This window comes from Phalacrocorax carbo, chromosome 9 (assembly GCF_963921805.1).
Source record: "Phalacrocorax carbo chromosome 9, bPhaCar2.1, whole genome shotgun sequence".
NCBI classification, from domain to species: Eukaryota; Metazoa; Chordata; class Aves; order Suliformes; family Phalacrocoracidae; genus Phalacrocorax; species Phalacrocorax carbo.
The window spans coordinates 26,035,624-26,264,020 of record NC_087521.1 but is presented as its reverse complement, the minus strand read 5'-3'; the positions used below and the strand labels follow the sequence as shown (position 1 = coordinate 26,264,020).

The 228,397-nt window shown below is 39.5% G+C and overlaps 3 protein-coding genes across 5 annotated transcripts; 1 reads left to right on the top strand and 2 right to left on the bottom strand.

Moving 5' to 3' along the window:
- The first annotated feature begins 20,805 nt into the window (after positions 1-20,805).
- Positions 20,806-29,199, top strand: HSP90AA1 (heat shock protein 90 alpha family class A member 1). Its single transcript, XM_064460786.1, has 11 exons — positions 20,806-20,964; positions 22,466-22,624; positions 22,722-23,088; positions 23,622-23,755; positions 24,233-24,541; positions 25,239-25,404; positions 25,682-25,872; positions 25,999-26,146; positions 27,290-27,558; positions 27,918-28,251; positions 28,449-29,199. The coding sequence occupies exons 2-11, from the start codon at positions 22,466-22,468 to the stop codon at positions 28,556-28,558; spliced, it is 2,187 nt and encodes a 728-aa protein (XP_064316856.1). The 5' UTR covers positions 20,806-20,964; the 3' UTR covers positions 28,559-29,199.
- A 20,827-nt stretch (positions 29,200-50,026) lies between these two features.
- Positions 50,027-95,528, bottom strand: DYNC1H1 (dynein cytoplasmic 1 heavy chain 1). 2 transcript variants are annotated; one of them, XM_064460785.1, is made up of 78 exons: positions 95,176-95,528; positions 92,500-92,587; positions 91,721-91,894; positions 91,247-91,502; positions 90,162-90,348; positions 89,712-89,983; positions 89,378-89,605; positions 87,802-88,878; positions 87,341-87,520; positions 86,579-86,728; positions 86,179-86,325; positions 85,891-86,031; positions 85,574-85,750; positions 85,330-85,440; positions 85,128-85,247; positions 84,667-84,906; positions 83,974-84,129; positions 83,503-83,616; positions 82,775-82,885; positions 82,485-82,694; positions 81,944-82,090; positions 81,568-81,734; positions 80,700-80,873; positions 79,814-79,979; positions 79,548-79,736; positions 79,270-79,464; positions 78,297-78,579; positions 77,924-78,024; positions 76,246-76,405; positions 75,166-75,409; positions 74,801-74,984; positions 74,102-74,314; positions 73,692-73,930; positions 73,425-73,581; positions 72,799-73,026; positions 72,327-72,557; positions 72,056-72,196; positions 71,557-71,790; positions 70,753-70,959; positions 70,535-70,656; positions 69,978-70,143; positions 69,586-69,749; positions 69,180-69,309; positions 68,270-68,403; positions 67,890-68,004; positions 67,602-67,763; positions 67,311-67,525; positions 67,020-67,224; positions 66,705-66,878; positions 66,489-66,608; positions 66,238-66,358; positions 65,416-65,611; positions 64,645-64,762; positions 63,479-63,694; positions 62,709-62,921; positions 62,394-62,521; positions 61,825-61,978; positions 60,877-61,023; positions 60,645-60,795; positions 60,185-60,438; positions 59,879-60,013; positions 59,685-59,779; positions 59,420-59,594; positions 58,523-58,595; positions 57,261-57,421; positions 56,875-56,986; positions 56,735-56,795; positions 56,223-56,346; positions 55,767-55,880; positions 55,321-55,491; positions 54,903-55,120; positions 54,595-54,698; positions 53,993-54,204; positions 52,979-53,132; positions 52,050-52,192; positions 51,488-51,656; positions 51,005-51,132; positions 50,027-50,406 (listed from the first exon to the last, which is right to left on the bottom strand). In XM_064460785.1, the coding sequence occupies exons 1-78, from the start codon at positions 95,444-95,446 to the stop codon at positions 50,278-50,280; spliced, it is 13,953 nt and encodes a 4,650-aa protein (XP_064316855.1). In that variant the 5' UTR covers positions 95,447-95,528; the 3' UTR covers positions 50,027-50,277. The 2 variants fall into 2 exon arrangements, with proteins under 2 accessions (XP_064316855.1, XP_064316854.1); XM_064460784.1 differs by having other exon boundaries at positions 58,523-58,598; positions 95,176-95,527.
- A 3,984-nt stretch (positions 95,529-99,512) lies between these two features.
- On the bottom strand, positions 99,513-189,286 carry PPP2R5C (protein phosphatase 2 regulatory subunit B'gamma). Of its 2 annotated transcripts, XM_064460782.1 has the most exons (16): positions 189,087-189,286; positions 187,377-187,442; positions 172,330-172,489; positions 131,383-131,582; positions 123,421-123,531; positions 122,723-122,815; positions 122,499-122,629; positions 119,941-120,000; positions 116,978-117,086; positions 115,420-115,473; positions 112,531-112,701; positions 111,839-111,966; positions 110,177-110,278; positions 108,012-108,084; positions 105,533-105,649; positions 99,513-102,440 (listed from the first exon to the last, which is right to left on the bottom strand). In XM_064460782.1, the coding sequence occupies exons 1-16, from the start codon at positions 189,111-189,113 to the stop codon at positions 102,309-102,311; spliced, it is 1,734 nt and encodes a 577-aa protein (XP_064316852.1). In that variant the 5' UTR covers positions 189,114-189,286; the 3' UTR covers positions 99,513-102,308. The 2 variants fall into 2 exon arrangements, with proteins under 2 accessions (XP_064316852.1, XP_064316853.1); XM_064460783.1 differs by lacking the exons at positions 187,377-187,442; positions 189,087-189,286 and adding an exon at positions 158,253-158,376 and having other exon boundaries at positions 172,330-172,469.
- Positions 189,287-228,397: the final 39,111 nt, after the last annotated feature.

The window sequence follows — 228,397 nt, the reverse complement described above, 5'->3', positions numbered from 1 at the left end:
GCCAGCGCACCAGCTCCTGGAGGCCTGGTCAGATGGGGCTGCTAAACCCTGCTGGGAGGGTCCCATGGGCAAGTCAGTTAAGAGACAGCAAATACAAGTGTGCGGCTGTACTTCGGTGCTTCCTGACAAGGCCACGCTGCCCCTGAAGGAGGCTGTACCGCCATCCTTCCAGCTCTGCACCAGCCTCTAAACTGCCATCTGCACACAGAGCCAGGCTGGGGAGTTGACCTGAAATGTTAACCTGAAAATCTGGTTGTCAGATAACTCACTTCATTGTTCTGATCAGCGTGCAACTACAACCAGCTGTGTTGCACAGTGAACCAGATCAATGACAGAAGGAAGTGGCATAAGGTTGGAAAGGATTGCTTTCGCTGGGCAGGGAGGCAGGGTTTAAAGAGTTTGTCTTAACTACAGCCTCATGATTGACTGAAACTAATCTAAGACTGATCTCCAACTGTAAAAAAGGGCTTTGACCTCTCCTCTGTCTTCAGGTAAGTATTTCCATTATCTCCCTTGGATCAGTTCAAGTAATCATACAACCGAAGGGTGAGTCAGATCCACTTGAAAGCTAACACACACAAAGAAATGATGGGTTCTCAGGTAAGCCAACTGTTGATCAGCAGCCAGGCTGATCCAACTCATCACAGAATTGCTAGAGCCAAAATAAGGAAGGAGTTAGGAATGTGCAATGAGGGTAAGATTAGCAGCACAGAGTTAGATCATCTTATGTTAACAATAAAAAAGACACTTTCAAGGTATAGTTTCATGCTGTAGCTGTGTTACTGTAATGTGGCTGCTACCAAAGGGCTTTTTCTACTCTCTTCTTTCTTGACTCTGACTATCTGGTTCTGCCACTTCCTTCTCCAGCAGCAGTGCTCATCTGACCCCATGATGAGCAATTTCTGAAAGATAAATGGATAGGGTGAAATGAATAGGGTTAAATTAAAAACACTATGTAAGGGAGATGACAGGAATGTGCTGCAGAGGTGGAAAGAAGAAGGACCTCACTTTCTTTCCACTAGATAGCTCAACCACAGAAGTCCACCCAGACTCCAGGGGGTTAAAGGGATTTAGTTTCAAATCAATTTAATCTGAAGAGATTTAATTTGCAGCTGAATACTGTCTTGCTGCTCACCATCAAAGTATTAGTATAAGGTAGCTGAGAGGCATGAAACAGCCGAAGATCTCCAGGTTAACTCTACATACACTGTTAAAAGCGGAATGATGTTTAGCAGCAGATTTCATCCGTATGCTGTACTGAGAGAGTTTTGGTACCATTGAGGTATGGTCTGCAGAAACAGGGTCTGACCCCAGCTTGCTGGCTACCCAGAGAAATCACTTCTCCACTCAGCAACTTGATTTTCTCATCACAAAAATAAGCTAACGATCCCTTTTATACAGGGCTTTAGAAATTTCCTATTGAAAGAGGTAAATAGCAACTATAGCATTGTTACTACTTCAGTACTTCAAGGTATTGAAGTTTTGCTTGAAATTCTTAAGATAAAGCCAATCGATAATGACCAATAGATCTTGTCAGTTTATCAGCCAGCCCTGCCGGATGATATTGATGACCTCCCAAAAGCGCATAAAGTAGGTGAGCAGACCTGCAGTTATTTTAAGAGTTGTCTCCAGAGTGGTTCTTTCATGCAAGAATTTCATGAATGGACTTCCAGTGAGAAGGTCAGAATGTTTTCAGTGCCCAGAAGAGCAGAAAATGCAAGGATCTCTAGATGATAATCATATTCAAAACAGACAAGCATTTAAAAAAAAAACAACTAAAGACTGTTGCTGCAAGCCAGCATACTCAGTACGTCTTATTTGTTACACGCTGACAACATTGGATAGATCACTTTGAAGAACAAAGCAGGCAACTTTGGTAGAGGGACCGTGCAGAATGCAAATTGTACAGAAACCATGGCAGGCCATCTGTCACTGATGGAATGAGTATGATCCAATGAATAAACAAAGTTAACAAATACCTGGTTATCAGCAGTACATGATGGTGCAGAAAGTCAAAGAATTGATGTAGTGTTTAACGTTTACCAAGAAACATCAATAAAAGCTGCTGAGAGATTCCACGGAGAATCCAAGACAAATATTCATTTGAAAAACACAGCTGCAAGTCACAAGAACGCTATTGTATAGCTTCATCAACAACACTCATGGAATACTTGGTTAAAGAATGGGGGGAAAGAGATTAGAGAGATAAGCCTTATGAAAAAATTCTCTGTACTACTTGTAAATTCTTCTGTTTCAAGCTAACCAAAGATTATAGTTCTGAAATGATCCCATGAGGACATCCCTGTATGTGTTGTTTTGTATGCACAGCCCAACCAGTAAATAGAAGTCAGTCAGAATAACTGCTGTATCGTGCCTTTACTTATCATGAATGTTTTGGCAAATTGGAAAACAGACAGGAGCAAAAATCACTAACATTAATAAAATAGGGTGGTCCTTTGAGATTGATTTATGCAGAGCATAAATCGGTCCTGCAACTTTTCAGGATGTAGTATTAAGAGCGCTTTTGCTGGCCATGAGGAAACTGCAGCCTCAAAACTTACACAAGTCCAGTTACCAAAAAACCTTACCTATGCTTGAGTTGGAATGCCTTCTGTTACTTCCCTAAAAGTACAACTGATATTAGTGATGCTTTTACCAGCTCTTCTGAGCTGAAAAAGAAAAGAGGATGGTGACTACACTCATATTCCATCATGCAAATAGTATCTATTCTAGCATGCGGTGCCTGCAGATTATTATGCAGGAAGCAGGAGACCTGTGTCTGTCAACTATAGTAGGTCTGTCAAGTCTTGCTTAGACTTCTGATGCCAAAACCACTTTAGGCATTTAGTGTGTGACTGGCTTAAGAGTCAAAAGAGGCAAAAGCTCTGCAATGTGCCAAATTTTAACAAATTATGAAGTTTGTGTGCAAACTGCGAACAGACAGAGGCATACAGAGATATGTAAGTGAACTAACCAAAAGATTGATGCTGGTGAGGAGAATGGCATGCAAGTTCCATTTAATATGGGGAGAAGAAAAAGAATTAGTGTTGGTAACTATAGGCCGGGTAACTACAGGCCCATCAGCCTTACTTTAATCCCTGGGAAAGTTATGGAACGAATCCTCCTGAGGGCCATCACTAGTCAAATGAAGCACATGATTGGGAAAAGCCATAATGGCTTCACTAAAGGCAGATTGTGCTTGACAAACCTGGTGGCCTTCTATGACAAAGTGACTTGCCTGGTTGACATGGGGCGGGCAGTGGACATTGTCTACCTGGACTTCTCCAAGGCCTTTGATACGGTCCCCCATATCTCCTGGAGAAATTAATGTGTTATGGCCTAGACGAGTGGTCTGTGCAGTGGGTGGGGAACTGGCTGACAGGCCGCACCCAAAGGGTGGTGATAAATAGCTCCTTTTCCAAGTGACAACCTGTCACAAGTGGAGTCCCCCAGGGATCAATACTGGGCCCAATGTTATTCAATATCTTTGTAAGTGATCTGGATAATGTCATCAAGTGTAGCCTGATGAAGTTTGCTGATGACACCAAGTTGAGTGGGGAAGTAGACACTCCAGAAGGGAGAGCTGCTCTGCAGGGAGATCTGGATAGGCTGGAAGAGTGGGCCAGCAAGAAACTTATGAAGTTCAGCAAGGAGAAGTGTAAGGTCATGCACCTGGGAAAACATAATCCAGGAGTACAGTACAGACTGGGATCCACCTGGCTGGAGAACAGCTCTTTGGAAAGGCACCTGGGGTTCCTGGTGGAAAGAAAGTTCAACAAGAGCGAACGGTGTGCTGCTGCTACCTAAGAAGGCCAACAGGATGCTGGGTTGCATCAAAAAGGCCATCGCCAGCAGAGAGAAAGAAGTCATCATCCCGCTCTACCCAGCGCTTGTCAGGCCACACCTGGAGTACTGGGTACAGTTCTGGTCCCCTCTATACAAAAAGGACGTGGACAGGCTGGAAGGGGCCCAGAGAAGGGCCACAAAGATGATCAAAGGACTGGGAAGCTGCCATATGAGGATAGGCTGAGAGAGCTGGGTTTGTTCAGCCTTGAGAAAAGGAGGCTCAGAGGGGATCTCATCACCATGTACCAGTACTTAAGGGGTAGCTACAAAGAAGATGGAGACTCCCTTTTTACAAGGAATGACATGGAGAGGACAAGGGGGAATGGACACAAGTTGCTCTTGGGGAGATTCTGATTGGACACCAGAGGAAAATTTTTCACAGTGAGGACAGTCACCATTGGAATAATCTCCCCAGGGAAATGGTTGACTCGGCCACATTGGACACCTTTAAGAGTCGTCTGGACAGGGTGCTGGGCCATCTTGTCTAGAACGGGCTCTTCCTGGAAAGGGTGGACTAGATGATCCCTGTGGTCCCTTCCAACCTGTGTGATTCTGTGATTCCATGAAATATGTTTCCAATTATTTACATGGGCTTTAAAGTATGTCTAACTTGCTTTCATCATGAGAAAATATTGTTTATGTCATAGTTTCATAGCTCCTTGTTTGATTTAAGAATCTCTTAACTACTACATACATTTAACACTAAATACATGAGATTATGATAAGTATTAAAAAGTGAAAGGCTGTTATTGAGTAAGTTTATGCTGTGCTAGAATACATTGCATGTTGTTTGTACTCTCATTCATCATCAAGAGCAAAAGCATGTGAAACATTTTGTTTTCATAGTTGGGAGGTTTTATTACTTAAAAATAAATGGATATTTTTAAAAACAAACATTTGGATTGAAGAAGGATAGGTAAAAGAAATCTGCTTTGCAGTTGGGATTGGATGACAGTGAACTCTGTTGTGTCTTTGAAAGATTTCATTCCACTGTTTGCAATCAGCTCTCTGTAAGTTGTTTTTCTGAACAGACTACCTCACCTCCATAGTGATGAGTGCTGTTTTTGTCAACAACATTTTTTATCTTGAAGCTGTAGCTGTCCTGGAAATTATGTTCTCTGAAGATGAGACTGAGGTAATGAATTTAATTTAAATTCTATGGAAAGCCAGAGAGAATGGTTTGATATACCTACAAATAGCTTGTGTTTCTAAGATGTGCTACAGCATTATGTACTTCTCAAATCTCCCCAAATACAGAAGATATCCATACATACAGTATTGCTGTAATCATGCTGAGGAATGACAACCCTCTGAATAAGCAAGGTCTGATTGTTGGCCAGCAGCAACAACTGAGTTTCTTACAAAACTGGAATTTCTAGACAGTGATGCTTATCAGTGCTGCAGTGTGAGAATGTAGTGCCATCAAGAAGGCTAAGAACACTCATAAACTGCAGTCTGCAATAGACTTGTGTGTTTGTAACTTAAGCAACAAAAGGTTCAGTATGTAAAGGCTTCAAAATTATTTTCTCTTACACCAGAATCAGCTATTTAATTCAGCTGGTTTTCATTGGGGAGCTCATGTTATTGTGTTAGGAGAATACATGATTATTGATAGGTGTCACAGATCAGCCAAGCAATCTGTAGTTGGTGTGAGCAACACTTAGGTAACACTCATCCATGCAAGAAAAGTGGCTGCCATTGTGTGATTTAAGACTCCCTAAGCAGAACAGGAAATAAGGAAAGCTGAGAAAGATGTCCTTGGAAAGAATGGACTTTAACAGCCACGGAAAAGGAAGCATTACCAACCTAAGACAAAGAAGTGAGTAAGTTCTAAAAAGTGACCAGAATCAGGAGCCTCTGAACATTTTTCACTTAAGAGAGGTATGTGCATGGATGTCTTAAATTTATGTTAGGTTCCTCATTCTCCCCCAGGTCATCTACCTGATGGCAAGATCTTTCTCTGTTGCTTTGGTGTATTTCTCAAAGAGGGATTGAAAACTTGTTAGCACATTCTACATTCCCTTACCACCTTTCTCACATGAGGCAATACTATCTCAAACATGTTGAGAGCACTTCGGAAGAAGAATGGCTATCTGCTTTCTGCCCGGTCATAGGAGGAGATTCTCCGTAAGTGTCATGAGTGTAATTTCAGTTCCATGGCCTGAATGACTGTCTCCAAATTTCTTTAGATGAAGCATTGAAGTGTTAGATAGATGATCATCTAATGGAACTTTGTGACATTTTCTATGAGTTCACTGAAGTGCAGGAGCTTGAGATACTGCATAGCACAGGGTGTTCATTCAGCGCTAGTTGAATCATTGCACGTTTAAAGAAAGGAGAGCTTATTTCTCTGAATTATGTGCTAGCTGGTCAAATATGGTCATTATTATGGCCATGCTCATGACTTTCGTTTGCAAGTCAAGAAGGGCATATGTTAAATTCACAAGTGTTTGCCATCCATCTGGTGTCCAGAACTTACTCATATCTAGGAACTGGAAGACTGGGGAGGGGAACTGTGTAACTGGTTAGACAAAACTTCCCAATACAATTTTTCCATCCAAGTGGAATAGTTTTGTGGGTTTTTTTTATGTTAAGGATTTTGTCATCTACAAGACGAAGAGAGGTTGGCTGAGGAGAATGGGGATTTATTGCTACGATGCATATATTCTTATGTCACTATCATATGTACCTTAAAATTTCATTACACAAAAAAAAAAATAATAAAAAATTATCAGCACTCAGTCTTTCAGCAGTCTAAGCGCCTGTCTAACTGAAGTCTGACTTCCTCCATGCGTAATGAGACTTGTCCAGTTTCTCTCTCTTTCTCTTGCTGCATATATAAAGCAAGTGATGGGATTACTAAAGAAAAGTGTGGCTTGAAGATTGATTACCAAGAGTAGGCTCTTGGGTCCCTGCTTTTCTGGTTTACTTGAAACTATCATCCTTATCCAGCTCATAGAATATTATATTCGTATGTAACATATACTTCTCAGTAATCATTTAATCAAGTGCGCACAGTAGTGTGACATTCACTGCCTTTGCCTCCCATCTTTCTATGACCAAGTCCTAGGTGTAACATAATTTATGTCATTTCCCAATAGCTGTTCAGTCAGTTGAGTTAAATGCTATCTGATGTCTATTGGTTCACTGTTATTTTTATTTTCATAAGTAGGTATAATGTGCTAAAATCAAATGTAGGGTAGATACATACTAAATCTTACTGTATTTTCATCTCCTTTGATAGTAATAATGATAGAATTGCTTCCTAAAGACATGGTAGAATACAGAGAATGTCAGTCTGACATCTTTCACAGGCAATTACTTTCAATTTTCAAATACTAACCTGATTCAGTGATTTGACACAGATGAGGACATGTGATAGATGAACTGGCATGCAGGGATTTCTGTTTTTTAAAATCAGCTAACTAAAACTTTACAGCAATGTCTAAATATGCTCAGAGTCTACACAAAACTAAATGTGGGAGGTGGACTTAGGAGACAGGAGCAGTGTCTGTATCAGTGTGTCATATGAAAAGGAAAGATGTACACATTTATAAGCTTAAACTAATTTTTACGAATTCGTTTAGATTTTTATTTAAACATAGAAAAAAATCATTATATCTAGGAATTTAACACAACATATACCCTTCCGTTTTTATGTATGTGGTTTTACAGTTGTTTAGAGATTTTTTAAAAAATGTAAAATAAGTAAGCCTGCTCTAACCTACAGATTTCCTGAGACAGCTCTTGGTTTGTGGGGTGGTGGTGAATAGTTGAATAGTTAAACAGATCATTCATAGAAAATTATTGAAACAAATTATCTATTGTAAATATTGGACTCATTGAGGGGGTTGACTTCAAACAAAAAGACTTTCAGAAGGTTAAAACTCCTATGCCATTTATACAAATATTGCTCCCTCTACCTATCTCTATATACTTTTTCAGTACGACTTCTATAGAGAATATTCATATTTGCTCTATTAGCCCCATCTGGTGAATTCTAACAGCACTGCAAACTCGACAGACTTCATGCTGAACTCTCATGTCCCAGGTCTTAGATGGGTAGTAGGGCATATACAGAGACCCATATTCCTCATATTCCTCCCTTTGCCCATTGTAGCAATAGTGCAAGCACCAAGGAGGAATCCTCATTAGTATATTATTAACATAGTTTCTAAGCTTCTCTTTTGCTTTAATGGATTAATCTTACAAGGTAGGGTGCTACTATCTTCATTTGCATTCAGAACCATGAACAGTCCATTAATGCACTTTAGCCACCCCTCCGTTCACAAATAAAGGTATCTTCCATTTCTGTTCTTCAGTGCTGTTTGAGCCGAGGCCATGTGTGACGGGGCGGAATCAGCGGCTCCTGTACAAAGTTTAGCTGTAAGATTCTTTCTGGGAGCGGGCTGTGGTCCACCCTGTGTAACTGCAAAGGGATGTCACCCATCAGTGGGCTCATTTCAGAGCAGCTGTTAATGGACAGTCATGGGCAACCTGCTCTAGGTGGCCCTGCTTGAGCAGAGGGGTTGGATGAGATGACCTCCAGAGGTTCCTTCCAACCTCAAACACTCTGTGATTCTGTAAGTTTAGCCTTAACATGCATGTTTGTGCAATATCAATATAAGTCAATGCTGGTTTCAGTAGGTAGCATTTTACTTACCTTCTGTAAGAATAAATGATTGTAAAAGCTCTTTCAAAGCACAGGATCAGGATCACAGTTTCTAAACAGGTGAGTAAAGGGGGTTGTTTAAGCATGCCTTAAATAGGAACATTAAATAGTAGCGTATCTTAAATAGGAACTCTACATCTTCAGGTGGTTTCAGACTTGGTTACCATTAAAGGATCAACAGGAGGAACTTTACACTATAACATGTCCCTTCAGTGTTTCCTTGTGGAAATATTCTGACTTGAAGGGATTATGAGCAAGTCCGTATTAGTCTCATCATTATACCAACTCAGCCAATATCTCCCACTCTCCCAGAAAAATTTCAAGCTTATTTGTAAAACTAAATAATTACCTCAGGGTCCTCCTATTCAGGTAGCATTTCAGTTAAAGATTCTCTCACTCTAAGAATCTCGACTCTTTGTCACTGTAAAATTTAAACTCTGGGACGTCCCAGAATGTAAATGTGAAATTAATTGATGATAATAATTCAAATCTTGTGATGGCTTTTCTTGCTTTGTAATACAATCTAACATGACTACATTAAAAAGCCTACTAAATTCCTCTTGATTAAACAATTATTTGTCCTACACTATCTTCATCTTAACCAAGAAATTAGAAATCAGAGAGAAGTAAAAATCCCAAATATACGCTGAAGTATTAATGATAAATCTGAAACAATGATTCTGTTTCTCTGTCCTTCCCTCTCAAGACATATATCCAAAATTAATTGTATTTTTTCACTCAGTTTGAAAAGCCATATGCCACAGCCAAGTGTGTGTGTGTCTAAATATATATGCAGTAAAATCTCAGCTCTGTTTGTCCTTATTAACACTGAATCTGTGCAAACTGAAGATCAGTTCATCCATCAGATGGATGAAGAGGAGAAGATGAAGACGACTTCCAGACAGAAACAGTTGCTTATCAACACTTTCTATTCCAGCAAGAAAACTTTTCTGAGGAAGCCAGTTAGCAATTCATTGGTTGCAAGTAATCTAGCTATTAGTGTGACTCAGCCAGTAAAACACTGCCTAAATTCTTAAGTATATCATGAGAACACCCAAACCTTCTGTTGTGGTCTCTGGGCAAAATCAGACTCGAGATTGTGACTGGTCCAAACAAGCTGGATCCTGGTAATGACTGACACAAAGAGCACAATTGCACTCTGACCAGCATGGCGCAGGGTGACCAAGCTGACCACATTACTATGGTGAGGTCTTGAACAGCAGAGGAGCATGAACAGAAGTGTTGCTCCTGCTGCTGTCTCCAGGATAGGTCAGCTTGGGGTCAGCTTCTTCTCTGCCTCGCTCCCTGATTGCAAATATGACTGTGCTCACAAAGCAAAAAGACAGGCTGTGTAATATGTCACCTTCAATTCAAATCTCTCTTGCTGTCATTGATAATGATAAATGTTCGTGAACAGAATTCGCTGTTCTCTCTCTGCAGCTGGCTAATGTCAAGTGAACATATTGCAGAACAGCGGTGGGAGCACTGGTGCACAATCTGATATAATAGAATCTCTAACTCTAGCAGCAAATTTTCCCTGGTTGTGTAATAACCATTGGCTGAATTTTGTATAGCCAGAGAATGAAGATGGTATCACACAATACAGCATCACTGCTGCATTTCATTTTTAGTATGTGCAACATTTAAAGAAAAAGGTCAGACTTAATGAACTTCTGCATTATGAAGTCCCTCTTGCAGTACATATGTTGCCGTGTATTGCTGTGCTTCATCAGGGTTTTGAAAGTTGGGGGAAATATCCCTTGAAATGGTGTAATTGCTGTAGTTGTTGCATTCGTTGGAGCACAAGATAGGTATAAAGCACCTATTCTTATTTCTTATTACAATTAACTCTTAATTTCAGAAAAAGCTTGCTATTTTGGCCATTTGTGCTGCCACTAAAACTCCCAGATTTCTTTCAAGGGGAACACCATGGCTATAGAACAAAGATTATCCTAAATCAAAAGACCAAAGGGAATATTTGGAAGAAAGGCATATCAAAGAAATTGTGAAGAAGCTTTCTCAAATCATCAGCTATCCAGTTACACTCTTTGGAAGTGCCTTGTTTGAGATGCTAATAGCCCACGCTTTGAAACACTAGTCACATACCTAATATTCTTGCGTCATTCCCAGATGCTACAAGCACAACATTAACTAAGCTGTCTCTGTACTGTTAGCATTAACATTTACAAGAAAGGTTCGACAATATGTTGTGTGATAATTTCTCATTTTATTTTCCTAATGATCCCTTTAAGAGTATTATCTACGTAGGATAGTTATACCACGTTATCAGTCAAATCCAGATGTTGCGGTTCTCATTCACCAACCCAGAGGATGTCTTATAAAGCTAACTTTTATGTTAGTGAATATGGTAAGACACAGTTCCTGCTTTTGTTAAAATCGGGACTACTTGACAATGAAAATACCTGTTTGTAGCTGAAGATACTAACTAAGCAGGTGAAGCAATAAACTCTGAATGTGTATTTTATGCTGATATATCCTAAAGTTGCACAGCTGGGGCCAAAGAAACCTCCTGACATATTTAGATATGCTTCTGAAAGAGGTCTGGTTGGCACTGACTAATCAGTAATTCTGGCTTTTAAGTACTAGGTATCATGGCTCTAGTTCCAAAACTGAGAAGAGATGAGCATAAGGCAATTTAGAAAGGTACTTCGAATGCCAGGTGTATCGGTATTATTTCATTATTTTTTTACAGTTGGACTTGATGATCTTAAAGGTCTCTTCCAAAGTAAATGATTCTATGATTCTATTAATGAATTCTACAAAACTACCAAGCAGAGATGGAAATACTTCTCATATGACCTATAATGACCTTTACTCTTAAAAAAGCAGTGACATGCAGGGAAGTCAATCAAGATGGAAATAACATGCAAATTAAAGAATATAATAGGAATGTGAATGGAGAGGTTTCTAGAGAAAAGAGTGGCCCGCTGTAATTTTCTGTCTCAGACAACTAAGAAGAAGGAAGCCAAGTCATCATGGTTTTATTTGGTATAAATTCTGTATTTCTGTCAGATGAAACAAACTTGGAACAGTTTTACAGAACTACAGGTAAGAGAGATACTGCATTTTGAACAAATGGTCTGAGGAAACCCAGTTTTAGATAGGTCATTAGAAAGAGCAGCTACGCACTGAGGAAGAAAAGCTGAAAAATCCTTTCTTTTAGTACCCCAATCTTTTACTGCCCCTTCCTGCAACTTTGCAGGATCTACTGTAAAGGACAGCAAGAACAAGGCACAGAAAATGCATCAGTTCTTTATAGTTTTATTTTATAATGAAGAACTTTTCTGTTTAGAGTGAACTTGCTGCTTTTATTTTAAACACTAGACATCTAAAGAGTAACTCGAGTTTGACAAAATAAAGGTACTTTTGCTATTCCAGACATATCTATTCCAAATAAAGTGGAGATGCAGATATCCTGGGCTGCCAGCATCTGAAATAGTTTTGTCAGTCACAGGAGTCAATGCGACTCCCACCCAGCTGAAACAGCCTTTCTGGAGGGCTTTTCCTCTCTCCTTTGTTTTGTCAATGATGAGAAAAAAGGCAGAAAGCTCTCCTGGCAGGTATTAACCAGCACCACTCTGATTAAGAAATAACCTGGTGACTTCTAGTAACTCTAGTCTGTCCTACTTTTACAATGTAAAGTGCTGTAGAACAGCTGCATTATACTGATGTGCATATTAACTGACTGAGAATGCCCTCAGCTCAGCTGACTGCAGAGCAGGATTTCAGTATAAACAACCACGTTACTTCAGGAGATTTGCCTCAGCATGACAGGAAGCATCTCTTTGAAAGTGATGAAAACAGACTTTCCCTCTAATTCACTATGCCTGGCTACTGTAGCCTACAGATAGATTTGTATATCATTAGTCAAGTACTTATACAGCTTTTGACAAAATTTCTCAAAGTACCTACTCATAGTCAGCTTTAATCAGAATTATCTTACTGCTAGTATTATTTTTTCAGCATTCTTTGTGGAGAGAAAGCTCAGATTCAGAGCTCTCCCTGTTTTTCACATGAAATGAATTTTATGATCTGTCTGACACAGAAGGAAAATAACATTAAAATGTGCCTAAGCAGAGTGTTCATCATGGATAGCTGCGAAGCCCTAATCTGTGGTTACCTGAAAGTACCCCATAATTTTAGTACCTTGTTTTTCCTTTAACAGTATCTCTCTAATTAATAGAAGTACTATCTGAAATATATATAAAAAAAGTAACCATGTACTAAAGAGTCTACCCAGAACATATGGACAGATTTAAACTAATATCTTGCTTTTTCTTACAAGTATAGAATGCCAAAGTAAAGACTATATCCTATGTTTGAAATACTAGAAAGAATCAACATCATGGACATCTATTTTAAATGCTAATAATCTCCCTCCCTAAAAAATGTGGAACCTAAACTTGCAGATTTGTTTAATTCCTATGACTTCTAAAACCTTTGTTGAAACATGCTTCATGATGAAATTTGAAACTTCTAGGCATGTAGCAGACCCAGAGTATAGTCCAGCGTGTATTGAATTCTGAACAGCTGACTTTCAATATTTCTTCACAGATATTGCAGCAGAGCAGAATTATGAAGGTGACAAGAAAAAGTGTAATAAGAAAAATTTTCAAACTTTTCCTGGCTCATCAGAAGGAAAGAAGACTTATAACAAGTTTTGTAAGCAATTTTCCAGAACATGAGGTGCTCTGGCTGGACATCTCTTTCAAGGAGTGACCAGACTGTCAGGGTGTAAAGGAGCAGGTTTCTCCACAAGGGAGAGTGAGCCAGCAGCCAAGGGTAAAAACAAGGCAGGCAGGGGAAGCGAGCATGCTGGTGAGGGGCATAGTTCCATGGTACCTGAACAAGAAGAGAATTGGTCTGGTGACGTTTCAGCCAATAGCTCAACGATCGCCACACAAATCTGTACTAATTAAGTAGGTCCAAGGACAAGCCAAGAAGTCAGTGAGGGAAGGCTGGGACTGGCAAAGCACAAGGCCAAACCCAGGCACAGCTACCGCATAGCTCAGGCAAGGATTGAAGCCAAGGGCCTAGGCTTAAATGCAGCTCCTAAGCTATGATGGAAAACCCCTGGCCAAGGCTTCTTACAGCTTTTTTTCTTATATTGCTCCTTTCAAAGTGGTCAGATCCAAGGTCACTTGGCTGCGAGACATCAGAGCTAGTTTTGAGCCATAATTCAATCTTAATAATTAACTAAAAGTCCTCACTGCAAATTCTGTCTAGAACTAGATTTATCAGATTCTTTTCTGCACCAGTTTAAGCAGAAGCTCTGCAAGATTCTTTAGTTCTTCCCATTTCTGTGCCCTCTTAAAGGCAGGATGGTTGAAATTATTGCATGCTCAGTATCCTCAGTAAAAGTGTATAATTATTTTTAACCTAGTTTACCCTGATTACAGCCATCGCTGCTTAGAAAACCTATTTTCTCAACTTGTTAAACAACTAGAATTCCATTCACAGCTAAATCTGAAAGTGTAAGCGATGTCCACATCAGATGGCTCTCACTTTTTCCCTGACTCCTCTGATTTCTACGGTAAACTTTTCTTTGCAGGTTTTTTCTTTTGTCTCTAGAAACTGTGCTTCTTAAGAAGTAGATGCTTTGGAAGTGTTCCTGAAGTATGAAGGCCTTTCCAGCAATTTTTATTCTTGCTTTTGCTGAAAGCACTAGAACAATTTGATCCCAAAGATCAAAATTTATTTCCTACTAATCCAAAATTTATTTCCTACTGTCAACTTTTCTGTCATGTCCTAATTATCTAACTGAAGTCTGAAATGGCAGCTGTGTTCCGTAATTTGAAAAAAAAAAAACTATTGCATCAAGAATAAGTTAGTGATCAGAAAACATGCTATGTGACATTATTTCCAATAGTATATAGCTTCCTAGTTTTAATTAATATAGATTTAATTTAAGATTTTAGAGTCTAAAATCTTAGTTCTAATGTTTTGAAGGTGGCTTGAAAGATAGTTTTGTCACCAAATCTACCACGCACACAAGATAAGGTATGTAAGGGCTCTACACCTGCTAGTAAATATGCAACAGCATTTAGTGATTACATGTACTAAACCCACAACAACCTTTACTGTTATACTGAATCTAATTCTTAGAACTTGAATATATACAGGTAAAAAAGTATCACGTTTGTTGATGCTGAGGCTCTATTAAGTTATTTTTCTAGTGGGGTAACTTTACCATCACTATAATTTTTTAACATCTTTATGGGAAGTCTAGGATTTTGTTTGCCCGGGGGCTTTTTAGTTGAACCTCCTGCTCTCTGGAAGAGATTTTTCTGCAAGTTTCTTGTCCTTCTGAATTAGGATCTATTGACACTTATGCCTATGAATGGAAAAGAGCTCTTAGCTATAGATAAAAGTTACAGCTGCCACCGTACCTATTGTTCTTCCTCCAAAGCTAATGTCTTTATGTAACTATTCCTGATTTAAGGGGGTTCTGACAGGTATGATGTTCTACTGTCTTTCTCCAAACCAAATTACTGTGTGTACTGTTTTATTGGTCCTACGCTAGACACAGACAGCACACACTTCAGCGAACAGGTACTGCAGTCATCTTGCAATGCTCTTAAAGCAAAGAGCAGAAGCAGGTACTGGAAAGAAACACTTGTACCTCTTTGGAAGACAAAGTGTCCTGCGTTGCTAAGTTTGTGTGGATATAATTCTTGCTTTGTACATATAATTTCAGCTAAGTGGTGCATAATTATGCATTTATTCTGGGAAAGTGTAAATCATGATATAAGGTATAAAACTATGAAGACACTATCACCTGTTCCAGTCACAAGGGAACATTAAGATGAAGAGCAATTTAGAGTATCAAATTGTAGTGGTTACAAACTTAACCCACTCTATTAATTTTGTAACAAAACAGCATATACAGTAATTTATGATAGGACTAAAAATTATTCTGAGGCCTTGTCAATATTGCATGACTCTAGGCCTTTCCATGCTCATTCTCTCAGCCTTTCTATGCAGCTGAGCTTTTATTATAAATTATACTTGGCATTTGTTAGTTGTGGAATTGTTGACTTTTGCTGTAACAAATATATTCTTGTTCAACAGTTTAAGTCCCTTCAGAATTCCTCCTGGGCGCAATGACTCTGTCAGTTATCACACTCCCTGACACACAGTTTAAGAACCACCAACTCTGGGGAAAAAAAGATGTGTACATATTGCCCCTGGTCCATACAATTATTGCTGCCACCTACAGTTCAGAAGTACCACTACATTTTATGAGGTCGATTTTGTTCTCTGCCTCTGAAGTACCTTTTCACCGCAAAAATATTCCAAGTAACTATCGATCCCATTTCTAGTATGGATCACTTTTTTTGTGACCTAAAGATCTTATGAGCACTTAATCTTCCAGTAAGACTTGAGAAAGTAGGAAACAAAGACAGGCTAAGGAACAGTTTTAAGAAAGTATGAAGCTTTGCTCAAAGATCCCTAGCCAGCTTTACATTTCACTATGATAACACAGAATTTACATGCATAATTCCATGTGTTAAAGAAAACTACACATGTATTACCACATCTTTCTACTTATGCCAGTCTCTTGAAATCTACTGTTTAGGTCATTTCAGTCACTGCTGTTTTGTTTTCCTTAAGTAAACCCTGAAGCACTGAGAAAACAACATGACCTATCTGTGATAGAACTCAAACAGAATTGATCTTAAAGCAATGTTATAAAAGTGTTAAGACTACAACAACAAGCACTCAAAAGTTAGTTAAATGCTGGAATTATAATTTTCTATGCAAATGCCATTTAATTTCTTTGTGGCTTATAAAAATAAAAAAGTCTTATTCAGCAACAGTGAGGAAGCCTTTGATGGAATCGAGAATAAAACCCAGTTTTCCTGGGTGTTATTTCAATGCTTTGAAGATTAAGTAACTTTCTTCCAGCCATCTCTCACTTTGTTCTTTTTTAATTTTGTAACTTTCATATAGCAAGGAGTTCTATGAAACTGTGTAAATAAGGACTCTATTACGATGCAAACATATATGGGGAATGAAGTATGGGACTTTTCCCTAGGAAATCAGCAAATACAAGATCAGGGCCCATGCAGTTAGTGCAGCAATGTACCTAACTTCCTAGCATGTGTTGTTGATACAGAACAGTTTCTGGTTAAAGGAGACCTGGTTCTTCAACATTTGATACAAATCTGAATTTTCTGAAAGCAAAAGTTGCTCAGAATCTGACAAGAAAATGGCAAATCCACTACCTGCCCAGGCTTCAAATTTTGAATTAGAATTGAATATTGTGGTTGTTGGGGTTTTTTACCTTTGCATTTACAGTGATGTGTGAAGTGGTAAATCTTACTGAATAAATGGCAGTTGCCCCATGTTATTTATTTTAATACTGTACAATCGGAAAAAATAAAATCCCATGTAACCATCCCTCAGACACTGGCTATAGCAGTTACAAAAAAAGGGAAGAATGTTTTCAGTCTAGTTTCCTAAGGAAATGAAGCACACAGAATAACGTCGTGCATCAGGCCCCCCCCCAATAATTTTGACCTATTTAACCAATTCAATCAAAGTTAACAAAGGAATAGAGACCACAGGGATATTGAGGTCTGCAGAAATCAATAGGTGGGCAACACAGACGTGTGCTCTTGTTGCCTCTTTCACAGGAAGGGGCAAGGAGAATTCAGCTTTATCCTCCCTGTTTGGCTGGCGTAACATCTCTGAGCACACCTGTGTGCACTGGCTGCAGCACAGGCTGCTTCTTGCACTGGCAGAAGATTGAAGGCAGATTAAGGGTAGGTGGGTTGGGACCATGAGGAGAGGGGTCAGGGGCGCCTCGAGGATATGGGAGGGAACAAGTGTGTGTGAATGTATGGCTTGGAAATATCAGGCTTCAGCATTTCCCCCGATAGTAAAACTATTTGTTAAAATATGAAAGCATGTTAATCTTTTGGTTGAAAAAATGAAACTATTTTCCTCAGATTTCCCCCCAGCATTAAACCAACAGAAACCAAGTCTGGAACCAGCCTTTTTGTCCTAAAACTGAAGCAATACAAAACTGGGATCAGTTAAAACAGAGTAGGCACAAGAAAAAAGCACCTACCTTCACTAGCCCTTTACTGCATATCAGAACAGAAAGAACACAGATTATTCACTAGTTATGAAGAAGATATGTTTTACAGAGGCACATGGGAAATTGGGTTGAGCAGAGCTGGGAAACTTAGACGGTTTGGTATGAGATTACTTTCTCCTAGTGCACTTGTCAAACGATTTTCACAAAAGAAATTGGCCCGCTTTGAAGTCTGCTTTTGAAAGCTGAATAACATGATCACAAAAGAGAAACAGAATGATATGACTGCTACATTAGACAGTACATAGGCGCGTGATCCTGCAGACATGCAAAACCTGCCATGGGTCTTCACATGCTTAAAATTATATATATCTCTAAGTCTGGATGACTGAATCCACATTATTTAAAACATTAGAAAGGAAAAAGTTTTCTTAAGAAAAATACCTTGAATATTTTGATAAAAGTAAAAGTATTAAAATTTTGGAAATCTTGAAAGGAGAGCACACAAATAATTTTAGTGGGATATTACTGGGAAAAAATACTTGGGCAGATTTCCATAAATTGTAAAAGATTAGTGATTCTCTAAAATACAGAAGTTATTTTGACCCAAATAAATGTTAGAAAACATTTCAGTTAATGAAATCTAAATGTAAGGGGCTTCAGCCTAAAAAGCATGTCCTATAGAATTTATACTATACCAAGACTATTTTTAATCTAAGAAAAACATGAAAGTTAACACCGTTATGCTTGGGTATAACTGCCACATTTTATTAGAGTAGTGGTAAAAAGCCATTAAGCTGCTTTACGGAAGCAGACAACTAAAGCTGTAGGACCATTGAAATCACAGCCACTACGTGAAGAAAAGAACATGTCATAGTCAAGAAAGGATTTTGGTGCATATTATTTTGTAGAAGTGTACGTGTTTGAGAGAAAGGAGAAGACATGCATTGAGAAGCACCACAAAATCAGATTTGAACAAGATACAGAAAAACAGAGTAAGCACCAGAAGGGTGACCCAGACAGAACAGCAGAACTTTCGAGGCTGAGCGTTGGCTGAAATCCAGCTTTTTCAGTGCCTTAGAACTGTGAGCAAATAACTCCACTCTTAGTTTGATTTCTCCCATGTGCTGAGCAGCAGCTCATCTATAGCCCCTCTTATGTTACTGTTGACACCACAATTAATGTTTCCTGCTAATTAAAATAACCTGCAGGACCCTGTATTTCGGCCAACTGCTTGGGTCAGAGCTGTGACATCGCTATTTAGGAGGGCAGTGTCCTTTAAGTCCTGCACCAGTGCAGATATGGATCCAGATACTACAGAAACTGCAATGAAACAAGCCGTAATTTGAATTCCTTGACAGGTCCTGTGTGATGTCTTACACACATACTTAATGTACCTTCTTGTCAGATACTGAGAAGTACTGAAAACTCCCTGAGAGACATAATGCTGCAACAAAATCAAGTCTGTAGGCCCCAAGTCAATCAGATTTGCTTGTCCAGATCAAACTGCAGGTTAACAGATGATAAGAATGTTAAATTCAGCATAATGACCTTTGGTTAAATGCATTAATGGACCAAAGCATTGTACTAATTCAAGGGGCACCCTAAACCATGTAATTTAAGATGCTTAACTGGCAGAAGAGCAGGTTAGGCACATAAAAATTCGATTCCCAAGTCAGTCAGGTGTTGAACTAGACAGAAGTCTGGGGTACATCTAAGAGCCAACAGAAAAAGCCAAGAAATTACACCTGGGATGAATTTTTGCTACAGAAACCACATAATTTTTATTCCTCAAACAAATAAATAGCTATACCTTAGAGCATGGAGATTACCTAGGTTCATGCTAACATCAGTGTACAGTTGTAACATGTAGCTTCACTTGGTTTTTATAACCCCAAAAGTGAATCAGCTCCAAGTTTTAGAAGCCTGCTCTGGAACACACGTGATGCAGATCATTCTCCTGAGACATGGAAGACCTGCATTTAACTTTCTGCTCCCAATCAGGTCATTCAGGATATAAAAATAACCCCCCTGCTAAATGCCATAATCACAGAGCTACTGGGTATAATGAGACGCGTAGTTATCAAAGCCTTCATGCAAGATGCATAAAATATAGACGTCTGTAGCTGTGCTCTTTGAACATCAACTAAGATTTCCTGCAGATTAGATGGGAAAAGCCACATCCAGGCTGAGGATCCCAGGTTTCAGGCTTTGGGCTGTTAGCAAGCTGAAGGGCACTGGCATCTGTCTCATGACTACTATTAGCACTTAAATCCTTAAGTAACTGCATAGCTATGTAGGTCTGAGCTTCTCTGATTTGATCCCTTGACTCTTTTTATCCTGAACAACTACATGGAGTAAAAGGCATGGTTTTGTTCAACTCGCAGACTGATACTTGCAGCGTAGGAAGCGATTTTGTTTCCCCCGATTAGGCGAAACGCTTTACCACTGCATCCCTGAGCCATGATTCACCCAGCTACGCTTGGCAGCACAGACGGCCCTACCCGCCGAACGGGGCAGGGACGCGCAGCCCGGGCCTGAGGGGGAAGCAGGGGCGCAGCCACCTGCACAACCAGCCGGCGGGGAGCCGCCCGCCGCGCCCAACCCGCCTGAGGCCGGGGGCCCCGGCCCGGGGACCCCGGAGTGGGGCCGAGAGGCAGCCGCCCCCCTCCGGGGCGGCCCCCCCGCTTCCCAGGCCCTTCTCCACAGGGCAGCACGACGCGCCGGCGGGGGATTGGCGGGGGGGGGGGGGGGGGCGTGAGGGGAGCGGAGGCAACCTGACCCCGCCCGCTTCTAGGACGTTCTGAGAGGCGCAGGGCAGCGAATGACGTCACCCGTTGCGCAATTTCCCCCAACCCCTCGTCGTCATCCTCATCCTCATCTTCCTCCTCCTCCTCCTCTTCCTCAGCGCCGCGCGCGCCCAACCGCCACTCCGTGCGAGCCACCGCGCATGCACCTGCCGCCCGCCACCCCGCCCCACCCGAGCCGGCGGTTGGGCGAATAAGGAGAGCGCGCGCGCCCGCGCGCTCATTCAGCCGCCAGCTCATGCGCGGAATCCACCCTTCTACCCCCCCCGCCATGATAGGCAAGGCGTCTGCGCGATCCCCGCGCTTTGACGGGCACCTTCCGCGGACGGCTACTATTGGCTGCGAGAGGCTTGGCCCCGCCCCTCGGCGGGGCGGGCGGAGCCCCCGCCCCCGCCCCCCGCCGCCTCCCCCGCGCCTGCCGGTGAAGGTTCCCGATGGTTCTGGAAGGAGGCGGCGCCGGCTGTATATAAGCCCGGCGGGCGGCGGGGAGCGCGCACTAGTGGAGGCACGCCGGTACGGGTAGAGCGCGTTTGCGGTTTCGGTGAGGAGACTAGCAGCCTTTTCCCCCTGCAAAGGTGAGCAGTGGAGGTGGCTGTGGCGGCAATGGGTTGTGCGGCGGCGGTAACTCTTAGGGGAGCGCTTTCTTCTCACGTCCTGGAGGCGGATGCGTGGCCCTGCCGGCCGCGGGGAGCGGGATGTGCCTTCCCTACTTTCGTCCCTAGTGAAGGGAGCTGGGGGGGGCGCTGGGTCTCGAAGCCGGGGTACGGGTGGAGGGAGCGAGGTGCTGATGCCTGACAAGTCTGCGAGCTGATTTATATTTTTTTATCCCCGGAGTAAGGCCGTTGGGTGGCGGGGGGGAAGAAGCGGGGAGCTCCCGGTAGTGGGGCTGCGGGGGAGTCGCGGGCAGAGCGTGCTGTGGCTGCCGAGGGGTGCGGGGCAGTTCCCCTTTCCCCGGGGGCGCCCCAGCCCCGTTTCGCTGAGAGGGGTGGCCGGGGAGCTTTGCTTTTCGTAGGTGGGTGCTCGGCCGGGAGAGCGTAGGGTGGTGGGGCTCGCCGAGGGGGCAGTGGCTGGGGGGAGCGGAGGAGGACTGGGGGCCGCCCGGCGGTGCGCCCTGCGGGCGGGGAGGTGGGGGGCGGGGGGGAAGGCTCTGGCAGTTTCTAGAACCTTTCCCGCTGCCGGGGACGGCCGGCAGGGGGCGCTGCGCGGCGCGCGCGGGAGGGCGCTCCCGCCCCGAGGCTCCGCACCCGGCGGCATCGGGGGCGCCGGAGCCGCCGCTGGCAGCCCAGGCGTTTCCTTCAGCATCAGACTAAGTAGTGAGTGTTTAGGCTTGGTTGCGGGATTGAGGTATTGCGCTTGGTCTCCGTTTGTTGTGCGGTGACTGAAGCGGGGTCGGAGGTGGAGAGATGTTACTTTCCGACGTGAAAGAGGTGTTACTTTCCGTCGATCCTGAGTTTCGACTCGAGTGCAGGATAGCCTAGGCAGCAGGTGGCCGGCCAAGTTTGGGTACTCTATCTGTGTAGGTCAGAGTAACGGGCTCGGCTGAGCCGTATTGGTAGATAAATTACACGTCCGGGTAGTGTCTGCATCTGAGAATAGTAGTTACATGAGCAAAATAATGGCGGTGCATGGGAGAAAAGTACTGCCAGTAGAGACTTTACCGTGAAAATCGACTACAGAGTAATACAGGTAGCTTCTCAAATGCTGGGCTAAGTTACCAGTTTCTTTTTCTTCTTCGTAACGTGTACTGGTTCTGTGACAAGGGGAGGAGTTGTCTATTAATTTGTAAACTAATGAAGGGGAGAGGAAAAGTTCTGTCTTACCCTGAGTGGTGCAAGCCAAGAATGTAAAGCAAGTATGTAGTTAAAATCTTGTACCTATTTTAAGCACTCCTTAAAACTCCTGAGTTGTTACTGGTAGGAAATAAGACTGGGGGGGCAGGCTGTTGTGTTCATGTGGTGATGTATTTGAAACCATGTAGTCAGATAGCTTTATCTCAGAATGCCGTTGTCTCTTTCCATAAAAAGGTATGTGCAACAAGCTGTTCAGGTGGGATTTCAACTCTTGCTTTCTTTACAGATGCCAGAAGCTGTGCAAACTCAAGACCAACCAATGGAGGAGGAGGTGGAGACCTTTGCCTTCCAGGCTGAGATCGCTCAGTTGATGTCTCTGATTATCAACACTTTCTACTCCAACAAGGAAATCTTTCTGAGGGAGCTGATCTCCAATTCATCAGATGTAAGTACTTTCACTCCTAGGCTGGTTCGTGCCAATGGGACTGTTAAAATTTTTAGGAATAGATAGGGAATGCTAAAGCCTGCCTCTTCCGTTACAGGCTCTGGACAAGATTAGATATGAGAGCTTGACTGATCCAAGCAAGCTGGATTCTGGAAAAGACCTGAAAATTAACCTGATCCCAAACAAGCATGATCGCACTCTGACGATTGTGGATACAGGCATTGGGATGACGAAAGCTGACCTGGTCAACAACCTTGGTACTATTGCCAAGTCTGGTACCAAAGCGTTCATGGAAGCCCTGCAGGCAGGGGCTGATATATCCATGATTGGGCAGTTCGGTGTTGGCTTCTACTCAGCCTACCTGGTTGCAGAAAAAGTGACAGTGATCACCAAGCACAATGATGATGAACAGTATGCTTGGGAGTCATCAGCTGGAGGATCTTTCACTGTCAGGCTTGATAATGGTGAGTATTAAAACGTTTCTGCTCAAGTATGCCTTGTAAAGGTTTCTGGCATTGGAATACCTACTCTGCATTGAAAAAGACAAAAACAGAGGAAATGGGTAGTACTAGCCACGTGTTGGATCAAGCACTGACACAGCTGTTCCCTTGCCATTCCAGTTTGAGTAACTATTGGTACATGGTAAGGGAATACCTGAAGTAAATGGTGCAGTAGAATGAAGAATAAGCTTTCAAAGCTTATACAGCGAAATATATTTGTAGACTCCTGCAACAACTCTATATACAGAAACTTGAAAGATGACACGTGAACAGACTTACCTACTGAAAGTCACCTTAAGCTTATGCAAAATATTTGCTGGGCACGGGCAGGTTGAGGAAGTGTCTGTAAGGCTGTTTCTGTACACAGAAGCTTACACTTACCAGTGGTAAAGGAATTACTGATAACAGGAGTGCTTTTTTTAAAGGAGGTATCTATTAAAATTAGCCAAAGCTTAGTCTGCTCCTGCACAAGTAAAACCTGTAAACTTCCATTCTAGGTGAACCTCTGGGTCGTGGAACCAAAGTCATCCTGCATCTTAAAGAAGATCAAACTGAATACCTTGAGGAACGGCGAATCAAGGAAATTGTGAAGAAGCATTCTCAGTTCATCGGCTATCCAATTACTCTCTTTGTATGTACTTTGCTTGAAATACTACGTAATATAGGCATTGTCAGCTTGAAACAAGTGAATTTTCGCAACTGAAGAGCGAGCAGTCCATGAGTATTTTGTTCGTTAAAATTGTTAGAGATGTTACATGGCTGTAGCTCTCTTGAAATGCAGTTCTGTTAAGTACAACTTCATTTTACAAAACCAAGCAAAAAAATGTTTTGCCAAGTTAGTAGTATTACGGTCTCCCAACCATTGAGTAAATGAACTACATTTTGGTGTATTGTTAGTAGAAATAAAGTGTGATTAAATAACATGAACTACCACATAAGCATATGGAAACAAAATAACACTTGGGTCTCAGCACCCAGAATGAAGTTGTTAATTGAGTCCTGGAGGAAAAGGTGACATCATGTGCATGTAGTTCTGAGCTTTGTGATATTGCAAGGGACACATTGAACTGAGAAACATGGAAGTTTTACCTAATGATGTCTTTTGTAGGTGGAGAAGGAGCGTGATAAGGAGGTGAGTGATGATGAGGCTGAGGAAAAGGAAGAGGAAAAGGAAGAGAAGGAGGAAAAGACAGAAGATAAGCCAGAGATAGAGGATGTTGGTTCTGATGAAGAAGAAGAAAAGAAGGATGGAGATAAGAAGAAGAAGAAGAAGATTAAGGAGAAGTACATTGATCAGGAGGAGCTCAACAAGACTAAGCCCATTTGGACCAGGAATCCCGATGACATTACCAATGAAGAATATGGGGAATTCTACAAGAGTCTAACTAATGACTGGGAAGACCATTTAGCTGTCAAAGTAAGTTCTTGTCCTTCTTCAGGTCCAGTTGTTTTTGCCAGGAAGGCCAGAAGCTTGCTAAACAGGCTACTGAACTCTTATCTATTGCATCAGATCTTACCATGATAAGTTGTGTAGTATTTGGAGTGATGCTGCTGGTTAGAACACCTCCACTATGCGAGGGTAACACTGTACTGCAATTATTCTGGCTGTTGTTAAGGCTGTTCCTGTTTTTATAACTCTAATCAAATCCATGCTTCAATTTAACTGTAAATAAAAGTAAGTGCAGATGCATTCCCAGTTTGTAGCTTAGTTGTTACAAATCTAATCGAAAACTTTAGATTTCAAATGAACGTAAATTTAGTTCCTTGGGTTTGTAGCTTAGTTTTGAAAAGGCCTAAAGCTAAAGGGGATGGGTAAGTGAGACTGTCCTTTTTGTGTGTATGTAGTGGGAAGTGCTGTAAGAATACACATGCTTCCTGAAGCCCAGTATATAATATAGGAAACTGCAAACGTCTTCTGTATCGGTCTGCTTGCCTGGTAACACTGAACAGACCTTAGATATGTTTTGTCTGGAGAACGTACTTGTTCCTGACCCATGTCTTGTCTATTGTGTTGAATTTTTCATGACATCTCAAGTGGGTTTTGTTTGCCTTCTGTTAAACGGTTACTGAGAGCCTTACAAATTGATTAAAATGATCGCCTTGCTTTCTCACAGCACTTCTCTGTGGAAGGGCAGTTGGAATTCAGAGCTCTCCTGTTTGTCCCGCGGCGTGCGCCCTTCGATCTGTTTGAAAACAGGAAGAAGAAGAACAATATTAAGCTGTACGTACGCCGAGTTTTCATCATGGACAACTGTGAGGAACTGATCCCTGAATATCTGAGTGAGTATTTGAGGAAAGTGTTTCCCAAAACAGTAAAGCAGCTACTTAGCAACTTCGTAGTTTCCCTTTGTATTTAAAGAAATTGGGAGAGGGAAGACAGAGTCGATCAGGAAGTACCTGAGCAGTTGGAGAAAGTACTGCTTTCTGTTGTCTAGAATTCCGTAGAAACCAATTAATAATTATAAAAGGGCAAAGCCACCTAAGTGGTGAATGGTCATCCTGATTTTTAAGACCTGGAAAGCAAATTCTCACCATCATTTGCACCATTGCCTTCCAGATTTCATGAGAGGTGTGGTAGACTCTGAGGATTTACCTCTGAATATTTCTCGTGAAATGCTGCAGCAAAGCAAGATCCTGAAAGTGATCCGGAAGAACCTGGTGAAGAAGTGCTTGGAACTTTTCACTGAGTTGGCTGAAGACAAGGAGAACTACAAGAAGTTCTATGAGCAGTTCTCAAAGAACATAAAGGTTTGTAGTTTTTCTCCTTACTAGTATTGACTTGTAGGAGCTACAGATTTTTGTTAACGCCTGAAATACTAAAATGCCACGCTTCAGTTTAAAGGAATCACTAATAGGTTTTTGTCTGCTTTGTAGCTTGGCATACATGAAGACTCCCAGAACCGCAAGAAGCTGTCAGAGTTACTGAGGTATTACACGTCTGCATCTGGTGATGAAATGGTTTCTCTGAAGGACTACTGCACTCGCATGAAGGAAAACCAGAAACATGTCTACTACATCACTGGTGAGTTGGTGTCAGAAACTGTAAATACACTTACAGATGCAGGGTTATCTTTTGGGGGGTCAGAAAATGACAAATAACAATGGCCAGTTCTATTGGTGAATTCAAGAAGAAACTGGGATTCTAAGTGAAAAAATCTTACTGTGGCAATGTAATTATAATTAGTTCTGTAAAAACAGTTACATTTTCAGTCTCTGGCTAAGCTGCACTGCCTGCCAGGATATTTGTTGAGGTGTCACTTCAGTGAGTACGTGATGAAGGAACCTTACTTAGCAAGACAGAACTTGTGGTGCAATTTCACCAAATCTCTTCAGTACTATAGTATTTATGAAATAAGTGGATGCTGCAGTGCTAAAACTACGTGAAATAAGATCATAGTTAGACTTCCCTAGTGTCATACTATGTCCATGTGGACAGCAGAACGAGCTACCTTCTCTGTACTGCGAACTCTGCTCTCGCAAACCTGCTGAGACCAGTAATAAGCTGTTAAAAAAAAACAAACAAAAAAAAAAACCCACAAACTCTTCAGGTATTGCCTTGCTCTTGAAATACAATGTTTGGTGTCACTACTGCCACCTTGAAGGTGCGGGAGGATGCCAGTTTTGTGAAGTGCCCCTTCCACAGCTATCTTACCCGTCTAGGACTTTTCTCCTGTAAGCCCTGAAAGTATGCTCTGGAGTATTTGAGGTGCCTTTATCTTCCAGATAGTTTCGTGTTCTGGCTTTAGCTAATAAATTGGGCCAGCAGTATCTGAAATTTTAAGACCTAATGCTCAAACCAGTTTAATTCTTTGGTCATCAAATATTAAGACATATTTCAAAAGGTGAATGCTGTACGGGGCTTTTCAGTTTTCCTCCTTGGCAGGATTGTGAAACATTGCTTACCTGGCATTCTAAGAAATTGACATTTACTTTCAAATGAGTGAAGTATTGTAAGCTGTGGTGTCACTTGGAAAGGCTTGAGTCTCTTTAGGCCAACCTAATCTTTGCAGTACCCCATTGTACCTGGTCTGTGTCCCTTTTTTCTACTGATACGGACATAAAGCATCACTGGAAGTGTTGCATAGGCTCTTACAGAAAACAGGCAGTCTGCTGTGTTACAGTGCTGAGGTTCAAACCACAAGTGTGGCATTTTTGCTTCTTGCAGGCGAAACAAAAGATCAGGTGGCCAACTCTGCTTTTGTGGAGCGTCTTCGCAAACATGGCCTGGAAGTGATCTACATGATTGAGCCTATCGATGAGTACTGTGTGCAGCAGCTGAAGGAATTTGAAGGCAAGACCCTGGTTTCTGTAACAAAAGAGGGTTTGGAGCTTCCAGAAGATGAGGAAGAGAAAAAGAAACAAGAGGAGAAGAAAGCCAAGTTTGAAAACCTTTGCAAAATAATGAAAGATATCCTTGAGAAGAAAGTAGAAAAGGTACTGACTAGTACTCATTTTGTCTGTAACAAGTCGTTCAATGATCTGAAATGAAGTTGTGGCAGAGAAGGCTCAGGTACCAATGTCTGTTAAAATTTCCTTTTCTGAATGTGAGCAAGCCTTCTGCAAGAGGGAATTGTATAGATGCAAGGTGTCTCTGTTTTGATTTTTTTTTAAGTGAAATGAGTCTTCCGTGATATGCAGCGGCATTTGAGAGTTGAACCTTGGTTTTATGGCTGGACTCAATGCCCTTAAAGGTCTCTTCTGAACTAGATGATGCTCTGAAATCAGTGGGGATAGATGGAGTGTGTGTGTTGAAATGTTAACTACAAACTTCTGCTTTATGTTCGCTTTTCTAGGTGGTTGTATCCAACCGTTTAGTCACTTCTCCATGCTGCATCGTAACAAGCACATATGGCTGGACTGCCAACATGGAGAGGATCATGAAGGCGCAGGCCTTAAGAGACAACTCCACAATGGGATACATGGCAGCAAAGAAACATCTGGAGATTAACCCTGATCATTCCATCATTGAAACACTGAGGCAGAAGGCTGAGGCTGATAAGAATGACAAGTCCGTGAAGGATCTTGTCATCTTGCTGTATGAAACAGCACTCCTGTCCTCTGGCTTCAGTTTAGAAGATCCCCAGACACATGCCAACCGCATTTACAGGATGATCAAACTTGGCCTGGGTAAGAAACCTGTCCTGTCTAGAGTGAACTCTGGGCATCATCACGTGCCCTCACAGGGTACATGGGTGTCTGGAGAGTGCCTTGGTGCTGCTTTGTACTTGCGGGAAAGGGGGAACCCCCAGAGGAACTGAAATGCTGAGGAGAGCAAAGCTTTGGGTTCTGGTGTGGCATTAATGGTGCTTGTGTTTCCTGGGCAGGCATTGATGAAGATGATGCTGCTGCAGAAGAAGCTGGTCCAGCGGTTACTGAGGAGATGCCACCTCTTGAAGGAGATGATGACACGTCACGCATGGAGGAGGTGGATTAAAACAGTTTACAGGAACTCATGAATGTTTCCTTGGCTAATATGAATAAGTTATATTTTGTATATTATGAATGTTACCTGCCAAAAAAAAAATCTTTGACACTTTGTCTGCATTCCCTCTTTATATTTATTTTCAAAGATGTTATACCTTTATTTTTGTTACATTGCTTTTTCAGCTGATGTGAGATACAAATGCTGTTGAGGGAATATTTTCTTTAACACTGTACAACCCTAAACAGGCAAGTAAAGAGTAGTCATTTTTGTCTGTATTAGCTGGTTGCAGGTGGCAGGGTTTTTGACTTATTCTTAATTGCCGGAAATGGGGGAAAGAACTAACAAAAAGACGGTATGACATCAGGATGTTCAAGTTTGTCTAGCATTCTACAGCTCTTCAACTCTAAATATATCTTGACATACAGTACCTAGTAACTAGGTATTAGGAGAGCTTGAAATACCTGGGGAAGCTTTAGCCCTTTTGCTCCTAACAAGGTCTTGATGTTTAAAGTTGTTTTTTATACTGTTTAAGGATTCTGGATTGCACTCTACCATAGAATAGAATCCACTCTAAATCTCTATTGTGACTTATGCAACTCTGCATGTACAGTTCAAACCTAGAACTGTAAGAATAAAAGTGTTAAGAATGAGCCGTGTCACTGACTTGTCTGTTCACACTGGGAACGAAGCCAGCTGTTCTGCCATCAGTTGCTGCTTTGAATCTGGAGTGCGAGCTGCTCTCATTAAATCTGCAGTTGCCGAGTGTGTGCTCTGTGGGGCCACTGCAAACCACTACCACACTGAAGTAGGGAAGCTGAGTGGTTCTTAAGACCTCAAGACAATTTTGATCTGAATAACAGATCATTTGCCTCAAGTCATGTTTAACTTGTGTTGATGATCCAGCCATTTTTTGAAGACTTGACAAATGGAGTGAGACTCCTAATGCTGCCAGCCTGATCCCTCGTGCTGTGTGGAGTTGTTCAGCGTGTGAGGTGTGGCTGGCTGTCAGCGCTACCATGTACAGGCTCTCAAGAAGTGACGAGGCTGTGCTGCATGCTGTACCCCTTGGCCTGCCTCTCGGAAGGAGAGCAGTAAAAAAGCAGAGAGAGCGGTTGGTTGCCAGCCACCTCCAGCAGGCTGCCCCTGCGGCTGAGTGCTCGCTGCAGGGTAGGTGCCATCCCCTGAGGGGGGGGCAGCTCCTGCCCTGTATCCGCAATGAACTCATTGTGGGGGGAAGAGTCCCGAGCATCTTGGCCCTGGTCTCTGAGGGGTCTTGGTTTAGTTTCCCACTTCACCTGTTCTTGTTTCACAACTGATCTTTGAGCTCTTGTTTCCCGGTGTAAAATAATCTACATGGGCCAAAGCTGGGTTGGATTTTTTGTCATAAGGTGAAAGGCCAATTATTATTTGTTACAGCCGTGTCTTTATGGTGTCTAAACCAATTTACTTCTGGCGAGCTCACGCAAAGGAGTTGGTTGCCTGAGTTTGCCTTCCAAAAGATACTGCGTGGTAACGTCAGAGCAGCCCTTTCTGGGGGTGGAGAGTCTGACCTGTGCGTTGGTGGTAGGGTAGAGCGGTGGGCGCACTAAGGCAGGTTGGCTGGCGAGGTAGGCGGCCTTTCGGCAGTCTTCAAATGGATGTTTATACGTGTCAGTTTACTAGGCTGATGTGCTCAGGCTCTTGCAAATCATTCTGAATTATTTCTCCAAAACTACCTAAGGGATTGGATATGAAAACAAAAGGCTGCTTCAGTGCTGTTTATGCAGTTGCTGAAGGCCTAATGAGCCCGAAGGCTTCTGGTTTTTCTACACGCTAACTGCCTCACTGAAACTTTTTTTTTTTTTTGCCAATGCTTGCGTTGGATCACGTTACTCTATTTCAGTAGGGAGATCCTCACAGGACCTGCAAGAGGAAATGGATGGCACTTCCCTTCCGTGGCTCAGAACCTTCAGTGTATGAAAGGAAATGTGCCTGTCAAAAATCATGCCCTCACAGTTTGCAGTGTGTGATGTGAAATGTCACATGTCCGAAGGTTGTTCCCAGCTCTTGGTGCCTCGGGGCACCTACAAAACAGCTTGAAGACATGACATAAAATGTCCACAATCACTTTAAATTACTGGCGTTTCAAAAGGCCTGTGGAAGAGATCGGTGCTCACTGTATCAGAAGTGAGGCGGTGGTAGCACCTTCAAATGTCAAAATGGAAAGAATTTTCCTGGGCCGTGAGGGAGGAGATTCAGTTTCCCCATCCCAGCCTGCCTGGGGGCTGGGCGAGACCTACTTAAACCTAAACGTGTGTCACCATTCCTAGGCGCAACGGGTAGTCATTCTGTTCCCACCGGTGTGGCTAGGATGAGCTGTCCTCCCAGCGTTCCGTTACTTTGTGCCATAGTAATGAAGGTGCTGTTGCTATAGTGATGAGGATGACAAACATGCAGTTGTGTGGCTTGTGAGGAGTTGCACAGGTAGAACGTTGGTGCGTCAGTACTGCCCTGCGGTTTGGTGCTTGGGTGACAGGCACAGCGACCAGGAGGTCGCCCTGCCACCTCGGCGCTCAGCTGCTGAAAGCTCTCTGGTTGGCAGACGTCAGCCTGCTTCAGGTCATTGCTCCAAGGCCTCACTGGCAAAAATGCGGTGGTGTTGTACCAAAACTAAGGACTTGAAAGCAGGTGGGTTTTGTTATATATGTCTTGTGACTAAAAGCTATTTTACAAGACCTTTATAATATGTAAAACGTTGTGAAAATCTTCCGATCAGTACATTGAGATCTAAAATTTATGGTGTCAAAAGACACTAAAGACAGACTTTTCCAGTGGGTCAGTGAAGAGATGGCTCAAGTCTTTGACCCAAGTCTTCACTTCCCTTGAAAACTAATTTATCTGCTGGAGAAGAACTTGGTGAAACCTGCAGGCTACCTCCAGTGAGGACGGGCTAGTGTTCTGAGTCCTTTTATGCATGACACCAAGCAGTCAGAGCTCAGCTCCTGCGCACAGGCCATGACCACAGCAGGATTTGCTTTGGCACAGAGCATGGAGCTCCCCTTTCATTTGCCAGCTTTTCGCTGGAACATGTTTTGGGAAGTAAGGACACCATTACCAGAAGTCCCCTTGCTCAGCTCCCTGTTGTAGCTGTTCGCAGTCTCACATTTCATTGCTGTTAACGGTAGATAAAGGCATTGCCGAGCACCCCAGTGGAGTTGAGGGAAGGCTGGGTGTCCCAGTAAGAACTTTGTTGGTTTTCGGGGCTCTTTGACCCTGCGGTGAGGCTCACGGTACAGTGCTGCTGGGGCTTACAAGTTCATCTCTTCTCAGCAGAAATGTACAACAAAGTTCAGCAAACAATTGGGTACCAATATTAAAATATGTTTCCCCCCCATTTGAGCTGCAGGACAGCAGAGCCAGCCGCTCTCCGTGACTACGGTAGAATTTGGCACAGCTTGGCGTTACACTCTCCTTGCCTCCTGGTTTAGGGCTTCTATTGCTGACACTTGGAGGAATCATTAAAGTGCATCAGAACATTTTCCTGCTGATAATAGTCCTTTTGAAATTGCTCCTGGGTTAAGCCATTGGGGTACTGCACTCAGAAATACTCGATTCTGCTGCTCTCTGGCAGGAAACTACTGCGTATGCATTTTGGATTTTTGGCCCTTAGGAGCCAGAGCGCTGGTGCCTGTTGCTCTAGCGAAAGGCTCCTGTGGTTGCGTGCTGGACAGACTAAGTTTTGGATGGCAGCAGCAAAGTAAGGTAGCTTTCGTTGTCCTAGGAATTGCAGCGATCGATTGAACTCGAAGGATTTCCAAATGTAACAAGGAAAGGAGCAGAAAAATACACGGGTAAATTTTGTCGTGGTTTAGCCCCAGTCAGCAACCAGCACCACGCAGCCGGCAGGGCGCGGGGAGCTGAAAAAGTCCTTGACCAGTGTAAGCGCTACTTAGCAACAGCCAAAACATCTCCATATTATCACTGCTGTTTCCAGCAAAAATCCAAAACATAGCCTGTGCTAGCTACTACAAAGAAATTTAACTCTATCCCAGCTGAAACCAGGACAGTGATGAACAAGGAGGGAAACTGTATTAGTTTTTGAAAAAAAAAAAGTCACTTGGAACATGCTGTTGACAGCTAGCCCACGTACATAAATGCTGTTAGACCGGCATTCCTGGGCAATGGTATGTCTTGCCAGTGAGTTTTTTCAGGTATTTTGCATTCATTCACCGCTAACTATGAAATGTTCATTTATTCATGTTCTTCATTTGTATTTGGAGGTCTTAATTTGACAGTAGAAGCCTTGGCCAGTAGCTAATTTCAGATGGTCGTCTGCCTGTGCGTAAATTAAACTTTTCTCGTAGCAGGATTTGCTTAATAGAGTGGGCACCCGAAAGACAGAGTGACCTGAATTTCAGATCTGTTTGTTGAATGCTTCTGGTACTTCATTACGTAATGATCTCGCTTAAATGTTCTTCATTTTCAACGCAGCAAACCTTTCCTAGGAAGTATCTGAATAAGTCATACTGGACAATGAAAAGTGATTTCAGCCAAAGATTTTGTTTTGTTCTAGCAAATTGTATAAAACGTTTTGGGTTGTGTTTTTTTTTAATTAAGGCTAAAAAAAAAGAATTGGTGAATAAAACTCCATCCCAAGTATGGCTGGTCCAAGGAGGAGCAGGAGTAATTGCATCAGAGGAGCGTTCGGTATCCTTGGCAGCAGCAGCGTGAAGAGGAGACGGAGATGTGCGTTCTTTCGTACCAAGGTGCTGTTTTGATGGGATGATGGGATGATGAGGAAGAGGAGGGTGTGAGGCAGAAGGTGTTTGGTTTTGCACTGCATGGGGTTCTCCTGGTTTGAACCATTAGCCAAGCGTTTCATCATTAGTGCTTTAAAACACACAAGTATGGTTTCCAAGTATATTCCCATCATGTCATTTTTTTCTTACCTATTTATGACTGGTTGTAAATAATATGGTTGAGTCGCCTTTCTGTATTAGAAAACAACACAGTCTATAACAGTTTTTAAAGCAAAAACCCCTCCTTATTTATTCCTGAGGAGAGGCCTTTCTGAGTACTGTTCCACTACTTTTTCCTGAAGCAGTTTTGAGAAGCTGTTGACAGGCTTCTGTTGCAAAGTAGAGGTTACAAAAAACAGTGTGTAGAATGATTTCTGAAACTATAGCAGGGAGAGCCTGTCCCGCTAAGTGCCACGGGGGGGTTGTGCTCTGCTCACTAAAATGCTCTCCAGCCTTTGTGCCTTGCTTTTGCTGGCCCCTGTGGCAGACACTTCTGTGCGCTGGAAGTCTGTGGGGAAACCTCCCGGCTGTCTCGGGGATTTCTTTGGTGGGAAACGGACTTGGTAGCACAGAACTCACCTCACTCATCTGGAGTAATTTTATTTTAGTTTTTAGATGCTTACTGTAGTTGCTCAGAAGACAGATCACTTTACACAGACTGTGGTATGGATTTCACTGGCAGTAAATATCAGAAAGGAATTGAACCTCTACTGATGCCCAGCGTGCCAGAGGCAGTAGGTTTGGGAGATGTTTCCCATTTAGAAGATCAGCTTGTTCTTACACCTGGAAACTCAGTCCTGCCAGTTAGAGAGTCCCACAGTGATATTTATATGGAACCAGAAAATTATTTTCAGACACCAATGGAAATAATTGATAAGGAGGCAGCTGCTTTCCCATCAAAATCAGTGGAATTGTGTGAACTGTCTCAGAAATCTAGAACTACTGCAGAGCCCGAATGGCCCCGGGTGCCTGAATGCCCTTCACCCATGGAGATCGAGCCTTCAAGATCTGTGGGATTTCTGGAGAAATCTGTTACAGCTGCTCTGCTACCAGAGTGGGACAGTGACATCTGTGAACAAAGAGCAAATGCTTCTGATTCTAGAATGCATTGGTGAAAAATTAAGTTAAAAAACCTTCATGTGCCCTAAAGTAGGTACGCTATCATAATGATAATAATAAATAGTAATAGCCACAATACTTGGTCCCGTCATTAATGTACTGTGACATTTCCAACATTAGGCTGAGGTTCCTTTGTGCAGTGGTTGTAGTTGTGTAGTAGAAGGAAAGCTTCAAAGTCATTGTTACAGATAGGGCTGGGTCCTGCTCACTCGGTAAAGTCCCGTGGTAGAGCCGTGCTGAACCTAGGCAACTACAGCTAAAGGCTCTGTCAGTTTTAGATGATTAAGAAGGACAAAGTCCGTCTCACTGTCCCAATTATTGCTGTCCCTCTTAGGACCTTAAAAGAAGCAGTGGTTGCTGGGGTTGGGAAGGTAAGGCTTCTGGGAAGAACCACCCTCTCCTTCAGACATCCTGGGTTTTTTCCAGGGAAACAGGAGCACGGGTTCGACTAGATATGGGAATACGGCTTTTATTTCTTTTTTGCCTTTTTTTTTTTTTTAATAGTAATGCAGTCGATGATGTGTTGATGTATGACTGGGATATTTTTGTTGCCTTCTTTCCCAGGTTGTTACTGAGGCATTTGAGGGTGAGGCTGTGCTGTTACAGTGTGCTGACTATTGCTCATTTTCTTCAGGTTCTTCAGTGAATGAGCTAGAGAGTTGGCCATGCTAATCTCTTCGGGAGTTAATAACTTACATGCATTTGCTATGTTTTATCAGTTTGGAAAAATATACTTGATTTTAGTCATTTTCCAAAAGTGGAGATATTAGTTTTGGGCAGAGCTTATGTGTGTTGAGGCAGATCTGAAAATGAAGCATTAAGGAATTAGGAAACAAATTTCTTGGTTCCCTGGTATTCTGTCCGTGTGGTCCTAACAGGTATCTGGCATTTGACGGTGCCCTGAGAGAAGGAGAGGTATTTTTTATTTTTCTACTGTAAGATGTGCAAATGTGTATGTATACAGCATCTTCATTCCCAAGAGCTCCCAGCTGACATATGAACTAGTATTTCCTGCACTCTCTGCTGTAAGAGGTGGCCATCATCCATGTTACTCCTTATCTTTTTAAGGAACAAAACTCCAGCTAAAGATGCCAGGCTCCATTCCTGAAGCAACACTGTGTGAAGTGAAAAGGGACCAGGTTCAATTGCAGAAGGGCCAGTCCTTGTAACCACCTGCCATGGAGCCCCATCAGTCCCTTCTGTTCTGCTTGAGAGGAGAGCACGAGGCACACTTCCTGACAGTACAACCAAGAAGGATTTCAGCAGCTCCTGGGCCAGGACATTATGCAAACACTCCAGGAAGCTAAGCCAGATGTTAGGGCTATTTCACAAGGCGAATCCCTGAGGGAGGGTCACGCGAGCTCAGTGAAGGCATTCCTTGCAGGTGCTGACTTAGGCTCTTAATGCTGTCAGCATGTACTGTGTATGGTAACACTAGTGACCCAGTGCACCATCTCAGCCTGAAATTAGACGCAGAGCAGCAGATGATACAGACTGTAACAGTCATTGAATGCAGTAATGAGAATTAAGAGTTTTCTTCCTGCTCAGATCTCTGTTAGTCTCCTGTGCTTTTCCTCCAGTCTGCTTTCCAGTGAGTAATTAGAAAGCAAGATAAACCCTGTAAACACCCATGATTCCCATGCATGGTTTGGCCAAAATGATTTCTAGGCTTTCTTTTTCTGAAAACTGAGATAATAGATGTGTTCTGTACCCTCATACCACTTTTGCCTGGCTGAAGGGGTACATTTTGGGATCCATGAAGTATTGATACCCATAGGTAGAAACAGGGCACATCCATACCATCATGTTCCCTGAGCACTGCTGTCACCCTAAAGTCCTGTCATACCTATGGGGTACCAGAAACCCCATCCAAAGTGAGGGAGCTGTGTAATTTTAAAATGAAAAGCTTTCAAATTCGGGCTGCTGGTAACAAGGCAGTTCCACCATGAGTCTAGGCAGAGAGCAAACACTTCACCTGAAGCTTTTTGGTCCCTACTGGGCGTACGTATCGCACGTACTGCATGGTCGCTGCTGAAGGGGCTGTCTACGCTCCTGACGTAAAGGGACTTCGAAAGGTCTGCTAAAACGTGCCAACCAATCAGAGAAGCAGCTTACTGGGAGAACTCAGCTTAGTCTTGCCTAGTTTACAAAGCCCCCGTTCAGTTTTCATGCTGTCTGCTCTGCCTGTCTAAACAGCGGTATAACCATAATATTTAACAGAAAAGGCTGAAACTGCAAACGAGTGGCTGATGGATGTACTGTATTCCTCAAGTGATGCTAATGCATCCCTGGATGTTCAGTTGGCATGAAATCCACAGGAAGTAGCAGCTAAAATAAGCAATACTCATCCCAGAAGCCATGCACGTATTCAGGCAAGTAAGAACTCCACACATCAGAAAGCAGGCAGCTTTTGTTAAATAGGCCCTGAAGTTCAGCAAAATATTAAAGTAAAATTAAAGTGAGGCAGAACATACATAAGAGAAGTCTCTGGAGTAACCTTTGGTCTTCACCTGATAGGATTAGACGACATTGCACATCAGAAATGGTGGTGCCTTTGGTGTGGATGTCTGTGTGGGGATGCCAGGGCTGCTTTATTCAAATACTTCACTGTGTTAACAGCCTGCAGAGCACACTGAGAAATCGTGTGGCTCATCGGGTGGGTGGGGTGATGTCTGTCAGCCTTCAGTTCAACTCCACATCCCGCTTTCTTCAGATGATGCAATTACTGATGAATGTAAAGGGGCTATTTAAAAAAAAAAAAAGGCGTATTAGTCACATATAACTGGGGTTTTAGGAACGGGAGCCTGCATATTTATACTCTGATCACCTTCCTTGCCTCCTCAGTATCCTGGTTAAAAGACCCCAGCCTTGTCCCTTAGGAAGTGGCTGAGGGAATGGAGGCAGCCAAAATGCCTCACTCTTTCGGCCGCAAAGGAAAGAAGGGGATGTGGAAGCTCTGGGGACATCGCTATAAAATACATAATCTCCAGAACAGCATCAGCCTCTCAGAGATATCTGTGGGTGACTAAAGAGCTGTATGTCAAGTAAGGCAAAATATTTCCTCTCCAGTATTCATGAACAAACTTGGAAGTAAAATAGCAATAGTCCAGCCAGTCTTTAAAAATGAAATTCCCTCTCCAAATGCCAGCATGCCTTCCTGGGTTAATAATACTCTGCTACAGCAAGATGTTTGTTTTTGGTTTTGTTTTGAAAAATTTGGTACCTTTCATCTTCCTCGTCAGCTGTGATGTTCCAAAGGCAGATTAAAGAAAACCAGCATTACACCCACATCTTGCAAATGGTGAAACAAGGTTTAAAAAGGGCTGAAGTGATTTATTTTTCCCAAGGTCAATGATTCCATGCAGACACAAAAAAGTTAAGATCCAAAGCTGTGTTTTCTAACCTCCAGTTCAGGTCTGCAGATGCTGCTGCTCCTTAAGTGCAAGAGAAAACGTAAGAATCTTAATGACTCCTTATGGTTTCTGTAACCACATAATGTCCAGTATTTTGGATATGGTTCCTCGGGAGCGTTCAGAACGGCTGCCTCTGAATACAGCACTTCTGTACTCACAGGCTGGAGACACCAAGGACATTCCTTTGTCTCCCACACCCTTCTGTTGTGCATCACAGGGAGAAGACTTCATGAAGATAAGAACAGGGTGTCGGTGTGTGGAAACAGCTGCGAGTACAAGAATTTAAAGGCTGCCTTCGTTCTCTTTTGTGCCGTAGCACTTTCTGAGGTAGCCTGTGGGAATGAGGAGGCTGCAGCAGCAGTTGTAGTTTGGCCTACTTCCAGTCATAGACTGCACTGTACGTACAGGTACATATGAAGTAAAGGATAAAGCCAATTACTGTTCTGCAAAACAGCCATAAACTGCACTCTTAATGTCTTTGTTCACAGGTTGATTTTAACAGGAAGTGGAGTCTAAAAGATTTTCTACACTGTTCATAGGCAGAATCACGCAGTGTGAGACGAGACCTTGCGGTTTCTGCAGCATCTTGTTTCTAGCTTCCCACAGCACACTCAGGCTTGACTGAAATGTCCTTGATTGGCCTTTGGCAGGGCATTGACCAAAAGTCAAGTTTTATGGCTGCAGACCTTCATTCTCTGATCTGCACTTGCTTAATCTGATAAACTTGATTTGAATTAAGTATCTTGTTTCAATTTTCTGTATTGCAACTGAAGTAAAACTCCTTTCACTACAATACAGTCCCATCTGGCATCTTCTAAAATGTTTATTGTGTGAAAGACATGATTCCTAAGGTCTAAATAACACAAGCAATACTGGTGTTGGGCTTCATTGTCATATTGATACCTGACACCGGCTTCAAAAGAACATACGGCCTCCTCTAATTGGAGCAACATAGCTAAGTTTGAAATACTTGGAATACTTTACGAATAAGTCTTAGAACTTGCTATATGTGATTAGCTAGAAGGGAGTCTGGAGACACTGTAGTGTTGAGCAGAATAAATAAGGGAAATGTACTAGAATAAGCTAGTTATGTATCAGTAAGAATTGTGTAACCAAGCCAAAAATGAACTGAGCATGCCCAGAGGCTGAGTTCAACCAGTGGACATGGTGAGGAAGACTATTGTAGAAAACCAGAGGACCCTGGAAGACCACCAAGGAACATGAATGCATGTGTTAAGACATTTGCCTATGTTAATGAATTCCAGGAATAGTATGAATATGGTAATTATTTCACAGAATCACAGAATGGCAGGCGTTGGAAGGGACCTCTGGAGATCACCTTGTCCAACCCCCCTGCTTGAGCAGGTAATTTCCTAGCAATCTAATGAATATGTTTATTTTGACTGCATATAACTGTAGTAAAGCAACTCGGTGCACACACTAGGTGGAGTGATCCCCTGTGCGTCCGGTGCCACAATAAATAATGCCTGCTTTCTAAAACTACAGATTGAGTTTTAGATGGGTCTTATATTTGCATTTATGGTATCAATACAGCAATTCCAGCAGTACTTGAGGGTCAAAATTTGGAGACAGGCATTGCCCTCCAAAGACAACTCATAGTAAGACAGGCATGTGCTTCTGTCAAGCCCTCTGCCAAAATCAGTAGAAAAATCTCTGCTCATTCCAATCCTCCTGGAGGTACCCTGTGAATAGTCTGTCTTGTCTTTGACTGGCAGCTGGGGGGGGCACTGGCAGTGGGAGCGGGTGAGCACCTACAGCCATAGAGCCACCGGGGAGAGGTGGTGGCTGATGGGAGGCAGAGTGACATTGCGCTGAGAGTAAAGGGAGGAAAAAAAACCGCTAGAAAATATCACCTGGGCTTTTCGGGCAGGGTTGAAACCTGCTCTTATGGAAGGCCTGTGGCTTTAAGGAAAAAGGCTGATTTTGCTTTATCTTGGTCTTCAAAGATTAGGACATCATTCAGGTTATTTTCCTTCTCCTGACCCTGGGAAGCAAAAATATTATTAGCTTGATTGCTTTGGTTTCAGCCTGCTTATCAGATCCCAAGCCATAGCTGGAGCACCCAGATGGCTGCAGAGCTGCACGTGGAGAGCCAAAAGCCCCAATTTGTCCCGTAGCCTTTGCATTTCTTATGGGGGGGGGTTCGGCTGGAACGCGATATCCGTGAGTCAGATATGGTTCGCTGTGAATCAGTTCCCTGTTCACAGCCCACACATACAATCTGCAGCTAAACAAAAATCACTTCCATTGACTAATAGGAGGTATTCAAGATTATTAATTAATAAATCAAGATTAGCATAAACTGCCTCCTAAATCTGTTCCCAAAGACAGCAGTCCTGGCTGCTCTGCAGACAAGTAGCGAGGCACAGCCCCTTCCCTGTCCGACATGCAACCTCAGGCAGCCTCTGCTCCAGCTTTAGTGCCTGCTTTGCAAGAGCTGCACTCTCCTGACCCCACCACAGAGCATTAACGGTTTTTTTTTCCTTGGACAAATGAGTTTTCTACAGTTTTTCCTCCAGCACATTTCACGGCAGACAATCTAGTATGTTTTGTCTCTGTATGTAGAAGTTAGCTGCACTTCAAATGGAGGGGGGGATTATTTTTTAAAATAATGGCAGAGATGCACATGTGATTTATTAGATGAGAAGTTACAACATAGAGGCTGAACTGATCTGCTGGGAGAGGCTTTCACAACGCTGGCCTCCTGGGGGCACCCTGTGAAGTGGTGAGACAGCAGGCACCCATGGGTGAGAGGAGTGGTGATGCCTTTCAAAATGAGAGAATTGCATTACCTGTGTTCTTGTCTGGCCACAAAGCCTGGACTCAGGGGAACTTAGAGCTACCTGGGGCTGGCACAAGGTCCGGGCAGAGTCAAGGATTTTTTCCAAAAGTGACAAGGAGAGCCAAGACGCTGAGCAGCAGTACAGTAAATGATTGCAATAAACAGCTCAAGCGAGCATTTCTGTGCCCCTGTAACCCTCTGGCTGCCCTCCTTGGTCACGCTGCACCTATCAGATATGGCTGAAAGCTGCCCTGCCTTGGCAAAGGCATTACATATGTGCTTTGGAAAGCAGAAACCCCAAAATCTTTCTTGGAAATCTGACGTCTGACTGTACCTCTGCAGCCCGACCCCTGCCCACATGGGTCCTGGCAGCAGGTGCATCATGCAAGCCTCAGCCTGGTCTCAACCTTACAGACACCATTTAATCTGTAATCCCTTGCCAACCAACAGTTCTCCCGAGCCCCAGATGCCAGGGCCTTGTTGCTAACAACTGTTGCCTATAAAGCATCAGTGGCTAATTTTGAGCAGGCTTTTGTGGGAGAAATGACTCCAAGCCATGTGTGTGAATCCTTGATGATTGTATGTGCTCATTCAGCTCAGCTGGTGCTGCAGGCACTAACACAGCACTTGTTACCTCCCACCTCAGTGGTGGGGGCTACTGGGGGATGTTGGATGAGACTTTTGGTTGCTCTGCTCTGTTTTGTTTTGAAAGTGGTTGGAGAATCCAAAGAGGGGTAATAACCATCAGATGGTCCTGGCCTAGGAAGAGAAGGTAAGAGGATGGAAAAGGAGGTGTCTAGGGAAAAAAGACGTGTATGCGAGAGGCTGTAGCTCAGCTGGCAGCAGAAGCGGGGTGGAAAGCTTGTGAAGTTTGTGAGCTGCTCCAGTGCAGATGCTCTTGCTGTCACCTCCCCTGGGGCTTGCTCCTGTGCCTTTCAGGGCATCAGCCCACTGCTGGCTCCAGAGTGAGATGCTTCTGTTACTGAAGCTTTTATGCTAATTTTAAAATTAATCTCAAGCAGTAGTACCTTCTGCATGGTGCAGGAAGATGCAAGAAAGCCAGATAGGAAGGAAATAACGGGAATAAGAGGAATTTCATTTGAAAAACTAAAAAGAATTAGTTCCTCATTTCTCTATAAAAAAGGAAAAGAAGGGGAATTGAGATATCGTCTTTAAAGGGTCAAACCAGCTCTTCTTCTTTGTGAAAAATGGGCCCGAGTCATAGTTCTCTGGTAAATCTGAAAAAATGTTATTCCTTGTATTTAAAAATAGCAAAATTCTTGTTCCTTAGCTTAGCGAGTGATGGCAAGTAAGAGTGATGGTATCCGAGTTCTCCAAATCACACATGGTGGATTGTGATTAAGAGACATGCTAAGAAAGCATTGTGTGTCCAACCGCAACTGTCCATCCAACAGATGGGAGATCATCTGCTGCAGCAAATGGCAGGAGGAAACGTGTCTGAATATCCTGGCTACCCTGTAGGTGGTAGGTGTTTTTCCCTTTGACTATTGATGACCTTCTGCCAGGCTGAAGGTTGTGTGAACAAAATGGGGCTACAGACAATAAACTGGTGAGAGCAGAGGGACAACATTGCATCTCTGGGCACCAGGCCTTGTGAGCCCAACTGTAGATCAGAGAATCCCAGGTTGGAAGGGACCTCAGGGATCATCTAGTCCAACCTTTCTGGAAAGAGTGCATTCTAGACAAGATGGCCCAGCACCCTGTCCAGACGATGTGCAGATGTGTGTGTATGACTGTGTACACATGTGCTTCATATATATACACTTAGAGAAATGTAACAACCAGAGGACTCAAACTGTCACGCTATTGTGAGCATGTTTCTGCTGTAGACCTCCACACAGTTAGCTCTGGTGAAGCCATCACAAAGAGCAGTCTGGGGCCTCCAGCAGTGGTACAAAGTGCTTTCACAGGAGCACTTTACTCTTTTTTTTTTTTTTCTTTTTTTTTTTTTTTCTTTTTTTTTTTTTTTTTTTCTTGCTTCACTCTCATGTTTTTTGAAAGAGTGAAGTCTCCAGGCTGAGGGAGCTGAGTGGTGCATGTGCGAGAGGTGGGGGCGGAGGGGGGGCAGCCAGGGGCCTGAGCCTATAAAGCTGGAGGAGGGTGAAAGTGCTGGCAGCAGGATGGCCTCAGCTGAGAAGAGACAGTGGTGGAGGAAGAGGCGTGGGGCTGGGCAGCCCATGGAGGGTATGGGGAGAAGGGACTGCCCTGCAACGAGAGCCCTCTTGGGGGGGTGTGTGGTGTGTGGGGGGGTGCTGTGCGGGGAATGTATGCTGAATGCCAGGGCAGGAGGGCTGACTCTCCACATGGCTTTGCATTTGTCCTCCTCTAGTCTGTCTTGATGTCTTGAGTACAAATACCTCTTTGACGGTTCAGAATACTTGTAGTGCCTTTAAAAAGAAAAAAAGAGGGAAAAAAATCCACTTTACAGAGCATAAGCTTCTTTTTGAAACAAAAATTTGTATTTTTCTCATGCTGCATGAAAGACCAGTGAATCAAGTCGTTGTTTTGGTAGAAGACAGTAGCTTCCTCATGTTTGTTTTTAAACAAAAGGTGCCTTTGATTGCAAACTTAACACAGGCTTTGTGAAGGACTGACCAACCTTTCTAGCACAAAGGGAGTTACCATGTCTGGGAAATTTATCTATGAGAAGATATTTTTCTAATGTGCTTTCCTACCCTCTGCCTGTTTTAGTAGATGCTCAGGAAATGAAGGATTCTGTTAAAAGCCCAGACTACATAGAAAGACTGGCACGTAAATACATGGTAACTTTTTTCTAATTGCTGCTCCTCTGTCTTCCTATTAAAATATAATTTAGAACGTGTAAGTTGCTTTGTCATTAGCCTGATAGTGCTGCGAGCTGTGCTGCAAAAAAATGCATGAAGAACAGGTGTGAATGGATTAATTCAAATGTTGTCACCTGCAAAGAAACAAAAAGGGAGGGAGGAAGCTATTCCACTCCTGTGCTACCCCCTGGGGAATAAAGGAGCTAGTTGTTTGTAAGGTCTCTGTAGCAAGAGCTTCAGAAAAAATGAGGATATATTTTCAGACATTTATCTGTAGTTATATTTCTGAGATGTAGGTCCACCAAAAGCAAAGAAACAAAGAAAACTTCAGTGCAAATCAAAAAACATTTTGGAAAGTTATGTACAGACCTGGAATTACTGTTCCCAGCAAATGCAAGGCATGTTCTGGATAGCTTCCCATTGTAATTTTTTGGTGGATGGGGTGGGAAGACTTCTGTTTTCCCCTATGTCTCACTTGCACACTGAACCAGCACCACAAACGTAGGATATTTGGAAGGACAAGCTGGCTTCAGATGGGAAAGCTTTGGAGAAATACAGCATCTGCAGTTTGTACTAGAACTTCAGCTTCAACCTGAAGCTGCAGTAACTTCTGCTTTGAGTAGCATTTCTTTCCTTTCCTCCTCTGCAGCAGAAGTGCGTAGTAGAGTCAAGTACGGAGTCTGAGTCTGAATCCAGCACAGAGGTGAGAACTGACTCTGAAGCATTTTGATGAGATTCCCTCTTCCTTCAGTCTCGATAGGGAGAGTCTAAGGCATGGTTGCTGGTTTTGTGACTGTAAAAGGAAGGGGGGGGAAAGCCCCATCACCCCCAAACCCAGCACTGTTCCTTCCACCAGGCTTTTCCTTACAACTGTTATGAATTTTAGCAAAATTGATTCTGAGGGGATGAGGCAGGAAAGTGAGTGTTTTAAGTAGATAAATGTAGCATAAGCACTTCTCTGCTTACAGCTGAACTGGGTTGTTTCTGGCAGTTAACTTTCAGTAGCCCTGGCCCAGTGGGATTTCTACAGCTCTGGGTGGAGAACCTCTACTTTCTGACTGTTTATCTGGGAGAAGATTAAGAGAGCAGCTCTGTTGCTGTGGCAGTTACTTATGAATATTTGGTAACTTCCTGAGCATTGTTCTGTCAAACCAGTGAGTTTAATGTTGATGAAAAAGGACCTGATTCTGGAGTGGAGAACTAAATACTTAATTTCTGTGTAAAAAGGCTGGCTGGAAGAGGGGCTTGAAAGGTGCCAGCCTGGACAAGGAGCCGGTTGCTCTCACTGAGGGTGCTGAAGCAAGTGCCAGGCTGGGGGATTTCTGGGCTCTTTGGAGAAGCAGAAGCTGCTTTTCTTCATTGCCCAGCGCTACCCACCAGCTTTGTGGGGATGTGTCTGTGTCCTTGAACTAGCATGAGAACACAGTCGCCAGTGGGCTTGGACTTCAGCTCCTCCTTCAGTTCCTCTTGTGACAAGTCTGGGTTTGCCAAGCCCTGCTTAGCATCAGCTGTGCTCAGACCCACCTCCTTCCCCACTGAACGCAGGCACAGCAATGACTGGCAGCTTGTTCTCTGAGCAGCTGTGATGAATCATTCTAAAGGAGCAGTTTCTTGGCAGTCAACTTTTTTCCCCTTTTTGTGACCACTTTGTACTGATGGCTTGCTTTTAAAAGGGAGTCTTCCTACATGGCTGCTTTTTAAATTATTATTATTATTTAAAATAGACCCAGACTATAAGCACTATTTCAGAATGATGTGCTTCTCAAGCATAAATTAATGAAGAAAGTTCTTGGTCCAGGTCTGGAAAAGTCCATGTTTAACCACATGGTGAAAAGACGCTTGAAAAGTCAGTGTTACAGCAGCAATATTGAGACTGACTGAAAGGACTTGGTTTGACTGTGTTAGCTACAGAACTCTCCAAGGGACAGCAAATTTGTAATCCAACTAACGAGGAAGGATTTCAGATCATCCCTATGTAAAAGAACAACAAGAGATCTGAGTGGGAGGGAAGCTCTCAACTCTGTATCTCATCTACTATTAGTTAAATGTGGATTTGGTTTACTTTTCTAGTGGTAAGGTATACGATCACTCATTGTTCTCTTTATAGCAATGTTTTAAGTGCCATAAGACTTACCATAGCTCCCCTCAGTCCCTCTGTTTTAGGCTGACTTTACTGGGCCCTTGAAAGTTGGACTGAGATACACTTTTTACTGCCTTTTAGCAAGGGGAAAATCTGGCTTCCTCTTCTGTTGCATTTTCACTTACTTTGATCAGTAATTATAGGAAGGTGCTTTATAAACTTATGTCAACTTCTCTTACATAGGTCATGCCTAGCCCACGTGCTGGAGGACTCGGGAAAGCAGGGGACTTCAGGGGACTGCAAGTAGGTTTGATTATTAGTCAGTAGCCTTGTGCTCAGTGTAGCATCCAAACATTAAAATACAGGTGGGAGCGTGGGGATAAACAGAAAAACTTCCATAGTAAACCTGTGACTTTCGTTGTAAGTGGTTTTAAAGCTTACTGTATGTTGTCTTTTGTATATTTTTAAGGAGAAATAAGCATCCACCATATTTAGAGAGACCTTTATTTTAGTTTTTAGATCCTTATGATGGTGATTCAGAAGATGCATCTGCTCATTCTGACTGTAGCTTGAATTCTTTAAATAGTATGAAAGCTGCACCATGGGTGAACAGTGCCTCAAAAGCAATGGCTTTGGAGGATGCTGATACTTCAGAAGATGAAGTGTCCTTCCCTAAACCTGCGGACTGGCTCTGCCCAGAAAACAAAGTCAGTGAAATTCAGACAGTAAGTGACTCTAAAGCACTCTGGGAACTTCCTAGCCAAGAGAAAGATTTCCTGAGTTCAGATGACTGCAACAGGCTTCTGACTAGAGCCACAGAAGCATTTGTCTCCATGTGGCTGACACCTGACCATTCCTTACTGATGAGTGGTAACCCTTCAGCTTCTGCAGATCTCCTTGCAAGCCCAGGTAACAGTGCTCCACAACCCATACTAGCAGCTGACTGTGGTGGCACAATGGCCAAACAGCCCCTAATTAAAAGAAAACAAGTGATCTCCATTCCAGAGGGTGTTAGTGAAAAACTAAGAAGAAAGAAATTCCGTGCAACTTAATCTGAGGTATAAACAGTTTCTCCAATTATTTATTTTTCTGAAGAATGAAACTGGTAGAGATTTCTTTCATGGATGGTACCTGCACTCAACGAGCTTTATGTAAGCTAGCTCAAGCCTGTTACAAATGCAGCTGCACTGTATACTGCAGGCTTTGAGATCCACCTGAAAAGATAGCATCAACTAAACAAGCTTATGTGGCAATTCAAATGAAAACTAGCTAAGCCATGTCCACAGAATCACAGCTGAGCTTTATGCCTGGGGCCTCCTGAAGCCCTGGCCTCACTCCTATGTCTAGTACTGGGAAGCACCTGCTCAGTTTCAGTGTCATTTCAAAAAAGTGTTACATGGGTTTAAGGAGGGAGGGAAGAATGGTTGCAATTAGTTTTCAATAGCTGTAGCTTACCTCACACCTGCCTCCCGTCGGTGTTTGGCACTTCACCTGCCTGACCTACTGCATGAGGAGGGAAAGAGGTGTACAGTGAATGACCTTACAGGTCTGGCTATGAACAACTGAACTGCATTAAGTTGAACTGAATGCAACTAAAGGCCATCTAGCTTTTTTTATCCTCAAAGAGGAGGAAGTTGATTGTGCTGTACTTTACGTGTTCCCACCTGTTTTGAACAATGTTTTAGGTACACAGTGTCAGCCTACCTGCCAGTTGAGAATTTACAATATGAAGCTGAACACACAAGCTGAAAGAATTCTTCTTCCTTAGTGAGAACCACCCCTTATGAGCTGCAGAAGTGGTGCACGCAGATGGGAGGCCAGTTAATCAGCAAACACTGTATCTCTCTGATCTCCCTCTCCTGTGTGGTAGTTTCTTTTATCGCCTTTAGAGTCTGGGTAGTCCATTTACGTGGAAGGGGAACTACTATCTATAAAAGAATAATGATGGCTTGAAATATGTTGGTACCAACTACTTGTGAAAGCATTAACTTGGTATGACTGGCAGACATTTTTCATTTGCAGTTTCTTTCATAAGGTGGAAAGCCACTCAAAATACTATTTCACTTCTACCCTTACACGCGTCTGCTAATGTCTGCATATTTTTTTAAAAAAGCAAGTTTGCCTTCTCCCTTATCCTCCATCTGGAGATACAGAGATATTTTTAATCATCATGGAAACAAAGCTGTAAGAACTATAAGATTTGGAGGCCTTTGCCCAAAGCCACAGGCTACAGTGCCTGCCCCAACAGCAAAGAATGCTGCAGCTGGGGCCATTTACAGTGAATACAGAGTCCTCAACTCCATAAAGACAGCTGTAAAACTAACTGCAAAAACAACCTCCTGCACATCTCTAGATTTGTGTGTACTGCAACTAGGCCACACATCTCTCTAGAACTAAGATGCATAAAAAGGCTTCAAAAATATGAAATTGTGATGCAGCCAAGCCCTCCAGCCCCATGTCAGGGAAGTCATTACCTTCTACATCCTAGCTGTCTGCTGAGTGGTCTTCAACCACCTCCTCTGAGGTGAAGTAAAACTGAACTACTGACTTTAAAACTGCAGCCAAGAACCATAAGCTTGTCCAGTGAGGATTTCACTTAACCAGTTGTTTAACACAGCATAGTGAAATAAATAATCCACTAGGAAAAATAGTACAGGAACATCAAGAGATAAATAAGTTGAAGGGTAAGAGACATAGGATGGTGTTTACTCAGACATTCAAGGTCTGCTTATTCAGTTATGAGACTTCAACTGTGGGTTAACTTCTGAACTGAAAATGTACCTTTTGTTAACTTCTGTATTGGGCCTGAATTAACATATAAAGAATTGAATAGTTTGGGGAGCTCTAGCTACTTCAAGAATATTTAAGACCATCTTGATCTCATCATTAATACTTGCTAACAGGTGGAACTAGTTTAACTGAAGATTTTTATAGTAAGCTGGTACCACAGCCCAGGTGCTGAGCGACACACAAAAGGCAGTAGGTGAAAGGTGGATGTTCAGCTGAGCTGCTAATAGCTAGAACTTGTATTTTAGCTAATACTTCACACTACAACTGGTACCCAGAGCACACTGCTATAGGCAGGAGGTCTGTTTCATTACTGTATGATGTTTTAGATGATGCTGGAGAAAGTGACAGTATAAATTCCAAATACTAATATCTAGTGCTGGAAAGGAAAGTAACTCAGAGAAGCTGAAGCAGAACAAGGATATTATGGTTTGTCATGGTTTTAGCTGGGAAAGAGTTAATTTTTCTTCACTGCAGCTGGCATAGTGCTGTGTTTCGGACTTAGTATGAAAATAATGTTGATAACACACCAATGTTTTAGTTTTTGCTGGGTAGTGCTTGTACTAGTCAAGGACTTTTCTAGCTTCCCATGCTCTGCCAAGCTTGGATGATACATGTAGTTCCCAGCTCTGTTCATCAAAATTGGATGAGAACTACAAGAAGCAGAGAGAGATGAGATGATGCGCTGGTCTGAGATTCATTCTTTATAAGGGAATAAAACCAGCCAGGACAGTTCAACCTACGGCAATTAACTATAGGAGCTACAAAACAGTATGGAGAGGGCAGACAGCAGAAATTCTCTATTTTAGTAACTAGTAGGCATTAACTGAAACAAGCATGTGAGGCAGGCTGAGGTAACAAATCTTCCTCTTGGCACAGGTCTGTACTGTAGAATCACTTATTACAGAAAAAATATTAGAGCTGATGCAGGTTTAGAAAGTCACTGCTTTCATAGGAGAAAATCACTGGAAGGAAGGAGCTCCTGAGATTTCCGTTTTGAGATTGAAACCTATGCACCTGTATTCTTCGTATGCATCTTTGAACACCTAACATTAGCCACTGTTAAAGAAAGGACAGTTATTCTGATAGGTTGGGCAGAAGGGCAGAAATTCTCGCCCAATGAACTTAGGATCAGAGAAAGCAGGCAAAGACCCAAACCATTACAGCAACCCAAGCAATTAGCAGGAACTCTCAGCTCCCCTAATTTGGCGACATGTGAGGCTTTGGAGTAAGATTGTAATGCCTTGTTTAAGCATTTAAATGTATCCTTCTGGCCTTAATGAGACATGAAACTAGAGCTAACACCAGCTCAAGAAAAAGAAGCCCTGTGGGTCAACAGGACAAGAAAGTCCTGTTTAGGACACTCTAGCTTCTGAATGCATCTCAGCAGCTGTGTAAAAACAGGTTACTTCAAGGAAGAGCCAGTTCATTGCAAATAATTCATGCAATGTTATCAGATGTCATTGCAGATAAATGTCAGGCTTTGTGTCTTACTGCACTGAAGACTTAGATTCCAAGGTTTTTGTGACTGGAGGTTAGCCGAACCAGCTGCTGAGTGAGCTGTATGAAGGTCAACAACATGCTTGAATACTGACTCATTACTTGTTATTCTCTGAAAAGATCATAGATAGTTTTTCCATACCCCCGCCCCCAATCAACATAAGAATTAATTTTCCAGAAATAGAGTCAAAAGTGTTGCTATAGATTTTATTTAATATAACATGAACCATCAAATACCACATCTACCACTAACCATCTAAAAATCTCATCCAATTTTCCTTCAAAGACATCTATCCTACCAGCTTTCCAGTGCACCGCCCCCTTCTTTCTAGTCAACTTAGCACAAATCCACCTGACAACCTAACCTAACTAGGTTACAAAAGTACGGGTGAATACTACGTAGAAGACTGACAATTATAAGATTACCAGTTGAAACAAATATTTTCACTCAGTGCAGAGAACTGCAACACCACGTTCATAGAAGCTGCGAGGGTCTTCCTTGGTAGCTATTTCGAAATCAACCGTGAAAATCAGATCAGCACGAGTGAAGTTTAGATAAACTGGTAAAGTAACCTGGGGAAAAACATGAATATAGAAGTGGAGTTAGGTAAGGTAGCTGAAGAGAATAATAAGTTTCTATAATACTACATGGTATATATGAGATGGGAATTTAGTCTCAGATAACTCAATACCCCAAATATGAGGAAAAAAACCAGGCCTAATAAATTCACCTGAAGCACAGCCTTCTTTACTAATGCTGTTCAGGCCAAAACTTTAATGTATACCTATAGTTTTGGACGCTTCTCCTTCTTATTTAACTACATCCTCTACAAGGAGTCACATGGGGAGGACAAGGGGAACGGATACAAGTTGGACAGAGTGCTGGGCCGTCTTGTGTAGACTGTGCTCCTCCTAGAAAGGTTGGACTAGATGATCCCTGAGGTCCCTTCCAACCTGTGTGATTCTGTAACTACAAAGGAAAGACCTAGTTAACACTAGGCCTGTTTGCCGTTAGCCCAGAATTTAGGTACCAACTGACACTGAGAATATTAGAAAAGAACATTTTGATTTGTGGTTCCTGATAAAAGTATCCATAAAGCTTCAGGAAAAAAATGACTAGGTAGATCTAATTATCAGAGTTCTTCTTAAAATTATTTCTATCAGTACTTACAACATTTGCTTTTTTATCAGCATTTGTCTGCTTGATCCAGCGAAGCTGTGTAATGGGCAGTACAGTTGAAATAGCATTCGAAAGCGACAGCTTGTTGTTACTGCATGTAGCTCCCTGAAGCTTCAGGCCTGTAAAGTGAAATACAATTTAGAGTTTAAGAGCTTTCATACATCCAAAGATTGTCTCCCTGTGTACCATTTAAGGGCTGTTTAAGTCCACTAATTTAGAAGTATTTCATACTGCAAAATAAAGAGGTTGTAGCAGATACACTATCCGATACCACTTAAATATATCTGACCTGACTCTTGAGATTAGCATTATAAATACTTCCCTACTAATATCAAACCAATCTTTAAACAACTTCAGAAAGTGTGTATTGACTTTTGCAATGATACGCTGTCTTCATCTGATTCAGCAACTTCTGGTAATAAATGGGCTATAAGTATTTTAGAGAAAGGACCTCCTTCCTTCTAGGAAGTTTACCTGTCACTCCAAAACTGCACGCATCCAGTACTGCATTCTGTGTAGTTGTAACATTGACCTCAAGACAGAGTTCTTCAAGGGACCAGCTGTTTGCCTGGGCAACGTATTGTCTTGTAGCAGTAATATACGCCTCAGGTACAAACAGGCCACCAAGACACACGTGGATGTTCTATTTGGGGGATGGACAGAGATTAAAAAAAATCAGCTGCAGTATTCATGATTATCATAGATATTACTTCAGCAATCTAGTTACAATAAAATTTTCCTGCTGCTACTGGAACACTGTGTAACTGCTAAACTGCTTTTTGCTCTAGGGCTACATCTTCTGTCATTCTAAAATAGTAAGTTTCCCTCTAACCTGTGTGAGCAGTTATCCTGCTAAGCCCCATCATTTTGAGATCAGGAGACACTACTATTTAAAAGCACATTTCAAGAGAACATTGACTGAAGTTGTTTTGCCTGAGGAACTATTTAGAAGTCTTGATGTGAAGACTCCATGAAGTAGTTACACAGCTCCACCTGAATTAGATATAACCTCTAGAAAAAAGTCAGCATAAAATACCTTTAGTTCTTTTGCTCCACCAGAAGCAGCTGCCTGGGAAATATTCTGCAGCTGTTTAATGCGCTCACTGAAGTCAGACACCCACTGAATAACAGTCATACCAGCTGGCACTGTGTAATGAGACCAGCTACGAGGCAAAATACCTATGAAAAAAGTGATCAAAATTAAGTTTTGTTTGCATACAAGTTGGAATTACACACTATTTTGACACTTCACTTTTTCTCCCAATCAGCCATTTAAGACTCGGACCAGGATATCAGCCTCTATCTTAAAAGGCTACTCAGTAAGTGAAAGCATTTTCAAAGATTACAAAGCAAATGGCCTCCAGGCCTAGCATTCTTTGAAAAGGCCATCCAGTTACAGAAACCCTTCAACAGCAACTTGAGTTACACGCAGCTATATACTGCCATAACTGATCTTCCAGTTTTCATGAAGATTTGAGTTCTTTAGGAAAAAACTGAGAGGTCAAGTATCTGTGTTTTAGGAAATACTTTTGTTCAAAGCAGACAGCAGACCTTCAGGTATTACTAGGTAGGATGTCCGTGAAAATTCCACAGCTTGAAACAGAAGTTTAGAAAACTTAAATATTTTCTAGATTTTACAGGAGCAATTATTACTCACTTTGTGGTATAAATAACTTTGTTCCATAACAATTCAGAGACTGAAAGAACTGAGAAAGATTTCAGCTTAGAAATTAAGCTGCTGATATCAACTGTATAAAAAAGCCTAATATTTGCTACCTCAACTTGAAATCCCAAAGCAAACCAACTGGAATTTTATGCTTGACTTGGAAGTATTGCTTGTGTCAAATGGTAAAGTCAATCCCAATTTTTCTGCAATTTTTTTTAAGCTGCTGAGCATAATAGCGTCCAACTTAGAGTGTAAGAGGCAAAGAGAGCACTGGGAGATGCTAATCTGAATTACCATACCTTTCACCAGTTCATTTATAAGCGTACGCAAATAGTTGGTTTGTTTCTTTTTTCCTTCACACACTTGAACCACATCTGCAAGGTCCTGACGAACATCTTGAAGCAGCTTAGCTCCCATTTTCACCTCTCTCTCAAAGAATCGGAACAAAGGATCCTAATTGTCAAAACATTGAAAAGTAGGTTGCAGATCAAATTTAAAGATTCTTGCTGGTAAAGTGCTACAAAAAGCAACCCCCAAATTGTGGATGGATGGACCAGTGACACCGTGACTACAAGCATTAAACATGAAAATGCAGTCTATTGAGCAGAAGGTGATTGCAGAGACTGTTCTACAACCAACAATCTCCTCTCCCTTCGAGAAGCAAGAGAGTAGAAGTCTTAGCTGAACAATTAACGCAGACTGCCCACTGCAGCTCCTTCCAATCAACTCTGGCTTTCTTTTAATCAGCAACAAAAAGTTCTCACCTGCTATCCCAGACTAAGTATTTAGAAGCAGTTAGGCAATTGTGGGTATATTCAGCTGGGAAACTTATTCCTGAGTTAGAGCTTAGGGTACTACTGTCCAGATTTCAAAAGCTTCCTCCAGCTCTTTCAATTTCTGTTCCCAGTTAGCAGAAGCTGCTGCCATATCTCCCCTCTCTAACCATCACTACATTTCAGCAGTAATTAATGTGCACTGGCTCTAAAGGTCATATCGTAAGTAGCAGTCAGTGTGCTAGAAATGCAACAGGAAGCACTTGTTTCTTGCTACCTGATCACAGAGAAGCTTCAGAATTGGTACCCTTGATAGACAGTTTGCCGTTGTATTTCTTCAAATAATCCCCGGAACACATAAACCAACTTTTAAGAGCATTTCAAGAAACCCAGCAGGGCATTACATAGCTATGACAGTCAGAATCAGCATTGATACGGGTTCCATTGTCCCCCCCTACAGTTTCATCAGTACCTGCAAATCACAATGCACTTGTTCCAAAGCACTCCCTTTGCCCATGCTAGACAAAACTTAGTTCTTACCTTAATGTTTTCCACAGTTCGCTTCAGATGGTTTAGAGTTTGGGGGATAAGGTGAAGCCAGTTAGAGGCTGTGGTATGCAGTGTTCTCATCCAGGCTGGGCGACCATCTGATGTAGAATCAGTTCTTGTCTTCTTCTCAGTTTCTGCATAAGCTAGATCATCCTCATCCTCTAGCATCTGCATTTTCAGCATTTTACTGATCATATCTATGCCTAAAACAGAAGATATGCTGCCAGTCAGAGAGGCAGTAGCAAAAAGACAAAAACATTCTTCTACATGTGAGAACCAGGACTTTTCTTTTTCCCTAGTCCAGGCCTAAGATACAGCACTGCCTAGCTGTAGGTGGCTCCAGAGCTGACAATAAAGCCTTCCAGAACCAAGATGGGAACTTGACAACTGGAAGACTGAATGTTTAATTCACAAGCTTCTGGCCAGTTTTTGGACCACTTGAGTGTCTTACCTTGCAGAATTTAAACCAACTACGTTGAGGGAGGAAGGGAAAACTATCAATTCTCCAGCAGGATTTATAATTACCTCCTGCTTTTTAGTTAAAACGGTGCTCTGGTAATCTTTGTGAGACATTGTTAGACTTCTGATTTTACCTTGTGTGGTGAGAAGAACTTTCTCTGCATTATTTGGCAGGCCCAGCCATGATGGCGTTTGTGTATCTGGCAGCATCTCAACCCACTGGACAAATTCTTCACGCCTGCAATTCAGAGTTTTAATATTCATTAGAAGGCTTCCCCTATTAGAAAGGGAACGTAATTCTTTGCCCAAGACAAACATTTACACACAGCTACATTCCAACACAGAGATACAGGTTAGGTTTGTTTGGTTTTTAATTTAAAAAAAAAAAAAAAAAAAAAAAAAGAAGTTGTGTATACAGGTCAGGATAAGGGAAAAATGATACCTGATTCCATCTGGCATCTGAATATCTTTGTGCCCATCAACTTTGCAAGCCAGTTTGAATTCACTATCAAAACTCAAAGTAGTGAATAGACGTTCCAAGAAAGTGTTTAACAAACGTTGATCAAATTCATTATCGATGCGACCTCCATAGATAGACTGCGCCATCAGTGTCTTTAATGCAGACCAGGGGATTTTATCAGGTGAGATGTTTTGGCGGCCCTATAAATAAAATGCAGTGTAGTTAGCAGGAAACAATCCTTTTCACCTGTCTTCTGATAGAGGAATTAAATTCAAGAACTGAGTTCAATTGCCAACAGGTTATTTGAGCCTACTCATCTAACTTACTAAACATTTCCAGAAGAGAACGCCTCACTGAAGATCTTAAATAATCTAAGTATTAAGTATACAAAGCTACTTGCCTTTGCTGTATCATCCAGCCATGTGTCTACAGTGTCACAGGCAGATCTCAGATCAGATTCTCCAAATTCATACTTCTTGGACCAACCCAATGGAGCGTAGCGCAAACGCTCTTGGATAATGGCATGGAACCAGGCAAGGAGGAAATATAAACGAGCACGCTCATTTGGAGACTAGGAAGTGGAGAGTGAAAAAAATACGCTTATTATGCAAGTGAACTGATGATCAAAACTTGTAAAAAGACTAGAAAAGATCAGATTTAATGCTAGATTGCTACCAAAACTGAATACGCTCTACCAACAGAAGGAGCAACTACTACTTTACTTCTGTGAGAACAAAACATTCTATGTACATCTTAGAAGCTGAAGTTTTATCATCTTTTTCTAAGGTAAGATTTTAACAAACATATTCTGACATTTCCTTTCACCCACATAAGCTGCAGCCTTACCTTGCACATTCTAGAAACTGGAATGCTACTGAAAGTCCTCAGCATGTTTGCCTTCACACCAGGAGGAGGTTCAAACACGAAAATTCGGCCAGCACGTAACAAATTCACTGGCACCTAGAAAAGATCAATAACTTAAAATCCAACTCCTTTAGCCTTCACTAAGTTAAATCCCTCCAACAACACAGTTTGCATTACGTTCAAAACCTCATTGTGAGCACACACAGTGATGTCCTGCCTTTCTTTGGAAGGGTAGGGGAAGCAGCAAAAGGAACAGTATGAAATTTTCAGCTACACTTAAATTATCAGAAACCAAGGCTAGTAACTACCCTGACAAGCTTGTATTCTCCTCCTTCTTTAATGCAGAAAGGCAGTAACGAGAAAACCTTCCCTGGGTAGCACTCTTGGCTCTGCAAGACAGTTATTCTACCAGAGCATCAAATTTCACATCAATGTTACCTTTGGATTGATCTCCATGGTAAGGAAGAGTCTGAAGCAAGCATGGGGTTGTAGGGAATGTAGCTTCTTTTCTAGTTGCATGAGCCAGCCAGGAGCCAGGTGGACATTCTTCAGCATTACCCATCTGTGAAGTTTTGAAAAAGAACAAGTGCTTTTTAGTGTACAGCTTATGGATCCTGGCTACAATCACCATAAAGAGTAACAGAATATGACAGTGATGCTACCGATTTTCTTCCCTCTTTAAAACCTGTCTTCTACATAGAATCAGTTACCGTATACTGTAAATGGGCTAACTTCTCTGCTTTGCAGACATGACCTCCTTACCTTGAAAATATTTCAAACAAATATAAGTTGTGAACAGCTGTGCTTAAGTAATCACAAATGTTAGCTCAGAGATAGTCTGAATGTTTTTTAACCAGTTTTCCCTATTTAGCCAATAGATTATTCCCCTCTCCCCTGCCATTTACCTTTCTACTGGGCAGTATTCTAGCTAAAAAGGAGACAGAACTTACCTTCCAGATTTCACTGCTGTGTTTATTGCTTTATCTGCTTGGTTAAAACCTTCAGCAGAACCTAAAAGACAGAAGGTTGCTGAAGCTTTCCGCTAACAATTTGATTTATGCTTAAATGATGAAATAGTGTATGTTCTTACCAATAGCAATAGAAGTAATCTGTGTGTTCTGCTCAGCTGCAAGGTCTTCCACATGACCGCTGGCATCATAGCCAGGCACTGAACACATCAGCACAGGGGTATTAGGTTTCACCTGTTGTCCGAGAAGTTTAAAAGGATATGAATCGGTCACTACATGAATACAAGAATGCAGTAAGCTCAGTTTTTCTTCCGTCTGGCCAGCTAAAGACATTACGCTACTCTTAGTTTTATATTAATGAATGGGAAAACAATCCATTCTTCATACTTTGGGGAGAAAGGTGTTTGAAGAAATGCTCTGGTGGATAGCTTTACTCACTATGGAACTCATGCAAGGTGGCATCGAGCGTTACCTCAGAATTTTAGCCTCTCAAAAACAAGCTGGTTACCTCTGTATCTACGATGTGTGTCAGATCTAAAGGTTGCTCCATAATGGACATGAAAGACTCTCCAAGATTTGTTGAAACAAAGGTATGTGCCATTGCCAACAAACGATCTGGACGGAAGGCCTGGATCAGAAGCAAGCGATGAATGGCCTGTCCAATAGGACCTGAAAAGGGGAGACACAATTAATGGGCAGGTAAGAAAACCATCCTCAACACCTTCCTCTTTTCAATTCTCCATTCAATTTTTCCCATCTTGTTCTGAATACCAGGTATTTAGAGAGCTAATTATACCTTTAAAAGATCTGTTGCAACATATTCATGAAATTCTTGTATTCTAATTGCTCATGTTGTGAGCCCTTTTAAAAGCCTACCATGACAAGATGCTTTTGGGTTCTATTGAAATGCTACTGGTTTACAAAATCTACAGTGTAGACGTATTGCCATGAAGTGATTTTAATTTCCAGGGACAACAGATCTCTTCACATCTTCTCACTCATTCAATAATCTGCCGCTCTGTTAGATTTTGAATTTATTGTATACGTGTCTAGCACAGATGGGATAGATAACCTAGAGTTGCTTCAGTTAATGGTCAAGCAGCTTTATGGTAGCTAGTAAATACAAGCTTAGAATCCTTAATTTAGAAGCCACCTACAGGAATGAGCCCTGAATGATCACAGATGGCAAACACTTCCTAACCTTACCTTTCAGACGGGGAGGAGCTGAAGGGCAACAGTTATCCTTAAGTTCTAACTCTTACCAAATTAGCACTAACAACTAGTGCAGCAAGAATTAAGAGTTCATGCTTAGATACAACCACAGGAGGAAGCATTCTAGTAAACCAGCCCAGTCCTCAGAAAAGCTGTGTCTTGGGGCTTTTTAGAGCACTGAGCTGCCTCCAGACTTGCAAGGACTAAGGTTAATCCAAACTATTATGCAGTCTAATGGAATTGTGGAGGTACATTTCATCATCAGTGGAAGACCAGATGCCAGGTTAAGGTGCAGGAACCAAGCGTAGTGACTATTGCTTAAAAAAGTTTGGGTTTAAGAAAAAACCAACCAAACCCAACCCAACAACAAAAAAACCTCATGACAAAACAAAACAACTAGACTAGAGGTTGTTTCACAACCACAATGTTGTGATTTTCCCAGGCAGTAAGGTCCAATTTACAGTTCTACTTTAGAATTGCTTTAAAATTGTAGTAATTCTACTTAGATTAAAATCAGTATAGTAAGACTGCTGTGGACAATAGTGCAATTCAACTTACTTGCAGGTTTTTCTTCAGTCCAAAGGTATGGTACAGTCTGCTCTGGTGAGCTGCTATCCAGCCAGATACAAAACTGCTATATTGAAAGAAAATGCAAAAAACTTGAAATGGAGTTTCACGGCATCAAAAAATCTGCCGCAAGGGGCAGGTCCTGTTCATGGTGCAACAGAGATGTTCAAGCTCAACCTTAAAACCTAGAATTTAATGTACTGCAGAAGTGTTCAGCTACGTACCAACTTTCAGTAGGCAACAAAGATTGCTAGGGTAGGGTTGAAGTTGGTACTGTCCAGGCTCTACTAGCTTTAAATTTGCAAACAGATCTTCAAAAATTCTGTTAAGTAGCTAAATGTTTAAACAATGAAATGCACATGTTTGTAAGATTCTTCCCATTTAATGGGTATATTTTGGAACATACAGTTTCACAGTCAGGACACAGATATATTAGAACACTTAAGTAATGAAAAGGAGCAAAGTGTTCAGCAGCTGAGCACTACACAGATTTATTTTAAATAGTAACGTCCAAGAGCCCTCCATAACAATGTTATCTATGACCAGGGCTGCTCACCTCTAGTGCAGTTATCACACAATAGTGGTACAGTAAAAGACATGCAGTATCATGCTTTCTGCTACCACAGGAACCAAAGCTGACTGCAAAGTTAAATGAATGGTGCAGTTGTTTCCAAGGCCGAGTGATGAACAATGCTGGCATTTACAACTCAAATTTCATATCTTGATTATAAATGAAGAATGTTCATTTCCACAACAACTACAACAATCTGTAAGACTTCCCTTCTTATACTAGGAGAGCTTACTTGGAAGCATGAAGCTCTTAAAGCAGACACCTAAAAAGCTTTACCAGGTAGTTCAGTGCAGAAGCAAACCCTAGCCAACACTTACCTCATCAGCTTGAACTTTTGAAACAAGGTCCTTAAATGCAGGAAGGCAGCTCAACCTCATCATTGCTTCTGTTTGCTCTACAGACAAACCATTAATTTTTGGGAGAGATGCAGTGTTTAGTACAATCTCCTTCCCTCTCAAGAAATGCTGGAATTCTGCATCGTATGTAGGCTCCCTGATGTTAAGGAAAAAGAGATTTAGCTAGGTGCCTTCAAGACATGCCTCCCTTTTTCAGCTACAGTTAAGTGAGAAAACAAATGTTTACCCAATAGTGCCTTTCAGCTTAATTCGGGCCAGCAACATAGCAAATGTGATATGATCTTGATGCAGCATGCCACGTGCCACTCTATTGAAAGCCACCTAACAACAGAACAGTGAAGTTAGTAGCATAAGAAGCCTTGACTTCTAACCCTTCAAAAATGATTAAAGAATTACATTTACTAATTAAAAAAATTGAACCTGAAAGAGATCCTTTGTGATGATTGAGAGCCGCTGAGTATGGTCTGTAATTCCCTTCAGATTTGGGTTCTCATACAAGACGTTGTGATAGATGTCCAAGAAAAACTGGAGAGAATACTGGTACAGGAAATGTATCTGAAAGACAAGAGTTTGTTTTTTCTCCCTCTCAAGTCCTGCAGTTTGATAGTCAATGGCTTATGCCTACCAGACTGCAATACAGCAGCCAGGGCTGGAATTAGGCAGCGCCTATTTAGCTTTGAACAGTAAATACATGAAGTTTCTGGTAGGAAGGAGGACTCATCCTACCTGTTTCAGTGACTCCATAGTAAAGTAGATACTGCTGCACGCTGTAGAAAGAGGCAAGTACTGCTGAGAAACAGTCTCGACTTCTTGCATGACAATATCAGTCTCTTCTACTTTTCTGGTGACCTCTGCTGCTTCCTTCTTCAGGTTCTCAAGAGTAGTAATGATGGTGTCATCATCCAGAATACGTCCCTTCACTTCATTAAGTGCTTGTAGTAGGGATTTTTCTAACTGACGCAAGCGCAGCTGAAATTCACCTAATTAGAAGAAAAATTAGGTTACATATTTTAGAGATGTGTTAGTTTTTAAGAATTATAGGAATTGTGTACACTTTGACATTGGACATCCTGAAAAGCAAAAGTATCAGCTATAAGGGTATTTCACTGCATATTTCTAAAGCTACAGTAAAAGCACAATATATTTTTAGAACAGGAGGGAGTTACTTAAATTTTGGTAAGCATACCCTGAAGCTTGAGGAGGTCAGAGCGTTTTTCATCAACATCTGGTCTTTCAGCTTTCAGGACTTCATTCAGACACTGGCTCTGTAAGCTGCTGCGAGTTACTGTGAAGTTCACAAATGTAACACGAGAGCAGAGGTCCGGTGGGAATTCAACCTATCGCAGCAAACATGAACAACTTTCTCAGCTCTCTGACATACCATTTCCACAAAGAGGACAGCCTTTTGTTTTACTTACTGTTGGATCTCTGGTGGAGAGGAAGATAACGAAGGATGGTGACAAATCAATATCTTGGTCTCCCAGAGTAATTAGAACTCTGCCTCCAGTTCTCCGGACTTCACGATTGAGAACAGGATTCAGAACTGGATCATAGCTCTCCACATCCTAGAAGCAGAGATATGTTGAGAGATTCTTTTTCTTACATGTCAAGCTAAAAATCCTAATACAACTGGGGTTTAGAGCTCTGGTAGCAATCAATTTGCAGTTGGTTTAGAATACAGATCAGAAGGTATTTCCACTTCAGATTTTTAGTTGAGCTTCACAAGCTTAGAGTTTACTACACAGAGTTTAGGCTACTACCACACAAAATCTCAGTAGGGGAGTATTATTGCTGTGTTAGTTGTAATGCATAATAAGTCCTGTTCTAAGCAGCACAAGCAACAGTTACTGATCTCACCTGGGATCTAATCCTTTTTTTTCCCATCTCCATAGTAAGAAATGAAAACTAGATTCATCTCAAGTGAAAGTCAACTATACCTACAGTTCCCTGTTTCTTTGTGTTACTGAAAGTTCTTGCTACTCAGAATAGATTTAAATCTAGGTAACTAGCCATATTAGGTGCTATTACCTACGACGAGAGATAGCACATGGGAATGAAGGAATAGACAGGCTGAAAGTCATTTTATAGAGTGGAAGTAAAGAAAGATCATTTGAAAATAAAAGCATTTAATCTTAAAATAGTGGAAAAAGGAAAGACCTTCTTTTGACTCTGTATGTTACTAATCATATTTTTTTCAGGACTAATACCTCACATTATCTATCACTCAGTACTAGAGTTTATTTTCAAACCATAATTTAACAAGCAAAGTTGTTTGCATCTTACTAACAGCACAATTGCAATCTTTTCTAGTACACAGGACAGAATTCAAGAATTTTTAATAGTTTCTACGTGATCATGCAACTAACCTGTACCAGAAGTGGGTTACCAAATCTCAAGGCGCTTTCCAAATTCTTCCTGAAAGCGTCATCCAAGAAACTAGTACGAGTTATCTTACGGTCTTTGTATTCGTTCATTATAAACTCTGTAGCTTGCCCGGAGGGATCGATGATCAATGGATACCTAAGTTAGTAATAAAACACTTTCATTATTTGGGTTTTGACTACCGACAGCCTCTAAGCAGTTTTATGAATTTAGGCTGCGTTATTAGTCTCAACTCTAAAAGCTTGCATATTGAAGGAATAAGTTGGCCAGGTTCAATGACTTAGTTCAATTCAGTTTTGAAAGGTAAGTTTGTATTTGGACGACAGAATAGCTTCAGTTCAAGCTAACTTATGCTTAGCTGTTAAAATAACAAAAAAGGCAAGCAAAGATTAACAACAGTTTCGCATGTGGTTGAGAAGATTTTACAAACATCAGAAGCTCTCACAACAGTGAAACAGTGCTTTGAAAGAGTTACTGTGATTCTTTGACAGGTGCAAAACCGAGCCTACTCTGAGAATGTTGCTTTAGAATTCTACATCTTTGAATGAAATACCTATTAAACCGCTTGAGCATGATGGCATTCTCAGTGCACAGGTCGTCTGCAGGTAGAGAACTTGCTTGCCAGCGAAGCCGCTCATCTGCATTGGAAAGGTACTCTGTCCTTGCAATGTCTGTACGGAACTGCAAGAAATACATACAGTTAGTATTTGACTAGAGATTCTCCAACCAGCTGAAGACATTTTGAGTAAATGCAGCCCTGCAAGGTATTTTTTTCCAATAGCTCCATTCTCTACTTAGCAATCTTAAAACTTCTTTAACTGTTGCAGTAAATAGACTTAAGGTTAACTTGTCATGACTATATCTTTACCTGGATATTTGCTTGCTGCAGATGGTGAGACCACGTAGTGAACAGATTCTGACGCATCTGCTGATCAAAGTAGCCAGCATAGGCAATAAAAGCTCCTGAAAGTAAGCAGTCTCCTGCAATAGTGGACATCTGGTTCTTGAAAGTTTCACTTGTCTTTTCCCATCTTTCACGTTCAGCAGAAAGACTCTTCAGAAGAGCTGTGCTACGGTTTACCTAGAAATAAGCAGTGAAGTAGTCTCTTTACATGATGAATTGCGATAGTATTAAATGACTCTGGGGCCACTTTTATTGACTCAAGGCCCAGATGAAATTTAAAGGCTCAGAATGAAATTAAGTTTTTTGTTTCTTCACTTCAGTGTTAATATCTTATGTTGGTATTCAACTGTTATTTGGAAGAATTTAGAAGTGTAAATACTGGCATAGTAGTGACATGCTAATAATTAGATCAAATAACTGGGAATCCCTCCCCCAGTAAAGTCTAGTTAAAACATTACAATTACACTACACCCATGCCTCTTTCCAAAGGCTTCCTACCTATTTTAAGCCTTATGTGAATTGCCTCATTAATCAACTGGCAACATGACTTGGTATTTCTAACTCCAGCCAGGTTTCAGTAGCTTAAGCAGTCTGTGAGATCCAGGGATGAAACAGACAACTCGGATGCACTGTACAAGGAAGCAACTAAGTCTGCTCACAAGTTTGAAGAATGGTTCAATTTCCGCCTGTCGAAGATTAAAGAACTGAAAATTACTGATATATAAAAGTCTTACTTTTGCTTCTACAGCAGCCAAATCTGCCTTAATAGCTTGAGCCTCCGAAATCAGTACTGCATATTCTTCTTTGTAACGGGCAATACTGGCCTCAAGATCACGAATCATTTGCTCTACTTCATTTGCTTTCTGCTGGTTGTCTTTGGCATCATCCTCCAGCTTCTGCAGTTCGTTGCGTAGAGGTTCTACTCTTTTCAACATATCAGCGTAGTTCAGCTGTAAACAGTAAACAGGCCCTTTATACTTTCTAAAATCATATGTGTTAACAAGAACCACAGCATTCAGGTATACACTATCAATTGCATCTTTTCAAGCTTAGGTACTTGCAACCTGTATAAGAATTAATAGCTACTTAACAGAAACTTAAGATTGTTTATCAATCTCTAGGACTCTAGTTAAACCAAGCCGAGACACAAAAGTAACTACTTTTTGCAAGATCCTTTTACTGCTCTGAAGACTTACAGAAAGTCATCTGAAAGGTTGAGAACACACTAAAGTAGTGTACAGCACTGTTTTGCATAAATACTTGACTGAGTATCAATGCCAGTACCGAGCTAATCTGCCTTTCTGTGAAGAACTGAATATAGCCAAGCCACAGAACAATTAGGATAGGCAAGATTCAAGCTAAACAATCTCCACACATCACGCCATTCATAGCTTTAACAAGTCAAGGATACTACTGTATTGAACACCAACAGGCAATTGAAACCATCCTTGGATATCTAGGTCTGGCTGTATCTTCCCCAAAAGCCTATTCCTTTAGGAAACTAGTCAAGTATTTAGAATTCTGCCTAAAAGCACTTAGCAGAGCTGCCTGTGAGCGTGCCCCACTCTGAAGCAAGACAGAGACTAAGTTTCATTAAGAGGATTGCATTGCATTTTCTAGCTGAGAACTGTATTGTCCTGTAGAATGACACTACGTACAGAAAAGATCAGCTATTGTTTACCTAAATTTTCTTGGTGCAAAAGCTATACCACAACTGGCCGTTCGTTCTCTGGCACAGTACTACAGGGCCCAAAAGCATTCATCTGAATTCTCTGATTTCTCTGAATACTGATTTGAATAAATCAGTACAGAGACAGATTCAGAGCCTTCAGACACTGTTATATGCCTTTGGGCTCACTCTTTTCACCTTGCGTTCGCTTTCCCACAGTACAAACTTTACCTGTGCAATTGCCCATTTCACCATAGGCCCACAGGCCAACGATGCTCTGTTTACAATTTCATAGTTGTAACTTGGATTCGACAGGTAGTTTTTCTTCATCTTCTCCCGGATGGCATCACTGCAAGAGAAGAGTTTTTAGAGATAGCATGAGTACACTGTACGTCAGCACACATTCAGTAGTATCTCTTTACCTGGCCTGCCTTCCACAGTTGACATGAACATTTCCTAGCAGTTTTGCTGACTGGTAGCTGAGATGTTTTAATTAGTTCAAGATGTCGTTTCAGAAATCACAGTTTACAGGTGACAAACAGCATTTAACAATCTTTTAGGATTAGCCACTCACAAATTGCTTAACTCTACTCAGAAAAACCTGGGGTTGGAAGAGAATTCTGGAGGACTCTAGTGTGACCTCCTGCTTAGATTCTGAGCCGGCTAGGAGGTCAGCCTGGATAAAGCCCTCAGCAACCTCATCTGTTATTGCTGCATAAAAGCTTTCAGCTAATAATGTGGCTTTAGACAGCAACACACTGCTTTGCAACCATGCCTTGAAATTACTCACCAGCAGCTATTTTGTCCCAGTTCACATGATACACCTTTGCTTTAGTAGTCTGTTTCCTGTACCACCTACACATTCATTACATGCAGGAGTTAAATTAGTCTCACAAGATGTCAAGTGCTACTAAAGCAATTACACAGAGAAAAGTCCAGTTAAGACCTTCTATATCTTTGTGAATAGTTTATTCACATAAATAATTCACACTTGCACTTTACCTTATCTCCTCAGCAGAGAAATTAACAATGGTTGGAATGAAATTCTCTCTCATGATGATGGAACGTATTTGTTTCCAGTCAGTTGTACTTTCACCCAGTAGCAGGCAGATGGACTCCAGTGCTAGCTTCACTGCCGCAGGTGGATTAGCCATAGAACGGACCTCTACCAGATGCTGTTTCTTTATCGACTTCACGGCTACCCAGTGCAAGAAAGATGATTAAAGTTGATTGGGAAGAAAATGAACAGTCAACGTCTGTTAAAGTACCTTGGATTAGTGAAAATGTTTCAAGAGTCTCAAAAGCAATTTGAGATTATTAGAGAAGCAGATTCTAGTGGATAACATTCAAACGACTGCATAACTTGATAAACTTTTGTGAATGTTAACCTGCCAAATGGCCACAGGCAACTTATTCTGCTGCCTAAAAATGATTCACTTAAAGCTTTGTTATAAGCAATGACTCCTCTATCCAATTCATGAATGGACAGCTTGATTGTATGCTGCCTATGCAGTAATAAGGCATCAGTGGTCTTTCTGATTATGACGTTTCTTTATTAATATATAGACTATATAAACAAATAGAGCTGGCTTGCCAGAAATGAAGCCACAAGCCATAAAAGCAGTATCAAGTATCAGGTCAGTACTATAAACAGCACAAAAATCAGAGCTCAAAGATTAGGAATTTCTTCAACACTGTCCAGCAACATGCTAAGAGCCTGCACTTTCGTTAGACAGGACCAACTCAGGCTGCACCAAAACGCATTCCCCTAGACCTCATTTTAGATCCAATCCCATCGTGTGATCACTTCAGGTGCCAACATACCATTCTGAGCTTCAATGACAGCAGGCTCCACCTTGTCAAGATCTTCTTTCACACTCATCTGCTTGTCTGCAATGACCTCCTGCTGCTTGTGCAGCTGTTCCTGAATCTCCTGGCTCATGACCTAGGAGGAGGAATATTCACAGACAAAATACTGCTTTTTAGAAGCTGAACTTTTCCAGTACTTTCTCTGCAGGCTCTGCTTTGTAAATAAAGGTATTTACTATGCACAGAGATTTAACAAGGATTTTTACCTTCTTCTTCTCAGCTTCCTGTTGATCTTTCACCATCTTTTTCAACTTGTCATTGGCTGCTGCATTCTTCACTTCCAGCTCCTGACTCTTTATTCTTAGGTCACGCCGCAATTCTTCCACCTGAGATAGATTGTGGGATGGGAGAATTCAGATTAAGCATAGGGGTCTATTTAATCACTCCAGCCTTATAAAGGGCAAAGTTTTAAAGATATGTACCTGATCAACAGTTTCCTTGATTTTCCTAAGGCCAACATTCAAGTGCATTTGCTGTTCCTCCAATTCACTCCGCTTCTCATTGAACAAGTTGGCATAATGGTTGATGAAGTCTAAATAGTGGCGTGGTGTGATTGCCATGGTTCTACCTCCTCGTTTTGCCAGACGAGCATTGGCCTTTAGGGAAGAAGGAATTGCAGATTACGTGTTGGTTTTAAACCTATTCAAATGCCACAAAGACCATACTTTTTTGGAAACTGGCACATGATACTGTGGCCTAGAGATGAACACGAGTTAAACAACGTAATAAAAACATACCTGATGGAGAGTCTGATGAACAAACACACAACTATTAACAATAGCTTCCCTGTGTGATGGTGGCTGTGGTAGCTTATCATACACAACTGGCATGTAATCAGGCACAATATAATTTGGTTTCTCAAGATCCATTTTGCTTGTGAACTCTTTGCCAACTTGGTACAGTGCCTCAGTTGACCAGTCTCCAAACCAGTTCAAGACACACCTGTAATATAAAGCATTTGAGAAGACTTCCCCAAAAGTACTGTTTTAATGGTATTTGTAATGCACGTTGGAATATTCAGCAATTACCTGTTGAAAAGTGCAGGGGAGGTAGCTGCCCTGTCCTTCAGGCCCTCAGAAGATGGATTCATAGTGAACACAACATGGAGATTGCGAATAACTTGGCTGGTGAACCATTTGTAGAGTTCTTCATGTGAATCTAACATTAAACCTTCCTTCTGTGCTCCTTCTTTACACTGAGTCATGAGGGTGGCATATTCATCTCCTTCAAAGAGACCAGGAACCTAATTCAAAAGATAGTTTTGTTGTAGCTTATAGCTGTAAAAAGTTGCTTTAAGTATTTACTTAAAATCTCCTTACCTCTCCATTGGCTAGGAGAGTATTCATTCTCTCCAGGAATCCAGAATCCAATACATTCGACTCATCCATTATAAAAGCTATTTTTTCATTTTTGCATCCAGAACGTCTCAATACTGTCCTAAGGTCCTCATCAAAATCTTCACCTGTATATTTCCTGTGAACCTAGTAGGATTTAACACTGGTTATTAACATTTTGTTTCAGCTTTGAAGGGCATTTTTCAGGGGGCAGTATTTAAGAAGCGCGAGTTTTGACTAACAGTTTTTGTGAAGTGAAACTAGCATGCCAACCTTAATTTGGTAGACACTCAAACCGTTCATCCAGGCAACAAATCTTGAGAGAGTAGTTTTCCCTGCTCCACTGACTCCAATAAGCAGCAAGTGGCCCTGTGGCTGACGGAAGATTCTGAGAAAGCACAGAAGCAAGTATGTTTTGATCAAGTGTTAGCAACTTACTGAAGCTTTTCCTTCAGCATCTAAACTTCAAGTTAGTACCAAAACTGACACATCTTTCTAGCTAGGAACCTGCTATCTGGAGACCAGAAGTAGATAGTCTACGGACAACAATGGGATCACACACCATTCTTACTTAGCCTGTACTCAGGCTACTCTATTTTAGAACACATCTCTAAATACTATTTATATGAGCAGCAACTGAAGTCTCCACTTACCGGTCAATTCTTAACACATGATCCAAGACTTCATTGAAGAGCACAAGTGGTACATCAAGTTCTTCTTCGTAAAAGACTTTAAGCCTAGCTTTCACATAGTCTCTTAATTCTTCTTGATCCACTGGAATATAATCCTAAAAGAATCAATCAATACAGTATGCTATATAAGATTACAGGAATTCTGCTTATGGATCAATTTCTGAGTAGATGAAAGCAGAACTATTAGAATACTTAAAGTAGCAATCCCCTACAAAAGCTTAAGAATGCTGTACTCATTTAACTTGCACAAGAATAAGTCCACTGCTTAGAGTGCCACAGATAACAGCAGGGACATTAAATCCTGTTACCTACTGAACCTACCACAGGTTGAGCCTGTGCTGCCAGTCACTCCAGAGACAAGGAAGTAGCAGGACAGTCTTCCTCCCTCCTCATTCCCACAATTTATTTGAAACAGTGCTTCCCAGGCATTTACTATCGGTCACAGAGGTGGGTAGCAGGCTAGATGGACTTTTGCCTTGACCCAGTGGGATTTCTACAGACAGCCCAGCTGGATCACTTCAGATTGCAGGAAACAGTCCACCATACTTTAGTATCAATGTTGTTCAATGGTCACTGCCTTATCCAAGAGTTTCCACAAGCAATAACGTGGCAACTTTCTGGGGGTGTTATCCTGTTCTCAAAAATACTATTTAGTACTACCTTTATCTACTATGGTAGATCTTACAACAGCATCCTTGGCATAACAGCTATTAACTTTGTCATAGAGTTCCCTTCAGATAATCATTAAGAACTTCTTCAAGATCAGTTTAACAAAATGATGGGCACTAACTATCGCGTTGATGTAGTCATAAGAGCAGCATCAGTCAGTTGCTCCCAAACTATTTACTTTAATTTAGTTTTTTATTTTTACCTTTGACAGCCAGTTGCTGTATAGGATAGGTCTGCTCATAGCTTTTTCTTTGTCAATATTGGGGAAGTGCTTCAGAGCAACCATATCAATGTTCTCATCAGTCCAGCGTCTCTCCTCATCTTCAACAAGCCTGGATAAAGAAAAAAGTTAATGACTACAAATCCTCTGTAATGGGAGGGTATAGTCACATCACATGGCAGTGCTACCACTAAAGTACATTTCTGCTTTGCATAGATATGATTCCCAATAGTGTAAGTTAAAGCACAGGGAAGTATCCTCATTTGTATTCTAGCTATTTAACATGAAGCACACTTCAGTTTGGTTTTCTAATGAAAGTTGGCAAGGAGCGGAAAAAATTCATTTTGCACCCTTTTTATTTTTGCCCCACATCTCATGTTCATTTTACCTGTCTTGGAACAGACGTAAGGCTTCATGGGCCCAAATCCTGATAAGGCCTTCAACTGGTAAGGTTTCTAGTGGTCTTAATGCTTCGAATATACCTCTCACCCACCGAGTCATTTCACGAGGTGAATAGATGTAGTGTGGCTGTGTGTCTTGAGTGAATCTCTCCTAAAAATTCAAATATATTTAGTTACTTCATCCCAAAGTTGCACCATATTTCTAAGGTTCTTGTGTTGCATGGTATTGCTTCGCTAGCCTCATTCAGTGGCTTTCACCAAAACTCAACTAATTACTTGAGTTCTTGCATACATATTAACCACATGAAAGGCAAGTTAAGTGATTTAGCATAAATGGAAGACTTCTAATTAGAAGTTAGGGTGGTACTCAACAAATTACCTGAGACATCGTGTAGAATTCTACCATAGCGGCAGTGAGAGGTTCTGCATATGTGCGAAGCGATGGGATCAGCCTCAGCATTGCACGATTGAATGTTCCATATATCTGAGTAAGCGAAGCTGGTCCAGGATAGTCCACATAAACCACAGGAACATGTCGTAAAAATCTGAAAGATAAGCATATTACATAGCCCAGAAGGTCAAATTACAGTCTGTACTATTTTCATTATCTTTTGGCAAAAATAAATATCTTCTTGATTCAGAATTATTAGCTGTAACTGCAGTTGGTTTGACTGCTCCTTAGGGACTCGGACCAAAAAGGATTCTGAAGTTGCCACAGCATTTTAGACAGGTTATTCAAGAAGCGTAACAATGAGTCAACTGGCTGGCTGTCAGTGGACTTGCAGTTAAGATAAGAACTTGCAGTTAGCTCAAAAGCAAGGAACACAACTTTAGCGCAGCTGGTGTTAAACAAGCGTATTAAGAACAGATTACATAGTCAATGCTTCAATTCTGACCCCTGGTCTGTTGGTATACAGAGCTTAATGGATACATTACCTGTGTGAGAGAGGTTTTCTTCCAGGATCAGTAGGTGGATTACAGGCACCAACAAACTGAATTCTCTCCAGTTTCACCCATGTCTGGTCTGATGTACGATAGAATCCTCCATGTTCCACCATCTGGAAAAAAACATAAAAGCAAAATAAAACAATGTTCCACTGGTATTTCCCTGAAAATAACTGTTATGATATAGTTGATTACAAAGAAAAACAAACCTGTCTAATGAAGGATATGACTCTCTGTGTGCCATACTTATCCATATCCGGTAAGTTGATTTCATCACAGAACAGCACCAGCCACTTTCCTAACTGTACAGGAGCCAGCACCACTCCATTAGGTGTACGCCTGTACTCGCAGTAGTGATCAAAAGTTTTCAAGAGCAGTTCTGGAGTGGTAGCACTAGAAAAGTTGAGTCCAACCACCTTAAAAAGAGTGGAAAGTGAAAAGAACTAGTTGAAGTATACTAATGCTTGACAGTGAGCATATTAAAGAGTCCTGAAAACAGGTATGCTTGCCTTTCCACAGTGGAAGTACATACCCCATCTATATTTCAGGTTACTGCCTGTATTCTGACTGCATACTGTTTGCTTCCCACTGCAGGTTCTCCATTACCTTGCAGCAATGGCTCCTGCCCAACCTTGTACTTAAAACATCACAGTTTCATATATCAGTTACTCCACCTAAATACACTGCAGGATGAGAGCTGTTCTTAAACATTACCACAGGTTTTTAAATATTAAATGGTGGAATGCTCCTGCATTGTTTAAGCAGCAAAGAAAGGAAGTAGCTTTTAGGTTAAGGATCTCGAGACATAAGTTTAGATTCTGCTCAACATAGTATCTTTATTTCTTTCTCTACATACTCATGACTGACTGAGGTGCAGATATCACTGAATTCTGGCTAGCAAATAATTTCCATGCTAGATCAAGACTGCTTTAATCTTTAAGGAGATTCGAGACTTGGTACTACTCTGTAATTCACACATGCGCTTGTGCACCCACTCCCACACTCTTGTGTACCTCCATGTCAGGCAGAGCTCTGAGAGCGCTGAAGAGGGTCATGGTTTTTCCAGAACCTGGTGGGCCACAGAGTACTAGAGGTTTGTGTTCTGCCAGCCAAGTATACAGCAATGCTTCATGGCGAACGGTATCTAGGGTTGGTACTACTACATCAGGAGCTGCAACTTTGTGTGTCTCAACTTCAATTTGAGGAACCTTGGATTGCCACGGCACCCATTCACCTGTAATGGACACCTAGGAGCACAAAAAACATGACCAGATAATTTAGAACAGGAATATAGCTCAAGCTTAGTTAAAAGAGAATACATTTTTTTAAACACAAAATAGTTTGTGGCATCACATTTGATGTGTTCATTTAAACAGGCAGCTTGTTCACTGAACTGTGAAACTGCAAAATTTAAGATAATCTAGCGTTTTATTTTTCAGCTTCATCTCCAAAATCTAAAGCAAGCTTCTAAGAACACAAAAGAGCAACACTTCTAGTGTAACAAAGGTTTACCTCATAGTCAATAATAGGTATGTTGGGTGCAGTTGGAAGTGGCACTGTGGTGATTCTCCTAATGTATTCTCCAAGTTCTGCTCTCATTTTCAAACGACTGTCTCCAGAAAGAGACCAGAGTATTGCGTAGACCAGGTACCTCTGTAAGAAGCAGCAAAAGCAGCTACTGGTTTTACAGTAATGGAACAAAACTTAATGAACAATAAATCAAACATAGCTGCTATACTGAGTCGTCAAACACAGCAGTCACTTTGCAGCATATTGTATTTACCTGGATGTAACGTTCTAGTTGATCGATCTGCATTGGAAAGTCTGGATGATTGGCATTGTACTGGGCTACGTTGCGGCAAGCTTGGTGCAACATGGAGAACAGAGAACCAAGACAGCGCAAGCGGGTGAGATCCATAATATGCTCCAACTTGAAAGCATGTTCCAGTGCTTTTGTTACCAGGCCGTTAGATGTGAAATATGGCTGCATTATTGTTGCAGCATCTCTCTGAATCTGTTGGGGGGAACAAACACTGCTCAAAGCACTTGCTCCTCATTTGATTACCAGTCAGCAGGAAATAATTTTGTTTAAGGTTTGAAATGCTTCATATTTTAATATTCTTTTAAAAAAGGAAAAATATGTAAAGAGGAAGTCAGCTTTTCTATGATAAGCTGTCATAAATTCTAAGTATACTGTACTACCTGTGGTACAAGCATTCTTAGTATGTTATCCCATAGTGTAATCTAAGTTATACCTGCAACATTGGGGATGCTGCTTCTTCTCCTTCATCTTCTTTGCCCTTTCGCCTTCGCTGAGCTTCCTCCTCACCTTCATCCAGAGGAATGCTTCTTAGTCTGGCCAGGAAGTTATTGAATATCATGTCTGTACTGAGAACATCTTCACTGAACCAGACCATGCCACACCTTGACACAGTAGCCAAAGTGGCATATTTCAGATCCTGTACCTCAAACATGATGCGCACCTAAAGAGCAGAAATTTAGAACAAGGGTTTGAAATAAAAACAAACAAAACCAAAACAGAACAAAAGACTCCCTCCCAAAAACAGAGACCTTTTAAAATAAGTTAATTCATATTTAGCCTCTGAATAATCAATAGCAGCATTAAACTATCGTAAGGTAAGTTCATGATTATTGACTGTTACCCATGACTTTTATATAATACACAGTCTGTCTTTCAGGGTCAAAGTATAACATAAAATGTTTGTTTCCACAAAAGCTTCCGGACTCCAGCAAACCACTACCCAAGGTCAGTATTACTCTGATTGTGATGAGAAAGAGGGACAGCACTGGTATAGATTAAGGTAAAAGCAACAAGTTTATAGGACAGCAAGTGAACATAATGTAAAAAAAGTAACATTACATTTGGTGGAAGGCTGAGACGTTCTCCATTCGGCAGAGTCAGTAGTTTGTTGTCATCCAAAACAGAGTTCAAGTTCTCAACCCATTCAGGGTCTACATCACCATCAAAGATAATCCACTGACGTTTTTGTAGTTCACCTCTCACATTGTCTATGATTCTACATTAAAGGAAATATTTATTGTAGTAGAGAACAAAGACTCAGTAAGACCAGATTATCCATAACACAAATGTACTGGCCATTTTTCATTTGTGCTAGTAAAGACTCACTTTCTCAGGACATGTGTAAACAAGCCGTCTGTCCATTCTCTGGTGTTTGGATCCAAAGTACCATAGAGGTGATCTTTGCTGATTGCTTTTGGATCTATAATATGAGCAACACCTTCCACACCCTCCAGCCGTTCGAGGGCTTTCAGAAGTACCCTCCAAGCCATGCTCTTTCCACTTCCGGAGGGACCGACCATCATCAATCCATGATTTATCTGTGTAATCTGATACAGCTGAAGAACCTGCAACAGAAGAAAATAACGTACCAGTAAGTCTTAATTTCAGTAGTCAATCTAAGCTTCTATCTATATTCACTTAAGAAAAAGGAAAAAGCTATCCACCTTTCATAATAAAAAAGGAAGTTTGGTCTTACACATGAACTTCAATTCCACATTTTAAATTTTATATTTTACCTTTTCAACCCACATGCCACCAACTTCTTCTCCATCACCATAGGTAAGGTACATTTCCTGACACACTTTCTTAAGCTCCTCTCGCAAGGCTGTCATCTCCCCACGATGATACTGTACTCCAGGGAATACATCAGAAAGGAGACTGAACAGCAATGGAATGTCTTCTGCAACCAGTTTTGGCACCATAGTTTCACATACACTTTGGATCAGGATCTGCAGAGAGAGTCATGTTTTGGTTAAGATTTTTTAAGTTTGCTATACCAAATGTGTTTGACAAGGAATACTTTGCTAAATACTTCAGTGATAAAGCACCAGACCAGCATGGCCTTGGCAAAAACAATCATTGATGGGGTTTCAACTTTGAAACTACACCATGAATTCCTACTGATTTTCAGTTTATACATTGGTAGTTTCTTATGCCTTTTCACTATGCTTTTGGTATTAACTGCTGAGGAACTGACCAGCAGTAAGTGTTACAAATGCACCACCTCACAAGAACAAGTCTTTCACTATGATTCAGGGACTCCTAAGACACGTTTAACTTGGTACTTCTAAGCTATCAAATTACCACCTTTTGTAATTAACATTACTTTGCTTGCATGGCTTAACACTAAATGGTAAACACTGCATGGTTATTTGCTTTGTTTAGTGTGCATCCTGTACTTTATCACAGAAGTAAAGAGTTCACACACACATTACCTCTTGTTCTGGTAAGTTCTCAGCAATTTCTCCCTCATCAACAACTTCACCACGCTCTTCTTTCTCCCTCTTTATCTTCTGAATCCTCTCCCTCTTCACATTGCCTGCACTAACCAGCACACTCTTCAGTGCTCTCAAGCCAAAATCATAGTGACTTTGGGAGGACAGCTGTTCATCACAAAGCCTAAGAAGCAGAAGAGACAAAATACAATTTGATTCTCCATAGGAATCAACATAACACTCAGTAAATGTCATTGTTTACTTGAAATGATTGCTGCACAATGTGCTTAGTGAGTTGCAAAGCACGTTACAGTTTTGAACAATAAGCTCTATTTTTACTGATTGGAGCCAAACTCGTTACTCACTTGAAGAATGGTACTATCTTATTAGCTAGCACTTCAGCTGTACGGAAACCTTGGGAGTACAGCATGACCTGGGCAATCAACTGACGGTCTGGTTTTGTCATTGCCAAGCTACGGAACAACTTCTTCAAATTGTCAGGCAGATTTGATCTGCCTGCGTAGCCAGGATTCATGGTGATGAAGATAGCCATGTCAGGGCTCACTTTGACTTGTTTGTTCAGCAGTTCACAAGTAATAGGCGTTGCAGCTGAAAAGAGAGTACATTTAGTTACACCTGAGTCACTGATCAATCACCCTGAGAACAAAAGTCATACTTTATTCTATTTTAGTTTCCTACAGTAATGGACAGCAGGTCCTCTAGTACTGCAGCTGTCCTGGCTTCAGCTGGGTATAGAGTTAATCTTCCTCCTAGTAGCTGGCATAGTGCTGTGTTTTGGATTTAGTGTGAGGATAATGTTGATGGCACACTGAAGTTTTAGTTGTTGCTAACTAGTGATTGACTAGCAAGTCAAGGACTTTTCTGCTTCCCCTGCTTGGCCAGGTGCAAAAGAAGCTGGGAGGGGGCACAGCCAGCACGCTGACCCCAAATGACCAAAGGGATATTCCATACCATATGATGTCATGCTCCATATATAAGCTGGAGGGACCTGGCTGGTGGGCTGTGACCACTGCTCAGGGCTGGGCTGGGCATCGGTCAGCAGATGGTGAGCAATTTTATCATGCATCACTTGCTTTGTATATTGTTGGTATAATTACTACTATTTTACTTCATTTTATTTCAACTATTAAACTGTTCTTATCTTCACCCATGAGTTTTCTCACTTTTCCCCTTCCGATTCTCTCCCATATCCCACCAGCTGTGCGGTGCTTAGTTGCTGGCTGGGGTTAAGCCATGACAGCAACTCAAATACTCAGATACAAATTTCTACCAGCTGAAAGTTGCTTCAAGTTTTTAAGTTTGATAGAAACTTAATTAACAATTCATCCTTGGATTGTTTGGGAGAAATGTAACTGAGCAACAAAAACAGCATGAAGGACATTAGAGATGTAGTACAACACTATCAAGAATGAACAATCACGTACTCTTGTCATAGTTGGGGTTGGAATGCTCTCGCAAGGCTTCCTGGATGCACTGAACTTGCTGTGAAACGGCAGAGAGCATACGCTCCTCCAGTCTGTTGAACTCATCAAAGCAGCCCCAGGCACCCACTTGGCAAAGTCCCACAAAGATGCGTCCCATTGCCTGCATGTAGAGGGGAAAAGTCACTGAAGTTGCATGATCGTTCTTGCCTGTGCACAGGCAAAAGGAGCAGAAAAGAACACTTTATATAATGCGTCCAAAGCAGGAAAGAGCCATATTTATACATAGGTTACCACCTTTGTGGTACTGTAAGAGTTATAAAAGGTTCTAGCTGACTTTCAGATGTTCAAAGTTTCACAGAATTGTAGAACATGATCATAGCTTCCTACTGCTACTTCCTGTACTGCAGTGTATTCACAAAGCAGTCAAGTCCACTGCATAATGTTTTGTTTGCTGATACCATTAACACCAGGTGCAGTTCTAATCCTTTATTGCAAGGAGGATACTAGAATTACAAAACATTTCAGAAGAGCATATTGGATGGACAGAGTATGATAAGGCTTCCATTTAAAAAAACAACCTTTAAGGCAGGATTCCACAAAAGGCAACATGAGGGAATATGATGGAGGTCTAAAAGCCACTAGTTTAGAATGAATAGGAATCAACTGTTCACTGTCTTTTCTACTACAAGAACTAAGGAATCATTAAAAAAGACAAAAAAACGTGCTCCTTCACAAAATGCATAGTAATGCTGTGGAACTCTCTGGTTGAGAGTGCTATAGAAGCAAGTGGGCATGTGGATTTAAGAGGAGAAATTAGTACCTGGAGAAAGGCTCACTGGAGCATGAACAAAGTAACCCATTTCAGCTTGGGACCTCCTGACTCTCACAACTGTCAGAGGTAGGAAGAGGACGGGGGGCAAGGAAGGAGTATCACTCACTATCTTACTATTCCCTAGGTATTTTCTTACAGACACTATTACAGGCCAAATGCTAACTAAACAAACCCCTGTTCTGATCAAAATACAGCGGTACAGAAAAAAAACAAAACCCAACAAAACCCAGACCAGCAACCAGTATTGTGATTCCTTGTCCATGTTCTATATTGTTTTTTATATATACACACCTGACCAAGGTTTTTATTTTGACATAGTTGCTGTGCCACAGTTACAGAGGCATTTCCTCGGGTTCTCAGTTTGAAGACATCATTGATTTTGAAATATCTGGGTAAATTTTCTTAGTTTTGAAGAATCTTTCGTATGCTGAGGCAAACTCCACTGTTAGGTTGCAAGGATAACTTGGAAATAGTACAGCTATTTTGGCAGCCTCACACTCTCATCTTTTCTCCACCAAACCACTACTATCAATGCAAACTAACCAGTTTAAGTTACTTTCCTAGAGCCAGTCTGAAGCCCCTGCCCCTACTTCCTTTCCCTCCATTTGCTGCTACAGAACTACCCATTCTGAAAAAACCAGAACCCCTCTCCCAGCAATGTTCCAACCCTCTTTTGCATTAGGCATCTTTTGTACAGAACAGCTATATGACCCACAGTTATTGGCTCAGTTAAGACTTATAGATAATCATCTTGAAAATAAACACTGCCAGATGTTTCAGACTTCTGAAGAGATTCATATTACTTGTTACCAAAGACTATATATTTTTAAAAATCAAACAGCTTACCTGGAAGTCAAATGTTTCATCGCAGTTGAAAACCAACACAAAGCGGCCAAGCTGATGTCCAAGAGCCTTAACAGATTCTGTTTTACCAGTACCAGCAGGACCTATTTTTGAAGTGGGACAGACTTGTTTTAGTGTTTATTGTCTGAGGTACCACTGCTTACTCATGTAATCTGCCAGCATGCTGATTCTGATGGTCCCTGACAAGAGGGTTCAGTGAAACTTAAAACTGTTACAACTTCCCCCAAAAGACTGTTTTGTTATTCAATATCTTAGTTATAAGTCTTCTGCATGTTTACATTAAAGCTATATACTAGAGAGGACAAGAGTTTATACACTCGTCTCAAGTTTCTATTGTACTTCAGTACCAACTTACCAAATGGTGATCCTCCAAGTCTTGCCTCCAGGGCTTGTGTCATTGTCAGGTAACAGCGGTCAGTAAGAGGAGTCTGTACTAGCTTATCCTGAACACCAAGGTACTCAAAACCATAGTTAAATTTGGCATTTGCCATCTGAATGGACAGCTGTTGCAACACATCTGTCTGCTTTGGGTCAAAGTAGAACCGCATTTGGCTGAGCCACTCAAAGGATTTGGAGTTGTCGATCTTGCTTTTGATCAGTGATCTTGTAACATCTCTCTGGTGCACCAACTCGGTGATCTGGAGAATGAAGTAACTCCTTAGACCACAGCAATACAAGCCATTGCAAATGAAGCCAGAGAAACCTACAGCTTTTCAGGTGAGCATAGGGAATTGCCATCACTTAGAAATCATGACCTACCAACAGTCTCTGCCTTAATATCTGTTGCTACAAAGACAAAACTAACAATGGTGACTGCTCTTGTTAAGGACTTCCCTAGCTTTCAGCAAAGCACTCTGGTCACGTTGTCTGTTAATCCATTACACTATTGAACTAGGTATTTTACGTGGCAGAAATGATGACAAGTACTCCTAAAGCAGACCAGATATTTCCCTCTAAAAATCTACAGAAATAATCCAAGATGATTTTAACTTTCCCCCATCCCAATCCTTATCTACAAAAGCATATAATAAGTACAATAATAAGCAGCTTAATGAGGTATTTTACTTTTGAATGAAGAAATCAGTAACTTCCATAATTGGAAGAGCTAGTTTGAAGATCAGTTCAGTGAGCTAGTTTATAATATGCTATTATGCATTAAGCTGACTAGAGTGAAAAACTACCACCACCTACAGGATCAGGGCTCAATGCAGTTGCTTAAATTACATGAAACTTTTTCCTAGAGGAAAAATAAGTTTTAGACCTTTTTCATTAAACTTTTAAAAATCCTCATCTGCGAACCCAGAAGACAGAAGGAGGTTTTTACTTACCAAGTGTTCCAGCTTCCTCCTGCGAAGAGGTGGCTGCTCCATCAGCACAGAATCTGCCAGGACATTGAGTGTGACCTCAACATTAGCTAGCACAGAGTGGAGAGGACTGTTGTCTCCAACTCCACCCATACCACTGAGGGCTGACTCGACATTCTCAGACCATGCAATCTGTGCTGACAGGACGACGAGCTGAGCCTGTGTAACAAAAATCCTCATGAGATGGTTTTCGTTACTGAAGTAACCCAGCTGCAGTATGCTTAAATGTTCCACATTGATACCTGGTATTTGTCTATCCAAGAGATGTAGACTGCTGGATCAATTGAAGTTGCTTTTCCAAAGATTTCTACTTCAGTAACAGACTCTGCAAGCAATTTAGCAAGGGTCACTCTCATTTCTTTTTCAACAAGAGTGAGCCACTCATTGATCTTGGGATGTTCTGTGATGGAGACAGGTGTTTTGAACAGCACCTGCAAGGATTAGGTTTAAGTCAGCCCACGCTCACTTATTTTCAGAATTTTATTTAGAAGTAACACTGCAGCTATACCTCCTCTCCTTCGCGTGAGGATATCCCAAGAACCACAGAATTATCTTCATTAAGAATAATGCTAGAAACGCCAGCAAACATCTTCTTGAAGTGTTTCTGCAGCTTAGCAACATTTTTGCTGTTTCCAATGATTTCAAGCAAGTCTTCATCACCAACAAAATAAAACCTAATAATTACATAAAATTAGATCTGTATCAGAACTCCAACTATCACTTTTGATTTATTTATGCTTCATAGATGCCCACTATATGGGAGTAATTGTCACTCATTTCCCCAACCCTGCAAGAGTGCACAAACCATAAATTTGCTGTAAATTACACTATAGTTCTAAGTTAAGTCTTGGTTCATGTGGTCTCTACCATACAATGTGTAAACATGCTCCATCCTGTGGATTGTTTTCTTTACCTATCCATCCCTGAAATACCCACAGTAGAGCTTGGCATTGAATTAAGTCTATTAGGTAGGGAGAACTCCCACTCTGAGTGCCTCCCTCACTCTTACTCTCTCGTGCTGACAAACTAGTTGAGGACTACAGGTAAGTCAGAACCAATGACTTAAACACTGGATTGTGACAGGTTAGACACTGACCTTTGATCAAATGCCAGAATTAAGCAGTTCTAAATAGAAACTGTAAGTTTACAGAAGTCAGCTGCAATGGTTCCTTAAGCAATATCTGAATACTACTATCAGCCACAGATGAGCAAGGGAAGTTTTAGTCCCACTTCCTGAGAAGTAGCTATAACTGAATTCTGTATTTAGACAACACAGATTTAAATGGTCATAACTTCTTATAAATGGGCAGAGGCTTTACAGAACAGTAGATGAATTCCTGCTAAGAAACATCAAATTACTTTACTTCAAGATTCAACTAAAATAAAATTCTTACCGAGGGAAAGAGGACCTCTCCCTTTCCAAGTATTCTCCCAGTGCCTTCTGTATCTTCCCAAGCAGGTCTGCCAGTCTCTCTAATGACCTCTGCACACCCTGAATGTTAAGAACATCCATCACAAGTGGAGATTTGGACACCTTTTTCATGAGTGCCAAAAATTCAGTGCTGATGCTGCAAGTAAAATGACAGTACATTAGCCCAAACTTAGTATCTGCAGGCCTGCAGAACACCAAAGTTATTTTCTCTAAATAATCATTGCCTCTCTAATTGTTGCAACTGCCCTAGGGAACACAAGGCTGAATTCCCCAAATAGCTCTTCATCTACCTCAAGTCCACAACAACAAAATCTAACTTCTTCGCAATGTTCAATCTATCAATTCCACTGCTGAAGGACTACTTTTCTTCATTTCCTGAAGAGAAGCATAAATGTGATTCTTTGATCTGACTGAATTGAGTAGAATAAGGTTGAACAGAGCAACTTAAAGCAGAGGAAGAAAATTACATTTGAAGGGCGAGACTAAAGGCTGCAGCAACAGAAATCAGCCTGCTGGTTGCAGCCACAATGCCAGAAAAATCCTTGAGGCTGACTGTAACTAGCAAGAAAAAATCCCAATCATCATCTAAAAATTGTACATCAGCCTGTTTATTATAAACCTTTTTCTGTCATAGCTGCCTACATGCACCTCTTGCCGTATTTGTTTGCTGGATGAACTTACTTCTAGAGCAGGGCTGTAATCCAGCTGGACCAGGTTAAGAATACAATTAGTATTTCAACTTAGTGCTAAACTGAAGTCATGAAGTTCCAGGTCTGTCCACATGGTGCCCCAAGGGAGGCAATAAACGAAGAAAGCGATCAAAAAGTTACCTCTGGAACCGCTGGGTCTCCACAGGCAGCAAGTGCTTGATGTCTGCACTACCAGTAAAGATACCCTCCAGGTACACCCATCGTCTTTGGACGTCTATCCAGACATCAAAGAGTGCCATGATACGATTCAGCTTATCCTCCCAGCTAAGGGCATCTTCCTCAAACACCTGAGGTTTAAGCACTGCATTAATATTCATTTTATATACTATAAAGAGTTTGACTGCTAATAATTATTAGCGGAAAGTTGTTTGCATTACAAAGTATGTATATGCAATTGTCAGCTCAAATAGTGAATATAGTCTCTGCTGACAAATATATAAACAAGAGGGGAAGGCAGAAGGAAATGAAGATTCTTTATCTTTGTTCTCCTTCTTACCTTGTAGTATGGCGATAGCTTCATAGCAGACACACTGTTAATGTGCTCTTTTACTTTGTTGAAAAGGTCATCCCACCCACGAATCAAACGACATTTGTTCTGGTAATTGACCAAGTCCAGTTCGTAAGTGTTCCACACTTCTCTTATCTGAAACAAAAGATGTTTAAGATATGACACCAAATATTTCTGCTCCAATAGTTACAACGTAGAAATGTATTACAGTAATTGGATTTTACTTTTTTTACCCACGGATTCTGGGTTTATGCTCAAGGTTTTGTTAAAAGTATTGAGACGCAGTTAGGTAAACTTAGACAAGGTGGGGTCTTTGCAGCCATTATCAAGGACTACGTTTCCCAAATAATGCAAGTTTCATCAGAGGAAGCTTATATATCCTTAAGCTGTTCCCCAAAACAATATTCCATGGAGTCGCAGCACTTTTATCAACAGCTTAGACTGACAGGTTTACTACACGAGTATCAGCCACATGACAGTAAGCCTTTAATTTGCTGTTATGTGCATACATACAAGAACTGATACTAGCCTGTTTCAAGAACTCTTCCAAAGCCATCTCTCCCTGAGCCACAAGCAGTACATCTTTGACGATTGCTTCATTTCTCTGTAAATCGACATCCCAGATCTGACCCAGGGTCAATTCTGAGACAACCCAGTTAACGTGAAGTCTTTTCATCAGCTGTTTCCAGTGACGATCTTTAAGTGCCTCGGATTTCAGTTCAATAACTAACATGTTTATCTACAGAAAACAAGAAAGCAAGTTACATCCTTGAACTTGAACTATAAGATACATGCATTTTAGAAATGAGTATAACTTACTTTCATGTAGCCCTTCAGAAGTCTCTGAACATACTCGTAGGAGGCATACTGTCGCAAGCGGGCAGGGAAGTTTTTCAGTTGGTTCAGCAAACCATCTAAGTTTTGTCGAAGCTGTCAGTAACACAAAAGCAATGAAATCTTCCTCTGCAAGTGGTGTGCACACAGTTCTACAAGCTTAAAGTTGTCTATATTGTTACAGAAGCCTCTCACTAATGTGATATTTTCGACAATACAGTCCTTTTAGTGTTATATGTATTTGCATAAGATGTAGTTACTCTATAGCTGGGAATGTAATTTTATTGCTCTGATTAAGATTTACGGTATAATATTGTCAACAGTTTATGGCTTAGTGTTCCTATTGCTCTCTACCTCCTGAGCATTCAACTAAAACTGATGCTGTCCATCCAACTATATAATGAAGTTTCCCTAATGAAGTCCAACAGCCTATTTAAAACCAGCACACTTTCTTCACTGTAAATGCAGTCCAATCTCAATTTCAAACTATTGGAAATGCATAAATCCATTGCAAAAACACTTAAGTTGTGAAAAGCCTGTAAATTTTTTTTACCTTAGCATGAGAAGATGCTCACAAGATACTGAAAATGGTACCTAAACACTGAATACAATGTGGAACGTGATAACTGAGCATGTCTATCTCAAGAGGACTAATTCCTAATTTGCATATACATGAAGTAGTTACATTGTTTATGTGTACAGAAATGAAGTACCTTGCGAGGCTGTACTGAAACCCAGGGTTGTTCTTTCATTTGATCGATCTGTTCCCAGACCTTAGAGAGTTCAGACCAGACGCCTTTGAGATCCTGCAACTCTTCAAGGGCTACCTATAGTAAAGAACATATCAAACATCAGCAGTTATACCTACTTTCTTCAAAGTCATTAGCACGGGGGAGTTAAACGGAATACTTTTAACATGCCAAAAACCTTCAGACAGCTTGCCAATTCAACAGAACTGCAATAGCAAGTGACCCAGATGAGATTTTTGCATCTCAGGTCACATAATAGCTTCATAAGAATAAGACAGTCAAGGAGAAGATCACAAACAATCTCTTAAGGCTAGAACTGAACGAGTGAGGAGATTGTGTCTTGACACTAGTGCACCATAGGCTACAAGTCACTCTCTTAAGGAGAGGGAACCGAAACATTTGTATCTCACAAGATGATGTGTGAGCAGGTTGTACCTGGACACGCTCTTCACTGCCGCTCAGTAGTCCTGTATCTGTCAGTTCCAGAGCTTCCTTGGCCTTCGCACACTTCTCACGATCATCCTTGAGCCTACCGAATTTTCCTTCATAAATGGTAAGAGCTTGCAGAGCCTCTTCTGGACGCAGGTTTCCCTAAGTTTTGCATGGGATACATTAATCTAAAAATCCTACTATCAAGCTGACGCCAAGTTAAAAGCAAGGACTAAATGCTGGTTTGTCTCATTATTTTTCCATTTCCAGTTTGCTGACAATAAGGCTACCTACTAATCCAGAATAAGTCTCATCTCACTTTTACATGCAGTTTTAAGCTTTACTAAATATCACTTCAGGGGAAAAAAGCAAAAGGGCAAAAAAACCAGCTTGCTTCTGAATCCTCCTACATGCATGCCTCTGACATATTTCTTGTTTTGGCCAAAGCTCTGTTAGCAACTGAAGTTGTCTTGCTTTTTGGTCCTAACAGAGGCCTACGTTTTAAGGGTAAATTTTGCTCTGCCACCTGCTCCCCCCAAAAATCAATACATTGGCAAGTTATTACAGAACCCTCAAAAAGAGTTTACCTTTCTCTAAAACGAAAAACTGCAAAAAAGCATAAAAATAAACTGCTTGCTTCTTATTGAATGCATAGAATCTACCTCATTTGCTGAACGAGCATTAATCATCACTACTTACTGTTACTGGCTTTGTTTTCTCCCAGTCTGTCAGCAGGTCTGTCGTTCGGCTCTCTACTGCACGATCCTCTTGAACAATCTTCATCTGCAGATTTGCTACTTGTTGTTGAATGGCAGAATCCTTTCTACGCATGATGTCATTAAAGGCACCCCATTCTCCTTCAATGTTGTCAATGTACAGCCAAGAGGATGGAAACTGGAACCTTTGTTTCTCAAGCAAGCGCTGACCATTGCGATAAAGCTACAGGAGACAGTGATTTTAAGTTAAAAAGGCAAAACTGACTTAAGTCACAAGGCTAAATACTCAACATACTTTAACAAGCGCTCACTATGGACTTCACAGAATTTCTCAGGATATGAAGTTCAAGTCTGTTCTCAAGTGAACTTGAATGCTACGAAGCCGCACCTTAAGAGCTAAGCCTAACATTTTCAGAAGTAAGACTCATTAGCAAGGCAACATACCTCAACTTGCTTTTCAAACTGCTTGATTTTACGTTTCAAGGACTGCACATATGTGATGAATGTCACTGCATCTGATGTACTGGCAGTGTCCACTGAATGCTGCTCCAGTTCTTGACGGGACTGTTTGGGGCACAAATCAGTGTTTTAGAAATCTAGAACAGTTGATCTGAAAGTGATAAACTGGAATTTGGACTTGTCTTACCTTAGAAATTTGTGAATGAAACTCTGTCATATTCTGACCAAGCATTTGACCAAATTTGCTGAGCACTTCCTTGTGCCAGGAGTCATACTTCAAGTTCACCTTTGATTGTACCTACAATTGAATAAAAATTATTAATAGTAGTATTCATATTCATAATGGTAATTTGTCAGCCTTTCTATTTTCTATTATACACCCATTGTGAAATTAAATACATTTATCACAAACAATAATTACAATTCCTTACCTTGCCATAGTCTATGACAACAGGTCCAAATTCCTTTCTGGTTTCTGCATTATCAAATGTTCCTCTTGCCTTTCTTATCTGAACTAAAAGGGCTTGCCACTTATTCAGGTCTTCTCCAAGACGGTTGTATATGTTTTCAGCTTGCATATCCCACAGACACTGGTACTGCAGCCAAACCTAATTGAGGTATTTCACAAACAACGTTCAGAACTTTTCCAGTATATTCCAAAAGACATGTGCCCCCCAGCCCCCAGGAAAACTGAGAGAAGAGTCCATGTTCATTTTAGCTGTAGCATTACGTGACGTCAGCCTCCTACCTTGACATACTGCTCCACTTCGGTCACAATTCCCATGACAGCAGAGTAGGACTCCTCCAGAGCTGCAGGGCCATCTGGCATCCTTGTCAATGCATTACGGTAGAACTTCTCTTCCTCAGACAGCTCATAATGCACTCCGACCTAAGAACCACAATTATACATGTGATATACATTAATTCCTAGGGCACTCAAGATTCAGTCCCAGAGCAACACACTAAGATATCGAGCACAATTAATTGCAATGCGAAAATAATTGCTCAGGCTTCAACAGAGCTTCTTTACACTTACCTGATATCTCTGACTTTGAATTCTTGGTAGCGAAAGGATTACCATCTTCCAAGAAAACATTTCTTGATAAAGTTTGTATCTGCACTCTTCAATTGGCGGATTCAAGTATATCACCTGGTTGGTTATTCTTAGTTCATGTACAATGTTCTGCAGAAACAGTAAACACACTCAGTTTTACTGGCAGATACTACTACATGTAGACAAGAATTCTGGACTTCAAGAAGTAGCACACACTTGAAAAATCAACTTGCATTTAAATGGAAGCATGCAAGTATTCCTCCAAAACCAGATGCAGAAGAAATATTTATCTCCCATGTAAGCCTCAGATATAATTCTTGCATTAAGTAATTAACAATGAGGGAAAAAAAAACCCAACAAAAAAACCTAAAACAAAACTTACTTTGATCTTGGGTTCTCCACCAGGCTTATGGCTCACTTGAGGAGCGTCCGTATCCATGTCAACTTCTGCTTTGTCATCCGCTTGTCCAAGAAGAACTTGGGTCCAGGCCCTCAGTCCAGCTTGCAGACGAACACCCAGGATTCTTTCGATCTAAAGAAAATAAGCCATGTTGGAGGAAAAAGCTGCATATTCACTGCATAAAGATCCCCACTACTGATATTGTCTGACACCAGGCATACTATGGTGCCTCAGAGAAAGTACTCCTTTACTAAGTAATTTAAAAAGTTCAAGAGTTTTGGTAAATTTTCACTGAGTATCAATTCAAAGCTTCTCCTGTCCTCATGGACTTTAATGGAATTAAACAATTTGAACTGCTTTGAAGTTGGCCTGGTGTCCAATAGCCTGAAACTTAAAAGGGAGACCCAAACAATATGAAGGCTGTGAGTCTTTGCTACCGGCATAGCAAATTTTCACCACCCTTTACCTGCGTCGCTCCCCAGCACCTTCTAGGCAGTCAAGCTATATCAATCTTTGTTCTTCAAAAGGCAAAACTCCCCTTGAATTAATTGATCCCATAAGTCAACAGCTAAAAAACAAACAGGTCTTGCATCTTCTGCATACCAAAAATGCACAGAAATTTTCAGAGAATGGGGAGACAGAATTTTCCCTGGGTGACTATGAAGAGTATAATAAAAAAAACATTTTATACCTGATTAAAAATGTTCCCTCTAAATATATACTACTCCCTGGTTTCAGACCTACCTCCATATCCAACTTATTGACCCAGATTGGCAAATTTGAATACGAATGAAGATTTAAGTCATCCACAGCTTTCTGAACCCTGTTCAAGATTTCAGAGAAAGTCTTGTGATCATACATGCATGTTTCCAACGATCTCACTTCCAGGTCTATTTTCTCTTCAATAATGAGAAGATCATCCACCTACAATGGTTTAGGAAAAATTCAATATTTAGATTGACAGGTTAGATAGAGGCAACGATTATTATGCAGTAATCGTTAGTCATCTCTGCTTTTTTGCATGCAGGAGGCCTATCAGTTTTAGTAGTACTAAAAGATCCATTCAGCTGGCCAATTTGTGCTAACTCAATCAGCTAAAAGAGCTACTGAACAGGTCATGAGCTATCCAATTCCACTTTTGGTTAGCCACACAGTACTGAAGTATAAATACAAAAATTTTGTAGATTTTGAAAGAGAAAACAAACCTTCTCCTGGAAACTGAAGACAGTCTCAGCTAAGCGCTGTACATATGGATCAAGTTTGTATGATTCCCACACAAGTGCAATTCCTTCTGCAATCAAAGCCTGCACCTCTTTCTTCAAGCCGGCAACCAGAAGTGAGATAGTGTTACGCTCTTCTACTTTCTCACATGTTCGTTCATATGTACGGACACTTTCAATGAGGGAAATAGCAAATGGATAGAGCTGGTTTGCTTGGTGAGCTTTGTTGACAATTGCTAGTGGAACACGGAAACCAAGCCACTTCAGGTTTCGGACTTCTTTTGAAAGTGTAATTATTTCTGGAAGGAAGTTGACTTTCAGTTTCAGGACATTTCCAGTTCGACCTCTAACACGAGTGCTTTCAATGGTGAAAATACGACCGGACACACCAAGATTGCGTTGCTGAACTTTTCTTGCCCAGTCATCAAAGATCTCCTGAGTGTTGAGCTTCATGCGAAAGCTATCTCCATCCTGCTTTAGCTTCTGACCTTCTACATGGTTCTCCCAGCCTTTGCCAAGGACATCCTCAACGCGCTTCATGTAAGCGGTGAGCTGTCTGTCAATCTGTTTTGCCCAAATTATAGACCCAGACACAGGAGGCAAGTCACGAACATGACTCATTTTACAAGCTTGGCTCTGTGGGTATTGTACTTTAAATTTGTCATGAAGAGACTCAATATCATCTTTTACACGCTGGATCAGTTGTGTTTGATACTCACGAATAGCACCACGAATGTGAGGCCTGACAAACAAGGCATTAAACCGAGAGAAGATTCTGAACATTTCATTGGCATTCTTTGCTGTACCGAGCTGGTCTCTCAAACGGGCAGTTATTCTTGTTTCAACTCTATCAATTCTTTCATCATATCGTTTCATTGCTGCCTCCCAGGCTTCTGTACCTTCTTTGGAAACATCTAACCCATCTACTTCCTTAACATTCTCATAAGCAAGATTGACTTCTTCAATCGCATTAGCATCTGCAGCATCAAAAAGGACTTCTGCTACTTTCATATCCTGTGGTTCAGGTACCTCCCCTTGATTTTGCTGGGCTACAGCAGTTACCTGTATTAGAATCACAGTTTAGTGAGCTGGATGCTTCAAAATTTACCTACAAATAGCTAAACACAGCCTGTTCTAACAAGCATTGCAAAAAACCTACAAATTAGTACCAAATCCTTAACAAACTTTCAGTCATGTTTTAGATTTAAGTTCCTCTAGGAATGGGGCAGCAGTTACTTCACAAACTTCCACTGCTGTGCAGCATAATCTCATTTTCCACTCTGTTTTAGCTAAGCTCAAGTATTTACACGCTTATTAATCTCCTGTATGTTCTGTCTGGACTTGGTGTGTTTATTAACATGAGCATGTTCATGTAGCATGTGATATACATCAGAATTAAAGCTAAGCCTATTAGCAAGGGTTCAAAACTAGACTGTTTTTGGAAACTGACAGCAAAACCGAATGCTACATTAGTTTTGCGTTGGTAACTTTTAAAAGCAACAGTGAACACACTTGGAGAAGCTGCACAGATTTTCTGTCTGATAACGACCAAGAATATTACCTGAGGACGCAAGACTCTCACAATAACTGCCCTCAGCTGCTCATGCTGACGTCTGAATTTCCTCATTTGATCAAGACGACCTTGGAGTTTCCTATGAGCAGGATTGATACGCCACACCATCTTCAGGTTCTCTTCCCTTTTTCTTTTCACAATATCTCTCAGCAAAACTTGCAGCTTCTCGTATTCATCATCCCAGGTTTGGAATACTTCAAAGCATGCAACCATTACCTGAAAAGTTTTAAAAGAGGAATGTTAGCTCCCAAATGAAACCTTCCTGAAAGTCACTATTCAGTGCAAAACTAGAGTCACCAGTATCATAAAACCACGAACGCACCTTTTCAAATTCTTCATAGGCAACATGCATCAGTTTTCTGGTTCCCAACACTTTAAGCAGCTGAGAGCTCAGATCTCTTGAAATAGCCTCCACTAAACGCAATGCCCTTTGGATTGGGTATTTTGTGTTTCTGATTTTTCTCAAATGGGTAAATATTGCAACCAGGGCCTGCCTTATTTTGTCCAGCTCAGTAGCAGACAGTAAGTCATTCAGTGGGAAGTCTTTCATCAGTGGATTATAGTCGTTCACAGTTTCCAGAGCCTGTTTTAAGCCTAAATGTAACAGAAAAGATTTTGAATATAACTTTTCATTTAATTAATCAAAACTGTAGCGTTAACTAGACCAAGGTTACTCTAAACAGCATTGTCCTCTGTACCGTAATGTTCAAGTTTCATAACAGTCAAGTTCCATAGGACATTTGTGAAAAATATTATTGGACAGTCTTTTTACCTGTGTCTGTATCGAAGCTGACAGTCGCATGAAAACGTTTGCCATGTTTTAGAATATCCAGAGTCAGAAGAACTTCTGGACTTTCACGTTTTTCCTGAATGCGATACAGCGCCCGTTCCAAATTTAACCAGAAGCTTATCTCCTGTAGCGCAGTGCCTGATGCAGGATCTCGATCTAATTTTGTCACCTTAAAAATAGTAGAGAGAAAGAGAAGGGAGGGAGAAAAGCATTTCATTTATATGCTTCAACTGTAAAAACCTGCTCTATTACTAAATGCAATTGAAACACATAACATCTACTAAGTTTTAATAATCCAGCCTCAGACAGTTCTGGCACTCATTCTGTGAGAAGTGTAGGAACTGCAGTGCAACAAGAGTCACAGTTTAATTCCAGTGGTCCTAAAGGTTGGTTTTAGGACCTTCATGTAGTATCTTCAGCATAGCCTGAAAAGGTCACTTTCCTGATCAATGTCTATATTCTGATTAATGACAGATGAGCCACGAAAGAAAACCTGGAGTGGAGCAGGAAAGAAATGCTCTGGACTAAGAAAGGGCACCACTGTTCCATGAGTAATAGGTGTTTACTCTGCCCATGGAGGAAAAAAAGCCAGAGAAGTATCTGAGATGCTATTTCTGAGTTACAGCAGCAGAACAGTAGAGTTCTTTGGAAAAGTAACAGGCAGGAGTACAAGAGACTACAAGATAGGACTGGAGCAACTGTTCTGAAGTGGTTGTGGATGCACCTGGGGAAATAACTAAACAAACCAACAAGACCTGTTTCTCTCAATCTGCTGTAAAGATTTGAAGAATAGTTGCAAAATTCACAAGTTTACTGCCAGTTACTTGAGTCTATTACAACAGAGATAAAATATTCAGTGCTCTCAGCTACCTGCAGAACAATTTAGATTCTAGACTAGGCTTAGTCTAATTTAGACTAGACTCAAAAAACTGGTCTTGGATCTTCAGAGTATCCTGCATGAAGCAGAAATTTTACCAGTTAAACTGCGAAGAAGATATACAGTACTACATAAAAGTTCTTATCACATAGTCTAGCACTTGGGTTTTTTTGGTTGTGGTTTTTTTTACCTTTTGTATCTCTCTAATCCAGCGGTTGACTCCAGATTGTAGCTGATTGAGGAATAATGGATCCTCAGCCTTCTCACCAAAATCTGTAACCTTTGGCTTTTCTCCACGTTCATAACACTGCTTGGCAACATTAGTAATGGTTGCGTGAATTGGCAGACTAATCTCTGGAATTTCAATATTCTGCTGCAGATGCAAGAGGCCCATTTCAAGTTCTGCAATCTTTTTCTCAACTGAAGGAGCCATCTTATCACCATCCCTGAAAAAGCAGATGTTTCCATATAAGAAGCCAAAACAAAAACCATGCACAACACATTTAAGCCATCGGAACTACCTCCCCAGAGTCCACAACAGCATTATATGCAACTATGTGCTTAAACAATTTCATGTGACTTGCCTTGAACAGCTGTGGTTTTTTTTCATTAAACACCTACTTTAATTCATTAGCAGAGAAGTGCAGTATTTATACTGAATTACCTGTCTGCTTTGCCAGATTCTCTGATATAGGACTTGAAAAAGGGAGCAACAGCATTGCTAATGAAAGAGTGTAATGTTTCATATGGAGAATCTTCACTGAGAGTGAGCACTCTTAGTTGGGAAGACACTGGTTTGTCGGCGTCGATCACTGGTGTACGTTTAATGAATGCCAGGCTGCAGAACAGTGCAGAGAGTTACCGAATAAACATTTGAAACTTAAGTAACAGTTAAAATACCTTCAATCTGACTGGAAGTTTAGGTGACAGGACTCAAACGCTAACCTGCATCATCATACTTTATAGTCTTTCATCTAAGAGACTTGAACACAAGTCTTCCAATAAATACATCTTTATACTTCAGTAATCAGCCAAACTTTACTATCAATAAGGACTTTGCAGTATGGATGTGCTAAAGAGGCACACTTCTTACGGACCTTTAGTCAAATATGCACTAAGGTAAGTGACAAATATGTGAGAGTCAAACATAACTGAAGAGTATTGAACCCAAGCTGTGTATGTTACATTTGCATGCATGCCAAATGAATAAAACTTTCTTTCATCCCAGAGCTAGAAGCCCAAAGTCCGTTCCTTTCAGCCTCATGACACACCCTTGTTTTATCAGAGCCTCCTTCTTGAAAAGCTATTGCCCCACCTGAATAAAAACACCACATGAAGTACTAGGTAAATTGGAGGTAAATTTGGAGGCAAACTAGGTAAATCCACTTGTGCAGGTTTTGCATTCATAGGGTAGAAAAGTCAAGACCTATTTTACTAACTCACCTGTTTGATTTTATTCCGTAATGAATGTCAGTGCTGATACTGTAGGAAATGAACTCTTTTTCCTCTTCTCCTTCATCTCCCACATCCTCTGCAAAAAATACGCTATGTAAGAAATATTTTATTTCTAAGGCGTCTGCCACTCTCTCTCAACCATCTTCTGCTATTACCAGACTATTTTCTAACCTTTCATTTCTACACCAACTTATTATGCAAAATATCTTAAATGAAATTTAGCTTCCAATAGCCATCAAATTCAGAGCTGGTTCATTGTTTTTTAACAACTCTACTAGCTTTTTAATGTTGCTATAAAAAAAAAAAACAACCAATAAAACATTACAACAAGCAAATTATAACCCACATTCTGCTTGTGAAGCAATACAGAATGTACATTTATTTGTAGAGATATGCTTCCAGGATAACTACATTTAAGTGAGAACTTTAAACAGCTACTTTTTTCTTTTATAGGTTGCTTTGTATTTTCAGACTTTTTCTTTAAAAGTTACTTGGAAATTAAGTCTCTGAACAAAAAAACTCCCAACAAAGCAAAAACCCAAGCCATGGGAAGTACTCAGGCATTACCACAGCCAATGTGTCACAGATGATGTAATTGCTGAGGATGCGGACAGTTCTGCTGCAATGCAGTGATTTTGGTGCAGAAGGTTACTCCCTGTAAGGGGACACACTCTGACTGGACACATTATGGTGGACTCTTGTCCTGCTCTGATTTCATTTGCCCTTCATAGGAGATACAGCCTCAGGGTGTCACATCTGTGATCCCGAGCACCAGAAGCCTGGTCACAGAACACCACTGCACCAGGCATCACAGGAACCCGTATGAAAGCTGTTGGTGGGCTGTGTAGCTAGCAATACCACAGAGCCGTTTTCATTACTCAGAAATATTGTTTCTGGTTTATTGTATTTGTAATCAGTAATTGACTCCATACTATCTAGTCCACACACACACGTTTCAATAATAATATTGGTTTTAATAGTGTCAGAAAAAACAAGTTCTCCATATGCTTCTGGAGGTTCTGAATCTGTTAAGTTTGAAGACCAGCTGTCAATCAGAAAATCCACTCTCCCCAAATAACCACTATTAAACCAGAAGACATCGATGGAAATGCCTTCTACCCATAGTAAATTAGTATTTAGCTTCTAAAACATGTAATAAGTGTCTCAATTTGTTTTTAACCATACATATATAACAATATCTATGCGACAAGCCTGGAGCTAACTGATCGCCACTATCTCTCATTACTTCCAACCCAAACTAAGGAAAACCAACATCATGAGCCAGACATGAGAGAAATTTAGAAATAATCTGCATAGCTTATTAACATCCAATTTTCTTTAACTCTTGTTAAACACTTGATAATGAATTCATAAATACTCTTGCTCTTTTCTTCCCTCTAGAAAATTCTGTTATCCCTGCTGAAAAAAGAAATCTCAAACTCCGGAAGGGGAAAGAAAGAGCAGGATAATCAGCGGAAATAGGTGTAAGATAAACAAAGACAGGATTTTTTAAGCAACATCTTAGTGTTCACAGTGAACAGTGAATGGAAGAACCTTCTTCGTATTTCCCTCAGTGTGCAGCCACCGCAGGGCATGTATCCAGCATCTTACACTGTGGCTGTTGACATGTTAAATAATGCAATATGAAGTATAGCTATATGAAGACTTATTATACATCTATAGGGACTGAACCAACAGCACACTAGGAGCAGAGATCCAGAAGTTTTTATACTGAAATTTCGCAAGTTCAGACTGGCAGGCACGTGGCCATATACAGATGACAGGTCTTGTTTAATAGTAGAAGTCTGTGTTATTAATGAAGTCTAGCTATATTTTATTGTCCGTAAGGCTGGATTCTGTGACAATAAATGCCTATTTAGCAACTAGATTTGACGACAAGTCATCTTTAAAATAAACAGTAACAACAGCATGTCAATAACAAAGATGTTTCTCACGATGAGTGTCAGCTTAGCCACGATATTTAATGCAGCACTTGATGAGGTCTCCGAGGACCGTCAACAAGCAGCATAGCCACCAGGCTTTGCTAACTAAACAAAGACACTGCAAGGTCTGCACCTGTCTTTATCACCTTCGGAGTCTCGCTAATTAACCGTGGAAGAGCACTTTTTACAGGCTGATTCAGGTTTGGTTCATTTTTTTTTTCCTCCAGGGTTTGGGGGTTTCTTTTTGTTCTGTTTTAGACCGGCTATTGTCCCTACGGAGCAGCAGGTCACCTCCCAACAGAAAGCAGGCCGCAGCAGGGAGTGCCTGCAGCCCACTGACGAAGCACTTTCGGTGCCCGCCCGAGCAGGACAGGCTACAACGGCAGCACACAACGCCCCCGCACCCATATCCAGCCCGCAGCCCCGCCGCGCCTGCGCCCCGAGACCGCTGGGCAGCGCCAGCTCAGGCCACGGGCCGGAGAACAAAGAGTAACGGCGGGGGAGGCTCGGCCGGGCAGCGGCCGCCAGCGCGGGATCCGCCCGCCGCCCTGGCCTAACCCGCAGTGCGGCGGGCCGCTGCCAGGGCCGGGCGTGAGGCGGGGAGTCCCGCGGCGGCGGCGCGGCGCCCCTCCCACCCCGCGGCAGGGCGGCGGCTCCAGGCAGGCGGCGGGCACCGCCGCCATTTTGAGAGCGCGGCGGCCGCCCGGCTCTCCCGCCTCACCTTTGAGGGTGGAGCGCTCCACCAGCACCGTGTGGACCTGCGGGTCGGAGAGGAACTTGCGCATATGCTCCACGGCGCCCTTCTCCTCCAGCGCCGCCTCCAGCACCGCCGGGGCTTCGCCGCCGTCCTCCAGCAGCAGCGGCACCAGTTTACGCAGATGCTTCTGCAGCACCGACACGTCGGCCACATTCTGCACAGCCGAGCCCGACACCTCCATGCCGCCTTCCTCGCCGCCGGGGCCGCCGCCCCCACCGCCGCCGGAGTCGGACATGCCGAGGCAGGGAAACCGGCAGGCGCGCCGCCGCCGCCCCCGGACTGTCCCACCCGCTCCGCCGCCGCCGGGGAGGCTGGGAAAGGCAGCCCGCCACGCCTCCCGCCGCCGGGCCGGGGGGCGGCCCCCGCTGTCGGCGCGGCTCCGCCCGCCTCCCGCAGGGCCCGGCCGCGGCCCCGCAGCGCCGGGACGGAACAAGGGCGGTGCGTCCCCGGCAGCGCCGCCGCTCTGAGCCCCGTCCGGGCAGCGGCCGCCTCCCCGCCTCACCCCACCGTATTTAACGGGTGTTTTATCCGAGCAGCCTCTTCTGGAGGGAGGGGCGGTCGCTGAGCTGCCGGGGAACGGCGAAGCCCCGCCCTCAGCTCCCCCGCAGCGCAGCCCGGGTGAGGTGGGGTCTGCGACGGCCGCCCCCTTACCTGGAACATAAAGCAGCGCCGAGGCTCGTTTGTCCGAAACAAACAAAAAAATATGTTTATTTCACGTGAAAAATAAACCCCGAAGCCGTGAGAAGAGGTGGTGCGAATAGCATTCTTCCAAAAAGATAGTAGCAGGCCAGCTTGTCACCACCCGGGGCAGGTCAGACACGGCTTCTCCGCAGTGAAGAGCAACCCCCCACCCTTTACTTTGGGTGCTTTATATACCAGCTCACCCCGCTAGCCGTGCAATTCACGGTTTAATGAACCCAGCACTCGAACCGTTAATACCAGTTTTTTGTGAGACTACGTCCTATGCTTTTGGGAAACAAAGAACACAGGAGGGACGGCAAGTACAGCAGTGAGAATGGGACATTTCCTTTAGAATCTAATTTTTAAAAATGGTTAAAGTTCTTTTACAGCTGCCACCTACATGCCTGCCATAGCCCAGTGTGTAAGTCTGATTGGTCTAAGGTATTAGAAGAGTTTAGCTCACCGCCACAAGGATGCACAAGCCTGTTCTCCCTTGCCCGAACTAGTCCCCCTCCCTTGCCTGGTCCTGGCTGGTATTTGAATGTGCCTAGGAGAGGGGAGATGGCAGTGAAGTTTCAAAGCAACTCCAGACTCCCCAAAAGTACACTGGGGCCACGAGGTGACCCACAGGCTGAAAACTCCAGTTCATGTTCACGTGGAGGTGAAGAAGGGGATGTCCCCCCCCAAAGAAAAACAAGCAAACAAATAATACAAAACTGCTTCTGAACCCCCCCACATTTCCTCAGGTGGATACACAGGCAAATGCACAGAGACCCTCAGGCCCAGGATCTGTTCAGATGTATTGCACAAGAAATAAGGAAGCCGAGGTAAGGTACCCTGCCTGAAAAGGAAGCCCTGACTTGTAAGCTGCTACCTAAATGTAACTCAGCATTAAAGCATGTATGTCCAGCCAGGACACTAGTAATCCAGAAAGCCCAGCCACATACCTCAGCTCTTCCATTTCTACCAGGGGAAAAAAAAGCATCCCTATGCTGAAGTAGGCTCCTAAGGGGTTTAGGAGTGCAGATTAACTTTGGAAAAACACTAATTTCTTAAGTAGTAGAAACCTCCAACCTTCTTGTCTGGAAGGAAAATGATGTGTTCAGCAACCAAGTTTCAACCACAAGCACCAGAACTGATAGAGGTGATGCACTGAAAAACCTATAAAAATAATTTTCATTCCTCCTCCCCCCCCATTAGAAATGTAGATGTTATTTTTTATGAAGAAAAATAGTGGTAAATACTCTGAATACTCTATAGAATATTGTTACTGACATGGTGTTTAATACAACACCTATTTCCATCTTCCAAAGTCTAGGTTGCTCACACCCTATCATTCTTCTACATGCAGGTGGTTTTAGGATTACATTTAATATAGAAAGAGAGCTATCTTTGCTAGGCTGTCTGAATTCCACCAAGGCTACCCCATATCTGGTCCTGCCTGACTGCTTTCCAATGGGGAGAGAATTATCTACTTCTTACGCTCACATAGTGTCAGTTCAGGTCAAGCATCCAACACACAGAGGTTAGATTAACATCCTGGTCTTCAGGATGTTCATTAAAAGGGTGTTTATATACTCTTAAGCAATGTAGATATGTCTCGAGTGTAACTTGGCATATTTTAGATTAGCTCAAGCTACCTAGCATGCTCATTCTTCATATGCTGCACCAAAACGTCACAAAATTTTTACAGCTTACAAAACAAGATACAATATTTCATTGCTGTAAAATTGCTGCAAGGAAAAAGTAAGAATAGGGGAAGTAAACTAGGGAATTAAAGAGAAGAAAGCAGGACAGATAGGAGATAAGAATTCAAGTAATTATTTATATACATTGCTGCTGAACTGCAGAGATAGCAGGGTCAAAGACCCTTGACAAGTGTCATCTCACTGTAGGTTTTAAAAACAAATACTCCATGTGTGAAAAGACTTTATGGTATAAAGAACAAGTCTAGGATCATGATATTGAAATGCTAGGCTACTTGAAACTAAAAGCCAGTAAGACACTTTGTATTCCTTTAATCACTTCAGTTGTATCTACTGTACCAAAGGGGGCAGGAGGAAGATGTTGTAAATGAAGTTAAAGGAAATCAAACTAAAGACTTATCTTGTCTTTGCTAGCTTTTTGCGCAAGTTCTCATGTTCAGTTAAAGCCTATGAAAAGAAAAGGCTTTAGGCTTGCTCAGTCAGGGTGAAAAAACAGTTTGCCTTGGTGTACCTCTGTTAATTCTGAATGTCCTTTTCTTGGATACACAAAGGACCTAGCCCTTCTCAGACATATACGAGAAGCCACTAAAATCAGCCATCCAAAAGGCAGGATTGCCAATATGACACATTTTCCCTATAATTTAACTAAAAATAAGTATTTCAGAGAATGAGAACTAGGACTTGCCAGGAACAAATCCTCTGTCTTGACAAATGCCATACAACATATGTACAAGAAAACCTTTTGCACAAGTTGTAAGAGAAACAACTTCAGCACAAAACAAAAACAAAACCAAAAAACCAAGAAAAAGAGGTCTTTTTCCTATTTTTAATAATAATCTCCACAATCACTATGCACAGTTAAGGACTAGACTCAAGGAGCAGAAATGCTCCACCTAGGTGGATGGTCCATAATGGGACCCAGAACAATACTCTGGATAACCTGGAATCATAGCTATCTCCTCTAAGTACCATTTCTAAGGTACTAAAATAGTTTCCCTAAAGCAAACCTCCAAACATACTTGTGCTGCACTAGCACCTCCCTTTCCAAACCAAGCAAGCGATGCCAAAAAAAGTTGTTGGTCGAAGTCCTGGAGCTTCATTCCCATAGAGAGAAAGGATTAAAGTTCAGTTCCTGAACATGCTTGCAATTCAATAGAATATTTGTATAGAAAAAAAAATGTCATTACCACCACTACTTTAAAACATTATATTTTGAGAGTTATTTGACACTAATTTTGTAAACCGGACAACTAAATCCTCAGCTGTTTCTATATCTAGTTTTTGATTAATGATTAAGCTTGGGGGTGAATGCAGTGAGTTTACTTCTGAGCTTATGCAGAAAACTCTTTCAGTCCACAATGGCTTCATTTGTAACTCCAGTCTGTTACATCTATAACTCAAGTCAGTGGTCAGATATTGATCCCAGACTTACACTCTCCCCCCACTCCAACCCCACCACTTATTCAAAGTCAGCTTTATATGAGTAATTTCCTTAGTTCTTTTGAAGACTTTTGTAGATTCCAGAAGGAGACAATTCCTACTGCAAACTTAAGTTTTTTCCTATGTCCTTCCTACCTGACCACCTATCACATACCACACACTACAGTCCCTAATTTTTTGGCTACTTTGCTTGAGGCCTGTCAGGTTTTACAGGGGAAAACACCATGGTGTGAAAGATAAATCCCCAGTCTACAAATATGTGAAAGATGTATCAAATGCCTTTCAGTACTGATAGTTTTCTAGAAGTTTTCAGCTTTTTCTACTGAATATCCTTTTTTTTTTTTAACAAATGGCCTTTCCATAATTGTTTTTTGTGAATTTATGAAATTATTTTAATTTGTACAGCTGATTCTGCAAACAATGATAATCTCAACACACCCCCAAACACCCTGTGCTAAATTTATGATGAGCAAGTAAAATTCACATGTTCTTTATTTGTCCATATAATACACCATTTTTTTTTTTAAAGTTTTAAAATCAGATAAAAGCATATTAAATGGCAGGTGTATGAAGTTCTTCAGAAACAATGCCAGAACAAAAAACTGAATTACAAAATGTTAAAAAATATGTAGGTACATTTGAACTTAACATTCCACTAACGCATAATGTTACAGATATTGTCTAATGAAAAATAATTGTGCCACTTACCTATTTTTGCTGTTTCTAGGAACTTTTTATTCTGTACATAGGACAATTCTGTACAAAATATGAAGTCTACATTTTTATTACTTATTACCATAAAACAAGGTACAATGTATGTACAATATTAAAATGAAGCCATACTAAAGCCACACTAAAAAGACACTTGTATATTACTTTTGACATTCCTGATGTACAGGTGTAATTTTGGAAAACGGGGGAAGGTGTCAGACACAGAACTTTATGAAGAACAACAGTCACCAAAATTCTATTCCAAATTTTCTTTTTATATTGGACATTAGTTTTAGAATGGTTTAGTACAGGATTATAAGAATTATATAAATATTGATAATAAACATGCTAAACCATTAGCGGTGACAGGTTTTGGAATATTGCCTAAGCAAACATTCAGTGGCCCAAAACTTCAAATATTAATTTACAGTGAAGTGTAAGCCTTTAAAAATACCATTATATTTCCCCTTTTGGTGAGTGTTTATCTTCAATAAAGAACAGAAATTAAATCTAGACAGTGAAAGATGTTCTTATACGTTGAGCGTCACACAATCAAACATTGATATACAGGTTGGTTTTTTTTTTTCCCCTTGGGTAACATAATAATAATTCCTTTCAGCAACCTCTTGCACAAACATCCTGAACACCCAAAATTAAAGGTAACTGATATAATCTACCAGCTAAAGATGGAAGTTCAAACAATGGTATATCAAAATACATAGACATTGCTTTACACAATTAAAAAAGCACCCTTTTTCCCTCAAAAGGAGAAGGCATCTTTAAACTGTTTTAATATAGTTTATCCTAATGGTAAAGCATATTCTTTTTCAAGTTTTACAGGAAATGGTTTCAGACACAGTGGACATTCCACTTAAAGGTTGGGTTGGTCTTAAATTTTGTTGTTGTAAGCCAATATATTTACCACCCACAATTTTCTTCCAATAGACAACGTAACAAATATTGGAAACTGAATGTTAAATGCAACCAACAAACTGCAGGCACTACATCTGCACAAGGTTACTATGAACGTCTGTTTTGCGCAATTTCTTTTTTTTTTTTAATGGATGCAGGAGACATACTTCCTTAAAAAGTAAAACAAAACTATTTTTAAAGAAGCCACTTTTTTATCTCTTTATGCATCAAGACATTAAACATTAAGTTATATCATGTTACTGCCAGAGACAAAAGAAACTAATCACCCATTTAGAATAGCAGAACACATTTCAAACAGCTTGTAAGCAGGATAAGTAAGTCAAAATACTGGCCACCCTGAGAGAAATCAAATATTGAAGACAAAGCACTATATTTTTAGAGAGATTTTCCTCCCGTGCTTTTCCATCTACAACAAAAAGCTCATTACATGCAAGTAATCTTGTGGTATATATAGCAGCATTTGAAGATCATCAGCAACTCAGATGCATTTTCAGTTCACTTGTGAGGTGTATTTGCAGCACATGTGCTCTTTACAACAACAACAAAAAAATATTTTCACGGTAAAGTTATGGTCACTATCTCCTCAGCTCTTAGACTCATTTAAAAAGAAGCAGAATGGAATTCAAGGGTCTGTTCCTTTTCTTATTTCAATAAGCTTGTGATGTTTTGTTTCCTGAAACGTTATGTTCATTTTTCAGATAAAAAAATGATGCAACTGAAATCACGCATAGTATTTGCCACAGAATATTGAACTCCTAGAGCCCAAGAAAAATGCTGAGTATTAAAAGCTCAGATAAGGGAGAAAACAGGAAAAGAATATTTTATCGACTTGAAAAAACTTGAAATGAAATTTTATATTCAGTCTATTCCCAGTCATAGTAAAAATTTTCATTTTAGGAAAAATTATCCTACCAGTTCATATCTGGAATACTGATGCCATATTATACACTAAAGACTGGAAAATATGGCTTTAAATATACATAAAGTATTAGGACATGGTGTATATATATCTTTATCCTAAGTAAAGGAGAAAAAAAATTTACAGAATTCTTAGAAAGGAATGATGATTGAGGATTGTCATGGAAGTTACCAGTTTGTAAGCCATGTTTTAAAATACGAAATAACAACTGTGTATTTTCAAAACTGCTGGTATATTACAAGACAGCAATAATGTGGAAACAACTGTAAAGTTGAGAAATCCTAAAAAAGTTTAATACTTAAATTTGTAATAATTTTACTTTTGAAAACACACATTTATCATTAGTACCAAGTATTGGTCATTCACTTCTTTAGATGCAAAAAATTTACAGAATGCTCTTCTCAAATATGACTATAAAAACTGCATGTTATCAGCTAGCTGGTACTATGGTAACACCTCTGGGAAATTGTGTCCACTTGATTATAGTAAACCCAATATTCTGCACATGGAATTGGGTAATTTACCATTGTTTGAACTACTAATCTTGAGCTGCATACTCTATTAAGTTATTGCCTACAGAACTGGGTTGAAGAAAGCTTTGACTTTGTGTGTAACTGATTGGTATGGCACAAAAAAGTTAAGTTCTACTGTAGAACTGAGTCCAGAAAAAACCCTCTTCCTGCAAAATAATATTTCACTGTAATAGTTTAATGCCCATCATGTGATATTAATTCATCAGCTCTGCAATGTGATTCCAAGGCTTTCATGGTATAGATATCCTGAGGCAGTTCTGACTTGCGTCGCACAAGAGGACGATCTTTTTTCTGATCTTTCTGTGCCTGAAATAAAAATAGAACAAAGTTGGCCAAAAATATTAATTACTAACAAGTACCTAAAAATATTTCTTGCACATCAGTATGTTCACTTGTGAGAAAGAAAAACAAAATATGGCAAAAAGTTTATACTTTTTGTTTTCACCACATGAGGTACCCAGTTTCAAGTCTGAAGCTTAAGTCAAGAGAACTTTTGGTAAGAGGAAAAATTAGAAACAACCAACAAATTCTAAGCTATTAGCAACCACAACATTACTACCATTTTAACTTGATAACATTTAAAAAAATAAAATTAACATCTGTCTTCTCACTTAATTTTCATTTTGTATGTCTCTACATGCAAGACTAAGTTTTTTTCCATGCTTCTAATTACTTGCACTATTCACACATCTTCAAAATTAAGGTTCTGCTGTATTATTTTAGCCCAGACAGTATCCCTATTAGAGTATCTTGAAACTATATAATGGTGTCTTTATACAGTCCTCATGTCCGTCTCATATACCCTAATTTGCCTGTTAGATCAATGACGTTTATTCATGTTCTTCTATAAAAAATGTCCTTATAAAAACCAATTGGCCTTTACTTAGCCACTGATTTACCAGCATGTTCAAAAAGTTAGTAAGTCATGGTGGTTAAGTTTTATTTGTAGCAGAGTATTCATTCAAAATGCTGACGTGGTCTGGGTACAGAAAAAAAAAAAAATCCTGGTCTACTTTCCTCAGTCATTCCATCAGCTCTTTAGTAGGGACATTCTGCTACACTGCTAACCTCTGCCATAAACCTGACTTTTGCCAAAACTGTATAGATCTTCACATAGTTTCTCACTTCTGAAGGTTCATTAAAAAAAAAAGTAAGCTGTCCTTTTGACTTGCTTTTTAAAAAAATTGATAACTCTAATACCACTGTCTTTCCAGTGTCCTCTCAAAGACTGAACGCTACCTAGCTTTCTTTCTGCAATACCCTAATCCTTAATCAATCCTTTTCCTGCCTGGTGACCCAGACTTATCAACCTCTTGCAAGCTTTATACTTCTTACAGATTTCTGTAAGTTTTTCTAATAATAATTCCTGTTTCAAACTGTTCTATTAGCTCTGCTAATCTTTGAAAAACAGGCTTATAACCTTCTAATAATCTCATTTACTTCTTGCACACTTTCTAAGCAAGGAAAAGCAGGAAAGCATGCACTTGGAGAGATGGCTAAAGAATGCTTAAAACAGTTCCAACCCAAGTTTCAGAATTTTATTTGGTTTACAATTTGTTTCTTTTCCATTAGTGTCATTTTTTAAATCCCCACCACTTCTAACAATTGGGCTGGGGGCAGAAATCAAGGTCACCCATAGGAATGCAATGCACTCATTTTCCAGCTGGAACACTATCAAGGAAGCTGCTATATAGTCCTAACATGATAGCTCTTGAAGTTTTATTCTTTATAGAAAAGAAGGTAAGACCTAGGCAGAGTCCTTGGTTTTAGTTTGGGCTGCCTTCACTGTTTGTGCATTTTAGATGTTGTATAAAACTGGCCGAAACCCCCAAACACTTCTGGCAGCTGGGACTGGAGACTTTGTTCTTAACTACTTGTCCCAACTACTAGTATATAGTCATACTTTGGCTGCTTTCCTTCTAAAACTATTGTTACAGTACTCAGAGTTAGGAGGTATTAGTTTTAATTCCCTCTGGCCAGGATGGAAAGTGATCGAAGTCTCATAAATCTTAAGAATATGGTTATGTGCTAGGAAATAGCACAGCAAAAGATGGGCACTACCATCAACACCATTCTAAGATTATGCAGTACTCTTTTTTTTCAATAATCTTAGATGTACCTTTCTCCACCATAACTAGTTTTAGGCTCTGGAGCTAGTGAAAGGAGGCCCCTCTCCCCATCATGTGGGCCTGGCTAAACTATCCAAGGTCTGAAGAAAGGCAGAGGTTTAGAAACTTTAGTAAGTCCAGTGCTCCTCACTGATTAGCTCTAACCAGCATTCCCATCTGGAGGAGTTCTACCCTCATTCATTGCCCTGGACAGGCATGTAATTCAGCCATCAAGATTTACTTGGAATGCATAGGGCTCCACTCCAGAGTTTTTTGAAAACAGCAATCACAGCATGTCTTGGAGGCATTCCAGCATCTCTTTTGATTTCAACCTTCATCCAAAATGCCATAGTACAAATAAATAAAATATAATCTTGCAGGATAATGACACTGGAATTTTAAGAAAGTAATGTAGGAGGTTAGGTTGACCATATGCTTATTTCTTGTTTGATAAACTGGTTGAAATTAACAGACTTTATCTCTGATCTCAAACAGTTTCTCAGCTCCAGATCATCACTCTAGTCTTACACTTTGCTGGATTTAGAGATACTCATATTACTGATATTCCTACCAGACATCTCAGTGATACTGCAATACTCCCTGGCACCTCTCAATTTTCCATCAGCTCCAAGTTTAAATGTCAGGATTCTGGTTCCACTTAACTGAGGTTATATTAAAAATACCTGAAGATCACTAAGCACTAGCTAAAGACTAAAAGACTAGGATGACCTTGAGAGCCCTTGCCCTGCAGTAGGTAATGGAACATGACAGATGGTGGACCGAGGAAGACGACCCATGAGTGGGCAACACAAATGCACACTTTACACATTTTTTTCAAAACATAGCAGCTTTAGCCACCAAGAAGGCTCTGAATAACACACAAAAACGTCATCACTAGAACCTGACTATATTTTATACAAGTTCTCCTTGTGAAAAACTAAGTGTGCTATATAGAGAAGAGAACATGATGTGGTAGACTTTAGCCATATTTTAAACTATCCTTAAAACAATCATTTTTCCCATCATAACACAAATAGCTATTTCTAAGTGAAAAGAAAATGAAGGTTTCTGTAGAAGAAATGTCAAAAGAGACCATGCAATAGATTCACAGGAATTAGAAATTAAATACTGTATTCCTGGCTGTATTAAAAGTAGCAGCTCTAATCAAATTTATTACTCTAGGATAAATGATTGCAGGGCTGAAAATACAACCCAAGCTTATGCCTAGGATTAACAGTCACTTTAAAAAAAGTTAATAATTTAGAATACTTTATTTTCACATGGCTTTACCTGACAAGCCTCTTCTTTCACTGTCTTTTTCAGCATCTGCAAATCTTCAATTAAAGGCCCATCTGTTTCCATTGCAACAGGACTGTTCAGCAAACTCGTGTCACTATATGTTGGGTACTAATAAAATGCAAAGTGTTAAAATAATCATTCTTAGTAGTAATACCTAAATACTAAGAGTGTATTAGAGCATTTGAATGCTATGATTAGTTATTTGAGATTAGCTTCAATATCTTATGCTTCCAGGCACCACATTAATAAATTTTGAAGTGGAACTTCAATACTTCCACTTGGCAGAAGTGTCCTGTTGAAAAATACCATCAGAATACAAAAAATATGCTTTGATTATCTGAGACTGAATTTTACAATATTCAGTTTTTGCCAGTGCTGAACGTCTACTTTGGCAATCCTTTATCCAAAACTTTATTAATACATTGCCTAGTGATTTGTGAACAGTGTAGCAATCCAAACACAATGGTTTTACTTTCTGGTGCAGTTTTGTGTTGGAAGAGATAACACACTATATTAGAAGGCCAAATATGGTTAATTTATACTTAAAATAATTTCAAAACAAAGTATTAAACCGTTCTGTCTTGAGAATGTAGACAGCCATAAAAGCATTTTGGGAATTAAAAAACGTCTTGTAGAAACACTTGTATCTAAAGCTTACTGTACAGCAATTGCAATATTTTAAATTCTATTTTAATTCAGATGAGGTGGTCTTGAAATCAAAACTAATTTACAAACACACACACTTCATCCATTTTTCCTCATAAATATTTTAGTATCGGAGTGTACTGATAGCATAATGCAGATGAGACAAAAGCGAAAAACACTGACAGCAAGGATTTAACAAATATAATTATCATGAGCTAAAATCTCAAAATGCATTCTTGTGTCATGCAGAGTCAGGAATAGCTCTGAACAACAAGAACTGTCAGTAATTAGACAAATTAAAAAGTTAATAGAAATTCCAGGAAAAAAAAAACCCAACAACTTAAAAATCCATTATATAGAGTGCCTAAAGCATTTATACCCTTACGTCAATTCAATCGAGCACTCAGTGTTCAAATTAATAATTTTTATTTTAAATTGCTTCCAATTATTAGCTCTCTCCAAGCATACTATGCAGAACATACTATATACAGCTTGTGTTAACCAGTTTCAGAAAAGGTACAGTTACAAAAATTACTTGGGAAGAAAAGGAAATTTACACTGTAGAACTCTAAATTTTACTATACAAGTCAATCCCCTTATTTAGCCAGACATGCAACAGTTCATCATTTGTGATAGCAAATGACCACATACATTAAATACTTTTCAAGCAAGGCTTTTGTATGGCTTATCTGATTAGAGAAATGTTTTGTCACTGAAGGACAATTGCTGCTTTCATATGAATGGCTCTTTTTTTTATTAACTTAACTGATCTGTTGTCAACTGATGTTTTGTTTTAACAAATTTTATTTGAGCAGTTTAGTAATTGTTCCCTGAGAAATGCCACAAGAGAGAAAAACATTTATGAAATTCCTTCTTCTTAAAAAGGACGACCCCACAGCTTGTTTTAAAACAGCACTGAGATCATGAAGCATCCCACTTCTGTTTACAGAGTACCATTACTTCATCTTCCACCACTTTAAACTCAGCTAGATGATGTTGCAAAGACAGAGTACAGTAAGTTTCTTGCTGCAGTACAGTAAAATTCTGGCTGCAAAGTAACTGAAATGTTTGGGGGTTTTGGGGGTTTTTTTGGGCGTGGGTTTTTTTTTTTCGCCCCCATAGCAGCCATCAGCATGATTGAGATAAAGGAAAACTGGCACCATTCTCCAAGCAAATTAAGTAGGGGGGGGAAAAAAAAGGCAACCGCAAGCCAAACCATTCCCTTCTCCTGTAATTTCAAAATATAATAAATAGTCTAAAGCCCCTTTGTTTCTTTATCAAAACTTCAGTTACATCAAGTAATGCCTGACAGGATCTTTTCCTTTTAGTAAGAACCTGAGGCACAGGTTCACCAGAAGACCAGCCCAATGCAAGAATGAGAACAAATGCAGCAGACAAGAACATAAAATATTACTTTAATCCATTTGACACAGAGGAAAACTGACCAGTCATAACTCACAATTTGCAGAAAGATCTCTTTTGTAATATATTGTTTGCAAAACAGCTTTTCAAGAGAAACCAATTATGGCATCTCTATATTTTCCATAATTTTGCACAGTAACTTTTCAAACCGCAATACAGTATATCTCCTATTATAAGAAAAGGAAAAAATACTTCATACCATACTTTTCAGAAACCTTTTAAAAAAAATAATTACTTGCACAAGAGAAAGGTTACAAATTTTAAAAGTACTTTTATTGTGTATCTTTCATAATACAGTGAGTGAAATTGTTTTATTTCCATGATCAGTCAGACCTGTTTCCCCCACTGATATTTAACAAAACTAAAATATTTAAACATGAACGTGTTAATCTTTTCTAAATACCTGGGGATTTGATTTGGCTAGATTTTCTATTTTAACCCATGCTTCTTCTCGTTCCTTCAATTTTAGCTTCTCTCTAAAAAAAAATTAAAGCAAAAATGGCAAAAGAAGCTTGGTGAATCTTGCATTACAGCTTGTATACTTTCTTAAACCTGATGAAATTCATTAGAAGACTTCAACAGAACAAATTAGGTTAGCTACCCCTGTTTCATCCCACTGCCCAAAATATCACTTACTGTTGATAGGACAATTTGCATCATATCAATACCCCATGAGTGCAAAGCAACATTACCAGGGAAAACCCTTATGTTTTCTCATGAAAGCAACAAGCTGGCTGATACCAGTTTATCTTTAATAACTGTACATTGTTAAGAGTTAAAACTAAAACAGAAAAAAGTCTTGAACTTTATTGAAAGTGTGCTTTTATTTTAGCTTTATAATATTTGAATTCTATCTTGAAACATTAACTAATATTTGACCATAAAAAAGCGCAGATGTTCTTACTGTCAGCTCAAAGGCTTCAGGAAATAGTTTAAATGAAAAGGCCCAGAGACATTTTGAATTGAACACTAGCAGTGAAGTACCCAACAAGACCACACTCATTCATGAGAGTCACAAGCCAAGAGGGATGACATGAGAATTATATTTAAAAAAAAAAAATTAAAGTAGGAAAGGTTTGTTTCCTTATACCTAATGTAACTCAAAATAGTAATATCTAGGGATTTTTTTCTTTCTTTCTTACAGATAAACAATTTATTGCAGAGACTAGAATGAACACCCATTTTTGCAAGGTGGTAGAGTTTAAATGGGCTTTAAGCTTGAGTGCTAAAAATGCTCAGGCTTCAATGCATAGAGTGGACGATCCAAATGTAAAAAAACAAAACCCGAAGACCAACCAACCAAAACCACCCCAACAAAGAAACCACCAAAAAAACCCCAGCAGTTTTATTCAAGCACATACAAAATTTGCCTCCAACTCTCTTGTGTGGTGGGGGATTTTTCTGGGCGTTTGTTTTGTTATTATATCACTCAGCACTCTGCCTTAATTCACACTGAAAATACCACCCCCCAAAAAAAATTCCCAGAAAACAGAGAAGGAAAGACTGCATTCCCATTTAAAAGGGATTCTATTTATTTGCTATGAGGGGAGAGAAACTCACACAGGCTTTTTTTAAAAAGCAAATATTCACATTTTGTTATCTGTAAACACACACATATGTCTTAAAAGTCTGTTGTACTACAAGCTCATTTCTACTTAAATTCTAATAAGGAACTTCAAAAATTGGACAAATCAATCTACGTTAACAATTTTTACTATTTCCAGTATATTGGTTTAAAGTAGGTGTGAAATTTGAACCACTAGTTGAAGGAATCCCTGTTCGCTTTGAAACTAAGAATAAAATTCAAATCCAGGGATTTTCAGTATCTACTTTCTAACTATGCTCCGTAGGCCCTAAAGTAAGAGCCAAGCCATTGGTACTTTTGACTACTTGATCTCACTTTAGTAGGCTTTATAATATACTGAATATTCGAAGAATTACATCTGTTTAACAAAACTGGAAAGAGGAACATAAGTGACTTTATGGTCATAAAGTTATGCATTTTTTGGGCATAAACTAGAAAAATTCTAGCTTCCAAATCCCTGCTCTGTTCACAGGCCTATGCAGGAATATACCAAACTCAGCAGGATTCTTCTGGCAAATCATGTATGAACACCCTGTACTATAGCAGAACAACAGCTTCATTTTGGGTAATTTTTAGAACAACATGCACATGTGCTCACACACAACACAATGCTGAAAAAGAATTGAGTGACAACATGAAAGAAAATAACACTGGGTAAATAAAGCATGTTAACTAAACACAGGATGTAAACTAAACTTTAACAGATCTTTTATGATGGGCTCCACAATTAGCAGTGTCCCTCAAAAAATAAAAATTTTTTAGGAAGATGGCCTAGCAGTATTAGGCCAAAGACTACATGAAACAGCCTATTCTTAAGAATATTTTACAGTTCACCTATAACAAGTTTTACCAAGTCAATTTTAAGACTGTTGTACTGTAATCAAATGGGCACAACCTCCCACTAAAGACACAGTAGTTTCAGAGCTAAAGCACTCTGAACAAATTATTCAAGAACAGACAGACACACTGACATGAAAACTTACTTCAGTTTTTCTGCTTTAAATTGCTGTGTGCAGTCATCGAACAGTTTTTGGTTCATCTCCATGAAGAGTTTCAGAGCATTGTATATCAAGCCATGTATTGTCCTATAAGTAAAACTTCTGGTTGAAACTCAGAGTACTTTTAAACTTTGAAATCTATTTTTTCTGGTCAACAGTAGCCAATAGCCTACATAACTGGAAAATTACATCATTTCAGAATAAGTGGCAACAAAACTAGTTAGTGGAAGTTTCAGTTTACCCTCAAAAGGGCTAATACAAGTACTAAAATTACCAACTTTGAATGCAATTTTCTTACTCTATAGTACTACTCATCGCTTAAACTTTTGATGTTTGAACTTCATTTTAAATACTACATGTATCAATACAGGGCTAGTTTTGAAATTTAGTAGCTGATATTAATCAAACTAGAGTTATTAGAGAAAATGCAAGATTACATTAAAGATCTTGATATAAGTAACTTACTGGCAACTGACGAATTCAAGAAAAAAAAAGTTAGTGATTAAAAGGAGCCTAGAAAAGACACCATCCATTTTGAAAACTGCCACACAGCAAGAGCACTCACTTCAATACGATTATGCCAGGACCGTTTAGAGAAGCGTAAGAAAAGTGAAGTGGAAAACCTCAGAAAAATTAAACAAAAATAATCTGCTTTATGAAGCACTTTTACAAAGTAATTTATAGTTCCAGTCTGTAATCTATTGCTGATCATTAAATCCAAAAAAGGAATCAGTTAAATGGTTACTTTGCATCAAACGTGACTTACAAGTAAGAGTGCAGCTGTACTGGGTAGCATGACTTCTGCTCGGAATAAAATGAATGCATGGCCTTGAAAGCCAGAAAAAACCCCACAACTGACAGCAATCCACATTTACTATGTACAATTACATCACTGAATCAGAATTTTATTAATGAGTACATTATTTGTTGCTGCTTACATTCAGTGACAGTAGCCAATCACTTTAACATCCCTTTATCTTCCATCTCTTTTCCTGTGTTTAGTGGCAGATTGATTACACATTCTTGGCCAACCAACCAGCAGTCCTCAATTCATGGCCAGCCCTAGACTGTGGTACTTTTACCATCCTAGCAGTTGCACAATAGCTCAAACAAAGAGGCACTTTACAATGGAACAGCTGCAGAAGGGAGCTGACCAGAACTGTTTTCATGTGTAAGTACTACGTTATTGTGGGGAGGGAAAAAGTTAAAGTAGTCAATGGAGAAAGAAGAGAAAACAATAAAGGAGGGAAAAAAAGAAAGGAAAAAAATGACCTGACTGACAACATACTCCCCTAGAATGCAGAAGAAATGCAAATCAGCGAAAAGGTTAGAGATCAGAAATCAAAGTTATTTTTTAGAAGTATATGAACTACAGATTAACGCCAAATTTACTTAATAAAAATAGATAATGGATTAGTTGATGAAAAAGAATTGATAGAAGAAAGGAAAAACTATCTTCCTCAATTCTTACTAATCTCTAAAAATTTTGACAACAGTAGTCTCCTCCTCATCCAACAACTTTAACGTCATAGAACAAACAGCTCAACACAGCGTTAAAAGTCGCAACTCAAAAATCTGAACCACTTTTAAGCCTAAAACTAGAGATAAGTGAAGCAGCAGAATTTTATTTGTACAAGTGTTTCTTACTTGTTCCAATGTGTCTTTGAATTCCGGTATAAAGATGGAAACATGATAGGTAAAATCTTTGCTGCGTTATCACTAATTAAACTCATAATATATTCATTATTCCAGTAGTATAATGCTCGCTCTGCAACCTAGGGCGACATGAAAAAAAGGAACACTTCTTCAGACAGTCCCTTAAAGAGCAAACAATTGAAACATTTGGCAAATATAGGGGAAGGGTAAGAAAAGTTGCAACTCAGATTTGGATTTTTCTAGTGCAAATGGGAGTCATGGAGCTGAGGGAAAGAGAGAGAAATTTATTTTTTTTTCCATGACAGGGACATGATTCAAACTATAACCTACAAACTCTGAAATTCAAGCAAAGGAATTTTTTCTTGAAGAAAGAGTATGTGTAGAATTCTATTATTACAAGCAGTGAAATGCAAACACTGTACTGAAAGGGTTCAGGCACTTCTGAAAACAGTGAGCTTTTAAGCTTTTATGTTTAGCATAACACTGAAGTGAATCACCCAGAACAAATGCACATACCACACTCTTAAAAAAAAAAATCTAATATTTGGATCCCTAAAATTTGACACAGAAGAGGGTTTTTTGCAACAAATAAAATTAATTACGGTGAATAATAGTAGGTAATACCATTAACAAGTGTGCTTTACAAAAACCCTCATATTATTGTATGTTCAGTAAGTACAGACCTGAAAGTGTGGACTGGACACACATTTGGCTAGCTGTCTGAAAAGAGGCTCCATAACTTTTACAAATTCAGATGGTTCAATAACATCTAAAATTTCTTCTAGTTCATTTAAAAACATGACTTCTTTTGGACTGTGAGTCTTTGGCCAGTATTTCAGCAGTGCCATTACAACCTGTAGAGACAAAGTGAACATAATCTTCATGATAATTTGACTTTACCCTGCACTAAATTATATCTCATTAAGAAGTCTGATATTTTAAACAGAACACAAAACTCAGTTTTCTTGTCCCATGTGACAGAAGTGATCAAATGTGGTTCAGTGTCATGGAAATAACTGTTAATAGGTCTAAAACCACTTTTTCAGAAAACTAATTTATATACTTAAGACACATTCAAAAATAATTATCAAAAGACTAGGAGAAAGTAACCTGACATCTAACTTAACATGATCATGAAATCGAAGTACAAATTTGCTACTATACTATGGGGAAAATCATCTGCCACTGAAGTGTTAGCAGCATTCAATCTCCAATTTCCTGGAGTCATACTCCAAACCAAGAAATTAAGTTCTGTCATTACATTTTAAGAAACAATTTACTACAAATACACAAACTGACAGGAGACGGTGACAGATAATCTAGGCATGTTGCTCTTAAACATTGAGTTTATTTGACTATATTACTATAATCACAGTCTTAACTTTCTTCATGATTATTAAATTATTTACCCAGCTTGCTGAAGCAGTTTTTGCCTGGCAAACCATGAACACTCAAAAGATAGGTGGGAGAAGGGGGGGGAAGATGGGAGGAAGAAAGTGGGGACAAAACTAAGGGATCCATAAAAATGTCACACAAAGGAAGCCAACTGCCAGTTCCCTCGCAAGTCCTCAAAGATTTTACACATCTGTGGGAAATTCTGAAGTCTAACTGAAAAACAAACTCTCTCTTCTATTGAATATATAAGTAGAAGAATTTAAGTCTGAAAAGTGATACCAGTTTAGCAGTTAAATACATTGAGACATTGTATTTATTAGTGGTGTTATCAATTACATCATAATTTGTTCAAGAATCTTCAAAAATACACAAAGTTATATTGAAGGAATAATGACTCTTGTGTTTTTAGCAATTTCTGATTTATTGAAAATGTGAGTAGACACAAGCGGTTTTCTTATGAAGGCATGATGATTTTTTCCCCAAAGATGTTAGTTTTCAAACCAAAGTGTAGAGTTTTAAATTTTAAGTGGTGGGTTTTGTTTTTTTGTTTGGTTGGTTTTTTGTAACTATAAAAACTGTTTTCCATTTGCAGCAATTTGGTGCCAAACAATATTCAAATGGGAATAGATTTTCCTTCAAAAGATATTTAATCCACATTAAATATTTTTAAAATTACTGACATAGCACTCAGTCTGAAATTTAGGCATTTTTGATGCAAAATTAATATGATCTTGAAAGTGTGAGTTTATAAATGCTTTTGTTTTGTGGTTAAACATTAAAAAGCCACATAAAGAACAAAAATATGACAGTGTCTGTCTAGTCCTAGACATAGGACTGGACACCTCCTCACCCTCCCCGAACAGTACAGACTTCTTGAAAAACTCTTAAAATAAAGCTTGTATTTATCTTTTTATATAGTTTAAAAGTTGCAACAATCCATTAGCCTTTCTCTCATTTCGGAGAAAAGCAGTCTCTTTTTGTTTTCCCAAAGAAAGGGCATTTTTATAGAAGTCCAGCTTTTTATATTTAAAAACTGTAAGCAATATTTAATATCACTGACAACATAACTCAGTGAGAAATCAGTGCATCTTTCATGTATGTATTATTTCATCATTAAAGCAGACACTATATCCTCAATGAACCCTTGGGAAATTTATGCAGATCTTTTAAAATAAGGCACAAAACCGTCTCATATGACAGTTATAAGGGGAAACAAAGAGTTTTATTTTGTAATGACCAGAATTTTTGAGAGGGAACATAGTACTTTGGTGATGCATGTGCTAAGTTTTTAAAGGATGTTGTAATCACGTACTAATTTGGGATCAAAAAGGGCAACAGACTTGGATGTATTTTAGTTCAGATTTGTACTAAGAAATATGTAACATCCTAGCTGATGTCTGGAAGAAAGCTAATATTTCAGATCTCATAGAGCACGAATGACAGCATGTCTGAGCTTTGATATCTTAACAAATATTAAAAGCTCCAAGTGGAAGAGAGTTCTTGATCAGCAACACAATTTGTTTCAAGAATCCGAGTTTCCATTTGACAATGGAAATGTCTCTAATATAATGCGCACTTTTGTTACTAGCAATCATTCTACAGATTGCTACTTAGATATAAGCGTATTAGTTCTTACCTACTTAATATTGGGTTTAATGATGCAAAACACTATATATACACACTATTGAGGACAATTAGAAGTATTCATCTATGCAATTATGTGCAGCCAGACCCAAGTTTGGTTATGTCTATGATCCAAACTTGGTAGACATGAACAGGATCTGACTCAAAAGCCTCGCATCAGTGGGTAGCTCTGTGTGCCAGTAATCTGTGTTCCATCATAACATCAGTCTCTCAACAGAGCACAGCTCAGGCAAGCTAATTTCTGATTAAACTGCTTCTGGATCAACCATCTCATATCCAGAACAAAATAAACAGAATAAACTCTGGCCTGTTTGTAAGAGGTTATGTTCTTAATGCTGTTTTAATTCATTTTGGACATTCCAAACAACTGTTGGAAAAATGGAATTTGATAGATCAAAATGGTTAAATATTTGACTCTTCCTAACAAAACCAGTTACATATCAAGACTTTGTTCCCGAAGCCTCCTTAAACAGTCTACAGATGAAAGGGATATTAATATTCTAAAACATATAATAATAGCAAGATAAACTTACTGGTTCTGTAAGCGTGCTGTCCTTTTCTAAAAATTGAACTACACAGTATGCCAGCTACAGTGAAAGAGAAAGATTTTTATTAATGCTCATTGTGACACTGAACACACTTTGAAATCACTAGCATAAGTCGAAAACACTAATGAATTCAAATAAAAGCACAACCGTTTTTCTGTAATTTTACAAAAATTATTTAGCAGATGATTTAAACAAAAGGGTAAGCACACCTCACCAGTTTTTCCCAACATTCTCAAGTCTGTCCTCACCTTTTTCTGGGTTATATTATAGACAAACACATAATTTCATGTTTTCTTTTCAGACCTAGTACTTTGCATTTCAGCACACTCCATCTTTTCAGACATATGGTTTAAAAGTCACAATCTTGCCCTCTGAAGTGCTTTCCACTCGTTAATGTTTTGGTGTCCCATGCCGATTTAATAAGTATTTTCTATTTCATAACTTAGGTTAGTTAAAAATGCATTGTTTGTGAAGTAAGGGGAATAGAGACCAATCTACCTCAGGTACGTAGAAGAGAAGGTAGTGATCACAGATGCCTACACTAGTTGAAACAAAGGTCTAATTGGCCACACCCAACAGGTTATGTTCACAGCATTAGAAAAAAAAAAAAGAAAAAAGTCTTTTTAAATGGGAGCCACTCTGGCCTAGTACTTCAACAGGAACTAATGTGAGCCCCAGTAGGCAAGATCCAACACAAATGCTTATAAGCATCTAATTGCTAGAGAATTATAATTACTCAAATGGTGTTCTTAAAAATACAAGTTCTTCGTAATTTTGTTTGAAGAAGTGGTACTTAAAACTTGGAATACTTGAACTTACACAGAAAATGTTGACCTTCCAAATTATAAAAACAAAGCTGTATAACAACCTCTCACAGAGAAAATTTCAGCACATCGCAATATGTTGTGTTTAATATTGTATTATTTCCCACTCCTCTAGGAATTCTGAATGGAACTAAAACTCAGCACAGAAGAGATACAGCTGGTTTAAAAGCACGATACAACTCAGATGTCCCCTTTTTTTACTGTGTACTTCTAAAAAGATCTAATAAATTAAATAATGATGTCCTAGTAAATGCCCAATTCCTTTCAAAATAACAGTTGTAAGAAACTGAATTCAGCTGAAATTTTCCAAGTAGTTTAGAAAAAGCTGTTTATAGATGACATTCGTTAAAACCATACTTTTCTGCAATTTATGTACGTCTAAACATTATAGGCCAGAACATGATAAACAAAAAATGTTGTGTGTCTAAATATCAAGAAATCCTGCATTAATCAACTCCTTCATGTGTTTCACCTATAAACACTACAGTGCTTTTAAAAAGTTATATGTATGTGTATATAAATAAATATGTATTTTTATTCTGTTTTCCTCAACAAGTGAGGCATTATAGGTACACATATTAAATAATTTCCCCAAGGCCACTTAGCAGGGAAATGTTGGAGCTTAGAACAGAATCCACGTCAGAATGACTAGACTCCCCCTAACCTCTCTAGTCTAACTTACTTCAACAATAGTATGAAAAGTGCTGAACAAAACCTACCTGTGGATGGTAGACACTGAGTGATTTCACTTTGTGCAGTGGTAACAAAACCTTCAATAAGAATATCTTGTGCTCTTCTTTTAATGGTAAGGCAAATCCATTAATTATGCTGCCAGGTAAAGAAATTTAAAAATAAAAATCAGTAATTATGTAAAAACTGCATTACTGTAGAGGATATACCAAAACTTGTTTTCATCGCATGGTTTTCTGTGATCTCCTGGAGAACATGATGCAGCAGAAAAATTTACAAGTTGAGCATGTACCAGAGACTATTTAATTTTTGATTCAGTTCTCTAAAGATTACAAATTAATAGAATAGACAAGTCAACCTCTGCCCATCTCTCACTCAAGTCTTTCACAGGTCCCAAATTCTTCTTCCAAGCAACATGTATGACTATACCTAAGCTTCAGGTTGCAACTTTCCCTATGAACTATTCACTATCATCAAAGCTTTGAATATATAATTTCTCCCAGCTTCTTCAGGGAATTAAAGATTGAACCAGAGACTGGATGTAGAACAGATCAATCCAGGAGAACAGGCAAGTCAAGGCATGACTACTGCTAAAGTACTGCTATTCCTGCAAGACCCTAGCATATAACCAAACAGCATTGCAACACGTAACATCCCAGTTCCAGGTGAGTGCAGGTGTGGCTCAACACTGGGCCAATGGCACCTTTACCTCAAATCACAGTACTAGTTTGTGTTCACTCACTTTGCTAGCATTAACAGCAGTTAAAACACCCAGAACCCTATGCCCATTTACTATTTTAAATCCTATTTTATTAATTCTAATGCTTTTCTCTTCACTTACAAGGACAGAAGACACCCAGGCAAAAGGAACCTGCCAAACTTATCTTAAAAAAAACCACACACATCAAAAAATTCAAAGTTACATATATTTCAGATCTCAGAAGTCAGATGTCGTCCAAGAATTACAGCTTACTAAATAGCACTTGCTCACCCTTGCTGTGCATGCTTGAAGTAATCTTCACTAGTAATGACTCTACAACTATTTTGAGGATACCAGGTTATTCATCCTGAGGTGTCTCAGTGCAAAATATCAAAACCCCATTTCTACATTAACATGTCTATGGTGATGTTCCCACAACTTGCACGTACTCGACAAATATACGTTATTTTAAAAAGTTTCTCCAAGATGTTTTAAGGGTTGTTAACCACAAAGGACAGAATTGTAGGGTAAGTTTGGCCTTGATTGAGTGTCAAGAAATTCTGCAATCCTGTCAAGAGAGGATTGTCAGAAAGAAACCCAACCCACCACATTAGTGGTTCCTACAGGAAGTGTTCGTTTGTCTAGTACTACATAGCACTTAAAGGAGACTTCAGCATAAAACTCAATCTCTTTTTACTTCTGACAAGTCAAAACCCAGGAACCCAACTGAAAACTGTTACCCATAAGCAGCTCTATGTTAACAACATACTGTATGAAACTCCTTAATGGATTGGAAGAATAACCAATACAGAACACTTACAGCTCAGAAACCTCATTTAGCTACTAAAGATATTTATTTTGAAGCCTAAGGAAAAAGAATACTTAGCCTTTTACATTTGTAACACTTAAAGCTAACCTAACAAAACCAGGAATGAAAATCTGGTGACTTCAGTAACAGTTCTGAAGATTCAGCTCCATATTTTACTATTTAATCTTTACACAGTTTTCAGTCTATCTTGATGATTATTACTTGATTATAGTATGTTGAAGTAATAAATAACATGTAACTCCTTTGATCACTGAACATGTAACTGAAAATTAAATAACTAATCTAGACAGATATGTAGACATAAACACTTTTAAAACATCTTTCCAATTTCAACAGCATTCTGGGCTGCATTAGGAACAGCACTGCCAGCAGGTTGAGGGAGGTGATCCTTCACCTCTGCTCAGCCCTGGTGAGACACATCTGGAGTGCTGGGTCCATTTCTGGGCTCTCCAGGGCAAGAAGGATGTGGATGTATCGGAGGGAGTCCAGCAAAGCGCCAGGAAGATAACGAAGGGGCCGGAGCATCTGACATAAAAAGAAAGGCTGAGAGCGCTGTCTAGCCTGGGGAAGAGAAGGCCCGGGGGGATCTCACCCATGTGTACAAATATCTGAAGGGATGGTGTGAAGAAGACAAAAGTCAAACTCTTCTCAGTGGTGCCCAGTAAAATGGTAAGAGGCCGTGGGCACAAATCAAAACTGGAGATTTCATTCAAAATAAGAAAAAAACCCACCAAACCACCCCTTTTTATTGTGAGCATTGTCCAACAGGGGAACCTGTTGCTCAGAAAGGTTGTGGAATCTCCATCCTCAGAGATATCCAAAGCTTGAACAGACACAAACCTGAGCAACCTGCTCTTGCTGACCTGTTATTTTTATGTGCAATAATATAGAAACGCCATAAAGTAAACCTAACTAAGCTTTTAAAGTGTATTAACATAAGAAAACCAAAAGCTTGGACATGGATAATCAGTCGATAAAAACACACTAGTTTTGACAAGGCTATCAGCTTCAAGTTGTAAAATTTTATTTTCAAGTGCTTTTAGATCCATCACTGAAGCTTGCTACATAATGGGATTAACAAAAAGTTTCTGAAGTTTCATAACCTGTGCTTCCTTTGTTTACCTGCTGTGCATTTAGTGATGTTAGAAGAATTTTTGAACAAACTGGAACTAATTACATGTTGTAAAGCAACTTCAAATAACTAATATTAATTGCAAGGACCTTAACCTAGAAAGACTTAAAAGAATTTTTAAAAAATTGTCACATGCCAGAACATTACCACAGGGCTCAAGTTTTTGCTGTGTTTCTGCAATCTTACATGAAACTTACTCTTTGTTACAGCCTTGCTACATGATGTGAAGCTATTTTAATCTTGTCTCAAGGCAAACTTCAATCCCCAACTGGATTTTTGAAGTGTCCTCTGAAGACCAAGTGAGTTTAATTAAACAAAATCTACAACTTACCTTCCCAGTATTTCCAGTAATTCTGCTATGCCATTGTGATGTTCTGTTTCATAAATAAACCTAAATAAATTAAAAGTTTTGCTCAGTTACTGCTGAAGAGACACAAAACTCCTAACACCAAGATCCCATCTAACATTACAGGTAGCCTTGACCTCCCAGGTTTTAGTCACTCAGTAACAAGAAAACAGAATCACTTAATGGAAAAGAAACTTTGTGGAAACATGAAAGCAGCTTAATGTGCTGTTGATCTAACATTCTCTCTTGCTCTTTTCTCCACATTTAACAAAGCAGCATGCACTTGAGCTTTTTCCAATAATCATGTTCTGTGGCACTTTAATAATGCAAGACTGAACACAGCAAACAACGCTTTAAACATTAAAATAACACAAGAGTATCCGGCATAATCAACCTTCTATAGCGCATGCAAGCACAAGGTGTTCGAACAGTTACTACTTATGGATCTAAAAAGCTCTTTGGCATTACAGACTTCTAAGCATACAAAAGGCTCTGTAATAAACAGAGGAAGTAAAATTTTCTTTTGATAGAGCACTGTAATTTACCAGGCAATCACCTTTCCACTCTTATTCCCTATTGCCCTTGTATAAATTTGAGGAAGTTCTATACACAACTTAAGGTATTTTGCAAATAGTTACAAAGCAAATTTACACTTACGAGAAAATAATTCCACTCATTAGAAAAATATTCTTCTGTTTGAAAATTTGTCATAAACTGACATCTAAAGAGCTACTTTTAACCCAGAATATTTGATGTGACTGTTTTTTCTCCTTAAAGACCCCTTCCATATAATTCAGAACAACAATTCCAAGTAGAACTAGAGATAATGATACAAAAATCTTTGATTGAATTACCAGGAACATAGTGGTTTAATAATTTTTATAAAAATAAATTTACGTTAGAGAAAGAAGATTAATGTACCATCAGGACAGAATTCATGCAATTCTGCTCAGTGACTAAAAGACAAATAAAGACCATGCATTTCTTAGGTAAGCACAGCAACAAGCTGACGACATGCGGGAAAAAGTATAAGAAAAGGAAATATTTTTAAAAATTCTACACGTACTTTAGGAGTTTATCATGCACAATCCACTAACTCAAGACAGAAATTGAAACAACTTCCACCCTGGTGCTCATATCCAGGAACATTAGTTTACATTTAGATGCAAAATGTTTCAGTTGTATAATATTTAGGAGCTAGAAGTTAAGTGAGGCTTTCTGGTTTTTTTCCCCTCTACAACTTGACAGAGGAAAGGTAGTCTCTACAATGCAAAACATATAATCTCCCATAACATTTTAAATTGAAAACATATTTTTATATAAACTATTACAAAGTCAGTCTAATGACCAGAACATTTCTTAGTCTTTCAAAAGCCTTGCACCGGAACTATCTGTGCTTGAAGACTTTGCTTCCATTATCCCTGAAAGTAAGGAGCAAGTAGCAGCAAATAAAAAACACTGTTCAGAAGTGCATCATATAATACCCTATGATGCTGTTGTACCATCTGGTTCAGATATTTTACAAAATCATGCATTTTGGACTTAAAAATCTATGTGAGGGGAAAAAAGTTTATTAGATTCAAACAAAGAGATAAAGATACACCTGTACTTTTTCCTTAGGACATACTGGCTCTTGACATATCCAGTCAAGAGCAGTTGTCTGCAAGACAGTGAAGGCTTACTGATTATTTTAAAGTAGCCCCTCTGTATCTCTTCTAAAGGCCTACTTGTTACCACAGACAGGGAAGATAAGCTCCCTCTGCAGCCCCTACTGCTGGGTGCCATTCATGAGATGGCACAGAGTATCTGGCAGCTTTTTGCTATTTTCTTAAAGGGGTAGCATCCTATGTTCATTTTGGGATTAAAACAACAGTGGTAGAGAAAAAGGGAAGGAGGATGGAAGGAGTGTGAAATATATAACTATTTGTAGAAAAGAAAAGTGTCCAAAACTAAAAGACTAGAAAAAGGTAGCATAATCTTGCAGTCACACTTGACATAATGGCAGTAAAACCACACTTTTGAAGACCTTTGGTAGTACAGTTGATTGATTTTTCCTCTTTACACTTTTTCTGTCAGGGATAATACCACAGTTTATTCTATGGCCAATTAAAAAAAATATTTCACAAGCCCTAAACAGTACATCTCAGTTCTGAGGAAAGAAAAGGTAGTAAATATGTTCCTTCAAGCAAATCCCGTATTTTTCAGTCATTCGATTTGAGCCCAACTTCTGCGTTATGAAGAATTACATTTTATTAAGGCATTGTTGTAATACAAATACTACTACCCAATAAGAAAAAAAAAGCCTTACGTATGAAGATACCAAACCACCTACTGAATCACACACAAGCTTGAATTTCAGCGGCGAAATTTATATTGTGTGCAAGATGACCCCAGTTTAAATCTCCTGGACTGGTATTAATGTTAGATGTAGCAATATTGGGTATAACCTTACTAAGAATTTTAAAAATTGCTAGCAGTGTCCTGGGAGTATTTTTAGTTGTATACCTGATCACATGCACCATAATACAAAGACATTGACATACCTATAAAATATATTATTAATTTGTTTCCGGATGTAAGCTCTTAGGCCTAAGAATTTCCCATATATTCTGTGAAGAGTTGTTTTAAGAAAATCTCTTTCACGAGGATCTTCACTGTCAAAGAGCTCTAAAAGCTGCAAAGAGGGAAAAGAAGAGATGTACTTTACTTGAATCTAGTGCACTGTAAAATGATTTAGAGCTTGAAGTTAAAAATTCTTTTATCTCACCTGTAATACAAACTTCTGATCAATATATTTCTTAGCTATATTAGGTTGGAAATCTGGAGATTCTAAAAACCTTAAGAAAAATTCATAAACAAGCTGGAAAAAAGCCCAACAAAAAAACCAGCATTAGTCTTTTAAACAAGGAAGCATTTTATAAGCAGCACATTATCAAAATTACTAATTAGTTGTTCAGAACTGCACTACATTTTTATTTACATATCACACAGTAAAAGCTTTGTTCTTTCTCTCCTGACAAAGTACAAGACCTTTAAGTTCTTTAAACTGCACTGAAATTCTGCTGAGCTCCATCACTAGATTTACTCAAATGACAGAGTAATCTAATATTCATCATGCCCAGAAGTACGTGTTTTGAAAATTCTCTGTTCTCCTTGGTTTGTTCACAGTACCTGAAAGCTACAGCCGTGCCAGAGTCAGATCAAAGCATTCATAGTGACAAAGTGAAGCTCATTTAAAATCAAAGCAGTTACTTCTGTACCGCAAGAAACGAGGCTTTAACCTCTAATACACTGATATTTTTTTCAAAGATTATCAGTTTAAATTCAAGAAGTATTTTAAACATTGCAAAAGAAATGTAATTGGCTTAAGATAAACACAGGAACTGAACAATTTTGAGTCAATAAACAATTACTTTATTATCAAAATTTTGTTAGACCAATGACTTCCTAGTCTTCCTTAAATACCTGCAGATGAGGCCATGCAGCTTCTAAAGTTGGTTCATCTTCCTCTGGATCAAATTCTGCTCCCGTTGGATTGGAAGATGGTGGTAATGTTCGAAACATATTAACTGCAAACTGAAATCACATGTGCCTTTAAGAATTTTGAAACAAGTGAATGATTAATAAACAGACTTCAAAGATTGTTTTGACTGACAATTCTTTACACTAAATATTTTCATTTGCAAAAATACAAGCTACATAAGTTTAAACAATAATGAGGTACATTCTTTAAAGATTTCTAACTTGGAGAACACTTTTCCACTTTAAAGCACAAACCTACTGCCAGGATGCGTTTTATGAGGATATTGCTCTGATCTCTTTATACACATACACACTTATAAATGCATATAAAATGTTTACATGAACTTTTTTTTTTTATATACACACTTTACAAGACCTTGCAACAACCTGTAGAAGTGGAAGTCAGAAGAAGAGATGCAAAACAAAGATTACCTGCAACTGTTCTCTGTAAAATATCATCAGTTTCACACTGTGGGTATACACATGAGGAAACACTTCAAAACCGAAGTCCTCCCTCCCCCCTTAGTGATATTTCTCTTAAACCACGTCCATTTACCTGACATCAGAGGGGCATTGAGGGAGAAGAAATGCACAGCCTAATACTTTAATCTTTCACTTAATCTGAATTCTCAAATACCTGAAAACCATCTAGCATCCTCATGAAAGTGGAGCGGACTACAAAGATTAATTTCTTCTCAAGTTCTTATATATACACAGATATATTATTTTTGTGTTTCCAAGTGCTTGTCTAGACACACATTCATACTGTGTATGAACCAAAGTAGTACTCTGCACAAACCCCTTCAACAGGAAGAGAGTTTCAAAGTCCCTAATAAAGACAAACCCCCATTCCCTGCCATATGGACAGAAAACTTTTCTGCATAGTTCTGTTCTAGGCAAAACAATCTCATCACTAAAAGTTGGAGCTTGACTTTCAGAAAATAAATACATAATCAGAAATAATTACATTTCTATCAATTTATACAATGCATATAATTGCAAATGCAAAGTAAAACACATTTGTTGGCTAAAAAAAACTTACGTGATTTTTTTTGGGATAAATTTAGAGTAACCTTACCTAGAATGGTGCAAAGATTTTAAATGTCTGCAGTACTCTAAATTCTCCACCTGAAATGATAGCTAGCAAAACCAGCTGGCTTCTCTGTGGACAAGAAAGGAACAACTAGCTAGCGATTCAAATGGCTGTTCTCACACCCTGCAGAGTTAATGATTAAAACTTTACTGAGCGAGTTGGAGGGAGCAGGTTTCTGTGCGTGCCAGCAAGAAAACCTGGAAAGGGTGTTATCTGTATATGCAAGACAGCTATAGCTGTCAGTACTGAAGAGAGACTAATTCTTCAATTCCACTTATAATCCAGAGTATTAGGTAGGGCAGATGTTGGAAGGAGACAACCAAATTGCTGAGCAAGTAGAAAAGTCTAATCTATTTAGCCACATAAGTGCACCCAATAGAGACTTTCTTGTTCTGTTTTGTTGCTTACTAATTATCAAGCCAGTACCAAGCAGTCTAAACTTATTTTTGTACAGAATAAGAAAAATAAATATCAATTCAAATCAGTATGTGGTCCCAAACTGCCTCCCCTACTTCAAGAATGATCCTCTGAGACAAATGCCTCAGTCTCTCACACCAGCTTGAAGACATTGCAGAAACAATGAGAAGACTGCCAAAATAAAAACTGTCATAACCCTTCATAACAAGTGAGTATATTAGGCTCTGCAACAAAATTCTCCTTAGTCTATTCCTACTTACAACACTAAAGTAAATTCTGCTTTCAAATACAGATCATTTGTGCTTCATAAAAAGACTAAGATATTTTAAAGTAAATTTAAAGCAAATTTTGGTAGACATTAGCTCACAGTGAGAATGGTGACTATGCTGAATGGAGATCTACATCCTGCACAAAACTGATAGATCAGATCAGCTGCAGCTGGCTGCACGGAGCTTCAGCATAAGGCATACACATACTCCGCTTTAAATATGTGCAAGTGCTGTTAAGAGTTAACGTATACGCTGTTATTAATATTCTATTGCTGTAAAAGATTGGAGGTGTCTTTTTGCAAGTATTTAGGGGAAAATCTGAAAATACATTTCCTAAGTCTGGCAAAGTTAGAGACAGCAAGGCAGAGAAGCTGATTTGTCAGGAATAAGGAAATTCTTTGCAAAAGGCTACATCACCAGGAGCAGCAGAAACATTTACAGAGCCTTTTCAAGAAAGCCAATACTTGGCTCAGCAAACACGCCGGTACAGGGCATCTCCAGGGCCAGCTAGAAAAAAAAGATTACCCCACTGGAACTTGCACTGAACTGAATGTCTTATTTGAGGATGCAAAAGAACATTTTATTTACTTCATCAGCTGAAAGGCTCCTATGCTTTCAAATACTGTATAATACAGCTCAATAAACGTAAAAAACCCAACCCTAAATCCTACAAGTTTGGCTGTACTTATAATGTAGCTACTCAGAATGCAAGGTCTACTCCAAAATCACATTTAAAATATATTCTTTATGCCAGAATTTTAGTCTTTGTTATGTTCAAACTCCATTGCAGATGATTATCACATGTACCATACATATATCTTGATCCTTTTCTCAGGTTTTTGAATGTTTGGTTGGTTTGGGGATTTTTTTTTTTTTTAATAGCATCAAAGCTTTCTTGCTGATAATTTGAGGATTACTCAAAAACTCTGAAAGATTAATCTCAGTTTAAAGATGCTGCTTTGCAGAGGAATGCATTCCACCCATCTTTGGTGGGATTCTGGGAAGAGCAACAGAATGTCACATTTCCCTCTTCATATTCTGACTTCTCATTAAGACCTCCATCCGCAGTATAAAATAATGCTGTGAATTACCTATTAACCAGCAGGGCTAAGGAGCATATGTATGGGCTGTCCTGCCATCTCACATCTGACAGATGGCAAAGTGGACAGTGGGAGGCAGTATCAAACTGCATCAGCTAAATCTGCAAGAATTACACCATATTCCCATGAAGGAAAAGTCATGCTCACGCTCTATTTTTCTTCAGAATATTTCTTCATTTCAGGAACTGAGATTAAGTCTGATACAGACTGAGACTGGCATATCAGAGTAATTACTATTTCAGAGAATTAAAAGTAAAGCTAAAATATCTTTTTATTCTGCTTTTTAAAATTTTGCAGGGACATCAAGCAACCAACAACCTCCTACCTTTGTTTAAAAGCATAATGTGAAAATTTACAATAATCAATGGTCTTCCAAGAAAACAGACCTAGAAAGACTAGACTTAAAATTTAAAACTTGCTAAGGTTGTTAAGCAAGTAGAAGACTAATCAGCCTTTTCTAGATGAGAAAGTGTCTGGGTCTCACTATAAAGAAGAAAAGCTAGATCATGTAAGGAGCTAGGTGCAACGTTATATATTTTTTGTTTTTGAGAATATCAAATGGAAAGAGTTAAAATCCAAAACCAGTATAATTTGTTCCATGAGCAACGGAACCAATGAAGCCTGATTTGATCTGTTTTATATCCTTGACCAACATAACACAAAACTGCTCAAATCAATGTGCAGGATCTCTTGGTGAAGGCACAAAATTGAAACTCTCTTGCCTATTAAGCCGTTGAAGTTTAGGAAAATTTACAGTGAATTAATGTCAGTGAGACCTTTACCTTTCTGTCAAATGCCAATCTTTTTCCTAATATCTCAGTCTTCTGCCCAGACAAGACACAAACTGCAAAGCCTTATTTCCTCTAAGGCCAAATTCCCACAGAAGTACTAAGTAAACATAGCATAACTTAAACAACCCAGGCCCCCCCAAACACACACCCTCCACCCCCCTGTAATTTGTGAAATTTGAGTTGTTTTGAAAACTGGGCTAGCGTGCCAAAATTTTCTGTGGGCTGTTAGCACTGACAATACTTGACTCCAAATGATGTAACTCTCAAGAATGGGAGACTAAAAAAGGAAAAGCAAACAACCTGCATTTTCTTATCGCTTCATAGATGTTTGCTATAATGGTAGTTATGCACACTATTTTTCTGGTGGCCCATTTTGTATAACACTGGGGAGTACTTTCAAGCAAATAAGCATCAGAGCTATCATTACACATTTTCTCCTCCCTTCTGCCTAGCAGCCTGAGTGAGGACTGACATGAACAGCTCTGAACGACAAGTTATGTAATCTGAAAGTCTGCGTCTTCTATACTCATGTGAATAAAGCTATCCTAACAGCTAAATAGAGCCATAAATAGTACACTTCTATTCACAGAAACATCTCTTATTCTAGACCAAAGATCAGAGTTAATAAAAACCACCAAGCCAAAACCCCATACCCACAAAACTAAAAAAACCCACCAAAAGCCAAACAAAAAGAGATATAACAAAACCAAAAAGCACCCCCACCCAACCCCCTCCCAAGTCTCCCCGTGTGTATTTTCACTATTTTGACTATGTAATTTCATTTGCATAATGCAGGTTTGCAAGAAAAGTTGCAGTGAAAACTGCTTCAGTTGCTGAAAATACCTAGCTATAGAATTAAATCTGTTCCTATATGTTATAAATTTTAAAAGTAATTAGCCTATACGGTTCACAAAAATGTTAATTTACCATCCACAAGTACTTCATCACCACCACGGAAATTATTCTGAGTGCTTCCAAAATAACTAAGCTATGTTTATACAAGCTTTTGATCTACTTCTTTCTCAGAACACTGCAACCCTGGACCTCCACCATCTTGTGCTGCCCTAGACTCTTCTCGGCTCTCTTCAGTACTGTCTGCCTGGCTAGCTGGGGAAGTGAATATGATGTTCACTTTCATAGTCCCACTTAAAACAAATTACAATCCAGATATTACCTCTTTTCCCCAAGATGGAAAGCGGCGTTAACATGGGTCAAAGTTCTACAAAATATCTTAAGCACCTGCGCTTCTGACAAACTACTGCACAACAGAACATTCTCATAAAGCCTTTTCTTCAAAACCCAATCTACAAAAAGCACACACTCTTTTCTAAATAAGAATCTGTAACAGATGCTTTTGATCAAAAAACCCCAAATTAATCATTTACATTTACAGGACTTATTCAGACATTTGACTACATCTCATAGTTTTGAGAAGAGGTAAGTTCCTGCTCTGAGGCTAATCAATTCAACCTTACTCTATTAATCCTGAGAAATGGAACTTGTTATCAAGCATTTAATAAAAACATTTTCCTTTCCCATTATGTCTTTGCTTACAAATATAAAAGCAATTTGAAGGACATGTCAGCTGGCTCTGAGGAAGAAAGGGAAGAAACTTTTGGATCTACTCTAGAGAACATCATTAAAGCAATTTTAGAAATTAATTTCTTGTATCTTTTGAAGAGAAAACTTATGATTAACATTAAATAATTAAACTACGCCACTAGACGAATATATAGCGTAAAGACAAGTTCTTACTGTAAATTAGCCCAGGACACTTGAAGTAAAGAAAGAAGTGTGGGGGTAGGGCAGATGGACATGACATGGGAACTAGAATTATAAAGAATAAAAGAGAACCAGATGATAAGGTAGATGATTCTCTTGTCAGAGAGAAAGAAGATTTGAAGCTACTGTAAAGGAAAATATTATTTTATTATTAAACAGATAACTTGTGAAATTTATTGCCCTAAGTGTTTGGCCTAAATAATATGTTAGCAAAACCAAACAAAGATTATACACACACATATCTATACCTATATACACTCATACATAAATGAGTAACCTCCAAACTGTGATGATGAGCAGAATGGCAAGGTAAAGTCCTAATTCCTATGCCAACTACCAACACCAAACTTTCCAAAACAAAACCACTCTCAAATGCAAGTATTTCTTGATCACTCTCACAATTTTACTGAAAACACTACTCCTTATTAATATAATTCAGTGGCAGTAGCAGCTCACAACTTAGCAATGCCTCTTGGAAGAGTCCTAAAGAACACAAAGACATTAGATTTATTTTTCCTTAAAATCCACAGTCAACTAAAATATACTGCTAGAACTCTAGGAAACGTGCACCTCAACCTACATGTATATGCCTGAAAGATAGCAGCTGTTAATACTACTGCAGGAGAAATACAGTTGTTTCAGAAGAGATGACCAAAAGAAAACTGTTCCCTAAAAGCAGCCTAAAAAACCCCTGCTATATGAATTTAACCTCAAAATACTAGTCCTTCACTAACAGTGTCTATCACAGTGCTATGTAAGTCCCATGCAAGGAAACCCTGCACCCTTTAGAATTATTTTTGTCTGCAAGGTTCTAAATTCACTGAAAGAATCGTCCAACAGATGCTGTGTGTTCCCAGCAAAACACTGGTGATTAGATAGCAGCCAAATGCTGCACCAAGATTTATTAAACTGGCTAAAGTGCAGACTATTACCACTAGTTGCATCTGAAAGCAAATAAAGGTTATATTCTCCACAGCCAAATGTATTCTGGCCATAACTGTTTGATGGAGGAAGATAATTCAGACACATAAGGCAAAACTTATGAAGTTATGGGCAGTCAAGACTTCTTACGCAGATGTCTGACACAGATATTCAAGAACTCATCACGAATGCCATTTTACCTAACTAAATGAAGCCTCAGCAACCTTATCCTTGTTCTTAACTCCCCTTTCGTCATTGTAAAGTATTCCAAAACAAGCAATCAATTAGCAAAACACAGAGACTTATCAAGATCTGGAAAAAGCCATGATCCCACATCTCCTCATTAACCATCCTAAATGCTTTCTGTACATGTTTGACATCGGGAGTTACATATAATCCTCATACGCTCATAGAAGTTCTCACGAAAATAACTTCTGTATCCATACACACTTATGGCTGATTTAATTAACAAACCATCTTCAGAATAAGCAACATAGCTCATAGTAAAAATCCTTAGCAACTTTGAAGCTTCAAAAGTCTCTGATTTGCAGGACCTCAAAATTTAACTGAGTGAGTATTTATGTTGCACTGTTTTCCCATCTCCCTGAAAAATCACCCCAAGCTATAAAGTCTCAGGGAAAACGATTATGTCACACATGGTCAAGAGTTTTTTGCAGGCTTAGTAGTCAGCTGTTTTAAAAGAAGCTTTTTGTTCTCAGTGTATTGCAGACAACAGCTACAGACCTCGACCCAACTGCTACTTCAGGCAACTGGTGTCTAGTCACCACAGTGAGAGCAGAAAGTGCCTCTTCTAGTTTCAGTCTCCTCCCTCTGGAATGGACTTAGGCATGACAGAAAAAACAATCAGGTCTCGCTAGCTAGGATTTGGACAGTGAGCAGGGACAAACAACTCAGGACTTCACAGTTCACATAGCTTGTACCAGCAAAGCCCTCATCTGCCAACCTGCATACTAACTCTGTTCTCACCTCTGAACACAGAATAAAAATCAGCTGCTGGTACTGAATGGGATTACATAAGATTGTCAAGCCTGCACAGGTGATCTTAATTGTCTAAATTTTCTAATAATCTAAGGGGTTTTTTTCCCCCAAAATTTTCAGTTTTGCAACCTACATGTTTTTTTAACAGCTAGATATATTTAACTTTCCTCCCTATTTTTCTAAACACCGATTCCAAAAGTGATTGGGGGGTGGGGGAAGCAACTCCCCTTTTTTAAGTACAAGATTTCATTTTTACCAACTTAAATCATAATTTACAGTTGGACTTCCAACAGGTTGGACTTCCAACCTGTGATTCTGCTTCATCTGTGTCTAGTTTCTATCTTACAAAGAAAAGGAATCAACACTAGTAATGGGATTTAAAATCACTGCTATATTACCATTTCGCACTTGTGCAAGCATAGTTGACCGTTTTTGAAGATTTCAGTAAGATTTCTTAAGATAAATTGATACAGCTGAAGAAGCAACTGTGAATTAAATAAAATAAAAATAGTTCTGATTGTTAAATCACTTACCATATGTACTACTTCAGGGTAAATAGGTTCTGTAATCACATTGCGATTGTGTGTAATATATTCTACCATTTCACTTAAAGCTGCTCGTTTTACTTCCTTCCACTTTAGGTCACTTAGTGGATCAGAAACAAAGTCAAAAAGTACACAACACTGTCGTAACTTCTGGATAAAAAGCTTTTCTTGATCAGCAGGAGGAACATCTGAAAAGTGAAAATAATTGGTTATAAGTTATACTGTAGTGGACTTTACTCTTCTCCCCATTTTTCTTCCTAAGACACAGGCATAGCAATGTTTAAGAGTACAAGGAAGCTTTCTGAATCTTCAAACACCTTTCAGGAATATAATGATCCAGAGTTTGAACCCCAGTAAAATACACTGTACGTGACACGATGATCTAACAGAATTGCAACAGTGATGCATACTTGCCTTTGCCAGAAATAGATACTGCATGGAAAAAAATACATACTTGAAAAAATGCCTCAAGGAATTCCCCAAACAACTGAGTTCGTGTAACAAATATTATGCCTCATTTGCAGAAATACTCTGATTTTAATATGAGAGGTAAATAGGTGGATCTTCAGTTTCAGCATTAGATTTAAGCCAGAGCCACTTTTTAAAGCTGTCACCTCACAAAGTCCATTTTTATATCAAGGGCCTTCTGCAACACAACAAGCTGCAGTAGGCACATCTAGGCACAGAACAACTACCCAAGATTTTTTTTTAAACTTCATTAACACAAGAAATATTTCAAGGAACTGGAGCAACATACTTAGGTTCTTCAACTATTTGGTCAATTTGTAACAGTATTTTGATTGTTTGTTTCACATATACAAGAGTTAGACTTGCATTATCAATCCATTAAAGCACTTGCAGGAAACTGGTTAACTTGTTGCCAGTACTGCAAAACGAAACAACGCTGGCCTTCTAGAAAAGACAATACTTAACCACAAAGGTGAATATAATATATGAGAAATATTAACAGCAAGTTTTAAAATTGAGGTATTTACTCAATTAGTTTTATATTTACACATTATTTAATCATCACTCAGATGCAGCTGGTAAGGAACTATTTTGCTTTTTCTCTTCTGTGATACCTATTAAAATATTTCACAAGCTTCAGGTATCCTGAGGTCAGACTGCCTCATCTTCAAGAACAAATAGGGGAATAAAAAATTTGCTCTCTTTTGGTAACACTCTAATTAATTGTCCGCATCATCGTTATACAATTAGCCTTTTGAGACAAAGGTTGCCTTGCCTTATACAGCCTGTGTGCAGTGGTATTTTTATTGTTTGACAGGATACCTAAGTTATAAAAAAATTTTAAAAGTTTCTGCCTCCCAGTTGTTACTTCCTGTGCTTTACACCTTAATCCTCCCTGCTGATCCTCCATAATTCATTATTTAGTGCTTGGATGCAAAGCGAAGTTATATTGCACAGTTCAAACTTCATACACAGAACTGGTAAGTGAGTAAGCCAGCACTATTTTTTTTTTCCCAAAACAACCTTCAAAAAATTAAATATATGCTCACATCATCAACAACAAAACCTCCAATTATAATCTGAAACTAAAGTAAGACTAAGTCACCAAGTCTAAATATAGATGTAGAAGATTAAGTTTAGATTACTGTTAAGAACTAACACTAGCCTGCTGTTTATAAAGATTAATATGTTGACATAAGAAAATACCTCCTATGGCTAACTTTTCAACAGTTCTAGAACAGAATTTTTGCCTTTTAAATTCTACAGAGCTTTAGCCTTGATGCCACAAAATTCTGCATGTGCTTTATTTGTTGCTTTAGTAATATGATGGGCAGTTAAGATGACTAATGAACATGAAATTACAGACTATACACAGCAAACACTTTTAGGATCAGAACCTTAACTTTTAATACTTAGGAAATACTAAAGTAACTGGCCAGAGGTAAAGAAAGCAGAACCATATTTTGACAGCAGCAAGAATTCATGTGCAATTAAAATGGCCCCATAACTACAGCACTAAGCTTAAGGCAAGAAAAGTGAACACTTCACAGAAAGCCTGCATAAATTAACACCGTAACACATTTCACGTTTCTGCATAATGACTTTTGACTTTTTTTATTGTTAGGTATGAACTACTAAGACATTAATAGCATGTTAAAACACAGTAAGACTAGATTGCCTCTGTAAATATTTCTGCAGTTTATTCCCACTTCTTTCAGTTAGTGACTTTTTCCTTAGACTACCATAAAACACTAAAATTTTCCTAAAACAAGCAGCAAGAGCAACCATCAAACAAAGGATTTCAAGTGGTACTACTGAATACAAACACACAGAACCTAACAAATGCACATACAATCTAATAAACTGAATGTCTGACATATCTACAGGAAGTTGATTAGTTAAATACAATGAATTGCTCTCCTTTAAGTGCCTGACAAACTTCTCCTTAAGATAACAAAAGCTAGAGTAGTTCTTCCCTCCCCAAGAAAAGTCGCTTTCAAAAGTACTTTTGCTATAACAACCTGGAGGACACATTTGGTTTAAAAGAGCTGGCAATTTTTTTAAAGTTAGGTACACTGAATTGCTCTGAAGACTAACTCCAGGAAGAAAAAAAAAAACGCACCACCCTGTTAAAGTAATAGCCCCGAAGTACATACAGAATAAAATGTAGAATACATGAAAGAAACCATAACCAGTTACCAGCTTCAGTGTCACTAAGACACCTGGGATAGTGAAGGCTTCAAGAACTAGAAAGGTTTTAAATGACAGGTGTCCCTAAACAGAGCAACAACTTTCTGGCAAATAAACCAAAATTCCTGTCCACTGCTGTGAACAAGCTGAGGGTACTTTAAGCCACACAATTTTTTTTGTATCTGAATACAGATGCTTTTGTCTATTTGGATTAAAAATACATCAATGAATAATTTATCCTGGAAAAAGTATTTAATTGAGTAGTTTGCATACTGAGAGCCAGCCAAATGTATGAGCTGAATGTAAAAAGTCTTGGATGTACCAAGTGGTTGGAGCAGTTACCTTTTCCCAATTAAGGTTAAATGGAAAGGGGTTCAACCTGGATTGTAACAACACTATTTCACTTAGGGATCTGTGCTATGAATGTGTAACTCCACAAAATCTAAAGCCTAAACAGAGACTATAATCACACAACCAGTGGCCATACAATTTCAGTGATTTACAGTATACTAACCTGAAAGGAGAGGTAGCATTAAAGATGTCATTACTACTGATCTTGGAAGTTAAAGACTGACAACTACGAGGGTCAAGAAACATCCTCACAAGACACACCACCTACTTCACCTTGACTTTTAAGTGGCTTGACTATTTTAAGTACCTCAGCCATCCTTGTTATTCTAGCAGAGAGAGATGTTCTTTAGAAATATCTGAGGTTCTCAGTCTGTATAAGGAACTGCATTTTGTTTTGGTTCCCTCCCCCACCCCCCAAAGTGTTCATCAATAGCTTTCAGTGTCTGGAATGCAAATCTCTCGTGGGTCTAGTCTGGAGTACCTGCCATTAAATCAAGATCATCCCTACTTTCAAGGTTTGAAAGGTTGATTTCAGTATGACAGAAAATAGAAGGTGGCTCAGAAGCTGACCTGAGCAGACCATAATTTTGGGGCAAAGAATGTATGCACACCTGCAGAGCAACTCTGTGACGCCCTGAGAAGTCATTTATCCATGGCCACATGCTAGGGACTTTCTGGCTATAGTCTTTCAGTTAACTGCATGGCAACGTCTACATCACCTTCCACTTCAATTAAGCGATAACCCCTGACTTCCCATTGCTGAAGTTAGCTGACATATTTGAAGAGAGTGCCATTAGGTAAAAGTTTCCATAGTTGAGCAACCCTGGTGCTCCATTCTCCAATGACTGTGGGAAGGCCAGGGTTGTTCAGAAGCTACTCCTTACAATTATCCCAAAACTGACATTTGGAGCTATTCACTGAGACCAATAAAACCATACACAACCCTCCCCATCCCCATCCCACCCCTCCATGTACTAGCCACTATTTACATAATTTTCACAGAATTTGTTTCTAAACAGTAGCACTAGTATAAAGATTCTTTACTGAATCCAAACACGTATTCCTACCAGTATTCACACTTTAAATGAGTACTATTTCTGGTCTCCTATTGGAAGAGGAGCACTGTTTTCCATTATCAAAGAATTTCAGTCTTACATTTGGATCAGATCGCCAGCAACTCCTGACACAGACTTACACAAACAGATATTGTAATGGCCTATTTTATGCCTAAATCTGTGGTATTTATCCTACTCTCTTTCGTGAGACAGAAAAATACACCAGAAAAAATATCAGAAGAAGGTAGATACTATGGTAGCAAAGTAAGCCTCTGGGCCTGAGGGATCAGCTTTTTGTCTTGTTCAGGTTTATTAGTTTCCTTCCTTCCAATCCCAACATAACTGTTAGATCAACTTACACAACCTAGACAGATGCAAGCTCCACCCTTTCTATTTTAACAGTAATGATACAGAAGTGACTATTCAGTTTAAAATATTCATTACCATCTTTGACTGTGGCCTTGCCACATAAACTTGTTGATGAGTATAAAATGTTTCTTTCCATTGTATAATTGATACCAGCTGAGCTTTTATTATCAGACTAAATATATCAGTACCTTACTCTCTGAAAGGCAGCACTTAAAGTCCAGATCTCAGTTCGAAACAGCCAGGGAAAGACCAGGTACTCAGCTACTAACTGACTTAGCAGAACACAGATGACGGGTTGTAAAAGCTGAATTTTAAACAGTCAACTTTGTACAAAAACTGATTCCCTGGAAGTTTCAGCCGTTCTTATTGTGAGTTGAAGGTAAATGAGCTCACTGCAAACAAACTGTTCATGCTGGTAACTGCCCTCCTTCCGTCCTTGCTTGCTTCTCAGCCAGGATGTGGCACCATTCTGCACCCAGGACAGACTATAGCTCCCTGAGAAACCACCATTTATTTTAAGGTGCAGCATAGCTGAAGAACTAAAAAAAAGAGTTATATTCTAACGTAGTTTCTCTAACTTCATCTTAAAACAACTTTTGCCTGGTTTAAGAAAATTAGAAGAACGAAAAATAAATCACAAAACACTGAAGTTCAGTTCTTAAGTGCCTGATGTTCAATATTGCATGATACATGAATATTCTTCTGGCGTTCTAGGACTGTAGAGAACTGTTCTCTGGATAACATTTTTTAGGTTCCTTCAGATATAAAATTACATTTCTAGTTCTGTATTGTAATTATGGCATCACTGGGCATCGATGGTAGGTCCACACCCTATCTTTTTCACAGAAGCCCATTTTTCTATGACAGTGATGTAATTTAATAGTTGTTGAATGGAGGACAAAAGGCAAGGCAGGGTAAGTAGGTGACCCAGAGATGTCACACAGAACAGCTGTTTTCTAGTACAGATTGGAACCAAAATACAGCTAGAAGTTTAAAGATTTTAGGTCACATTGTGACAGGAAGAACAGCTGATACAATTTCTACCACAGAACACAATTTGTGGTCAGTAAAACTCACTATGTTACATAATTTTGAAAGCAGAAAACAAAGGGACATGGTTGATAATTTGCACAACATACGATAAATAAGATAAAGTTCATCTCAGTTGTGTGACCACTTTCTTGCTCATATAAAAAGGCTCAGCAGAGGTACCAGTTTTGCTCGGCTGACAGCTCCCTATTTCATTAAAAGAAAAATAGCTTTTCGTTTTTTTCTTTAAAACTGTCAGATACTCATAGCTACCAGACTACATACACACACGTCAGTAAAAGAAGTTTCTCCCATTTTAAACTGGCAGCTAGATTTTTTCATACAGAAAGAGATTTAAGTCAAAGAATACACAGACCACCAGACAGAGGAGAAGGAACACCGGCAAAACCAGGGTCATAGAAAAAAAGACTAACTAAAAGTCACACGCTAAAAGTAGCTGTTCCCTTAAGAAAATGTTGTTGAGCAAAAGTGGGTGTGTAAGGCGACTCCTGCTTGCAAGTAGATGATATTTCTTATGAAACATGTCTGCAAACGTACTGAAGGGCTAGGGTATTTAATGATATGGAAAAACAACATGTAGCTGTTAACTAGGGTGCTACCCAGAACATATCATCAAGTATACCCATAACATTGTCCCTTCTGCTGGTCAAAAGCAAGTATTGGCATATTTCAAATTTGATGTCCGCTCGAAAAAGCGAGTAGCACTAAAGCTTTAGTGAAGCTTTGTAATTTGCACTATGTAGCAGTACTTCAACACAGGCAGTCTACTATCTTGCAATGTTTTCTTAGACATTTCAGTTGATAGTACCACGACAGCATTCTTTCAAAGAATAAGCAGAGTTCGGTATCTTGAGTAAGACAAATGGAAAGTGCCAGACAGGAAAGCAGAGCATGGGAAAAAGGCCATGATCTGTCAAAACATGCATTTACCAGAATCAGTGCTTTTTCTAGAGCTAGCAATCAAGTCCTTTAAAAGAGAATATAAGACAATCATAAAAAACTAGAAATATTACAAAAGCCCATCTAACATTTTATAAAATTCCATTTAAAATACTTACCTTAAACAGTTAAATTACTATCCTAATCCCAAGCAAGGAGTACTTTTCAGGGTTACAGAACTTAATTTTTGCAGACTCATTAGAGTTTTCATGGATTTTATTGAAATCACAATGACAATAATTAACACTACTTAGAGATGACACTCTCCCAGTTAACAGTATTCTATCCTAATACATGACATTGGAAATAAGGGGGTGGCATAGGGAAGAAGTCTTCTAACTCGCGCATGGAAAAGTTTAAAGTAGGCTACTACTTCTAGCAGCACTTAAAAATAAACTTGAGGAATACAAGAAAGTACTATAATTATATACAGTATGCAATACATTTTATACTATAACTAGCAACCCTGGGAGTGGGAGTCTGGCTGCAGATAACACAAAGCAGGCAAGATATTGTTGTACGAATACATTGAACTAGAAAATATATAAAACATACTGCTGTTTATATTGTTTTATTTGGATCATTATTGATCCTGTAAAAGCATTTCTTTGCCAAAAGAAATGCTTAAAACAAGAAAAATGACCACATCAAAGTCACAAGAACACTCAGAAAACAAGAGAGCTTGTATTAGATTCAAGAGTGCACAATATATAAACATTTTAAGTGGCATAGAAGAGAACAAACTTCTACTCTTTATCTCACTAATGAAGATAAAGGGATGCACATGTAAGTGATGTCTAATGTCATAAAAAAACACAGGCTTACTCCAAAAGAACTGAGTTGTAAGTTCAAGGTCCTTCTCCAATTACCATGTATTATACCTGTAAACATCCCTACAGAATAGATCTCAACAACTTCTTAATACTTAACACATTCCCTGTCAGAAACAGGACACTGAAGATTACACACTTTCAGCCTGATTTAGAACAACAAAGCCCACAATTCCCAAACAACTCCTGATCAATAATTAAAAATATTTTACAGGTACCTGGAGCTTCCACGAGGATTACAAGGAAACGCTTACTATTCCAACCAGCTGTTACCATAGTAAAGTTGTCCATTCACTTCTAACAGGCCTTGTCAAAATAAGGGAAGCTGGGAAGTTACCAGCCTCAAGCAGTACTTGTAAAGCAGTCTGAAACTTCCCAAGGCTAACCCTTGCCTGCATCAGCTGCCTTTAAGCAGCACCATGATCCTCAGGGGCAGCCTAGGCATTCAGGAGACAGGGGAAATGAGAGCCAGCTGAAATGAGAACTACCTGAACAGCTAGTTTACACCTTTGCTTTCAAGTAACTGAGCTGCTGCTGGAAATACGTTTTGGCTTTTTTTCAGAAAACAGGAATTTTTACGTGGAACTTTTCATTTCCCTGCATTTAGGGAAACTGTACTGTTCCTAAGTGCTACTGCTCCACATTCAGTAACGCACCTGAGAACTACTTCCCTATGTATTGACAGAAAACGAGGTTTAAAAACAATGCTTAAAATCATACATATGTGGCATATTTTCTACCTAAAATTCAAAAGTAAGCTGCATTTTACTGTATTTTCAAGTAGTTCAAGTTTCTGGACATTCAGGTACTGCGGTTGTTTTATTTAAAGAAGCTTTATTTCCAGCAAACAAGTCCAGGTTGGTAATAAACATTCAAGCTTTAAGTTTTCAATAAAACAATAGTAGTGATACTGCTTCTATGCTGATCTGCAGTCTGGATCTAGCCATAACTCCACTTAAGATTAAAAAGTTATTTCACCTATGACATCTTGGGTATGAAACTAGCCTCAATCATGATACAGAAGTGGGGAAGGGGAAAACAAGAGCAAGATGCTGGAATTCTTTATGTATAAAGGTATACAACATTTAAAATTTTTGGTTTCTACATGAAGAAATCTCCTCAGCTAAGTTTTCATTCAAATGAGTGGCTTTTCATTAGATTTTAAACCAATATATTATTCCATTTAATGGTAAAATATTAAGGGCTGTTAGAATCAAATGATCCATTATCAGACTAATTAAACAGCAACAGCAAAAAAAAGCCACCACCCAAAAGTCCCACAGCTTAAAAGAGCCTGAAAGGAATGAGAAGCACATGCTTGTCAGTCCTGGAGTGAAGCTCAAAATAGGTGCTTCACAACACTAATCCCCTTTGAAAGCTGCAGTCGGTGGGGAATCCAGTGCTGAAGGCTATTGCTGATGGCAGCTAACTACAAGATTACATTGTGGTTTTGAGAATAGAGAAACTAAGTAATGACATTTAACTGTCAAAGATTTAAGATAGGAGATTTTAAGGACTGACTGGTAACGAAGTAGAAAAAAAAACCACCCCTGCTGTCATTTTATACTATGTGGCATAATTTTTACATACAAAACAACCCAAGGCACTGAAATTACTTCCAGTAACATCTTTTCCAGGTGTACATCATAAGTCTAATGATGATAAAAGTAAATCAACAGTGAGTAATCTGTGCATCTAATTATCTAATGATTTTTCAGAAATGGACCAGCACCACCCTGCACCTAAGCTCCTGCTTTACAAAGAGTTTTATCAGAAGTCAACTATTTTCTTAGAAACCATATGAAATTTTAAAAATCCTTGAGAATACCTTTGTAATAATATTTAAGAGAAATAAGGATTCTAGACTACATTAAAATGTTTAAAAATAGAAAGTGAAGAGTAAAATCATAACTGTAAAAATACTTTAAAGGCAATGTGCCATAAAGAAGAAAACAGGAATGCTCGTACATGAAATGACAAGTGAAACAAGATGAAATGGGCTTGAGCTAATGAAATAAAAAATCCACCTGAAAATTAGGGAGAAAAATGACAGGGAGGATAATCAAATAGACAACGGAAGAAAAAGCTGTCTTAAGAGAGAAGCCAAACAGATAAAGAACTCTCAGTAGAGCTTTTTGGCATACATACAGTTAATATGTCAGCAAAACCCATTTTTAGCTGCACTTACTAGAAACTTAAGGGAAAATTCTCCATTTCCTAGCCATTACAATGTACTTTAAACCATTCTCACGGCATAAACCCAAACTTATTATGCAACATCTTCAACTGCATTTGAAAACTCTAGAATTGTTTTTAAATATGTGTAACAATATCTCTGAATAAATTAAGCACTACTGTGGTGAGACTGGACTTCAGTTACATTACGGAACACTATTCAAACGCGCGGCATAATTCACAAGAAGATTTATATTAAGTGAACTGAAGAAACTCATGAACCACTGAATAAATGCTGCCACTTTGGACAGTTACTTTTAAATTGACAAACACTTCCATAACCTTTCCTTAATGACTACACTAAATCAGCTTTCTAAACTCTTATTCTCCTCAAAACTAGAAGTAGGATGGGGTATACGTTAAGTCTTTTTGAGAAGTATATTCACAGGGAGGGCTTTAACAGTGCAGGTAACTCTTAGCTGAGACGCAAACTGAGGTCCTGAGTGGTCGACTGGCAACTAAAAATCATCCCAAATTGCCATACAGCATTAAAAATTTCAGCAGTCGCTACAAGATATGCAAAAGTATCCCCCAAATCACCAGGACTTTTGTGGTTTTCTTGAGAGCTATTTCTTAATAAGTTTTGATATACAGTATGTCCCATCCCTGGGGGGTGGGGTGGGTGTTATTTGTTTGTGGGTTGTTTTTTTTTCCACAGAAAGGGGTGTTTGGGGTTTGGTTTTTTTTAATTCCCCGAAAAATCCTACTTTCCAATTCTTTACATAGTTTTCCTCATTTTTTTTTGCATAAGCAACACTTCTTAGTCCCACATGCCTGTGAAATGTGTGATGTGATACAGGTACAAGAAATGGTCAAGCACATTAGCAACAGTGTTTTGGGAAGAAGAAAAAAGTAATTTTAGAGCTAGGTCAGGAGCTTGCTTAGCAGCCAATGCCAGCCATGTCCAACGCTAACAACAATTACTTCAAATGCTAACAGCAGTTACCAGCAGCTCTCTGCTAGGAAATAAAAATTATGTTTCAGCAAGGAAAGTTTTGACTCAAATATAGTAGAAAGCCAATTATACCCATTTCAAAATGTACTAAAATATGTGCTTTCAACATAATCATATTTTAAGATTATTAAAGATGTAATATACCTGCATGTTTTGTCAGGAATAAATGGAAAATTCTTAAGCACTTCAACTAAAAAAAAAATTAATTACTGTACAATGCAACATTATTTTCCTCATATCACACCTCTCTAAAAACATGCACATTTCCTTCAAACAGATGTCTTCAGTTCACAACTGAACTCTAATAAGAACAGAAACTGTACCTATTAGCAACAGTGTCCCAGCTTAGCTACCAGAAAAGCTGACATTCTGGTGATAATTGGCACCAAATCTCCACCCCTCTCACACTGTGGAAAGAGTGGAGAATTTAATTATGTAATATATTTAAATTGGAGCCTGCAACAAATCTGTAAATTTACAGGGCACAAACAAGTTGCTTGGCTTTATTAGCTACAAATCCAAGACTTACCCACTACTGCATGTCCAGAAACCCTGGACATGTTTAGATATCTCACTCCCAGTACATTTCCCAAAATATTTTATTTATAATTTTAAACAGAAGACTTAGATGTGCAATTAAAGCAATTTATTTTAATTTATTCAATTTAAAAATAAGCTTTAGGCTTCTTTGTCCCTTAAGCTACATTAATGAATACTGAGTTTCCAATAAGAGGGAGTGAGAAAAGTTATGCAGTGAAGTATACGCTCAAAATTTTACTTTAGAGAGGATGTGTTTATTCTGATTGAAAGGTCAGTAAGATTTTAATTTCCTACTGGGAGAAGAACAACACAGAAGTTTTTATAGCATACAAGTAACTTTTACAGTCCTCAAAAAACCAATCAATTTTTGGATTTAAAGATACTTCATATAGAAGATTAGATGTAACAGGAGCAAAAGATACAAAAATATTCCGGGAATAGGTTAGAAGGAAGATTCCGGTGTTAAGACTAGTTAGTTTGCTTGGAAAATATTTCTGAAGAAAAACTTATTACACCCAAAGGACAGACAAGAAACTTTCTCCTTAAACTATTTATGGGATTTCAAGCTTTGATCAATTTTGTGCAAGTTTTCTTTCCAATGTGGCTTGAATGAAGATAGGACTCCTTTGAAACACCACTGGCAATTGTTATGCTTTCACTTTAAATACAAAAGCAATATATAAAAAATTTGGTTCTGGAGGCTGTATGAAGACACACAGCTGGTAGCTTTAATCCAAAAATGCAGATTAAAACCCTTCCATAAAACTCCTCAAAATGAAAAAGCGTTTCAACTTGGTATAGTGCTACAAACAACTAGAAAAGTCCCAAACAACTAGAAAAGTCACAAATGAATAATTTAATACTTCATTCTTACATTTTTTTTCACATTTCATCTCATTTTTTCTTTGTGTAACTTAAAGAAAATATTTACTTCATAAAATTCAGATCCTTATCAGTAAGAGTAGTTATGAAAACTGACATAAACCTGTCACTTCCACTACCAGTAATAATCCAGAGTGAGACCTACCCCTAATTTTAACTGCATTTGAAAAAGAAAACTTAATTGGCAAACCACAGCAGAAATGGTGTTTCATGATTTGTATGTGCATTAAGTGGAATTGATTAGAAGAGATGCGGATGTGGCTTTAAAATATCATGCACTCAGAGCATCATTTAGCTCAGCTTTGTCATCTGATACAGAAGCATGCAGGCAGAAGCCAAGCACCAGCTCTGTTAGGCCGACAAGACTGTACTTTCACCGGTACAGGCTGTTTATCTTGGGCATAAAGGTTAGAAAGTAAAAGCCACCGCCACCAGAGGAACATCTTGTCTACGTATGATGTAAACATTCCTGTACCTACCAAATACTGCTGGTGCTCACTTCATCTGCATGGTTTGCAATGCAGTTTCAGTAGCTAACACTATTTGATAGCACATGGAGAGAATTAGCTAACTACAGAAATCAAAATTAATAATTAAAAACTTTAAACAGAAACGGGAATAAAATTTTTCCTCAGAAACAGATGTCACTGAATTCTAATCTTAAGATGTGTTTCACAGCAACAATCGCAAGCCAGAAGATTTTTAATGTATTAATAAAAACTGATGAAAATATGCATTTAGCCTGATATAATTTTGCTTCCATGAAAGGGCAAGCAAATTATACCATGAGTCAGTACACGTAACTTAAAAATTCCAGCTGACTACCTTCCTACAATTTCACAGAATTTTCAGCTCAACAAAAAGTCCCCTCCAGAGACATTTTACAGTCATCTGCTTAGAGATTTTAAGTACAGTGCAAACACTTAATATCCTCATTGCTTCCAGCAGCAGAATTTCTACATACACTCTTCACATGGGCAAAGGATCTATACACAAATACAAAAATAACCCAAGGTAAAGTCAGAGGAATGACAGAATGACAGAGCACACACAGTAAGAGCAGTAACAAGGTAAAATACATCCTCTGACACAAAGCAATGCACAGTAAGTGAAGAGTTAATAAGCACATCACCATGTTAAAGACAGCAGGAGCAACCTCCTTTAAATCTGCTCTTGGTCAAGCATTAAAAACACTCCCCATGAGTTGCTTCAGTATATATCATTAAAGAACTATCAGTCTATGTCTAGCCGGGTTCTGTGGCTGTCTGGATGTCCTTTGAAAAAATCTAGCAAAATCGTACAAGAGGCAATTCAATAACAGTCATTTGGACCAATATTGGTCTTTTGACAATTCAGATGATGATCTAATAATAATTGATGAAACTCTTCGGTCAATGTTTCACAATCCTAGAGATACATGAGGCCTAGCTTCATCAAGAATAGAGCTGCTGCCTGCTCGAGGAAGATGGTCTTGTTTCTCCTTCTGAAGCAACACTTTTAGAAAGGAACAGCAGATAGGTTTCAAAGCTAATGATGAGTGTACAACTGGTTAAGCAACGTTAAAGAGCAGCACTGTCCGAGAACTTGTTACAAGGATACAGGAAACACTTGGCACACGGGATGACTATGAGCTCCTGGAGTCAGGCTAAGTACCAACGGAGCCTGGGTGGTTTGGTAGGAAGGCACAGGTATCAGCCCAAACACCCGGCTGGTTCTCACCCCTTTAGGTTATCAACTTATAATTGTCTCATATGGCACAAAAGGGAAGAACAACAATTTTATCTCCTTTAAATCTCAGCTGAGGTATAACCATTTGATCCAAAACCAACACCAACTATGACCCACAAGCAGGACAGAAGATGTGTGCTGGCTATGGGAAAACCTATTTACTGAATTAGCATGGGTGAAAAATAGTTTTGAAGGTCATTTGCACAGGAATATTTCCACAAAAGTAAAAACAAACCTGCAAGGTTTATAAGTAGCTGTAATTTAAAAATTTTAATTCACTGAAAGAGAATAAGCACGATTCACTACTGTGATGTGATACTCTGAAGAAAATTACTAAGATGGCTACTGTATGTACCTTTCTTCCCCGGAAGGTTTTACTTACTTCTCACAAGAGTCACTGTACCTTAAATGTTTACTAAATTTAAATGCGTTGAAGGATTAAAGAAATTAATATTTAAATAAACATACATGCTCAGACCAGTTAAATTCATAATCCTTAAAAATACCTCCTTATGTGGAAAACACAAGATGTGTGTGAAGGTGAAGATTACCATTACAGAGAAAATAGAGAAGTAATATACCAGATTCATTTTCCGCTGCAGATATACTAACAGCAAAGAAACAGTGGCATGAAGGATGACTTTGAGATCTTTAGCTATGCTTTCATAATCAGCATAGGCCAGTTTCAGGCTAAAATAAAATATTAATACACAAAAAATCTAAACTGAGCACATATAAATGAAATTATGCTTGAAATTTGTCAAGTTCTTGGAAAATATCAGAAAGTTAGTAAATGATAATTACCCCTGGATTTTTAGACTTTTAACATAATATTTTTATAATACAGGAAGATTACCAGAAACATGTTGGTAAGGATCTGTGGTAGAAATTACACTGTTCAACATTTTCATAAACACCACAGAAGATGAGCAGTGAGGTCACACAGTTTTTTATTGCAGTGTTCATTGTCAGCTTAAAGCTTGTTAAAAAGAGCTACAGAAAAATCTCATGATACTGAGCAAATTAATTCAACTGATTAGATCTTTCCAAAAGCTGATAAATGAAAAGAAATGTGGGTGAGATAGCTGACTGTGTACATTTGTGAGTTCTACCTTATTCAGAAGATACTTTTAGAGTTATGAACATTCTTTAAAAAAAACCACATACCTGCCACAGTTTTTTTTACTACTGAGCTGCTAACAGAATATTAAGACATGAACAAAGCACCCTTTTTGTGTGCCAATATTTTTAATACTGCATGCAGTTCCAGTCACCCATCTTTAACAGTTTGCAAAAACATAAGAATTTTTAAAGCACCGTAACACCAAAAACAGAGTTAATACAGATGTAAAAGTACTGCTAACAGGCATGCTGGCACCAAACATGAAAACGTCTGCCTTAGTAACCAAAGGGAAAATAAGAAAAAAAGAAAAAAGAAAAAAAGAAAGTTTACCATAAGAATATTGCTCTTTGAATTTGAAAAAGTACCTTAAAATCGATATTTTAGTATTTTTAAGTGACAGTAGGGCCAGTCATTTTTTGGTCCCACATGCAACAAAGAATGACTGAATCATAGAATAATTTTCAGCATAAGGGACCACTCAAAGAAGGATGAGCTAGATAAACCCAGATGCTTATGGCATCATCCAGTCAAATTCTCTGAGCACAGAGATTTCGCAGCCCCTTTTGGGATCTTGCTCCAGTGTTCACTTCTACGATGAAAATTTCTCCTCCTTGTATACAGTTGTAATCTCCAGTGTTGCAACTCATATCAGTTACTTCTCATTCAATCACTGTGGACCTCTGAGAAGAGCCTGGCTCTGTCCTCTATTCCCTCCCATCAGTTACTTGAAGACAACACCTCCCCTTAGCCTTCCCTTCCTCAGGCCAAACAAATCCAGTTCTTTCAGCCTCCTTTTGTACATCATAAGATTAATTGCGACTGTTCTGCATGCTGAATTTGGTCTGTATTACTTCTGAAGTATGAGCTTTGGCCTCTGCTTCCCATTTAATTACAAAATTGATTTTTTTTTTAAAAAAAAGCTCAGAAAAAATTCCCGCAAAGCAAGAGCCTTCATAATTTTTAGCAAGTATGGTTAGACAAAAGTATCTTCAGGTCAATTATTTTCAAGAAAAAAAACACACATTCTGTGTTCTTTCTAAAATGAAAGTGCCAAGCTTTTCTCCTTTAAGAGATAAACGGCATACTTCAGGTTTAAATGCAATATGCAGCTCACTTAAAAGTTCCTTCCTATGTTTACACATTGTCAAAAGGGACTTGACCTTTCAGAGCCAAGTATGAAAATATAACGCAAGCAGAAATGTACCTTGCAATAGCTAGATAGCACTTCATTGCTTTAAGAACCTGACAGCAGTTCATGGTGATCAGGCAACCTTTCAGCTCCAGACCAAAGGTGGCCCAAGCTCAGGAAAAACACCATCAACAGGTGCTTGATGCTATGTTAGTGCCTAACCCAACCCAACTCCTTCCCACACAACTTTCAGTATGTCTTGCAAAACATCCTGAAAGTCAGTTTTGAAAAGCATGAACAGACATTACCAACCCCAGCCAGCCAGCAACTAAGCCACCGAAGTAACTTCTATACTCTGCTAATTCTGCCATTGCAGACCGGAGCATAGTTTTACCTATATTTTTCTTCAAATATCTGTGTCTTGAGTTCATAAAAACATCAACATTTGGCTACTTGCATGCTACTGATAAAGCAGTACTATGATTCTTTTTTCTTCACAGCATTGTGTGCCCCCCCATGAATAAATATTTATAGTCTGCCTACAGAATGAATTACAGTCATTCTCTACCTGCAACTGCACTCTGTACTACAGCTACAGTCTTCAGTAGGACAACTCAGGACAGTAAATATGAACTGTTAACTCTGAAGTCTAGTGACAAATGCTCACTGTTCGTCCTAAACCATGCTGCTTTTACAGCTGCTTTCTTTGCTTGAAATGCTGAGATCAAAATCAAAAGGTCCTAATTTCTTCCCCCAGGCCTCATCTCATTTCTGTGGTTCCTCCTGTCAGGGCCCTGAGTGCACTTCCACCACCCTAGGTGTTTTAGCTGCCGGAAGTGCTCCATAAGGAGAAAGACACACCCTGAAAAACACCATCCAGCTTTACTTCTTCTCTATGCTGTCCTAATGGTATCTTTATAGCTAGTGACCTGTCTATGCATGAAGACCCTCAAGGAGTTCTCCATGCAGATATCCTTTGCTTTGATATCAGTTGCTTTGGCTACACCGTTTGTTTCACAGCCAGCTACATGCTCAAGTCTCCATCCAGGATCACAAAACACACTAGTGTGCTGGTTTTGGCTGAGAAGGGGTTAATTCTCCTCACTGTGGGGGTCGGCTACCTTTCCAGCTTCCCACGCTCTGCCCTGTGGCGGGGCTGGGAGGGGCAGGGCCATGGTGGGAGCAGCTGACCCCGACTGGCCAATGGCAGGTTCATCCCACACCACGTGACACCATGACCAGTATATTAAGGGGGGGCAGTTTGCGGCTCGGGGGCAGCGCGGCGTCGGGTTGGTGGGTGGCTGCGTCACGTGCGGTTTGTTTCGGCGGTTCGTTCCCCCCCCCCCCGGCGTTTTGCGCCTCTCGTTGTTCTCCTTTACATTGCATTTCTGTCGTTGTTTCTTTTAATTTTCATTATTAAACTGTTCTTATCCCAACCCATGAGTGTTACCCTTCTGATTCTCTCCCCCATCTACCGGTGGGGGAGTGAGCGAGCAACTGTGTGGGGCTGAGCTGTCAGCTAAACCAGGACAGTCTTTTTGGCAGGCAACATGGGGCTCAAGGGTTGGAGATGATAACAGCTACTGGTCACAGCACCATGTTGTCCTTTTCGCAGTTGGTATTAGAGATTGGCGTTGATTTGTCTAGTCTGCTGTGTTCTGCTGTGATTATTAACGTTTTGCCTACGAGATTAGTTATACACACACTCGTTTTCAGCTTTATCTGGTATTTGGGGTTTTTGCTGAAACCGTTACTGTACTTTGGATGCCACCTTGTTGAGGCAATTAGCAATTATACCTCCTCCTCTGAGAGATTTTATATGGAGGAAATACAGAACAGTATCTTTGTTCTATGATGTCTCTGCCTCTATTACAACAACCTTTTTGTATCTTGAACATCCTTGGGTGGTTAAGGTGCACTTATTGTTAGTTTTTGGGCATGTTGTTTTGGTTTTGACTAAGCAATTTAAGAATATTACCCAGAAATCTGACCCAAGGCTTGATAGTTATGAGTGGCGGGGCATGTGGGATAGCATGGGCAAATACCTAGGGCAGTGGGCACCCCCAGTGTTTTGGAGTTTCACCCCCAAACGAGTGCAGAATCCTAAAAAACTAGTAGAATATTTGGAGAAAGTATGTTGTTACGCTGGGAACTCCACAGAGACACAGATAACTGCAACATCCTGGGGCCTGGCCCATGCATACCGAGCCCTGCTCAACAGTACTCACTGCTCCCAAGGGGAAGAGAAGGTCTCTGTATTGAAAGACAAAGTGACAGGCACTGCGGCCACTCAAACCCCCACGACAAGTACTGGAGCTGGCTCAGAGAATCAACCCGTACCAGTATCAGTTGCCCCCATACACAAGACGAAATATTGGAAGCAGACGTCAACTCGTTTAGAACGGGATGATGAAAAAGCAGGGCCATCACGGGGAGAGGAGGAGGAAGTCATATATGAAATAGAGACCACCCGATCCCTGTCCTTGAGTGAGTTGCGAGAATATGCAAAAAGATTTCAGCCGTCATTCAGGTGAGCACATTGTCACCTGGCTGCTCCGATGCTGGGATAATGGGGCCAGTAGCCTGGAATTAGAGGGAAAAGAAGCCAAACAATTGGGATCCCTCTCTGGGGAAGGGGGCGTTGACAAAGCAATTGGAAAAAGAACACAAGCCCTCAGCCTCTGGAGGCGACTCCTGTCCAGAGTGAAGGAAATGTATCCCTTTAAAGAAGATGTTACATATCGCCCAGGAAAATGGACAACTATGGAGAAAGGCATCCAGTATCTAAGGGTATTAGCTGTCCTTGAGGTGATTTATGGTGACCGGGACAATCAATGGTCATCCAAAGATCCAGATGAAGCCGAGTGCACACGACCCATGTGGCAGAAGTTTGTATGGAGTGCACCATCTTCGCATGCAAACTCATTGGCAGTAATGTCCTGGAAAGATGATGAGACACCAACAGTGGCGGACGTAATTGATAGACTCTGAGATTACAAAACAAATACCTCTTCCTCGCTAGACTCTGCTGTGGAGAAACTATCCCAAGAGGTCCAGCAACTCAAAGAAGATATGTCCTGCTCCCCACCTCTACAGAGTAGTGTCTCAGCTGTTAGGAATAAGCGTCCTTTGGCTCAAAGGAGAGGATACACACCATGGGCCACCCTATGGTTCTACCTGCATGACCACGGAGAGGACATGATGAGGTGGGATGGCAAGCCTACCTCGACCCTAGAGGCACGAGTGCGTGAACTGCAAGGAAGAACAGTCACTCAGGGAGGCTCTTCCAGGAAAGCTGCTGCTCCAGTTTCCAGTGAGCAAGTCCCCAGACAGAGGAGTAGAAGTGCTGATTTTATTCTTAAGCATAATACAGGGACTCCTGATTCACGTTTACAGGAAGTGAGTTGTGACTGCTATGATCAAGACTAGAGGGGTCCTGTCTCCAGCCAGGTGGAGGAAAGGGATAACCGGGCTTACTGGACTGTGTGGATCCGATGGCCTGGCACGTCCGACCCACAGGAGTATAAAGCCTTAGTGGACACCGGCGCACAGTGCACCTTAATGCCATCAAACTATATAGGGGCAGAACCCATCAGCATTGCTGGAGTGACAGGGGGATCCCAAGAGCTAACTGTATTGGAGGCCGAAGTGAGCCTAACCGGGAATGAGTGGCAAAAGCACCCCATTGTGACTGGCCCAGAGGCTCCGTGCATCCTTGGCATAGACTATCTCAGGAGAGGGTATTTCAAGGACCCAAAAGGGTACTGGTGGGCTTTTGGTGTAGCTGCCTTGGAGACGGAGGAAACTAAACAGCTGTCTACCTTGCCTGGCCTCTCAAAGGACCCTTCTGTTGTGGGGTTGCTGAAGGTCAAAGAACAACAGGTGCCAATCGCCACCACAACAGTGCACTGGCGGCAATATTGCACCAACCAAGACACTCTGATCCCCATCCACGAGCTCATTCACCAACTGAGGAGCCAAGGAGTCATCAGTAAGACCCACTCACCCTTTAACAGTCCCATATGGCCAGTGCGGAAGTCTAATGGAGAGTGGAGGCTAACAGTAGACTATCATGGCCTGAATGAAGTCACTCCACTGTTGAGTGCTGCTGTGCCAGACATGCTAGAACTTCAATACAAACTGGAGTCAAAGGCAGCCAAGGGGTATGCCACAATTGATATCGCTAATGCGTTCTTCTCAATCCCTCTGGCAGCAGAGTGCAGGCCACAGTTTGCTTTCACATGGAGTGGCATCCAGTACACCTGGAATCAACTGCCCCAGGGGTGGAAACACAGTCCTACCATTTGCCATGGACTGGTTCAGACTGTACTGGAACAGGGAGAAGCTCCAGAACACCTTCAATACATTGATGACATCATTGTGCAGGGCAACACAGCAGAAGTTTTTGAGAAAGGAGAGAAAATAGTCCAAATCCTTCTGAAAGCTGGTTTTGCCGTAAAACAAAGTAAGGTGAAGGGACCCACACAAGAGATCCAGTTCTTAGAAATCAAATGGCAAGATAGACGTTGTCAGATTCCAAAGGATGTGATCAACAAAATAGCAGCCATGTCTCCGCCAACTAGCAAAAACGAAACACAAGCTTTCTTGGGCGTTCTGGGTTTTTGGAGAATGCATATTCCACATTACAGTATGATCGTAAGCCCTCTCTATCAAGTGACCCAGAAAAAGAATTATTTCAAATGGGGCTCTGAGCAACGACAAGCCTTTGAACAGATTAAATGAGAAACAGTTCATGCAGTAGGCCTTGGGCCAGTCTGGGCAGGACAAGATGTAAAAAACGTGCTCTACACTGCAGCCAGGGAGAACGGCCCTACCTGGAGCCTCTGGCAGAAAGCACCAGGGGAGACCCGAGGTCAACCCCCTAGGGTTTTGGAGTCAGGGATACAGAGGGTCCGAAGCCCGCTATACTCCAACTGAAAAAGAGATATTGGCAGCATATGAAGGGGTTCGACCTGCTTTAGAAGTGGTTGGCACTGAGGCACAGTTGCTCCTGGCACCCCGACTGCAAGTGCTGGGCTGGATGTTCAAAGGAAACGTCCCCTCTACACACCATGCAGCTGATGCTACGTGGAGTAAATGGGTTGCACTGATTACCCAGCGGGCTCAAGTAGGAAAACCCAGTCGCCCAGGAATCTTGGAAGTGATTATGGACTGGCCAGAAGGTAAAGATTTTGGATTATCACCAGAGGAGGAGGTGACACGTGCTGAAGAAGCCCCACTCTATAACAAACTGTCAGAAGATGAGAAGCAATGTGCCCTGTTCACTGATGGGTCCTGTCGCCTTGTGTGAAAGCACCAGAGATGGAAGGCTGCTGTATGGAGTCCTACACAACAAGGAGCAGAAACTGCTGAAGGAGAGAAGGTGAATCGAGCCAGTTTGCAGAGGTAAAGGCCATCCAGCTGGCCTTAGACATCACTGAACGGGAAGAGTGGCCAGTGTTCTATCTTTATACTGACTCCTGGATGGTGGCAAATGCCCTGTGGGGTTGGCTACAGCAGAGGAAGCAAAGCAACTGGCAGCATAGAGGTAAACCAATCTGGGCTGTCACACTGTGGCAAGATATTGCTGCCCGGGTAGAGAACCTGGTTGTAAAGGTATGTCATGTGGATGCTCACGTCCAAGAGTTGGGCCACTGAAGAACATCGGAACAACCAGCAGGTGGATCAGGCTGCCAAGATTGAAGTGGCTGAGGTGGATCTGGACTGGCAACATAAGGGTGAACTATGTCTAGCTCAGTGGGCCCATGACACCTCAGGCCATCAAGGGAGAGGTGCAACATACAGATGGGCTCGTGATCGACGGGTGGACTTGACCATGGACGCTATTGCACAGGCTATCCACGAATGTGAAATACGTGCTGCAATCAAGCAAGCAAAGCGGGTAAAGCCTCTGTGGTATGGGGGACGATGGCTGAAATATAAATATGGGGAGGCCTGGCAAATTGACTATATCACACTCCCACAAACCCGCCAAGGCAAGTGCCATGTGCTTACAATGGTAGAAACAACTGGCTGGCTGGAAACATATCCTGTCCCCCACACCACTGCCCGGAACACTATCCTGGGTCCCAAAAAACAAGTCCTGTGGCAACATGGCACCCCAGAAAGAATTGAGTCAGACAACAGGACTCATTTCCAAAATAACCTCATAGACACCTGGGCCAAAGAGCATGGCATTGAGTGGGTGTATCGCATCCCCTATCACGCACCAGCCTCTGGGAAAATTGAACGGTAAAATGGACTATTAAAAACTATGCTAAGAGCAATGGGGGGTGGAACATTCAAGCACTGGGATGCACATTTAGCAAAAGCCACGTGGTTAGTCAACATGAGGGGATCTGCCAATCAAGCTGGCCCTGCCCAGTCAGAAATCCTACATACTGTGGAAGGGGATAGAGTCCCTCTAGTACACACAAAAAGTATGCTGGGCAAAACAGTCTGGGTTCTTCCTGCCTCAGGCAAAGGCAAACCCATTCGTGGGATTGCTTTTGCTCGAGGACCTGGGTGCACTTGGTGGGTGGTGGGGGAAGATGGAGAAATCCAATGTGTGCCTCAAGGGAATTTGATTTTGGGTGAAAACAGCCAGTGAACTGAATGGCACAATGTGAACTGCTATATAATATTGTGTGTCACCTCTTTGTTGTATCAATGATGTGAGAGTACAAGCCCCCCATCCCATGGAAGATAAACTGTGAAACAAGCAAAGTGCAGCAGTGATGCAACGATGACTGACTTGGTATGCAGCAACCCAACGCCACACACACCATCTCTCCTGCCCTGAAAGACTGATACAACAGATGGAGCCGAGTCATGGACTGGGTGAACTCAATGGACATTTTAATGGACATTTTACAAGGAAGGTCCATAAACTAAGGGAATGATGTCTGTGTATTATGTTAAAGGATAGGAAGTGGAGGGGTGGTGGTTGGTGAGGTTGTATTGCATTGTATGGGACCTGGGCATGGTGCAAATGGTATGGAATAAGGGGTGGAGAATGTGCTGGTTTTGGCTGAGAAGGGGTTAATTCTCCTCACTGTGGGGGTCGGCTACCTTTCCAGCTTCCCACACTCTGCCCTGTGGCGGGGCTGGGAGGGGCAGGGCCATGGTGGGAGCAGCTGACCCCGACTGGCCAATGGCAGGTTCATCCCATACCACGTGACACCATGACCAGTATATTAAGGGGGAGCAGTTTGCGGCTCGGGGGCAGCGCGGCGTCCGGTTGGTGGGTGGCTGCGTCACGTGCGGTTTGTTTCAGCGGTTCGTTCCCCTCCCCCCCCGGCGTTTTGCACCTCTCGTTCTCCTTTACATTGCATTTCTGTCGTTGTTTCTTTTAATTTTCATTATTAAACTGTTCTTATCCCAACCCATGAGTGTTACCCTTCTGATTCTCTCCCCCATCCACCGGTGGGGGAGTGAGCAAGCGACTGTGTGGGGCTGAGCTGCTGGCTAAACCATGACAACTAGTTATTCTGTGACCATAATGGCTGCTCAAACTGAAATTGGAGTTTTCCTGGAAGCTCTGGATCGTTTCAATACGAGGTAAGTTTTCGGTTCACCATGATAACCACTGACAAGCAGCTCAGCTGACCCTTATGTACTATCTTCGTACTCCAGAAAGATCAATGCAGCAGGAGCAGAACTCAGACCTCCTGGAAAGCCTGTTGCAGGTGGAATGACCAAGGGCTCACCACCCCAGCAAGGCAAACGCACTCACTGAGCCAGTGCTTTCAGCACAAGCAAATACTGTAACAGTAATGGCATCATGCCACTTGCTTTCAGTGTGGATTAGGCTCTTCTGGTGCTTGGTATTTTCCAGCAACAGGTCCAAAGTCATCTTCTGCAGACCTGATTTCTACACATTGGTCTTGAACAACCGCCAACAGTCTATGGTTGTGACAAAGGGCACGTCTCACAGTACCTGAATGAACAAAGGAGAGCAGGTGTACTGTGATCAGGGTCAGCCAACAGTCCAGTGGTTGCTGAACAAGTCCACTGTGAAGAGGCACACCAGGCCAAGGAGTCAACACATCAGGATCCAGGTCAGCGGGGAACAGCGGCTGGACAACCACACAGATGCAACATAACTGAGGCAATGACCCAAGGCCAAGGGCCTGAGCTTAGACAACTCCTCAGTGAAAGGGGAACCCCGACAAGACTTCTCACAGCTCCTTCTACAGCAGTCTGACTCACGATTACATGGCTGCACCATATCCAAGATGACCTTGAGCACCAACAGCCAAATGAACTGCAGAGGACAGGGCATTTGGAGCCCTGACAACTCATATCCTACAAATACCTACTGCTCCTTCTTTCTGGTGATGGTACAGATACCAGTGACAGCAACAGCAGTCAATAAAATCCCAACACCCTTATTTCCTATTCACAATGCTCATAATATCATTTTTAAAAACCACCTGCATCTGTTTTCCAACTATATTGTTTTGGCAAAGCTGTAAGGAGCCCAGACAATAACAATGCCTGCAGTTCAGGAGGGGCAGGAGGAAGGGGAACAAGCTCTCACCCATGCCAGATCAGATTTCCCTTTTATTCTGCAAACATTACCCATTCCATATGATCCAGGTATAGAAAGTGCTTTAGAATTAACTTTAAAAGCAAGACTGCAATTTTTATTTTCAAAGAAGTCCTTATAGTGTAGTCCACAAGGCTTCACAGGTTGTTTTTAAAAATAAGATTAAGGCCAAATATGGTACCTTCAATATAAGGGTAAAATAAAATACAATACATAATCTCAAAGCTTTAGTCTAAAGACTATATGAAATTGGTGATAAAGCAGTATCATCTGTATTACAACAAACTAGATCTACTAAAAAAAAAAAACTGAGGGGCTTGTGCCACTCCACCCTTTGACACTGAAGGTTTAGCTCAGAGCTGCGAAGAGGAGTACTTCTACTAGAAATTTAATCCTATACTGCAACAGATGATGTAAAAGGACAACTGTAAAAGTAGCATGGATTGGGACAAACAGTAAGCATTTGTCACCAGGTTTCAGTTACCAGTGCATTTTTACTACTACTAATTCTGTATGTGTTGTTCTGACAGGCTTCATTTTGGAGGCAGATCAGTACTAGTAACAGTAGCTGATGAGATGAGGTACATTCCAAAAAACAAAGCAACTTCTGTATACATATGTGTATGAGTGAGATGCTTTCCCCCTCCCAGCATTAAGAAACTCCTCTGGGCTAATACCAAAGATCCATCTAATTTCCTACCACCTGAAAAACGCAAAACAATATTCCAGTTATTCCTTAATTGCTTACAAGAAAGTCCACTCTCACCACCCATTAAAGAAAAAAAAACCCCAAACTCCACCCAAACCACAAAAGCCCTTAACCTCTAATTTCATGCTATATTATTCAGTGCACCAAAAATTCAGGTCTTTTGAAAGTAAATTTCAGAACAGTTTCTTAAAATTCATTGTTTCCACAATTATGTATTCCATTGGAACAACAACAGGGATAATAAATTCACAAGAACCCTGTTATTGTATTGAGACAAAGGATTAAGGTTCCTCATTGTAACATTTCATCATTCTGATTCTCACCTCGGTTTGTTTCCCCAACTTGCACCTTTAAAAGATGGTGCTTCTCCCCTTCCAAAGGCAGCATCAGAGAATTAAGGTGATTTGCACAGAATGAAAAGCAAAGGCCTGTCTACGGGTCAGGCAGTTGCATTTATATTCCCTTGACAACAAGCACAGCCCCTGTTCTAACTCAAGGGAATTTTATCGCATTTCACCCCCACTCACAGACCAAAATTAGTGTCTTCTAGAATGCACCCAGCCCCACTTCAGACTGAGAAGGATATGGCTCTTTTAAAAGGTAAAGAGAAATAATCATTTCTTAATACATGAAGACCAGGGCTACTGCTCAAAAGGAGCAGGCTTGTGAAGTTGGGTTTTTTAAACTTTCAAAGCAAAATTTTTAAAGTGTATTTTTAAAAAAATAATATTCCATACTTTTTTTTCACTACTAACATCGAGCCTACACCAGTGAAAGCTGAGAAGCAAAGGTAATTGAGAACAGTATCAGCTGTGTTGCTCGCATATAAATGCCATTGTTCAAGGTGTGCTGATCCCTGCTAATACATGTTCTGTTTTCATAAAAAGTTCTAAACCAAAACCACCTTAAGGAAGACATTAAAAAAAAGCTTTGGTTGGTTAACGGCCAGCTTCAAAAATATACAAACACCACCCCCATAGCAGTGCAAAATTTTACGAACTGCAAAAATACAGAAGAGGTACACACTCAGTGTCATGCAAAAGTGTCATACCAACACGTATTTTCCCAATGAATTCTTTAAAATGTAGATTTACAATGCACTAATTCTATAAATGCAAAAGAACGTATTCTGTGAAGAAATTTAACATTCAAAACTGCGCGAAGCGACAGGCAGATAAGAGCTTGCTTGTTAAAGCCGAACCGCATCTCTTCTAGGAAAAGCTTTCTGAATACATAAAGGATTATTTTCATAACAAATGTCACATCTCTTCCCCCCCCTTCTCGCCAACAACGCTCTCAATTCTCTTTACAATCTGCAGCGGGTTTTAAAGGAGCTCTATCTGAACGACTCACACAAAAAAGCTTTGAAGCACACCAAACGTTTGCCCTTATTCTATAGGAACTGTATAGGCGTAACTTGGCTCTCCCCTCCCCCCACTCGGTACCTTTCTGGGGTAGTGACTTCACATCCTTTGACATCAGCACAGCCTGGAAGGGGGATGGGAGACTTACGGCTGAAAGCAGTAAAACCTGCTTTTAACTATGCGTGCAATGCCTGTGCGAATTCTTAAATCTTCCCAAAAGGCGTTTAAGAGAAGCCGGGCTTCGGTCTGCCCCGGTGTTACTGCGGCTGTAAGGAACCGAGAGGGACCGGGCTGCAAAGGGCTTCCCGCTCGCCGGACCCGAGCACCACAATAGCCATTTATTAGCTCGTCAGAGGGTCGCGATTCACTCGCACACGCACAATAACTCACCTCTAATATGCAAAAGGGCCACGGGCTGGAACGGCCCATTGGAATTGGCTGCGTCAACCACCATCCTGCTGCCAGCTCTGTTACATGTCAACATCTAGGCTCCGGCAGGCAAGGCAGTGTATTCCTTAAGGCAAGAAACCAGCCTCCATTTTAGTTTAAAAAAAGACAGAAACTGAAGCGCTCTGCAGCTGGAGGGAACTGGCTAGTTAGTGATGTCAGCGGGCGGGAGGAGCCCCATTGGCTAACGGCAGCAACTTCAAATGACACCGAGGAGGCCGCGAATGAGCGCAGCCCGGTGCGGGGCTCTGCCGGCGCCCCGCGCTCCCGCACCGGGCCGGGCCCCGCAGCAGCAGAGCTCGGCGAACCGCAGCCCGAGGAGGGGACGGGTCTTTTCCGTTTGTGCTTTGTTTTATCTAAGGCAGGATGGTCTCATTGCTGCTCTATTATTTTCCCCGCAGATAATACTCGGTACGCACCTGCTAGGAGGCGGCTCGTGCCTTTTTTTTTTTTTTTTCCTCTTTTTTCCTTTTTCCTTTCCTGAAAAAGCCAAAGCCTTCATCTTTCCCTCACTAAGGTTGCCAAGAATTGCCAAACTGCAGTTCAACCCAAGCACGGAAAAACGCCCCATTAAGAGAAACACCTACAACTGTAGCTTTCAAGAGCCATGTTGAAAGGCGATTCACAGTAAGAATTACTATTACTAGTGATTTAATAAATATAAAATCTTACAAGCATTTCCAGGAAATATCTTATGACTGGTTGCTAACATGTGTATTGTGAATAAAAATACATAGGTCTGACTTTCAGGAGATAAAAACTTCATGTTTCACACCCATCTACTTCTTTCAATCTAAAAGGGACCTATCTTAAGTTTAACATAAATTTGGTAAACTGGGATATTGCAAAATTCAAGTTTTCCTTTGTAGAAAATTCAGTAATTATAATTAACTTTTTTATATTAAAAATTGATGCATTGCAGCACTAAGAACCAATATATAGGCACATAGAAAGTGCTTTGCAGCATAATCCCAGAAACATAGATAAAAAAGCACAGCACAACAATTTCTAAACTTTTTAGTCAAATTCCTTAAGGTATTTTGAACAAAACTATAAGCAACCTTTCCTTCATCATAAGAGACTTGCACATTTATTTTTACCGTGAGCTATTCGAAGGACCATTCCATCTCCTTGGTACTGCAGCTCTGCAAGTGATGGTCAGAGAGACAGGCCATGTTATCCTTGTACCGTCTCCAAATGTGTGCTTCTCCCCAGATACTATTTGCACCAGTATGTTACCTTTAAATATTTCGATTACTTGATCTATGACACTGTACTAACTTATATCTGCTCAAAAAGAGGAGTCCATAGAAAAAGAGGAAGAGACTTTTCAATTAGGTAATTTGCTGATGAAAACTTGGAACAAGACCAAATTATAGGGCATATGCATACCTGGTTAGAAAAATTATATTGCACTATAATAATACACCGTCAAAAATGAGTTAAAGCTCTACTGAATATTATTGAATTGGATGAAGGGAAAAGACTAACTGGGATATAAAAAGATAGGAATATTACCCATAAGACACATGAAGAAATCAATTGGATTTACTGATTGCTGACAAGGCCCAATTTGTAGTACCTCTGGGCTGTCACAGTTGAAAAGGGATGTAAACCTGATGAGAAAGCCCAAAGACAACCAATCTAGAAAATACTAGTTAAAAAAACCCAAAACCAAAACCAACAAAACCAAGCCCCAGAGCCACTCTGTTTGGTGTGGTATGGGTTGTTGGGTTCGGGTTTTTTTGTTTGTGTTATTTGGTTTGGGGAGGGGTGTGTGTGTGTGTGTGTGTGTGTGTGTGTTTGATAGAAAGGACTAGACTGAGAATATCCAAGTATTTTAAAAAGTAGTTATGGAGATGGAGGGAATTAGTTTTTCTACATCTGCTACAGGCAGTAAATTTCGCCTACAACAAGGAAGATTAGGTTAGATATTAAATGAAATCCTCTCACAACAAGCATACTGAAACAAAATAAGAGACTGCAAACCTCCTAATAGTTTAAAAAAGAGCTAAACCTGAGTGATATAAATGCAGGTGATCCTGCTTTTGAGAACATCAAAATGGACTACATGAACTTCTGATGCCTTTTTAAACATTTTTCCTAAAACTACAGAAATTCAAATAATTTGTCCTTCCAGTCTAGGCGAAAACAAAAATGTCAGGTTTTATACCCAGATATCCCTTGGGTGTGGACTTTTAGTCCTATAAAATAAAAAGCTAATAGAGATACGCCTTTAACAAAACTAGATTTAAAAACAAAACCACGACTGACCTCAAATGAAGTCTTCCAGAGGATCTCAATGGATGAAGGAGAAAACCAAAGAACTAGATAATTTTTTGCAATATTTTTACATGCAGCATTTTGTACACAAATTGTTTCTTTCCCCCATCTAAAGCATAATTAGACTGCTCTATAGTGATAAGCCACAGTATGAAGCAGCAAGAATTAGGTTTAAAATTCCAGTTTATCTGGTAGCCGTATCTTTAAGAGGCAGCTGCTCGCTCTCTCCTCTCTACTCGTGTCTCTGCTTTAATGGTCAACTGCTGCTTCTGTCCCTTTGAAACTCCCTGCAAAGATTAAAATGGATGTGGAGACTACTGGTACAACGGCACACAACTTAACTACTGTACTGGAACACAACAGAGCAATAAGGGAATGTTACTTCAGTTACAGTGCAATTTTCTATTTTATACATAAGCACGGCTTGAATAGTTGGAGGTTCATTAGCAAATTTTAGGTAATGGTTTAAGAGTCAACCCTCCCACGCTGTTCTTCACTAAAGAGAATAAACGTGACATTTGCAGTGCCAGCAGTAATACTGGCAGAACACTAAGTCACATTCAAGTAAGTTTTCTCCTGCAAGATACACACATCCTGTTCGCATTTCTTCCTCTTTGCAGGACTGTTATATCTGAGGCCAGTACTTAGTAAACTACCATGAAAACTGGTTCAAACAGCTGTAATTCAGTATATTTCTGGTGTGCGTCTGACAGGACACTAGTGGAGCTGAAGAACTTTGATTCTTGTAAGACCTTTTGCTTGTTAACAAAATCTGGCATCTTCTCACCAGTTGTACAGATTGAGAGGTACACTCTGCTCAGGAGGTCTGTATACCCTCCTTTTGTTTCAGCCTTAAAATATTTGATTTGCCACCAAAGGAAAATATTTACTTAAGTTGAATTATTTTGAGCAACTTCATTTGGGAAAAAAATTGCAAAGAAAATTGAGTTAGGAATTGATTTACTAATGGGAAGGGAAAGAGTATTAGTGCAAGTGGAATGGAGCTAACGAATATCAATGGGAGGTTACCTGAATAAACTTATGATGACACTTCTGTTGCAAGAGAATCAAAACCCATATTAACTTCAGCTACTCATTTTTAGCACTAAGTGAATGAAAAAAACATATTGACAGTATAGCAAAACTGTAGCTATTACAGATTTCCTCTGAACCCTGCTCATCACTTCTAACTTCCTCATGATGGAAACGAAGGAAAATCCTATGAAGTTCTCAGGATATTCCTAGATGTTACATTTAGGATCCATCACTATAGCTGGTGAATTCCCTTTGTGCTGGGAGGCTATGGAGTATTTCTTTCAAAACAAGTACTCTATTTGGGTTGTGATTTAAAAAACAACCAGCCCCCACCCCACCCCCACCAAATTCACCAGCCCAAAGGTTGCCTTTATTTCCATTCTGAACTAGCTGCTATTCTAACTGATAGTGACAGAATCAGCAGCATGTAAGATAATTTAAATTGGATGAACTTCTATTTACATGAAGATGCCTTGGACAAAGTTGGTTACCTCTCAGACTATATGAGGAGTTTCAATTTTTGGATTGGGGAAGAAGAGGCTATTTAGTCTGAAATCTAAGATAACTAAAGGCATAATTCCACATCTGCTGAAGTTGCTATTCCTCAGCGACCTAAATCAGCCCAGTTGCAGACTGTCTCAGTCCTCTTCCTGCATTCCCCTCTGCTTTATTTTGCTCTCATCTCCTTTAGTGGACATCAGACCCACAGCTGAGTTGCTTTAGTCCACTAATCAAACCAAAAGCCACTTACTTTATTGTCAGGTTGGTTCTTTGTTAAATTAGACTGCATTCCATGGTGCCCTAAGCTGATCTAAGTCTATATGTGATACTGCTGCAATCCCACCTCTTCTGAAGCACACATGCACAACTGATATCACTGTCCAAGGACTTATGCAGCTGCCCGGTTGAACCAGATCAGGAAACTGAACAGAGTTAAAGTCAGAAGGGAAAGGGTTAGCTTGAGCCACATTGATCCCACTATCTGCTTCACCAGACAGTCACCCAAAAAAGGGACAGGAATAAACATGACTCGCTTTTACCAAATCATAGAATACCAGGTTGGAAGGGACCTCAGGAATCATCTGGTCCAACCTTTCATAGCAAAGGCACGGTCTAGATAAGATGGCCCAGCACCCTGTCCAGCCAAATCTTAAAAATGTCCAATATTGGGAAATCCACCACTTCCCTGGGGAGATTATTCCAACACCTGATGGTTCACATTGTGAAAAATTTTCCTCATGTCTAGTCAGAATCTCCCCATTACCAACTTGTACCTATTATCCCTCATCTTTTCCACGTGACTCCTTGTAAAAAGGGAGTCTCCATCTTCTTTGTAGCCACCCTTTAAATACTGGAACACGGTGATAAGGTCTCCCCCTAAGCCTTCTTTTCTCAAGGCTGAACAAACCCAGTTCTTGCAGGCTTCCCAGTCCTTTGATCATCTTGGTGGCCCTTCTCCGGACCCCTTCCAGCCTGTCCACATCCTTTTTGTATAGAGGGGACCAGAACTGTACACAGCACTCCAGCTGTGGCCTGACAAGTGCTCAGTAGAGCGGGATGATGACTTCTTTCTCTCTGCTGGCGATGCCCTTCTTGATGCAACCCAGCATCCTGTTGGCTTTCTTTGCCACAGCAGCACACTATTCACTTGTATTGAGTTTGCTGTCCACCACGACCCTCAGGTGCCTTTCCACAGAGCTGCTCCCCAGACAGACAGATACCAGCCTGTGCTGTACGCTGGATTACGTTTTCCCAGGTGTAAGACCTTACATTTGTTCTTGTTGAACTTCGTAAGGTTCTTGTTAGCCCACTGTTCCAGCCTATCCAGGTCTTCCTGCAGGGTGGCTTCCCCCCAAAGTGTCTACTTCCCCACTGAGTTTGGTATCATCAGTAAACATACTGGTAGGACCAACCTAATGTACCTTTTTCCCCTCCCATTATAGCCTAAGCAAAACTAACCATTCTCACAAATTATGTCAGGCTATAGAAAATGAGTCTCTTCACAACCCTGAACAAGGAGTTACTTGAGGACCATATCTTTGTTTTATGGGAGAAAAGGCACCAGATACTACATATTCTGGAGGAGGGAACACAGCAGTAGGAAGGATGCTGGGCTTCTCCTACAAGGTTCTGACTCAATTCCAAAGGACAAGCAAGAGGAAATTGTTCAAGGAAACAGAGGTGGTAAACACCAGGTTAATATCTAGCTATCAGAAGAAATAAACAGATAAGAAAAAATCCTTACCTGGATAAATGAAACACATATGGACTATCATTTGGCTTCCTTAAAGAATTCCTAAGACTGAAGCATGGCAAAAGATAGTATTCTACCTTCCACATTGAGAAACTGACAATATTTACTCCTTCTAGTGCAGGAAAATTAAAAGTGGAATTGGCAAACATCTGCCTCTGACTGGATTTGTCTCTATCTGGATTTCCTAATATTTGCACGGTCACTGTAGCACACAGGCTCAACAGTGCCAAGTTTTCCTTCAGCCAATATTCTATACTCAAAAGGTTTTGTAAGCGGGGGGTGGGGGGAGAAATCAGTAGATATCTGCTGAGTTCAGAAAGCTGTACAACAAAAAATTATATCATTAGTTACCTTAAAAGAAATCTATTTTAAGAATAGTATCTGATACAAAAATATATTTCCCAGGACAGATTGCAGAAGCTCGTTTCAAGTATTGGCACACTGTTTCAACCAAGCCCAGTAGAAAAACTAACACGTGCTGCCAAACTCACTCCTGTCTGTGGCCTTATTACATAGGCCACACGTCGTTTTCAAGAAATGGAGTTTAAAAATTGACGTTTTTAGGAGTAAAAACTTGAGAGCATGCTCATTATCCAAGCACTTAGATTTACACATATAAATATTGCATTCAATGTTTGATCAGTAGAGGTCTTACAAAGTTTAGTGCAGCAGCAAAAATGTTTAGGTCTGATTATAATGAAGACCTGAGCAATGGAACCAAATGTTAATTTTGTAAATAAGGGCATAATAAGACATTTTTAAGAGAAATCTAAACTCTGAAGAGAGAGGTTAGAATCTAGAAAATAAGACAATACTACATTTTAAATCTTATTTTCATGGATTCTATCCAAGCTTCAGTGGAAACAAGTTTGGTAGGAAATGCTGCCAGTGACAGATGTAAAGCATTCTTCTAACACTTTCAGCTGCTGACTAATGAGTAGGTGTTTGATAGGGCAGCTGAAATGAAAAATGGCTCATTAATCTAAGCCTATGATTTCATGTAAAGCTAGCTAAAGAAAAAAGTATTTTTCTCTATAACCTTTTTTTGGTAGTTATTCACTATCATGTTTCTTAATCTTTAAAGTGTTGCAGAGTAATTCAGAACGGATAATTGCTAAATACTTTAGCATTAATGATTATCAAATAATTAAATATTAAAATATTTACTCATTTGATAGATATTTTCCTGTATGAACAGCAAACAATTGCCAGTTTTTGCTTGTGTATATGCTTACCGCATGTATTTTAATCATTCTTCTAAACATTTAGGAGAAAATTAAATACAGGAAAACCTGTTTATGCAACACTACGATAATGTTTTAGAGATCAAAGTTCAAAAACAAAGTTACTAAATTAACATGGCAAAGAGAGTCTCCATGGTTCTTTCACATGACACAATACTACACTCACTGACACCTAACCATACTGATGTAGGTAGGAAACCGCAAGCTCCTGCAGCATTTTCCACTATGGAATTTTTGTTTCAATAAATTCAATAAAATATTGGGCTGCCAAAAATACTATTAAAAGCATGCATGCAGCCAGGACCAGAAGGATAGCACTTAGCATACTGCGTTAGCCTAATGTAGTTCACATACAAGGGAGAACAGCATCATCTGTTTCACAAAACTGTATTCGTCAATGTTTTGCATGAGAATTAATTTGGTTTTGCCTTTTAAATATATTACGTCTTATGGAAAGTTATCTTATATAGTGGCATTATCTTGCTTAATCTACCATCTTACTTTGCATAAAATACTTTTAGCTACACTGTGATGCTACCACCTTGCAGCTGGACAAAATTCCTTAATTGCCATGCACACACACAAGAAGCATGATTAAACTGGAAAGGCCTAAGTACTGCACCTTTGTGCTCTACCTAATTTACAACTGGCAGGAGTAGGTTTCTATGATGATAATGACATTAAACATCAAGATCTCCAGTCTCAACAGCTGTAAGAAAAGTACTCCTCAGAATCCCAAACCAGTCCGTCATCACTATGATTCCCATAAATTCAATTATATTGCATCTATCCAGTCACTCTCTCTTGTATCACAAAAACAGTCGCTAGTTTTAAGTGAATCGGTAACAGACGCTGCTTGAGTTTGAACTTACCCTGATATGAATTTGTGGAAGTTAACCACAAATATGGTTTAATTTTTCTGCAGCACAGAGCACAATGCTTTATTTGCTTTTTAATTTATCTTTATATCAGTTTTGCTTACTTATCTGTACTTTACAGTTGAAAGAAACACACAACCTTCCATTTCTGACCTCTTGAGAAATTCTCACTTTTTCTTTCTTCTTCATGGTTACAACAGTTTTATCAATAAAAATTTGGTCCACTTGTTTTTTAAGCATCAGAATCTTAAACTGGGATCACCTCTTCTGCAATCTTAATTCATCACACTTTAATATCATACAGATGATGAAAACGGAGCTATCTCCTAGACAGCCATTCATGACTTAAAAACATTAGGAAAGCTTTAATAACGCTTGCCTCCCTATCAGAATCCTGTATCACAGGCAGACAAGTTGAGACACCACCCTGATGTTCTCCTCTTGCACAGAACACACTCAGAATTCAGCATAGCTCTAAAGTCTCTGCCTGAAAAAAGAAGAAATCAAACACTTTGCATGAAATGTGCTTAGAAAAATGCCACCCTTACAACCTGTCATGTTTATTATTTCCTCTTTTTTTCCCCTTGCCCTCCACCCCAACAGATAGGGCTGATGGTACTTTTAATGCTGAAATCATGCTAAGCCAAAACCAGGGCTGATCAAGATCTTCAGAGATCTTCAAGCTCTTCTGAGCAAGATCTCAACAATGACATACCAGAATCTAATCATATCACATGCAATTATTCTACATCAAGAAACAGCACAGTATTCCTTATTCTATACTTCTCAGCACTAATAGTTAGCCTAGATGTCCACATCTGCCAACATAGCTCATTTCTTCCTACCTTGATCACACCTCTACAAGAATAACGTATCCACATTTTCGGGATCAAAAATCCAACTCCAAGAGATAAACAGTAATTCTGTAAATCAGGAACTGTATTTGAAAATAAAAGCTGAATTACAATCTCCATCTTTAGGATTACGTAAAACAATGTTAACTTATCTAATAAAGAAAACAAAAAACCCAACGCCATCAACAAGCCATGACACTTGCATCACAGGAGTCCTCTACAAGGCTATAAAAGGATTCCTCTCCAGCTTTAAAAAACATATACAGAAATGCTACAAAAAAGCATATTTTTGAATCACGCCCAAATTTACATATGTATGACTAAGACGTGTTCATTGGGAAATTTTGCAACACTTCAGAATATTAAGGAGCCCTGACATATTATTTTTTCAGATTTGTTATTCTAGGACTGACTAAGAACATTATTTTTAAATTAATATTACTTGCAGGTTAAAGTCAGATATGCGACACAATCATATTTAACAGCATATAAAACCTTTTATCCCAGTCAGGGAATCTTAATATTGTATTTAAGAATTCTCACTGCAACATTCTCTGATGTATTGTAGGGATTCAGACCACATCCTTAAAAATCTCACCCCTTTGTACAACTGTTATCTGTAAACACTGCACATTTACACCATTTACTAAAATCAGCACATCCTTGCAAAACAACATGTACAAATACAAGTATGTCCACCTGTTTGTACTGTTAAAAATCCCCTATAGCATATAACTAAACATACACAGTGGGCAAGGGAGCATCTCAGAAACACATAATCCGCAGGACTGTTCCACAGGGGAAAAAACCTGTCAACCTGTAATGGAAGTATTACCAAAATGATAAATTCTTATGAATATAAATTGTAATTTCTAATAGTATGTACATTTTGAATCATTAAACTTAGATTTTACTTTTCTGTATTAATCGTGTTGAATAGAAGTGAAACACATTAACATTTAGGTTGCCAGTTAACCAGTTATGAAATCCCACGCTGCTGGCAAAAAAGTATCTTTTTGTTCCTTTTTGATCTTGCTCAATTACTCAGCAAGTCCATCACGGCAGCAACCTCAGTCCTGCAGATGCCAATGCACACACACCACTCTCATTTGGTTAGGGACAACTATATTCTCAGTAAAATCAGAGCAAAAATAGAACTTTAGGAAAACAAAACAAAAAGCCCAACACACAAAGGTTGGAAAAACATTCAGAGAAAATTTAGAAAACATTAAGTCTGATCTCCTAATAGTTTTGACACTAAACTAAGCTTATAGAATTTACAAATGTTTGTTTGGTAAAGTTTTCTTAATATGCATTTAAGAGAAGAAGAAAAAGGCCGCTAGATGTGGAAGTACCTCAAAAAAAAGAAGGAAAAAAACCATATCCTTTCTTTCCCTCAGCATTAAACCCAGGTGATTTTGTTTAAAATTTTAGAGATTTGGTCTGTATGGTGGTCTTGTATGGTGGTCTTTGGATACTACCTCCATGAGAGCTACAGCGCAAACATATTTTTGCAGCCATCAGCACGCAAGTAACAAGCATGCAATTCCTAACATAAAGACACTCAAAAGTTTCCTCTCAAAACTGAACACAGCCACATGAGTAGCGCATACACATTACATACTCAAACTCTAGAGGTTTTCTAGTGTATATTAGATTTGGTTGTCAGAAGTTCATAGAGGTAACTTAGAATTAAAGAACTAAAGTGAAGATGTCCCATCAACATCACCAGAAATAAATGCCAGCAAACAAACTAAATCACAGACGCTGTGGAATTACTTTTTAATTAGCCATGAAAAAAATTATCCATAATGTAACAATGAAGTCAAGCTTCCTGCATAAAGTTGAAGTGAGCAGTTGCAAAGAACACAAAACTACTTCAGTGTGTCAGTGGTCAGGTCCATACAAGCTCGGATACGGTACTTTTCTTTACATATTTAAATATTCATATTGAACACTTAGACTGTTTACATCATACAGAACACATTAAGTTGTAAACAACTCCGAGTTATTGTTTTCTTAAGAAAACAATAATAAACTGGTTTCTGAAGGCTGAAACACCCTTTGCTATTTACATTTGATGTAACCAAAACATAAATCTGTAAGTTTTCAAATCATAATAAAACAAAACATACCTTTAAGACCAGTAATTTTTTTCCCCAATAAAAAGCTGAAAACAAAAATCAGTTGTCTGTAACTGAAGTACCTGCACTACTAACAAGCTAACAAGGAGAATCGGATAGGCAGAAATTAACATAACAAATTTGTTGGCACATCACTTTTTTTTTCTGAAAATAGGTGAGATTTTTTCAAGACATTTGACACAGTTCTGAAGGAACTTCACCAGAGATAATTCTAGGTTATCTGTGGGCAGACAAACCACCTTTTCTACCCAAACTAAATCAGGCTGTGTTGCACTGTGCTGCAAGGAGCTTTGCTGGCTTGAGGCTTTGCTAATACACAGATCTCGATGCTCCACAAACCAATTACATCAGACACTTTTTTCTATGTTCATCTCTATTCTTAGAGCCTCTTAAGTCACAATGCAAAAAGCAAAGGAAATAAATTATCTGAGCTATCCTGCTCCTGCATTTCCTGAATAAACTGAGGGTGTACAATGTTAATCATAAGCTGCTCCGACAAATATAAATCATACCACACTAATACCAGTCACCAGGGCAAATAGGCTGATGTTTCCAGAAGCCTATCATCAGCACTTTTGTGCAACACCAAAGAGAAAGCATGCCTGAAGACCAAAAATTGAGACTAAAATTGAGATTAAAAGGCAAAGCATTTCCTAAATAAGAAACCTTGATGAAAACCCACTTTGGCAGCTCCTCCTTTCCCTTCCCACTATTTCAAGTGATCTGCTGACCTCAACTCCAGCCCTGTGGCACAGATGCAAGGTGGGTATCTCAGCAATACTGCAGGCCATTTAGAGCTTACCAGTTACGAGCTTTCGCAGATATAATATCGATCTTCAAGTATGCAAAGACAGCCCCATTCTATATGCTGTGCTTAAAATACATCTCACGTAAAGTACATCACACCACACAGCGGTCAACCTAACATTTATTGAGAAATACACATCTCTGTCTACTACAGATAGAAGAAAGTTTTCCCGAGTACTGTAGCCATAGAAATATAGCCACCTGTTACGAATAACTGGAGTTTGAAAGCTGGTTAAACACAGCTAACCTGAAGGAACACTACATTCTTCCCAGCACTTCATAGAAGTCAAACCCACCTTAATCATCTCAGTCCTTTATATTACAGCCTGCCAGTTCACTTTACCTCCTGTCCAGACACAGACATTAAACACACTTATAGCTGTCCAAAAAGAGAGTTTCCCGACTTCACTTAACCCACTGAATCACACATCAAGTCATGTATCTATGCACACATTAGGAGAGCAGGGTGACCGGCCAGCAGCGTTCTCAGAAGCCCTAATAGGTAGGAATTAAGTCACGAGTGAGCACGTGTAGTGAGCACAGCAACTGTAGACAGACACCTGCTATGATCCACGAGGCTGGACATAGCTTTATTAGTAAAGGTAGTAATTACTGCCCATCACTAGTGCAATTGCTGATCTAGTATTTCATAACAAAATTTGACCCTCGACAGCCTGGGGACATACATACTGCACCAGAGAAGCTCAAGATCTTTTCTTTCTTTTCACTTGAGAGCTGGGGGAAACGATTGCAGACTGAAAGGCAAATTAACACGTGCAACAACAATACTTCTACCATTTCTTCATATCTAGCTATGTTGTGTGAAAAAAGTAGAACATTCTCAGAACATACCTTATAAAGTTCACGACTTACTCCCCCACCACCCAAACCCAAGCAGGCACTCTTCTGCCCTTCATTGGCCTACTATTTTGAACTGCAACAGAACCAAGGTGGAAACAGATCTAAAACTTCACCCCACCCACTGTAAAATGGATTACTTTCCTCCTCTCCCATCTGCACTCATTCTTCTCATTTCCAGCTCACTGTCCACTCTGTTTCTAATTGAACGCTCAGTTCCAGCCTCCCTGAGCTGACACTCCCAGGCACTACCAGAAACGTACTACTTAAAATAGAACAAAATGGAGGTTCCAGACCAAGTAACAGACTTCTTTGTTGCTGAGTCTTTGAACAAAAGGTTATGCCAGTCAATGAGGCTATATGTATAACTTTTTATAAAAATCACCACTTTAATTCAGTGTCATTTGCTTATGTCACACCCTGGGTGTGATAGCTTTTTCATGAACCTATAATGTAGCTTTAAAAGAGAGGACTTATTACAAATTTAATAAATTAGATTGAAATTCATTAAATAAACAGCAGTTAAGTCTTGAAAAATTTGAAGCAGCAACTTATAGTATAGTATAGTATAGTATAGTATAGTATAGTCTGCTATACTAACACAATGGACAACATTTCATATTCTTTTTAAAAACGGTATCTGTGTGAAAAGAAAAATGTTGCAGTCTGATTTGATCTGTATGAAAAGCAGTATAATTCACACAGGCTGAGAAGCTGGGTTTCTTATTTTCAAGAAATCCTAATGCGTTCTATCAAGAAAACAGTGACTGGAAGGTAAAAAAAGTCTTATCCCATGACATTTTCACATTGCCTACAACAGTACTACTCAACATTTCAGCAATCTATTAGGCTTTCACTACCAACTTTGAATACTGGAAAGCAGTATGCATCGCACTTCAAAGCAGTTTTGGTTTGGGTTTTCTATTTTTTTTTTAAATAAACCTTCAGAACAAATCAGTTGCTCATAAGCAATAGATCAGTACATCTGACAACACCTGGAAAATTCTACCCTAACACTACTACAAGCTACCATATGCATACTATGCAAACTTGTCTCTACACAAGACAGTAACTAAAATGATAAAACTAAGATGATAAAAGCCATATTAGTAAGAGAAGACACATCAATTATCTTATCACAGATGGCAGTAAATATAATTCTAAAAGATCACAAAGCTCTAAAACTGACAAAAAAATTTCTATTCACTAGAAGATACCAGTACGCTTGACCCATGCTCAGAAAAACCAGACCAATAAATAGGAATAGACCAAGCCTTCTCACAAATGCCAAGAGATATTTTAGCACAAAGTAGCATTTGAGCATGCTGCACTGAAGACAGATGACTGATATTTTGCATAGAGAGCCCAAATACTCTGCTTTTATGCAAGATGAACGAACATACTTTCACACAGATATTTCCAGGTTGAAGAAACTTAGGTATTTCTTATACAACACACTGGAATTCCTCATATTATGAATGAAAGAAAAAAAAAGGCTTGAACAGTGTGTTTGAGCATGCAAGTATTATGTGCAAGCTTGCACGTGTGTATAGTTGATATATAGTGTATGCTGTCCAGATATAAGAAGTGTGATAGCTGAGATGCTTCTCTGTTTCATGCCCAAGATCCCCCATGAGAGTAATTCTAATTTAGAAAGACATACCTTTTAAAGCTGGCAGTTTTTGAAGCTCCCTGTTATTGCTAACATTAAACCTTGAAGAACTCTGTCGCTTGTCCTTCTTCAGTACTGTCTGTGGTGCTGGTACTTTGATTTTAGATAGTTGTGCTGGGGGAGGAGTGCTGTTTGATTTTTTGTTTGACACCTGTTTAAAGAGAAATGAAAGCAGTTAATTGCAGCTGAACTTAGAGAGAAAATCTTCTAAAAACAGTTTTTGTTACAGAAATAAATTAAGCAAAATAAGCTTTTTCTCGAATTGCTCTATTCAGCATCCTCTGAATATATAGCTATCTATTCTTCTGTCCACTCTTTTCAGTGTTCATTTCTGTACCCTAGTCCTCATACAGATGGGAATAGATCACATTGTTACACGCACTAGCCCATTTATTTGACGTTACCAACCAACTTGAAAAGAAATTTTTTAAAATAGTATGGTTCTTCAGCTACTCTCACCTTTTCCCTGGGAAGTCCAGGTCCCCAAGGAATTACACTGCTTAACTTCAGCTTCAAAGGGATCATAGGACCTTGTCTATTTACAGCAGGTGAACCTTTCACTGACTATTTGTACTGCGCCTTGTTGCTAGGGTCCAAAGCCTGGCTTAGGACGTTCAAGCTTTGATATAAAGTTAAAGGAGTGAGTCTTATTATTGTAGTAGGTTCAGCAGCTTCTAAAACATACATGAATATCTGTAGCAGTTTACTGCCTACTCAGAGCAAGTTGCTTTTACTGTAATAATCCTTATCAGATTGTCACTGTACTGCTGTATGAAGTAAAGAACATAAAGCCAGAAAAATGGTTCCCACCTATAGTTTCCAGCTTGCTGTTATTTCCCAGACTACACTTGACAGTGCTCTCTCTCAAGCTGAGTAAAATGCATCATCAACAAAAGCCTGTCAGAACTTGTGATGTTGCCTTTCTCATTCCTTTTTTGAAGTAGGAAAAGCAGGTTTAAAGTAGGTAATAGTTAACTTTTTACATATGAATTATTTCATTACATTCTTTACAAGAATGATAAAGCATCTAGGAGTGACCGACACTGAGAATATAGAAACAGATGAGCAGGAAATCTTTTTGCAAGTGTTGTAATTATTTTTACAGGACAGCTGCTGTAGAAGCCTTTCAAATTTGCAAACTATTTTACACTGAAGCACACACATCTGAAAATACACCTTGGCACTTTTTTTCTTACAGGAAGGACCATGTTCTCCTTTTCAGGAAGTACCCACACGATAAGAAATAGGAAAAAAATCAGATGGGAATAGAATTCAGGAAAGAAATAAAGTTGCAATGCTGCTACTTTGGCATTTTGAACAGATTTAATTATTTTGTTAAGTATACTAGGTATGAAACCCATGTTTCATTCCTGCAAGAAACAACATCAGTCACATTTTCACAGGGATATGGCTAAAACAACAGAAACCACTTTTTTTCATGTTATAAAAGGGATTCCCAGAACAGCTTATTCATCAGCAATTTCCATATGGTCTGGGAATGTACACATTCAGCACACATGGAAATGTTACCATACATAAATTTATCAACCTTCAGAGTCTCCAAGACAGTAATTTTATTCAAATTTTGTTCTAGTAGCATAACTGGGAAGAAACGTATAAGCTTCAAGAACAGATTAACAATTTATAATATATACACAGTACTTAATATACTGAAGATATGACTGAAAGCAACAGCTAGTTTTCACTCAATACATTTAAGATGACCATTTTGCAAATTTAGTATTATAATTGCAAAACCCCTTACGGCCTTATAGAACAAATAAGGGGAGACAATACACTGACCACCAGAAGTCCTAAGTTACCAAAAATACTCTAGAACTTGTTTCAGTAAAAATGGCACACATCAGCAAGTTAAAAGCATTTATGTACAAGTAAGACCTGTTACATTGCATTTTTTCAGACTATTTCACTTTTTAATCCCAAACATTAAATGCTTAAAAATATTTCTGCTGAAATAAAAGTGATCTGCAATGTAAATTCTATCCATTAATTCAAGTGTAAGAAAAGGCATTCCAAATGAAATTATGAATAGAGTAAGCAGAAAGAAAAACAGCACTAAAAATTATGAAGCGACGACTTATTACATATTAAACAATAAAAGCTAATTAAAATGCATTTTAAAAGCACTATTACGGCACAGGATTCTATACTTTCAATATCGTGCTCGAACCTAATGGTGTTTTTCTGAACTGGCTATCTTCCACTGCCACCTGTTTTTTGTTCATTACTTGGAACAGGAAAAGCTGTTTTCCTGTTTCCTCTATTCCCAAATAAATCCTTAATTTTGAATTAACAAGTGCTCACATGTGCCCGCACACATGCGCATACTACGGTATCCTAAGGTAACACACACACCTCAGGGAACCAAGTATTCTAAATTGCAGATAAATTCTAAAATTAGCCAAAAGTGGTTATTTAAGAGGATGGGTAACATTTCTAATTAGAGATGTTGAAAGAAAGCATTTTTGTTGCTATGGCAACTTCCCATCTAGCAGTGATGACTCCAGTGTAATTCTAGCCCTGAATCACTGGCCAATTTATCCAGCAGATTTTCTCCTCCTTTCTACCATCAACCATGATCATCCCTGCTTTTCAGTCATGCTCCAGTCATTCAGACAGCACATACCAGAGAGCTGCCAAAACTGTTTCCAGTTCATTACTATTTGAATATTTGGCTACACAGCTGTACCCAGCGACCTCTGCCAGTAGCACTATGGTGCAACCACAAGAGAACTGGCCTCCAGGGCTTGCAGGTAACCAGCCCTTGGATAGGAGGGGGGCATTTGGGGAAAGTGAGTTAAGCCAGCTTAAGCTACACAGCTCAGCAGTCCTAACCACCCCTCTAAAAAGAAAGAAATTCAGACTAACAATTCTGCGTATTTGCTAACAACTTGAAGGTAACATACTTAACTTTCTATGGAGGTACAGTGCTCATTAGTTCAGATTAAAAAGCCAACCAAGCTCAGCTTCTTCCTCCCAGTAACAAACCAAACTACTTCAGAAACCACAACTCTGAGAATAACTGATGGACATTCTGCTACATCAATGAACAATTCAACTTATTAGATACCAGAAGAGTTAAACTACCGGTACATTTTTATAAATTATCTTCCTGTGACTAAAATAGGAAATACGTATTCTTCCCCTCATTCTGGCAAACAGCTCCCTCCTACCTAAATGTTTACATACTCAGACACGTTCAATTTCAAAAGTGCTGATAAATCCCTAAAAATGTGTACAGATTAGTCTGAAAAAATGTCAGATCAAGAATATGTTTCTTCAGATCATAATTAAAACAAGTTTTCGGATGAATTTTTTTTTAAAAAGCTAGAATTCTACATACTTTTATGAAGGTTAAGACAATCAGGACCAATGTGATTCTGACTTAACTTCTGCTTTTAACAACTGAAAAAGCAGTGTTTATGGCCTCAGTTCCCTTGAATAAGCTTAAAATGAATTCAAGATAGTAGAAGGCAGGGAGAAGAAGGTTTCTTGCCTGTCATGACAGTTCAGGATAGATAGTCCTTGCATCCCTTCTTCCCTTGAGTCCTCCTGCATCAAGCAGGATGTGGTACATCTTTTGTCTTAACATGGCTGTTTTGAGTAAAGATGGATGCTTCATCCCCTCAACTCATACACAGGCAAGAAAAGGTCAGAGCACAACACTAAGTTTTCAACCAGGGAAAGAAATATATGAGCAGACCAACCACATCTACAGTTACAGCCAATTTTTCTTTTTACATTAAACTGATCAAACAGCTCACGTGCCAGCTTTTATTTTTGGCCAGCCACCCAAGATGTAAGAGAGAGTACTGGGATCTGGGAGGAGGGTCAACCCTGCATCCCATATATGTCAGCAAGTCTTTCAGAAGACCCTATTCTTCCCTTTCTGATGAATACCAGGTTTTTGGGGAACTAAGTCACCAATTTTACCAAACACGGGCAACCAGAACTCTGTCTGACCTTCCCTTTCAAGGCACGCTCACTTATAGCTGAATCAGACCAAAGCACAAAGTCTTCTGCTCCACAAAATCAAGGCGGCTTCCAAGCCAAGCCTAGAGTACAGTCAACTCTATAACAATGCAGCAAGCTTTCATAATGCTTTCTAATATAAACTGATCAGAGCAGGGTAAGGATTTGAAGATGACAGTAAAATCACCTGGATGCGTCTGTCATTCAAGATTAAAAAACTGGATGGCTTACTAGTGACAAAAATCAGATAATCTCTTAAGCACAAGGCAAAAGAGATTCTCTCTGCCTGAAGAAAACATGGTGCTGAGCAGTATCCTAGATGGTGTTTCTTGACACAGTTCAGTAACACTAATCCACTATTTACTTCCAATGAGTATCACCACTGAATTCAAGGTTATATCAGTGTGTACACCATTCCAGGATGGCAGCAGCAAGCCACGTACCAGCAAGAACCCTAAAAAAAAAAAAACTCTGGATACAAGATCTGGAAAGGTGAACTTTGTACCAATTAACACATAATTAAGACTCCCTGTGAAATGTGGGTGCACAGAGGGGAAAGCACAGAACACTTTTTATGAGAATCATTATTCTGAATCTGAGAACAGAGGGAGAATGCTTGTATTAATGCAGAATTAATCCTTCCTTCTTTTCCTTTTGGTATAGTAAGTAGCCTCCATGGGTTTATTTTTCATTAAGATAAACAGACATCTGATCTACAGCACCCAGAAGAGCTTATTTCTTGCCAAGGCAGCCTCAGAAGGAGCTGTGAAAGCATTCTGGATTGTATTTGAAATATATTTAAAATTAAACTGAAATACAATTTACTGAAACTAGACAAAGAACATGAGAAAACATGAAAGGGACATTTACAACTTCATTTTCAAAACTGTATGAGGGCCCAGTATGTAATCAAAATAATTTGCCTAAGAGGTTGAGGCCCAATACATAATCAATATAATTAGGCTGAGAAGTTGAACTTAATTTAGTCTCTTGATATGAGAACTGAAATCAAAGATCAAGGAGTCAAAATGGGTGGAGAGCAGTTAAGAGCCTTCCATGCTGTTTCTCCCCCTCTGCAGTAACTTCAAAGCACTGTTAAAATCTCTGAACACTGCAGGAATCTTGAACTCTACCACAGGGCGCTCTCCTTTGCAGATCTTCATTTACTGCTCTGTTCTGGGGGTGGGAACAGAGACAGATTGTATCTGGCATATGGCCCAGTAGCCATCAACCTGGTAAATATATCCATAGCATACCTGCAGGAGGTAAGCCAGTGGCATTAGATTAGCAGCTGGGATCAAGGCAAATTGTTCAAGACAGCACGCTATGAGAAGAGCAGTATTTGTCAGCTGATTTCAATGCTGTGTTGTTAACACCACCAGTTCAACATGCCTTCCAACAGGACATCAGAATAAACTCTTGTTGTTATGGTAAAAAAAAGATATGGCTTGTCAGAGGTATCCAGAGAGCCTGAAGTAATTCTAGTTCATGCAAGTAGTACCCAATCATTGGTAAGGAGTTTGTTACGGAGCAACTAGCTACCATCTTTAACATCAAGATTTTCAATCAGCAGACACTCAGGGCAAACTATACAAAGCTTGATACAGATTCTTAATCATCTGGACACACAGAAGGGGCACAGATCCATAACCAACCCAGTTAAAAAAAAGCAGGGAAAGAACATGCTTGCTGGGTACCATTTTGGATGGCAAACAGTTCTGAGGTTTTCGCTTTGCTGAAGATTCTTGCTACTATGTCATTACTATTCACTAGTTTCACTGCCACAAGATTGTTTGGACAGACAATTTAGGAAAGAGCCTCTGGAGATGCAGCTTATAATGCTGAAGGCTTTGGTTGGTTTCACACAGACCGTAATTTAGATTTCTATTGTTTTTCCTCAACAATCCAGAATGATACCTGGATTGGCCTGCTGGAATGACCTTTGTAGCTGCCTTTCTAGCAAGCATGTTTATTTTAATTAAAGATTCTCTCAGTGGCTGAGATCCACTGTATAGTACAGTGGTAGTCTCTGTGTAACTTATTATGGTTTTCTTTGGTAAGATAGCAAGAACTGCCTCCTAAAGCTTTGAGTATCCATGTTATTATAATAATAAAAAAAGATTAACTTTTCAGCTGGGCAGTGATGACAGTTTATATATTTTAGCAAACTGTAATCAGAACTCACCAATTCACATTGTGGTACTTGTTTAGCAACTGTGATTTTGCGTTTACGTATAGCAATGCTACTGCTGTCTATTCTTGATGTCTGACTATGGAGTTCATTAGTGCTTTGTCAGAGACAACACAGAGTTTGTTGAATTGCATCAGTGACTGGGAAGTTCCCTAACAAGCAGTGAAGGTCATGTGATCCTCTTCATTGTGGAGGGGTACCCACGGTAAGTTTTACAGCCACACACCATTTTAGAAGACTGATCTACAACTTGCTGAAGTTCTTCCACCCTTCTTGCTGGGATTTATTTTTCATGACACAAAGCACTGCCTGTATTTCCTGTTAGCTGCTTACACACAGGGCTCAAATTTTATCTTCTGAAGAATTGTATCATCACAGCTTTGTGCAACGCACCGGACTTGCAACACATCAAACCAATCCTGAGAATTGCCAAAGATGTCTCAGCGCAGTGTAATTCATCCTTGACATTCTTGCACTGTAATTTTATATTCATAGTTAAAGATCAGCAGCATAAGGCGTGGTTTCCATTTGCTCCTTATAAACTTAGTTTTGTTTTAACTAGTTTACCCCAGGAACAAACGGACATTTGACTGCTTTCAGTCAGAGATCAGATCTGCAGCCTGAGGTTGTAGAGTACTGCCAAAGATGACAGGGTGCCCAGGCTCAGACTGTAAGCGGACTCGTGCTGCTTTGAGTTTGCTAAAACATCACCATCAGTGAGCGCCTGGTACTTCACAAACACACACAGCAAAACAACATTTGTTTCTTAATGCATCTTCTATAATGAAACTTCAAAGAAACAAATACCCCCAGAAAAGTAAAATTTGTTACCTGCAACCATCAGTTAGCTAATTAAATATTATTAAAACCAGATAATGCCCTAAGTATTATTTTGAAACATTTATATAAAACAGAGCTGAAGAATCTGAATAAATTACAGCCTGGCTTAAATTACTTTAGTTCTTTATTTTATTTATTGTACTTTCTCTCTAATCATCCTGAACCTCCCTTTTACTTTCAAAAAAACAACAAAAATACCATTGTGCTTTTTTTTAATATATATACACACACATATATATGTAAGATTCCCACATTTGAAGTTACACACACAAAAATAAACTCATCTCATTTGCTTTAAGCCCCAACTCCTACACTCTGCTGTAGATTTTAATTAAAGCTACTGCTACTGATGAGCAACGGCTACTGTACATGTGGCTTTACCGATGACGTCTGTACTCTTGTGCTCCCTGATCCATTCATAATGGCTTCTCACTTCACATACTCATATAGAAACCTATTTTGCTTCGCCCCCTGCCCCCAATTTGGTATTTGCATTAGATACTATATAAAAGAGTTAGTCTGTTACAAGGTTCCTGAGCATTTTAGTATTATAACAATAACCGGACCCACTTTCTAAAGAACTGTTACACCAAATCATTTAATCTTTGGCTCTCATCATGCTTTTATTTTACATGTCACTAGAAAAGTTTACTTTTCAGTACTCCAGGCTGCTAAACTGAGCAGTGATGAGGAAGCATAATGAATTATAGTCACTACAGAGGTGTAGCGAGTGATAATTTTGGCAGTCATCTTCTAAGAATTATATTCAGGAACAGAGCAGGATTATTTTCCTAGAATTTTGGGTTTTTTTAATTGGCCCTGTAAGCCTGTTGGAAGAAGATGACAAAACACACAAAAAAAATCAAAGCCTGCCATCCCACTTATAGATTTACAAATTTATTCTGACTTCAAATGAAATTGAGGGAAAAACACCATACACAATTTAATGTTTAAAAAGTCAGTGAACATATGGATGGATTCAACAGCTACCTGGTTTTTCTTACTATTTGTATTCTCTATGGAATAGCTATATTAATAATTCTGTGTTATACACATGCATTAATGAACACCTCTCAAAGTTTAAGGAGCAGTCTTATGAAAAAAACTTAAGATAAGCAATTTGAAACAAAGGATGAAAAGGATGTTTTCAGTTTACAAACTATCAATATGCATATTTCTGAAGACCGCTTTGCTCCTTTTGATTAGAACAGCCTTTGCCTTCATTGCTGTGTTTCCATTTAGGAAGGATTCAGAGAGTTTAAATGCATGATTAGGAAGTAGAGGATAGCAAGTACTAAAACAAACCACAAACCAAAGACCTCACACATCATATGTTACACAAGTAGTTGTCAGCCTTGTGTAAGAACTAGAAGGAGACAGGATCCTGTTTTCAGAAGCCTCTCCTTTTAGGTAACAAAATACTCATATACAGTAGGGTTTGGTATATGCTTTAATCAATTAATTTTAAAAGCATAATATTAAAGTTACATAACATGCATGGTTGAGGTACCCTCTTTCATTAATCAGTATTAAGATATATTTGCACTGGATGCAGAAGGAAATTCCAACTCCCAAAAACAAAAATGCAAGATGTCAATAAAAACTGGAAATAGGAAATTACAGAAGTTAAAAACAAATAAAAAATTGCATTGCTTCCTTAAGAGTAACACAAAGTGCATCCTTCTAGTCAGCAAATAGCACCTCATTTAGCACTAAGGGTGTAGTCACTTGCTACACCTAAGTATTTTTTAATAGTTATATCAACCCATTAAAAAATTCCCTCTAGGAAAGAAAATCAGAACCGCAAGCCATGAACAAAAATTAGTTTTAACATTAATTTTTTTAAAGAAGTTGGCACACCAGTTTGAAGACAAAAACAGCAACAAAAAAGCCCACAGACTTCACTTACATAGCTGATACAAGACAAAATCCATCCTGATTTTATATGCAGTTTTGGTTTAAAGTCCTGTTTTGCTAATGATAGAAGTAAAACCCCGAGCCAAGAGCCCTAGAAAGCTTCAGAAAACAGAAGGCCTAGCACTGTCCATTTATAGTCACTCTGCAATTCAAACCTGAGAGGACTAGCTGTTCAGAATTTCAATTTTACTCATATTATGAAATATCTGCCTTCTTCCAAATGAAAGATGACCAATTTCCAAAAAAATAAAAAAATATCTACTGCATGAGACTGACTCATGGGAACACTGGCTACTCCGCCTATCAGTCCAGCTGGGACGTATTACTGACTACACACCAAAGAAACAGCTAGGTTTGTTATGAGCTGTTTTATGTTATAAATAAATTAATACTTAACTTCAGGCATTTAATTAAAAAAGATAAATGCAATTTATGCTACATAGATATTTACAAAATATCTATATTTTCTATGAAGAACAACAAATACAGAAGAATCTTTATAACTCAAAGATGCTGAAATCAATGAAACCAAAAATGCCATTCCACAAAGTGAGAGTTTGCCCATCTAACAATAATAATGTAAGAGAGCTTAAATGACAGCTGCTTTATGTAAGCGACATTAAATATATATATGCACACACCAAATCACATACAAATACAAGTCAGCATACTAAACAATTAGAACAGGATCATCTCAGCGGATTGCAAGAAAGTTCTGTGGCAAGAAAATATTTCCAGAAATTATTTAGCAGCAGTCCTAGTCCTAATACATGTGAACAAAGCAGGGAAGACAACCCCAGAACTTTTAGAAAGGTATTCTCCCCTCCACCCAAACCTCATGATCCTCTGCAGTAGTCCCTAATGAGTTGCCTAATAAGTACTTGACTGTGCTAAGACTTTCAAGTATGATTTTAAAAATTCTGAAGTAGAAAAATCTAGTCACAAGCTAGACACTGTATAACAGTCTCAATACACCATCTTCAAGTTCAGATCAGGTTTGTTTCTTAGGGTTACTAATAACTAGGACAGCACCTTAAATAGCATCACAAACAGGAAACATGAGAAAAATAAGCAACAGTATATAGAAAACACACAGCTTTCTAAATAACTTGCTGCTACTGATCACAGGAACCTGTTAATGCAAAAAATGCTGGATTTATTTGTTTTGTCTCTTTTTAGTTTTCCTTCTAACATACTTCTACATGTAGAAGGATACTTCTACACGTGATATATGCTAAGAAACCCACATAAAACCATCAATGCTACTTCTACTCCCTGTCCCTTTCAAAATTTATTATTTTTAAGGTAAGTGGCAATCACATGTGCCCATATAATCAGTAATCAGTGGAAGTAGTAATAAGAATACCGATAGTCTTTCCCCACTGTGTGCTGGCTAATATAGGAAAGGTGATCACAAGAGACCAGAGAGCCACCTCTCAGGGTTCTTTCAGACAGATGAAAATCCTTACTTTTGCTGATGTATTTTAAAGACAGCCCATTAACGAGAGATTCCTGTAATTTCATTACCATTCCCCAAAAATATTACCACTATGTTGAATAGCTTAAGAAATTATTTTTTAGATTAAAGTCTCTACAAAGCAGGGAAGAAAAACATCTGAAACAAAGACTGACAAATTTTCTGCACTGGGAAGCTATCACCAGTGTTTAATAAACCTACTGAAAAGTGATGGCTGAGACACAGTGGCAGGACAGAAGCATGGATCAGTACTTAAGAAACCTTTTATTTTTTAAATTGGTTTCAACAGTGATTATAGCCTGACGTTAGCAACACATGCTGTCAATAAATCAAGCAATTTCTTGCATAGCAAGAAAACTGGCTAATGCAGTTTGTATTTTATGACATTTTGATTTGTCTGTATTTAATAAAAACACCTTTAAAGTAGAAAGAACCAACCAGAGCAGCACATGGAAATGAGATAATTCACACAAACACACACTCTTCAAACCACATTCATCTTCCGTTTGCTGTTATGCATGACAGGAGAACTTGAAGAAAGAGTTATGATTTCTGTCTCATTTGTTGGAAGTGACACATTACTTTCTTAAACAACAAAAGTAGTCTTTCCCTTCTGCATACTACTCAGCACCTAGATTCAAAACCAATACAATTTTAAATTTAGAAGTTTCATGTCTTCTTAAACCAGTCCAGCTAGACTTGGAAGATGCTATCACTCCTGGACACCTACTACTGCCTTGGGTGGAAGGTTACCAGCTACTTCTGACCCTTCCATCCCCAGGTGAGCCACAACAGTGAATTGCCCAAGTGCTCCTAGACCACTGCAGTGATTGGTGAAGAGTGCAAGTTTTAGCACATGCATTCCCACTGGCAAACAGACCAAAATAACAGCCTACAGGGTTGAAATTTTAACTTCCTTCCCCTGCGGTTGTATTTGAAAACTACTGTTGAAGTACTGCAAGAAACACTGGAATTATTAGAAGCGTTAGGGTTTGCTAGAGATGGAAAAAGGTAACGTTTCTCAACAATCATTAACTATGACCAAGCCACCCCTCTCTAAAGAAATTAGACTGATTGTAAGTTACTACTGCCTTGACTCAAAAGGAGACCTCCACACCCCTGTGACAAAACAGAGCTCTACAACAAAGCTTATCCATGAGGCAAGTAACTTCCGCAAAGGCCAGTTAGGTCACAGGGAATATGTCCACAAGTTACTAAGCACTGGCATAGCCAAGCCCCACACCCAGGCATTTTTTTTTTTGTTACTTGTTTGTGTTCTGAGTATGAGCACTGGTAAACAAACCCCTCAAGTATTTTACCAGAGTAGAGACACTGCTCCCACACAGAGGAAAACCAATACACAACAGATTAAGTCTTTGTGCACAACCTGAAAACACTAATATCCTAGACTAATTACTGAAATAAGATGTTAAACAAATAGATTTGATTGTTCTGGCAACTATTTAGCCTAATTCTTTAATGTTTACTAGCAGGTTACAAACTAAAGTTAGATGGGAGCTTACTCATTAGCTCTTTTCTTAAGTGTTCAGAGAGTGAACAATACATGAAACTGGAATAATTGCATTAGGGCATATAACAACAAGGTGTCCTCACCTCATGCATACTGTGCATTTCTGGTACCTCCCTCACAAAAAGGAGGGCAGAACACAGAAACAGAGAAGGACAGTCAAAGTAATGGAAGCCCTTCCAGCTAGGGGAGATTAAGCAAGTCTTGGGGGGGGGGGGGGGGGGGGGAGTACAGATGACAATATAAAAAGACAATTAAATCATTAATAATATGAAAACAATTTTACACAATACTTCAGCTATGCAACCTTCTAAGCCACATATTGGCTTGAAGAAAAGCATACCAGGATGGAAGACCATACATCTACTTTGTTTCTGAATCTTTCTTCCTACGTGTCAGCTACTAACCACACAACAAATACAAAGCAACACAGACCTCTCTCCTTACATAGCATGGCTCTTTCCATATTACATCAAGGAACCAAGGCACAGGTAATGCAAGAAGAATCATGCTGCAGTCTTTCCCCTAAACATCTGTTGGGTGGGAATGCTGGAGACAGGAAAATAGGCAAGATGGACCTTGCTTTCAAAGAACTACAATGGGATTTCTTTGAGATTTAAAGGAAGAGGACTTCAGTAGGTCACCTGTGTGCTGCAGCTACTATTTAGTACTTCTCCAAGTACTACATGCTTATGGGCTATTGCTGAAATTCCCAAACTGAGCCAAACATCAGCTTAATCCACTTTCACCCCCTTTTAGCATGGGCATCCTGACCCGGCATACCAGGTATCATTTCAATCTCTTTTCAAACTTGCTGTACAGCCTCAGTCAACTGAAATCTGGTTTCTGTGACTGCAAGACAGGGAAAACACTTGTTCATTTTTGTAAATATTAAGATCTGTTGTACTTTTTTATCTACAGGAGTCCAAAGCATCATGAATTTAGTTAAGTGCTATAAAAATGTCTATAAATAAAGTATTTGTGGGATGCTGCTGCTTGTGCTGTCCCTGTTCTTTGAATAGCAGACAGTTTCTAGTCTTTACAGTCTGTCATTTGCATTAAATGCATATGCATTAAATGCATTCTGAGAAAAAAAGATAATGAAATAAACCAGCATATTTCCAAATCTACTGATAGCCTAGGAGATTTTTTTAAAAGCCATATTAAAACACACGTACAAGGGAATTGAAGACAATCTCCTTTAAAGAAAAAAACCAAACAAACCCTAAAAATGTATTAATGTGTTCCAGAATATTTCTATATTTACTAATCTTCACTATGTTAACAAATAGCCTTACTGCTCATATAAACACCAGCTAACATACATCATGATTACAGCCAGCCACATTAGAATGCTAAGTCTACATTACTATTTGGGTGCAATTATTCTATTAATTAAGTTAATGAGTCAAGCACTGAGGTGTTCAAAATTGTATGGAGACTAAATAATGCCCACCGGGAATGGCAATCCTAGTGTAAGTGCCAGTCACATTCCCAGTCCCTTTCTCATTCTGCCTCTACTCACATATAATTATCACAGGTAACATATGTAAACTGTACATTTCATTCGGAATTCAACCTGAAAGGACAACTGAAAAAGGAAAACGCATGAACACTACAACATATTCTCCTGTTGAGATTCATATCTCTCACATTTTAAGTTAAAAAAAGCTAGACCTGCAAACACAGGAAGGAATTACAAAGAAAACTGCATATATGTTTTCAGTTAACATTTAAAGCTCTCCACTAATTAACTACAGGAGCTTTACACTCTACCTTGAAGTACAAAGAAGGAATAAGAAAATCAGTTTTGCTCTCAGCAGCTTGTAATTCAGAAGCTTGAGAAAACCAGTCAACAAATGTACAGCAAAGATGCTGATAATGACGAGCCCTACAACTGCACAGGAACTAAAATTACAGCCAATAAGTAATACTCCATTTAATGTCACAGCAATATACTGTAAGGAGAGGACACATCACAATAAAGTGCATCTACTTACACCACTATAAACTTCTACATTGATACACTTCTTACCTCTTTTTAAGAGCTTTCCTAGTAGCTAAGATCCCTGGTGGTAGCTAGGTTCCCTCCACCAACACTCAATCACTCCTATCTGAATTTGCCAAACTAAACTTTTATTTTTCTTATTAATTTGACAGTAGCATGCACCTTTCTGCATAACAAACATATGAAAACTCACTGGAGTGCATCAGGAAGAGTATACTAAATATTCCCACCCACCTATCTCCAACAGTCATTTCAGGGAGGGAAAAACAGTAAAGCTGGATGGGCATTTTGTTCTCAAACATTATCTTTCAGTATCAAGACCTGTAATTTAGAGGCTGAAATACATAAGCTTTTCTGTGTGGCATTTTACATTCAGTCTGGTATGAACATTTTAAAGGAAATTTCATAATCCACCTAAACAGTGGATTTTCAGATGAAGCAAATGTATTCATTCTGAGTTTCTGGATTAATGTGGGGAAGGGAGTGAATAATGATTTAATTGACCCCTTTCAAGTCACTGCACCTTGCTGGTGGGCAAAACAGAGAGCAATGCAGAAGGAAAAAAGAATTAGAATCAACAACAGAATAATCAGTCAAAAGTGGAACACTCCATTGCAGACCTATAAAAAGAAATCACACGACAAAACAACTGGCAGCCTTTGATTAAGCCTAAGGTCTCCTGACAATATAACAGACTACTGACACTTAACTGACATGCCAACATTGGCAGTTTGAGAGAAGAGAGCTCTGGGAATTACAGAGAACGATAAAAATTGCAGTGAGAAACTAGAAGACAGGTCCAAACCCTTACAATAAGACTAGAAAATAAAATGCCTCATAACCAAAAAGGAAATAGATGAATATTTAAGACTGTAGCAAGCAAGTACATATTTATTTACTCCAAATAAAATTAACTTCCTCAAAAGCATCTTAAGTTGTAAAAACACTTTTTGTCAAATACCAGGGCAGCAGTTCCATGACCACCTGTCATGTAAAATTATAACCATCTAGAAAGACTTAAAACACTTCAAAAGTCATGACAAATTTGCCTGAAAAAAACCCTACATAGTTCAGTAATACTTACCTCATGTTCTTGGTTATCTTGTCCATCTTTGCCGCTTTTTCCACTCTTGGCTGATTTTGCAGGTTCCTTCAAAAAAAAGTTTGCAGTCTGAGTTACTTTGAAAGGGAGATCTAGATAGATTTTCAAGTCAAGAAATTAAGGGTTTTTTTAGACACTCACTAAAAGTATTAAAACTGATGGGACAAAATTGGTATTTATATTGGAAGTTGTTAATTCTGTAATATCAGTCTCTACAAAGCTGCTTTAAACACTTTTCATCTGCAAAAGGATTTAAAAATTTTATTTATGCCTCAAAGTTTACCCATAATATATATATAAATATAAGCTTTCATATAGGTAAACAGGCAGGGACAAAGAATGCAAGTGATTCGAACCATGTCTAAGAACTTGCCCTTATTGTCTTTGGTTTTTAGCTTCAGAAATATTTATATTTAGTTTAGCTTCGAAACTAGCGTCAGTGCAATATCCATTTTACACTTGATTATTTTGTTTGTTCTAGGGGCTAGAATATTTAGTACTACAAGTAGGTCCACAATTCAAATTTCTCCCTCCCAGCATCGTACTTAACTTATGCCCTTCACCCATCTTTGAGATTTGCTATTCTCAGAAAACTATCAGAGAGTTTAAATACTTTTAATATCAAATGTGGCAAAGATATTGGGGAAAAAAAAATTAAACAAACCCCCACAAACCACAACACCCAGCCTCCCAACATCTAATTTTAACATGATTTTGAAAAACTGAAAGACAAGAAGTCAGCCAAACAGAACAGATCTGGGAGGACAGCAGCTGGATGAGGCTGTCTCTGACTTCCACTCATATGGCTAATTGCCTATCATATAAAATAAAGTGCCATCCGGTTAACTTTCTGTTGGATTGTTAAGTTTTCTGCGAACATTACTCGTGCAAGCCCCTTTCGTGCCTGCCAAACAAATCACCCCCGGGAGCACTGGGGAAACTGCGGCAAACTGGGGCCAAAGCTCGACCCTCTCCCATTGTCAGGAAAAGGAGGTAAAAAGATTTCGCGTGGCGATTAGTGCTCCTTGAGTGCTTACGGCCATCCCCCAAGCACAACTCAGCTGCAGCCGTGAAACTTCCCGGGACGGAGCAAGCAGCTGTGGGGCAGAAACACCTCACCCGCCCCAAGCCCTGCCGCCGTGAAACACACCCCTCCCTCCCCACCCTTCCCCGACACAGCCGGGCCAGCCCCGATGTAAGACACCCCCCCGGCTCACCCTTCCGCCAGGCACGGCGGAGGACGCGTTTCCCCTCCCCTCCCTCCAGCACTCCCCCGCACGCCAGAACCGCGGCCTCCCGCCCCCGGCGCCCTCCCCGCGGCTGCCCCCAACTCCTCCGCGCCCCCGCTCCGGCGGGGCGGGCCCCAGGGGCCCGGCGGGACGGCAACGGGGTCGCCCCCCACAGCGCTCCTCGGCTTAGGCCCCGCCGGAGCTGCCCCCTTCCCGGCGCCCGGAGGAACGTGGGGGGTCCCGGCGTACAGCAGGGAGGGGAGGGAAAGGGGCCGCCCCCCGCCCTGCCCACCCCCAGCGCCGGGGAGCGCCCCGCCAGCCCCCGCGGCGCAGGGCACTGCTCTCCGCTGCCGCCGCCCCCGACACCCTGCCGTGCTCTGCCCCAGGCCACTCCTCCCCGCGGGGCCTGCGCCCCACAGCCTCCCCGCGCGGCCCGGGCGCACTCGCCACCCCACCGACTCACTTTCTCCTTCTTGTTTTTATTCGGCATGGCCGCCCCACGCCCCGCGGCCGGAGAGGCGCAGCCCCCGGCGGCCCGGCCCCGCTCCGCGCCCGCCCCGCGCTGCCGCCGCCGCCGCTGCCGCTCCCCCCGTTCTCGGCGACGGCAGCGGCCTCGGCTGGGCTCGGCTCCGCTCGGCTAGACTCGGCTCAGCCCACCCTCCTCCGCCCGCCGGCAGCGGGCCGCTGCCGCCTCCCTATTGGCTGTTTCCGTCACGTGAGCCTCAGCGTCCGTAGCGTCACCTCGTAGGCGGGGCTGGCGGAGGCTTCCCGCCCCTCACGCCCCCGAGCGGCGGCGGCGGCGGGGGTGCCGGGCCCGGGGCTCCCTCTGTTCGGCCCGGGCTGTGGGGCGGGTACCCTGCCTCCAGCCACGCCTCGGGGCGGGGCACCGCGGGCTGCGCGGTTCCGCCCCCTCGCCCCGATCCCGTCCCCTCTCTGAGGGGAAGCAGGGAGGCGGGCTGTGGTGTCTGCAGCGCCCCGGGCTCCCGGCGGGCTCTATCTCGGCCGGTGGTGCCCCGTGGGACGTGAGAGGTCCCTGCAGCCCCCCCGAGCCCGAGTTGCCCACCGGAGCCCGTGCCTGAGTGAGGGGTCTGGGCTCCGCCGTGGGGAACGCAGGGGAAGCGGGACGGCCGTGCGGGTCTGGCTGCCGGGCACTGGGGAGCGGCAAATGTATGAGGAAGGGAAACACCCCCCCCCCCCAATATAGGGCACACCTGCAGCGTGCTGGCCCTCTCATAGACATCCAGTGCGGCCATCACCAGTGTGAGGACTTCAATATATGCTCGCAGTATATGGATAAGGAAAAGGTGAGCTTTGCATAGTTGCAGCCTGATTTTATAGTAGTTACCTTTATCCCTTGATTGTTTTTAAAAGCCTGGGTGTAGATGTGTTTGTTTTCACGAAGCCCACCTATACCAGAGATCTTTTTTTTTCAAACAAATTGCTCTTTAATCTTCAAAAGCCAGAATGCAAACATCAGAACAATCTTCTTAGAAGAAGAAAGGTGCATATACTTCATCTGGAAAATTTACAAACTGTATTTATCACAGATTAAGCCTCGAATTACTGTTAGCTGAGGAAAAAGCACTGGGAATATTAATACTCATAATAATGCCAAGATGTAAAGCATGTAAAATTTAGGTTGGACATGCTTACTAAATGCCAATTGTGCTGCGCTACTAAAGGATAGAAAAATTGCAGCCTAATAAATAGCAGCATAAAAGTAAAATTGATCTTCCTTACCCAGCCTGCGAGTATCAAAGCCAGCATGAGCAAGCAGCTGTGCTCTCATTTTTAGGAACTGGGATTTCTAATAACCGCTTGTGTCTGATGTGATGATATCTAGCATCAGCTTGCATCCATTATGTTTGAACACTTGGCTTTTGCTGTGGTGAAAGGCCAAAGAAACTTTCCCTTTTCCAAGCACTGCAAAGAAGTCTACTGACTATGGAGAGCTGCTTCCTCTTGCTTCTGTCCCCTTCCTTTCCTGCTTCTTAAGTGCTAGAAAACAAATTATGTCTGCCTCTTATCCTTTCCCTAATCTCTGGTTTGAGGATTTAGAAATGAGGCGCAGTTATCACTCTTGTGCTTCTGTTAAGAGCCAGTCATGAATGAGTTACTACTAATAAATAAGACTTCTGACCAACAGAACATGGATTTTAAACATACTGTGAGACAGTGAGAGAAAGCAATCTGCCTCCATCTGTAGTCTGGAGTTTGATCAGTGTACAAAAGGGTTTGTACAGCTGACAATAAACTCAAGAGCTTCCAGTTCTTTGTTAGATTTCAGTTCCACAGAAGCTTAAACTACTCTGGATTCCCAGCTGTTGTGCTCCTGTCTCCCTCCTCTGCATTGATGCAGAGGACTGTGCAGCTCCTTAAACCAGTTCATAGAATTGATCAGGTTGAAAACTCTCCCCTCAGAGTGATGTGGTGTTTCAGGTTTTTTGCCCTGAACTGGCACACCACCACCTGCTTCTGTAAACACTATCACGGCCGAAGGAAGGGGGTGGAAATACGTGGCGGGGGCGGGATGTGACCTCAGCAGCCTAGATTTAGATCAGTTTAAGCAGCTTAATGAGTTTCTCATTGGCTGTTGGCCTCCTTTGTGCTTGCTAGTGCTCATAGTTTTTCCAAATAATGGAAAAACTCCGTCAGATCATTGTTACCCAAGTACTTCAGAATAGTAGCAGCATGTCTGACCTTATTTTGCTGTTAGCTGGGAAACCTTGAATCAGTATGTAAGACTGAATACAGGTTCAAAAGATGGCACTGACTCAGTTAACGTTTAGGAGGTTTCCTTTGTGACCACAGATGTAGAAACTCTTGTGAAAACTTGACTCCCCCTCAACTCACTTGCTGGGGAAAGAGTCTCATTCACCAGTAACAGAAAGCAATTGTGTTTTTCAAGGCCTTCTGTATTATGTGAAATAAGCAGTGGGTGGAGGTGGTTTACAAGAAAAATAGTTCCATCTGTATGCTCTAGTGTCTTCATAAAATATGCGAATAAGACAAGTGACTTATATTTTCATGCAGCGCTAAAATGAAATCTTATTTTTACTACAGTGTTACATCACTGTGGGCCTAATTATTCTGCTAGAGTAGGATTAACTATGTAAATAAGATGATGTAATATGAGTGTGAAAATGACTCTATTTGCATTAAGTTCTGACCATGTTTCATGCAAACTAGATGTTTTCAAAAACCAGAACAGATTCAGTCTGATTAGGTTATACATGTAATTAAAATAGCAAAACCTAATGCATGTAGCATAGCTACCAATTTGCATTTTTTACTGTATTGATTAAATGTCTAACCTTGCAAAAGTTAAATCACCAAATAATTTTGTGTCTTGTGTAAAACACCTGGATAATATTTAATAGCTTGAAACTGGGCCAACAGTCCAGCATGCCAATGAAAGGGGAGTATTTACACAGTCAGTCCCTTCCAACTGTATTGCATATTCTGGGCATTTTTATTCAACAGGAGTTGAGTAGTCATGCTCTGGCTTGAGTTTATTGAACAGATCACTGTCACTGTGATAGGAATAATATCTCCCATCTCCAGTTGCATGATTTTACTGCTTTCCATGCATTCATTCCAGTTTAATTGGGTGGTGTTCCAGTTCAACTTGCTAAAATGGCAGAAAACTAACTGAGCAGGGAAGATGGGAGACAGAGACCTTTTGCCAGCAAGCTGTTAATTCGGCTCAGCTGAAACTATGCAACTGCACTTGTGGACAAGGCTTGAGAAGCCAGTGAACTGTCATCATTCTACATAATTGTCAAACATTGGCAGGCTATTTCTCAAAACACTTCTTTATTGACTGAAGCAGATCTCTTCTGTTTTCTGGCACTCTGTGTCAAATGTAAAGAGAGAACTGAAAACTGGAGCACATCTGCAGTAAAGAGGCTGGAATAGATGAGTTGAAATGTAAACAATTTTTCCATGCTTGTGCAGGCCAAACAACTAGTTAAGGTAACTTTCCTGTCAGGAGTAGTGAAACTGCCCAATTATGTCTGAAAGAACTAATGGTGGGAATAAACTACTTCATCAGCACCTGCAATAGACTCTGTTTCCATGAAACCTAGCACCAAAAGCTGCAAAACTAATATATTCAACTTCACAAAAAAGCTTAAACATCTTTCAGAAACCTCCACTAGCACAGATTTACTCTGCCTACCCTGAACTACATTAAGTAATTCTTGGGCTGTTCTCTGTCAAAATTCTAAGGCTTTAATTCTCCTCAATTCTTTCAATGTCCATTAGTGTTGGATGCCCTGCTGTCATGATCTCCTGTGTTGTAAAGGTTGCAAAATAATTTATTCAAAGCTGTATAAAAAAGTCAGACTCTTCTAAGGCAATGAGTAACAGATCAAATTTTAGAACTTCATGCATGTAAACTACATATTTCAGCCCTGTGTGTGACCACATAGTTACAAATGGCAATTATTGGTATCATTTAACACAGAACCAGCAGTGCACATTCAGAACCATAATTAATTGTATGTACATGTGGTGTCAGTATTGGATACCTTCTAGCTGTAATATTATGCCATATTTTTGTAAAATTTGGACTGGTAAAAAATGAAAAAAATGCTCATGTATGATTAAGTATACTATCTAAATCTCAGCTTTAAGAATTTTCAGTGACTATGTGGAAGCATTGCATTGACATACAGATTTCTTTGATTTTTTTTCTGTTCTTAAACCTTTTCATTCTCTTTCTTGCCTCTTAAGCTTAAAAAATTGATAAGATTTCATGTTGAATGTAGTGAATAACATCAGTTATTTAGGCAATTTAGCATTATAGAAAATGTTTGCTAGGAGATTTTTCACTTTTGTTAAAAATTCAGGACTCTCCTTCATATAAGAAGTGAAAGCTTATGTTAAACCCACTTGCTTATATTAAGTCATAACATGCTTAACATGCTTGCTCATGTTAAGTCAGCTTGCTTATGACTCCTCTTGGCGAGCAGCAAGAGTGAGGCTGCCCCATGAGAGAGGAAGAGCTGGGAGCAGAGTGTGGCTACAGCAGAGGCAGGACCTCACTGACCAGGGTACCATCCCAGTGGAGTCAGGATGGCGATAGTCATCAGTCTGAGACAAGGCATGGTAACCAGTCAGGGGTCCATCCAACAAGTCCACTCAGGAACAACAGGAGACAGGGCCAAAGACCAGAATGGAGGCAAAACTACCTATAATGCAAGTCCAAGCTTACAGGAGACAAACCCAGAGAGAGGACTACTTATAACATAGGTCTAAGGTTCATCCAGGAGACCAGGGCCAGACACAAGACTACCTACAGTGTACACCTGAGGTCCATCTAGGAAGCACAGGCAGTAAGTCATGCTGGAAGGAGGTAGGACTGGATACACTGGATACACATACAACTGTGACAAAGCAGGCCAGGTTTGGGTGCCAGAGCCTAAATGGAGCTCCTGGACCAGTTGGAAATGTTATCACATATGTCTGGTAACTGGCCTGGTATTAGACGTTTTCAGTAGCTATTGTCCGTATTCATTAACACATTGATTCTGGATTTCTGTTTGGGGCAACTTAATTTTAAAATGAACATGAAAAACGTAAATAATGAGCATGGAGAATTCATGCAGTATGTTACTGAGGCACTGTTCTAGTTTTGGCAGGGATAGAGTTAAATTTCTTCATAGAAGCTAGTATGGAGCTGTGTTTTGTCTGTGTGATGAAAACAGCATTAATAATGTAAGGATATTTTCGTTACTGCTGAGCAGTGCTTACGCAGAGCCAAGGCCTTTCCTGCCCCTCACTCCACCCCACCAGCGAGTGGCTGGGGGTGCACAAGGGGTTGGGAGGGGACACAGCTGGGACACCTAATGCCAACTGACCCAAGGGATATTCCATACCATATGGTGTCATGCTCAGCATATAAAGCTGGATGGAGGGCTGGGGAGGTTAGCTGGGCTGCCATTGCTCAGGAACTGGCTGGGCATCACTTGGCTGGTGGTGAGCAATTGTTTGCGGGTTTTTTGCATCACTTGTTTTAAAAACCTTCCTTTCTTTCTCTCTTTCTCTCTTTCTCTCTTTCTCCTCTTTCTCTCTCTTTCTCTCTTTCTCTCTTTCTCTCTTTCTCTCTTTCTCTCTTTCTCTCTCTTCTCTTTCTCTCTCTCTCTTTCTCTCTCTCTCTTCTTTCTCTCTCTCTCTCTCTCTTTCTCTCTCTCTCTTTCTCTCTCTCTCTTTCTCTCTCTCTCTTTCTCTCTCTCTCTTTCTCTCTCTCTCTTTCTCTCTCTTCTCTCTTTCTCTCTTTCTCTCTCTCTCTCTTTCTCTCTCTCTCTCTTTCTCTCTCTCTCTTTCTCTCTCTCTCTTTCTCTTTCTCTCTTTCTCTCTCTCTTTCTTTCTCTCTCTCTCTCTTTCTCTCTTTTTCTCTCTTTCTCTCTTTTTCTCTCTTTCTCTCTTTCTCTCTCTTTCTCTCTCTTTCATTAAACCGTCTTTATGTCAACCTATCAAATTTCACACTTTTACCCTTCCAATTCTCTCCCCCATCCCACTGGGGGTAAGTAAGCGAGCGAGCAGCTGTGTGGTGCTTAGCTGTCTACTGGGGTTAAACCTCAACAGGCATCATTACTGAGACTTGGTAATGTTCTGGACAAATAATATATAACAAAAATATCTAATAATATCTAATGATAGTTAAAACATTTTATCTGTTTGTGGCCACAGTTTGCACGGTGGTTATTAAGTATTAAAATGACCTACATGTGAGAATTGGGATGATGGTCAAAGTAATAGGCAGCCTGTTAAGCTGGATGAACCATTTGACTTAACCAGAATGCCAATTCGTATGAAAAGTGCTTGCACTTGTGTGCTGGTACACAAATTCCATAGGGATGGGAATTACAAAAACACTAACATTAAAACACTTTGTACAAATTACTTGATGTTCTTCTGCCTCAATGAAGCAAATAAAAAGATCGTAAGAGCAAGACTTTTCTGCATGTCATGTGGTTGAATCTTTCTGGGAAAATAAACTCAAAGAAAGAGATGCAACTCTGCTGGTAACATACATGAAATTAGGATGTCTGCTTTCAGGTTTCTACTGTTTTTTGTGGTTTTATTTTTTGTATTTATGAATTGAGCAATGCTTTAAAATCTGATATTATAATCTGTTTAAAATTTATTGGATGTGCCCAGCATTCAGAGGCTATAAGGGACAAGTTTATTTTTGATAGTTACTTCTTTTTTGTATCCAAATTGAGTATTATTATGCTGTGTTTTGGTGCAAATTTTAAGTCTGTTTATTCCGGGTTTTTGCTGCATTAAGCTAAGTGCAATGTTCCTATTCATGTACTACCATTCCCTCTTCCCACATGATATCAAAGGAAAGATTAATTTTGTATCAGATGAGTGAGACAAGTTATATAAAGGTGACAGCAGCTGAGACTCCTACATTTTCATTTTTATCAGATTTAAGTTGGTATTTATAGAATGAATGAAGAGATCCAATTAATTGTACCGCCTGTTGATGCCGTACAAGATTTTCTCTTTCAACACTTCATACTTTTTTCTGTCTTTTTTAGGATTTGTCATAGCTAATACGGCTATATATTTTTATCTCAGTGTGGGAGGAGTTGAAAGACACACTCCGAAGGCATACTCAGGACTTAACCCTGCAAGTACCGTAAGTTTGTAGATGCGTGAGGGTCTGCTTCCGAGTATGCTCAGAAGTGTCCAACTTCTCCCATGATTTGTATGCGGGATCTGCTTCAGGAGCAATTCCTGCTTCCCCGTCAGAATGTAAGGAATAGCTTCCAGCAACACAGCTTTTGGCTTGCTCCCCCTAGGGCAGGCTGCCTGCACCTAGACTGTGCGGTGTTTGGAGGGATCCTCTAGTCTTCTGCAGGCCTTTCCACAGCCACCTTACAGACACAGGACAACTCTCACTCCTCTGCTGCGCTTGCATCCTGTGATCGTGCCAGTTCTTACTGTGTACCTTAAGGTGGATAAAGTTTAAGTATCATTGCCTGGGGCTACACTGAAATCCCTCAGCTGCCCTACCACACCTCTGTTGGTAGTCAGGGTGATTCCTGCAGTCAAGGTTCCCCTTTGTTCAAGGGCTGCGATAGCCTAGAGGCCTCTGCCACGCTGACCTCCTCTCAGCACCTTGAAGCCTGTCTTTGCATATGAGACATCTGAACATTTTTGGAAGGTTCTTTAATACCCCTTTTTGTTTGCCCAGGATAGAGAAATGCTTGCAGCATGCCCCATATCTGCTACTATAGCATATTACCAGAGAGCCATGTTATGGGGGCATGCCAGGCAAAACGTTTGCATGGATGATGTTGGAGGATCCGACAAAGTGGAGGGAGGCTTCATACTGAAACTGTTTCCTAGAGCTATCAAGCTACTGTAGGCCTCTAGGTTTTGTCTGGGAAGAAGCCTTGTTATAATCAAGCACGCACACAGTGTGAATGCTAATGAAGAGGACTTTGGAGTGAAACAGGTGGTGATTCAAACTGATGGTAGAGGTGCACTCAAAATCTCCTTATTTGGGAGCCTTGGTCTGTAATTCAGCTGTAGATTCTACCGGATGGCAAAACTCCCAAGTCCATCATTCTAGATTCAGTTTTTCAACATAAGATTTATAAGCATTTGTCAACTTTGGCAAACCAGAATATTTTCGCTTAGTCACATTTTAGGAGGTGTCAGCTCCATTTTTACTGAAGGTTTGAAAAAATCAGGTACTCTGAAAGAATTTAGTCTGAGCAATTAAACATTGGCAAAGTTTACAAGCATTTCAAGCTAGAACCTTATAATAGGAAGTGTTAGGCAAACCTGACTACAGATTTCACTTCCATCTGTATTTATATCATGCTGTGTACTGACTGTCTGGTATGCCTGTACAGACTTTGCCCCAAAGTTAATTTTGTCTGTGTCTTCTCTTCAGTATTTATTTTAAAAATTCTGCATAGGTATGAGTGGTATTTACATTTCTATTATAATGTCTTAAGCATGTTAGGATTTCTTTTGAACACCAGGCAGGTGAGTAAAAGTACTGAGAGACAATAAGATGGGAAGATGATTACTAAGAAGTCAAAAAACAAGGCCTTTTACACAGATTTTTGCCTGCATGCCTTCCACAGAAAATGACAGATAACCTTTATATTTGATGCATTCCCTTTGCGAAATTAACTTTTTTTTTTTACTTTATGCTCTTTTTTTTTGCTGTCCACAGTTTTTTCCTGTCCATGAAAATGGCATTTATTGATGTGAGCAGATGTGATCAGTCACAGCTGTTCTTAGAGATGTTCATTTCCACAAAACAGCTCGTGTCTCTAGCATGCTGTGTGTCTCTGCTTTTGCTTTTATTGCTATCCTACATGGTTTTTGCCAACTTTGTCAGAAGAGTCTCTGTTCATACATTTCTTGGTTGTTTAGAGCAGTGTTCCATATACATGCAACATTGAATAATCAATTGTGAGAGCTCTTTTTCCCTGCCTTTTACAGGGGCTGCCAAGATAGTTTTATGGGCAGTCCTTTGCCTATCTTGTCTTTTTTAATTTATAGAATAAATGCCCAGATTACTTCATGGACTCCTTTATTTTTGTTTCACAGAAAGAACTAGCAGGCATTTGAACTAAAGTTAACTGCTTTTCAATATATATTGAAATAGAGAATCCCTGTTATTAGCATATAAAAGAGGCAGATTGGGAGCTGCCTGTCCATAATTCCCATGGCACTTTAAAGCTGCTTTCATATATTAAAGAGGATAATGGTAATAAGGTAAAGAAAGTGTGTAAATAATAACGTATGTAAGATATATGTGAGATATATAAATAAAGGATTCTTTACAGGCATTTATGTAGAAATCCTACTCCTCACCCCAAGTTAATTGGATTTTTGTAGCTTACTTTACTAAGTTGGATTTGAATTTTAGTTCTGCTAAATATGTTAAGGCATTTTAATATTTATCTAAAATGTTAGAAACTAGGTGAACTAATCACTGATCTTTTAAGTTTTTTTTTAAAATTTACTTCTATTATGGAACCAACCAGAGGTTTTAACTCAAGGCTGAAGTATCATGGCAATGTATATGAAATGCTAGTAAGGAAATGTCCTTTTCACGGAAAGGTCTGGTTTTGCTATGTGCTTCCCTAACAGTATGCTTCATTAATAGTATTATTCAATTAAATGCTAAGTTAGCTATACACACAAGTCGTGGGCTTAAAGCCAGAATGAGAGGAAAATATCAAAAGCTGTACAGTTTAAAAAAATCGACCATGTATACATTACTTATGAGATGCAAAAGCTCAATATTCACTCAGATATGTGAGCTAACTGTGCATTTCCAGGCTGCTCAGCTGTATAGGTCCTGTGTCATTTGGTCTGAAAAGGTAAAGTTGATCGTGTATGATGTTGACCATTGTATTCCTGTGCATCTGTTGGCTGCAGAAGCCGGTATACTATACCCAGCTAGCCCAACAGGCTGTTTTAGGCTTGGGTGAACCATGAATATGTATGGTACAGCAGGTATATTCAAGAGCCTCTTAGCCAACTTTTTGATTATTCTGTAAACGTTACAGAGGAAGTGGATTTCTGAGAGGTTCAGTTGCTTTGTGTTTAAAAGGTTTTTTTAAGGTCTAACATTAATTGCTACTGGTAAACACTGATGGCTAACAAAAATATCTTAGAAAAAGCCCAGGGGAATACTCTGTGAGCTCGGCGCAGGGCTGGATTTGGAAGATCTGGATTCTATTCTTAATTTGACCGTTGATTTGCAGTTTGATTTTGGCAAGTTAATTGCTGTGTTTCTGTTTCTGTTTCACATCTTCTACCTCTATTGTCTATCTTCACTGCAGTTTGTTTCTACAGTGCCTAGGATAAGGACAGAGGCAATCTTGCCTGTGATTCTAATCACAGTGATAAATAATATTAAATGCAAAGTAAGTTTCAATCATTCTACTGAAGTATGAATGTCATGGGTTTGTATAGGTGTACAGTGATACAGATTTAAACTACATGTTCGGCCATCTTTAACCTTAAAGGATTGAGTCCTGTCAGAGAGCTGTCATTAGCATCCATCTTCATGTTCTGTACTGAGCTGAGAGAAGTTAGACTTGAAGGTAATGTCCATGGATGTCAAGGAGGTGATATAATTATATTTGTAACAACTCTGACTCAACAACTCTATGACGTACAGCTAAATGTCTGCAGCTCTTTTACACATATAAGTCTCTTTCATGCCTGATACATTGTCAAAAACATTCTCATTAAAAACACTTGCATATGGTACTGACCTTATGTTTGAAAACAACTGATTGATTATGTCTCAGATGGCTGTTGCGATGCTTACCCCAAATATGCCCTGATGGTATTTTTCTTTTCAAAGGAAAAGAGCTTCTACATTATGACCAATTTTGCTGTCAGGTTCCAGGTCATATAGGCAGCCTTTGGGTCTTGTTTGAAACCCTACCAATTTCAGTTGGGTTCCATGAAAACTTAAGTGTGGTTCTGTTCAGTAAACATGAAAAAACTCTATAATAAATTGAAAGCTCATGGAGACCACTGAACGTAGCAAGCTTTATTGAGAACAGTAGCTGCCAGACTTCTCTAGGCTTCCTGCAAAAGGGACTTACAATCACTTGATTTTTATAAATTTTTAATACTTTTTTGACAATACAGCCATTTTGCATCCATACTGTGTGTTTGTATCACTACTGAAAATTCTTGTGCCTTGAGCGTACAAAAGAACGTATCATGTCCTTCATGCCAGACTTTGTGAAAGCATTATCCTGTCTCATTACATTAGCTTTTGCCGTTCATCTCAGGTTGATTTTCTTCTCTTTTGTTCTTTGTTTAAAAGTTAATATAGTCATTGAAAAAATACCTGATGGACACTAATGGAAACGTGCTAAGCCCATTGTCCCACCTGCACCTGGGTTTCAAACCTGTTTGGAAGGGCTAAACAGTTAGACATAAAAGGATAATCAAGGTTTCTGGCCTACTGAACCCTGAGTTTGAAAAGAGCATGCCAGCTTTGTTAATCAGATTGTACAGGAAAAGCTAGACTAAGACTAGTTATTACATATTGGCTATTGAATACCTGTCAAATAGGAACTTTCAGTTATGATCAACATGAGGCAGATCTGAAGCAGTTACTTTGAGATGAAAAGCTGTGTATCCCATTACCAGTCACTTGAGCCGTTCAGTGTCCATCTGCTGATTTGAGAAGAAAACATCATTAATAATGTATTCATGAATTGTGCTCTAGCTTTTATGTTGCTATTAGTTCTTCCAGCCTAAGCTATGTCAGCATTATTTAGCTTCTGGGCTCTAATGTCTCCTTAGTAGCCATAGCAAGTTGCTTGGTATTTTCTGTTTTAGGGAATAAAAGGAATTAAAACATATGATGTGACATTAAAATTGATCCATGAGTATGAGGTTGCTTAGTTTTTGCGTAAGAATCTATGCTGCATTAATACCTTTTATCACTGCTTCAGAATTCTTTTGCAAAGAAGGGAGTGTGGGCAAAAAAAGAGTAACTTGTATCATAGTTTATTACAGCTAACACAACTACACTAATCTAGTACTTGGTAATGTAAATCACAATGCTATGAAATGAGTAAGGTAATGTTTTGGGCTTAGGGAGCTGAATGCTGATATAAACTGTTGCAGTTCCATCAAAGTCAGTGGAAATGTCAATGCCAGAAAAATGGCCAAAGATATCTAGAGAATTTTGTTTGGTTTGGGCAGTGTTTTAACATTTTTCATTACAGTTCCACCAGGCACAATAAAATTATTGCATTAAAACTTAAGCCATTCAAACCCATAATTTATGAGTCTTATCATTTGGGGGAATTGCTTTCTTTTTAGATTGCTGAACAATATGATCTGGAAAGTTGTCAGAATTAAAGCCTGCAGCCAAAACAAGATATTATTAACTGTTAAGTTCTTAATGTCTTTGGAAGTCTTGCTCTTTTGAAGTACTTTTTTTTTTTCCCCCTTAGAATGGGCAGTTTGTATATACCAGGAAAGTAATTATGTGCCTGGAAGAAAATGGCATGCAGGCGTAGCCCTTGATCCAAGACATTTGCAAAATAAAAGTTCTTCTTAGTCTACGATTTTTAATTTTTTAATTTTTTTTTAATCAGGTAGTATCAGTGGCCAAAACATCTGAATGCTTGGCTGTTTATCTGTGATACAGATCTCTGCAGTTTTCATGTCTTTGTGGCTTCAAGACTGTATTACACAGGGACTGAGAAGCTATAGCTATGGCAACTGATGCCTGATAGGTAGCTGACAGCATGAATTACAGAATCCAAGGATTTGTTGCAGACTGGTCTCCCTGCTGGTCTGACTGCTCATTTTTTTGACCTTCAGGACCAGGATCAAGGCCTTTTCTGTTGTGGTATTCTTCCTTCTGTAAGAAACTCTAAAGAGTTTGTACAGGTAAACAGGTACTGATAGATCTTAAACTGGCTTAGGAGGGGATTTTTTTTGCAGTCATGCTTATTCTAATTCTTCAAGTGAGACAAACTGTGTCTCATTTTTGCTGGTATCAGTATTGCTACATCTACAGTAGCACTTTTACCATCACAACTAGCTCATTCAGAACAGTATTTTTCACAACCGTGACTGAGTTAGTGGTGTAAGTAAATCCTGAAGTCCAACTCAGCCTCAGATATGGCCTTTGTATTAAGGAGAAGGTGGGGAATAAGGTGTGATATTAAATGTTCTTAATTCTGAAATGTTTTCATTTTTTAGGTTATGCAAATAGTGTCTGAATTAAGAAAGCCAGTTGCAGTCCAGGTATTGAAAATCCAGGTCCTCCATAGTCACTGACAGTTGGAGTACTTTGTAGCAGTACTGCAAAAACAAGAGGTTGAAAGGTGAAATATAGGAGAAAATAATTTGGGTTCTTACTTTTCTTAATACCTTTGCAAATTGCTGACCAAATTAGAAGAAAAATTCAACTCATACCCCTGGTTAATGTTTGAGTGGTCATGCTCCAGAACCTGAAATGCAGTTCCAGGTCTCAAACAAAAGCCCAAACAAAAGCCCCCCCAAAAGGACTTAATGATGGTTAAAAATATTTTGTCGATCGGAGTTTAATATCTATGTTGACAATGTATTTGGACTTCTTTTGTGTCCAAATTTCTGTAGAAGATCATCCTCCAGCAGTTTTCTATTCCCGGTTGCTTAGTAATGTATATTTAAAAACAAAACTGAATGTGCCTGGACAGTTATGCCTTCAGCCAAGTATCTTGTTAGTGCAGATATAATAATATTATGTAATAATAACAATGACTTGATTGAGCAATCCAGGACACATGTTCTGACATTGCAGCAGGTATTTAATTGCATATGAAGGTTTCAAAGAAAATGAAATTCATTTGTAAGAAAATGAGAACCTCAATTTAAAGCAAGTTTTAGCACTCAGAGGAAAAAAATGTGTCTGAGTGAAGCACTTCATAGTATAGAAGATCTGATAGATTTTATGGATTTCTTTACAGTGTGGAGATCGCACGCAAAATTTTACTGCTTAAATATCATCAGCTATCAGTACACTAATGCTTGGGTATTAATATCTGTTGCTGCAAAAATCTACTAAAATGGGAGTAAAATACAGTTACAAAAACAACCACAGTAACGTGATTTTATCTCTACAAACATAAAGCATAAAGAAGCAGTGCACAAGATAAAATCCCTATAAAATGTTATTGGAGTTTGCTGGACCCAAAATTATTCATATTCACGTAGTTTTTAATTAAGAGGACCTAATGAAATTTAATGAAGTTATAATCCTAACTGAATTTAAAGCACTCTACTTTAAAGGCTCATAATGCTTCAGTTGTGGAGTGGCAAAGCTGAAGAATTTGGTTTTCTTTTTTTTAGGAACTACTAGTTACTTTTTCTAGTGGCTGCTTTCAGTACCGAGAACAAAGTTTCAGAAATCATTAGGAGAGTTCCACAAGATCGACTGTTGCCTGATGTTATTGATGAACTGACAGCAAAGAAGAGATAAGAGAACTCTTTACATGGTGATTTTTGCACAAGAGTATAGAGAAAGTGTGCTGAGTGTATGTATTTAAAAGTAAAAAAAAATCAAAGAAAGGTGACAGGTTGTTTTCTTAATTATTAATAGCTTTTTGTATATACCTAGTTCAGATCCTTTTTCCTAAAAACGTCATATTACTATTACTAATAACACAAGTGGACCAGTCTGATGCAGTACCATTTTCCCAGTTTGTATTGATTTCAGTAAGATTGTAAATGAGTAGAGATTTTTGCCTCACAACAGTTTAAGATCATAAAAGAATTGTAATTATGTAGGAAAGGGGGAATATGCATTATGAGATAATCCAGCATAACCTATTGCTCTTGTCAGGTTTTTTTTTCCTAATTAATCTATGACAAGCACATTTAAATTTATGTAAAAACCTTTGGTAAAGAAGGTTTTGCAGCCTTCTTAGTGGGCATGTTGCTTGGCTTCCGATCCATTACTAAGGGATCATAATATAAGTTCTGATTCTTCTCAATGTAAGATTTAATTAATATTTCCTGTGCTTCTTCCATTCCTCCTTCTAGTAGACCATTGAGCAGTAGCAGCTGATCTTTTTGTCAAGAGAATTATCAAGTCCTGTGCTCTTTCAGATCCTTTACCTGTCTTGTAGGTCTAATTTTCTAAGCCACTTTTACTGTTAGTTTTCTTCTCTGGATGGAGCTCTTCTATAAACACTAACAATTGCTAAACCTATTCACTTTTTAAATTAAAGCAATATAAAACAACTGAGTAAATACACACATTAAGTATAGTCAAATTAGTAATATAAACATGTATTGGGAACACATAATAGATATTAAGGAAAAATGCTCTCTAGTTCTGAACAGTATAATATTCAGTATGTCAAGCATAGGTCTAAATGAGTTGACTGTGTTCCACTGTAGATTTCAGTTGCTGAAAACAACTGTGTAAAATATATTCTGGCCTTCTGTTGAAGAATGTCCACATAATCACCAGATTGAATTTAGATTTTGAATTTTTCCTTAAATTAGAATTCTTATTCTGAACATGGAGAAACTTACAGCTGTACTGCATCAGATAGAGCTCTGGGGGGTGACCTGGACAGTTCTTCCTCCCTTCTTTTCGTATTCCTGATGACAGCAATTTACTATGGCTTTTGAATTGATACGGTGTACTTCTCAAACTTGTGCAAGTTTTTTTCCTGTCTGCATGCTTTGATTGAAGTCTGCAGCTGATTTATCTCTGCTTTGCCCAAGTGAAGGTGTAAGCAGTGTGTTACAGGAGTAAGTTGCTTACTCCCTGTTAGTGCCCTAAGTGAGTATATGTGAGCTTTTCCTGATCTGGTTCATAGTTCTCAGTAGGCTGTCAGTCAATTTTGAAGTCTGATACCTGTAACTCTTACCAATAGCCTCACTTTTCATCAAGCAAATAAAATTATTTTAATGCTGCATGAAGTAGGAACATTCTACAGTAATGAAAGCAAAGACATTTTGAAAAATAATCAAAACAAAGACACTTTTAATAGAACAGAATCCCATAGGAATTTAATCAAGGTGTGTGATGAACCTTCTGGTTTTGATCAAGAAAAAGCCTTCAGGGTTTGTCAGGCAAAAAAAAAAAAAGTGTTTATATGAAATGTAAATGTTCCTTTTTTTTTTTTTCTGGCTTTAGAAAATAAGTAACTTGAACTATATAGTAATTTCATGTACTTAATGTGGGTGCATAGTAATATGACAACACTATCCTCTAGTGGCAGTATGTGTTAACACAAGTCTCAATCTGCATAAATGTGAATTGGTTTATATGTGTTGAAAAGATGGTGTGTGCCCACATTAGTATTTATAAATTCAGAGTTTTGTTTTACATAGCATAATAAGCAATAATTAACCAAATGCTGCATACAATGTGGTGATAATATACGCTTCAACCACCAGCATCAGCTGCACTTATGTATGTGACTATAAAACAGAGTATACCTATGTTTTCTTGTTATTTTCCAGACCATCAAAATTCTGTAGCTTCTGTAGCTATGGTAGCTTTTTCATAGGTATGTCGTTTAACATGGTAAGATCACTACTTGTTTTTTAGCCAATTCCTGAGCTCTGGCATTAAAACCTAACTCTCATGGTGAGAATGTCTCTAGACACCGGTATCCACAAGGACATAAAATATCCTTAATTTCTTTTTTCAGTTTGAAATTTCAAAAAGCCAGTGTATAACTTAAAGGAAAATAAGGAAAGGCAAGATTTTGTGTAAAAGAATAAACTCAGAGATTTCAATGCATTAGTTTTTCAAACTTACCTACTAAAAGGGCCAGTCTAGACTGAAAGTGTATTTGCTTACTGTGAAGAGAGACGTTTCCAAAAAATTATATGATTTCTCGTTCATCCTCTAAAAATGTTCCTGCTCTGGAAGTTTGGAAATTTATCTATCTATCTATGTAAAAAACTGCTATGAAAGTCATCTTTTTGTTTTGTTGTTGTTGTTGCTGTTGTTTATATTCTGACACATTTTGGAGAAATTTTATCTAAATATTTCATAATGTATTTTGGGAATAAAGAGGTTATGATGCTTCCCATTCATGCATGCCCCATATAAATCAGAGAAGACCCAGTTAAAGAAACATCTCTAGCTTTTCATATGATTTCTGCAAGTGACAAGCAGAACAGATGGGAATGAACGTGTTGATGTTTCTGTTGTTCTGATTTTACTTTCAAAGCCCATTTGGCATACAGCCAGCTCACTTGTCTATCGGGTCCAGTTAAAGGACCACACAGACAGCTTAACAGTGCTTTCATTTCCCTTCTCCGTACCTAGACAGTAAGCAAACATGCTTTAGGAGGTAGGATTGCACCTTTTGAATGTTACCACCTAATGCAGAATAAAATATAACCAGTGGATACTAAAGAGGTTATACTGACCTTGATACATATCATAGAATTCATAAAAGCTTATTGTGCTTTATAAAGTTACTTTAATATCAAGTGTATTTGTTCCTATAGTGCCAAGTTATTTTTCTGATACATGTACAAAGAATTAAAGGTAAATATTTTCTTAATTTTCATGTGAATTGTCCTTAAAAACCAAAAGCAAAAGTAAAAACATTAAAAAGCAGTGTTTCCTAGCATTAAATTTATACTGCAAAATGTTTGCATTACATTGTTTTTCCTCTGAGGTCTGTGCATGGACCAAAGGAGATACTTGAGAAATCATTGCTGTGTCGTCTTTGTTCCACAATCCCCTCAAGCAGTGTTTGCTATAATGGTATAAACTGCAGTGGTAAATTGCAATGTAAAAACATAAAATTTGTGACAACATAATTGTAGCCACAGGACAATAATTAGTCAAGAAACAATTATCTTGAGTGAGACAGCAATTATTTTTAAAGTGTCAATAAAAACTGTTAGTAGTATAAGTAGTGCCCCACTAAGAGTCAGATGTAACTCTGCAATGACTAATGTTATTTTTAAAATGCCATGTGAAGAGTTCAGATGTTACACTTGGAAGATGTTATTCAGGGTCTTGTGTTATGGAGCCTTTTGCTTCTGATTCACCAGTTTAATTCCAATTCACTTTGCTAGTGACAAAGTGTCATATAATGGCAGATCATAGCACTGAGTTTTATGAATTAACCATATGCATCCCTCCAGAAAAGTCCCTCCAAAAAATAGCTAGAAGTTCACATTGCAGATAGCTAACTAGGAAAAACACCAACCGGTAATTTTGTTGGCAGTGTTTGTTACCAGTGTTTGAAGGGCCAATGAAGATTGAATTGTCCTTTTTCTTCTAGTTTTTCTCTGAATGTTGAGCATTGTCAGTGGGAACTACAGAAGAGTCTCAGAATTTCTGCCTCTGCTATGTGTGTTCTGCAGATAAATAAATAAATGAAAAATAATGTCAGGGAAAAATAATGCCCAGATATCCTGGGTGAAATGCTTCTGAGGATCTGTGAAAGGGAACTGTATGTTAGTGACAGGCTGCAATCTGTTTGCATGAAGACAGGCCCTACATCATAGGTGATCAAAAGAATGCTGTTTATCTCTTAAGCCATGTTAAAATAAGCCTGTGATGTAGAAAGAGTGAAAAAACTTTGATCTTAGCTCCACATTCTCTTCAATAGGTCAGCACCACCAGGTGAAACTGTCTCCTGTTTCTACTTCCCAATTCTCTTGAATTCTCTTTCTAGATTCTGTGTATCTAGAACTAATAACTTAAGGGCACCAGAAGATGGAGTTTACTGCTATATGGGTTATTTTGTGTTCTAGTGTTCTTGTTGACTAAAAATAAATTAATTTTATAATCAGTTACTGAAAAACATACTCACTTAATGACTCTGTCAGTGGTTTTTGGAATATGTTATGCTTTCTTCATAGGTATTTTGCCTTGAAAAGGGAACCTTTTAAAATTTTCTTTGGAAAAATACTGTTTATGTAGTATGCAGTACAATAAAACAAATATTATAATTTGTGGTTTCACATGTTTATAATTGCAATAATGTTGCCTTAAATACAAATACTGGGATTTAAGAACTATTCTGAAACGTCTGAAAATATTATATTTGGCTATGAAGCACCATAGTCTAATGGTTTATTGTTTAGGATTCCAGTGCAGTATTTTTCTCAGTGTTTCATTGAAGTATAGAATAGACATTAGAAGAGATCTGTAATAAACACAGACTTTCTATCATATTTTCAAATGGGGCTTGGCTGCTAGCTCTGCAGAACTGAATTAGCAGGACAAATAGCAGGAAAAATAGCCAGAGCTCCTTGGATCATGCCTTTCTCTGCTGACCTACAACACAGTCCATTTTATGTACTCATTTAAAATTTGGGCTGCCTGCTGACATGCACAAAAAGAGTACAATAATGGCAGAGTGTCTCTTCTAATAGAAATCTGTGAAGAAATACAGGAAATAAAATCATCAAATGTATTTCTCACAGGTCACTGAAGAGCTGTAATGTCATGTGTAGATAATAGTTGCATAATACTGATGTGGAGAATGCAAACTTGCAATTTAGCATAGTCATACTCTATTTCCATTAATAGCAACATGCAGCAGCCCCTGTTATGGTATAATGGCATGCTGTATTCAATGATTAGAATATTAGATCTTTCATATGGTGAATATGTCACTTTACCAATAGCTTCACTGAATTCAATTCATTAGGGCAGATGTTCTTCAGTGTGAATAAGGATATCGTCTTGCCCTGAATAAGGCAGCAAACAGAGTCCTATTGCATTTGGTAAGAAATTGCCCAGGCAAAATGTCTCTGTTTTTCTGGTGGTTGACTGAAAACATAAGAAAGAAATATTCAATATGTAACAGAGGACAGAAGAAACAAATGCATTGAAGAGATTGATTTGTGGAGGCTGCTTTTTCACTACAATTTCGGTTATGGCAGTGGGAAGTATGCCTTCTTTTTCCCTCTGCTGACACTGTCCTGTACATCCGGAAGCAATTGGTCTTAAAAAAGGGCCCTGACATCTCAAGTTAGAGAAAGTAGACCAATGGCATGTTGCAGGGCTATGACAACAAATCTGAAAATCTGTCTTCGCTGATTTCAGTTACTGTCATGTTAGATTTGACGCAAAACTTTCAGTATCAACTTGCTCTTATGGGTATTACTGCCTGAGCTAAATACCTGTAAAGTATTAAGAATTACTTTTTAAAATAAATTGAATAGTCAGATAATACAAGCATGTGCTGAGAAATTATTTGAATTGAACAGGATGCATAAGAGCCTTAAAAAATTAGAAAAGTAAAGTACAATGAGTTTTTTCATTTTGCAGTCTTTTAAAGAAATGTCCCTAGATACGGTATAAATCAGAATTTTGCTTGTGAAAGGGACAGGTTCTCTTTGGACTCAACACAGAAATAGGGTACAGGCTGGCATATTCTGATGAGGAGATACCAAATCTTAATGAGGAGAAGGGAAGTTGACTGATGATAGTGAAAAAAACCCCCTATGTCCCTACTTTTAATTTTTTAATAATATTGCGTATTGTCAGTAGTATGAAATGACAAGAACACTAGTTTGTTACCAAGTAGAACAGAAGGCCAGAACATGGCCACTTAAATAAAAAATTTGTAGTCCTATTTGCTGAACTGGGACTACATGAAAGTCCTCACCATTGTGAAAAAGGAAAATAATTCATAATCTGGCTCTGGGACCCATTCACTATTAAATTTCATGCCTTATGTTTTAAACTGAGGTGAGGGGGAACTTATTTCTTCAGGTTGTAAGTGACACAATTTCTAGGTGCATGTTTCTTTACTGGCTGTCTCTGAAATAGAAGTTGCTGACTACAGCTGGAAAGACATGGTACTAAAGTGACCAGTAGATCGATTTGGCATGGGAGATCCTGTTTTTGTGTTTTAATAAGTTACATAAAACCATGTGAAATAAAAAAACTCCGAAATTAAGAAACAGTTATAAATGTTTTCATCAAAGTACTTTGTAACAAAAGTACTACCAGACAGAGGAGTCACACAGCTTTTCCAGGGAGTGCCTTTTCTGTATTTGAGCTGCTCTTTCCTGGGAAAGAGTGCTACAAAAATTACTGGTAATAGAGTATGACAGGACTAAGTGCTTTAAAAATAATAAGCATTTTGCCTAAAACAAATAGTGTTATAATAGTCTAAAATACTATTAATTCTTAAATATTTTGAGTACTTAGGTCAGTCCATGTTGTCTTCAGGACAGAGTACCTGTTCTTCATTGACATATCTTTAAAAGAACAATCATTAAATTCTACATTCTTGTTACAATTTGAGAATACAAACTTGTGTATAGGGGAATTAGCAACATTAGTCAAATGTTGTACTTTCAAAAATAATCTTATTTTATGGGTTGTGTGTGTTTGTTTAATTAGATTCTAAAACAAACTCATTGCCACTAATACTTTTTTACCAGATTTTAAAAATGTCCACAGGATTCTACAGTCTAACCATTCTTTCATTAAATGTCTGTTGTTTAAAATATCACTCTCTAAGTAATTTGCTACTCAAAAGAAATAAGTTAAGCAGGTACTTTGAGAAACATGCCATGCAGCATCTCAGACCATTTTCTTGCCAAATAAATGCGTTTAGCACCTTACATTCTGCCCTTTAAAAGTATCACAGAGGCTGTGTTACTAAGCCAAATTCCCCTCAGGATTTGAGAATGTGACTCTGTAATCTTGTGTAAAGAGGCATTAACAATATTAGTCACAGTACTCTGCTTTTTCCATATTCCTGACTAGTCCCTGATGTGGCTGTCCTTGCACAAGCAGCAGTCTCATTAGCATTAACAGATTTCTCAAATTATTCTAAAAAATTACCGATTTGTATAACAGTAACTGGTTACTTATAGAAACAGCATCATTTATTTTCATTTACTAATGCTTGTACAAGTTGTAAAAAAACCCATTGAAATCGTGAATCAGCAATGTATTATAGCCGGGGATGCCTGGGTGGGGACCAAGGGGAGGATTTTAGGCACGTAAGCTTTACTACTGTAAATAATAAAATTTATTTATAAGCACTGCCTGTGTAAGAATTGTATGATACAGCCATTGAAATGATGATTCACAACACTTACTGATAATGGACTGGTTTTCTTGGCAAAGGAGCAGCAGGGGAATACTTAAAACTTTCAGATTCTAAATTCACTTTTACATCAGCCCTTGCAGTGTTACAAAAAGGGGACCACTCAAACTCCTTACCATAGTTATGATCCACATGAGGCAGTCCACGAGCTGGAATTGTTGTCCCAGTTACTCACATAGACTGTAGGAATTGGTTATACTGGATTCTACCCAGCTGGGAGTGATTTTTGTAATCAGGGAATTCTATCTAGAGAGAGGTATCCAGTCTTTTTTTGATATTCAAGCAATGTAGTGAGAGCAGACTAGACCACAAAATGTGACCCCAAAAGTGTATTAGAGTTGCTGACTCACTAAGGAGGTGTTTAATAAAATATCTGCTCCATTCAGTTTTATCTTCAGAAGAAACACACCTGAATAAAGGAGTCCAAGATCTGGTCCTTACTGTGCTTTCTTTACTTGTTTGTTACCTTTGTGAATTTTGAGTACATACAACTAGTAAGCAAATGAAGAATTGGGTGCTTTTTAAACTATTCGTTACAACATCCATTTTTCTTTCTGTGGGTGTTGCTGTTTAAACTTCCCTTAATATTTCTTTCACTGCTTAAAATTTTTGTTAAATTGTTTTAATCAGTTTAATATAATTTGGAGATCATGTAAATGCATAGGGTTTTTTTTCCCTCAATTGCGTCTCATTGCTTGAATTCTTTACTGATTTCAGTGAACACAAAAATTTATGTCACAAGAAGAATTCTGAAAACTGAGTGGTATCAAGAATGATGGAGGCTCTATAGATTAAAGAATATCTGCATTTAAAATCTAACAGTCTAATAACCTTATGTATTCTGGGTATGTGTGCCTATGACTTATATAACACTATAGTTTTTTTGTTCCAGATTTAAGTATTTTTATTTTTATTTTATTGTGATTGCTTTGAACTATTTTTTTTGTGCGTGTGTGTTCGGCTGTGAAAATAGTCTTTTTTTGAACTGATTATATTAAAATGCTATAAAACTATTGACAAATAGGTGACTGCAATAATTTTTTTAATGTGGTATAGATTAAAAAGTACATTTGTAGTAAGGTTGAACAGTTGCATTTTCTGAGATCTGAAATAGTGCAACAATATCAGATTTGAGAAGTGTTCAGCATTTTTAGGATTCCTGTCACTGATTTATTGGAAGGAATGAGCTGTGGAGTATGTTAAATCTTACTAATATAAAAATATATCCTGACTCATTGATGCATTAATACTAACAAAGCAGTAGATACAGGTTATAGTGCAAATACCAATAGTGGAGGCTGCTGCTAAGCAAGTTCTGGTGCCAAATTTAAAAAAAAAAATCTAAAAGTGGAGTTTTTAAAGTGTTAAATTTATACATTAATATGTGGGTAATGTTCCATTTTCTCACTGAGATTCTATTTGCTAATAAACTCACAAGAATTGTGAAATAAGGAGTCTGCAAGCTGTAGTATTTTTGATTTATTTGGTGCCAATAATCTAAGAATGTGTAAGTACTTAACAAATATTAATAAAGTAAACATCTGGTTATTCTGATAAGAAATATTATATCTGTTTTTTAGATTACTAAACAGATGCCTGGAAGGGAGATGTGACCAGGCAAACACTACACAGAAGATCTGTAAAATAAGTTGGGATGTGTTAACCTTAGCAGTGGCAAATAATACAGTAGGTGTGCTCTTACTTGTCGCAATAACTGTCTCCTTCCCATAGCTACTAATGGACTTGTGGAAAGACATAAAAACTTGATTCATATTTAGTTTACTTGAAAACAAAACACAAAGTGATGATACTTATGTTGAAAGCAAAAAAAAAAAAAACCAAAACACCAAAACCAAAACCCCAGCTGTAAATAACCAATGACTCTCAAAATGAGGAAGACTTTCTTCCTTTTATCTGGCTCCTTGAAACTAGGAATTTTCTGGTTAACAAGCCAATAATGAAAAATCTTTCTGCGCTGCTATTTGCACAATTCAGATTCCAGTTGGATAATCCTCCACCCTGACTCCTCTAAAACTTTGTGGGAAATTTATTATTACTTTTATAACAGAAATTTTAAGGATTTAATAATCTAAATGTTTACACAGTTAAATGCAGTATGATCTCTAAGAATAAGGTCCAAAACATCTGGACTAATATTTTCAAGCTTAGGTGCTAAAATGTGGTTCCTCAATACCTTTACAGGCTCACAAAAGATCAAATTGCTGGCTACCTGCCAAAAAGTTCAAGTCACTTTTATTACGGAATCTAAACATAAATTTAGGAATGCAACTTTCAGGCACTAAAGGCTGATTTGCAGTAAATTTTAATAGTTCATTTGATGATCAGTAAATGAAGTCCAAAAGAGTCATGAATTTTCTGAGTCCTCACTACCACTACGTAAACTATTGTATTCTACTATGGTGGCTGTGGACTCCTGGGTATAAACGTGCATCCTAAGTGACTGTCAGAACAAGATCTAGGTGTGTATCGTTCCTGTTTCCCCATCAGTCTAAGGCTGTCATTTGTGTTGAATGGGAGCCTAAAGGTACAAGAAAAAAGTTTTCAGTTTGGACAGTTCTCCAGTCTGAACAAAATCAGGGGAGCTGGATGACAGGGGTAAAATCTACTCCACATATCAGGATCACAAGCCATGAGAATTCAGTCCGTTATATTTTTAAATAAATAGACGTCTCCTTACACACTGCAATAGAATAATATCTCAGTGAAAAATTATGACTGTATTTGCTGAAGAGTTTTCTGATCTGACAAATTTTAGTGAAAATGTTATTGTCCTATTTTTCAGCATTATCTTAGTTTCTAAAACTGGTGATACAGAATGTAGAAACTACATTTAGTAACTTGGGATAGAGGCTGTCTAGCACTTCAAGGAAAGATGACAGTAGGCATCGGTATTTTTTGGACAGTATTTTTTGTTGTAGAGGAACATTAATATTAGAATTGGCAAAAAGAGAACCAAGCAAGTGCAAGGGGGCAAATAAGGATAAAGGGCCACATCCTGCAAAGTGCTGAACATGTTTTGAGGCGCTGACTGCCTTTGACTCCTGTTGACTTCTGCATGCAAGGAAGGTGGATTGAAAAAATGTGTGTATGGGCATGTGTGTGGAATCAAAGAACCTTATTTGAACCTGGCTTTGGCTTATAGCCAAGAACTTTAAGTCAAGACGATAGTCAGATGCTTAGGCTATGAAAGGTACTTAATGCAAAAGAAAAAAAAGGGAATATAGCTGCTTTGGTTTTGATCTTGCTCATGTGATAAATGTTCCAATAGCTTCCAATCCTACTGGCAAGACCTTCTCTAATTATATTTATATAAATGTTAATAACTATTTCAGTATTATTAACGATGGCAAGATTTGAACTCATTAAAGGTGGGAAATTGGTGGGATTAATTTGCTCCAGCTTTTATTTGCCAAGAGAGGATTTTCCCAGCATTATTCTTTCTCCATATATTTTAACTTCATAATTGTGGATCAAAGCCTACTCAGCTTTGGTTGTATTAAGTGAATCTTACTGAAATAGAAACTCAGAAAGGCATTTTCTGCCAAAAAATGTAACTGGAGAAGTCACGATTGAGTTCAGCTTATTAAATCTGTTTACTCAGAGTGCCTAAGTCTTTTTGGAATTTTTAAAAAAAATAAGACATGGGTATGCTTGGGCAGTGGGACATGACATGTAGTACATTTTTAAAGAAATAGTCCTGGGAAATAGGTTTGAGAAACAATGACAATACAGAATAAAACAGAGCTCATAAATATATTGCCTGGAATAATAGGTGGCTCTATGAAATCAAAATTATTCAGAAATTGTGAAAAATCAGAACTTCAAAGACTTGGACTTTATGTTCGTCTGAATATAAGAATTCCATCTGGTCCTGTATCGTGTCTCTGAATATTGCTGATATATTTGTGCTTTCAAAAGAAGCTGTAAGAATTTTACAGGAAACTGCTGTGGCTGGTCTTTTCTTGAACTCTAATTGCTCATCCAGTTCAACTTTTCATAGCTCTTTCCATAAAATGGGTATAAATAATGATAATAATTGTGAGCATCCACTGTACTGATATTATTTCCATGTGAATATTTGCATATAAGGTCTTGATCTCATTTACTTCATATTGTTTAGAATATAAAATCAGCCACATGAAATGAGACCGAAGGTCCATCTAGTATAATACTGTCTCTCACCTGCTATGTGAGAATTTTGTTTGGTGAGCCTTATTATTTGCCGAGTAACAAACAATGGATTATTCTTCTCTGTTAACTGTCTCAATTACAATAACAACATGAGTCATCTCAATATTGACATTAGTAATCTTTTGCTTTCAATCTTCTGGGAATTTTTTGAAGTGAAGCATCTTGGTATGTTTCATTCTTTTGTGAAGCTGTTCCATACTTCCATTTATCTTTGATGCCCTTTCTATAGTTTCATAGAAACTATGGTTTATTAGAAACTAAAATTATAGGTTTTTAGGGTCTTTTTTTTTCTGAGATAGGGTGTCAACTGCATACTTTGTAAATGTTGGGAACATGGTGGGTTTATATTGTCTCAGAATTATTTGTGTCTCTTTCCAAGTAGTTCATGTTGTTTGCCTTTTTGAATCCCGTGCATATTGAACTGCTGTTTTCAAAGAATCATCCATAATGACTCCAAGACCACCTCTTATTGTGATAATAGTTAAGAGATCATGTTTTTATATGTTTTTGCCTTATGTATTATGCTGCCTTTATTGATTTTATGCATCCATTATCCATTTTAGGAACATTAGAATGATTATATTAGATTAGACCAAAGGTTACTCTAGGCCAGTTTCCTGTCTGCAACACTGGCTAAAATAAAATGCTGTTGGAAAAAAAAAAAACATTAGAACAGGGCAATCATGTATTGTTACTTTGTCAGAATATTCTCCCCAGCTCCAGCAGTTTGCAGTTCAGGAAATTCCAGAGTCAGAGATACTGTCTTTGTAGTTAATGAATTTTATTTCCTGTTGCTCAGTACGGTGTAATTCTTCTGCAAATGCTAGCAGTAAGTTTTAGATTTGACTGTCCTGACTAATTTTTATCACCAATAATACTTCTTCCTATTCTGTCCATATGATGTTAGTCTTAATTGAAGTAATTAAGCCAATTAGTGTTCATCAAACTTTTAAATTCATGTAGTCACTCAGTGAATTGATCATTCTACTTTTTTAGTCAGATCAAATGTAGTTTATATTTTTTCCAATCCTTTGTAAAATCCCAAACTGTTTAATTTCCTACTTTGGCATATGACTAATTTTTTTCACACAAGGTAGAAAACACTTACTTGAGGAAGAGATGAATGGAATTCGAGCCATCCTGTGACTCTTTAAGGCAAAGCATGCTGCTGCTGAAGCTGTAGAAATTCATGGTTATTCCAAATAAATTTGCTACCAGCTGCAACTGTTTAAGTAATTCACTATTTTTTGAGGAGATATGATTTGAATAGGGATAAAAGCACGAAGTACTGATAAGTGTTTTGATTTAAAATCTTTCTGCTTAACCCTTTATTACGTTCACACAGGATTTTTACAAAAATACTGTCCTAAAGCAAATGGTCTTTGACTAAACATCTGCCTGAAAATATAACAAATGTCTTATCTAGTGTTACATGTAGAATTAGATCCTGCATTACTGAAATTAATAAATGTTTCTGCTTTGACCTTGTTTACAGGGAGCAGGACCTTGGACGCCAATGTGCAGCTGGACACATCAAAAGATAAAAAGTTGGCTGGGGTGGGATTTTGTGTGATCAAGTATAGAGGTAAGAACTCTAGCACTATTTACATTTTCAGTCCTATTTAAGTGCTGAATTCCTAATGTGCGTTGACATTGCACAGTTTTAAGGGTGATATTAAGGTATGGTATCTTCATTGTGGCTTACGGAAAGAATAGACGTGCAATTTACCTTGTGGGAACAGGAATCAGCTGCAGTAATTTAAACTTTTCTTTTGGTATTTCCCTAATATCCAGTAATCTCTTTGATGAGCAACAGTCCCCAATTGTTGGTTCTCCCCTCTAAGTCTGGCACCTGCCCTAAATCTCTATTTATTTGGAGAAACAGGTCCCCAAAAAATGCCTTTCATAGGTAACACTGCTGTTTCCATTTACTGCCTGGTCAACCTTTTTAGAGGTCTTTCTTTACCTTAAAGGTTATTGTTGCTGGGGTAAAAAAGGTAAGTCCTAGATATGCCCTCTGGTCTTAACCAGTATCTGTACCTGAAACACAAGTTCTTGAAATGGGTGCATGTTACCTATTACAATGGGTTTGCTATGGCCCAGGCGTTCAAGATCCCAGATTTTGTCTGCAATATTAGTAGAGGTGTGCTGTTGCTCCTTTCCTTGCTGCTCAGCGTGTGACATACAAGGAACTTCTCTTGTTAAAAGGGAATGCTTTGCAGATCTTTTGCAATTAATATATTGCCTTTTGCTTCTCCTGTTCTGAGGATTTAGTGCAAAGCCTCGTTTCAGTTGTGCAGAACATGTGAAAGTTATGTCCCATGATCAAGCCTGTATGTGGAATACCCTGGTTTTCTCAATTAGGGGTGTTTTTCTCAGGGGTTCTCTCTTTGCTGGTTGTTCAAGATGGAAACACTGTGCAAAAGGCAGCTAGACTCCGAAGCTTTCTTCTCAAATGAATTAAGAAATAAGAAGTATTTTCATTTTCTCCTGAGCATGCCATCAGAGTCAAAATTTCTTGTGCCATTTGCATAAGGACATAGGCTAATCATATGGATGAGGTATTCATAGCAGCATCAGGGATGTCATATGCCCCAGTGATTTATTCCGTAAAGTCTACAGGGAGAATGCTGGAAGTTCACACAGTGCTTGTCTCCTACAACATCAATCTGTGATGCAGCTGTTAGCAGCTTTGGCAACATCCACAGAATACAGTAGGACGGTGTCCACATTGGCTCATTTGCTTTTGCTTCCTGAATGTTTCTGACCTGGTGGCTCTGCTTCTTGCATTTTTTAGATTATTAGGGCTACATGGGCTACCATCAGCACTATACACATTGTCCTGCCTGCATGGTTCTATTTTCTAAAGTCTCCTCTTTGATGCTTAAAATCTTTTCAGCTATTTCTGGCAACAGGAGTGTCATTTGTTTACTACTCAGGGTTCTAAACCATTCTGCTAGAAGGAATGGTGAGAAAAAATATTTTTGTCTGATCATTAAAAGAAAAGGTCATGCCAGGGAGTCTAACTATCCATGTCGGTACCCAGTGGTATGTATGTGTTTCACTCCAAGGGTATCTGCTTCTTGAACCACCTTACATGGATCAATCTACTTTCTCATCAGTCTAAGTGGGCTTGCTTATTTCTCAACACAATTGCAGTGTTGGATGCTGAACTGTTTATTCTGTTTTCTAGACAGATTCAAACCGCTTGACAGGTTTCTTCTCTGTGTTCTTGTGTCCTAATACTTTTGTTTCTCTTTTTAATGGAGGCCAGATGGTCTCTCACACATCACATCACTCCAGACTGTTCTTGATGTGGTAGACGTAAGTTCCCATTCTATTGCATTACCTGTTTGACAGTGGCAGTTTTCATAATTACAGAGCACCATCCCCTTTAGGACATGCAGTACTCATTGAGGATTTGCTGTCTAATCATTCCTTTATTTTTGTTTCCAGAATTAAACTCCATTCCACTGTCTTAAGAATTCTTAGACCAGTTCTGTTTGCCAGGAGTCTTCTGTTGCAAAGGGAACAATGTTTTACTGATTACTAATATTCAATGGTCTGTGCCTCCACATTGGCAATGCGTTGTTCATTTTAGGTCTCTGATTTATGCTTCTTCCCAGCCAGGAAACATGCAATAGATATAGGATCCCTCCATTCTCTACATTCTGTCTCAGTTTCTGGGTGGAGTATCTGGCTACTGAAGGAGATTATTGAAATAACTGGTGAGCTAGGCATTCTGGCTTGGAGAAGTCTAGCAATTCAAAAGGAAGTCAACAGTATTTCAGGATGAATAAACTGTCTTTTATCAGAGATAATTAATTACTGAAAGGGATAGATGGTAGTGACTGCATTACCATTAACCCATAGAAAACACTTAGCTCTTCAGGGCACGCAATGTTCTTGTCTTTTAAACATGGTGGAATCTCTACATAATGTCTCTGGTCTAGGCAGTGCTAAGACACGCCTGTAAGTTCCTCATGTAAGCCTCCACAACTTTGCTGCACAGCCACTGATTGCATTCTAATTTCACCATAATCTCAGGTTTTATGCAAACTTTAAAGTAACTAGTTTTGATATTTTTTGGAGGTCTAAACACTGTAACGGTATTTTTTCCAGACAATCCTTGTTTATGGAACACTGCAACTATGGTCTTGATCCAGAGTGTTTAACTAGGATTTAGTAAGGTGTCACTATGAATTACAGAAGAAGCTTCTATACAAAGCTTTCCTAGAAGTATAATCCTTAGAAGAATTAACAGTTCCAGACTGCTTTGCCAAATACATTTTAATACGTGTGTCTTGTAAACAAAAAAAAGACAATAACTGCATGTCTGGGTGCCTTATATTTTTCTTTTACTGAATTACAGAATAGCAGTTATTGCTTTATTACTAGACAAGTCTATGAGTTGTAGTGATAAACAATCTATTCCAGAATATTTATTGAACCATTGTCTTTTAAAGATAAACATTGCTCCAAGAGAGAAACTGTGTATGAAATGAAAGGTGATCGTTTAATGGCTGATTGGAAATGTGAAATTCTAAGAGGCAATAAAGCCTTCAGGACATATTGATACTCAGGTCTAAAACTGTGGAACGAAAATCAAACTGATTAATCCTGAGGTTAATCTATGATCATGAGCAGACGGAGCTGGGAATATCAGACTGCCAGCAGATAAGTATCTTCACGTTGGAAAAATAATCAGTATTGTTTTGGCTTTTCTTTATTCACTCAATGCTTTCTAAATACTTTTCTGCATATAATTTCCATTGTTTATACTTCTGGTATAAAAATAATCCAGAATTCATTGATACAGTTTTGTTTTCAGTGTCTGCTTTTCCCTAGGAAAATAAAAGTTTTATTTGCTATCTAGCTTCAATTAAAAGTTGACTAGAAGGTTTTTTTTTCATTGGAAATGTTAGTCTGTTTCCATTCCAACTGCAGGCTAACATCTATGCTTTGGGGTAAATAACAATGAGCCTTCTCACTGTTTCTCAGAAGTTATTTAAATAAACAGTAATTGAGCATGATAGGCAGCAACACCTTTACAACCTGTTCATGTCAGAAGTTCTTTTTTTTAAGAGGCATTCAGTCTCTGCTTCGTGGATCAATAATGCTTCTCCAGATAATGTTTAACAATCACTAAAATATATATCTGTTAATGCCATATTATGAAATTCTATGAGAAGGAGCTATAGAAGTGACATGATGATTTGCACATGCACAGTGTGTTGGTAAGTGAGTAGCTAATAGTGCTAGGATACTGTCTCTGGTAATGCCAACTGGAAAAAGGCCTGCAGCTTAGGAGACATCATCTGTGTCAATGAAGAGGTAGACCTTGAGCTGCACCTGGGAGATATCATAGGGCTGCCAAAGGGAAAGGGAAGAAAGTTCTATTTAAGTTATCTGATAGTAAAAGAGTGCTCCGAGTTGGTCTAAGACCCAGGTATGCTAACTGCCAATGGCTGATCCAACAGCCACTGGAAAATCTTGTGTTGTGCCCGATGCCTCATTAGTGGTGGGTAAACGAGGTAGAGGGCACTATGCTGGGGTTGCACCCCAGGAAGAAAACTTCTCACTGCATTTTTCTTAGAGAACTGCAGGTGTCACTAAAAATCACAAAGACAAACCCATTCTCTGGAAGCCAAGACACTGGGGAAATCTGGGGAAGGGGTGAAAAACATGAATCCTTTTCCAGTTGTGGAGTGTGATAAGCCAACGTAACAGAAAATGGTATTTTTTTGCATGTGTGTTAGATCTGTCTCAGTGCTTTATGCATGTATGTCCTTAAAAAGTGCTAATTGTGGCTATATTTGGAGTTAGTAAGTTTTCCAAGTAGTCATTATGGTAAGAACAGTCTAAGAGGTTCAATTTCCATCTGTTACCAGATCCATTGCTTGAATAGCAAACTGATTTTTTTTTTTAAATTGGCTTTGTTTCCTGTATTACACGTGTTTGTCACTGTGACCAGTATGTGAAAGATAAATAGATGTTGCTGTAAAATATTTTTTTAAATTGTTTTTAAATGCTTCTTCCTGAATATTTGTAGGGTTTCTGATGGTCACCATTTCTGGTTCTTTCTCTAGGTTCTCTAGTGGTGAACATTGCTTATTTAAGTGTTTTCTTTCCATAACTCCTTCATCTTGGCTTTGCTTATGTGGCTCCTGTTTTCTCAGGTCAACTCACACGACATAAGGATATATCTACTTAGCAAAAAGATACAAAAAATATCTTGATAAACATGTTATAACTGATATGATACCAAACACTGTGGAGAATGTAAGACAGTCTTGCAATAGCTCTCCATTTGCTCTGCATCTTTTTTCTACCTTTCAATTTTGGCATGAAGTAATGTGTTCAGTTTCATCCTTGCCTGGGAGACAAAAAGTCTTGGGAGTATTTGCAGTCAATGATCTGTCACGGTGTCAAACGGTGTATCAAGAACTTAATAAAGCAATTATCTGTGGACCATATTTTTTCTAAAACAATGGAAAATTATTGCTGCTAGTTCTAAGACTTTTAGCAACAAACAATTGTCTTTTCACCTTTCCACCAGAAAGGGGTGTCAAATAAACCATTAAATACCTACTTAGGAGGAAAAAAGCAGGCAGGAAATGGAGAAAGAGATGGACAAACAGACAGATAGCAGCAGGCTGAATCTGAAAGGACAGTGTGTCTCTCCTGCTATACAATGTAGTACAGTCTTGTTGGGCTGGGAGCTGTTGACTTCTGCCTCTGAATGGCCTTTAAATGGTGGATTATTTTAGAAAAGCTCTCTTCCCAACATCAAACTGCTGCTGGTTTCCTCAACTTCTGATTTCAGAACAAGTACAATTTGCATGCAGTGATGCGACCGCCATACCCGTTTCTAGAGCTGGAGGAAACACTGATCATTTATGCATATCCAGAAGAAGCATGGGGACTAACTTCGAAACTGATTTGAGGAAGCTGTGTGATGGCCGTAGTGGAAAGTGCAATTACTTTTGTCAAACATCCTTGGCAAATATGAATTAACGTCTTGTGAAATGTGTTAAAAAGTGTTTTGCATAATTTATTACTTTGCTGTTTTATAACTGGATATATATATTCTGGAATATTAATTCCAGAAATATTTCATGTCTCTGCTGGTCTCTAGTAGCCTTTTCTTGAGGATTCTATCCTAGGTAGTCCAGTAATGCATTTGAAAGCTTAATCCCATAGTTGAGTTCAGCTTCTACAAGAAACAGCACTGATAATGAGAAGTGCACTTTTCCAGCTTGAATTTCCATTTTTCCAAAGTTCTCTGTACCTTGTTTAAACATCTTCAGCACATGTCTGAAGGACTAATAATGGCAGGCAAATATGGGTGACACTGTTTTGGGTGTTTGCTACAGGCCACCTGATCAGGAAGAGGAAGTCAACGAGGCCTTCTACAGACAGCTGGAAGTAGCCTCGAAATTGCAGGCCCTGGTTCTCATGGGGGACTGCAACCACCCTGGTATTTGCTGGAAAAGCAACACGATGAGGTGCACGCAATCCAGGAGATTTCTGCAGAGCATTGAGGATAACTTTTTGTCATAGGTGGTGGAGGAGCCAACAAGGCAAGATGTGCTGCTGGTCCTTATACTAACAAATAAAGAAGGTCTGGTTGAGGACGTGAGGGTTGGGGGTAGCCTTGGCTGCAGTGACCATGAGATGGTGGAGTTCAGGATCCTGCGTGGTAGAAGCAGGGTGACAAGTAAGATTACAGCCCTGGACTTCAGGAGAGCAACTTTGGCCTCTTCAAAGACATCCCCAGTTCAAGAAAGACATGGTACTACTGGAGAGAGTCCAGTGGAGAGCTGTGGAGATGATCAGGGGTCTGGAGCATCTCTCTTATGAGGAAAGGGTGAGAGACCTGGGTTTGTTTAGTTTGGCAAAGAGAAGGCTGAGGGGGGATCTTATCAATGCTTACAAATATCTAAAGGGTTGGTGTCAAGAGGATGGGGCCAGACTCTTTTCAGTGGTGCCCAATGACAGGACAAGGGGCAATCAGAACAAGTTGGAACACAGGAAGTTCCACTGAATATGAGGAAAAACTTCATTACTTTGGGCGTAACAGAGCAGTGGCACAGGCTGCCCAGAGAAGTTGTGGAGTCTCCTTCTCTGGGAATATTCAAAACCCGTCTGGACGTGTTCCTGTGCCCCCTGCTCTGGGTGTGCCTGCTCAGGCAGGTGGGTTGGACAAGATGGTCTCCAGAGGTCCCTTCTGACCCCTGCCATTCTGTGATTCTGTAATACTTATTAATTTTTATATTTGTTTTTGCAAAAATACCTCAACTTTCTCCAATTATTTGTTTGGTCCAAAGCAATAAATAAAATATGCACATCTGTCTTTCTTTTTCTACCAGAAAAAGCTCTACCCAAAGCTTTCCCACTTTCATTTTTCACTTTGTCTTTATTGGCTGAAAATCAAACGCCTTCTTGTTTACTTTGACAGGCTGTTGAAGGTTATGACTGAACCCCTCCATTTTCTTTCTTTGTTACATTTACAGTAGTGATCAGAAACATGAGGATTCCTTTGTGTGTTTCTGTGCTGAGAATTCCTATCAAACAACACTGCAGACATTACCATTCTTGGCACTTACTGCCAAAATTTTATTAGCTGATGCCTGTGTCATATTATCACATATTCATTTCAGTCTCCTGTTAAAATAGGGTCATATTGTGCCTTTAACCACATTTTCATTACCTGTCTTTGACATCTTTCTTTTTCATCTAAACATCTTTTGAAGATGAGTTGAACACAATATTCAAAGATTCATTGCACCATGAGTAACCTTTACACAGTTTATGTTGCTTTTCAGCTTTTGTCTCTGCTGTACTAGATTCTCAGTTTGATGACCTTCTGGTTAAGTTGTGAGACTCATTTGTTTTCTAAAATATATCAGTGAGTTTTGCATCACACTTACTCTAACTGCAAAGTAATTTATATTTCTCAAATTCAATATTTGGATTTTGGGTTTTGCACTGTCGTAATAATGAAACTGGACTGTGAGGGCTTTCTGTATCTACTTCATTTCACTATTTGGTTCTTTAACAGAATTGCATTGTTGGGTTTCTAGCACAGCAGAAGAATGCACAGGTTTCATATAGATAGATTTGATGAAAATATGACATGAGAAATATTATATATCATAATCTAAAAATCTTTTAAAGTAAAAAAATAAAATAAACCACAAATATGTTCCTTGTACATGAATGTTTTTAATTGGTTGACAACTACATTTTGTTCTGTTCACATAATAGTGTTTTCAAGTACCAGGTTGTTTAAGAATTCCTTGTGCTGCTTGCAGTATTTGGAAATGTTATGTATGTGCTCATATTCATATGTATAATATGCATAAGTACTTGTTACGTTATTATGTTATGTGAGAAATATCTATGCGTATAACATATATGAGTAATTGAGACAAATTAAGACTTTACAATTGCCTCTTTGGATAAAATGTACCACTGTATGTAGAAATACCACCTAGAGTTACCTTTTTCAAACCTGGGTGGGCGATGAGAGGATGTCTATTGCATGTGCATCAAACAATGTGCTGGCCACTCCCCCCATCCCATCCAGCGCCACAAGAATGGCTTGTTGCCTTAAGGAAATACAGAGGAACAAGTAAGGAGAAAGTCATTAAATACTAGAATGAGAAAACCCACAAAATTAAAAAAGATTAAAAATAAAATATTCATTATTTCAAATAAACTGAAAATCAGATGGAAGTCAGACCAAAGAAAGTAATAATATAGGAATTAAAACATAAAGGATAATGTACACGTGTACACTAAGATATATTCAGAAGCAGAAATAACATAATTAGTGATCAAAACTTGTAGATTTCTGCCACAAATTCATATGTCTGTGAGATTTTGGCCATCTTCCTATGAGAAGGCAAGGCTTTTAGAAAGCGTGGAATTCTCACAGATGAAAAGAGACTTTAATGTTGGCACACAGATGCTCCATTGGCTTCTTGAGTTGTTGATCTAGAAACATTTCTTATTCCAGTAAAAGAATATATGGTAGAGCTGCAGGCTGTGGAGCATCTCCACTTTCCCCTGCAAGAGACAAGGCTTCAGGACTGAGTTTTCTTGGGAATGCAGAGCCATAGGAGAGGGTTCTTCTCCTTGAGCCTGCCAGGGAGAGGAAGAAGAAAGTGGTCAATTAGTCTGAAGTTCAGTGCCATTACTTTAGTGCAGGGGATAGCAAGGATGTTTTCTTCATATTGCCTTTCAGTTATGAAAAGCAGAGCCTTGGTTCTATTCCTGAATATATTTTTTTGTGTCTTTAAATAATCCTAAAGAGATACAGAATTTGTGATCAGCAGTGATTCCCGAGTACATTTTATAAGTGCTAAGCATGCTGCCTTGCCCACATTCTGCTTTGCTGGCTAGCTTCATTTGTGTCCTATCGCTCTTAAACAGTTCCAAGTGTCATCCTGGAAATTGTTGCACTTCATCAACATAAGGTGACTTTGAATATAAAGTCCTGTCCTGAGATACTTTTTGTGCCTGCAGATCCTATTGACCTAACTGGAAATTTACAGTCCTATGTAGGAGAAGGTTGGAGGACAGCAAGTTCATTTTTATAAACTCATTGCCATGTTCTGTTTTGAGGCTGACTCCTGAACTACCCTACAACACAGTTCATTATCTAGACTTTTTCTTAGCAGTCCTGTCTTAGCTTATCCCAGAACCAACATCTGTGTTCTTCCTTTAGGTCCTCATTTGAGGGCAACTGGCTCACTTGGCAGGCAGAGTTACTGGGACAAATATAACTGGACCTCAGTGTAATTCCCTCACAGGCAGATGTAGGCTGACATTTTTGCTATGGCTTGTTGTTTGGTGGAAGGTAATCTCTTGCAAGGCCAGGTTGGGTGTTTGTTAGATTATAAAGCTTATATACAGTGGAAAACAGAAGAAATACGTGATGCCTGAAAAAAGAAGAATCCATCATGGTTTTGCATCTGTGATTTTCCATTGGTTTGGGACATAACCATTTGATTTTGGCGTTGTACCCGTGTTCGTGTCAATAAATAAGATAGCTAAACCTCCAGGGAATTACTGTCTCTTAATCAAGCCCATCATTAAAATGTGTACACAGAAATGGGCCTAGAGGCTGGAGTTCCTGCCAAAACCCCAGAAGCCAAAAAAGAACATCAAGATTTTAAAAAACATTCCTGTAAGACATTTACCAACGTTTATGCAATTCTTAGTCCATCTCTTCCACTGCTGCTTTCTGTTGATTGAGAGCATAACGTGCTGTGTTTCCTGTAAGTCAAGAGAAGCTTCTGGAGAAGCAGATAGGAGCAATGCCTTTTTTTACCTGATTTCATTATAATCTTAATTTTCATCAAAGGATTCTCTTGGGTGCCCCTCTGGGCTTCAGCATCTGCAGAGCTCCAATTAAGCAAGGCTCCCATTTGGTTTTAATGGTCTCAGATTTCATTCTGTAAGTGCCACGGCATGTTTGGAGGGTCCATGGACATTAAGATTTTAAACCTTTCTCTAAAATGTGTTTGAGATGTGCATAGAATGTGCATATTTTTATAAATGTTGAATGTATGTATAAACTTACTTTATCTTGTTGCATTTACTTGTTGTTAAGAACATTTCAGTCTAATTTGTATGTATATGGTAAGAATACATGCAAAAAAATGCGTTGTATTAGTGGTATTAGCACAAACCTAATGGGAGTATCCAGTTCAAGGTCTGGATCTGCCAGATATTTACTATTACATGGTCATTAGGTTTCAGAGTGTGCATGTATTACATGCACATACAAATATACTGTCAGCTGCAAGGTTCTAATATTGAGAATCAGACCTTGATTCTTACTTTTTTTGTATTTCCAGGTTTTCTCCTCTTCCCTCAGTAGCGTGAACAAACTTCGAAATTAAATTGTTGTCTTTAAATAAATTGCAGAAAATAGTAATGAGATATGAATCTTCTTTTTAACTCCTGTAAGAAATTTGAACCTATAATTAATGGTGGCGAGGGCAAAAAAGAATAGCTCAAGAGTTAAACTGACCTGACGTGCATTCTTTTTACTGACTTCTATATCTTTCCCGAATGAAAAAACCAACCAAACAAAGCTCAACAAACAATCCACACAATCGGTGCACAGATGGTACAGAGCAGAACCAGATTCCTCTGCAGAACTGCAAAGCTTTCATCCCATACAGTTTCTACTCTGATATAGATTTTACCCATCCATCTGAGCTGTTAAGTTTTTGTGCACTGAGTGTGAGACTCATAGATTTGGCTCCTACATTGATGCACCCCCACAGATAGGGGTATGTCTTACATACTTTCCTAGCAGAGTGCCAGAATCTTTCTCCTACTCCATGACCTGATATACCAGTTGCAGGTGGTTGACAGCTTCTCTCGTCCCCTGCCTCCTGGGCACTAGTCTGTTGAGTGGGACAGTCTGCTGGGCTACAGGTCCACCAGTTCTTACCAAGGTGTCGGGCTCCAAGGAACCTGCTTGCTGGTGTGTTTCCTGGCTGCAGCATGGAAATGCTGGCCTCTTCCCCACCATAACGCCCAGCACCCAGGTATGCCTCCTGCACAGGACTAGTCCACAGTTTTTTCTTAGTCATTGGAAAACAAGAAACATGAGATGACCGAGCCATTTGTAAATTAAGTTATGCAAAACTACAGTCAATTTTGTTTGCCAAAGCTCGATGATTTGAAAAATTTGTCCGCATATTTCTTCCAGTCTGTATCAAAAATTCTGGAAAGTCATCTGCTTCTTCAGACATCTTTTTGGTCCTCTATTGTATCTGGATAAATGAGTCTGAGGACTCCTCTTTTAGTGGACTTGTGAGATATTGTTACTTCTACTTTTGTACAGATAAGTCATCAAATTGTCGTTACTTTTCAGACACCAAAAATAAGTATTTCATTTGTTGTTTCATAGCTGATTCCACTGGTGTGCCTCATTAAATTTTTGCTTATT

Coding starts and splice junctions, on each gene's coding strand:
- HSP90AA1 (XM_064460786.1), top strand. CDS start 22,466: ATGCCAGAAGCTGTGCAAACTCAAGACCAACCAATGGAGGAGGAGGTG. Junction 24,542..25,238: donor AAGACCATTTAGCTGTCAAA/GTAAGTTCTTGT, acceptor GCTTTCTCACAG/CACTTCTCTGTGGAAGGGCA. Junction 28,252..28,448: donor GATGATCAAACTTGGCCTGG/GTAAGAAACCTG, acceptor TTTCCTGGGCAG/GCATTGATGAAGATGATGCT.
- DYNC1H1 (XM_064460784.1), bottom strand. CDS start 95,446: ATGTCCGACTCCGGCGGCGGTGGGGGCGGCGGCCCCGGCGGCGAGGAA. Junction 85,751..85,890: donor AAGTGGAGCAGTATGTCAAG/GTAGGAGGCTGA, acceptor TACCTCAATTAG/GTTTGGCTGCAGTACCAGTG. Junction 65,612..66,237: donor TGTCATTGAAGCTCAGAATG/GTATGTTGGCAC, acceptor TGCACTGGGTAG/CCGTGAAGTCGATAAAGAAA.
- PPP2R5C (XM_064460782.1), bottom strand. CDS start 189,113: ATGCCGAATAAAAACAAGAAGGAGAAA. Junction 172,490..187,376: donor AAGATAACCAAGAACATGAG/GTAAGTATTACT, acceptor CTCTTTAAACAG/GTGTCAAACAAAAAATCAAA. Junction 123,532..131,382: donor ACCCTGAAGTAGTACATATG/GTAAGTGATTTA, acceptor ATGTGATTTCAG/TTTGCAGTTAATATGTTTCG.